A 278,265-nucleotide genomic window follows, 5' to 3' on the forward strand; every position below is an offset into this window, starting at 1 on the left:
CGGGGCTGGGCTAGCTGCTAGATGAGTACCAAAGGCTCTCTGTGAGCCCCTCTGCTTCCCAAAGGGAAGAGAAAGAGAGTAAGGGAGAGAGACTGATGGGGTAGGAAAGACACTAGACCAGCTAGGGTGGAAATGAGAACAAGCAAGTGAAACAGAGACAAACAGACACAAACCAATACCCAACTCAACCCCTGATGGCAATGAGGTCAGCATTGTCACCACTGATGCTGCAGGCAGGCACTGAGGAAGTTCCAGACTGGACTCAGCAGCAGATGGGAACCAAATACAGGAGGAGGATTCAGGAATACATGGAACAGGACCAAAGGCTGAAGGGACAGAGTCCTCCTGGGACAGTGGCCAGTGAAGAACAGGCTTTACCCTGCTGGTCCCTCAGCTTTGTAGTGAAGATACCACCCACGGGCTGCAATCCCTCGTGGGCCAGTTTAGGGTCACCTGCCCTGTCTGCTTCTCCCTGCAGGTGCCACGGTGCCACCTCTGACTTCCTGCACCCCAAGGTGGCACACAAGACATGGCAGTGCCCTTGGTGTGCCCAGCAGCAAGCTTCAGCCAGAGCCCTTCAGCACTGCAGCCCTTGGCAGGAGCTCTCCCCATCAGCTTCTCCCTGCTAGTAGCAGCCCCTGGATGTGCAACCCTGCCCTGAACTACAGAGAGTGCCTCAGAGAGCAGAGCCTGAGCTGAGAAGACAAATCCCTGAGCAGAATCAGCTCTGCTCTAGCTCAGACCAGGACACCAAACCAACCTGTTCTCAGCAGCAGCAGGCAGGGCAGGGCTCCAGTAAGTCCCTTGTGCCCTCGGGGACTGCGGAGAAGGAGAGGAGGAAAGGCAAACAGTGTCTGGAGTCTGAGCTCAGCATGCAGTTGTGTTGTGTCAGACTTGATGGATGTCCACCACAAGGCTGGAGGCTTCCCTGGAGCAGGCCTTCAGCACTTCAACCTCTCCATCCAGCTTCAGGTCAGTATTCACACAGGCCTGAAGTGTCCTGTGCTCCTGAGAAGAACTGTGCAGGAATTCCTGGTGAGAGTACAGGAGGAAAGAGGAGATGTTGTCTTGTGCAGCTCATCCCTTGCTTTCCTTGCTAGCAGGATAGGATTAGAGCTGCAGTGGACTAAATCTTGACCTAGCCCAGCATGCTTTTGCTGCAGAGCCTGGGTCAGGTGGAAGCAGAGAGCATCTCAGCTGATAGCACACAGTGCATGGATCTGACACTGGAAGGGGTTGCCCAGAGAAGTTGTGGACACCAGAATCATAGAATCAGTCAGGGCTGGAAGGGACCACAAGGATCATCCAGTTCCAAGCACCCTGCCATGGCCAGAGACACCTCACACTAGATCAGGCTGGCCAGAGCCTCATCCAGCCTGGCCTTAAACACTTCCAGGCATGAGGCTTCCACCACCTCCCTGGGCAACCCCTCCCAGGCTCTCACCACCCTCATGCTGAACAACTTCTTCCTAACACCCAGTCTGAATCTGCCCATTTCCAGCTTTGTTCCATTCCCCCCAGTCCTATCACCTACAAAGTCCCTCCCCAGCTCTCCTGTAGGCCCCCTTAAGATACTGAAAGACCACAACAAGGTCACCTGAGAGTCTTCTCCTCTCCAGACTGAACAGACCAAACTCCCCCAGTCTTTCCTCATATCAAAGCAACTCCATTCCTCTGATCATCCTCATAAGTGTCTTATCCATGGAAATGTTTCAGCCCAAGCTGGATGAAGCTTTGAGCACCTTGGCCTAGTGAGAGGTGTCCCTGCCCATGGCTGGGGGGGCAGGTGGGAAATAGGTGATCTTTAAGTCCTCTTCCAGCTGAAGCCATTCTGTGATGATTGGTTCTTCTTGTATGCCCTCCAGGCAGCTGGCCCCCAACAGATGAAAGGTTTAGGAAGCACAAGTGTCCATTTCTATCATGGTCTAGTTGCCTTCTGTGCTAACATACAGAAAAGGGCCAAGATGACGGTTGGGAGGAGGCTGAGATGCAAAGCAGATGAAGGAATTGGCCCTTCCTACACAGCAGAGCCAAGATGTGCAGTGGAGCTGTGAAAACCACAAGGTTCCACAGCTTCTGGGGGTGACAGGAGGAGCTCCTGGAAGAGAAAACAATTGAGGTCTGTTAAACACAAAGATGAAACCTCTCTCTCACACAGAACCTCCTTGATCCTCAAATGGCTGGAGTGAAGGGACTTAGATGACCTTTGGAGGTCTCTTCCAACCCAGACCATTCTGTGGTTGATTCTGCAACCATTCTGCAGACCTCTTCCTCTCTGCTCCCTCCAACACTGCTTGGTGTAACCTAAGACAGTTGCACTGTGGTCCTTATTCTCATGGCAGTAGGAAATGCCACTGAGCTTGGCAAAGCACAACTCCCAGTGTGCCTCAGCCCCCAGTGACATTTCCTTGCCCAGGAACAATGACTTATCTGAGAAGCCAGCAAAGGGCAATGACTCAAGGCTTGAGAAATGCACCTTGCGTGGCCAGGAAACCAAAGCACCCAACCCCTTTAATTTAGTCAAGATGCCTGCTAACTTTTCACCTATTTTTAACCACCAAATTAGCTGTCTGGCCTCCAGCTATGGTCAGCAGGAGGGATCAGCAACTTCAGAGGGCCGAAAGCTTCAACTAGAGCTGCAGCTTTTACCTCCTGCAGCTTCCAGGCAAGGGCAACCAAGCCTCAAGTCAGGGCGGCTCAGAGCCTGACAGAGCTCCGTCCTCTGCTATTGAGCTTTCCTTCTGCAACCAATCACACTCTGCTTGAAAACATTTCAGGGTGGACAACCAGAGGCTGCATTTTGGGGGTTGCAGGCTTCAAGAGTTTCAATCAGGCTGAAAGAAAAAAAAGGGAACTTTTTGTTTCAGGTCAAAGCCAAGCATTGTGTTACATTACCCACACACACACTCACACACACTCTTGTTTTGGTTTGTTTTGTTTCTCAGGCTCAAAAATCCTGAGAAAGATTCTTTGTTCTCCCCACCAGAAAATCAAGTTTGCTAATCGACTCCAGCCCCAAATGTTTCAGGTCATTTGCTGAAAAGAAAGATTCATTATTCCTCTATCTCTGCGTGCTATAAATCAACCCCACCACTGCCTAGAAGAATCTGAACAGGCTCAGATTGCTCCAGGACTGGGCACTTGGACAAATTCTTTCACACAACCTGTGTGTGCTGGAGCTGCCTCTTCTGTGGTGCTCCTCAGGGCAAGCTGATTTTGCCTTCTTAGCAACAATTTCTGCCCCCCCCCTCCCCCCCCCTTCCCCAAGGGGTTGTCAAACACTTGAAAAGGTTGCCTGGAGTAGTGGTGGTGGAGTCCTCATCCTGGAGGACTTTCAAAGCTGTGTGGATGTGGTGCTGAGGAGAGACTTAAAGGAGTTGGGGATGTTTGGTTTGGAGAGGAGAAGGCTCTGAGATGACCTTATTGTGGCCTTTTAGTATCTTAAGGGAGCTACAAGAAAGCTGGAGAGGGACTTTTTAGGCTGTCAGGTAGTGCTAGGACTGGGGGGCATGGAACAAAGCTAGAAATGGGTAGATTCAGACTGGATGTTAGGAAGAAGTTGTTCAGCATGAGGGTGGTGAGAGCCTGGAAGGGGTTGCCCATGGAGGTGGTGGAAGCCTCATGCCTGGAGGTGTTTAAGGCCAGGCTGGATGTGGCTCTGGCCAGCCTGATCTAGTGTGAGGTGTCCCTGCCCATGGCAAGGGGGTTGGAACTGGCTGATCCTTGTGGGCCCTTTCAGCCCTGACTCATTGTAGGATTCTATGCTTTAGTGGTGACCTGGCAGCACTGGGTTGAGTTGGACTTGATGATGTTTAAGGTCTCCTCCAACCTAAACAATTCCACTATTCTACTGTGATCACAGTGAGTGGATCTGAAAGCTTCTTGCTGGGGTCACAGGGTCACAGGATGTTAGGGGTTGGAAGGGACTTCCACAGATCCAGTCCAATCCTCCTGCCAGAGCAGGTCCATAGAATCAAGCTCAGGTTGCACAGGAACATGCCCAGACAGGGCTTGAAAGGAATTCTCTTGTGTGGGGGATTGTTTTTTTCCCCCCTTCCTGTTCCTCCAAAGATCTTGTTGGTCACTACACTTGTGGGTTCTGTCAAGTGTGAGAGTCTTCCATACTGGCTGGGATTCTGGGATTCAAAGCATTGTTGGGGTTTGAAACTCGGGATCCCAGCCTGCTGTGTGGGTGGGGTTGGAAGGGGCCATGGTTTAGTGATGATCTGGGTTAATATTTGGACTCAATGAGCACAGGATGTTAGGGGTTGGAAGGGACCTCTGGAGGTCTTTAGGGTCCAATCTTCCCTTGCCAAAGCAGGTTGAACAGGAAGGCATCCAGACAGGGCTGGAAAGTCTCCAGAGAAGGAGACTCCACAGCCTCTCTGGGCAGCCTGTGCCAGTGCTCTGGGACCCTTACAGTAAAGAAGTTCTTCCTCACCCAGCACATTTGCAGAGCAGATTCCCACTCTGCAGGGCTGGCTGGAAATGCCCACAGCAAGCAGAGAGGTGAAGTCAACACTTTGCTCCGAGCTGAGCTTGCTGTTTACATTCCTCACCTCCCAAAAGCAGCTCTGAAACGTGGGATTGATTTGCCACATGGAATGGGCCACGGGGCTATTGCAAGGACCTCTGGGCTCATTCATTTCATAGAATCATAGAGTCACAGAATTAAACAGGTTGGAAAAGACCTCTAGGATCATCAAGCCCAACCTATCACCTAACCCTTCTAATTAACTAACCCATGGAACTACATGCCTCATCCAGCCTCCTTTTAAACACCTCTAGGGATGGGGACTCCACCATCTCCCAGAGCAGCCCATTCCAATGTCAACCAAACCTTCTGTATAGAGCTTCTTCCTAATGTCCAGCCTAAATCATAGAATCATTGAATCAACCAGGCTGGGAGAGACCTCCAAGATCAGCCAGTCCAACCTAGCACCCAGCCCTGGCCAATCAACTAGACCATGGCACTAAGTGCCTCATCCAGCCTCCTCTTAAACACCTCCAAGGATGGGGACTCCACCACCTCCGTGGGCAGCCCATTCCAATGCCAATCACTCTCTCTGTCAAGAACTTCCTCCTAACAGCCAGCCTAGACCTCCCCTGGCACAACTTGAGGCTGTGTCCTCTTCTTCTGTTGCTGGTTGCCTGGCAGAAGAGACCAACCCCACCTGGCTACAGCCTCCCTTCAAGTAGTTGCAGACAACAATGAGGTCTGCCCTGAGCCTCCTCTTCAGCAGGCTGCACACCCCCAGCCCCCTCACCCTCTCCTCACAGGGCCTCCAGGCCCCTCATCAGCCTTGGTGCCCTTCTCTGGACACCTTCAAGCACCTCAGCATCTTTCTTAAACTGAGGGACCCAGAACTGGATGCAGCACTCAAGGTGATCCCTTGGAGAGTGAAGTCAGCTTTCCAGTTCCCACCTCTTGCCAAAGTAGCAGGAAAGCTTCTAAATCTGGCTCAGCAGCTATGAGAGCCTCACCCCTCTGTGGCAGCCTAAGGACTTGGCAGACTCAGGCCAGGAGCATTGTCTCAAGTTGTGCCACAGGAGGTATAGGCTGGACATTAGGAGGAAGTTCCTCACAGAGAGAGAGTGATTGGCATTGGAATGGGCTGCCTAGGAAGGTAGTGGATTTGTTGTCCCTGAAGGTGCTCAAGAAAAGCCTGAATAGGGCTGGGTGCTAGGTTGGACTGGATGATCTCAGGCTCATGGGATATCAGGGGTTGGAAGGGACCCAAAGAGATCATCGAGTCCAACCCCCTGCCACAGCAGGACCATACAATCTAGCTCAGGTCACACAGCAACACATCCAGACAGGCCTTGGAAGGCTCCAGAGAAGGAGACTCCACAACCTCTCTGGGGAGCCTGTGCTCCTTGTGTTGAGCTGGAACCTCCTGTGCTGCAGCTTCCATCCACTGCTGCTTGTCCTATCCCAGAGAGCAAGTGAGATCACCTTGGAGGTCTCTTCCAACCTGGTTGATTCTATGATTCCAATGATTCCATGATCATGCCATGGTGCCAGGAGATGCATTTCTGCTCGGGATGACACATTCCCTCTGGTGACACTGCCCATGTGCTGTGCCACTCCAGAAGCTTGGCAGGCCAGCAGCCAGCCTCCCAGCGCCGCGGTGTGGGGGCCAAACCCTCCCAAAAAGGGCAGGACTCATACACAACCGAAATGTGAAAAGGGCTGTGGTTAGCAGGGAGATTCCTGGCTGTAGCAGTCACTTCAAAAAAACATATTCAAGATGCTGTAACAGCAGCAGATGATGGATTTTTCCCTCTCTCTCTCTCCCCCCCCTCTCCCCCCTCCTTTTCTTAACCCAGGCCATAGGACTGAAAACTTCCTAAGGGAGCTGAACGTGCTTTTTGTACGACAACAATGGGTAAGTTTCCACTGGATTAAGTGGCATTAGGCTTGAGCTAATTTAGCCTTTGTGTTTAGGTACAATGAAGCTAAACAGTGTGTTCCTTGCACCCCAGGTCAGGACAAAAGCTGAGATGGCCAAACCAAGAGCCAAAGCTATCAGAGTCTCTCTGATTTTTTGATGATGGAAAACACCCTTCCAGGCTGAACTCTGATGCAAAAGGAGAACACCCTTCACGGAGTCACAGAACCACAGTCACAGAAGCACAGCATAGTAGAGCTGGAAGTGACCTCTGGAGATATCCTAGTCCAACCCCCCTGCAGCTTGCCCAGGAGCACAATGTCCAGGTGGGTTTGGAAGCTCTCCACAGAAGGAGTTTCCACAACCTCTCTGGACAGCCTGCTCCAGGCCTCCAGCACCCTCATGCCAAACAAGTTTCTCCTCCTGTTCACATGGAACCTCCTGGGTTCCAATCTGTGCCCACTGCCCCTTGTCCTGGCACTGGGCACCACTGACAAGAGTCTGGCCTCATCCTCTTAGCCCTCACAGGTCCTTTAGCTCTTCTGAGCATTGCTCAGATCCTTTCTGAGGCTGCTCTTCTGCAGGCTCTCAGCCCCAAGGCTCTCAGCCTTTGCTCCTCACAGAGCTGCTCCAGGCCCCTCAGCAGCTTTGTAGCCCTCAAGTGCATAGACTCCTTCGTGCCTGGAAGAAAGCTGTTCCAGGAGAAAAGCAAGGGAAGAGAAAAAGACAAGAGAAGGGAATTTGTGCCTCTGACACAGCTTGGTTATCCTCCATGAGTAGGAAATGAGGTGGTCCTGGTGAAACAGCACATCCCAGGCTCACTGCTGCCATGCCAGCGAGGGCAAGGTGCACAGCACACAGCTGAACCCTCCCAACCTGCAGCTATGGCCCCAGAATCACTGCTTCCTTCCATTCCATGGAATGGTTTGGGTGAGAAGGGCCCAATAAAGGCCATCTAGTTCAACACTCCTGCAGCCAGCAGGTGCATTTTCAGTTACAGCAGGTTGCTCAGAGCCCCAAACAACCTGACCCAGAACGACTCCAACCATGGAACATCTACCTCCCTGGGCACCCTGGGCCAGGGTCTCACCAGCCTCAGTGCAAAACATTTCTTCTCTCCATCTATCACAGAATCCCAGAAACACCCAGGTTGGCAAAGCCCTCAGGATCACCAAGCCCAACCTAGAACCCTACTCAACAAGATTCACCTTCAACCATAGCCCCAACCACCACATCCAAACCACCCTGAAACATATTCAAGCTGGGTGACTTCACCACCTCTCTGGGCAGCTCATTCCAGTCCCAGAACACTCTCTCCATGAAAAATTTCTTCCTCATGTCCAATCTAAACCTCCCCAGCCTCAGCTTGTGGCCATTTCCCCTTGTTCTGTCTCCAGTTACCTGTGAGAAGAGCCCAGGAGCAGCCTCTCCCCAGTATCCCTTCAGGTAGTTGCAGACAGCAATGAGGTCTCCCCTCAGCCTCCTCTTCCTCACACTAACCATCCCCAGCTCCCTCAGTCACTCTTCTAGCCTGGATCTCTCCTCTTTTAAGCACAGACCTTGCAGGGAGCCACCAGCACAGCAAGTATCCAAAACGTTTTGGCTTCAAGATCCCTTCCACATGGCCATGGGACATGAGACAAACAGAAGCCAGGCACGGAGGTAAAGAGTAAAACAGGGTTGTGGACTGGATGGCAACAACTATTATTTGTTTACCTTCCCTGCCAATAAAAGCCCAACGTGGAAATAATGAATGGAGCTTGCAAATTAGTCACTAGAAATCACTCCACTCGTAAAAAAAAATTATTAGCCCAGAAACAGGCTTGGAGGGGGGGAAAAAAAAGGTGAAAAAAGCCAGAGGAGCTCTTGTCTTCAGACAACCCTTTTTTTTTAACACTGGAATTAATGGGGGTCGTGTCAGGGCATGGAAAGCACATAAAGCAGAGCAGAGAGGGGAAAGCTCTTTGCTGAGGGAGCCAAGATGAAGTGAAGTTGGATTTGGGTCAAGTAAGCATTAAAAGACTGTCAGGCAGCCTGGGGTTTTGGGGGGGATTTTTTTTTCTAGCCAAAAAAAATCAATCTCCAGATAGAAGCAGAGATACAAAGAGATTCTGGGGGGTTAAAAGTCCAAAATGCAGCATGGAGAGATGATGCCGGACCATGGCTGTGCTGCCAGGTTGAAAATAGCTTCTGTGCTCAACACAGCTCACAGATCTTCTTTCCTTAAGCCTTGCAAGTCTCCTCACAACAAAGATCTTTAAGGAGAGCCTCCTGATGCTCACAACCTATGGTCCTCTGCTCTGTGCTCCTTTCTGGCTGTTGCCCCAAGGAATTTTGGGATGCAGTCTTGACTTCAGACATAATTTATGCTGATGAGCACCTCAGAGGCACGGATTGCTGTTGGGACTTCACTTCTCAGCTGTCAAAGGCAGGTCCTGACGTGGGGTGTGGATTCCTGACCTGGGCAGGGAGATCTGAAATGCTGACTGTGTCTTTGTGAAGGAAAGAGAGAGGCAATCCTTGGCTTCCCAGCACTGCTGCTTACTCTGGTGTTGGGTGTTGTTCAGACAGGGGCAGTAAAGGTTGAACAGGGCACCCTCAGTTGCCTTGCAGAGGACATCAAATTGGGCAGGAGCACTGGTCTGCTGGAGGGAAGGGAGGCTGCACAGAGGGATTTGGCCAGGCTGGATCAATGAGCTGAGGCCAGCCGGAGGAGGTTCAACAATGCCAAGTGCTGGGTCCTGCACTTGAGTCACAAGAAGCCCATGAATGCTCCAGGCTTGGAGCAGGGGGGCTGGAAAGTACCCTGTGGAAAAGGACCTGGAGGTCCTGGTCGACAATGGCTTAAGAAGAGCCAGCAGTGTCCAGGAGGTGGCCAAGAAAGCTACCAGCATCCTGGCTTGGAACAGCAAGAGTGTGGCCAGCAGGACCAGGGCAGGGACCATCACTCTGTACTTGGTGATGGTGAGGCTGCACCTCAAGTTCTGGGTTCAGTTTTGGGCCCCTCACTGCAAGAAGGCCACTGAGGTGCTGGAGTGTGCTCAGAGAAGGGCAGTAAAGCTTGGGAAGGGTCTGGAGCACAAATCTTGTGAGGGACAGGTGAGGCAACTGGAGAAAAGGAGGCGGAGGGGAGACCTTCTGGCTCTCTGCAGCTCCCTGAAAGGAGGTTGGAGCCAGTTTGGATTGATCTCTTTTTCCAAGAACAAGTGATATAACAAGAGGAAATGGCCTCAGGTTGTACCAGGGTCAGTTTAGGTTGGACATGAGGAACCATTTGTTCCCCAAAAGTGTTGTCAAGCCCCAGAAGAGGCTGTCCGGAGCGATGGTGGAGTCCCCATCCCTGGAGGGATTTAAAAGCTGTGTAGATGTAGCAGGGGTTGGCCAAAGCTGTCTTACCCCTGAAATACTCCAGGTTAGGTTGTTCAGAGCTCTGAGCAACCTTTCCTAGTTGCAGATGTCCCTGCTGACTGCAAAGGGCTGGATGACTTTTAAAGGTCCCTTCCAAACCCCAGCCGAGTTCTGTGTCTAAGTTTCTATGATTCCTGCTTCTGCCTTCCAGCTGCCATGCAGAGGGCAGCGATGCCTCAGCTCCCCAGAGCCTCCAGCAGCTCCCTTCTAGCTGCCAGACACAGGTGCTCCAGGAAACTTTAATGAGAAGTAAGTCTACCATTAGGATGGCTCAGTGATGATTTAATATTTCACTTCTATTATTAGGAGAGAAGCTGTGGAGTTGGGTTTTTTTTTCTCTATATATTCTTTTTTATGGTTTTTTTTTCCCTTATTTCCTCTTTCTTCTTCCCAAAGGTCACACTCAGGGCACAGGAAACAGCCCAAAGGTGGGAATTATCTCAAACTGCCTCTCCAACCACTTCAACCCATAATTTACTTTGCAGCAGGTATTTATGAAGCAGCAGGGAATGGCACCCAGGCTCCAACACAGGCCAGATTCCCATGGCATCCAACTGTGACTTTCCACAAGCTACAACCCTTCAGGGAAGAATGAAAAGGAGAGAGGGGAGGGGGAGAGGGCAAAACTTTTCCAGTTGCCACAGGTTGAATCTGCCCTTTCCCATCAAGTCTCAGCTCAGCTCTTGGGTTTTTTCTTTCTTGGGGGCTGGTAGGGGATACAATTGCAAGCAGACCCTCAAGGCTTGCTGCACCACGAGGCTGGCTTGAAACTGAAACCTTCTACACCAGCAACCTCCTACTGCAAGCAGAGTCCCAAATGCCTCCTGGCCTTGCCTTAAATTAAATCCAGGTTTTGCTTCTCCTTCTCCTCCTAAGCCCCGGCTGCAAATTGACAAACAAAGCTCATTGCCAACAGCTGCTAAAAATGCTGCTAATGAACGTTTGTCAGGAAGGAATAAACAGAGGAAGATGAAAAAAAAAAGCTTGGGGGGGGGGGGGGGGGTTGAAGAGTGGGGTTATGGTTGTCCTGCAGGCATCATTCATCATCCTAACTCCAGCTCAGCCATGAGCCTTTCCAACAGCAAACTGCAGCAAGGCTGTGACAGTGCCTTGGTGGTACCCAGGAGCCTCAAAGTCTTACCCATTGCTGCTAACCATGTGGAGGTTCTTGAAGAGACTTCAGGTGGCTGCCAAGGGAGCTTGCTGGTTCTCAGCCACAGTGAGCAGTGGTTTAACTCTGAACCAGGCCAGGGTGGCTTTACTGTGCTGTAGCTGATTCCCCTGTAAAACCAAGCTTTCAGCTGATTTGGAACACCCTCTGTGAAAGAAGAAAGGTGAAAGGAGTGAGGATCAGGATGTGTGATGGGGCAGAGCAAGGCAGGAGGAATTAAGGGTGCACGAAGCAGGGTGTGGCCAGCAGGGCAAGGGAAGTTCTCCTTCCCATCTGCTCTGCCCTAGGGAGGCTGCAGCTGGAGGCCAGTTTTGAGCTCCCCAGTTCAAAAAAAGACAGAGAACTACTGAAGAGGGTGCAATGGAGGCTGTGAAGATGCTGAGAGGACTGAAACATCTCTCTGCTCACCATAAGCTGAGAGCCCTGGGGCTGCTGAGCCTGGAGAAGAGCAGCCCTAGAGGGGATCTGAGTAACGCTCGGAAAGAGCTAAAGGATGGGGGCAAGAGGATGGAGAGATTCCAAACCTGCCTGGGCATGATCCTGAGCAACCTGCTGTGGGGGTTGGACCAAATGATTCCCAGAGGTCACTTCCAACCCTTGCCATGCTGGGGTTCTGGAATTCTGTGAGAACTGCCCAGTGCAGGAGGGTCAAAGCATCCCTTGCTCTGAATTTAAAGGTAACCTGCAGAGCCTGCAGGACACGTCTGAAAACTGCTGGGAGGGATCTGCCTTTAGGTCCACACTGGAGGAAACTGCCTAGACAAACCCTGCAGGTGTCCTAGAGGAACAGCACTGGGAAGCCACTGGTCTCAAAAGGAGGTAGCCTCTGATATTTCAACCACCACCTCACAAACTCTATTCCACATGTATCAGCCTCTGGCTTTTTAGCACCCAGTCTGTGCTGCTCCTTGTGTCCTCCAAAGGGTCTTAACTCACCTGGTGTAGAGCCAAAGCTCACAAGGTGCAGGAGGTGAGAGCAGCTCACTCTCACAAGTCTTGTGATGCCAAGGAATACCTTCAGAGGCCTCATGGAAGATGTTCTCTCTCAGCAGATGCTTTCACTGGAGATGCCATTTGTTCAGGAGCTTTGGGGGGGGGGGGGGGATTGTCCCAAAGACTGAAGAGAGCCCCTGGATGAAATCCATCTGGCACAGGGTCTCCTGTTACAGCCTCAGCTAGAGCTGTTTTGCTGTTGTTCTGCTCTGTTCAGCACTAGGGAGGAGCTGTGCTTTGCTGGGGCTCCAGCAATCTCCCCAGCACACCCAGGAGCCTTGCCTGGCACATCTCCCTCCACGGGTCCTGGCCATTCCCTTCTGCTGAAATCTATCTGCTGCTCCCTCCTCAGGAGAGGAGGATTTCTCTCTCTCTCTCTCTCTCGCTCTCTCTGTGCCATTTTTCCCATTCCTCTGGCAAGACCTTCCAAAGCCACAGACTTCAAGTGCTGGCTGCAGTTTTGTTCTCATTTCCAGGGCAGGAAGATTTACAAGGAGCCCTGAAGCACAGGTAATCTCTCATCCTGGATGACAGTGATTTCTTGTGCTGTCTCCAGCAGCTGTGTAACGCTCAGACCTCGGGCTGATGGATTTCAGACACCTTTTGTTTGCCTCTTTTGGTTTGCATTCCAATACTGATACAGAAATCCTCTTGTCCAGGACGATTTTACATCCCCTTCGTCGAGGGATGCATTTGAAGGACAGCTGCTAGGAAGTCCTTCTCTACAGTGAGACTCCTGAAGTTTCAATGTATTCCAAATAGTTCTGTCACAGCCTCCTCCCTAGAAAATGGCTTTGTGGCACTTCCCTTACTGTGCAGCTGATAAACCAAAACCACTGAACGACTAAGACCTACAGAATTGGTTTGGTTGGAAGAGACCTTCAGGATCATCCAGGCCTACCCTTAAGCCAGCACTGTCAGGTCACCACTAAACCATGGCCCTCAGCACCATGGCTGCATGCCTTGGAAACCCCTTCAGGGACGGGGACTCCAAGCACTGCCCTGGGCAGCTTGATCCTGCCCTTGACAAATCTTATGCCACAGAACTTCAGAATAGCCCACAAAGCCCCAGTGCTCTCAGCCTTTGCTCCTCTCAGAGCTGCTCCAGGCCCCTCAGCAGCTTTGTAGCCTCTGCTGGACTCTCTCCAGCAGTTTCTGCCTCTCTTGAACTGGGGAACCCAAAACTGGACCCAGTCCTCCAGATGTGGCACCCCTAGGGCAGAGTAGAGTGGAAGGAGAACCTCCCTTACCCTGCTACCCACACTCTTCTTAATGCACCCAAGGAGAGGGTTGGTTGCCTTGGCCACAAGGGCACATTGCTGGCTCCTAGTGGAATTGTTCAGCAGGACTGCGAGGTTGGAGAGGAAGGAGGAGCCAGCTTAGAATGGAACAGGAGCAGAACCAGGCAGCATTTCTTGGGTGGCAGCAGTCTCTAGCCACAGCTCCTCGATGGGGCTGTCTTTTACAGTGTGTTTATTGTAGTTTTTTAGCCACAAAATTATTTGTCATCTCCTCCACACAGGCTGATTTCCACTGCTGTGTGGTAGTTACCCACCAGATGAGCTCCTTCCTGCTGTTCTACAGCAGCCCCTGGGTGCTCTGAGCCAAGTAAAAGCTCTCCCAGGTGCTAGGTGTAAGAGTCTAGAGCTCAAAGGTCATAGAATCAGTCAGGGTTGGAAGGGACCACAAGGATCACTGAGTTCCAAGCCTTCTGCCATGCCCAGGGACACCTCACACTAGATCAGGCTGGCCAGAGCCTCATCCAGCCTGGCCTGAAACACCTCCAGGCATGTGGCTGCCACCACCTCCCTGGGCAACCCATTCCAGGCTCTCACCACCCTCATGCTGAACAACTTCTTCCTAATACCCAGTCTGAATCTGCCCATTTCCAGCTTTGTTCCATTCCCCCCAGTCCTAGCACTCACTGACATCCTAAAAAGTCCCTCCCCAGCTTTCTTGTAGCCCCCTTCAGATACCAAAAGGTCACAATGAGGTCACCTGAGAGTCTTCTCCTCTCCAGACTGAACAATCCCAACTCCCTCAGTCTCTCCTCATAGCAGAGCAGCTCCAGCCCTCTGATCATCCTCATGGCCCTTCTCTGGACACCTTCCAGCACCTCCACATCCTTCTTGTAACAGGGGCTCCAGAGCTGGATGCAGTACTCCAGGTGGAGTCTTGCAGCTCCACCCAGGAGAGACTGATGGAGAGGCACAGAGGTAAGAGGGAGCAAAGTGACTAGCAGAGAAGATGGGGAAGAGCCTCCTGCAAGCCTGGCACCCTTCTCTCTGCAGCAAACAGAGAGCTGACACTAACACCGTGCTGCTGAGAACTGAGCTGTCCAGATGTTCCCAACACCAAAAAAATCACCTCTCCAGAGGCTGGGATGAAGGAGCAAGCCATCCATCATGTTAGCACATCAGCCCCAGGCTTCTTTTGGCACAAGGGAGCATAGTGAAGGGTGGAAAGTTTCTCCCCTCTGGCTGCAGCACGCTGGGGGAGGTTAGGGGTGGCACATCTGGCTGCAGCTGGGGCCAGGGCTGTGGCAGCTGTGCTGGGTGCAGCTGTCAGACCCAGTCGGTCACCCCTGATCTGGAACCAATTGCTGAGAGATTCTTCTGCATGAATTTGAGACCCAAGTCTGCTTGGCACCTTCTCTGCTGATTTCCCCTTGCAGCTGGGCTGCGATTGCCTTGCACAGCCTCGGTCTCGGGAGGCTTAAAAATAGTAAGCGGAGGCTGCTGCAGCAAAGAGCTGAGCTGCTCTTCTGAGGGCCTGGCTGAAGGGGAGGGAGAGAAACCTTCTCTCCTCCGAAAAGGGAAGGGCCTGGTGGCAGAAGTCATGGTGGGAACCAGTGGGAACAGACCCAAAGCTGTGCTTACCCATGTAACCCTCATCCAACTTGAACACTGCTGGTGTTTGCTCGGTCCAATAGCTGAGAGAGAGGCACTCAAAGCAGATGTGTGCCAGGCAGATCATCACAGAACCTTACAGGTTGGAAGGGACCTCCAGAGATCATCCAGTCCAACCACCCTGCCAAGGCAGGATGACCCAGGGTAGTTTGCACAGGAACACATCCAGGCAGGTTTGGAAAGTCTCCAGAGAAGGAGACTCCACAACCTCTCTGGGCAGCCTGCTCCAGGACTCCAGCACCCTGATGGTAAAGAACTTTCTCCTCCTATTCAAGTGGAACCTCCTGGGTTCCAGCCTGTGCCCATTGCTCATTGTCCTGTCCCTAGGTACCACTAAGAAGAGTCAGGCCCCATGCTCTTGGCCCCTGCCTCTCTTCATGTTGAGGTGAAACCTTCTCTGTTCCAGCTGATGATGGCCTGGGTACAGAAGAGCACCATAGTTTGTGTGCCAGGACTTGGGACGAGGGTGGGAGTTCATGGCAAAGCTTTTAAGATGTAGAAGATGGGAGTCAGAGATGTCCCAGTCCTCGCAGCATCTTCATGGCCTTTCCAGCAGTCCCACATCTCTCTTGAGCTAGAAAGCTCAGAACTGGACCCAAGTTTGCCTTTGACAGAGTAGAGAGGGAGGAGAACCTTCTTCAGCCTGCTAGCCATGCCCTCCTTAATGCAGCCCATGCACATAGGTGTGGATAACGTCTGCTTCCCTGCCTGCTGCCTGTGCTGAGACCCTTTAAACCTGCAGGGAACACAGCTGAGGCCTCTCACACCCTTTCAAACTTCATTGCCCACAGACTGTGCTGCTTTGCACCAAAACAAAGGCAAGAAACATGGGAGAGACTTGAAAATGTGAGCTGCTGCTGATGAGCAGAGGGTTCAAGGTCCCAGAAGCAGGAGCTTCAGAGGTGTGAATGGCCTCACCCTGCTCCTCAGCACAGCAACCCAGCGGAGGCTGCTCACAGCCTGCTCCTACCCACTTTGTCACTTGAGCACAAAACCCAACTGAGACACTTCTCACCAGATCTCAGCTCCACACTTTTTCAAGGGCCAAAATCTGCACCTTTGCACACCCTCTCACTCCTAAACCCACACCAAAATCCACAGCTTTTCACACCAAAGTCCATACCTCTCACACCAGAAATCCACACCAAAATCCACACCCATTCACATCAACATCCACACCTTTCACACCAGAAATCCACATTTTCACACCAAAGTCCACACCTTTTCACACCAAAATCCACACCTTTCCACACCAAAATCCACAGCCTCTCACACCAAAATGCACACCTTTTCACACCAAAACTCCACACCAAAATGCACACCAAAGTCCACACCCTTTTACACTCTTTACCATCAAAATCCACAGCTTTCCACACCAAAATCCACACCTTTTCATACCAAAAATCCACACCTTTTCACACCAAGATCCACACCTTTTCACACCAAAGTCCATATCTTTCCACACCAAAATCCACACCTTTTTTTCACACCCCCCCAGCATTCACGCAGTACTTCCAATTAAAAGCAAGAGCCAGCAGCAGGCTCCCAAATGATGTGTGAGATATCAGAGAATCATGGAATGGTTTAGGTTGGAAGGGACCTCAAAGACCATCTTGCTCCAACCCCTCACCATAGGCTGACTTTAGTAGCACAGCAGCTAAGAGGAACTGCAGAGCTGCCTGCTCCCACTCATCATCCACCCCCAGTGGGTGCAGAATTGAATTTCCACTGGAGCATCCCTGAGGACCTCAGCAAGGACATTAGGTCCCAGGTTGGAGAGAGAAAGAGAAGCCTCACTGGCAATAAATATTGTGTGTGTGTGAGGAAAGACTGAGGGAGTTGGGGCTGTGCAGTCTGGAGAGGAGAAGGCTCCCAGGTGACCTTATTGTGACCTTTCAGTATCTTAAGGGGGCTACAAGAAAGCTGGGGAGAGACTTCTGAGGCTGTCTGTGGGGAATGGAACAAAGCTGGAAATGGGTAGATTCAGCCTGGATGTTAGGAAGAAGTTGTTCAGCATGAGGGTGGTGAGAGCCTGGAATGGGTTGCCCAGGGAGGTGGTGGAAGCCTGATCCCTGGAGGTGTTTGAGGCCAGGCTGGATGAGGCTCTGGACAGCCTGATTCCTGGGCAACCTATGCCAGTCTCTTACCACCCTCATGGTGAAGAATTTCTTCCTAATGTATAATCTGAATCTCCCCACTTGTAGTTTTGCTCCATTCCCCCCAGCCCTATCACTACCTGACACCCTAAGAGGTGCCTCAGCAGCTTTCTTGTAGCCCACTTCAGATACTGGAAGGCTACAATAAGGTCTCCTCGGAGGTTTCTCTTCTCCAAACTGAACAACCCCAACTCTCTCAGCCTATTATTATTGTTTTTGTTGTTGTTAATATTACTGATAATATTATTGATGATGATTATTATTATTGCTGTTGTCAATGTTATTGATAATATCATTGTTGTTGTTGTTAATATTACTGATAGTGATGATGATCATAGAATCAGCCAGGTTGGAAGAGACCTCCAAGATCATCCAGTCCAACCTAGCACCCAGCCCTAGCCAGCCAACTAGACCATGGCACTAAGTGCCTCATCCAGGCTTTGCTTGAACACCTCCAAGGACAGTGACTCCACCACCTCCCTGGGCAGCCCATCCAATGCCAAATCACTCTCTCTGTGAAGAACTTCCTCCTAACATCCAGCCTAGACGTCCCCCTGATGATGATGGTGATGATTATTATCACAGGGGAGGGTGAGGGAGAGCAGAATGGCAACCCAGCACACTGCAGATGTCTCAGCTTGACCCAAGGACTTGGTTCACCCTGAGCAGCTGGAGAGGCAGAGGCAGCCAAGCAGGGCAGCACCTCTCCTCCAGCTCAAGGCATGGATCAAAACCTTCTGTTTCCAGCTAGCCTATTTAACTAGCATTTTGACAACACGAGTCCAGGGCCCAGCTCTGACAGTTGCTGGATGGATTGTTCCATGTCCCTGGCCTGTGTTTTCCCACCGGGGCAAGAAGGCAAGTCAAACAAATAATGGATTTTCCAGTTCAGCAGCAAATCTGAAAGAGCTCACTCTGTAAAATGAATTCTACCAGAAATGAAATGGTTTCTTTCCAGCTCCAGAGAGGGTTGGCTTTTTTGTTGCTGTTGGGTTTTTGGTTGGTTGGGGTGGGTTGTTTTGGAGGGGGGGGGGGGGGTGTTTCTTTTTAGAGTTCTTAAAATAACTAGGAGGAAATTTCAAACCAGAGATTTGCCTCACATCAGGACATCCAAATGCTTTGTTCCCAAACTGGGCTAAAACAAAGTCATTCCATGCTGGTTTTAAATGGGCTTCTTGTTCTTCTCAGGGTTTCTTGTAAAGGTTTTCTTTTTTCTCTTCCCCCCACCCCCCCACCCCCCCCCCCAAAAAAAAAGGGGGGCAATCTGATGACACCAGAATCTTTCTGTCTCACCAAATTTGGATCTATTACCAAAAAAAAAAAACCAAGTCCTAGCAAATCTCAGTGCTTGGCCTGGTACTGACTGGGACCTTCCCTCCATCTCCCACCTGAGCTGCTCCAAGGCTCACCATAAATACCTGCAGAGAGAAGGAAGCTCTTCTGCATGCTGCCATCTCCTCTTTGACCTTCCCTGACGATGCCAATCTGCTCCTAGTGGGTTTCCAGTAGGGGTCCTTCTCCCACTTGTAGTGCTTGGGTTCAGCCCACTGGGGAGGTGGTAACTCCATGGAGAGGGAGAAGGAGAGGGGGAAAGAGAAGGAGAAAAGGAGAAAGGGAGAAAGGGAGAAAAGGAGAAAGAGAAGGAGGGAAAAGAAGCTATCTTTGTTGGAAATGAAACACACAGAACTGTTCATATTGGACTGTGGAGCAGCTAATGAGGAGCAGACATCCTACCTCTCAAATCCTTTCAGGCTATAGATGGGAGCACTGTGCCAGGTTCTGTTCCTACCCCAAGTGATCATCTCAGACAAGCTATCCTCTCCCTCCTTTTCCTACTGTCTCTTCTTGTTTCTGCATTGCAGATCACATCAAGCAAAGCTCAGACACTGGAAGAGGCATGGGCTACCTCCTGCTCTCTCTTGACCCAGTGGGAAGCACGGCAAGGTCTTGCCAGGGCTGCAGCCTCCAGCTGCCACAGCAGAGGCTCTTTTGGGTGGTATCTGCCTCATTTTATCTCCCTCCAGAAATTATTTTGCTCCTCTTATCAGCAGCTGTTCACTACCAAGAATAAACTCTCTCCTTCACCGAGAAGCAAACTCTTTCCTCCATCAAGAAGCCAACTCCTTCCTCCACCAAGGACTAAACTTTCCTCCCTCCATCACAGAGCAAACTCTTTCCTCCATGCACCAAGGAGCAAACTCTTTCCTCCATCACAGAGCAAACTCCTTTCTCCTTCCACCAAGGAGCAAACTCTTTCCTCCATCAACCCTGCAATGATTTATCTCTCCACTGGTCCTCTTCTAGGAGCCATCAGGATGTGTGTGTGAATGGCTTTCGTGTTGATCCAAGCAATGAGTATCCCATTTTCTTCTCTTCTTTAGGGAGTTTTATTGTTCCAGTAAAACAGGCCAGATTTTAGGCCCCCCTCACCCTTTCCTTCAGAGGTCCTAGCACCAGCAGTGCTGGCAGCCTATCAGCAGGATCACAGAGCTCCTAAAGACACACAGAACAGACCTTCAGTCATCCATTAACTTGGAATAACATTTATATCAACCCAGACCCAGCTTCCATTACCCTAAATCCCCAAAGCTGGACCAATTGGACTCCTATCATGGCAATTAGCCTTCTATCCAAGTTGGCAACTCTCTTCTCATCAAGGTTTGGATGATTTACTGTGCTGGAACAATCTGAGGAGGAGGTGAAGAGAAGGAATCAACTGTTTAACTCTGTTGGCAATAAGCCTCTCCTTTTCTTGTCCATCCTCTTCACCTCCTCATAGAGATGTTCCAGGACCCTCAGCAGCTTTGTAGCCCTTCACTGGACTCTCTCCAGTAGTTCCCTGTTTCTCTTGAGCTGGCAAGCCCAGAACTGGATCCAGTATTCCAAATGGTGGCCAGTCACTAGTGGTGTGCCCCAGGGATCAGAGCTGGGCCCAATCCTGTTCGGTATCTTTATTGATGATCTGGATCAGAAGATTGAGTCCAGCATCAGTAAGTTTGCAGATGACACCAAGAGTGGGTGTGGATCTGTTAGAGAGTAGAAGAGCCCTGCAGAGGGACCTTGGCAGGCTGGAAGGGTGGAGAGGGATCAATAGGACAAGATTGAACAAGGCCAACTGCAGGCTTCTACACTTTGGCCACAACAACCCCAAGCAGCACTACAGGCTGGGGACAGAGTGGCTGGAGAGCAGCCAGGCAGAAAGGGACCTGGGGGTGCTGGTAGATGGTAGCTGAAGATGAGCCAGCAGTGTGCCCAGGTGGCCAAGAGAGCCAATGGCATCCTGGACTGGATCAGGAACAGTGTGGCCAGTAGGACAAGGGAGGTTATTCTGCCCCTGTACTCAGCACTGCTCAGGCCACACCTTGAGTGCTGTGTCCGGTTCAGGGATACTCAATTCAAGAGAGATGTTGAGGTGCTGGAACATGTCCAGAGAAGGGTAGCAAGGCTGGGGAGGGCCTGGAGCACAGCCCTGTGAGGAGAGGCTGAGGGAGCTGGGGGTGTGCAGCCTGCAGCAGAGGAAGCTCAGGGCAGAGTTCATTGCTGTCTGCAGCTACCTGAAGGGAGGCTGTAGCCAGCTGGGGTTGGTCTCTACTGCCAGGCACCCAGCAACAGAACAAGGGGACACAGCCTCAAGTTGTGCCAGGGGAGGTATAGGCTGGATGTTAGGAGGAAGTTCTTCACAGAGAGAGTGCTTTGCCATTGGAATGGGCTGCCCAGGGAGGTGGTGGAGTCACCATCCCTGGAGGTGTTCAAGAAAAACCTGGCTGAGGCACTTATGCCATGGTCTGGTTGACTCACTAGGGCTGGGGGATAGGTTGGACTGGATGATCTTGGAGATCTCTTTCAGCCTGGTTGATTCTCTGATTCTGTGTGCCCTCACTAGGGCAGGGTAAAGAGAGATGAGAACCTTCCTTGGCCACTCTTTTCTTTGCCACACCCCAGGAGACCACTGACCTTCTTGCCCACAAAGCCACACTGCTGCCTCATGGGGAACTTGCTGTCCCCCAGGTCCTTTTCCATGGAGCTGCTTTCCATTAGCTGTTTTGACAGGGAGAGTCCCCAACACTTTGGCTAGGACACAAATGGCTGCAGACAGTTCTTATTTGCTTCATGTTTCCATTTTGAGTTCTGTTGTTTCCACCACAGAGGACAAGGAGAGAAAATAAAGCTGACGTAAAACCACCAAATGTGACCTTTTTTGCAGTCTGTTTTAAACCAGAACAGTTTGGTTTTTTGCTGCCAGGAGCCTCCCAAATTCCTCTGGGAGCTTCTGAGTGAAATGAGCATTCTTAAATGCCTTTTAATTTTCCCCCTCTTCATGTTGTCAGGGAAAGCATTTGCTTCTTCACCTGTTCCTCAGCCTCCCTGCACGTTCTCCCCATGGTTTTGGCAGTGTGTTTCTCCCAGCAGAGCTGGCTTCTGAGATCAGAAATGCTTCCAAGATGATTTCTCTGCCAGTGTTGGAAAAGTGGGAGAAAGGGACTAGCTGCAACCAGGAGTCTCATGTTAAGTTCCCCTTCAGGTATTAGAATTGTGGGATCACAGAATTGCTTTGTTTGGAAAAGACCTTCAAGATCACGAGGTCCAGCTGCCAAGTCCACCACCACACCATGGCACTCAGCACCACATCTGCAACTTCTGAATCCCTCCAGGGATGGGGACTCCACCACTGCCTCTTCCAGGGCTTGACAACCTTCTAGGGAAGACATTGTTCCTCGTGTCCAACCTAACCCTCCCCTGGTGCAACCTGAGGCCATTTCCTCTTGCGCTATCACAAACCTTGCCATGATAAGTACAGAAATGCATCCGTAAGAGAGGAAAGGGTTGTGCCTACATCCAGGCTTTCATTGCAGCTAGAGCATCAGTTGCGGTTGCGTTGGAGCTTGACTTTCCCTCAGGGTCAGCCCATCCCCTGTGGAGCTTCATCTCCCCAGGCCTCAGGCCTTCCACCACAAAGGGTTTGCTGCCTGAGGCTCAGCTGTGCTCTATAAAACCCTCAGCTCCTGCTGCCTTCACCCTCTGCAACAGGATCTGCTCTTCAGCAGCTCCAGCTCGCAGCTTCCTTTTCAATGTCCCTGGGATGCTCATTATTGTCTCCACAGCAGAGATGCTCTGCTTAACAGGGACACACTCACCATCAACCTGGATCCAGAGATGCAAAAAGGCTGGATAAGAGCAGATTTAACCACGCACAGACCCCCTCCTAGCAAAGCAGAACCTCTCAGACAATCATGCAGATGGTTCAGGTGGCTGCGAGCAGCTGCACTGGGACCAGCCCTACTGTGCTTCAGCCAGACTGGGAGGCCATGGAGAGCTGGTATTGAAGTGTTTCTCTGTCACAAGGGAGGCTGAGCAACCTGCTCTAGCTGAAGACTGGACCACATGACCTTTAAGGGTCGTTTCCAACCCAAAACATTCTCTGATTCATGAAGAACTGAAGCCTGAAAGTGGATGGTTCCCAGCCCCACCAGTGAGGGCAATCAGCCATTGTCTCCTTGCCCTCACCATGGCATTAGGAAAACCTTCCTTTGACAAGCTCTGGGCTCTTCTGAACTCCTGCTCCTTGGCTCCATGTGAAGCCACAGGCATCACACTGAGCCATGGGGACATTAGAAGGCCTCAGCTCCAAGTCCTATCCACTCTCGTGCTGCCAAGGAGAAGCAAAGGCCAGAGAAGGTCTGTAGCAGGAAATCCATTTGTGGTGTGCTGGCGGGCGGATGAGACACTCCAGGCTGCCTAACTCAGTGAGGTCTGCTTGCTATTAAAGTGCAGGAGAGCAGCTGAAGAACTTGGAGCCCATTAAATGCTACTTTTCAGCAACAGGCTTTGAAAACTGGCAGTTTATTTTTATGTAGAGTGAGCTGTGCAGGGAACGCCACAGGAGAAGGAAACGCAAAGGAAAAGCTGCTAGCGGGTTGCAGGATGGAAAAACACCACCAGGTCTCCCCTTTCCCTACATCCCAACCTTGGAAAGCCCCTAAACAGAAATCACAGAATCACAGAAACACTCAGGTTGGCAAAGCCCCTCAGGATCACCAAGTCCAACCTGAACCCTACTCTACAAGATTCACCTTCAACCATAACCCTAAGCACCACAGCCAAACCACCCTGAAACACATCCATGGTTGGTGACTCCACCACCTCCCAGGGTAGCTCATTCCAGTCCCTAACCACTTTCTCCATGAAAAACTTCTTCCTAATGTCCAATCTTAACCTCCCCAGTCCCAGCTTGAAGCCATTCCTCCTTGTTCTGTCTCCAATTACCTGTGATAAGAGACCAGCAGCAGCCTCTCTACAACCTCTCTTTGGGTAGCTGTAGACAGCAATGAGTTCTCCTCTCAGCCTCCTCTTCCTCACACAAACCATCCCCAGCTCCCTCAGTCACTCCTCATAAGATTTATTCCCTAGGCCCTTCCCCAGCTTCTTCATCACTTCAAAGTGATGGAGTCTGCAGGCTCTGGGGTTGAAGTGTCACTAAGCTGTGCGGGCTGAAATGTGGTTTTCAGCTTACCTGGAGCAGGCTGCCTGGAGCACAGCTGGCAGTAGGGAAGTGGATCCTCCACCCAAGCCTGCCTCTGAGAGGGGCTCAAAACAGGGCTAAAAGAGAGGAGATAAAGCAAAATGGTTTGAAGTCCATCCCCAGTTTAAGAGGGACAGGGATCTACTGGAGAGAGTCCAAGGGAGGACTACGAAGATGATTAGGGGACTGGAGCACTGCCTGGTGAGGAGAGGCTGAGGGACCTGGGGCTGCTTAGTCTGGAGAAGACTGAGAGGGGACTTAATAAATGTCTATAAATATCTGAGGGCTGGGGGTCAGGAAGGAGGACAGGCTCTGCTCACTTGCTCCCTGGGATAGGACAAGGAGCAATAGATGAAAGCTGCAGCACAGGAGGTTCCAACTCAACACAAGGGGGAACTGCTTTCCTGGAAGGGTCCCAGAGCACTGGCACAGGCTGCCCAGAGAGGTTGTGGAGTCTCCTTCTCTGGAGATTTTCCAGGCCTGTCTGGATGTGTTCCCATGTGCCCTGAGCTAGATTGTATGGTCCTGCTCTGGCAGGGGGGTTGGACTTGATGATCCCCTTGGGTCCCTTCCAACCCCTCACATCCTGTAAGCCTGTGACTGAGTCCTCAGACAGCAACCTGATGATCTTAGAAGTCTCTGACAACCCAAAGGATTCTGTGATTCTGAGATTTCCCTTTATGTTTTCTTGATTGAGATTTACTCCTGCACATTCTGTGGCTGTCAGAGACCTCTGGATCTGTCTTGTGCTGTGCTAAAGAAGCCTACATCTTCTAACCTCTTCCTACAAGAAACCTCCCTTCTTCCAGATACCTCTCCTAGATACCTCATCTCTCTTCTCTGCCTTGGCTCCAGGTGCCTGCCTGGCTCCCTCTCCTCCAGTTCAGCAGAAAGGCTGAAGCTGCCCAAAAGAGACTCAATTTGAGTCAATCACTGAGGTCGCGCTAATTCTTTTCATCACCTGGCTGAGCTGAGGAAGGGATTTTCCTTACAATGTTTTTATTCTTTATGAACCATTTGAGGATTACTGAATCACAGAATCACTCAGAAACATCCAGGCTGGCAAAGCCTCTCAGGATCACCAAGTCCAACCTACAATCCTACTCTATGAGATTCACCTTAAACCATATCCCCGAGCACCACATTCAAACAACCCTGAAACACGTCCAAGGTGAGTGACTCCACCACCTCCCTGGGCAGCTCATCCAGTGCCTGAAAAGCACTGATCAGTAAAGGTCTCCAACACTACTCTAAGTTTTCCACATTCAAGCCATGAGGACGATGACACCAACTGTCTCCACTGCCCACAGGATTGGTGATTTCTGGTATTTCTTAACAGCCACAGTGCTGGAGCTGAGGGCAGTGTCAGGATGGCAGCTCTCAAACGAGAGAATGTGCAGCTTTAGGTCTGTTTAGTAGCAAAGAAAGTCTTGGATTTCAAATCTCAGCCAGCAAGGAAAGAGGGGGATGAGTGACAAGCAGCCTTTCTGTTATTCTTTCTATTTTCTTCTCTTCAAGTTGCGTAACACCCAAACCAAGGAATTATATTTAGAGAGACCTGACTCCAGATCCCCTCCCAGTCCCCAGGATCACAATGGGTGGCCACATGCTCCGGTGAGGGGAGCTCCACTAGACCTGAGCTCGGTGGCATCTTGCCGGACTGGCAGCGCCAAAGGTGTAGGTTGCAAACCACGTTGATGACCTTCCCGTCTCTCCAGAGCCATTGGGCAGCTCCACATCCCTGGACAGATCCAGCCCATGGCTTTCAGACACTGCCTTCAGCTGCTGTGACTCATCCCAGTGACAGGTGCCAATTGCTCTCTGTTGACTATAGAGGAAGACAATCAATCCGGGCTTTGTTTTCCAGCCTACAACCATCTACATTGCAAGCAGATGACTCTTCCCACTGTGTTTTCATTGGCATACAGCAACCATAAATCTCTTGCTTCTTCAGGGTGGGTTTCCATCCCCCCCCCCCCCCCCCCCCCCATATCCACCAAATCCTATTTGTCTTTATTTGCTTCAGACAGAAGAACAACCTTGAGTCTGCTCCAAAAGGACAAGAAAAGGGGCGTAAAGATGCTGCTGCTGCCTCCTCTAGCTCCTTCTGCTTCTGCATTCAATCCACTCTAAGTGGCCTGGCTTTGTGTGTTTTCATAAACAAGGGATTATGCTGCTCCCAGGGCAGAGCTCCAAAAAGGTCCTATCATCAGGAGGTAGGAGAGTAGATTAATTTCTTTCACACGTGTTCAGAAGAAGGATGAAGAGAGAAAGAGGGAGCAGGCTTGGAGAGAGCTGAAGCTTTCCTACTTTGGGAGGCTGTGATTCTCCAGCCCTCCTAAGAGTCTTTGATGAGGTCTGCACACAAACTGATGGCAAACAACATGTGGAAAAGAACAAGAGAATGGAAAGAAGGGGGAAAGACCAAAGAGAGAGGGAAAGCAAAGGCAAGGTAAAGCCCAGCCACACGCAGCTCGGGACAAGGCTTCTGTTGTCATCAACCACTGGAGCTGCCTGTTGAAAATGTCCCTGGTGCAGCCCAGAACAAATCCCAGCTCGTCAGTCAGACCAGCCTCATCCTCTCGTCACACTTGCAGTCTTCAGGCCATCGCTAAGACATTGCCTGAGCCTGAGAGCATCAGCACTCTGGTCATGGGGAGCCAAAATGTGAAGAGCTTTGGCCTCTTCCCATGGACTGGGTGGGGCCCATCCTGCCCCAGGCACTGCCTGGACCATCTGCCCTACAGCTACAGGTCCCAGCATGGCCAGGAAGCACATAGTTGTCCTGACTCAGTGAGTAAATGTGACTGAAGACAAGAAGAGGAGATGCCATGACCACCATGGTGACACCGATGTGGCCAAGACCTTTCTGTGCTTCTAAACCTTGTGCGTGTGAAGGAAAGAGCACAGGACAGCGCTCCACATGGTGATATAGTGCCAAGTGTGGGACCTTCACTCAGTAATGTCCAGTTCTGCAGCCCCCAGTACAAGAGGGATATGGAGGTGCTGGAAGGTGTCCAGAGAAGGGCCACGGGGATGATCAGAGGGCTGGAGCTGCTCTGCTATGAGGAGAGACTGAGGGAGTTGGGGCTGTGCAGTCTGGAGAGGAGAAGACTCTCAGGTGACCTTATTGTGGCCTTGCAGTATCTTGAGGGGGCTATAAGAAAGCTGGGGAGGGACTTTTTAGGCTGTCAGGGAGTGATAGGACTGGGGGGAATGGAACAAAACTAGAAATGGGGAGATTCAGACTGGATGTTAGGAAGAAGTTGTTCAATATGAGGGTGGTGAGAGCCTGGAAGGGGTTTCCCAGAGAGGTGGTGGAAGCCTCATGCCTGGAGACATTGAAGGCCTTTCACAATATGGCCTGAGGGCTGCAGCCTCCAAGGCTCAACCATCTCACCTCCTGCCAGTGCTCTAGCAGGAGGATAGAGAAGTGCAGAAGGAAGCACTTCTCTTTGCTTAAGTAATTTTGCAGTCATTCAGCATTATATTTATGGCCTAGTGGGGAAGGTCCTTGCACTGCACACAACTGCTCAGCCAAACCCCACCTGGACACTGTGCTCCTGGCCTCTGCTCTGGGTGACCCTGCTTTAGCAGGGAGGAGGGGTTGGATTAGATGATCTCCAGAGGTAGCTTCCAACACCAATCATGCTGGGATTCTGTGAGTCTGTGATCACAATTACTACCTTGAACTCACCCTTCGATCCTGCCCAGCCCACCCAGCAGGGGCAGGGGTTCCATCTCAATCCTTTTGTACCCCAAAGCTTTGCAGCTTTCTCTCCAGTGTCTGTCGATTTGCACTCCTCTGCAACCTACCTTTGGATCCAGATGGAATCAGAGCTGTGAGACAATGACTTTGCCTGGGACTGCAGCTTGCTGTGGCCAGATCTTGAGGGCCCAGCCAGGGCTGGTTGCTGGATATCCTCTAGAGATGGTGCCAAGGTGGCATGGTTGTATCTTTGTAAGGTGCCACTGGGAGCAGAGAGCAACCTGACCCAGTCAAAGATGTTCCTGCAGTGCTGGGGTCAGCTCTGGAGTTCTCAGCATAGCAGAGACAGGGACCTGCTGCAAGAGGTCAAGAGGAGGTCAGAAAAATGATCAAAGGGCTGGAAGCCTTCTGCTGTGAGGACAGGCTGAGAGAGTCAGGCTTGTTCAGCTTGGAGAATGGAAGGCTTCAGGGAGACCTTCTGGTGGCCTTGATGATCAGAAAGATGGGGACAGATTTTTTAGCAGTCCTGTTGTGACAGGACAAGAGGTGATGGTTTGATTCTGAGAGAAGGATGTTCAGAATGAAGAGAAGGAAGAAATGGTTCACAGTGAGTGTGGTGAGACCCTGGCCCAGGTCATTCCAGGTCAGATTGTTTTGGGCTCTGAGCAACCTGCTCTAGCTGCAGATGTCCCTGCTGGCTGCAGAAGGCTTGGACTGGATGACCTTGGCAAGGTGCCTTCCAACCCAAACCATTCTGTGATGATGACTCTAAGGCTGACACAAACTGTGTCACTCAAGGCCAGGGCTACTGCCACCTTCCCACATGAAAATCAACAGACCTCGGGGCCAGCAGGTCACAATGGCTCTCTGTATACATCATCCCCTTAGGTCAACTCTCCTGGCCTCCATGCACCATGTTCCCACCCTGCCAAGCAGGTAATGAGCAAAACCAACCACAGGCCACATCTCTCTGGGTTAACACAACAACCACAACCACAGGCAGCTTCACAAAGAGCTTTTTTATGGCAGCAACTTGACCTGCTTCCCAGCCCTGGTCCCCCTCACGCTGCATCACCTCCCTCCCCTCAGTCGCTTTGATGCAAGCCACACTTCTGGGTGGAAACCTCTCTCCTCCTGAGCAAATGAGACCAGGCAAGGAACAGAAAATGTTACTATTGAAGAGAAGAAGTTCAGCCCTTTTCCTTGGGTTTTTCCACCATGCCAACATGGAGGTGAAAGCAGTTCAGTCCCCAGGGAGGTGCAGCTTTCCAGCTTCTCATCTCCCTTCCCTCTGGCTTAGGAGGCTGAGCCCAGGCACTGTGAAGCACAACATGGCATTGTCAGGGTGTCCCAGAAGGAGCTCACACACTCTGGACTTGCAGCCTCCCACCACACACAATGCCAAGCTGGAGGCCAAGGCAGTGACAGCAAAGCAAACCTCACCCAAGGGTTCAGGCAGCAGAGCCATCTACAGTTCACTCTTGCACACAGCCATGCACAGGCAGGAGCCATCTCCTTGTCCCCTGCCGCCCACTCCTCTCCAGCAAGGACCAGCTCTCTGGTGCCTTCACCACGGACACAGCTGGGACACTTCCCACTGAGATGTGGGAGGGTGAGAGGGTGAGGTGGGGCTGGGTGGGATGGGTATGGACAATGCCATCTCAGAGTGCCTGAACCCTTCCTCAGACAGAGTCTAGGACATTCAGGTCTCATCTCCTGCCTCCCTTGAGCTGTCATCCCAAAATGTGACGCAGTGGAGGGGCTCTCCTCTGCCAAAGCAGGCAGTGTCCAACTCACAGATCACACAGGATCACAGGATGTTAGAGAGACCCAAAGAGATCAAGTCAACCCCCCCTGCCAGAGCAGGACCATACAATGGAATCTCATCCCTTTCAGAGCAACAGAAAGGCACTTGAGGGGTTGGACTTCACCTCTGGAGAACCCTTCCAACGCCTAACACTGTGATTTAATCACAAACAGCATCAGCAGAACCCCTCTGCATCCCCAAAGCATCTCCTCGACACAGGCTGTGGCCTCTGAACAGCTCCAAAAAGGTGCCAGAGAATTCACTCTTGGGTCAGAATCAGAAAACATCTGGTTGGAAGAGACCTCCAAGATTGTCCAGCCCAACCTTCCACCCATGTCCCTCCTTTTAAACACCTCTAGGAATGATGACACTGCCCTGGGCAGACCATTCCCATGTCTGAGAACCTCTCTCTGTGAAAAATGGCAGCTGGTTGCATTGGCTCTACAAGTCCATCCCTCAAGAGAAGAACCAGACCCAAAAGGACTTTGTGTGATGCCCAGAAATAAGAAGAGGAACAAAAGCAAGCACGAGAAGGGTCTTCACTTGGGCTAAGAGCTGCTGAGGCTGAGTCCTGAGAAGGCTCTGGATCTTCTCATTCCAGCAGCTCAGGCCCATCCCAAGGGGTGCCTGCCCAGACACACGTACACATGCCTGGGGCAGCTGGCCAGGCTGAACTCCACCTACTTTGGCAGAAGGGTTGGACTAGATTTTCTCCAGAGGCTCCCTTCCAAACGCCACCATGCCATGGGATTTCTGCATTCCCAACACACAAGAGGGAAGGTCTCACAACTCCATCCACACATTAAACCACACCAGCAGAGGAGAAGGGTTCAGAGCATTTCATTTGTAACCACAGTGCATTATAGTGTGTAAGGCATAGGCAGATGACACAAACACCTCCCAGGCAACTTTAGAGCCACAGGGAATTACTTTCTCTAGGTTCTACCTCCTGGCTGCCTGTGGTCAAAAGACATAACCAAGCTACAGAAGGCTCACAGGAAAGCAGAGCTGGGTCTGGCTGCTCAAGTAGCAACAAAACACAACTGAGTTGCTGTTTTCAGACACTCAGACCTGCTTTTACCCACCAGAATCCCACAGAATCTTCTTGGCCTTGCAGCCTGGACTGGAAGCACAGAGGATTGGAAGCAGGGATGCTCCTTATGGAGCTGGCTGCCCGTGGATCCTGCCCTCCCATCACTGTTGACCCATTCTAGTCGGTCAGGGAAGAGCTGCTGGGGAATAAAATGTGGTTTATTAAGGGTAGAGGCTGTGGTGAGGTGACACAGAAGCATGTTTTGGTAGGGCTGGTCATGGAGTCTCCCTCACTGGAGAGATTCCAAACCCACCTGGACACTGTGATCCTGGGCAAGCTGCTGTGGGTGCCCTGCTTTATCAGGGTGGTTGGACTGGATGATCCCCAGAGGTCCCTTCCAACCCCAACCATGCTGGGATTCTGGGATTTTATGACTCCACTTTGAAAGGGAGGTGTGTGGAAGCTGAGGCATAGGAAGTTTCATTTAAACATGTGGAGGAATTTTTCCCCTGCAAGGGTGACAGAACCCTGGAACAGGCTGCCCAGGGGAGCTGTGGAGTCTCCCTCTCTGGAGATATTCAAACCCCATCTGGATGTGTTCCTGTGTGATCTGTTATAGGAGATCTTGCTCTGGCAGGGGGGTTGGGCTGGATGAGCTTTGGAGGCCACTTCCAGCCCCTGACATTCTATGATTCTGTCTGTGCGTGTGTGTGGGATGGGACTGTGAAGGTGAAGGAGCAGCTCAGAGGGGAAAAACAAGCTCCAAACCCATGAGCCAGACTGTGCAGCCCTTCACAAGCACAAACACTCAGTGGGAGTTGGGATTGAACGTTTACCATCAGGCTCCTGCCCAGGTTTTGCATCTCAGCCCTTCTCCTGGCTCCAGGATCCCATGGGCTTTGCTCTTTGGCAAGGCAATGTTGTCAGCCCAGGCTACCAGGCTGTGCAGCACTCTGTGCCTCCAGCAGGCTTTATAGGCAGAGAAACCAGATAATAAAAGGATGGCACCACAAAGGGAAGCTGAGGCTCGTTCAGAGTGCAAAGAGAAGCCTGCTTAAAACCTGAGAGATTTGGGGGTTGCATTTGCTGCCCGCCCCAGCAGCTCCTGACTCCCTCTGCTCAGCTCTCCAACAGCTTTGGACACTCCTGAAAAGGGTCTCTTCATCTTCACTCTCTGGTTTTGAACCAAAGTTCAAGCTTTACAGATCAGAGCAGCTGAATATAAAGTGGGGAAAATAAAAGAAAGAAAATAGGTAAAATAAGAAATATTTGGGGGGAATTAATTCTTGGCTGACTCCAAGGTGAGTGCTGGCAGCAGGGCTCTGCCTGCTCTGTCAGGGGAAGGTGGATCTCAGGAGCTGAGCCTGTTTCTCCTCCACCTCCAGCTGCTGATGTGGATTCAGCATAAAGCTGCAGCTTCTTTCCAACATCCCCCAAGCAGCCACTGGACCTTGCAGGCATTTTCCAGCACAGCTTCAGTTGAAAGGCTTCACCAGTTTCATAGCAGCGTAGTTCTGGAAAGGTGGAAAAAGAAAGTGAAAAGAAAGGTGAGTCAAGGCAGGTAGAGAAGACTGGTGTGAGGAGGTTAAAGGACTCTTAGGGTCATAGCTGAGGATTTAGGGCAGGCATAATGGCCAAACTCCCACTCCCAGTCTGCAGAGACAAGCACGTTACCACCACTATGGATGGCAGAACCACAGAGCTATTTTGGTTGGAAAAGACCTTCAAGATCATTGGGACAGGACAAGGGTCAAGGGAGGTAAACTCTGGCACAGGAGGTTCCACCTCAACACGGGGTCACAGAGCACTGGCACAGGCTGCCCAGAGAGGCTGTAGAGTCTCCTTCTCTGGAGACTTTCCAGCCCTGTCTGGATGTCTTCCTGTGCAACCTGCTTTGGCAAGGGCAAGGGTTGGACCCTAAAGACCTCCAGAAGTCCCTTCCAACCCCTAACATCCTGTGCTCATTGAGTCCAAATATTAACCCAGATCATCACTAAACCATGGTCCCTTCCAACCCCACCCACACAGCAGGTTTGAATCCCAGCCAGTGTGGAAGAGTCTTCCACTTGACAAATCCCACAAGTGCAGTGACCAACAAGAACATTGGGGGAATTGGAAGGGGGGAAAAAACCACCCAACTCCACACACAAGTGCTCAAAGTGCTGAAAGCCAAGCAGGATTAACCAGGAAGAGAGCTGTGATTACGGATAATAGGGATGGAAGCAGCTCTGGGCTCTCAGAAGACAAACACAGCTTGAGAAGGAAGTCAAAGTGCTGATGGTGGCTCCAGCTGGAGGAGGAGTCACATTTTTCTCTGGTGGGAGCCACAAAAAACTTTCCAAGAGTCACTGCTTTGGGGAGAGAGCTTCAGCAGCACCTTCTGGATGTGTTGTGGATAGAGAAATCTAAGCTGGACATTTGGGACCCTTTCTTCTCATGTCATGTCTAAGCCCAAGACTTTCATTCAACTGTTCTCATAGCAGGAGGCAGAGATCCCCAGGAGCAGAATCAGCCCTCGGCTGTGCCTTCACACAATTGCTGAATCCCCGCATGGTGAGGTTGGAAGGGACCTCAGGAGATCATCCAGCCCAACCCCCCTGCTACAGCAGGGCACCCACAGCAGCTTGCCCAGGAGCACAGTGTCCAGGTGGGTTTGGAATCTCTCCACAGAAGGAGACTCCACAACCTCTCTGGGCAGCCTGCTCCAGGCCTCCAGCACCCTCACACCAAACAAGTTTCTTCTCCTGCTCAGATGGAACCTCCTGGGTTCCAGTTTGTGTCCATTGCCCTTAGCCTTACATCTCTGCAGACTGAGTCCTCCCTGACAGCTCTGCAGTACTGCAGTGACCTCACTGAAGATAAACTGCACCTCCCCAGCCACGCACAGGGCACTTTCACCTCCTCCCTAGGCCAAACCATGGAGGTTTTACACTGAGGGTGGTGAAACACCCTCACAGGTCACCCAGAGAGGTGGTAGATGCCCCATTCCTGGAAACACTCCAGGTCAGCTTGGATGGAACTCTGAGGAACCTCTGGAGTTCCCTTAGTCCAATCCCTCTCTGAAAGCAGAGTGGCCCACAGCAGCTTGCCCAGGAGCACAGTGTCCAGGTGGGTTTGGAATCTCTCCACAGAAGGAGACTCCACAACCTCTCTGGGCAGCCTGCTCCAGGCCTCCAGCATCCTCACACCAAACAAGTTTCTCCTGCTCAGATGGAACCTCCTGGGTTCCAGTTTGTGCCCACTGCCCCACAACTTCCAGAGGTCCTCTCCAAGCCCCACCATGCTGGGGTGCTGTGGTTCTGTGCTGGGAACCACTGGCAGCCCTTCACTGCTTCGGGTGAAGCACAGAGCTTTCAAATGGGACATTTGCTGTTAATCTCCAGCTCCCCTGACCACAGAGCTGGGCCTGTGGTTGGAAGCTTTCAGCACTGCATGGGAAACAGGAATTAAGGAGAAAAAAAAATCCCATTTTTATACCAAGAGACAAGGAAAATGCCTTGAGTTGGTTTTCAGGGGAGATTCCTGTCTGTCTGGGGTGGAGGGTGCCCTAGGCAGTGTTGGCTGAGGTTGTGAAGTTCAGACTGCATGGAAAGCTGATCCAGAACCACAGAGTCACAGAATTAACCAGGTTGGAAAAGAACTCTGAGATCACAGAGTCCAACCTATCACCTAAACCTTCTAAATATCTAACCCATGGCACTAAGTGCCTCATCCAGCCTCCTCTTAAACACCTCCAGGGACAGGCACCCCACCGCCTCCCTGGGCAGCCCATTCCAATGTCAATCACTCTCTCTGCCAACAAATTCTTCCTAACATCCAGCCTGAACCTGCTCTGGCACAGCTTGAGGCTGTGTCCTCTTGCTCTGTCCCTGGGTGTCTGGCAGAAGAGCCCAACCCCACCTGGCTACAACCTCCCTTCAGGTAGTTGCAGACATCAATGAGGTCTGCTCTGAGCCTCCTCTTCTGCAGGCTGCACACCCCCAGCTCCCTCAGCCTCTCCTCACAGGGCTCTGCTCCAGGCCCTCCCCAGCCTTGGTGCCCTTCTCTGGACACGTTCAAGCACCTCAACATCTTTCTTAAACTGAGGGGCCCAGAACTGGACACAGCACTCAATGTGTGGCCTGACCAGTGCTGAGCACAGAGGCAGAAGAACTTCCCTGGTTCTGCTTGGCCACACTATTGCTGACCCAAGCCAGGATGCCATTGGCCTTCTTGGCCACCTGGGCACACTGCTGGCTCATGTTCACACTCTGCCAACCAGCACCCCCAGGTCCCTCTCGGCCTGGCTGCTCTCCAGCCAATCTGTCTCCAGTCAGCACCCAGCTGCAGACAGGGCTATCCAGGCTGCATGCAAGGCTCAGTGCTTCTGTACTGCAGCCAGCAATGACTGGGAGGATCCTGGAAGGCCCAGTGGAGGATTCCAAAAGCAGCAAGATATGGTAAAGCTCTTGAGGCAAGGGCACAATGAAAAGGGCAGCACAGACAGGAAACTTCACCTCCATGTGCACCGCTCAGCATCCTTCCAGCCCTGATCCTTATCCTCTGCCTGCTTGCCCTGATGGTCCACCTACCCTGACAGGGTTCCCTGCAGGTTCCCCTCCCACCACTCATCCCTTTGCCCAGGATGAGAGGTTCAAGACTTTCGCATGGGACCTCCAGACTGCAGCCGCAGCAGCAAGATAATCTGCTCCAGTTGCAGATGTCCCTGCTCACTGCAGGGTGGTTGGACTTGATGACCTTTAAAGGTCTCTTCCAGCCCAAACAAGTCCACAATTCTAGGAAGATTACAGGCACAGTGCTCGAGGCAGCAGGGTCCTTATTTTAAACAGGACCTGATGGTGCTCCTGGCACACGAAGCAGAACAGAAGTGAGGAGGGATTGGTTTCCCCTGCTTTAAATCAGGGGAGCCCTGCCAAAGGTCAGGGTGCCAGGGGTATCCTTCAGCACTACTGTCACATTTAGTGCCTGATGAAACAGGAAAGGAACTTAATCCCTGAGCAGATACAGAACCAATGACCTCAAAAATCTAGGGGCAGCTGGCCAAGGACAGAAAAACTGAACATTTCCATCAGATGTGGCCTTGGGTTTTTCAAAATGCAACTAAACATTGCCCTGACCCAAAACTCAAATGAAATACAACAACATCTCACTAGGAAAAAAACAGGGAAACATCCCAAGCAAGGAGGGGAACAAAGCAATATTTATAGTCTGAAAGCTTTTTCACCCCTCCTCCCAGCCCAATGTTCATATGATGCCACTGGAATGAATGCAAAGCCACTTGCATCTTCAGGGAAAACTCTGAGTGCTTGGGGGAAAAAGGTTTTGGGATCTCCTGCATGACATGAAGGTGGAGCCTCCAGGAATGGCTCTGAGCACAGGACAAGGAGGAGGCAATGCAGCACAGCTCTGCAGTCACCCTGTACCTCCATGCCACTTAGCACCTCTGGAATCATTTTGCCAGCAGGAAGGTTCCAGCCCTTCCTATAGGTACAAGGATAAAAAGATGAAGAGAGCAAAAGAATTGTAGGAGCAGCTGAGGGAACTGGGGGTGTTCAACCTGGATAAAAGGAGGCTCAGGGGAGAACTTCTCAATCTCTAGACCTCCCTGAAAGGTGGTTGGAGCCAGGTAGGGGAGAAAAGGAGAGTCCTGAAGGCACCTCAGGGGTGCAGCCCACGAGATTTCACTGCTGGACCATGGGCATCACATGTATGCAGCTGGAGGCCACCAAGGTGGCATTGTTCAGTCTGAAAAAAAGGAGGCTGAGGGGAGACCTTCACTATCTCTACAACTCCCTAAAAGGAGGCTGCAGCCAGGTGGGGTTGGTCTCTTCTCCTAAGGAACAAGTGATAGGACAAAAGGAAATGGCCTCAAGTTGCCCCAGGGAAGGCTTAGGTTGGGCATGAGGAACAACTTCTTCCCCAAAAGGGTTGCTAATGGCTGGCCCAGGCTGCCCAGGGGCAGTGGTGGAGTCCCCATCCCTGGAGGAGTTTCAAAGCCATGGAGCTGTGATGCTGAGAGCCATGTTTGGTGGTGACCTGGCAGTGCTAGGCTATGGGTTGGACTGGATGACCTTACAAGCATCTTCCAACCCAAATGGCTCCATGATCCCATGGTTCTGTGTGATCCCAGGATTCTGTGCAACCCCAGCCTCTTTTTTTCCCTGTGAGAAGGACTTGCAAATCATCTGAAAGCGATTACAGTGGGGAGGAGAAATTCCACACCACACTCTGCAGCTGCACATTGAGAGCACACAAAAGCCATCTGCCAGAGGCAGCTCCATTCTCTCACATGGAGTTATAAACGACCCCAATGGGTTCCTTTATGACAAAAAAAATCATAATAATCACATAGAAGGAGCAGAATTTGTTAAGTGCTGGAACAAGAGAGGCACAGTCGTTTTCCTTATCACTCTGGGGGGAGGGGGAAAGGCATCTCAGAGCCAGTGTGAATTATTCCAGTGCTGCAGAAACAGAGGAGGATACAAAACCTCATCCTAAGCCAAAGTGGAAGGCCAGGGCTCTGAGATTTATTTATCTTGTTTTGCCAGTGGAACTGACAGCCAGGCACAAAAAAGCTGCTGCTGTCCTGAGTGATGAGGTGAAAACCTTCCCCCTGGCTGCAGACATGGCTTGGGTAGAACCTGCTCCAAGCCTTGATAAGAGGAGAATCATAGCATCATGGAATCAGTCAGGGTTGGAAGGGACCACAAGGATCATCCAGTTCCAATCCCCCTACCATGGGCAGGGACACCTCGCACTAGATCAGGCTGTCCAGAGTCTCATCCAGCCTGGCCTGAAACACCTCCAGGCATGAGCCTTCCACCACTTCCCTGGGAAACTCCTTCCAGGTTCTCACCACACTCATGCCGGACAACTTCTTCCTAACATCCAATCTGATTCTACCCATTTCTAGCTTTGTTCCATTCCCCCCGGTCCTATCACTACCTGAGAGCCTAAAAAATCCCACCCCAGCTCTCCTGTAGGCCCCCTTCAGATACTGAAAGGTCACAATAAGGTCACCTCGGAGCCTTCTCCTCTGGCTGCCCCAATGCCTGCTGACTGCCAGAATCTTTAAGCAATTCCAGCCCCTGGGAAATAGCTGCAGCTCTGCTTAGGCTGTTTGGGACCTTCCCACCAAGAGTTAGCACAGAATAGTTGGAGTTGGAAGGGACCTTCAAAGGTCATTTCGTTCCTACTCACCTGCAGCCAGCAGGGACATCTGCAACTAGAGCAGGTTGCTCAGAGCCCCTCAAACAACCTGGCCTTGAGGGTTTCCAGAGGTGGGCATTTACCACCTCTCTGGGTAATCTGTGTTCCACCACCCTCAGCATAGAAATTTCTTCCTTCTCTTGAGCCTAAATCTGCCTCTTTTAGTTTCAAACCATCACTTCTTGTCCTGAGAAAGTCTGTCCCCGGCTTTCTGATTGGCCTCTTTAAGCACCGAAAGGACGCAAGTGGCTCTCCTCAGAGCCTTCTCTTCTCCAGGCTGAACGACTCCAACTCTCTCAGCCTGGCCACACAGCAGTTGAGGTCTCAGCAGAGCACAGCAGAGGAGCAGTCCTACCTGCTGGAAGACCTAAGCCCTCATCGGGACAGGGTAGGGACCAGGAGAAAAAGGAGGCTCTTTGGAGACCCAAATTACTGTCCCAGTCTCTGACCTGCTGCCATCCCCCTTCTCTCGGTGAGTTTTGTCTCCATCTGTAGTGCTGGCTGAGCTCACCAGAAAGGTCTCCCTGGAGCCTTCTCTCCTCCAGACTGAACAATCCCAACTCTCTCAGTCTGGCCCCACAGCAGAGCCCTTCCAGCCCTCCCAGCATTGCCGTGGCCTCCTCTGTCCCTGTTCCAACAGGTCCCTGTCTGTGCTGAGGACTCCAGAGCTGGCCTCAGCCTTACAGAGCAGAGCAGTGGGGGCACAATCCCCTCCCTCCACCTGCTGTCTATGCAGGTCCTTTTGAGCCACTGTGGTCACCCAAATTCTTCCCCGGAGACCAGTATGGGACTACAGCCACGTGCACTGAGACCACCTCTGTCAGCACAGCAGCAAATCAGCCCCAGAGACCCACACTAACGCCTGTGACCTTGCTCAGCCTCCCTGCCCTCTCCCACAGTACCGGGAAGGCGTAGATGAAGATTCCCAGGAAGAGCAGCAGGATGCAGAGCAGGATGCCCAGGATCAGCACCCACTTGTACCTTCGCCACAGGATGTACTTCATGGTCTTGTAGGGGGAGGTGAACCACAGGAAGGAGGTTTCTGGGCGCCTGCAGCCAAACAAAGTTGAGGTCACCTCAGTTTCATAGAATCATAGTATCAATCAAGGTTGGAAGGAACCACAAGGATCATCCAGTTCCAACCCCCCTGCCATGGGCAGGACACCTCACACTATGTCAGGCTGGCCAGAGCCTCATCCAGTCTGCCCTTAAACACCTCCAGGCATGAGGCTTCCACCACTTCCCTGGGCAACCCCTTCCAGGCTCTCACCACCCTCATGCTGAACAACTTCTTCCTAACATCCATTCTGAATCTACCCATTTCCAGCTTTGTTCCATTCCCTCCAGCCCTATCACTACCTAACAGCCTAAAAAGTCCCTCCCCAGCTTTCACCCTCCTGGATCAGGTGGCATGTCCAAAAAGCCACAGCAAAGGTCCCACAGGACAAGGCATTGCTCCCGAGGCATTTCCATGGTGCCAGACAAAGCTTGGAAAACAGCCAACAGGAAAATCTGCAGCCCAAGACTCCATTACACCAAGCAGCAGGATGCAAAGCAGGATGCCCAGGATCAGCACCCACTTGTACCATCGCCACAAGACCTACTTTATGGTCTTGTACAGGGAGGTGAACCCCAGGAATGAGGTTCATCAGCACCCACACCCCTCTGGGCAGACTATGCCAAATGGTCTTGGTGTACAATGACCATTGAGGAGCTGTACATGGAGAAGTGGAGGCTCAGGGCAGACCTCATTGCTCTCTACAACTATCTGGAGGGAGCCTGTAGCCAGGTGGGGTTGGTCTCTTCTCCTGGGCACCCAGGGACAGAACAAGAGGACACAGCCTCAAGCTGTGCCAAATGACCTTGATGGTCCAGACCAGCCTCCCACCCACCCTGGATAGAGGTAGCCTCAGTTCAACCAGTCAGAAATGGAGCCCACATGGGACCAGCCCATTGCAGATGGCAGACCTGGGCCCTGGTGGTTACTTTTCCATTCAAGATGCCCTTACTTGGGGTCCTCCAGCTTGGGGTTCATATTGGGCTCATCTCGACCCATGCCCGCTGGCCGCTCCTCGTGCTCTTGTTCTGCCACGATCTCCAAGGTCATTTCCAATTTGCCCTGCATGGGTCAAACAAAAACAGAGTTAGAGAGGTTAAAAAAAGGTCCCCACCAAAACAAAAAACAAAATAAAAGGAGAGTTGGGAAGTAAATATTCAAAGCAAAATACTGACTGGGGAAAGGAAAACCACTTTGGAGTGCAACCCAGGACCATGAGGCACCAAGTCAGAGTGGATTTCACACAGAGCCCTCATCTGCCCACTACAATGTCCTTAGCAGACACTCCAGGACACCCCAAATGTCACTGTCACCCAAACAACTCAGAAGTCTTTGATTTGAATTACCTCATTCACTGCCTGGACCCCCTTACCTCTACTGAAATCACCAAAGAATCACAGAATTAACCAGGTTGGAAAAGACCTCTGAGATCACAGAGTCCAACCTATCATCTAACCCTTCTAATTAACTAACCCATGGCACTAAGTGCCTCATCTAGCCTCCTCTTAAACACCTCCAGGCATGGGGACTTCATCACCTCTCCAGAGAGTCCAATACAATGCCAATCACTCTTTCTGTCAAGACCTCCTTCCTAACACCCAGCCTGAACCTGCCCTGGCACAGCTTGAGGCTGTGTCCTCTTGTTCTGTCCCTGGGTGCCTTAGGGAGGAGACCAATCCCACCTGGCTACAACCAGGATGTTCTCCACCAACACTCCCAGGTCCCTCTCCACAGAGTTGCTCTCCAGCAGATCACCTCCCAGCCTGTACTGGTGCAGTTTATTCTTCCTCCCGAGGTGCAGGACTCTGCACTTGTCCTTGTTGAACCTCCTTTGGTTCCTCTGTGCTCAGCTTTCCAGTCTGTCCAGGTCTCTCTGGGTGGCCTCACAGCCTTTATCTGCCTCAGCTAAGCCTCCCAGTTTGGTGTCATCAGCAAACTTGCTGAGCAGACTCTGCTTGTCTTTCTATCTGACCCCTCATCAATGTCATTGATGAAGATATTGAACAGCACCAGACCCAGCACTGATCCCTGGGGACTCTACTAGTTAGGAAGCCTCCTTACCGCCAGGATCTGCTTCTGGTTCTGCTCAGCCACACAGGGCCACCAGCCCTTGACAGTTTTCTGCTCAAAGAGGGACACAAAGCGACTGGAAGACAAATTTTCATCTACCAGCTCCAAGGAGCACTTCTCAGCAGTCTTGGCAGGTTTAGGCATCTTGTTGAGATCCATCTGAATGGAGCCTGCAAGGGGAGAACACTGCTGGTAAGGCATCTTGGTGTAACACAGCTCTGCAAAGGAGACTGTTTCCCAGAAGAAATATTCCTTGTGGCATCCTGCTGACCTCAGGGAGATTTGGCAGACACCCCCACAGCCAGGTGTGGCCCCATGCCGGAGCACAGCACCAGTTTAGTTCTTCCTAGCAATGAGCAATCAGCATCACCCTTGTGCTTAGGAAGACCTGAGCCATGAAGTCCTTCTAGAATGTCCAAGATTGATGGAATCAGAGAATTGGTTAGGTTGGGAAAGATCTTTGAGATCATCCAGTCCAACCCTTAGCGCAGCACTGCCAGGTCACCACCAAACCATGGCCCTCAGCACCACAGCTCCATGAGTTATAAACCCCTCCAGAATGGGGACTCCACCACTGCCCTGGGCAGCCTGGGCCACAGCTTGACAACCCTTTTCATGAAGAAAATGTTCCTCATGGCCAACCTAAACTTCTCTTGGTGCAACCTAAGGCTGTTTCCTCTCATTCTGTTGCTTGTCCCTTGGAAGAAAGGACCCAGTACCATCTTCTTTGAGGTCCCTTCCCACCTAAACCATTCTATGATTCTATTCTGTGGTTCTATTCTTTCAACCTTCTTTCAGGGAGCTGTGGAGAGTGAGAAGGCCTCTCCCGAGCCTCCTTTTCTCCAGGCTGAACACTCCCAGTATTCACCCTCAGCTGCCCCTCCCAAGGCTGCAGCACCCTCACTGCCCAATCTAATGGTCCCTTCTTCATATCCTGAGAGGATTCAATAATTTTCCCCAGAAACCTCTCCAAACTTACCCAAATAGTCATCAAAAGAGAATTTGTCATTGTCCCAAATCTGGAAGATCAGCTGTGGTGGAATCTTGTTTTCTGTCTTGTCCAAGCTCCAGAAGTGCTCCTAAAATCACAGCAGAAAAGACACCAAGAGGAAGAAAAAATACAGCTAATCAGAAGTGGGCAAAGCCTGGCTGCTGCCAGCTCACAGCAGTGGAGATGCTGTCACACAGGGCTCCAGGGGAGCCCTGCTCCAGCTGCACAGGGCTAGAGCCACAGGCTCGGGCCAGTTGTTGGAAGAGGATGTTCAGTGGCAAGCCCAGGATGCTCCTGGAAGGTGAACTGGCATCAGCTTGTGCCTGGATAAATCCTTTCAGCAAGCAGACTCCAGGAGCTGGTGGATAGGAGCAGCAGCAGCATTTTGGTGTGCTCTAGGTGAGGGTGACACTCCAAGGTGAAACAAGCAATGAGTGCTGAGCATCAGCAGTGCTGTCAAACAGCACAAACCTCTTAATTCATAGAGCAAACCAGGAATATGAGTGTTAGTGTGCTCTTGCAGCCCAGAGAGCAATCAGAGCCTGGGCTGCAGCAAGAGCAGTGTGGGCAGCAGGGCAAGGGAAGTGATCCTCCCCCTCTGCTCTGCACTGCTGAGACCCCACCTGGAGTACTGCATCCAGTTCTGCAGCCCCTGGTGCAAGAGGGATATGGAGGTGCTGGAAGGTTTCCAGAGAAGGGACACGGGGATGATCAGAGCTGCTATGCTATGAGGAGAGACTGAGGGAGTTTGGGTTGTTCAGTCTGGAGAAGAGAAGGCTCCCAGGTGACCTTATTGTAGCCTTTCAGTACCTTAAGAGGACTACAAGCAAGCTGAGGAAGGAATTTTTTAGGCTGTCAGGTAGTGACAGGACGGGGGGGAATGGAACAAAGCTGGAAATGGGTAGATTCAGACTGGACGTTAGGAAGAAGTTGTTCAGCATGAGGGTGGTGAGAGCCTGGAATGCATTGCCCACCCCTGGAGGTGTTTAAGGCCAGGCTGGATGAGGCTCTGGACAGCCTGATCTAGTGTGAGGTGTCCCTGCCCATGGCAGGGAGGTTGGAACTGGATGATATTTGGGGTCCCTTCCAATCCTGACTAATTCTAGGATTCTGTGATTCCATGAGTCTACGATTCTTTGATTCTGTGACTCTATGATGTTTTGATTCCATGCTTCTATAATTCCATGATACCACAATTCCACAATTCTTTTTTTTTTTTTTTTTTTTGATTCTTTCATTTTTTATTCCATGATTCTCTGGAGTTTTTTTTATTCCCTGATTCTTTGATTTTGTGGTTCCCTGATTCTTTGATTTTCTGGTTCCCTGATTCTTTGATTTTTCGATTCCATGACTCTACTGTTCTACGTGCAAGGAGACAAGAGATGCACCAAAAAACGAGGCCTTGTTATTTCTGGCTCTCACCAAAGGCTTGCAAGAAGGAAGCAAGAGTCAGGCTCAGTACCTGCTGACAGCAGGGGCTCAGAGGTGTGTCCTGTGGGCACGCCTGCAACATGGCAGCATCATAAAGGGAGCAGATTTAATTAAAAGCAGGAAACTTCAGCGTTATTCATGACACATACGTAGGGCCATAAATCCACCCTGGTGGCTACAAGGCTCTGATTCATTATATGGTGCAATATTAAATAAAATGTAGGGGAGAAAAACAAAAAAAGAGTTGGGGGGCTGGGGGTAAAGAAGAATGTGTCACACTCCAGAAGAACATAAATACCCGAGCGGGGAGACTGTGGACACTGAAATCCCGCTGAAAGCAGTTTCACACGAAGAGCTCACCCTGGATGGTTGTATTTCAGCTCAGTTCTGCTGCTTGGCTTTGCTTTGGGGGGGGGAGGATGGGGTGGGGGGGCACATGCCAGCTTTTTGGTGCTGGAGCATTTTTATTTATGCTTTTTAAATGGGTTCTCATCTGGCAAAATCAAATAGAGGCGATGGAAACTTCCAGCTCCCACCCGCCCCCCACCCTCCACACATGGTTTGGCTGTTTCTCCAGGGGGGAGGGGGGAGTTATGTTTTCCCAGCTAATAAGTCATTTTAAATTAAAACTGCTAAAAAGGGAAAGTGCTTGTGGTGGTTCTTCCCCTTTTTCACATGTATTGGTTGGATCCTGGGCTGCAGAAGGGTTGTCAGGCATGCAGAGGGCCCCAGGAATCCAGCACCCAGGGCTAAAGAAAAGCCCAGGCATAGAATCAGAGACCCAAAGAATGATCTGGGTTGGAAGGGACCTCCAAAGCTCATCCAGTCCAACCTCCAATCCAGTCAGCAGGGACATCCTCCACTAGATTAGGTTGCCCAGAGCCCTCTCTAGCCTCACTTTGAATATCTCCAGGGATGAGGCCTCAACCACTTCCCTGCGCAACCTGTTCCAGTGTTCATAGAATCATAGAATGATTTAGGTTGGAAGGGACCTCAAAGCTCATCCAGTTCCAAACCCCTGCCATAGGTAGGGACACCTCCCACTAGAACAAGTTGCTCAAGGCCTCAGCCAACCTGGCCTTGAACACCTCCCTGGGCAACCTGTGTCAGTGTCTCACCACCCTCACTGTATAAGAACTTCCTAACACCTAGTTTAAATCTCCCCTCTGCCAGTTTAAATCCATTACCTCTCATTCTGTCTGTACAAGACCTTGTCAATAGTCCCTCCCCAGCCCTCCTGTAGCCCCCTTCAGATACTCAAGGCCACTCAATGGTCTCCTCAAAGCCCTCTCTTCTCCAGGCTGAAGAGCCCCAACTCTCGTACCCTCCACGCTCATGCTGCAGAACCTGTTCCTAACATCCAATCTCAATCTGCTCTGCTCTAGTTTGCAGCCATTGCCCTCATCCTGTCCCTGCAGGCCTTTGTTCTCTTTCCATCCTTCTTGTAGCCCACTCTGGGTACTGGAAGGGTTCACTCAGGGTCTGTAAGATGCAGCAAACTCATCTCCCACAGCATGCACCACAGCCAGACACCACAAGCTGCTTCCCAGTGTTCGCTTGTAATTAATTATCAGCTGGACTTGACAATCTGAATGGTGCCCTTCAACCAAAATGATTCAGTGATCTATGCTCAGCATGGAAGGGACTGAGACCTGTCCTACAAGTGCCTCCTCCTCTCCAGCAACAACTTTTGTCCCTAGCTCAGAGGCTGACTAACACATCTGCATTTGTCCAACATGTCCTCATCCCCGTGCAAGAGCATCCTGGCTCCAGCTGCCTGGCTGGAGGAAGCCCTCCAAGCACCTGCTGACCTTCTCCTTGCACTGCTCCAGACACCTGAAACTGAACAGGAGCAAACCTCTGTGCACGAGAACCCCCTCTGAAAGGGAGCTGAGGTGTTGGCAGCTCTGCTCTCTGCTAAAGGTCCTGCCTGCTGGAAGACCTAAACCCATGAATGCCCTCATGGGGACAGGGTAGTGACTAGGAGAAGGAGGAGGCTCTTTAGAGACCCAAATTACTGCCCTAGTCTCTGACCTGCTGCCATCCCCCTCCTCTCAGTGAGTTCCTTCCCCATCTGTGGTGCTGGCTGAGGTCACCAACAAGGTCTCCCTGGAACCCTCTCTCCTCCAGACTGAATAACCCAAACTCTCTCAGCCAGACCTCACAGCAGAGTCCTTCCAGCCCTCCCAGCACTGCTGTGGCCTCCTCTGTCTCTGCTTTGACAGGTCTCTGTTTGTGCTATGCTGAGTACTCCAGAGCTGGCCCCAGCCCTGCAGGTGAGGTCTCAGCAGAGCAAAGGGGCAGAATCCCCTCCCTGCCGCTGCTGCCGGGGATCAATCCAGGACATGGTTGTTGCTGGGCTGTGGGTGCACACTGTCAGTCCATGTCCAGCTTTCCACCACCAGCTGCTGGCAAACACAGGATTTTGGAGTTTCTGCCTTCCCTTCTTCCCACTGCAATGCCCACGGACTTGCCCATGCCTGAAGCAAACCAAACCCTGGTCAAGAGGCTGCTGACTGCATCCTCCTGCCTCCCCAGCAACCCCCACCAGCAACGCCCTGGCGTGCTGGGGACTCCCTGCCCTGTGAAGGATGACTCCAGTAGGATTTTGACCCTTTCCAGGTGGCAACATGGCAGCTCGTCCACCAGCACAACCTCCCCAGCTTTGGCCTTTCTTGTGGAAAAAGCCTGTAAATGTGGTTTGGCTGGTGGAGGAGCTTTCCTCCTCAGAGCCCCACGCAGCCATAGCAGAGCAGGCTGGGGAAGGAGGAATTCGGTGCTGAGCGGAGTTTATTGGTCCGCTGCAAGGCAGGCTGAAATTCACCTCCCTGATTAAATCTCACTGCAGAAGTTCACTATAAAAACAACCCACGGCAAGAAATTTATTTCCTAGCCTTCTGCAAGCCATGGAGAGGAAGAGGCTTGAATTATTGTTTGGGGGGTTTGTTTGGCAGCAGGGGCAGGCGGAGGGAGAGGGGAGCGCCGCTGAATATTTTATGGTCGTGAATAATGCAGCAAGGGGAGGCAGGAAAGAAAATAAGCTCATGTCACCAGGAAGGTGTTGACAGGGCTGCATTTCTTGCTTATGTGCTGTGGAATACAAAGCAAGGAGCAACCTGGCTTTTGGGGGAGGCAGCAAAACTCCAGGCTGGTCCCTTTCAGCACATTCGTGGAGAGCGCCAGGTCACAGAATCACACAAACATGCAGGTTGGCAAAGCCCCTCAGGATCACCAAGCCCAACCTAGAATCCTGCTCAACAAGGCTCACCTTAAACCATATCCCTAAGCACCACATCCAAACCACCCTTAAACACATCCAGTGTGAGTGACTCCACCACCTCCCTGGGCAGCTCACTCCAGTCCTGAACACTCTCTCTGTAAAAAACTTTCTTCCTCACATTCATTCTAAACCTCCCCAGCCTCAGCTTGTGAGAAGAGCCCAGAAGCAGCCTCTCCAGAATGTCTCTTCAGGTAGCTCATCCCCCAGCAAATGGGGACCCCCAACCAAGCCTTGAGGTGCCAGTCCTGGGCAGTTTGTGAAGGGCACAGAGTGACCTTCAGCTCAAGACACTGCCACATTTCCCCCACCTCCATACAGCCATTGGAAAGCAAAACTCACAACAGCAACTGAACACCCCAGAGGGTGAAAGCGAATCTCAGGTCATGACCACTGTCCCTGTCCTATCACAGAAGGATCTGGCTCAGTGGAACATAGAATCAATGAGGGTTGGAAGGGACCACAAGGATCATCCAGTTCCAACCCCCCCCTGCCATGGGCAGGGACACCTCACACTAGATCAGGCTGGCCAGAGTCTCATCCAGCCTGGCCTTAAACACCTCCAGGCATGAGGCTTCCACCACCTCTCTGGGCAACCCTTTCCAGGCTCTCACCACCCTGATGCTGAACAACTTCCTAACATCCAGTCTGAATCTACCCATTTCCATCTTTGTTCCATTCCCCCCACTCCTGTCATTCCCTGACAGCCTCAAAAGTCCCTCCCCAGCTTTCTTGTAGCCCCCTTCAGATACTGAAAGGCCACAATAAAGTCACGTTGGAGGCTTCTTCTCTCCAGACTGAACAGTCTTTGCAGTGAAGAGTGAGGTGAAGAAGTCACAGTGAGCCCCAGCCTTTTCCATATCACTTATGACCATTTCACCTGTTTCCTTTCTGAGGGGGCCACACCTTCCCCAGTCTTATTTTCACCATCAATATACCTGTAGAACTTGTGACCTATCACACAGTACTGTCTTGTCTCATTCTGCCTTTAAAGGGCCCACCCAACCCAAACCATTCCATGAGCCTATGAACTACCCCAACCTTCCCACTGAAGGAGTCAGGGAGTTGCTTGCAGTTTCTTCTACAGTACTGGGAGGGATCACAGGATGCTAGGGATTGGAAGGGACCTCCATAGATAACAGGATCCAGAGCAAGGGATGAGTCAGGAGGCTTTCACAGTGTGGAGGTCAGGGCTGAGCAATGGCCATGTCCCCATCCTCCTCCTCACCTCTCTGTCCAGTTTGGGTCTGGCCCCTTCCCAAGCTTGGCTCTGCCCCAGAGGCTGCAGATCACAGCTGAATCACAGGATGTCAGGGGTTGGAAGTGACCCAAAAAGCTCATCAAGCCCAACCATACCCTGCCAGAGCAGGACCATACGATCTAGCTCAGGTCACAGAGGATCCTCTCCCAGTGGCTTTTTGGACTTTGCAAGCCAGGTTACTCCATGTTCTGGCATCAAGACATAATTCTTCTGCTGAAACCTAACACAGGACAAGCATGAAGACAACAGCAACATTCCTTGGTCTGGTTTCTGCCCATGGCATAGCAGGGTCTGGAACCTACCAGTAATGCTTTCACACTCATTCTGATCCCTTTTCTTTTACTCAACACTTTTCAGATGCTAGATGAACAACTCAGCCAAGCTCCAGCTTAGAGGTTGATTTTCAGGTCTCCTCAAACACCAGCAGTTTTTAACTTGCTCCTTGAGATGCTCTTGGAATTCTCCCCTGTCTGCTCACTTCTGCAGATTGCATTTCTCAGACATGCAGTGTGGAGCTTGTCCTGCCCTGGAGGACGTCTAAGAATTCAGATCTGGCAGCGAGGTGCAGCTACCACAGTCATTGGTACTTGGAGCTCAACATTGCAAAATCAATTTCATGCATTTTCCACCTTCCCAGAGCCTCTGAGAGGTGGGGGTTGAGGGCCTCTGACTGGGTGCCCAGCATACGATGATGCACAGCCAAGCTATCCCCATGGATTCTGGTGGTGTGACCTTTCAGTACCTTAAGGGGGCTACAAGAAAGCTGGGGAGGGACTTTTGAGGGTGTCAGCTAGTGATAGGACTGGGGGGAATGGAACAAAGCTGGAAATAAGTAGATTCAGAATGGATGTTAGGAAGAAATCATTCAACATGTGGGTGGTGAGAGCCTGGAAGGGGTTACCCAGGGAAGTGGTGGAAGTCTCATGCCTGGAGGTGTTTAGGCCACATGGATGAGGCTCTGGCCATCCTGATCTAGTGTGAAGTGTCCCTGCCCATGGCAGGAGGGTTGGAACTGGATGATCCTTGTGGTTCCTTCCAACCCTGACTGATTCTATGATCCAGTGACTCTGTGATTCTATGATCCTGCAATGCCAAGGGCAGCTTCAGCCTGGAAGGAGGCAAAGGGAGCAGACAATGCGAGCAGCCTGCAAGCTGCTTTCCTCCACCCCAGCCACACTCCAAGGGCCAAGAGCAGCAGGGCTGGGTGCAGGTGGCTCTAAGCAGCTCAGGATTTGCCATCTGAGCACTTTTTGATTGAAATTCCACTTTCCATGGCCTGCTTTTTCAAGTGGGGCACATGGGCTTTTTTTTTACAGCGGCAGTAATGAACCTGGAGTTCAAACAGCACATGGGGAGATCAAACCTGGCCAGAGGGGAATGTGTGTCCCCCCGTCCCCCAGACACAAAGCACAGCTTCTCCTTCATTATTTTTTTGCCTTTACAGAGAGGTTTTTACAAGCTGTTTATTTTCTGATACAGTGTTGGCAGACATGTGGTCGGAGGAGAATCAATCTCAGCACAGTGGGATGTATTTGCTTAAAGGGTTTATAGGGGGGTCTTTGCTTTTTCAAAGAGGGGATAATTGGATGTAGTACACACTGTACTTTTGATTCGTTTAACATGAAGCGTGAAATGGCTACAGCTATGATCCTGTCACTCACTTTAACTACCCAGCCCTGACTTTAGAAGCCAGGCCTCCTTGCAGGGCTTGTTTGGCTCGAGGGGTGGAGAGCTTGTTCGCTTATCTTCTCCACCACAGCACCAGTCCCAAGCCAGCCTGTGCTGGGGACTCATGAAATAAGCTGGGATGGGGGAACCCTGGTGAGCAGTGCCGGATGCAGATGGCCCCACTGCAACAGCAAGGTTTTGCACTCAGAGCCTGAGTTCACAGCAGCAAAGCAGGGAGCAGGGGGGAAGACCCAAGGTTGGATGGCATTCATGGAATAACAGAATGATTTTGGTTGGAAGAGGCCCTTAAGATTATTAACCCAGCGCTGCCAGGTCACCACTGAACCATGGTCCTCAGCACCATATCTCCATGGCTTGGAAACCCTTCCAGGGATGGGATGATGAGAGGGCTGGAGCTGCTCTGTTGTGAGGAGAGACTGAGGGAATCTGGAGAGGAGAAGGCTCTTAGGTGACTTTATTGTGGCCTTTCAGTATCTGAAAGGGGCTATGAGAAAGCTGGGGAGGGACTTCTGAGGCTGTCAGGTAGTGATAGGACTGGGGGGAATGGAACAAAGCTGGAAATGGGTAGATTCAGAATGGATGTTAGGAAAAAATTCTTCAACATGAGAGTGGTGAGAGTGTGCAATGGGTTGCCCAGGGAAGTGGTGGAAGCCTCATGCCTGGAGGTGTTTAGGCCACATGGATGAGGCTCTGGACAGCCTGATCTAGTGTGAGGTGTCCCTGCCCATGGCAGGAGCATTGGAACTGGATGATCCTTGTGGTCTCTTCCAACCCTGACTGATTCTATGGGGACTGCACCACTGCCCTGGGCAGCCTGAGCCAGACGTTGACAAGGGCAAAAAATTGTTCCTCATATCCAACCTAAACCTCTCCTGGTTCCTCATGTCCAACCTAAACCTTGTTTCCTGTTGCCCTAGCACTTGCTCCTTGGGAGAAGAGACCAACTCCCACCTGTCTCCAACCTCCACCCTTTCAGGCAGTTGTAGAGCATGAGAAGATCCCACCTGAGCCTCCTTTTCCCCAGTCTAAACAACCCCTGTTCCCTCAGCTGCTTCTCAGAAGGCTTATTCTCCAGATCCATGAAGGAATAATTTCTCACATCCAACCTAACCTCCTCTAGTGCAACTTGAGGCTGTTTCCTCTTGTCCTGTCACTTGTTCCCTGGGAGGTAGCACAGAAAAAGAGGAAGGTGTCACAAAAGAGGACCAGGTCTCAAAAGTTGGGGCTGTCACTGCTGCCCACAATGCTCCTCCTCTTCTCCAGGTGATGAGCAGGACACTGAAGTGAACAGATCTCTGTTCCCTGAAGCGCTCCATGAGAGCCAATCCAATTTCCAGCACAGTTTTTCCACTGTGCACCCCAGCTCCATCTGTTTCTCTCTCTCTGTGCAGCTCCCAAGCTATATCTGATCCTTACATTGCCCTGACTTATCTAAGGAACACTAGAAGCAGAAGTAGAAATGAGGAGCACAAATCACATCCACATCATCCTGCATCCCAAAGCAAAGCTTTCCTTCCCATCACCACCTCAGTGGTACATCCCAACTCAGGCTCGGGCACTTGGGCACAGAGGGTGTCAGCCACTCTTCCCAGTGAGCACAGAGTCAAGGCTGAGACTCACACAGCCCCAGCTCCCTCAGGCTCTCCTCATGAGGAAGATGTTCAACTTCTTTAATCAGAATCATTAAGGAAGTTGAACACTTTCCCTACGAGGAGAGCCTGAGGGAGCTGGGGCCTTTAACTTGGAGAGGAGGAGACTGAGAGGTGACCTCATCAGTGGTTCTAAAGATGTGAGGGGTGAGTGCCAGGAGGCTGGAGCCAGGCTCTGCTGCGTGATACCCAGTGACAGGACAAGGGGCAATGGGTGGAAGTTGAGGCATAGGAGGTTCCATGTGAAGCTGAGGAAGAATTTTTTCCCTGTGAGGGTGACAGAGCACTGGAACAGGCTGCCCAGGGGAGTTGTGGAGTCTCCCTCTATGGAGATATCCAAGAACCACCTGGACGCATCCTTGTGTGATCTGCTCTGGGTGATCCTGCTCCGGAAAGGGGCCTGGACCAGATGATCTTCTGAGGTCCCTTCCACCCCCTGACATTCTGTGATTCAATGATCCGTGCTGCAGTTGTGCAGCTCATGAAGCACAAATCCAGCCCAGACCTGTGCTGAGAAGGTAGCAGCACCTGCCCAGGACACTCACCTTTTTTGAGATGTAGCACATCTGCTCGGCAGGGAGATAGTCAAAGGGGAAGATGAACCTCCAGTTGAAGTTGCCTTCTCCTCCCATAGACCTGTAGTGCACATCTGTCTTCTGCTTGTTCTCCTCGTGGCCGACCAGCCAGCTGCGGGATGTAAAAGCATTGCATGAAAAGTCAGAAACACATCAAGGAGTCTGGAGCTCGCTCAGCACTGCAGAGGCCATGAGCAGGCAATAGAATGTATCATTCCTGTGGCTGCTGCCTCAAGGGATAACCTCCAGTCCACAGGAGACTCAACAGGGAGTGCAACGGTTTCTGCAGTGCTGGGATTTGAAGCAGTGCTGGTGGTAGCAGGCTGAGGAGCTCTGCAACCTCTTCTCCTGCCTCTCCTGAGTGTACTGTGATTGGCTAGGGCTGGGTGCTAGGTTGGACTGGATGATCTCGGAGGTCTCTTCCAACCTGGTTGATTCTATGATTCTATGATTCATGGATGTTTTAAAGAGTCCGAGTCCTTGCCCTGAGGAAAAGGCCCTGGGGGTCTGCACTGATGAAAAGCTCAACACGAGCAGGCAGTGCGAGCACAGCCCAGACAGCAGCCGTGTTCTGGGCTGCAGCAAGAGCAGCACGGCCAGCAGGGCAAGGCAGGGGATTCTGCCCCTTTACTCTGCCCTCTTTGATCACATTGGGTGATTCTGTGATCCACAACCTCCCTGGAGGTGTTCAGGACCAGGCTGGATGAGGCCTTGAGTGACCTGTTCTAGTGGGAGGTGTCCCTGCCTATGGCAGGGGGTTGGAACTGGATGAGCTTTGGGCTCCCTTCCAACCTGAACCATTCTGTGATTCTAAGATTACCTTAAGCTCTGGCCTGAAGTTGTCATTTACCCAACCCTAACCACACAGCAATTTCTAATGTGCCTTGGTGACAGGTCCCTTACCCTCTGCCACCAAACCAGCCAACTGACACTGTAGGTCATCTCTAAAGACAATCTGTTGGAGAGACAACCAGGCTGAAGGACCAAAGGACCACTCTTGCCCCTCTATTCTTCGCTGCTTTCTCAAAGATTACTATCGGAAAGCCCTAAACGGGCAAGAAGTCCTCCCCTGGGGAAACCCCTGAGTGGTCAGATGCAGCCTGGGTGATCTCCCTTAGAGACAGGTCCCCACTGCTCTGTTACACAACCCCAGCGTGCTGGGGGTTGCAAAGGGCCTCAGGGGACCGTCTACTCCAACTCTCCTGCTAAAGCAGGGTCACCCAGAACAGGTGTCCCCGACGAGTTAGCAGTCCCTGAGATCATTCCTCCCCACACCCAGGACTCGGCTCTTGCCCTCACTGAACTTCAGGAGGTTCCTCTCACCCAGCTCTCAGCCTGCCCAGGTCTGACCCAATGCCAGCACAGCCTGACGGGTGTCAGCCACTCCTCCCAGTGCTGTACTGCCTGAGGGGCCACGACCTCTGACTGCCTGAGGGGCCACAACCTCCAACTGCCTGAGGGGCCACAACCTCTGACCGCCTGAGGGGCCACAACCTCCAACCGCCTGAGGGGCCACAACCTCCAACCGCCTGAGGGGCCACAACCTCCGACCGCCTGAGGGGCCACAACCTCCCCAGCTGCCTGAGGGGCCACAACCTCCAACCGCCTGAGGGGCCACAACCTTCAACCGCCTGAGGGGCCACAACCTCCAGCTGCCTGAGGGGCCACAACTTCCAACTGCCTAAGGGGCCACAACCTCTGACCGCCTGAGGGGCCACAACCTCCAACCGCCTGAGGGGCCACAACCTCCGACCGCCTGAGGGGCCACAACCTCCCCAGCTGCCTGAGGGGCCACAATCTCCCCAGCTGCCTGAGGGGCCACAACCTCCGACCGCCTGAGGGGCCACAACCTCCGACCGCCTGAGGGGCCACAACCTCCAACCGCCTGAGGGGCCACAACCTCCAACCGCCTGAGGGGCCACAACCTCCAACCGCCTGAGGGGCCACAACCTCCAACTGCCTGAGGGGCCACAACCTCCGACTGCCTGAGGGGCCACAACCTCCGACTGCCTGAGGGGCCACAACCTCCAGCTGCCTGAGGGGCCACAACCTCCGACCGCCTGAGGGGCCACAACCTCCAACTGCCTGAGGGGCCACAACCTCCCCAGCTGCCTGAGTGGCTATGGTTGAAGGTGAACCTCGTAGAGTAGGGTTCTAGGTTGGGCTTGGTGATCCCGAGGGGCTTTGCCCACCTGGGTGTTGCTGTGATTCTGTGATCCCAAACAAGACTGGGCCCAGTCCTGACCTTGGTGAACGCTGTGAGCTAAAAGCCTCCACCTCTGCCCTGCTGAGCACAGCTCCTCTCCTGGTCTGCAAGCCCTTGGTCATGGTCCCCTCACAACCAGCCCAAGGGCAAACTGAAAACTTTCCATAACTACTTTTTTTTTTCCCCCAGCTAGGATTTATGCAACTGTTTGATTGTTCTTTCCCCCCTCTCTTTCTGTCTGGTTTCTCTTTCCCTGTCCAAGATTTTTTTCAATCTTCAGCAATCAACAAAACAAAACACTCAAATGCATCCATTTGTGTCTTTAAAGCCTTTCTGGAGGCAAGCCAGAAGGTTCAGAGGGACTCTCTAATGAAAACAATTATCTCCCTTGATTGTTTTTCACTTAAATTGCAAAGAAAGGGTTTTCTTGGCCCCGGACTCCTCCTTCTGCAGTGCTTTAGAGGAGCACATGTCCCAACCCAAAAAGTGTTGTGGGAGACAGGGAAGGGAGGTCTACTTGAGTTCATCCTACAGCACACATCCCATGGACACGTGTTAAATGGACAGGGAGGGCTCGGTGGCAGCAGGGCTAGTGTGAGGAGGTTACACTGCTGCTGGATTGTCTGATCTGGTCAGAGAGGATCACATGGAGAGACCAAGTTTGTGTCCATGGCCTTCAGAGCTTGGCAGGAGGCCTCAGAGGACAAAGTGCTAAGTGGCTTTCCTTGCAGGCAAAGATCAAGGATGAAGCAATGCTTTGCACTGGTGCCTGGGGCACATCTGGATTCTCCTTTCATGCTTGCCCACTGCAGCAGGAGATGCCAGAAGTGAAATGCATTCACTTCACGGTGCCTCAAGATTAAAACTACAACACAGGAACGGTTGTGGTGGCCAACAAAAGGCTTCACCAAGGTCAGCACCCATCTGTGGCCAGGGCCAACAGCACCCAAGTCCCTCTCAATGGAGGGCAGGAATCACAGAAGCATCCAGGTTGGCAAAGCTCCTGAGGATCACCAAGCCCAACCTAGAACCCTACTCAACAAGATTCACCTTCAACCATAGCCCTAAGCACCACATCCAAACCACCCTGGAACACATCCAGGCTGTGTGACTCCACCGCCTCCCTGGGCAGCTCATTCTAGTCCCTCAACACTCTCTCTATGAAAAACTTCTTCCTAATGTCCAATCTAAACCTCCCCAGTCTCAGCTTGAGGCCATTCCCCCTTTTTCTGTCTCCAACTATCTGTGAGAAGAAACCAGCAGCAGCCTCTCTACAACACCCTTTCAGGTAGTGGAGAGGGTGTTAAGATGTCCCTCAGTGGGGACAGGCTGAATGTTGGAGCTGCTCAACCTGGAGAAGAGAAGGCTGCAGGGAGACATCCTGGTGGTCTTTCAGCACTTAAAGGGGGCCTAATGCTGGAAGGGCATCTTTGTAAGGGTATGCAGTGACAGGCCAAGGGGTGATAGTTTGAAACTAAGAGAGGGAGGTTTAAATTGGAGAGAAGGAAGAAATGTTTACCCTGGGGTGGCAAGACTCTGGCCCAGTATGCCCAGATTGATCCCATCCCTGGAAACATCCCAGGTCAGGCTGTCTGGGGAGCCTGCAGAACCTGCCCTAGCTGCAGATGTCCCTGCTGGCTGCGGGGGGTTGGACTCAAACCTTGCACACCTCACTCTTTGCTCATCACTGAAGTGAGATTCTGGAGGACACAGAACCCAAAAGGGGCTGTAGGCGAGTTTTGAAGGTACCACATAATGGCACAGAAAGCTTAGTAGTGGTTGGAAGGGGACTTTGGAAACTTCTATTCCAGTAGGATCAAAGCAGGTACTGAATGTGGCCAGCTGGACCAGGGCAGTGATCATCCTCCAGTACTCAGTACTGCTGAGGCCATAGCTTAAATCCTAGGGTCACTTCTGGTCCCTTCAAGAAGGACATTGAGGACAGTACAACCTAAGAAAAGCAAAGGAGCTGATGAAGGCTCTAGAGCAGAAGTCTTGTGAGGAGCAGCTGAGGGAACTGGGGTTGTACAGTCTGGAGAAAAGGAGGCTGAGGGGAGACCTCCTGGCTCTCTACAGCTCCCCGAAAGGTGGTTGGAGCCAGGTTGACATCTCTTCTTCCAAGGAACAAGCAATAGGACAAGAGGAAACATCCTCAAGTTGTGCCAGGGAAGGTTTAGGTTGACTATTAGGAAAACTTTTTTTTCCCCTCAAATTGTTGTCAAGCCCTGGATGAGGCTGCCCAGGGCAGTGGTGGAGTCTCCATCGTTGGAGAGGCAAAGCCATGGGCAAGTGGTGCTGAAGGCCATGGTTTGGTGGCAACCTGAGAGTGCTGGCATAAGGGTTGGACTCAATGATCTCAAAGATCTTTGCCAATCAAAACCAACTCAGTGATTCTACAGTCCTCTGTCTGTAGGGTAGATGTCCAAGCACAAGAAGGACCTCAGCTTCCCCTCTCTGTAACACTCTTCATACCTTACCCAGGCATGGTGGTGATGCAGCTGGTTGGGGGGCAAGAAGAGGAAGCTGAGGGGGGAAAAGATGAGGAATGTGAGCAAGACTTTTAACTCATTTATAGCACTGGGAGATTTGCTTGGTCACTGGGGATGCTAGAAGGGAGAGTTGCTTTGTCACTGGAGGTGCTGGAAGGGAGAGTTGCTTAGTCACTGGAGGTGCTGGAAGGGAGAGTTGCTTGGTCACTGGGGATACTAGAAGGGAGAGTTGCTTGGTCACCAGGGCTGCTGGAAAGGAGAGTTGCTTGGTCACTGGGGATGCTAGAAGGGAGAGTTGCTTGGTCACTGGGGATGCTAGAAGGGACAGTTGCTTGGTCACTGGGGATGCTGGAAGGGAGAGTTGCTTGGTCACTGGGGATGCTGGAAGGGAGAGTTGCTTGGTCACTGGGGATGCTGGAAGGGAGAGTTGCTTGGTCACTGGGGATACTAGAAGGGAGAGTTGCTTGGTCACTGGGGATGCTAGAAGGGAGAGTTGCTTGGTCACTGGGGATGCTGGAAGGGAGAGTTGCTTGGTCACTGGGGATGCTGGAAGGGAGAGTTGCTTGGTCACTGGGGATGCTGGAAGGGAGAGTTGCTTGGTCACTGGGGATACTAGAAGGGAGAGTTGCTTGGTCACTGGGGATGCTAGAAGGGAGAGTTGCTTGCTCACCGGGGCTGCTGGAAAGGAGAGTTGCTTGGTCACTGGGGATGCTGAAAAGCAGGCAAAGGCTCTTCAGCAAGCAGTGGATGCTTTTGCCTTCCCAGTAACCCCCTGAAAGCACCATTCCAGGGCCCTGAAGTGTACAGAGCAGCTTAACTGGAGCTGATAACAAAGCACTTGATGTGAATACCAGGTAAGCGTGGTGCATTCTGGATTTACAGGAGGAAAATTGGGATTGTAAAAGAGGGATTTACAGTCTGTTTCCAAATCCTGCCTCTTCCTGTCCATAAATCCAAGGAACGCACAAAACTAAGTAAGTCCCTTGGCTGGGACTGCACCATTTTACACCAGATAAAACACAAATGGAGGCAGGCAGAGAAGGGAATGTGCCAGAGGAGCTAACTGCTGCTTGCCACATTTTTGTGAAGAATAAAAAAGGGGATTCCAAAAGGAATAGAAGCAGCTCTGCAAAGAAGCCAGCCTATGGAGGTACAACAAGCCCATGGGGGTCCCAGGAAAGGAACTGGGATGGAGCTGGAAGCTGAAATCATAGCATCATAGAGTGGTTTGGGTTGGAAGTGGTCTTTAAATGTCACCTATTCCAACTCACCTGCAGCCAGCAGGGACATCAGCAACTACAGTAGATTGCTCAGAGCCCAAATCAACCTGACTTGGAATGGTTCCAGGGATGTGACCTCTGTCACCTCTCTGGGCAACTCACTTCAGCACTTCACCACCCTTGCTGCAGACATGTCTCCTTTCTCTTTACTCTAAATCTTCCTCTTTTACTTCCAAATCATCATCCCTTGTCCAGTCACAACAGACCCCGACAGAAAGTCTGTCCCCAGCTTTCTTACTGTCCCCTTTAAGTACTCAAAGGACAACATGAGGTCTCCTTGGAGCCTTCTCTTCTCCAGGCTGAACAGCCCCAACTCTCTCAGCCTGGCCTCATAGCAGAGACTTTCCAGCCCTTGGATCATTTTTGTGGCCTCCCCTTGACCTCATGCAACAGGTTGATGCCCTTCTTGTGCTGAGGACTGCAGAGCAGACCATATTCACCCCTCCCCAGTTGTCAGGCTGCTTCACTGCCTCTCACCTCTACCTACAGACGTTGTCACCTAAGAATCCAAGAGCTGCAAACCAAAACCTGACACCTCTAGGCAGTCATGAGCCTAGCAGACGCTGGCTGCAGGCTGACTGCAGAGGGGGTAGGACTAGATGACCCTTGGAGGGCCCTTCTAACCCAGCCCAGTTTCTGAATCTAGGATTCTACAATAGCTGGAGAGGTGTGAGCAGTCCCTTCATCCCTGCAGGGGTAGAAAGCTGATACAAGGGCTGTGTTAACTCCTTCCTTGCTGCCCTTGCACTCCCAGGCAGCAGCATCTGGAGGAGGCAGCAGCTTACCCTTTGACATAGATGTCACTCATCTTCTCCCCAGTGATGCTGAGGTCATCCAGGATGACGTCCTTGGTGTTCCAGATGATGCAGCGCAAGAAGAACCTGGACAGCCCCAGAGACAAAAGCAAACTTAGAATGTGGAAGTCTTGGTCCTGAGAAGGTGGAAATCTTGGTCCAGAGCCCACCTATCCAGCAGGGCTGCACTCCTCAGCCAGCTGAAGGAGCTGAGATATGAATCATCTTGCTCTGCACATGACCCCACACAGACATTGCTCAGAGCCACAGAGCTGTCAGGGCTGAAAGGGACCTCAAGGATCATCTAGCTCCAACCCCCCCTGCCACACCTCACACTAGATCAGGCTGGCCAGAGTCACATCTAGCCTGGCCTTAAAAACACCCAGAGATAAGGTTTCCACTACCTCCCTAGGCAACCTGTTCCAGTCTCTCAGCACCCTCATGCTGAAGAACTTCTTTCTGATGTCCAGTCTGAATCTCCTCTCCTTTTTGGAGAGGAGAACATTTGCTTTGTTCCATTCCCCCCAGTCCTAGCACTGCCTGACACCCACAAAAGTTCCTCCTCAGCTTTCTTGTAGCCCACTTTAGAAACTGGAAGGCCACAATAAGGTCTCCTTGAAGCCTTCTTTTATCCAAACAGAACAACTATGACTCCCTCAGTCCCAAATCTGACATCCCCAAGTTATGATTCTATGATTCTCTTCACCCCTCCCAAACAGAAGGTGCGAGAAGCAAATGAGCCCCAAGTTACCTCTTGGCTTTGCGTGGTGTGATGTTGAAAGGGGGGCCAGGCTGACCCAAGGATTTTGGGAACAGGTCCACCCACATCTGTAGCTTTCCCTGTGTGGAAAGAAGGAGACACAAAGCCTGATGAGCCTCTTAGCTGAGTTACCTTCACCTTTTCAGTCAGTGGAGGGAGAAGAGTGCTCCTGGAGAGCTCCAGTGGCCCTTAGTTGAAATCTGAGGTTAAAAGTGTCACCAACTATTCTGTTCAAATTGCTTTAGAGACAGTTGGGAATGTTAGTGGCTTCTGATATGGAACTGGTTGGCCTGGCTGACCTAAAGGTGCATTCTGGCTTTACTCTCCCTGGCTGACTAAAGCTTAGCTCCTTGGGAGGTGTTGCAGAGCAAAGCAGCTCACCTCTTTTCCATAGAGTTAACTTTGGTCACCAGAGAGACAACTGCTTAAAGGGCTTCTGGCCATGGGGCTGGAGGATGGGATGAGGAGAGGGGAATCACACAGTGCCAGCAAGACACTGAGGAGCTGGGGTGTGCCCAGAGGAGGGGAACAAAGCTGGTGAAGAGTCTAGAGCACAAATCTCGTGTGGAGCAAGTGAGGGGCCTGGGGTTGTTCAGCCTGGAGGAGAGGAGGCTGAGAGGAGACCTTCTGGCTCTCTACAGCTCCCTGGAAGGAGGTTGGAGCCAGATGGGGGTTGGTCTCCTCTCCCAAGGAACAAAAGACAGTAAAAGAGGAAACATCCTCAAGTTGCTCCAGAAAAAGTTTAGGTTGGACATGAGGAGCAATTTCTTCCCCAAAAGGGCTGTCAAGATCTGGAAGGGGCTGCCCAGAACAGTGGTGGAATCTTCATCCCTGGAGGAGTTTCAAAGCTGTGTAGATGTGGTGCTGAGGACCATAACTTAGTGGTGACCTAGCAGTGCTGTGCTACCAGCTGGACTTGATGATCTTATAAGTCTCTTCTAACCAAAATGATTCTGTGATTCCACAAACCCAGTCCTCACAGAATTGTCAGGGTTGGAAGGGATCTCAATGATCATCCAGTTCCAACCCCCCTGAGGCAGGGACACCTCACACCTTTCACAACATCCTTCCAAGGAGGGAGCAGCAGAAGTGAAGCTGAAATCTCAGGTTGGGAGTGGGTTTAGGTGGTCTGTTTTGTGGCAGAACACCAATGGGTGCCAATAAAACATTTTACTGTGCAGTCCCAAGAGTTGAAAGTCAAACAAAAAACAAACCTAACAAACCCTCCTTTGACAAGCAGCTCCTCACAGAGGAGCTGTGCTCTGCTGGCTTTTTGGCAGGAAAATCTTCCATCCCAGCAGAGAACGTGAAAAGCCCAACCTGGTGTTCAGCTCCCCAAAAGCAGCCCATCAGAGCCAGCCTGATCTGAGGAATGGGAGCAGGACAGAGCCATGAAAGCAACACAGGTCACCCCCCCACACCCAGCATCGCCCCCACAGCTACTCTTGGTTAGGAGATGCTGATTGCTCTGCCCATACACAAGGCCACATCATGGAAGCAGCAACTTCCCTGGCTCCAGGGCTGATCCAACAAGACCTTGACACCTGTACCTGTGAGAGTAGCACAGACCAACAGGCAGCAGCCACCTCCTGCCTCCAATCATCAGCTTCCTGGGATGAATTATGATGAGAAGATGTAAAGAGTGGTTGTCAGTGCATTTTCATCTGCAGACAACTCTCCTCTTCCACCATTTGAGAGGTGCTGTTGTCCAAATGAAGCACTGATGGGAAACAGCTGGAATCCTGCAGCTCAGTGGCTGTGCACATCTACACCAGCTTGAAACTGCCTTCATAATGCAACTGGAACATGTTGCATGGCAGATGGTCATTAATCATTTTGCTCTTCAGGAAGCACCAGTTTGGTCCAAATAAAGCACACATACATGGGAGGCCACATCTGGGGTACTGGGTCCAGGTTCGGGCTCCCCAGCTCAAGAGTGACAGGGAACTGCTGGAAAGAACACAGCAGAGGCTACAAAAGTGCCAACAGGACTGCAGCATCTCTGTGAGGAGCAAAGGCTGAGAGCCCTGGGACTGCTGAGCCTGGAGAAGAACAGCCCCAGAGTGCATCTGATCAATGTCCAGCAACAGCTACAGGGCAGGGGGCAAGAGGATGGGGTTAGACTCTTCTCAGTGGTGCCCAGGGACAGGACAAGGGGCAATGGGCACAAACTGAAACCCAGGAGGTTCCATGTGAACAGAAGGAGAAACTTTTCTGTGAGGGTGCTGGAGCCCTGGAGTATGCTGCTCAGAGAGGCTGTGGAGTCTCCCTCAGAGATTCCAAACCCATTTGGTGGCAGATGCCTCAGCCCTGGAACCAGTCCAGGTCAGGTTGCTTGGGGCTCTGAGTAACCTCTTCTAGTAGTGGATGTCCCTGATGACTGAGGGAGATTTGGACTAGATAACCTTTAAAGATTCCTTCCAATCCAAACCAGTCTTTGATTCCATGGAAATAAGCACAGGACTCAGCAATCAATGTTCCAAGGCCCTTGGAGAATGACAGCCATGGAGTTGCTTTTTATAGCCAGTTCAACAAGGTGAGTCTCCTCCCTTGGGAAAAGTTCTTCCATCTCCTGGACCAAGGATGCCAGCCAGCTGGACACCACTGGCTCACAAGGAGATCACAGGCTCACATGATATCAGGGGTTGGAAGGGAACAGAAGAGTCCAAACCCCCTGCCAAACAGGACCATACAATCTAGCTCAGGGCACACAGGAACACATGCAGACAGGCCTTGAAGAAGGTCTACAGAGAAGGAGACTCCACAACGTCTCTGGGCAGCCTGTGCCAGTGCTCTGGGACCCTTACAGTCAAGAAGTTCCCCTTGTGTTGAGCTGGAACCTGCTGTGCTACAGATTATATCCATTGCTCCTTGTCCTATCCCAGGGAGCAGTGAGCAGAGCCTGTCCCCGCTCCTGACCCACAGCCCTCAGGTATTTAGAAACATTTATTAAGTCCCCTCTCAGTCTTCTCTTCCACAGACTAAGCAGCACCAGGTCCCTCAGCCTCTCCTCATTGGGCAGTGCTCCAGTCCCCTAATCCTTCTTGTAGCCCTCCCTTGGACTCTCTCCAGCAGATCCCTGTCCCTCTGAAACTGGGGAGCCCAAAACTGAAGGCAGTACTCAAGATGGGGTCTCACCAGGGCAGAGTAGATGATGCTCTTGGCCTTTTCCCCCTCACCTGCTCGATCTCCGGCTGCAGAGGGCTGTACAGGCTCCTGGTCTCCACGTGCTCGGGCACCAGCCCCTGCTGCCGCAGGGCGTGCAGGGCCAGGCGCTCCTCCACCGGCCCCAGGTGAGGGTTGAAGGGTTTGCTGTCCTCTGCCAGAGAGCAGACAAGGAGCAGTGTTACACCATGCACTTTGGCCACAACAACCCCATGCAGTGCTACAGCCTGGGGACAGAGTGGCTGGAGAGCAGCCAGGCAGAGAGAGACCTAGGAGTACTGTCTGGCAGCTGAACATGAGCCAGCAGTGTGCCCAGGTGGCCAAGAAGGCCAATGGCATCCTGGCCTGGATCAGGAACAGTGTGGCCAGCAGGACCAGGGAAGTCCTTCTGCCTCTGTGCTCAGCACTGGTCAGGCCACACCTTGAGTGCTACATCCAGTTCTGGGCCACTCAGTTCAAGAAAGATGCTGAGGTGCTTGAACGTGTCCAGAGAAGGGCAGCAAGGCTGGGGAGGGGCTGAAGCACAGCCCTGTGAGGAGAGGCTGAGGGAGCTGGGGGTGTGCAGCCTGCAGAAGAGGAGGTTCAGGGCAGACCTCATTGCTCTCTGTAACTACCTGAAGGGAGGTCGTAGCCAGGTGGGGTTGGGCTCTTCTGCCAGGCACCCAGGGACAGAACAAGAGGACACAGCCTCAAGCTGTGCCAGGGCAGGGTCAGGCTGGATGTTAGGAAGCAGTTCTTGGCAGCAAGAATAATCGACGTTGGAATGGGCTGCCTAGGGAGGTGATATGGAGTGCCCATCCCTGGAGGTGTTTAAGAGGAGGCTGGATGAGGCACTTAGTGCCATGGGTTAGTTAATTAGAAGGGTTAGGTGATAGGTTGGACTCAATGATCTGAGTGGTCTTTTCCAATCTGTTTAATTCTGTGATACTTGGGCAAAGCATTGTGCAATGGCACAGGGATCTGCAGGGACTGTCTTGCAAGTCATCCCACCCCAAACCACAGCAAGAGAATCACAGAATCCCAGAAACATGCAGCTTGGCAAAGCCCCTCAGGATCACCAAGCCTAACCTAGAACCCTACTCTAAAAGATTCACCTTCAACCACATCCCTAAGCACCACAGCCAAACCACCCTGGAACACATCCAGGGTGGGTGACTCCACCACCTCCCTGGGCAGCTCATTCCAGTCCCTCAACACTCTCTCCATGAAAAATTTCTTCCATGTGTCCCCAGACTCAGCTTGAGGCCATTCCCCCTCATTCTGTCTCCAGCTACTTGTGAGAAGAGTCCAGCAGCAGCCTCTCCACAATGTCCCTTCAGGTACTTGTAGACAGCAATGAGGTCTCCCCTCAGCCTCCTCTTCCTCACACTAACCATCCCCATCTCTCTCAGGCGCTGAAGTGTTGCAAGGACCACGTTAAAGCACATGCAAAAGAGTCCAGGCTTTGCTCCTGGTCAAGGTTTCAGGCCTCCTCAAAGCACTGCAGTTAGGACTTCAGAGTGATCGGCAGGCTTCTAGCCCATGCTGCAGTTCTGCTGCCATTCCCATCCCCAGCAGAGATTTATCCAACGTGATCAAAGCTCTTTAGAGAGTGAAGATGAAAGGGGATGCACTGCTGCAGCCTGCAGGCACTTGTGTGCTGGATGCTTTTTAGATCCCATCACTTAAAACCATCCCTGATCTTCAGCTGTGCAGAGAGGAGATACAGGAGGGAGAAATTCTTCCCTGTGAGGGTGCTGGAGCCCTGCAGCAGGCTGCCCAGGGAAGATTGTGGAGTTTCCCTCTCTGGAGAGATTCCAAACCCACCTGGACTTTGTGATCCTGGGCAAGCTGCTCTGGGTGCCCCTCCTTTAGCAGGGGGGTTGGACTGGATGATCTCCAGAGGTGTCCCATCCAGCCCCCACCAGGCTGGGATTCTGGGATTCTGTGATCCCACATGCTATGTCAGGGCTGGTGGAGGACATCCCCCCCTGAGATGCTGTCTTGCACAGAATTAAGCACAGACTTAACCAGGTTGCAAATGGCCTCTAAGATCAAGTTCAACCACAGCACTTCAAGGCCACGCACCTTTGAGGACCTCTGAAATGAAACTCTCTCCAGAAACTTCCTCGTGGCTCTGCAGCTTTCAGGTGATATATCCCAGCCCTTTTCCAGGCAATAGCTTGGAAGTGCTTAACTTCAGCCATATGGGCAGTGGAAACCTGGTGTGAGTGTGTGTGTGTGTGCAGAGGAAAAAGCCAAAGGCCTCTCAGAACACCCCAACTGTGTGGTTCTGGCAGAGTGGAGGGGGTGCAGAGCTTGTAAAAGCCAAGGCTCTCCTCTTTAATAGCTTCTCTTTATGCAGCCAGCTTCAGAGCTGCTGCTGCTCTGCGAGCACAGCTGGTTTCCAGATCTCCTCCAGGTCAACCATCAGACTTTGTTCTGGTTTTTGAACTGATTGCCATTAAAGCAGAGGAAGGTGAAAGGCAGGGGCTGGGAGAGGGGGGGAAGACCCCGCTTGGTTTAACACCTTTCCAGCCCTGGCTGAAAACCTTTAACGTAACGAGAGACAGCAAAGGAGCCGCAGCTCCCCCACTCCTCCTCCTCCTCAGGGGACAGCCACGGACTGTGCTTTGATCCCCAGGAGCAGAATCAGCCCTCGGCTGTGCCTTCACACAATTGCTGAATCCCAGCATGGTACAGGTTGAGACCTCAGGAGATCATCCAGCCCAACCCCCCTGCTACAGCAGGGCACCCACAGCAGCTTGCCCAGGAGCACAGTGTCCAGGTGGGTTTGGAATCTCTCCACAGAAGGAGACTCCACAACCTCTCTGGGCAGCCTGCTCCAGGCCTCCAGCACCCTCACACCAAACAAGTTTCTTCTCCTGCTCAGATGGAACCTCCTGGGTTCCAGTTTGTGTCCATTGCCCTTAGCCTTACATCTCTGCAGACTGAGTCCTCCCTGACAGCTCTGCAGTACTGCAGTGACCTCACTGAAGATAAACTGCACCTCCCCAGCCACGCACAGGGCACTTTCACCTCCTCCCTAGGCCAAATCATGGAGGTTTTACACTGAGGGTGGTGAAACACCCTCACAGGTCACCCAGAGAGGTGGTAGATGCCCCATTCCTGGAAACATTCCAGGTCAGCTTGGATGGCACTCTGAGTAACCTGATCTAGTTGAAGACGTTCCTGCTCATTATAGAGGGGTTGGTCTAGATGACCTTTAAAGGTCCCTTCTAACACAAATCATTCTATGATGAATTCTATGAACAAAACCCTTCCATGCTTTAGAGTCACCTCCAAAAAGCAAATTCTGCCCTCAAGGATGCCAGACAGGAGCTGATGCCCAGGATACTGCAGGTGCCAGCAGTGGTGGCTTCCTGTGCCTCTCCAGCATTGAATGAGGTTTCCTCCTTGCTGGCAGAGGCTGACTTTGCACTTTCCTCTGGAGCACACCTCTGAGGCAGGAGCTGTGGAGGGACAGAGGCTGGGCACAGTATGTATGAGGTTGTCTCCATCTAGTGACTCCAGTCCTGCAACGCAGAGATGCACAACTGCTCCTCCAGCCCAAGCAGCAGCTGGATGTGGTGCTTAGGGATATGGTTTAAGGTGAATCTTGTAGAGTAGAGTTATAGGTTGGACTTGGTGATCCTGAGGGGCTTTACCAACCTGGATGTTTCTGTGATTCTGTGCCCAGGCTAGGGCCTCTCTGGCTGTGATGGATTTGCTTTGCTGCCAGCAAATCAATTACTCAATGTGGCTAAGCTGCAGGTCTGGGCTCAGCCATGGGGTTTGGTGCAGACCCAAACTGCAGATTAAGTCAGCAGCACAGGAGGTTCCAGCTCAACACAAGGGGGAACTTCTTGATTGGAAGGGTCCCAGAGCACTGGCACAGGCTCCCCAGAGAGGTTGTGGAGTCAGCTTCTCTGGCCTGTCTGGATGTGCTTCTCTGTGACCTGAGCTAGATTGTGTGGTCCTGCTTTGGCAGGGAACTTGGACTCAACGAGCTCTTTGGGTCCCTTCCAACCTCTGACATGCTGTGATCCTGTGATCCAGCTGTGATCTACAGCCTCGGGAGCTAATCTTGGGAATGGGCCAGAGCCAAACTGGACAGCAAGGTGAGGAGGATGGGGACATGCCCTTTGCTCAGCCCTGACCTCCACACTGTGAAAACCTCTTGACTCATCCCTTGCTCCAGACAGAGGAGAGGCAAGTGCAACCTCCAGCATCTACAGGTCCTTACCCAGCTCAGAGAGGAGATACTCCTGCTCCCTGAAGATGATCCTGTCAGGCTTGTATGTGGGAGCCTTGTAGTTGTGCTGCAAGGAGAAAAGGTGAAGCAGCTGCGAGGGACGGAGTTGGTCTCGCCACTGGTTGGGTCCCGAGCTGAAACCAAATGGGAGGGAGAAATCAGCAGCTTGGCACAGAAGAAGACACCTTACAGAATCATAGAATGGTTTTAGGTCAGAACAGACCTCAAAGCTCATCTAGTTCCAACCCGCCATAGGCAGGGACACCTCCCACTAGAACAGCTCACTCAAGGCCTCATCTAACCTGGCTTTGAACACCTTCAGGGAGGTTGTGGGGCACAGAAGCACAGAATCTGATCAAAGATCAGATTCTGTGCTTCTGTGCCCCACAACCTCCCTGGGAAATCTGTGCCAGTATCTAACCACCCTCACTGGAAAGAACTTCTTCCTAACATCCAGTTTAAATCTCCCCTCTGCCAATTTAAACCCATTACCTCTCATCCTGTCATTACAAGACCTTGTCAATAGTCCCTCCCCACATCTTCCAGTCTTGTGAAGGGGCAGCAGCAGCATTACACCAAAGAGGGCTGGTCTGAAGGTGCAGCTGACTCAGAGACTGTGATCACTGGTGGCTCCCCCAAATCCATCAAGTCACCCTTCAGCTGGCCCTGTGTGTAAGAGGTGTCCCCACTGGCATCATGGACCTCACAGGATCTCCCCAAGGACAATTCTGTTAGCCAAAGCTCCCTGGAGGAGCACCAGGGCTTAGGGAGGCTCTCCCCAGATGTGAAGCTGTGAATCTGACTCAAGAGCTATGTCCATAGCAAAGCACAGCACTGCTCAGGTGACCCTGTCTGACCAGACAGAATCACAGACTCAGAGAATGTCAGAGGGCTGGAAGGGACCTTTTGATCATCTGGTCCAGCCCCCCTGTCAGAGCAGGATCACCCAGAGCAGATCACAGTGGAATGCATCCAGATGGTTCTTTGATATCTCCAGAGAGGAAGACTCCACGGCTCCCCTGGGCAGCCTGTGCCAGTGCTCTGTCACCCTCACAGGGAAAAAAATCCTCCTCAGGCTCACATGGAACCTTCTATGCCTCAACTTCCACCCATTGCCCCTTGTCCTGTCACTGGGCATCACGAGCAGAGCCTGGCTCCAGCCTCCTGGCACTCACCCCTCACATATTCATCAACATGAAAGAGGATACCCAGACTGAGACATCACCCTGGTCCCCATGGCCAGCTCAGCGCCACAGAGACCTGGCAGCAGCAGAGCCCCAGTGGCCAAGGCCACAGAGGTACCCACATGCAGTAGGTCTGGGGGAGGCCGCAGCGTGCCCCGTATCTGGACAGGAAGCGGTTCTCCAGGTCGATGGTGGTCTCCCCAATCTTCTCGTCCTTCGACAGCAGGTCGTAGTCATAGAGAGTGATCTTCAGGTCCTTCTCCAGGGGCAGGGTGCAGCTCAGCTCGAACATCCTGCACAACAGCAGCCAAGAAATAGCCATGAGACGGAGATTGGTGTGGCTGAGAGCCCCAGAGGACACAAGCCAGCGCCCGCAAAGGGCAGTGTCCCCCTGCGCATCCTTGCCGCACTGATGCAGCACAATCACTCTGCTCTGCCTGGGTGATTTACCCTCAAGCGAGCCTTAGAATCATGGAATCAGTCAGGGTTGGAAAGGACCAAAAGGATCATCCAGTTCCAGCCCCTCTGACACAGGAAGGAGACACCTCACACTAGATCAGGCTGGCCAGAGCCTCATCCAGCCTGGCCTTAAACACCTCCAGGCATGAGGCTTCCACCACTCCCTGGGCAACCCCTTCCAGGCTCTCACCACCCTCATGCTGAACAACTTCTTCCTAACATCCAGTCTGAATCCACCCATTTCTAGCTTTGTTCCATTGCCCCCACTCCTATCACTATCCGACAGCCTCAAAAGTCCCTCCCCAGCTTTTCTGTAGCCCCCTTAAGATACTGAAAGGCCACAATAAGGTCACCTCAGAGCCTTCTCTCCAGGAGAAACCTTGCCCCTGCTTGGTTTCTCTGTCTTCTAATTGGGCCTGACTGAAGTCACTGTAATATCCAGGGGAGAAGAGCAGCAGGTGAGTGTCAGGAATTATCATGGAGGTGGAATTTGAGGGAATGAATGATGGCTTTGGAAGAGCCACTCTCTTTTGAGCCCAAACCAGCAGGCAAGGCAGCCTGTGGTCAGACTGCTTCTCAAAGCTTCTTTGTCCTCTTCTCCCAGTCCTAAGCAAATTTCTGGTGTTCTGCCTCCTCTGCCATCACTACAGCACAGCACAGTCCACAGGCTGGCATGAAACAAGGCAAGAGCAGACCTTCCTCCCCCATCTCAGAAAAGGTGATGATGAGGTGCTGGAGGGTGTCCAGAGGAGAGCAACAAAGCTGGTGAAGGACCTAGAGAATAAATCTTCTGAAGAGCAGCTGAGGGAACTGGGGTTGTTCAGCCTGGAGGAAAGGAGGCTTAGGAGAGCCCTTCTGGCTCTCTACAGCTCCCTGAGAGGAGGCTGGAGCCAGGTGGGGGGTGATCTCTTTTCCCAAGGCTCAAGCGACAGGACAAGAGGAAAAGAGGCTTAAGTTGGACACGAGAAACAATTTCTTACCCTGAAAGGGCTGTCAAGCCCTGACCCAGGCTGCTCAGGGCAGTGGTGGAGTCCCCATCCCTGGAGGGGGTTGAAGAAAGCCATGTAGCTGTGGTGCTGAGGGCCATGGCTCAGCCTGGCGGTGCTGGGCTAAGGCTTGGACTGGATGACCTTTTCCAACCAAACCAGCTCCACGTTCCTGTGATTCTGTGATACAGCACAGCAAGAGGCAAAGCACCGAGGCTGGATGGGGCACTTAGTGCCATGGTCTAGCTGACTGGATAGGGCTGGGTGCTAGGTTGGACTGGATGATGTCGGAGGTCTCTTCCAAGCTGGCTGATTCAGTGATTCTATGAAGCCCCTTCCAAAAGGCAGCACACCCTGCCCCGGGCTGAGGCAGTGCCCATGGGCAATGCTGGCGATGTGGAGGGTGCCAGGCCTGGCTGAGCAGGACGGTGCACATCTGAGCCAGCCCCCCCCCGGAACCCCTCCACCTGCTGCTGCAAGAGCGAGCAGAAACACGACACCCACTGCCACCCCAGCACCCAGCCCGCAGCAGCTTTTAAGGAGGGGAAGTGAGTGATTATGCCACCAATTAAGAGCAGAGGAGGAACTGGGGTCAGCAGAAAGTAATTAGCTGAGGCTGGCCGGCAGCCAGCGCCCGGGGAAAGCTCCTGAGACAGGGCAGCTTTAATAGCCAGCAGCAGCCAGGACCTGGGGTTTACATCTTGCTTTAAAGACCGGGGGGGAGGTGCAGCGAGCCGTCTAGACGGGCTCTGGCCAGCAGCCAGACTTGCCAATGAAGGGCTTGCTCAGCCTAGCAGGGCTCGGCAGGGGCTGCCTGTGGCTCTGCAACAGGGCAGCAGGGCCTGGCCCACCAGAGACCAGGGCTCAGTCGTGCTACATGGGGAGCAACAGCTTGGCAGGCAGCATCAGAAGGGCAGAGCTGCCTTTGTGGGAGAGGAAAATCATTTTGACTGTCACCTCCCAGAACGAGGAGATGCTTTGGGATCATTACTGGTTGCTGCCCACATAGGCTGTGTGTTCTGCCCGAGAAATGCCAGCTCAGAGCTGCCAACGGCATCTTATGATGCACACTGTAGTGCTTGCTGCTCTTCCCCAGACCATTCCAGCAGTGCCCACAGGCACTCCCAAGACCCTGGGACAATGCCACCAGGTTGGCCACAACTACAGGCAGTCATCAGACCTGGCACAGGGAGTGCAGTCCTGCCATATGTAGTGTTAAAGACCAGGATGGATGAGGCTTTGAGCAGCCTGATCTGGTGGGAGCTGTCAGTCTGCTGCTTGTACAGAACTGGGAGGCTGCACAGTTCACAGAGCCACAGAAGCAGGCAGGTTGGCAAAGCCCTCAGAATCACCAAGCCCAACCTAGAACCCTACTCTACAACGTTCACCTTCAACCATATCCTTAAGCACCACATTTAAACCACCATTAAACACATCCAGAATGGGTGACTCCACCACCTCTCTGGGCAGCTCATTCCAGTCCCTGACCACTCTCTCAATGAAAAGCTTTCTCCTAATGTCCAATCTAAACCTCCCCAGCATCAGCTTGAGGCCATTCCCAGTTACTTGTGAGAAGTTACTTGTCTCCAGTTACTTGTGAGAACAGCCCAGCAGCAGCCTCTCTGCAATGTCCCTTCAGGTAGTTGTAGACAGAGTTGGGTGAGAGGAACCTCATGCAGATCAACAAGGACAAGTGTAGGGTCCTGGACACGGTGGGGAAAAACCTGCACCATGAAGGGATGGGGGCTGAGCTGCTGGAAAGCAGTTCTGTGGCAGGAACAGGCACGAACTGGAATCCAGGAGGTTCCACCTGAACACAAGGAAAAACTTCTTTGCTGTGAGGGTGCTGGAGCCCTGGAGCAGGCTGCCCAGAGAGGTTGTGGAGTCTCCTTCTCTGGAGAGCTTCCAAACCCACCTGGGCACTATGGTCGTGGGCACCCCTGCTGTCGTTCCTCAGCCCTGAGTGTAGGATGGCAGGGGAAGCTCTGGTTGGCACAGCTCCATTCCCTCAGTGTGACATAAAAAAATCCCAAGGGCTTTGAGTGAACCCAAACTTACTTTCCAAAGACAGGCTCCAGGGTGCAGGGCAGGTAATTCTCTTGGTCATTTATGGATTTCTTCCCCACTGAAATCTTCACATAGGGATCACACTGGAGGTGAGCATGAAAACAAATGCAAAGCAGAGTCATCAGGCAGCAGTCTTTGATGGTGAAGGAATAATTCTCCATTCTGTGCCTACTGCTCCTTGACCTGGCACTGGGCACCACTGACAAGAGTCTGGCTCCATCCTCTTGCCGAGCATGGGTCAGATCCCTTCTGGGGCAGTGGAGGAGCCTTCTCTGCCCCCTGAAGAGCACCAGGAGATGCTTTTCCTTGTCCTGGCACTGGGCACCTCTGGAAAGAGTCTGGCTCCATCCTCTTGCTCCCCACTAGCTCTTGCTGAGCATTGCTCAGATCCCCTCTGGGGCTGCTCTTCGGCAGGCTCTCAGCCCCAGGGCTCTCAGTCTTTGCTCCTCACAGGGCTGCTCCAGGCCCCTCAGCAGCTTTGTAGCCTCTGCTGGACTCTCTCCAGCAGTTACAAGTTTTTTAATTCATGTCAAAATTGATCTTTTTAAGTTTTTCTCCCCCCATTTTCCAGTGGAACATAAGATTTTTTTTCCTTGAGTTTTAGCTGCTTGGTTTTGTTGGGTTTTTTTTGCAAAGTGGACCCAAAATGAGGTGTGTTTTTTTATGTTTGAACCAAGGCAATTTTCTCTTTGCACTGAATTTTTTTTCCCCCCAGACTGGCAAAGCCTTTCAAGCAGCAGTCATGTGAAAAGCAGCATTTTGTTTCCTTTGGCACCAACACACCAAAAAAAAGAAAACAAAACCCCAAACCAAACCTCATTCTGCTATTTGAACCAGGCCTAGAGAAAAATCCCTCAGGATGGAGGAAGACTTGCATCCTGGGATTCCTAGAGACAAAACATCCCTCAAGTTGGAGGAAGACCTGGCTTCTGGGATTCCCAGATGGTGCCATGGAGGCAAGGGGAAGAGGCAGATGGGCTCCTATCTGCTGGCACCATTGTTGCTGACTGTTGACACATACATTCATAGAATCACAGAACTGTCAGGGCTGGAAGGGACCTCAAGGGTCATCCAGCTCCCACTCTCCTGCCATAGGCAGGGACACCTTACACTTGATCAGGTTGCCCACAGCCATATCCAGCCTGGCCTTAAAAATTCCCAGGGATGAGGCTTCCAGCACCTCCCTGGGCAACCCCTTCCAGGCTCTCACCACCCTCATGCTGAACAACTTCTTCCTAATGTCTAATCTCAGTCTCCCCTCCTCCAGCTTTGGTCCATTCTCCCCAGTCCTATTACTACTTGACACCCTCTAAACTCCCTCCCCGGCTTTCTTGTAGTCTCCTTCAGATCCTGGAAGGGCACAATAAGGTCTCCTTGGAGCCTTCTCCTCTCCAGACTGAACAACCCCATTTCTCTCAGCCTGTCACAGAATCACAGAACTAACCAGGCTGGAAAAGATCTCTGACATCACAGAGTCCAACCTATCACCTAAGCCTTCTAATTAACCATCTTACAGCACTCAGTGCCTCATCCAGCCTCCTCTGAAACACCTCCAGGGATAGGGACTCCACCACCTCTCCAGGCAGCCCTTTCCAATGCCAATCACTCTTTCTGTGAAGAGCTTCTTCCTAACATCCAGCCTGAACCTGCCCTGGCACAGCTTGAGGCTGTGACCTCTTGTTCTGTCCCTGGGTGCCTGGCAGAAGAGACCAACCCCACCTGGCCACAACCTCCTCTCAGGTAGCTGTAGAGGGCAATGAGCTCTGCCCCGAGCCTGGCAGGAGAGGAGCTCCATCCCTCTGCTCGCCACAGCACTGCAGTCCCCCAGCCTGTCCCAGCAGTTACCTTCCCGTTGGTGTCCTTGGGCTGCAGGTCAAAGGCTCGGATGATGTAGACTCGCACAAGGCACTCCTGGGGCCCCCTGGCGGGCAGCTGGTGGAACTGCCGCGGGGGCAGTGGGACCCGGGGGTCGTCTGGCAGAGGGTAAATTTTGAAGGAGCCCTGTGAAGGACAGAGCAGTTCAGCAGTGCTGGCGCACCTGGCACCTGCAGATGGGGCTTGAGGCTCCCCATAGCAGTCTGGATGGTTGCAGAGGGTCATAGAATCGTCTTGGTTGGAAAAGAGCTTTAAGACAGTCAAGTTCAAGCCTTAACCCAGCACTGCCAGGTTACCACTAAGCCATGGCCCTCGGAACCACAGCTCCATGAGTTTTAAATCCCTCCAGGATGGGGACTCTGCCACTGCCTTGGGCAGCCTGGGCCACAGCTTGACAAATGAACTTAATTTCAGAAGAGAGTTTTACTTCAAAATCTAAAAGGGATGTTGGCTAAAAGGTCTGAACATCATAGAATGCTTTGGGTTGGAAAAGAACTTGCAATATCATCCACTCCAACCCTTATGCCAGCACTGCCAGGACAACACTGAGCCATGGCCCTCAGCATCACATCTCCATGGCTTTCAAATCCCTCCAGGGATGGGGACTCCATCCCTGTCCAGAGCAGTCTGGGCCAGGCTATGACAATACTTTCAGGGAAGAAATTGATCATAATGCCCAGCCTAAAGAATCACAGAATCACAGAATCCTAGAATCAGTCAAGGTTGGAAGGGACCACAAGGATCAACCAGTTCCAAACCACACCTCACACTAGATCAGGCTGGCCAGAGCCTCATCCAGCCTGGCCTTAAAGACCTCCAGAGGTGAGGCTTCTACCACCTTCCTGGGCAACCCATAGAATGGAAGAGAATGGTTTGGCTTGGAAGGGACCTTTAAAGATCATCTAATCCAGCTCCTGTACAGTAAGCAGGGACACCTGCAACTCAGAAAGTTGCTCAGAGTTCAAACTGTTCTAGAATGTTTCCAGGGATGGGGCACCTACAACTACTGCAGTGTGAGGGGGCAGAGTCCAGATCCTGACTCTGACTGGCATGTCCTGCCAGTACCTCCACAGACGAGGTGGTGAGCTGCTGCATCAGATGATCTCCAGAGGCCCCTTCCAAACCTCACCATTCTTTGATCCCTTGCTAGAACATCACTGCAAACTGTTTTACACTTCTGCACAGAGCCCACTCAGCCTGTTTGTCCTTTACCTCCTCTTCTTTGTTGTTGGTTTAGCCTCCAAGCTCTCAAAGAGCTGTGAAAGGAGTTTTCTTGCCAACATGACCCAGCCCAACCTCCCCCAGAGGTTTAGGTGAGACTTTTTCTGCAGGGATCTCTTCTCTTGCAAATAAGCTACCATAGGGTAAAAAGAGCAAAGGATTCATCACTTCTCTGCACTGACCCCTCCAAGGGGAGAGCATCAGCATGGTGAGACTCATGCATGTTCTCACCACCACCCCAGAGGAAGAAGATGCTCCACTGCTTACATCCAGCACCAGTTTCAGATGGGTTTTTGCTCTGGGATATGGCTTAGCCTAAACTGGGTTTGAAGCATTGCATGAAATTGCTGCTGGGAATACAACAGCCAGGCCTGCGCCAGTGGCTTGTTCAAACTTGACCCAGTGGTCTGCTTTTATAGACCATGAAGCCCTAACCAAAAATAAGCCACTTGGCACCATCCCCACTGAGCAGCAGGAGCTTCCAGCCAGCAGCCTGTGTTGCAAGGGACGGGTAGAGAGAGCATCACACCTTGAACTCCCCCACCACCGAGGGGTCGTCGCTGGAGTCCTGCGCCCGCCCGCGGTACAGCCTGAAGGTGTGGCAGAAGTCAGAGAGACACTCAAAGTCCTCCACCTTCTCCAGCTCTGTCTCGTAGACCTGGGGAAGGGAGAGGCAGAGAGTGAGGGCAGGGACTGCTCCCAGGCAGAGGTGAACCAGCAACGTGACCCCACCCATCTGGGTCAAGACTTGACCCAAGCTCCTCAGCCCTGCAGAAATACCAGCCACAGGGGCAGAGTGCTGGGACATGTAACCCTTGGCACTGATGAAGAAGAGACCTTTGGCAACCCTACAATAAATAACAGCACAGCAGGGACATCACAGACTAAGCCAAGGTCCTGCAAAATGGTTTCCATCACCAGAGAGACCTTCCTGCTGGGAAGGTTTTCCTTAAGATCAGGAAAGGTCTTCCCCATTTCAGTCCCGTTTGGGCTCTTGTGTTAACTTCAGCATTTTGTGTAAGAGGGTGCCCAAACCTCCTCCTTCCCGAAGGAATCTCTGGTTTGCCTTGCTGCTCCCAAACACTTCCCAGGGTGGCAGCTCTCCACCTCCTCTGCCACTTAGAAAAGTGACCATTTCTTGAAGGTTTTACAAAGGTTTCAAAATAGCCTTTTTCTTAAAGCAGAAGTTCCTGCTCCAGGGGAAAATCATCTTTAAACACTCCAAACAAACCAAAGCTTGGGGGAAAAAACATCTTGGCAAGTGCAGGTCCAGCGACCAGCACTAGCCACAGCCACTTACCTTCAAGGTGTCAAAGCCTTTCTCCAAATAGCAGCCACATTTTTCCCTCTCTCCTGTGGAAGCATAGAATTTGCTCCACCAGTCAATGAATTCTTCCTCCTGCAGCAAGGGAAACCAAAATCAGGAATCTCCACAAGCAAACCCCAGCAATCAACAACAGCAGCAGCTCCAAGAAGGGCTATAGGTGACCTTCTGCCCTGTGTGCCAACCCCAGGGCACAGCCTGACTTTGCTGGGTCTCTGTTCTGCACTGGCAATGAAGCCACCAAGAACCCAACCTGCATCTTCTCACTCCATGGCTGTGAGGGTCTGTGTCCTGCACTGGCAATGAAGCCATCATGAACCCAACCTGCATCTTCTCACTCCATGGCTGTGAGGGTCTGTGTCCTGCACTGGCAATGAAGCCATCATGAACCCAACCTGCATCTTCTCACTCCATGGCTGTGAGGGTCTGTGTCCTGCACTGGCAATGAAGCTATCATGAACCCAACCAGCATCTTCTCACTCCATGGCTGTGAGGGTCTGTGTCCTGCACTGGCAATGAAGCCATCATGAACTCAACCTGCATCTTCTCACTCCATGCCTTTGAGGGTCTATGTCCTGCACTGGCAATGAAGCCACCATGAACCCAACCAGCATCTTCTCACTCCATGCCTTTGAGAGTCCGTGTCCTGCACTGGCAATGAAGCTATCATGAACCCAACTTGCATCTCCTCTCTCCATGCCTTTGGTGGCCAAAAATGTTTTCCCTGTGAGGGTAACAGAACACTGCTGCCCATTGTGGAGTCTTCCTCTCTGGAGATATTCCTGGATGTATTCCCATGTGATCTGCTTTAGGTGGCCCTACTCTGGCAGGAGACTTGGACTGGATGAGCTTTTGAAGTCTCTTCCAGCCCTTAACCTCCTGTAACTCCACAAGCAAAGAGAAAGGGACTCTGACCACCATTCCTGATGTCTTATTTTAGAAGTCCCCCACAATTCCTTCACACTGACCTCAGGGAGGAATCATAAGAGGAGGTCTGTTGGGTTGGTACTTGAAGCCAAAGGTGCAGGCTTGGAGCTGCCCTCTTGGAGAGACCTTGTTTTTAAGAGCAGTATTACAGAAATTAACTCTGAGGTCTCTGCTGCCCTTCCCTTCTTCCGCTGCAAATTGAAGTTAAAACTTTGCCTTTCATCACTTCCCCCTGCTTTATTGTCTCCAAAGCTGCACTCTGGCCACAGTGGCTTTATTACAACATTCCACAGGTGCTAAGTTACAAAGCAAGCACTCCACAGCTAATCTGATGACTTACCCAGGGTGGCTTCTGCAGCCCGGAGACAAAAAGAAATCATTAAGAAGAAAGGTTGGTCAGAGGCTTTGGAGGTTTTTTGGTGGTTTTTACTGATGTTACTCAAAAAAAAAACCAACCAAAGGGGTAGGGGGAGCAGTAAGGGGAAGAGGATAGAAAAAGGAGTCAAAGGGAGCAACTGGAATGTTAATAGTGGAGAACCTCATCCCTGGAGGCTTGTAAGGCCAGGCTGGATGTGGCTCAGGGCAACCGGATCTATTGGGAAGTGTCCCATGGGCAGGAAGAGGAGACCTCATTGTGGCCTTTCAGATATCTGAAGTGGGCTACAAGAAAGCTGCTGAGGGACTTCTGAGGGTGTCAGGTAGCGATAGGACTGGAGGGCAATGGATCCAAGCTCAAGGAGGGGAGATTGAGATTGGATGTTAGGAAGAAGTTCTTCAGCATGAGGGTGGTGAGAGCCTGGAACAGGTTGCCCAGGGAGGTACTGGAAGCCTCGTCCCTGGAGGTGTTTAAGGCCAGGCTGGATGAGGTTCTGGACAGTCTTGTCTCGTGTGAGGTGTCCCTGCCCATGGCAGGGGGGTTGGAACTGGATGATCTTCGTGGTCCCTTCCAACCCTGACTGACTATGATTACTTTCCCCAGCAAGGTTGGAGCAGATGATCCTTGAGGATCTTCCCAGTCTGGTAGGATTCTTGGATATGGTACAAGAGGGTCCTTAGAGATGGGGTCTGTGCCCTGAGCATGAGCACAGATGGCTGAGGGACCTCATATATCCACTCCAGCATTTGCGTGGAGCCCATAGGGCTGCAATGGGGCACACACAGAGGTTAGCACCACCTGTGGGTACTTGAGTGGGGTCCCAGAAGGCTGGAAGCTCTGTGCCTGGAGAAGAGAAGGCTCCAGAGAGAACTTCTGGTGGCCTTTCAGTACTTAAAGGGAACAACCAGACTTTGAACAGGGCCTGTTGTGACAGGACAAGGGGGAAGTGGTTTGGAACCAGAAGAGGGAGATTTAGGCTGGAGAAAAGGAAGAGATGTTTGACACTGAGGGTGGGGGCAGCCTGGCTCAGGTAGCCAAGGCGTGCAGTAGATGCTTCATCCCTGGAAGTATTCCAGGTCAGGCTGTTTGGGGCTGTGAGCAACCTGCCCCACTTGCAGATGTCCCTGCTGACTGCACAGGGGTTGGACTGGATGATTCCAAGACCCCTTCCAAGCCAGCCCATGCTGGGATGTTGGGAATGCCCTGGCTTTCACCTCCTCTTTGCCAGGAAGCCTGAGCCAGGGCAGTTTTCTCCCCACTGCCCAGGGTTTCCAAAACCTGGGATGCACTATCCCATGGGATGCACTCCAAGCTGGGGAGGGTAGCAATAGGCTGAGCTCACCCAGCACAACTCAATTTTGATTAAATATGTTGGAATGGCCATTCTGGAGCAAAAGAGGGAGTGGAAGCCTGAAAAGTTACCAGGCAGCAGACAATGGCTTCTGGAGAAATCCTGCCCTCATCGCCATTATCTCCCTTGTAAGGGAAACTGAGGCACATTCAGACAGCAAAGCCCAGGGAGAATCAGACAACTGAAGTCTTACCAATTCTGCTTGCTCTCCTGGTGATGCCCAGCTCCTCCCCGTGGGAATTCAGATACCCACAGCACCAACAAATCCTGCCTCTGAAGGAGCTCAGCCACTGCCTGAGCCTCAGACCTAACCCACACCTCACATCTGGGAGGCAGATTTGCTGCTGTGTGAAAGCTCCACAGCTGGGGTGAGCACATCCCTCTGGACATTTACAGCTGCAGCTCCCTCCAGCTGCTTGTTAGCAGGCTCTTGCAGATGACACCCTGCCTCTCCTCCTTGGAGAGGGGGCTCTTGGAAGATCAGAGAGCCACAGAATTGACTAGGCTGGAAGAGACCTTTACAACCACTGAGTCCAACCCTTATCCCAGCACTGTCAACTCACCACTGAACCATGGCCCTCAGCACCACAGCTGCACAGCTTTGAAACCCCTCCAGGGATGGGGACTCCACCACTGCCCTGGGCAGCCTCTTCCAGGGCTTAGACAATGCTTTTGGGGAAGAAATTTTTCCTCAGGTGCAATCTAAGCCTGCCCTGGGGCAACTTGAGGCTGTTTCCTCTTGCCCAGTCACTTGTTCCTTGGGAGAAGAGACCAACTCCCACCTCACTCCAACCGTAGCATCTTCATCTGCTCCAGTGCAATGCCAGTCCGGTCAACACAGCTCACTACCCAACTAAACCAACCCAGACCAGCCCTGTCCTTCTGTGGGCACAGAAAACTCCAACAAAGAAGCCACTGCCAACAGCTGGGGAATACAAAAATGCCTTAAACACCACAGCCACACTCCTTGGGGCTTCCCAACAACATCTTCAGTCCCTCTGCTGTTCTGTCCGGTGTGGCCCCAGGCACACTCAAGCAGATCACTGCTGCTGAAGGCATCTTCAGGATGGTTCTGCTATGAAACAGCTGCAACCAAGCCCAGCAGCCACCCACACCTCCCCTCTCCAAGTAAGGTGCCAGCTATGCCCACACAGTGGAGGCATCTCAGTGCCTCCATCACCTACTAGTGCTGACCAAGGGCAGTTGCAGAAGTGCCCTGCAGAGAGGCAGGGAAAAAAAACACATTTCTCTGCCAGAAGGCCATGCCCTGTGTCAATACAGTGGGATGGAGGTGTCAACAGCTGGGCTTGGGACCTCACACCTGCCAGAGTGTGGGAGCTGGAGGAAGCCTTTTTGCCATAGAGGGATCCTCAGAGGTCAGCCAGTCCAACCAAGGGACATCTGCGACTAGAGCAGGTTGCTCAGAGCCCCAAACAGCCTGTAACAGGAATGGTTACAAGGGTGAGGCATCTACCACCTCTCTGAGCAGCCTGGGCTAGGGTCTCACCACCTTTAGCATAAATCATGTCTTCCTTCTCTCTAGTCAAAACCTCCCTCTTTCTGCTTCAAACCATCCCCCCCCCTTGCCCTATCACTACACTCCCTGCTAAACAGCCCCTTTCCATCTTTCTTATAGCTCCCCTGGAAGGCCACCAGAAGGTCTCCCAAGAGTCTTCTCTTCTCCAGGCTGAACAACCCCAATTGTTAGCTTTACATAGAAGGAGATTATCTCTTTATGGTTGTTTTTTTCACCACAGTAAAATAATTCTGCTCACCTGTGGACAAAACTTTGTTTTCAGGGTATATTTTTCCCCCATCCTGTTCAATCCTGGATGTAACCACATCCACCCAAAGGCAGGTTGGTCCAGGAAGGATTTCACCCACCAGGCATCCAGGGGCATGAGCTGTCTCCCATGGGTGCATGAAGAAGATGGGCAGAAGAGATTCTGTCCAACAAGGGTGGTGAGACCACCCCAGGCTGCCCAGAGAGGCAGTTGATAGCTCATCCCTGGAAGCATTCCAGGTGAGGTTCAGCAGGAACCTGATCTAACTGCAAATGTCACAGAATCACAGCATCACAGAATGAAACAGATTGGAAAAGAACTCTGAGCTCATCGAGCCCAACCTTCTAATTAACTAACACATGGCACTGAGTGCCTCATCCAACCTCCTCTTAAACACCTCCAGGGATAGGGACTCCACTACCTCTCCAGGCAGCCCATTCCTGCCAATCACTATTGCTGTCAAGAACTTCTTCCTAGCATCCAGCCTGAACCTGCTCTGGCACAGCTTGAGGCTGTGTCCTCTTGTTCTGTCCCTGGGTGCCTGGCAGAAGACACCAACTCACAGCAGTCCCTGCTGACTGCAGGGTTCTTGGGACTAGATGACCTTTAAAGGTCACTTCCCACCCAAACCAGTCTATGATTCTTGTGGAACGGGAGGAAAAAGCTCCTCTGGGTCCACATCTCTACACTTGGAGGCTCCCTCTGCCTGCTGCACACCATTCCCTCGCTGGTGTGAGAGCAATGAGCCTGCTGACTCGCAGGGGCGGGATGGGGGCTGGCTCTAGATGACCTTTGAACATCTCTTCCAACCCAAACCATTCCATGATTGTGTTCTATGAAGCAGCAGGAGAGCAGAAGGCAGGAGGAACGCGCCGGGGGCAAGGCGGCCTGGAGACCGCTTCCAGCAGGAGATATCCAACACCCAGAGCCCTTCCAGCTCATGGTAACAGGATCAGCTGTAAAATATGTGCCCTGATTTGCAAGCAGCAAACACAGCAAATAACCAATTACTCCAAATGGTTTACAGATTGTGGCTGCTCGGCTGTGGCCAGCACCAGCTTTGCTAACTTGTCATTTGATGAGTTATTTGTGTTCCCTACAGCCAGAGCCAGAGGAAGGCTACAAAAAGCTGCATGGAAAAGCATCTCCTGGTGCTTCTCAGGGGGCAGAGAAGGCTCCTCTGCTGCCCCAGAAGGGATCTGACCAATGCTCAGCAAAAAGATGAGGCCAGATTCTTTTCAATGGTACCCAGGAGCACGAGGCAGAACCTGGAACCCAGGAGGTGCCATCTGAGCAGGAGGAGAAACTTCTGTGGTGTGAGGGTGCTGGAGCCCTGGAGCAGGCTGCCCAGAAGAGGTTGTGGAGTCTCCTTCTCTGCAGATTCCAAACCCCCTGGACATTGTGCTCCTGTAAAAGCAGCTGTGGGTGCCCTGCTTTAGCAGGGGTTGGACTGGATGATCTCCAGAGGTCCCTTCCAACCCCCACCTTACAAAATAGAATCATAGGATCAGTCAGGGTTGGAACCCCCTTGCCACGAGCAGGGACACCTCACACTACATCAGGCTCTTTAGAGCCTCATCCAGCCTGGCCTTAAACACCTCCAGGCATTTGGCTGCCACCACCTCCGTGGGCAACCCCTTCCAGGCTCTCATCACCCTCATGCTGAACAACTTCTTCCTAACATCCAGTCTGAATCTGCCCATTTCCAGCTTTGTTCCATTCCCCCCAGTCCTAGCACTACCTGACAGCCTAAAAAGTCCCTCCCCAGCTTTCTTGTAGCCCACTTCAGATACCAAAAGGCCACAATGAGGTTACCTGAGAGCCTTCTCCTCTCCATACTGAACGGCCCCAAATCCTTCAGTCTCCCCTCATAGCAGAGGTGCTCCAAACCTTGCTGGGATTCTGTGAAGTCCTCAAGCGTACCACAGCAGCCACATAGGACACAGCATCTCCCCTGAGCTACCAACCAGAGGCTGTTGGGAAGCCCAGCCTTGAGCAGAACATCATTGTGCTGCTCCCACATGAGAGATGAACCTTTCTCACCCCTCCTCCCCAACCCAAGCTCATTTCAATTTGACATGAAGGGGAAACAGTTGGTGAGCTGCACACAGACCTGGAGCGGGATGAAATTACCCTTTGCTGGGACATGGAGGGAAGCTTCCCCAAAGGAGATGCCTCAGTGCCTGCAGGTCTTTCAACACATCAGTATGCACAGACAGCACTCATTAACACCATGAATCAAGCAAGGAAGTTAGAAAGGAAGCCATACATACATGAGACTGGGCCCAAGAAGCTGGTGTGTTAATTAGTGCTGAGCTGGTCAGGCCCTCTGCAAGCTACAAATTAAAATGATTGGTTAGCAATGGGGTTAGAGGAACCATGTTCAACCTGTATCAGAGCAGGGGAAAACAAGAAAGGAACCCCAGAAGTGCTGCCTCCCCCCTCCATGCCTTCTGAGGTTGCTGTCTCCTGGGTAAGGCACCTCTGGCATGCCAGCAGGGGTTGTGGTGCTGTTGGTCTTCGTGGGAATGGTTGCAGAGAATCGTGGAGGGGTTGAAAGGTTTGGGTTGGAAGAGATCTCTAAAGGTCAAGTCCAACTCCCTGAAGTGAGCAAGGACCTCTGGCAGTGTTCTGGCTTGCAGCAGCAATGGTGTGGCCAGCAGGATCTAGGAAGGGATTGTCCCTCTCTGCTCAGCACTGGCGAGGCTGCACCTTGAACAACAGGTTCGGTCTGGGGCTACTCACTTCCAAAAGGCCAGTGAGGTACTGAAGCATGTCCAGAGAAGAGCAACGAAGCTGGTGAAGTGTCTAGAGCACAAACCTTGTGAGGAGCTGCTGAGGGAACTGCATCAGACCTTGGGTCAAGCTGAAAACACTGAACTTAGAGCTGGCTCATGGAGGAAAGCTTCTGCCAGGCTCAGCTCCAGCAGGAGCCTGGGCTGGGAGAGAGCTCTTCTGACCCTGTTTTATCAGTCAGCAGAAGGAACAGACACCTGCTCGCCCCTTGGGGCTGCAGATGGACCTCATGGCTGTCCTTCCTGCTCTGCTTTCCCAGGAAAGAAGATGGAGAAGAGGGTGAGGAGCAGGCAGGGGTGAGGACTGATCCAGCAGCCACTTGAGTGTGCCCAGCCCTTGCAAAATCCCACTCCACGTGCATGGCCCAGAGGAGAAAACCACAAGGAGCTTAGCCCAGGAGAGCTTGCTACAGAAGAGCTGCTTTGCTGTGAGCTTCAGGAGGTTCTTCTCCTCAGGTTCAGGAACTGTGGTGTTTCCAGTTCATGTGCTCATGGACTTGTTCGAAACAAACCTCACGCTGAACTTCTCACCCCACTTGGCCGAGGTGGACAACACAATCAACAGCCTCACAGCAGAGAGGTTCTGCATCTGTTTGTTTGCTCTGTTTCAGATGAGGACAACAAAGTGGTCCTTTGTTCCAGTCATTCATCAGGGGAGGGACCAAAGCCAGGCTTGGCAAAGAGGAAGAAAGGCTCTGGAGCCACACAATGGAACACACCCATGCACACATGCACGGGCAGGAGCAGGCCTGGCTCCTGCTTCCAAGGTCACCACGGGAAGAGCATCTGGTGTGGAGACAGCAGCCCTGGGCATGGGCTCCCGGCCTGGGATTTATCCCCTTTCCCAGGAAGAGAGGGTGGGATGGCCTCTGCAGACTGAGACTTCTCCTTCATACTCCAACCCCAGCCCCAGAGGGGAGCAGAGCAGGGTGGAGGGGCTCTGATGACTTCGGGAGTGTCAGACCACCTAAGGAAAAGTCACCCCAAGCCATGTCCAGGACAGAGCAGACCATGGGAGGAACAGCATTCAGGGCCAAAACACAGAGGTTAGGGAGGGAGATGGTGGGAATTTGGGTTTGGCTTTCCATGAACATGTTCCCTCCTCCTCCACTCCCTACCCAAAGGGCAAAAGTGAATGACAAACAAACAAACAAGCAGAGAAGACTCAATCTGGGGTCACGCTGAACAATCCAGCTAACTGCAGGGTGTTGTGGTTGGGGAACCTTGGTGTCACTGCAGAGGTGTCCAGTTCTTCCACTTTGAAACCAGCCCAGCAGAGTGCTTTGCTACTGCCACCTCCCTCTACCCCTCCCTGTCCTTCTACCTCCCATTGAAACTGTTCCCCAAGATGCTTTAGACTGATGGGGTTGCTCCAACTGGAGAAGAGAAGGCTCCAAGGATTCTGGGCATCAGTCCATGGGGGACCTCACATCTGCTCTCTATCCCAGCCCTGTCCCCAACATGAGTCTCCCCATCCCATGCAGTCTTCCCACCACCATGACTTTTCCATACCTGAAGAGGAATAAGAGGCTCTTTGTCATCAATGTCAATGAGGACATCATCCCTGGGGCTGAGGCTTGCATCATCTGCAACCAGAGCAAGGACAAGTGTGACCCAGCTGGTAAGAGCCCCACAGACAAGGCTCTTTGGAATCAGTCTCCAGCAGTGACCCCAACCTTGCCCAGAGCCTCCAGAAGCCAAACCTCATGTTCAGGTAGAGCTTGGCCAAGGGACAGCACATCTCACCAACCTGTCTCAGCTCCTCCTTGAAACCTCCTGGCCTTTCTCCATCAGATTTCCAGAGGGGGAGAGATCAAAGCAAGCCACACAGTGGCTCACAGTTCCTCTGGGAGAAGGCCATGGGTGTGCAGCCACCAGAACAGGCCAGGGATAGACCTGCTGGGAAGCAGCTCTGCATAAAGGACCTGGGAGTCCTGGTGGACAAGTGTGCCATGGGCCAAAAATGCGATCTCATGGTCAAGAAGGCAAATGGTGTGCAGGGCTGCATGAAGAAGTGTGTGAGCAGCAGGTCAGGAGAGGTTTTCTTCCCCATTGACTCTGCCCTAATGAGGTCACAGCTGGAATACTGGGCTCCCCAGTTCAAGAGAGACAGGAATCTGCTGGAGAGAGTTCAGTGGAAGCTATGAAGATGCTGAGGTGCCTGGAGCAGCTCTGTGAGAAGCAAAGGCTGAGAGCCCTGGGGCTGAGAGCCTGCAGAATAGCAGCCCCAGAGGGGCACTGAGCAATGCTCAGCAAGAGCTAAAGGGCAGGGAACAAAAGGATGGAGCCAGACTCTTTCCAATGGTGCCCAGGAGCACTGGACACAAACTAGAACCCAGGAGGTGCTGTCTGAGCAGGAGGAGAAACTTCTTTGGTGTGAGTGTGCTGGAGCCCTGGAGCAGGCTGCTCAGAGAGGTTCTGGAGTCTCCTTCTCTGCAGAGATTCCAGCCTCCCCTGGACATTGTGCTTCTGTGCAAGCTGCTGTGGGTGCCCTGCTTTAGCAGGGGTGGGTTGGACTGGATGATCCCCAGAGGTCCCTTCCAAGCCGCACCATGCTGGGGTGCCATGGCCCTGGCCTGGCCCATACCTGGTTGCTCCTGGGGTCCATCCTTCTCCTCTCGGTAGGGGTCACAGTAGAAGTCGTGCAGCGAGCGGATGGTGCACTGGCCCACCACAGGCCTTCTGCCAAAGGGTCTGTTGTCAATGATTTTGATGATGATGGGGGGGCTGTAGAGGCTTTCCTTGGGCAAACGCTGTGGAGGGAGGGGAAGGACCATGTAACTGCAGGTGAGGGAGGACAACTGTTGTGCACCTCCCCAGAGGGAACCGAAACTGAGCAGAGCAGAACCAATGCTCGTCAAGAGCTGAAGGGCAGGGATCAAGAGGATGGGGCCAGACTCTTTCCAGCAGTGCCCAGGAGCAATAGGCACAGACCCAGGAGGTTCCATCTGAACAGGAGGAGAAACTTCTCTCCTGTGAGGGTGCTGGAGCCCTGGAGCAGGCTGCCCAGAGAGGTTGTGGAGTCTCCTTCTCTAGAGGGATTCCAACTCCCTCACCGTAGGATGCCTTTTTTTTAAGGGACCTCCAGAGGTCCCTCTCAAGCAGCTCTGCTCTGACCTCATCACTGCAGGGTGGGGCCCAGGTTCTCACCACTTCCATGAAGAGCACACAGACATCAAAATTGGGGTTCTTCTTGACGTTCTTGATGACACAGGACTGCACAAACTGCCCTCCACACTCCACCAGTAGGCTGGGTGAGGTGACGCTGGCCAGCTGGTAGCTCTTGAGGTTCCTCAGCCCCCAGGCCAGGATCTGAAGGGTGAGGGGAACAGACAGCAAAGACTGAGCTCAAGGGCTGCCTCCAGGTCTCTCACTGAGCTTCTCAGCAACAGAGGCCAAGCTGATGGTTGAGCCACCATGAAGGAGATGAAAATCAAGCAGGCAGAACAGGTGATGCTGGGAGCAGCCAGGTCATACAGCAAGTGGCTGTCTGTATGCAGCAACATCTGAGGCCCACAGCTGCTTATCTGTCACTGCAGCATTTCTGTTTGGAACAAACACCCTCCTCACCCGGAGCAGGCTGAGCTTCTGCACAGCAAGAGTGCTCCAGGGCTCTGCTCTGCCCTAGAACTTTTCTGCTTGCTCAGACTCTTGCTCCCAGCAAGGTGACACTCTCTGGCTGCTAAGCCACGAGCAGGACCAGCCCCCAGCACTGGTGGGACTCAGTTATCCACACAGCCTGGCTTGGATGTAATTTCTGGGTCTCACCTCCCCACCGGGGGCACAGGTTTGGGGCGTCTGACCTCGAGGGGGAGTGAAGCACTCACCTCGATGGCTGTGCGCTGCAGAACCGGTTTGATGCCCTGGGGGACCATGTAAATGTTGGCCTCTCGCTGGGGCGGGGGATACGGCAGGTCAGAGTCAGCAGACTGCGGGCAGAAGAGATGCCAAGGACACATCAGGTCACGCCACGATGGGGCACCAACCCCCATCACCTTCTCCTCCTCGCTCTATCCCTCCCAGAGTCTCTTCCCTCTGCAAAACTCCTTCTCCCAGACCAAGACAACAGGAGGTGAGAGCTGGGAGGGATGAAGCTACCTGCAAACTGTTTAAGCTCTCTTTAGTGTGACCCTGGAAAGGCTCAAACATCCACTGCTGAGACAGATCTCTCGGCCTCCCTAAGGCAGCAGGGTTGGAACCCAACCCATTCTATGATAGCTAAGAGGGATCTGCCCTGCATCAAGGTTCAGCCTTTTTCAAGGGAGGAGAAGATGAAGCCACATCCATCCCACACCAGGACCATGGTGAGACAGTTATGAATAGGCATGAGGAGAGGGCAGGAAGCAGCAGTAAGGGGTTAATAAATGAAATGCAACTGGACAAAGGGAGATGTTGATCTGTATGAGGGGTGAGACATCCACAGAGAAGCTCAGCAAGGGAACTAAACGTGCCCAAGTCACCCGTGAAGGCCAGGCTCTGGGCCCTCTCAGTCTTTGAGTCCTCCTTGAGCTGCATCTTGGAGTTCAGGTTCACCAAAAAGGGCAGGAATGAGAAGCAAAACCTCTGAAAATGCAACACTCAACCAAGGGTGGTTGGAGCCAGTTTTGGAGCCCAGCTTGCCTTCAGGCTGGAATGTTCTGGCATTAAAGGAAGCGTGGAGATGTATTTCAGTCCTAGGACTGGTTCAGGTCTGTGGCCATGTGCATACAAAAGGGATTTCTCACGGTGGCACATGAAATAGATGAGACTCCAGGGTTCAGTTTTCATTGGCAGCTGACGGTGGCTGCTGAATCAAGCTGCTTGTGAGCTAAAGATCTTCAGCAGCTCCCTTCTGGGGCAGATGTCTGGGTTGCCATCATGGGGAGATGGTGAATTTGGGACAGGCAGTCCTCTCTCCCATGGTCCAGCTGATGGCAGAAGTGGTTAGTGGCAGGAGGCAGAGGGAAGGTTGACTTAGAGGTGAGGGCTGAAGGAGAAGGGAGAAGTGCAGAGCATTGCTTGGGTGCTCAGCACTTTTAGTAACCCACCTGCTCACTTAGAGCCTTAATTCCAGGCTGCTTAGACACTGGACCACCAGCATGAGCTGGTCCTTCCTTGGGGTAGAGGAACAGACTGAATGGGCCTTGCAGAGTTCTTGTTTGTGACCTACAGTACTTGAAGCACATCAAACTCCCTAAAGGATGAACTGAACCCAGAAGAGGCTCAGTCTGGCCTCTGTGCACCAAACAGAAGTGCTGCTGAAGGAAGCCTGGTGCCAGCCTGGATGTGCAGACACATTCAGATTCTCCACAAGGCTCACTATTTACTGCTAAGGGCACTGGAGAGCTCAGGCTGGCACCACTCTTTTGGAGGCAGCCTCCATGGGTTGGTCTGGATAGGGTTCCTGCAGGGCAGGTGGGTCAGGGCAGGCTGGGCTCTCGGAGAGGCTCTGCTGAGACTTTGCTTGGGTTCTGGGCAGAGGAACAAAGGAAAGCCAAAAGTACCCATTGGAGGAGCCCCTCGTGGAACAAGGCAGGGGTGCAGAGCTGGGGAGGGCCCCATCCAGAAATGGCAGTGGTAAGAAATGGAGAAAGAGCAGAGATGGTTATGTTCACATGAGCTCATCCATCTCAGCCCACATGGAGCACCCAGATGAGTCCTACACCACCAGGAAAGGCTGCTTGGTTGGGAGAAAACCATCTTGCCTAACTGCTTATCCCACCTTTCCTTCATGGAAATATGGCCAGGCTCTTTGCAAGCTCCAGGTCCCTCCCAGCTCATCTCCCAGAGGTTAACTGCCCTCTAGAGCCACCACAACACTCAGCCATGTCCCTTGTTCAGCTCCCTGCCTTCTGTTTAACATGACTCCAGCCTACTCTGGCACCACTTGCTTCAGCCCAAGCTCTGAGGTGCTCTGCAGGATGCACAAGCTCTGGGCAGCAACTCGGAGAGGTTGTCCAAGCAGCACCCTGAGACCTTGGTGAGAGCATTTCCTTCAGAACCAGTGGAGCAGTCCGACACACAGCCCAGTTCATAGTGACTTTCCAGCTGGGGTTTCTGTGGAGGTCCAGTGGGAGGCCAGTCCAGCATCCTGGCTTTGGCATGCTTTGCTTGGCAGGGTTGGGCACCAGCAGACCTCATGCACACCCCACGCCGACACAGAGGTCAAACAGCACACAGCACGCCCTGCCACCGGGCACAGCCTGGAGCACACCCACCCTCTCCTGCTAAAATCCTTGCTGCTCATCTGAAAAGCCCCAGGAAGGGACTGTCTTAGCCATGTCCAAGATAACAGAGGCAACTAAACCTTAGGGACTCACCTCATCCAGGCTGGAGGACAGCTCGCTCTGGAGAAGGGAGAACACAGAAGTTAGAGCAATCTTCAACCACAAACCCATCCCAGGGACTAGAGAGTGGCTGGTAACTGTCTAGAGAACAGGGATGCTCCCCAGGCTCCTGCACATGCCCACCCTCAGCCTTGGGAGGGAATCAGTGCAAGGTCACTTAAAGACATTCAAAACCCAGCATCAGGCAGTGCCTCTGCTCAGGCTGTGGGGCAGGGAGCACGTTGGAGCAGCTGTGAAGCAGAGCCCCTTGTAACAGGAGCACTGAATCACCTCAGGGCAGGAATCACAGAAACATGCAGGTTGGCAAAGCCCCTCAGGATCACCAAGCCCAACCTAGAACCCTACTCTAAAAGAGTCACCTTAAACCATAACCTTAAGAACCACATCTAAACTACCCTTAAACACATCCATGGTTGGTGACTCCACCACCTCCCTGGGCCGCTCCTTCCAGTCCCTGACCACTCTCTCCATGAAAAACTTCTTCCTAATGTCCAGTCTAAACGTCCCCAGTCTCAGCTTGAGGCCATTCCCCTTTGTTCTGTCTACAGGAAGGTGCCAGCGTGTTGCACACCTGAGGAATTCCACCTGGAATGGGGTACCTCAGCCCTGCTTTAGAGGGCCAAAGTGAGTTGCCCCACTCACTGCAGCTCTCTACCATCAGCTGAAGGAAGCTGACACCTCTGCACTGGCATTCCTTCATCTTCAGATAGGATGGAGAAATGGCCTGCAGAAGCTGGGCTGCAGAGTCCACTTTAAACCCCCTTAACCATCATGGTGGGACCCAGCAGCTCCATGGATGCAGGAAAGGTTTGAGGGGTGCAGGGCCGAGGAGCTGGAAGGAGGAAAAGGCTTTACCTCGAAGCCAGGGATGTGATGGACAGCTGGCTGTGGAGAGAAAGAACATCACAGACTTGCCACGGCCTGGTTGTTAACTCAGCTTGATCAGGCAGTGAAACATCAGACCCCCCCATGGCCACACACTGTCCCCTCTGTGCCCCTCAGCTCCAGACAGCCTGCACATGAGGGCACGGCTCTAGATGGGCTCTCTCTCCAGCAAGGAGGCACAAGCAGAGTCTAACATCCACCCAGCTGCTTTCTGCTAGGCTCAGACAAGGTCCTGAGAGAGGATCTCCCTTTCCAAGAGAACAGAACCATGGAACGGTTTAGGTTGGAAGGGACTTCAAAGCTCATCCAGTCCTACCCCTCTGCAGTAACAGGGACATCTGCAACTACAGCAGGTTGCTCAGAGCTCCAAACAACCTGGCCCAGAAGGCTTCCAGCCATGAGGCATCTACCACCTCCCTGGGCAGCCTGGGCCAGTGTCTCATCATCCTCGGCCTCAGCATTTTCTTCCTTCTCTCTGGTCTGGGTCTCCCTCTTCCAGTTTCAAGCAATCACCCCTTGTCCTGTCACTGCTTCCCATTGCCAAGTGTACCCTCCACCATTCTTGTAGGTCCCCTTTAAGCACTGAAAGGCCACCAGAAGGTCTCTCTGGAGCCTTCTCTTCTCCAGGCTGAACAAGCCCAACTCTCTGAGCCTGGCCTCTCTGCAGAGCCCTTCCAGCCCTCTGATCATTGTTGTAGCCTGAGGATTCCACAGCTGGCGCCAGCACTGCAGGTGAGGTCTGAGCAGAGCAGAACCCCCTCCCTGCCCCTGCTGCCCACCCTGCTGGGGAACAGCCAGGTCTGCCCAGCCCAGCCATGGGGGTGAACCCCAGGACAGGCAGGCACAGAGGTGCTGAGCCCACAACTCTGGCTCCTACCCCAAGGGAAGAAGTCAGCGTTGTAATGAGGAAAGGAGGAGGTGAGGATGGGGGGAGGAGCTCACCTTGTCCCTCTGGATCAGCTCGAAGGCAGCCAGCAGCTCCCCAGCGTTCCTGCCAGCCCTGGTGACCGGGTGCCAGGAGAGCCTCGGCGAGCGCTGCAGGCTGGGGCTGCAGATGCAACGCCCCAGGAACTCATCAGCACCCTGCAAGCAAGCACAGCACCACCAGGGGCTTCTTCCACAGCCCACCCCACACATACACACACAGCTGAAACCCTGCCCCCCAAAATCTAGGCCCAAGGCCTGCAACACTGTGGGAGCAGTTCGGGAAAAGGAATCATGGAACAGTTTTGGTTGGAGAAGACCTTTAAGACCCTGGAGCCCAGCCCTTACCCCAGCACAGCCAGTTCACCACTGAGCCACGGCCCTCAGCACCACACCCCTACAGCTTTGAAAGCCCTCCAGGGAGGGGAACTCCACCACTGCCCTGGGCAGCCTTGCCAACCCTCTGGGGGAAGAAACTGTTCCTCACATCCAACCTCCCCTGGTGCAACTTGAGGCACTTCCAACGCCCACTGACTGATCTGCAACAAGATCTTCAGTTGTCTGCTGGTTGCTGGTGGCTTCCTTTGGAGAAGGGAAGGCACAGAAAGGTTCTTGAGATGTGTTTTAAGTGCTTTTCACTAATGCACTGCTCCTACACACAGCTGGAAACTTCTCCTGCACCAGGCTACAGCCCAGCTTGTCTAGGAAGGGCTCAAGCTTTGCTACCCAGCCCCTCCACTGCCACCACTGCAAGACACTTAGGACACCCTTGGGCAGCTGAGTATAGCTGTAGCCCTGGTGACTACAGGAGGTCCACCTAAGAACAAACTAGCAGAGCTGTTGGCTGAGTGCCCTGCTCAGTGTCTGAGCCAGCCAGAGATGTTAGAGGATGGGTGCCAGGCACCTGCTCTGCCCACCTCAGCTCATTCATGTCACAAAGGCCCAGCTCATGCCAACACTTACATAGGTGTCTTGGTCATATATTTCCACCACGATGTTGGGAGGGGAGTCAGAGATGTTCTGTGGGTCCCCAAAGATCTCTATCTCGTAGAAGATAAGTGTCTGGTCCCAGGTTGGGTTCAAGGTGTTCTTGACCACCACTGTCTTCTGGCTTTGGTGGAGGAAGGAGACAATGGCATAGGGGTCTGTAAGGGACGCAGGAGGCAAAGGATGAGTTAGAGATATTGGCCTAGGAAGCAGAAAGCAGTTTGTAGGCATTTGTGGCCCAACAGGCTGCCAGGGAAGACCATGGGCAAGGCTGAAGGAGCTGTGCATCTTTTAGCAGCAGCAACGGCAATGCCATCATGTCCCAGGCAGATCCCACAGACATCCACTCAGCATCAACTTTGGTCACCTCCATGTCTTTGAGAGCTTTGGGTTCCAAGATATCCCAGCTAGCCTCCAGCTGCCACACCACATGGCCCCTGCCTCTCCCCTGGGGCTGCTGCATCACAGCTGCCAGCCCCACGCAGGTGTCTCAGGCACTCCAGGGTCTCATCAGACCCTTGCACATGGGCACTGAGGTGGCACTGAGCTGTCTCATCCCTAACTAAGGTTTCTCACCACGAGGAGCAGCCTCCCTTGACGACCAAAGCAATTAGCACAGGAAGCCTGAGATCAGTGAAGAGAAAGGTGAGCCCTGAGCCCTCATTCACACCTGCCCTTCCAGGCAGTTTCAAAGAGCCTCTGGCCTCAACCTCCTGTGGACATCCAGCCCACACCAGCAGTGGCACTAGGCACGGGGACAGGATGGGTGCTGGTGAAACCAGCAGGTTCTAGTTCTCACCTCTGGATGAGAGGCTTGAAACATTCCACAGGATCATAGAATCACAGAATTGGTTTGGTTGGGAAAGACCTTTAAGGTCAAGCCCAACCCTTCCCCCAGCACTGCCAGGTCACCACTGAACCATGGCCCTCAGCACCACATCTCCATGGCTTTGAAAGCCCTCCAGGGATGGGGACTCCATCACTGCCCTGGGCAGCCTGGTCCCAGCCTTGACAACCCTTCCTGGGGTTGCCATGTCCAGTCTGCAACACTTTAATGTCCTTCTTGGGCTGAGGGTATAGGCTGGACGTTAGGAAGAAGCTCTTCACAGAGAGAGTGATTGGCATTGGAATGGGCTGCCAGGGAGGTGGTGGAGTTGCCGTCCCTGGAGGTGCTGAAGAAAGGATTGGATGGGGCACTTAGTGCCATGGTCTAGTTGATTGGATAGGGCTGAAGGATAAGTTGGACTGGATGAGCTTGGAGGTCTCTTCCAATCTGGTTGATTCTATGAGGGGCTCACAACTGCCTCAGACAGTGCATGAGGGTCCACCAGCATGCAGCAGGGTCACCCCAACACCACTCCCAAAAGACCTACCAGTGGAAGGAGCGTGGCAGACCCTGCAAACCCAACCCTTAGTGCTTAGCACTGCCACTGCCAGAGGGAAGAGGTCCCATGAGAGGTCACACACAGAATGACACAGAATGTCAGGAGCTGGAAGTGACCTCAAAAGATCATCCAGTCCAGCCCCCACTGCCAGAGCAAGTCCCTTCACCCTCCAAAACATCATGGGCATCCCAACAGCAGCACTGCCAGGAGACCACTGAGAGCCCTGCAGCACTGGAGGTGGACAAACATCCTTCAGGCACCTCAACCCGGGGCTGCCTGAGCTGAGCAGCATCCCCCAGTCTCCCTCCCTCCCCTCTTCCATGGTCTGGGGTGGGGGGGGGGGGTGTGCAGGGGGCTGTGTTTTGTTTGGTGGCAGCAGCAGAGGTGTTTAATGAGCCGGAGTTGGGCTGGGCTGGAGCATGCAGGCTGGGAAGAGACTTACCCACTTAGGAGCTTTTTCCAGCCAGGGGAAGCAGAACTGCCTTACAACTAACGACAAAATCCATGAATTTGGAGCTGCTCCTTGCTCTTTTTTTCAGTTTTTTGGGGGGTTGGGGATCGGTTTGGGGTTTTTTTTTTCTCTCCTTCCCCTCCTCTCCTTTTTTTTTTAAGGGAGGCCTCCACAAAGCCCCTTTGTTTGGACCCTCGTGTGCACAGAAGGTTTATTTGTCTGGCTGCCTTAAGCCCCCTTAATGAACTCCTTTATGCTTTGTTAAGGCAGTGGAGATCACAATTCCACATTGTGCCATGGTGTTACTCATGTTGTCCTTGGCTGCCTTTTTCCCCAAGGAAGGGACTCAGCTCCCCTCCCTGCTCCCCTCAATCAGGGCCATGACATCACTTCGGTCCCCACCACCACCACCTCCAACAACAACAAACCCTTTGTGGAGGCAGGACCTTGCGGGGGGAGCAGACACTGGGTGATTGTTTGGGTGCTTTGCACCTCTCCAGGGTGTTTCTGTCCACCACCACCTCACCCAAGCTCCTCTGCTTCAAAAGTCCCACCCTTGGAAGTGTGGTCCTGCTGCCTGGCATGGTGATGCCCAGCTCTGGGTCCCCACACTGGACCATGGAATCATTTAGCTTGGAAAAGACTCTTTAAGATCAAGTCTACCTGAAAGGAGGTTGAAGTGAGGTGGGGGTTGGTCTCATCTTCCTACTATCAGGTGAGAGGATGATGGAAATGGCCTGAAACCATGCAAGGGGAGGTTCAGGTTGAACACTAGGATCACAGGATGTCAGGGCTTGGAATTGACTCAAAGAGCTCATCCAGTCCAACCCCTCTGCCAGAGCAGGACCATACAATCTAGCCCAGGGCACACAGGAGCACATCCAGACAGGCCTTGAAAGGCTCCAGAGAAGGAGACTCCACAACCTCTCTGGGGAACCTGTGCCAGTGCTCTGGGACCCTTACAGTCAAGAAGTTCCCCTTGTGTTGAGCTGGAACCTCCTGTGCTGCAGCTTCCATGCATTGCTCCTTGTCCTATCCCAGGGAGCAAGTGAGCAGAGCCTGTCCCCCCTCCTGACCTCCAGCCCTTGGATATTTATAAACATTTATGAGCTGCCCTCTCAGTCTTCTCTTCTCCAGACTCAATAGGCCCAGGTCCCTCAGCCTCTCCTCATCAGGCAGTGCTCCAGTCCCCTAATCCTCCTCAAAGCCCTCCCTTGGACTCTCTCCAGTAGATCCCTGTCCCTCTGAAACTGGGAAGCCCAAACCTGAACACAGTACTAGGAACAGTTTCTTTACAACAGGAGTGGCCAGGGATTGGAACAGGCTGCTCAGGGAGATGGAGTCACCATCCCTGGAGGTGTTCAAGAAACCTGTGGCCATGCCACCTTGGGGCACATTCTAATGGCCATGGTGGTGGACTCAGTGATCTTAGAAGACTTTCCAACCAAAACAGCTCTATGAGATTATCTGCTAAGTCTAACCACTTTTGGAAGTTCTCCCTGCGTATTGCATCCAAGATCCATCATTTCATGACAACCCTGATCAACAATCCCATGCCCAGCCCCTCTGAATTCCCCATAGCAGGTGGTCAGTGACAGCTCTGAAGGGATGCTGGATGCTTCCTGCCTGTGGGCATCACTGTGGAGGGGTGTGGGTGCTCCTGAGATACCTGGCCCAGGGACTGCTCATATCTCAGACACAGTCTTCACACCTCAGATGTAGTCCTCACCACGTAGCAATGAAGCAGTGGGGTCATTTTTTTCATCACCCCAGTTCTGACTCAGAAGTGAACAGCACCACCCCCTCTGTGCTGCTGTCCCATCTCAAAGTGACACTCCAGAGTATAGGTGGGTGTAAGCAAAGGCAGCTTTGGTCACAGGCACCAAAAAAGATGTAGGGCTCAGCGCATGGGGAAGAAACTGCCTCATGTCCAACCTAAATTTCCCCTAGCACAGCTAAAAGCCATTTCCCCTCATCCTACCTCTAATTACTTGGGCGAAGACACCAACCCCCATCTGGCTCCAACCTCCTTTCAGGGAGCTGTAGAGAGCCAGAAGGTCTCCTCTCAGCCTCCTCTCCTCCAGGCTGAACAACCCCAGGCCCCTCACTTGCTCCACACGAGATTTGTGCTCTAGACTCTTCACCAGCTTTGTTCCCCTCCTCTGGGCACACCCCAGCTCCTCAGTGTCTTGCTGGCACTGTGTGATTCCCCTCTCCTCATCCCATCCTCCAGCCCCATGGCCAGAAGCCCTTTAAGCAGTTGTCTCTCTGGTGACCAAAGTTAACTCTATGGAAAAGAGGTGAGCTGCTTTGCTCTGCAACACCTCCCAAGGAGCTAAGCTTTAGTCAGCCAGGGAGAGTAAAGCCAGAATGCACCTTTAGGTCAGCCAGGCCAACCAGTTCCATATCAGAAGCCACTAACATTCCCAACTGTCTCTAAAGCAATTTGAACAGAATAGTTGGTGACACTTTTAACCTCAGATTTCAACTAAGGGCCACTGGAGCTCTCCAGGAGCACTCTTCTCTCTCCACTGACTGAAAAGGTGAAGGTAACTCAGCTAAGAGGCTCATCAGGCTTTGTGTCTCCTTCTTTCCACACAGGGAAAGCTACAGATGTGGGTGGACCTGTTCCCAAAATCCTTGGGTTGTTGTCCCTCTCTGGACACACTCCAGCACCTCAATGTCTTTGGAGTGAGGGACCCAAAACTGAAGGCAGGACTCAAGGCACATGTTCAACAGTGCCCATCACAGGGAGACAATCGCTGCCCTGCTCCTGCTGGCCACACTATTGCTGATCCAGGCCAGGATGCCGGTGGCCTTCTCAGGCCCCTGGCCACAACTCCATGAGAATGCTGGAAAAGATGGTGCCTGACTGCTCCAAAGTCCTAGTTCATAGAATCATAGAATTTCAGGGGCTGGAAAGGACCTCAAAAGATCATCTAGTCCAAGAAAGATCATCTAGTCGCACCCTTGCATCTTTTTTTCATCCCAAGGAAGTTCCCACCCCATGCTCCCATCATTTCAACACCAGCCCAGAGCCCTCAGCTGGCAAGGGTGGGTGGCTGGAGGCAACATGCCATGGTAAACATTCCTGTCTGCTCCCCAGCCTTGCCACTGGCCTGCAGCCTCACCTCAGGTCAAGGAGAAGGAGCCATCAGCAAAGCAGACAGCTCTGACTCAGGGCTGACCTGGCTCACTTGTGCTTTCTGTCTGCTTTCCCACAGAAGAGACTTTGCAGCTCTGCCACTGCTGCTGGGAAGGGAAGCCATCAGGTTGGGCAGCTTGGCAGGGCTTTGTGCTGCTCTCTACAGCAGTTTGGCTGCTGAAGGCCCCTCACTGCCATCAATACATGCCCCAGAAGCAGCTTCCCAGCCCCCATTGCTCCCCAGCATTTGTTGCAGCACTAATGACAAAGGGGGGAAGGAGAGAGCATTTGGGCTGACCTGAGAAGCTGTCCTTGTCCATGGCAATCAGGTCCCGTGCCTGGTACATGTAGCAGCGGAGGTGGTACCTGTTGCCACCTGCATGTAGCAAGGAGGAGGAAGGAGATGAGCCCAGGGATGAGAGCAGGGCAGCTTGGCCTCATCCTTCCCAAGGCTTCTGAGAGAGCACTGAGCATGTCACAAAATCCCAGCATGGTGACGACTGGAAGGGACCTCTGGGGGTCATGCAAGTCCAACACCCACAGCAGCTTGCCCAGCAGCACAATGTCCACGTGGGATTGGAATCACTGCAGAGGAGACTCCACAACTGCTCTGGGCAGCCTGCTCTGGGACTCCAGCACCCTCACAGCAAAGGTGTTCCTCATGGAACCTCCTGTGTTCCAAATTTGTGCCTATTGCCCCTTGTCCTGTCCCTGGGCTCCACTGAAAAGTGTCTGACACCATCCTCTTGCCCCCCACCATGTAGATCTCACTGAGCATTGCTCAGATCTCCTCTGGGGCTGCTCTTCTGCAGGCGCTCAGCCCCAGGGCTCTCAGCCTTTGCTCCTCACAGAGCTGCCCCAGGCCTCTCAGCAGCTTTGTAGCCTCTGCTGGACTCTCTCCAATAATTCTCTTGAACTGAAGAGCCCAGAACTGGACCCAGTACTCCAGATACAGCTTCACAAGCTTGCCCACCTGCCCCTTCCCACACACCTTCCTCTCCTGGTGGGTGAGAGGAAAAGGATGGGAACCCCCCTAGCTACATGGTCCCCATAGCAGAGCCCCCCTGCCGGGGCCCACTGCAGGGATTCAGCCTCCCCTACAGCTCTTGGGGCCTTACAGTCAAATATGCAGGAGATGGTTGGTCTGTTGACACCAAAGCTGAGCGTGGAGACAGATTTGCCATCGTCACTCTTGTCGTCTGTCACTCCACCCTGCAAGAGACACCGAGGCAAGGTCAGCAATGCTGGGACCCTCCACAAAGGGATTGGGTCCTCCAGAGTATCACCCACAGAATCCCAGCATGGTGAGGGATGGAAGGGACCTCTGGAGATCATCCTGTCCAGTTCCCCTGCTAAAGCAGGGCATCCACAGCAGCTTGCCCAGGATTGCCATGCCCAGGTGGGGTTGGAATCTCTGCAGAGAAGGAGATTCCACAATCTCTCTGGGAAGCCTGCACCAGGGCTGCATCACCCTCACACCAGAGAAATTTCTCCTGATGCTCAGAAGTAGCCTCCTATGAGACCTTTAGGCTTCCAGTGCCTCCAGACAGTCTACAGAGGAATTCCCAGGCACATCAGTCTGAGAAAGGCATAGAAAACCAAAGCAGCCCAAGGACCACTGACTCACATCCCTACTCACCTCCTAGCATCTCAGCAGCAGAGAAAGGACTCTCATAGGATCATACAACAAAATCATTTGAGTTGGAAAAGACCTTCAAGATCACTGAGTCTGACTCTTCCCCCAGCACTGCCAGGGCACCACTGAGCCATGGCCCTCAGCACCACAGCTCCATGGCTTTGAAAACCCTCTGGGTATGAGGACTCCACCACTGCCCTGGGCAGCCTGGGCCAGGCCTTGACAACCCTCAAAGGGAAGAAGTTGCCTTTGGGGCAACTTGAGGCCATTTCCTCTTGTCCTATCACTTGTTTCTCGAGAGAAGAGACCAACCTCTACCCGGTCCCAACCTCCTTTCAGGAAGCTGTAGAGAGTCAGAGGGTCTCCCCTCAGCCTCCTTTCCTCCAGGCTGAACAACCCCAGCTCCCTCAGCCTCTCCTCACAAGACTTTTGCCCTATACCCTTCCCTAGCTTGGTTGCCTTTCTCTGGACACATTCCAGCACCTCCATGTCCTTCTCCACGAAGATCATCACTCTCACAGCTGTACTCAGTAGCAATTTTCTGCCTCCCCTGGAGAGGGAGGTTAATGGAGTGCAAACCTTGTGAGCACTGACACAGATGGTGTCAAAGGCAGCCAAATGTCCCATTAGCTGCCCTTGGGGAGGTTCAGCCAACCTTGGCCATCCCTCTTCCCTCTTTCAGCCTTCTCCTGTGAGAAGTGATCTTTTATCACCTCCTAATTGCTTGCATTTGGCTTGAAATACTCAGTTGCAGGAAAAGGAGCCCAAAAACTCACTTCCTGGGGAGTGTAAATCTGATCTTTCAATACTTTTCAGTTATCAAATGTTAGGGAGGGACAGGAGGGAAAAGAAAAAAAAAAAATAAGAAAAAGGAGAAAAGAAAAAAAGAAACACCACCACATATCCAGGATGGAGTTTCCAGAGCCTGGAGCTCTCTGGTTCCAAAGTTAAATTCATCAGGAGCTGAGGTGGCCTGTGGAGCCCTCCTCACCTTTCCCATGGCGTTCGCAGAGGATCTGTGCTGTGTTCATGGTGATGAGGTGGTGCCGAGGGTAGGAAGGCACCTCCACTGCTGCCTTCCCTTCCTCACCCCTCCCCACAGAAGCTGAATAGCTCCTCAGTTATGTTTGTGCTCACTGGTCCCCCCAGCTCCTCCACCCTGACTTGTGCACACTGCAGGGAAGAGCAAGAGGAGCAGCACCACTGGTGAGAAGAGACCAACTCCCACCTGGCTCCAATCCTCTCTCAGGGATCTCTAAAGACCCAGAAGGACTCTCCTCAGCCTCCTTTTCTCCAGGCTGGACAACCCCAAGTTCTTCCTCACTAGATTTGTGCTCCAGACCCTTCCCCAGCTTCCCTGCCCTTCTCTGGACATGCTCCAGCACCTCAATGTCCTTCTGTAGTGAGAGGCACAAAACTCTGGATTCAAGGGGGAGCCTCAGCAGTGCTGAGTGCAGAGGACAATCCCTGCCCTGCTCCTGATGGCCACACTATTGGTGATCCAAGCCAGAACGCTGGTGGCCTTACTGGCCACCTGGGCACACCCTGGCTCGTCTTCAGCCGCTTCTGACTAGCAGCTCCTTGACTGCTGAAATGCAGAGGCTCAGGGGTGACCTCATTGCTGTCTACAACTACCTGAAGGGAGGCTGTAGCCAGGTGGGGTTGGTCTCTTCTCCCAGGCACCCAGCAACAGAACAAGGTCTCAAGTTGTGCCACGGAAGGTGTAGGATGGATATTAGGAGGAAGCTCTTCACAGAGAGAGTGATTGGCATTGGAATGGGCTGCCCAGGGAGGTGGTGGAGTTGCAGTGCCTGGAGGTGTTCAAGAAAAGACTGGAAGGGGCACTTAGTGGAACAAAGCTGGAAATGGGCAGGTTCAGACTGGAAGTTAGGAGGAAGTTCTTCAGCATGAGGGTGGTGAGAGCCTGGAAGAGGTTGCCCAGGGAGGTGGTGGAAGCCTCATCCCTGGAGGTGTTAAAGGCCAGGCTGGATGAGGCTCTGGCCAGCCTGATCTAGTGTGAGGTGTCCCTGGCCATGGCAGGGGGGCTGGAAATAGACCTTCCTTGCGGTGCCTTCCAACCCTGCCTGATTCTGTGATTCTAAGGCAGGAAAAAAGCCAAATGGGGGAAAGAAAATACAGAAAGCTCTATAATAGGGGCTTTGTGCTGCTGCGGTTGGTTCTCATTTAGGCCTTGGAAAGGCCCAAGGATTGTGAAATCCAGAGGATTCCCAAAGCCAGGACATCAGCTAAGCAAACAGCAGCGGGTGCCGGCGGCAGATAAGGAGCCGCTGATAACGAGGCTGGGCTCCAGCTCCGCCCGCTGAGGCGGGACGGGCGGCGGCAGGAGACCCGAGCAGGCTCCCCCCACCCAGCCCCGGGTGCTGCGGGGAGGTGGGTACCTACCAGAGCCCCCTCCAAGGCGAAGACGGCGGCAGCGCCGGTGCGCTCCAGCGGCTCCATGCGGCGCCTCCAGCGGCGGCGGCGGAAGCTGTCGGTGCGGCGCTGCTTGAGGTGGAAGCGCCAGCCGAAGAGCGAGGCGTACTCCCAGCCCTCCCCGTCCGGCTCCTCCTGCTTCTGCTGCTGGCCAGGGCACACGGCGGGGTCAGCTGGCGCTGAGCCTCACCCGCCCCACCAGAAGGTCACGCTGGAGTCTTCTCCAGGCTCAAACGCCCCCATCTCTCCCCGCCCGGCCTCGCAGCAGAGCCCTTCCAGCCCTGCCAGCATCGATGTGTCCTCCTCTGGCCCTGCTCCAGCAGGTCCTTGGCTTGCTCCAGCGCTTCAAGTGGGGTCTGAGCAGAGCACGGCAGAGGGGCAGAAGCCCCTCCCTGCCCCTGCTGCCCACGCTGCTGGGGATCAGCCCAGGCTGTGAGTGCTTGGTGCCAGCTCACATCCTGCTTTTCAGCCAGCAGTACGCCCCAGCACTGCAGATGTAGGACACTGGCATAGCCAAAGGGCAAAGACACTGGTGCACAGGGGTCTCCAGGGTCAAGGTTGCACCCACCCAAATCTGGATGCAGCCTCTTGGAGCTGCTGTCTGCCACAGGAGTCCCACCCAGCACACCTCCTGTATCTCTTGGCTTAGAATCACATAACATCGAATGGTTTGGGTTGGGGGGGACATTTAAAGGTCATCTAGCCCAACCCTCATCACATAACATCGAATGGTTTGGGTTGGGGGGGACATTTAAAGGTCATCTAGCCCAACCCTCATCACATAACATCGAATGGTTTGGGTTGGGGGGGACCTTTAAAGGTCATCTAGCCCAACCCTCATCATTTAGGTCAGACAAGATCCTTAAAATCATCAAGCTTAACCATTACGCCAGCATTGCAAGGTCACCTCTGGGGATTCAGCCCTTCAGGCCATCCTTGGGGTCAGCCCCACTTGGAGAAGGGTCACTGTGCTGGGGGCCACCTTTTCTAAGCAAGGAGGGGGCCACATCCTGCCCAGACCTGCGTGGCACCAGCACCTCCATCTTCCCAGCCTGCCCTCCGCTTTGCTTCCATCTCTGATCCCTACTTCATTGCCATGGGGAACTTCTCCCTGGGATATCAGTCACAAGCCCATGAAGGCTTTTTCTCCCCAGAGCTGCCATCTCCCCGTGACACTTGCAAAGGGGTGGCAGGAGACCTCCAAGCTTTGGCAAAGGGGTGGCAGGAGACCTCCAAGCTCTTCAGCCACAACTAGCTAGAAATAGCGCTGGAACGGGACGCAAGTGTCCTGGGGAGCTGCCTGGGGGAGGGAGCAGCAGCACTGCCGTGGCATTTGTGGTCCAACTGCACCACCTAGAGGGAGGAGGGACCAGGACAGGGGACGGTCTGGGCACCTCTGCCAGCCCCGGTCCCCAGATCTGCTTCATGGCACTGGTGGAGATCCCCATGCCACCCCGCAGCCCTACCAAACACCCATGGAGTCACCTCCACCTCTGGGAGCTGCTGACCCCCATAGCGGAAACCAGAGAAGCCACTGCCTGCTCCGCACAGAGCCCAGGGCCACCGGGCTCCCAGGCACAGCAGGTCTCAGCAGAAGGCCAGGTAGCCTCCACCTTCACATGGAGGGCCAGCAACACAGCCCCAACCCTCTCGCCTCCTCTTCCTCACCCACCCCTACCTTCCTCATGGCCTCCATCTGCGCCAGGTCCCTGCGGCGCAGGCGCACCCAGCGGCGGCGCCGGTTGGTGTGGTACATCTTCTCAGCGGGCACCCAGGCCTTGGGTCTGCGCTCAGGAGGGATGGTGATGCCATACTCCCAGCCTTGGAGACAAGGGGACACCTGGGTGAAGGCAGAAGAACCACCCCCCAGCACTTTGCCTCCCACCAGGGACCCCTCTCCACTCATCCTCAGTCTGGAGCAGCCTGAACTGCAAAGTCTGTCCACACACAAACTGCTTCCCCATTGGCTGCTCCACATGGGTAGTGACCTACTCTTGCTGCTGCCCAACGGAGGGGTCCCTCTGGGGATGCCCAGGTGAGGGGTTCATGGTGTCCTGCCAGCTCAAAGTCACAGCTTAGGGACTCTCCTCTCTGCCTTTGCATCCTCAGACAACACCAGTGCTGGTGACAATCTCAGATGCTCTCTGGCCTGATTCTCTCTGCCTCTCTTTCATTAGAGGCCAGCTCAGATCACCCAGGAGAACACCCTGGGCTGTCCCCAGCAGCAAGGGAAACGCTGCCTTTGTGGCTGCCTACCCCACAACCCCCACACCTCAGTCAGAGCAAGAAGGAGAAGATCCCCCCCGGAGCCTGAGCCCTTCTCCCGATGCCAGTGGACAGTTCCTACAGCCACACAGGGGATGTCAGTACCCTGGTGCTGGATGGCATCGTGGAAGAAACCACCGTGGTGGTGCCACCATGGGCAAAGGGGATGAAAACAGGGTGCACCCACAGAACTGCTCTCTGATACCTTTCTCATCCACAGCTCTGTTGAGATCCGTGTCCCACTCCACGTCTTCCCATTTCCAGCCTGGAGGACACTCAATCTCATCCTTAGGCAGGACCTTCTCCCCGTTCTGCGGGACACGAGGGTGTTCACAATCAAACAGTGCCCAGCAGATGCCTAAACCTTCCCCAGGAGCTTCCTGTTACCACAACCTGGGATGCCTGGCCCCAGGCCACCCTCTTTGTCCTTACCACGTCTGTGTAGGCATCAGTCATGTGGATCCACTGTCCCCCAGGCAGCCGCACCTGGTTCTCAAACACCTCCTCCACAAAGCTCAGGTGCCCAGCGTCCACATCATGCAGCAACCTGCACCCCAGGGAGATGCACAACGTGAGGGGTTCCCCCCTCCAGCCCTCCCAGCCCTCCCCTTGGGGCCAGACATGCCACCCCAGCACACACTTTGCCTCCAAAAACCTTTTCTACCACAGATGCACCAAGCAAAGCTCTCATGAGACCTCAGCAACCCGACTCAGGCAGAGATCAGAACTTCGATGCAAGCTCAAAATCCAATACAAGAAGGCAGCAGAGCTGTGCTGAGCCTCCACCATCCCCTACCACCCCTTCAGCACCCCACTGAGACCACATTTCCTCAGCATGGGGCTTGCACAGGCACTCCAGCAAGCTGGGTGCTGGGGCCACTATGTGGGTGCAGCAGCCACCACCACAGGGACATCACCCAGCACACAGCCAGCAATACGTTTGGCATTAGTGCAGTTGCCAGCCAAAGACAGGGTAGGCAGATGGGGAACCTCCATGGCAACCTAGACCACCACCTAGCTTTCTGGGTGGCTTGGCCACCAGCCCAGATGTCTGGGGAGCCCAGGACTGCCCATCCAGGCTCTGCTCTTTGCAGAGTCCATCACTCAATACCTTCTCAGGGCAGATGAAGCAGTCCCCATCCCAGGACAGCCCACTCAGAACCTCTCACTCACGTCCTCTCGGGGCAGATGAACCAGTCCCCAGCCCAGGTCCAGCCCGTGGAAGGGCGGAAGCTGTCCTTGGGCAGCTTGATCTTGCCAGTGACATCTGAGTATTTGGGGTAGGTCAGGCCAGTTGTGCCCCAGTTCCCAACCAGTGCTAGCTTGGTCTGATTCTCGTACTGAGGAAGTAGAAGCAGAAAGCATTTGGGTTTTTTTGCATTGGAGGCACAAAACCTCATGAGTAATTCTTCTGAAACCCCATGAACCATAGAATCCTAAAATCAGTCAGGGTTGGAAGGGACCATAAGGAGCTTCCAGTTCCAACCCCCCTGCCATGGGCAGGGACACCTCACACTAGATCAGGCTGGCCAGAGCCTCATCCAGCCTGGCCTGAAACACCTCCAGGCATGAGGCTTCCACCACCTCCCTGGGCAACCCCTTCCAGGCTCTCACCACGCTCATGCTGAACAACTTCTTCCTAACATCCAGTCTGAATCTACCCATTTCCAGCTTTGTTCCATTCCCCCCCAGTCCTAGCACTAACTGACAGCCTAAAAAGTCCCTCCCCAGCTTTCTTGTAGCCCCCTTGAGATACTGAAAGGCCACAATAATGTCACCTTGTAGCCTTCTTCTCCCCATACTGAACAGCCCCAACTCCCTCGGTCTCTCCTCATAGCAGAGCAGCTCCAGACCTCTGGGAAGAGCTTAATCTCACTTTCCCCCAGCCCCTCTGCTCTCATGAACACCCCCAGAGGTGTCCTCCCACCTCAGTAGGTGAAAGATGTGAGGCCAAGAGGAGGCTTTCTTGCTCATTACCAGCCTCCTCCCCAACCCTTCAGGCTGGATGCCAGTGGCAGTCTCCTGATGGGTAGGGGTTGATATGACCACCACCTGGGGTCACAGAATGGTTGAGGTTGGAAGGGACCTCAAAGCTCATCCAGTTCTAACCCCCACCCTCCCACTAGAACAGGTCACTCAAAGCCTCATCCAACCCAGCCTTGGAACACCTCCAGGGAGGTTGTGGAGCACAGAATCACAGAATGTGATCTTCACATGATATTCACATTCTGTCATCCATAACTTCTCTGGACAACTTGTGCCAGTGTCTCACCACCCTCACTGGAAGGAACTTCTTCCTAATATCCACTTATCCAGTTTCAATTTCCCCTCTGCCAGTTTAAACCCACTCCTCCTCATCCTGGCACTACAAGACCTCATCAGTAGTCCCTCCCCAGCCCTCCTGTAGCTCACTTCAGATACTGGAAGGCCACTTCAAGGTCACTCGAAACCTTCCCTTCTCCAGGCTGCACCCAACTCTTGCAACCTGTCCTCACAGCAGAGCTGCTCCAGCCCTCTGAGCACCTTCGTGGCATGAGGGTCCAGCCCATCCTCAGCTCTACATGGTGGAGCTGCTGCCCACTTCCAAGAGGACAGACAGCCTCCCCCAGCCCCACCCCGTGGAAGGTGCTCACCGTCTCAGCGAAGACAGAGAGCCTGCCCTCGGCGTACTGGTTGAACTCCTTCTGGTCCACCGCCAGCCCCAGCCACAGCCGCACGCGGAGCTGGGCTGGGATCCTGGTGCCCATCGCCTCCTCCTGAGGGTACTGCCAGGGGGTGGAGCCCCGTTAGAGCACAGTCACAGACAGGCACCCCCGAAGGACATCAGCCCAAACCCTCATCCCCTACGCTCAAGCAGGGACAGCTGCAGCCAGAAGCAGGTTGCTCAGAGCCCCAGCCGACCTGACCTGGAATCTTTCCAAGCCATGGGGCATCTGCCACCTCTCTGGGCAACCTGGGCCAGGCTCTCACCAGCCTTAAAGTAGAAATGTCTTCTTTCTCTCCATCACAGAATCATAGAACCAGCCAGGTTGGAAGAGCCCTCCAAGCTCATCCAGTCCAACCTATCACCCAGCCCTAGCCAATCAACTAGACCATGGCAGTAAGTGCCTCAAAGTGTAGTCTGAATCTCCCTCTCTCAGTTTCAAACCATCCCCCCGCTCAAAAGTCTGTCCCCAGCGTTCTCATCCACCCCTGGAAGCACTGCCAGGCCACCAGAAGGTCTCCCTGCAGCCTTCTCTGCTCCAGGCTGAACAACCCCAACTCTCTCAGCCTGCCCTCACAGCAGAGCCCTTCCAGCCCTCCAATCACTGCTGCAACCTCCTCTGACCCCGCTCCAATGGGTCCCTGTCGGGTGCTGCGCTGAGGACTCTAGAGCTGGCCCCAGCACAGCAGGGGGGGCCTGAGCAGAGGTTCCTCTTTTTTTTCTGGGTGAAAGGTTCTAAAGCCACCCCCACCCCGCACACACTCAGCTGAGCCCAAGGCACCTTCAGGAAGATGGTCTGCAGCTTGCCGCAGTTCTTGCCGCAGCAGTTGGAGATGTTCCTGGAGAAGAGGACCTGGTGGGCTGGCACCCGGGCGTAGGCCACACGCTTGTCCCCCTGCAGCATCCAGATCACGACGTCGGGGAGGCTGTTCTGGGGCTGGGAAGCACAAAGACCACAGCCTCTAACCAAGGGGCTTCACACACACCAGGGGGTGGGAGAGCAGCTGTGCTCCCATGTCCCACTGCCAACCCAAGCCCATAGAGTGACACCAATCAACCCAAGCTTCATCTCAGCAGCTCCAGAGCCTATCTGGGTCTGGCCAAGGCAGAGCAGTTCCAGCTGAGGGAGTTGGGGCTGTGCAGTCTGGAGAGGACAAGACTCTAAGGTCCTTTCAGTATCTTAAGAGGGCTAAAAGAAACCTGAGGAGAGACTTTTTAGGCTGTCAGGTAGTGATAGGTCTGGGGGGAATGGAACAAAGCTGGAAATGAGTAGATTCAGACTGGATGTTAGGAAGAAGTTGTTCAGCATGAGGGCAGTGAGACCCTAGAAGGGGTTGCCCAGGGAGGTGGTGGAAGCCTCATGCCTGGAGGTGTCTAAGGCCAGGCTGGATGAGGCTCTAGAAAGCCTGATGTAGTGTGAGGTGTTCACAGTAAGCCAGCAAAGTGCCCTTGTGACCAAGTAGGTTGAGGGAGGTTCTCCTCCCACTCTACTCTGAAATATTGAGGTCACATCTGGAGTACTGGGGGTCCAATTCTGGGGATCCCAGTTCAGGAGAGACAGGGAACTACTGGAGAGAGCCCTGTGGAGGCTACAAAGTTGCTGAAGGGACTATGGAGCATCTCTGTGAGAAGGAAAGGCTGAGAGAAGAGCAGCCCCAGAGGGGATCTGATCAGTGTTGATCAATAACTAAAGGGTGGGGGGCAGGAGGACGGGACCAGACTCTTGCCAGTGGTGCCCAGGGGCAACAGGCACAAACTGGAAAACCTTTTTTTTGCTCTGAGGGTGCTGGAGCCCTGGGGCAGGTTGCCCAGAGAGGTTGTGGAGTCTCCTCTGCAGAGATTCCAACCCCACCTGGACATTGTGATCCTGGGAAAGCTGCTGTGGGTGCCCTGCTTGGGCAGGGAGGTTGGACTGGATGATCTCCAGAGATCCCTTCCAGCCTCCCCCATGCTTGGATTCTGCGTCTGCTGTAAAGCTCTGCCACAAACAAGGCCAAAGCTCAACATCCAGGTGCCAAACTCAGCACCCTCCTAACTCGGTTCCCATCACTTTGGGGGGGTGTGAGCCCAACCTTTGCATGTGGGCCAGGACTGTGCCTGTGAGAGCAGCATTGTCCCTGCTGCCCACCAGCTGACTGCTCACAGCCATCGCACCAGAGCAGCACCCTGGTGGTGAGCTCGGGAGGAACGAGACCTGCCTGGGGTGAAAAGCAGCTCCTGCCACCATCCCAGCAGCATTACCTCCTCTGCCATGGCCCTCAGCCTGGAGAGCCAATCCTCTGCCTGTTCCAGGGCTGCTGACAGGCTCGAGTCTTCATGCTTCAGCTTCAGGGCTGCCTTCACTATCTGCTCCAGGTTGGTGCTCCGGAAGCGGTACAAGTTCTGGTCCAGGTGGGTGCAGGCTGCCTTGCTCAGCACATCAGGCAGGCTCAAGCTGTGGGCAAGGCAAGGTGGTGAGGTTAGCAGCTCAGCAACCTCCTCCTGAGGTTTACCTGTCTTGATCCTATGTTCTTCTCCTTTTAAGCAAGTTACTAAGCATAAGATTACTACTAAGTTACCAAGTGCAAGGTCCTCCATCTGGCCAGTCCCAAGCACCAATATAGGCTGGGCAGGGACTGGCTTGAGAGCAGCCCTGAGAAGCACTTGGGGGTGCTGGTGGATGAGACACTCAATATCAGCCCTCAGTGTACTCTTGCAGCTCAGAGAGCAACCAAAGCCTGGGCTGCAGCAAGAGAAGTATGGGCAAGAGAACTGTGGGCAGCAGGGCAAGGGAAGTGATCCTCCCTCTCTGCTCTGCACTGGTGAGACTCCACCTGGAGTACTACATCCAGTTCTGGAGCCCCTGGTACAAGAAGGATATGGAGGCACTGGGAGGTGTCCAGGGAAGGGCCACGAGGATGATCAGAGGGCTGGAGCTGCTCTGCTATGAGAGATTGAGGGAGTTGGGTCTGTTCAGTCTAGAGAGGAGAAGGCTCCCAGGTGACCTTATTGTGGCCTTTCAGTACCTTAAGAGGCCTACAAGAAAGCTGGGGAGGGACTTTTATAGGCTGTCAGGTAGTGATAGGACTGGGGGGAATGGAACAAAGCTGGAAATGGGTAGATTCACACTGAATGTTAGGGAGAAGTTTTTCAGCATGAGGGTGGTGAGAGCCTGGAAGGAAGGTGGTGGAAGCCTCATGCCTGGAGGTGTTTAAGGGCAGGCTGGATGAGGCTCTGGGCAGCCTGATCTAGTGTGAGGTGTCCCTGCCCATGGCAGGGTGATTGGAACTGGATGCTCCTTGTGGTCCCTTCCAGCCCTGACTGATTCTATGTTTCTATGGTTCTATGATTTAAAAAGCTCCCAAAGGAACATCTGAGCAACATGGTGATGCCAAGGGCAAAGCAGCTTCAAACCTGGCTGGTGGCCAGGATGGGGCCCAGGCTGACACACACACACACAGGTTGGTATCAGTGAACCCAGGCTGCTGAAGAAATGTCTCAGGAGTCCAGGAGGATCCTCCCTGTGCTGAGCCACGTGAAGGTTTTGCTGTAATGCAGTGATTTAGGTTAAATGCTCTCCTAGAGCACAGTCCCTCCCCAGCTGCTGTGTTCCCACTGGGATTGGGGTCCACAAGCCTTGCTTTCATTCTGTGATAAATAAGGAATGGCCTCATGGAGACAGGGCATGGGACAGCTCCCTCGGGGAATAACAGCAGAGCCCAGCTCATAGAAGCCTGGCACTCACAGAAGCCTGGCACTCACAGAAGCCTGGCACTCACAGAATCACTTAGGTTGGAAGAGACCCTTGAGATCATCAAGTCCAAGCCTTACCCCAGCACTGCCAGGTCACCACTGAACCCTGGCCCTCAGCATCACATCTACACAGCTTCTAAACCCCTCCAGGGCAGTGAGGCAGCCTGGGCACCCTCTTCCAGACCTTGACAACCCTTCTGAGGGAATATATTGTTCCTCATGTCCAACCTAAGCCTCCCCTGGGACAACTTGTGGTCATTTCTTCTGGGCCTGCCGCTTGTTCCTTGGGAGAAGAGCCCAACCCCACCTTGCTCCAGTCCTTTCAGGGAGCTGTGGAGAGCGATAAAGCTCTTGGAGGTGATCTAAAGGCATCAAAAAAAGGCAAAGCAGCAGCAGATGCTGTGGTGCTGCTCATGGTGGGAGGTGGGATAGCTCATCCCATGGACCAGCTGTGGAACATGTAGGACCCACACAGAGCCAAACAAACCCTAAGGCAGTTGTTTGGCTCTGTGTGGGTGCTCCATGTTCTTCCCATGGGTTCCTCCTCTGTGGCACACACAGCACTCAACTGCAAGCCCCCACTAGTGGCTCCTCACCAGCTCTAGCTCCTGGCCCTGGCACAATGCCCTCCATTCAGGTAAGCCACACTGCAGCCCGCCCAGGGAGGCTGGAAGTTTATGACTTGCCTTAAATGTCACCTCCTCAGCTCCACACCTTGGCAGGAGCCAACGTCTGGCACTGCTCAGAGGAAACCCTTCCAAGCCAAACATGAGCTGGGCATGAAAAGGCTCCCAAGTGGAAGCTGGCAGCAAGTACCTGCAATCAGCAATGATGTCATCCATCAGCTGGGCACCCAGAGCCTCCAGTTCACTTGGAGAGTGATTAGCCTTGAGAGCCAGGTGGATCCTCTCCAGGTTTGCTTCCTGCAGGAAAGCAGAGAAAGAGGAGATGGATGGCAGGGACCTCCCAGGCACTTCATTCCACTCCACATCCCAGACGCCCCCCCACCCAAGCAAGTGCCTGGGACTGCTGCCTGTGACCAGAAACTCCAGCCTGGGCGTGCTGCTTTGAGGCTAATTGGAACATTCTAATGAGAGAAATTAGATCTTTGGCTGTGAAAAGAAAAGCATAATGATGTCTATAGCACTCACAGATATACACACAGAGAGGTATAAAATCAAGAAACACGAGCAAAGCCAGTCAGGGTCTCTGGCTGCTGCTGCTGCTGCATTAACTATCTCTGCCTGAACCTCTGCAACCCCATCTAATCAGTTTTCTTCTAACCTCTTGTTGGCTTTCCACAGTCTCACCCCTGCAGGTAAGAGATTCTGAACTAAGGGAGGGGGTTGGAAGAAGGAGGGGATTTGGCTTGGAGCCCTCCTGGGTGGTTCTGCTGTTCAGGAGGGGGTTTGTATTTCTGTATTACTTTTAACGTGTATATAGTTGCAGGTAGTTGTAGATGTCTGTAGATGTATGCTTGTCAAGTTTGCCTTGCTGTCAGTATGGCTTCATTCCTTAACTTCCAGCTGGCTGAGTTAGTCTGGTTAAACTAGTTGGGGGGTAGGGGGGTAACTCCCAAACTACCACACTGGGGCTCCATCCTCCTGGCACTCACACTGCACATCATCATCAACATGAATGAGGTCAACTCTTGGGCTCCACCTCTCCAAGCCCCAAGCCCCAGCTCCCTCAGGCTTTCTTCCTGAGGAAGATATCCACTCCCTTCAGCATATCTGAGGCTCTGCACTGGACTCTCTCAAGCAGTTCTAAGTCTTTCCTGAACCAGGGGCCGAGAACTGGACACAATACTTCAGAAGTGGCCTCCCCAGGGCAGAGTAGAGGGGCAGGAGAACCTCTCTCGACCTACTAACCACAGCCCTTCTAATCCACCCCAGAATGACACTGGCCCTCCTGGCCACAAAAGCACACTGAAGGTGGTCTCTTGCCCTCCATCAGTCCATGGCCTGAGTGGGACATTTGGGATCCTGGCAGTTCTCCCCTCCACAACACAAGAGTCATCAAACCCCACACCTGACCCATCCTGAAGATGGTCTTTGTCCCCACCCCTGTTCCCCCAGAGAGGAGGCAGGAGGTGGGCAATGCCTGCTGCCACCATGGCACTCACCAGCCTATCTGCTGCATAGTGGAGAAGGTTCTGGGCATCGGTCCGGTAGCTGATATCTTCCCAGTAGGATGACAACACCACCACGGGCTTCACGTTGCCCCAGGGCAGGTAGTAATAGTGACAGCCTGGAGGACACAGCACCACTGGTGAGCTCATGCTGCTGAGTGACAGCAGATCCCACTCCTCACCAGCAGAGCAGGGATGAAAGCCTTGAGCAGCATTTGGCCCTGGGAGATGCCCATCTCTGGGGCATTCTGGGAGCAAGAGGATGGGGTTTGTGTGTTGGAAGGTGGCCAGAGAAGGGACACAAGGATGATCAAAGGGATGGAGCTGCTCTGCTATGGGAACAGGCTGAGGGAGTTGGGGCTGTTCAGTCTGGAGTGGAGAAAGCTCCAACAAAACCTTACTGTGGCCTTTCAGTATCTTAAAGGGGCTACAAGAAAGCTGGGGAGGGACTTTTTAGACTGTCAGGTAGTGATGGGACTGGGGGGAATGGAACAAAGCTGGAAATGGGTAGATTCAGACTAGACATTAGGAAGAAGTTGTCCAGCATAAGGGTGCTGAGAGTCTGGAACAGGTTGCTCAGGGAAGTGGTGGAAGCCTCATCCCTGGCTGGATGTGACTGTGGGCAACCTGATGATCTAGTGTGAGGTGTCCCTGCCAATGGCAGGGGAGTTGGAACTGGATGATCCTTGTGGTCCTTTCCGGCCCTGACAATTGTGCCATTCTATGTTCCCCACACCCAGGTGCAACAGAGCAATGCACAGCAAGATCCAAAGGGACATGGCTCAACCTCCATGGCTGCAGCAGCTCTTTCAGAGCAGCGAGGCCAGGAACCAGCAGAACAACCTGAGTGAGGTGAGGGTCAGGGCTAGTGTTAGGCTTAGGGTGACATCTCACAGCAGAGATGTCCACAGGAGAGACTACCCCACAGCAGTGGCTTTTCCTTGAAGAACAGTGGGCACTGTCAGTGCCAACGTGCTGCCCAAAGCCCACCTCAAGCCAGCACAGAGCTGAGAGCAGTCGTGGCTTCTCTGCTCTTGCTCAGTCACATAGTGCCTCCTCAGAGCATGGCTGACATGGAGCTGTGGGGGTCACTGAGTTGAGCCCCTGCTCAAACAGGGTCACAGAATCCCAGACACAGAATGTGAGGGGTTGGAACAGAACCACTGAATTAACCAGGTTGGAAAAGAGCTCTGAGATCACAGAGTCCAAACTGTCACCTAACCCTTCTAATTAACTAACCCATGGCACTAAGTGCCTCATCCAGCCTCCTCTGAAACACCTCCAGGGATGGGCACTCCACACCTCCCCAGGCAGCCCATTCCAATGCCAATCACTCTTGCTGTAAAGAACTTCTTCCTAACATCCAGCCTGAACCTGCCCTGGCACAGCTTGAGGCTGTGACCTCTTGTTCTGTCCCTGGGTGCCTGGCAGAAGAACAGACCTCATCCAGTTCATAGAGTGCAACTCCCCTGCCAAAGCAGTATCACACAGGATCACCTGGAGCAGCTCACCCAGGACCACATTGAGTGGGTTTTGATTATCTCACTTACTCCCTGGGATAGGACAAGGTACAATGGATGGAAGCTGCAGCACAGGAGGTTCCAGCTCAACACAAGGTGGAACTTCTTTACTGTAAGGGTCCCAGAGCACTGGCACAGGCTGCCCAGAGAGGCTGTGGAGTCTCCTTCTCTGGAGCCTTTCAAGGCCTGTCTGGATGTGTTGCTGTGTGCCCTGAGCTAGATTGTGTGGTCCTGCTCTGGCAGGGGGCTTGGACTCGATGATCTCTTTGGGTCACTTCCAACCCCTGGCATTCTGCAATGCTATGATCCAAGCTGCTCACCATCGAAGACTGCCCTGCTGTACTGCGTGGTGGAGGCCAGGGGCAGGCAGGTGGTGTCGAACTTGTTGCCGTAGTTGCCGATGCTGACCTCGAACTGGATGGCATCGTCCACGTCCTGCAGCATGGTGGCAGAGTAGAAGGCGGCGAAGAGGCAGTACTGCCGGCGGCGCAGGTACCTCTGCGAGGGGCACAGCAGCGTGTTGGCAGGGCAGGCACCACCACTGCCCTTCTGCAGGCAGCCACACTGCTGACCTGGCACACACCACTGCAGCCAGGCCACCTCCAGCCTGCCAAATAGCAGAGGCGGGCAGAGAGGCAGAGAAGCTCCCCAGGAGCCAGCAGTGCCCTCCTGCACCCCAGAGGGCCAACCCCAGCCTAGGCTGCAGCCAGAGGAGAGTGGGCAGCAGGTCAAAAGAAGGGATTCTGACCCTCACTCTGCTCTGCTCAGACCCCACCTCAAATACTGCCTCCAGCTCTGCTGCTCCCAGCACAGGGACACAGAGCTGCTGGAGCGAGGCCAGAGGAGGCCACAAGGATGATCCAAGGCTGCAGCAGCTCTGCTGCGAGCACAGGCTGGGGGAGCTGGGGCTGTGCAGCCTGGAGAAGGGAAGACTCCAGGGGGACCTTAGAGCTGCCTGCCAGTGCCTGAAGGGCTCCTGCAGGAAGGCTGCAGAGGGACTTCTGCTGAGGGTGTCTGGAGACAGCCAAGGGGCAGTGGATTGAAGCTGAGGGAGAGCAGGGTGAGAGTGGAGCTGAGGGAGAGGTTCTTCAGTGTGAGGATGGAGACTCTGGAACAGGCTGCCCAGGGAAGCTGCAGATGGCTCCTGCCTGGGGGGACTCAAGGCCAGGTTGAGCATCCAGGTCTAGCTGAGAGGTGTCCCTGCCCATGGTTGGGAGGTGGCAGTAGATGGTCTCTAAAGTCCCTTCCCATCTGGAGCCATTGTAGGATTCCAAGATGGTAACTGGCAGCAGGCACAGGATGGAGGAGACACCACCATCACCCTCCTACATACAGAGCCACCACTACCCCAGCACACACCAGCTCTGGGAGGCCCCCAAGATGGAAAAACAGAGTGACCCAGGGCAGCCTGCCCAGAATCACAATGTCCAGGGGGAGTCTGGAAGCTCTCCAGAGGAGACTCCACAACCTCTCTGGGCAGCCTGCTCCAGGGCTCCAGCACCCTCGCAACAGAGAACTTTGTCCTTCTGTTCAGATGGAACCTCCTGGGTTCCAGTTTGTGCCCACTGCCCCTTGTCCTGTCCCTGGGCACCACTGATGAGAGTCTGGCCCCATCCTCTTGCTCCCCACCCCTTAGCTATTGAGAAGCAGCAACCCCCCCTGGAGCCCTCGTTACCTCCACCCGCAGGATGTCATCTGCAGAGATGTCCTCCACCTTCTGCTCCACATGCTCCACCACTTTGGTCTCCAGCTCCACCAGCACCCTGCCACGATATGCAACTCCCTCGCCCTTGGGGTAGACCAGGAACAGGCATGAGGACCCTGGCACCCCCTCCCCGTGGACTTTGTTGAGTCAGGCAAAGTGTTTGTGCAAGAGCTTCCAAGGCAGAGAGAGTTTGGGCAGCAGAGCGATGGCAGGAGGTGACACCCAGCAGGAAGAGCCAGAAAATGCAGAGCAGGATCCTAATGACAAAGCCATTTTGGGTTAAGAGCAGCTTGGTTTGGGGCAAGGAGGGCTGGTGGGTTAGCTTCTGTCATGCTGGGGAGAAGCTGAGGTCACCTTTCCCAGGTTGAGGGTCTCGTAGGGATCGGGGAAGCCGGTGAACTCCCGGGGGCTGCCATAGAGGTTGATGTAGCAGGGACCAAAGGTGGGCAGGAACCCGAGGCCATCATCCACTGGGGACCATGGGGTGGGGGTGGAAAAGAGACATTAGAAGAGAGTCCTGAATGCACCTCAGGGGTGCAGCCCACAGAGACTTCACTGCTGTGCCATGGGCATCACATGTATGCAGCTGGAGGCCACCAAGGTGGTGTTGTTCAGCCTGGACGAAAGGAGGCTGAGGAGAGACCTTCTCCATCTCTACAGCTCCCTGAAAGGAGGCTGCAGCCAGGTGGGGTTAGTCTCTTCTCCCAAGGAACAAGTGATAGGAAAAAAGGAAATGGCCTCAAGTTGCCCCAGGGCAGGTTTAGGTTGGCCCTCAGGAACAATTTCTTCTCCCAAATGTTTGTCAAGCCCTGGCCCAGGTTGCCCAGGGCAGTGGTGGAGTCCCCATGCCTGGAGGAGTTTCAAAGCCATGGAGCTGTTGTGCTGAGGGCCATGGTTTGGTGGTGCCCTGGCAGTGCTGGGCTAAGGGTTGGGCTCAGAGACCTTAAAGATCTTTCCCAACCAAACCAATTCCATCACTAAGAGAACACTGCAGGTTTTCACCCTCCTTGAGTCCCACAGCCACTTACCTTACCTGCAGGAGAAAGACAAGGCAGGGGTGGGGGGTCTCAGAGCTTCCCATTGCCAGGAAGTGTCCCCAGAGGAGAGCAGCACTTTGCTGGTGTGACCCAGTGCAGGGCATCCACAGCAGCCAGGGAGCTGGCCCAGTGCTTCTCTCAAGGCAGTAAGGGGGGGGCTGGGAGGAGAAGGGCCCATTTTTATGAGACCTTGAGCAGAAGGAGCAGGAAACATGGGCATGACCCTGCTCTGAGCTCCTGAGCTGGCTGCTCCCTGTGCACACAGCCAGACCACAAAGATGTCACTGCCTCACATGGACACCCCAAACTCGCTGCGGGGAAGGGCAGGAGAGCCCCTTCCCAGCTTCCACATGGCAGAAGCCATCTCCTCTTCCCACCAAGGTGCCAGGCATGATGCAGCCAGTGCTCCCTCAGCTCTGGGCAGAGCTCCAGACCAGGCAGCAGCTCAAGCCAGCAGAACCATCACCAAGTGGTGACTGCAAACCAAGAGAGCCAGGGGGACGTACGGTCTGGGGCTTTCAGAGGCTTCGCAAGAGCAGGAAACTCATCTGAGGCACAAAGAAATGGAGAGAGGTTAGGAAAGGCTGGCAGAAGAGCACAGGGGGAGGATGGAGGGTTATGGGCATCGGGGGGGAATGCTCTCGTGGGCTTTTGGTGCCAAAAGGCACGGGAGAGACAGAGAGAGAAAGGACAAGGTTGTTAAATCACAGGGTGGGAGAGCTTGGAAGGGACCATAACAGTCATCTAGTCCAAGACCCTGCCTTGGCCAGGGACATCTTCAACTAGATCAGGTGGCTCAGAGTCCCATCCAGCCTAGCCTTGAGCACTTCCAGGGATCACAGGATGCCAGGGGTTGGAAGGGACCCAAAGAGGTCATCAAGTCTAACCCCCCTGCCAGAGCAGGGATGGGGCATCCAAACCTCTCTGGGCAGCCTGTTGCAGTCTCTCTCCACCCTCACAGTGAAGAGCACCTCCCTTACCTTTCCCCTCTTTCAGTCTGAAACAATCATCTCTTCTCCTGAGTAATGTCCCTCTCCAGAGACCTCTCATCCTATTGCCCTCCCCAGAAGCTGTGGGATCGTGTGGGAAAGGATTTCAGCATCCCTGAAGGATGTTCCACATGCTGCAAAAGCTGGGTGGAGCCACATGGCTGGTGGGACCCACAGCAGCTCCTCAGCAGGTCTGTGGTGAGCTGGGGTGTGCTGGCCATGGGCAGACCCCTCACAGCCTCCTCCCTCCCCAGCCTCTCTCTCTCTCTCTCTCTCTCTCTCCAGACAAGCCCAGGAGCTGCTCGTTAGCTGGAGAAGAGTGAGGGTGGACACACAAGCACCATGTGGAGAACCCAACCCCATGCCTGCATGCATGGACAGGCAGTGCTGGAGGCAGGCAGGTACTGGGACATGTGGCTGCAGCTTGGCACCAGGCTCACATCCTGGCAGCTGCTGCCAGCTCCGTCTCACATTCCCAAGCTGTGAGTGTGTTAGCAGTGGGGCAGGGGTTTGCAAAGGGCCCAAGAGACTCAGAAGCACACAGAAAAGGAAGACAGAGCCTGAAGGGTTGAAGATGCCACCAAAGCTCGTTAGCAGTAGGTGATGCCCATGCAGGTTAGGAGAGCCTCTGCTCCTGACCCTCTCCTGCCTCTTGGCAGCCCCACAACTGTGTCCCAGCTCCCTGCCCTCCCACTTGGCACAGGTGACACAGCCAGTGCCACCCAGCCAGCATCTCCATGGTTGTGTCTTCACTTCAGAAAGCCTCTGGGACTTGACACAGCACCCTCAGCACAAACTGGATCTGAATCCATATCACCCCCTGTGACAGCCCTTAAATGTCACCTAAAGAGGATCCAGCATGGGTGGGCTGTGGCATCTTCCAGTGCCAGTGACACCCCTGCCTTTCACAGGGGACTGCAACCACTTCCACTCAGCAGGGAAAAAGAGCAGACAAAATCTGTGCCATCCCATGGCCCTGCACCTTTCCCATCCCAGTGCCCCTGGGAAGGACCTGAAGACCTTCCAAACCACATCCCAGGAGAGGTGAGAGATGAGCTCCAGCCAGTGACCAGCCCAGAGGAGGGAGCAACCTCCAGCACCTCAGCCCACATCCCAGCACCAGCGACTCGATAGGGACCATCCCTGCTGGGACACCCTCCAAGCCAACACCAACCTCCAGCCATCAGCATGCAGAGCTCCTCCACAGCCATGCCCCCCCCGCCCAAGTCCTGTTCTGCTATCCCCCCACCCTTACCCTCCAGCTCCCCTCCAGGGGCCGAGATCTTGGACATGCTGAGGTAGGCAGTGCCAACGACGTCGTTGTGAGTCATTCGGTCCCTGCAACACACCCCGGGATGCCATCAGCCCCTGGGCAGGAGGGGCTGCCCATTGGCTCTCCTCCTGCCCAGCCCACTCCTGCAGCTCGGCTCTCCTGGTGGGCAGCCTCCCGCAGTGAAGCTCATCCCTGCTCACCAGTCGGTCACTCGGATCCTCATCTTCTCACACATGGAAGGGAACTGGGAAAAGAGAGGGAGAGGAGTGCTGAGCACTGTCGAGGTGGGGTGGGAGGAGGGCAGGGGGTGTCTGTGCTCACCATGGCTGGCAGCGTCAGGCTCTGGTTCCACTGCGGGTTGGCATTCTTTTCCAGGATCTTTGAGTAGAGCTGCAGGTGTGAGATGAGATGAGATGAGATGAGATGAGATGAGATGAGATGAGATGAGATGAGATGAGATGAGATGAGATGAGATGGCAGAGCCAGAAGCTCTCAGACCCTCAGGATCCAGTTTGTATCTTGTGGGTGGCCTGGTGATGCTCCACCAGCATCCCAATACTGGTGAGCAAACTCCTCTGGGCAGCTGGTAGAGGATGGTATTGGGCTGCACCAGCAGAAACCTCCTTCACAGAATCCTTTTGGTTGGAAAACACCTACAGGATCATCGAGTCCAGGACTGCCAGGTCCCCACTGAACCACTTAGTTTAAGAAAGATGTTGAGGTACTAAACATGTCCAGAGAAGGGCACCAAGGCTGGGGAGGGCCTGGAGCACAGCCCTGTGAGGAGACGCTGAGGGAGCTGGGGGTGTGCAGCCTGCAGAAGAGGAGGCTCAGAGCAGACCTCGTTGATGTCTGCAACTACCTGAAGGGAGGTTGTAGCCAGGTGAGGTTGGGCTCTTCTGCCAGACACCCAGGGACAGAGCAAGAGGACACAGCCTCAAGCTGTGCCAGAGCAGGTTCAGACTGGATGTTAGGAGAAAGTTCTTGACAGAGAGAGTGATTGGCACTGGAATGGGCTGCCCAGGGAGGTGGTGGAGTGCCCATCCCTGGAGGTGTTCCAGAGGAGGCTGGATGAGGCACTTAGTGCCATGGGTTAGTTAATTAGAAGGGTTAGGTGATAGGTTGGACTCTGTGATCTCAGAGCTCTTTTCCAAGCTGGTTAGTTCTGTGATTCTGTGAGATGCTCCATCAAAGGACCAAACTTTGCCCATGCTGAGACAAGCTGTTCCCTGTGCCCAGCTGCCAGCCCAGCCCGGGGACCAGGGAGAGCTGTCCCCCTGCAGCCACTCACCGTCTTGCCTGCAAAGCTGACCTCCACGAAGGGATCCACCAGGTTCTTCTTGTTGCTGTCAAAGCCAAAGATCTGCCTCACGTTGTCCATAACAGCATCATCCACTGGGAGGGGAAGGAGAGACTAAAAGCTCCTGGAAGTACCTGGCTGGCCCCAGCTGTCTCACTAGCCAGAGTGTGCACCTCCACTGAGCCAGGTAGAGAGCCAGAGGAGCATAAGGGAGCTACAAGAAAGCTGAGGAGGGACTTTTTAGGCTGCCAGTTAGTGCTAGGACTGGGGAGAAAGGAACAAAGCTAGAAATGGGTAGATACAGACTGGATGTTAGGAAGAAGTTGTTCAGCATGAGGGGGGTGAGAGTCTGGAACAGGTTGCCCAGGGAGGTGGTGGAAGCCTCATGCCTGGAGGTGTTTAAGGGCAGGCTGGATGAGGCTCTGGCCAGCCTGATCTAGTGTGAGGTGTCCCTGGCCATGGCAGGGAGCTTGGAACTGGTTAATCCTTGTGGTGCCTTCCAACCCTGACTGCTTCTAGGGTTCTATGAAAAAGCCACTTCACACCACTACGAGACTCCCTCCCAGTGCACTGCAGCTCACATCTGCAAGGTCTCTGGAGTGAGGCTATGTGTGAAGGCTTCCTTAGCTCTGCCCTCACTCCTTTGTCCAGCCAAGGGGACACTCACTCTGGGGCAAGTCTTCAGCTTTGAAGATCTTCAGGCAGAAGTGAGCTGCTCGCAGGGTGACCCCAGTGGGGCGCAGGAGGTTGCCCTCAATGTCTTCCTTGTCTTCAGAAACTTCCTTTTTCTCCAGCTGCAGGACAAGAAGAAATCATGGCCAAGCCTCCAAAAAATCCTGAGATGAGCAGCAAAAAGCCCCAGCTGCAGCACTTTGTCCCCAAAGCAGGTGAAGATCAAAGCAGCAGCTGCCTGCTTGCTGCAGTGTGTCCAGAGGACAGTAGAGCTGGTGAAGGTGGCACAAGTCTTGTGAGCAGCAGCTGAGGGAGCTGGGACTGTTCAATCTGGAGAAAAGAAGGCTGAGGGGAGACATTCTCCATCTCTACAACTCCCTGAAAGGAGGCTGGCGCAGGTGGGGTCTGAAAGGAGGCTGGCGCCAGGTGGGGTCTGGTCTCTTCTCCCAAGGAACAAGAGACAGGACAAGAGAAAATGGTCTCAAGTTGCCCCAGAGGAGGTTTAGCTTGGACATGAGGAACTCTTTGAGGGTTGCCAAGGCCTGACCCAGGCTGCCCAGGGCAGTGGTGGAGTCCCCATTGCTGGAGGGGTTCCAAAGCTGTGTTGCTGTGGTGCTGAGGGCCATGGTTCAGTGGTGCCCTGGCAGTGCTGGGGGAAGGGTTGGACTGGATGAGCTTAAAGATCTCTTCCAACCCAAATGATTTTATAATTCCCTGGGAACAGGTTTGACAGCCCAGAGTGGCAGAGCACCACAGCTGGAGGTCTCCTCTCTCCCAGCCAGGGCAATACTCACAGGTGCTTCATCTCCAGGCCCCAGCACAAAGAGGCTGACTTTCAGATAGCCCTTGGCACCCGCAGAGAAGTCCTCTGGGTCAGAGAGCAGCAACCATTTCCTGAGGAAAGCATGTTCTGAGGGAGAGGGGGAAGAGGGGGGAGAAAGAGGAGAGAGGTGTGGAGAAAAGGGAGCAGAGAAAGGCAGGGGGACAAAGTTGGGGGGGGGAAGAAAAGGGAGAGAAGAAGGGGGGAATAAGAAGGGTGGGGGAGAGGAAGGGGAGAAGGGGAGGAAAGATTTACAGTTGGACTTGATCTTGAATGTCTTTTCCAAGCAGGACTCAAGGCAAAATAAAACTTAGCTGGGCTGCAGTGGTGGAGTTACACTGGTGGGAGGGCTGCAGTGGTGGGGGCTACACTGGCCGTGGGGGCTGCAGTGGTGGAGCTACACCACTGGGGCTGCACTGGCCGTGGGGGCTGCCGTGGTGGAGCTACACCGCTGGGGCTGCAGTGGTGGGGGCTGCACTGGCCGTGGGGGCTGCCGTGGTGGAGCTACACCGCTGGGGCTGCAGTGGTGGGGGCTGCACTGGCCGTGGGGGCTGCAGTGGTGGAGTTACACTGCTGGGGCTGCAGTGGTGGGGGCTGCACTGGCCGTGGGGGCTGCAGTGGTGGAGCTACACCGCTGGGGCTGCAGTGGTGGGGGCTGCACTGGCCGTGGGGGCTGCAGTGGTGGAGTTACACTGGTGGGGCTGCAGTGGTGGGGGCTGCACTGGCCGTGGGGGCTGCAGTGGTGAGGCTTCTGCCAGCAAGGCAGTCAAGGATGTCTGCCTTGGAAGAAGGCAGTGGTGGTGTTCTCAGGGACCTGTCTGGGTTCCCCCAGGGGAGAGCTGAGGGGGGTTGCATTTTCCCTACGTTCAGCCCACTAAAAGGGTCTCCCAAGCCACGGCAGACCCCAGCCCCTCGCTGGGCTCACTTGGCTCCGAGTAAACAGTCTCGACGTCCATCTGTGTGGGGCAGCAAAGAGGAAATGTCAGTGCCCACCCCTGGGACTCAGCCTGGGGGTCAGTGCAGGGGAGGAGGGCGGGTGGGGACCTTACCCTGAACTCCCCCAGCAGCGAGTCTGTCCGGAACGACCGAGAGTCCACAACCTGCAGGGGGAAAAGGAGGGGGAAAAAGGCTTTCCAACCCAAAAGCCCTGCCGGGGTGGAGGACTGGGACAGCATGGGGACAGCATGGGGACAGCCCCGAGCTCACCGTGATGAAGATGGGAGCATCAAACAGCTCCGCTGGTGACTCGAAGACATTGAAGAAGAAGGTCTGCAGGAAAGAGGGGTGGAGGGTGCCAGCTGGAGGTCTACCCCAGCCTCCCCTCAGGGTATGCTGGCACCTTCCAGCAGCTCACATGTCTCCAGCTCCACAAGCTGGTGCTTCTTGTCCTCCCTTAGGTGAGGTGTTTAAAAGGAGACTGGATGAGGCACTTAGTGCCATGGGTTAGTTGATTGGAAGGTGTTGGGTGAGAGGTTGGACTCGATGATCTCTTTGGGTCCCTTCCAACCTCTGACATCCTGTGAGCCTGTGATCCCATGGCAGCCTCCATCACCACAGCCCAGCCTCTGGGCTGCCCTGAGGTTTCCATCGCTCCAGACCCCAACCCACATTGTCCCTGAACCTTCCCTTGGTGGCCCCGGGCACAGCCAGAGCAGAGGTCCCCCTGTCCCTCACCTCATCAAAGCAGGGGCTGTTGCCTTTGCGGATCCTGGTCCTCTTGGTCTGCCCAGCAACTGTCACCTTCACCACGGGCCTGATGTTGACCCCAGGGAGCTGCCGGCCCTCAATGACCCTCACCCTGATCTGGGAGGAGAGGGACAAGAGGGCAGTTAGGATCAGTCCTACCCTGAGGAAAAGCACTTCAGGGACGGTGCAGCCCCACAGGGACAGCTTGGAGGGGAGGTCCCAGGAGAGCAGCTGAGCCCCCCCAGGCTGGGCTCACCTGGAAGTCCTGCGGCTTGTTGGACAGAGGCTTCCTGTGGGAGCTTCTCCTTCGCCTCAGACCATGGACGTGGTGCACGGGGGGCTTGTGGGGCAGGAGGGGGGGTTCAGACCCTGCTGGCCCCGAGGAGGAGGAGGGCTCTGTCTCATCTCCTGCCACTGCCTGATCCTCTGTCTCCTCCTCTCCGGCCATCTCTGCGTGGGGGGAGAAAGGAGATGGAGGACAGGAGAGATGGAGGACATGAGTGAGGTGGGACCAGGCCTTGTGAGAGCATAGGGTGAGGGGTCTAGGTGGCACAAACGTGGTATTGTGGCAGGGGACAGGTGCCACACGAGGAGGTTTGTGGTTACCAGTGACCGTGTCGGGCTCAGCAGCAGCTGGTGCCGGCTCAGGGGCAGCTGGAGGGGGAAACAGGGGGATGGCTCCAGGTGGGGGGATGTAGGACACTTGCAGGACAAGGAAAGCCTGGAAAAAAAGGAAATAATCATTGTGGGGGGTCCAGCAAGGCTCGTCCAGGGCCTCAGCCTCAGTGCTGGATGCCGCCCATGATGCTCTGCCCAGACACAACAGGTGCAGCTGAAGCAAGCACCAGGGAAAGGGGCAGAGGAGGGAGACGGCAGCAAGAGTGGTCCCAGGGCTCATAGGGCGGGGATCTCGCTCAGACTGGTGTCCAACTGGGAGCTGCAGCTGCCAGGGACATTGCCCTGGCTGGCCCCCAGCTAGGAGTTGCAGCTTGCAGAAGCAGAGCTCAAATTGGTCTCCAGCTGGGAGCTGCAATCAGCAGAGATGTTTCTCAGACCGATCTCCAGCTGGGAGCTGCAGCTGGCTGGGACTTTGCTCAGACTGGTCCCCAGCTGAGAGCTGCTACTGGTAAGGACACTGCACAAACTGGTTTCCAGCTAGGAGCTGCAGCTGCAGGGCTACTGCCGGCGTCGCTCTGGTCCTCACGCAGGACTCACCCCCGTGCTCTGCTTCTTGGTGTCCAGCAAGGGGATGTTGTAGGAGGCTGCCAGGCTGGGGGAGGACAGGACATCTCGCAGGGGTACTCGGGCTTCTCCCAAAAACCTGAGGGTGAAGAGCAACAGGGGGTCAGGGCAGCCTGATCCGTGGAAAGGGGCTGAGGACCCATGGCTAGTGCCAATCCAGGCACCAGTAACCAACTGGAGGGGGATAGGACATCTGCCAGTATCTCCAGTGGGGCCCAAGCATCGAGGTGACCTGGGCCCAGCCCAGGCTGAGCATCTCTGTGAATTTTGTCCCCTAAAAGCACCTAAAAGCCCACAATGAGGAACCAGGAGCCATAAACCAAAGCACTGATGGCCCTTTCTCTGCCAGTGGAGCAATCACAGGGACACAAAGGGCAGGGCTTTCACTGGGAGATCACAGCTGGTGTGCCACCACCATCCAGAAGCATTTTAAACCTCCCTAAAACTGATTTTTCCCTTGTTGAGTTTCATAGGTTCACAGAATGGTTTGACTCCGGGTGGGCAGCAGCACTGGAGCCACTTCTGGGCCAGTGGAGAGATCAGCATTGCTGGCTGGAGTGGGAAGTGGCATACTGCAGGAAGGCTCAGCCAGATGCCAAGCACCAGGAGATGATGTTGTAAGGAGGAAGTTCTTCACTGTGAAGGTAGTGAGACACCTACCCAGGCAGCCCAGAGAAGTGGTAGATGTCCCACCCCTGGGAACAGCCAGGTGAGGTTGTCTGGGGCTGTGAGCAGCCTGTCCTAGCTGCTGAGTTCCCTGCTGACTGCAGGGGGGTTGGACTGGATCAGTTTTAAAGGTCCCTCCCTTTCAACCCAAACCAGTCTGGCATTGCAGAGAGGCCATCGATTGCCTGTCCTTGTGAACTGTCCTGGGGTGGGGCTCTTCAGCCAAGGCACTGACAAGCAGTGCCCCACCACCACCCTGGGGACAGAGAGGGCACCGCTTCTGAGGGCATCGAAGAGCCTGTGGAGCACAAAGGGGATACCCCTGCACCAGCAGTGAGGACTCCTGTCCTATTCTCCTCCCTCTATTTATAGACATGACACCACCCAGCTGGCCCAGACCCAGCTTCCACCTCCTTGGCCTCCAGCCCAGCAGCAAATCCAGCCCTGGAGACTGGATGCTTCCCGCCGGGGCTGTCCTCCCCATCCCAGCTGGCTTCCCACCCTCCACTGCCCCAAAAGAAATCACTTCTGTTGTTTTACCCCTTGTCCAAGCTGCCATCCTGACCAAAGCAGCCTCTGGTGCAGAAGTGCAGTGGCCTGGCTGTGCCAGAGCTGCAGGTGGCATCACCAACAGCTCTCACTCTGCTTTGCAGTGCAGCTGCCGTGAGGATGGAGACCTCAGCTCGGCCTCCACTGCCCCCAGCGTGAGAGGCAGTAGGAGCTGCTGCAAGGAAGGAAGCTGTGCTGGGAGGTTTGTTTTGCAGACACTGCCCTTCCCAGCTCCAAGTGTCCAGGACAGGAGCCTTGCCAAGGGAGCTTGGCCGCTGCCTCGCACCTCCCTGGCCAAGCACCCATCGCCAGGGCCGCACGGCACCAGCCTTGCTCCAAGGGCAGGCAGCCACGCTGGATGGAGCAGCCTGGGGGTGGCAATGGGCACAAGGCACCCTTGTGCCCCTCCCTGCCCTCAAACTGCAATTTTTCTCCTCAGCCATAGAGTGAAGCAGCCCAGAAATGCAGCTCCTGCCTCCCACCAGCTACCCACACGGCAGCTGGCACTGAGGGGCAACACTCAGAGTTCAAGGGGAGCCCAAATCCCTTCCCTGCCCAGCCCAGCCTCGTTATGCAAAGCCCTGGGTGACGGTGACAGGAGCAGGGCAGGGTGGTCAGACCCCAGCCCTAAGGCTTTCCTCACCTGTTTCTCCCCACGGTCTCATGGTCTTTCACAACCACAGTGAGCTCAGCACCAGGGTCCAGGGGAGCTCCCTTCAGGTCCCACTCAAAGCCCTGGAGGGGAGGAGAGGAGACAGAATCAGCACCTGGCTGGGGTTGTGATGCTCACGTTGGCATCCATCAGCTCCAGCACTGCCAGGGGCTCTTGAGGATGCATCAGTGACTTCTTCATCCCAGAAGAACCCCTTAGTACCACAGATGGCCCAGGTAAAATTTCATAGTTCATGGCATCCTTTAGGCTGTAAAAAGACCTTTAAGATCAAGTCTCCAAGCCTTAATCCCAGCACTGCCAGCCCACCACTGAATCATGGCCCTCAGCACCACATCTCCCCAGCTGTGAAAGCCCTCCAGGGATGGAGACTGCACCACTGCCCCGGGCAGCCTCTCTCAGGCTTTTGACAACCCTTTCCATGAAGAGATTATTCCTCATGATCACCTTAAGCCACCCCTGGTACAACTGGAGCCGTTTCCTCCCATCCCTTCACTTTGAGAGGAGGCTGACCCTCACCTTGCTTCAACCTCCTTTCAGGCAGCTGCAGAGAGCCAGAAGGTTCCTCCTCTGCCTCCGTTTCTGGCAAGGGCACGTTAAAAGCATGCCCCAGGGAAAGGCCTTCTCTCATCAAGGATTAAAAGAGAGAAACCTGACGGGAGCTGGCACGCAGCGCTCTGGCACCAGCAAGGTCTCCATTTGCTCACCAGAGCCCTTTGTTTTCTTAGCGTGACCCAGGGCAGTGCAGGTCAGGGTTAGAAGGAAAACTGTGCTGGAAAAGAAAATCTCCTCCCCCTTGGCCAGCCTGCAGATGAGTCAAGGAGAGGCTGAGGAGCCAAGCACAGATTGTTTCCCCTCGGAGCTTCGATGTTTTATCAGCAGCTCCTCTGAATGTGCCTGCTTGGCCCTGATAAGATCTTGATGAAAGAGGAAGAGGCTGGAGCAAAGGGCTGCAGCTGGCTCCATCCCCTCCCTCCACTGCTGCCCCTGCCCAGAGTTTCGGATACAAAGCTGCCCATGACAGAGACCAGCCCCAAAACCTCCGGGGGTGACATCAGAGAATCATGGAACCATTCTGAGTGGGAAAGACCTTGAGGTCATCCAGTCCAACCCTTCCCCCAGCACTGCCAGGGCACCACTGAACCATGGCCCTCAGCACCACAGCAGCACAGCTTTGGAACCCCTCCAGGGATGGGGACTCCACCACTGCCCTGGGCAGCCTGGGCCAGGCCTTGACAGCAACTGGGGATGAAATCGTGCTCATAGCCAACCTAATCCTCCCCTGGTGCAACTTGAGAACATTTCCTCTTGTCCTACCTCTTGTTCCCTGGGAGAAGGGACCAACTCCCACCTGGCTCCAGCCTCCTTTCAGGGAGACGTAGACAGCCAGAAGGTCTCCCCTCAGCCTCCTTTCCTCCAGGCTGAACAACCCCAGGTCTCTCAGATGCTCCTCACCAGACTTCTACTCCACACCCTTCCCCAACCTCCTTGGCCTTCTTCGGACACCTCCAGCACCTCAATGTCCTTCTTGGAGCAAAGTCCATTAAACACCATAAGGACCCCACAAACCCCTTGTGCTTGAGGCATCCTCCTGGACTTGCACCCAAGTGCCACAGCACCCTTGGTGCCCAGGCTGTCCCTGCAGGCATGGGGACACACTCACCTCATTCCATACAGGGTTCACATTGTTCTTGATGACTTTAGTCCTCTTCTTCACACCTGCAGGGAGCAGCACACAAAGGTCAGGTCAATTTCCCCACCCAAACCAGGAGGGAAAACCCCCACATTGGAGTCTCCTTTGTGTACAGGTGTGATTAGCAGACTCCAGAGAGACCTGCAGCTCCCAGGAGCAGGACCAGGCCCCGCTCCTCACACAGGGGTTGGGCTGTGCTCAGGTGGTCTCCAGAACCCTATTGGGACCTCTGGCCCTGAACAAGCCTCACTGGAAAACCCTGGGGAAGTCATTTCCTGGAGTCATGGAGGATCTCAAGTTAGAAGAGACCCAGCAGGACTGAGTCAAGCTCCCTGCTCCTCCCAGAACCACCAAGAAATGAACCATATGGCTGAGAGCATCCTCCAGGTGCTCCTTGAGTGCTGGCAGGCTGCTGGTGCTGTGACCACTGCCCTGGGCAGCCTGCTCCAGGGACCCACCAAGCCCCCAGTTTTAGGAGGGCAGATCACCCAACAGCTTCACACATCTTCTTCTCTGGTAAACGTGGAGCTGAAACACCTCAAACCATCACCTGGGGAAGCACCATACTGTGCCTCAGTTTCCCCAGGAGCAGGGGCACGGAGCAGCCTGCCAAGGGCTGCTGGGTGGCTTCTAAGCTGGCAGCTGTGATGAGGAACATGGGCCCCCAGCTCCCTCCACCCAAAGCCAACATGCTGAGGAGCTCCAGCAGGAAGGGGTTCCAGCCCTGGCTGAGAAGCATCCCCTGCTAAAGCTGCAGCCCCAAATCAAGACACCACTACCCCCCCCCCCCCCCCAAATCACACTGACAGTGGCTAAATGCCCGATGGGCCCCCAGGGAGGGAGCAAGGGGAAGAGGAAGAGGAAGAACCAAACAATAGCAGTGAGTCAAAGCCCGGGGACACCGGCGGCACCGGCAGGGCTCCGTAGATCCAGACACGCATAGAGGGCACGGAGAGAGGCAACGAGGCACAGAGGCAGAGAAGCTCCCCAGGAGCCAGCAGTGCCCTCCTGCACCCCAGAGGGCCAACCCCAGCCTAGGCTGCAGCCAGAGGAGAGTGGGCAGCAGGTCAAAAGAAGGGATTCTGACCCTCACTCTGCTCTGCTCAGACCCCACCTCAAATACTGCCTCCAGCTCTGCTGCTCCCAGCACAGGGACACAGAGCTGCTGGAGCGAGGCCAGAGGAGGCCACAAGGATGATCCAAGGCTGCAGCAGCTCTGCTGCAAGGACAGGCTGGGGGAGCTGGGGCTGTGCAGCCTGGAGAAGGGAAGACTCCAGGGGGACCTTAGAGCTGCCTGCCAGTGCCTGAAGGGCTCCTGCAGGAAGGCTGCAGAGAGACTTCTGCTGAGGGCGTCTGGAGACAGCCAAGGGGCAGTGGATTGAAGCTGAGGGAGAGCAGGGTGAGACTGGAGCTGAGGGAGAGGTTCTTCAGAGGTTCTGTGATAGAAATATGGAGAGGGATAGAGAGATAGAGAGGTGCACAGGAGTGTGGAGATACAGGGAGGTAGCCAGAGGTGTATCTGTAGGTAACCCAGGCCGTGGATGTGCCCCATGGGGCTGGCAGGGAGCCCAGAGCAGCTCACTAAAATATTCTCCTTTTTGTTCTCCCTTCTGTTCCAGCATCTCTAAATGGCTCTTTTCCTGTTTCCCATTATTAAGGAGTCTCTGCTGAAGCTCCCAGCCTGAAGCCCAAGTGGCTGCTGGAGCCAGAGCCGAGCCAGACTGGAGCCGGGAGGGGGTGGTCAGGGCTGCCCCCACCCTGACACGGCAGCTCTGGGCATTGTCACCCAGCCCAGGACACTCAAACCTCCTCGGTTTGGAGCCCGTATCCTGCTTACACCTCATCCTCACAGGACACAGCGCCTGGAATTCCCCCCGGCTCCCGGGAGCCGGCCAAGGGGCAGGGCTGGAATCCACCCTAGGCAAGCACCCCGCACCCACGGCGGGATGAAGACTGAGGGGTCCCGGCTGGGGGGGGGGGCTAGCAGCACCTTCCCCCCCCCACACCACTCTGCACAGGAAAGGCCAAGTCAGAAGCTACTCAGCCTCTTCCTTTCCTTTTTTTTTTTTTTGGCTAAAAATGGCTATTTTCCAGGAAACAGCCACCTAAAAAAGCCCACATCCTGCAGCAAGTGCTTTCGAGGTGCTCCCTTCCCAGACAGCCCCCCCTGTGCCCAGGAATAACTCCCTGGATAAAGGTTTGTTCTTACCTACCTCACATTAACCATTAAAAGACCTTCACTAGAGCAAAGCACAACAGCAATTAGGAGCACTCATGGGTCCAGCAAAGCCAGAGCCTGCTCCTGACGGATGCAGTGAGAACCCTCAGTGACCATCCCCAAGTGTGCTCCTCCTCCTCACCATGACCACCTCCCCAGGCAAAATCCACGAGGAAACAAGACTGAGAGCATTCCGTGGGTGCAGCATTCTGCAGCAAAGCCCTCTCCTGCTCTTTGCTGGGGTCCTCTAAGTCGTCTCATCGCCTCTAGATGCTGTGACAGCCCTAAACGGGCACCCTCAAGTGTCCTCCCACCCTGGGCAAAAATCCCGTGGGATTTCCCACTGTCCCCCACTCGTAGGAAGAGGAGTAAAAAGCACAGCCTCGGGCGTGTCGGTGTCACCCATGTGAGGAAGAGGAGGATACCGGAATGCACGGGGGAGCACTCTGGGGGAGGGGGTGGAATGTGGCACTCAGTAATGGGGAGGGGGGAGAGGGGAGGGAGGGCATTTAGAAAGGGTTTAGGACAAGGATAGAGCTCAGCAAAACGCAGCTTTGCTCGAGAGGGGCTGCAAAAGCAGACCGGACAACCCCCCACCCTTCCAGAGCCCAGATTTAGGGTCCCACCTCACCTCGGAAAGTCAAACTGGCCACAGGGTCGCTCTGCTTGTCCCCCTTCTCCAAGTTGGGGAGGTGGGAGGCTCGCTGGAGCAAGCACCGCAGCATGGCTGCGAGATGGAGCTGGGCACTGGGAGGTCAAGCTGCAGGACCTAGCCCTTAGGGGCAGGATTTGGCCACCCCCACACTCCCCCCCCCCATCAGCATTTCCTCCCCATCCCAGCCCTCCCCGGCTGGTGACACCAAGCGCCTCGACGCGGCAGCTCCGGAGGTTGCAGAGAGTTGGGACGCTGGGAGTTAAGAGGCTACTGATGGGCAAGGATTTGGGGAGCTGAGGGCTCTGGGGGGAGATCAGACCCCTGGGATCCAGAGATGCTGCAAAGCCCAAGGATGCTCGATCCATCCCTGGGGGGTTGGGGATGCTGGAAACCCCAAGGATGCCTGAGCACTGGGATTTGGGGATGCTGTGAGCCCCAGGGAGGATGAATTCAATCACTCGGAGTCAGGGATGCTGTGAACTCCGAGGATGCCCAAGCACCAAGATCTGAAGATGCTGTGAACCCCAGAGATTAATCACTAATACCCAGGGATGCTGAAAGTCCCAAGGATCCCAAAGCACCAGGATCAAGGAATGCTGCAAGCCCCAGGGATGGCAAATTAAATCACCAGCATCCAAGGATGCTGTGAGCCCCAAAGGACAAATAACAGGATCTGGGGATGCTGTGACCTCGGGATGGCAGAAAAATCGGCAGGACTAGGGGATGCTGTGGACTCCAAGGATGGCTGAGCACTTAGATCTGGGGAGCCCTCCTGCTAAATAAATCACCTGGATGCTGCAAGCCCCAGAGAGGGTGAACTAAATCATCAGGACCCAGGGCTGCTGTGGATTCTGAGGATAGGGAATTAGTTACTGGGATCTGGGTATGCTGTGAACTCCAGGGAAGCAAAACTGCATCACCAGGAGACAGGAATGCTGCGAACCCTGAGAATGCCTGAGCACCAGGATCCAGGGATGAAACATCCCCGAGGATGCTGGAGCAGCAGTTGGGTCACCTGGGAGGTGACATACACAGGCACAGGTGACACTGCAGCAGCTCATAGGTGGTGACAGCTGGGGAGGTCCCAGGCGTGGCACAGCACTGAGGACACGTCAGAGCAGAGGGGTCCTACTGCAAAGGCAGGATCTAAGCAACCTCACAGCACCCAAATCGTGGCTGGGCTCTTGAGGGGAGGGGAGCAGGGCGTAGCAGAACCTGAGCAAAGCCCCACATACCTCCGGGCCTGGCCGACCTCGGTGGCTGGGGGGACACCTTCCCACGGCTATCCCCCTCCCTGTCCCTTGGAGCAGAGCAGAGGCTGTCCCCGTGTCACAGCCCCCGTGGGACAAGGGCGTACAGGAAGGAAGCAGCTGCAGAGCAGTCCCCATGGCCACACATGGGGACACATCCACAGCGGGGCAAGGACCTTGGTGCCACCAGGAGGGTCCCCTGCAGCTGCAGAGCCAGGCACTGGAGAAGACACAAGTGCTGACACGAGGCCTCTCTCCTCCTGCTCAGCACCCACTCAGCAAGGCCTGAAGAGATGCTTCCCCTCCCCCCCAAGGACGCTGAGATGCTGCCTCATGCCTCCTGCCACCCCTTGAAGCGGGGCACACTGGGGGGCCATGCAGGCATGAGGTAGGTCCCAGGAGGTTGCAATCTGTTGTGCCCCACCAGAGCAAAGCCAGAAATAGCTCAGGCTACAGCTGCTGCAGTCACCGCTCAGCTATGTCCCTCCCCTGCCCCCGCGGCCTGCGGCTCTGACCCCCTCCCGGGCAAGGAAGGGAGCAGAGGGGAGCAGGCGACCACTCCTCACGGAGGGCACTCAATGGGCAACGCACAGCAGGTGGGGCGCGGCAGGTTGGCAGGGGGCACAGCAGATAGAGGGGGCCGGAGCAGACTGGGAGGACACAGCAGATTAGGAGGGGACAGAGCAGATAGAGAGGGACACAGCAAATGAGACAGGGAAGGAACAGATAGAAGGTGGGGAGCAGGTTGGGGGGACACAGCAAATGGGAGGGGTCCTGCATTCTAGCCCCTCCCTAAGCTTCCAGCACGATGCCCACCGGCGGGAGGCTCCCCAGTGCAACCACTCCCCCGCCTAACCCACCCCAGGAGTCAACCCCCCCGGACCTCCGAAGCTGGCGGAGCAGTAGGCATCGCTGATGTCGGCATCCGGCGTGCAGACGTTCTCTGCGTGGAGGATGAAGACTCGCAGCATCGCCCCGGCCCGGCCGCCTCCCGCCTGGACCCCGCCGAGACCACCCCCGGCCGCGGCCCCAGCCCCGGTCCGGCCCGGCCCTACTCTCCCCGGACCCCGCCTCTCTTAAAGGCGAACAGCTGAGGCTGGCTGCGGCCCCGGGATGAGACAAATCCCCCCCGCCCCCAACCAGAGCCGGAGAAGGACCAAGAGGAGGTAGAAGGGAGGGGACTTGGGGCTGGGAGCCTCAAAAGTAAGGGCAGCTAAGGGACCCCCGGGGAATCGGTCCAAACACCCCAAAAAGGGCAGTAAGGGAAGGGTCTGCCCCGCTGCAACAGGCTCGACAGACCATTAATTGCTCCCACCTGGGGCGTGCTGTAGGAACACACAAACACGCCCCAGGGGGCTGGGCCCAGGAGAGGTCAGCGGAGACCCCCCCCACCCCCTCCTTGTGATGCCAGGGTCAGGGCTGGATCAACATCACCTCCGGGAGGGAAAATGGGGGGCTTGGGGAGTCTAAGCTGCACATAGGGTGACCCTGTGGCAGCCCTGGGCATGGCAGAGCTGAGGCTCCACTGTGTGCTCCAGGCTCTGCCTCCATTGCCCCAGCTGGACAGGGGGGAGGCTGTCAGCGCTTTAGCCACCATCATGCCCAGCCCCGGTGACAGGTGGGGCCAGGCTCTGCACCCAGCTATTTCAGGGAGGTTATTTTTACCCCTGAGCTTCCCAGCAAGAGGCTCAGCAAGATCCTGGAATTATAGAATCCTTCTGGCAGGAAAAGACCTTTGAGTCCAACCCTTACCCCAGCACTGTCAGGGCACCACTGAACCATGGCCCTCAGCACCACAGCTACACAGCTCTGGAACCCCTCCAGGATGGGGACTCCACCACTGCCCTGCGCAGCCTGGGCCAGGCCTTGACAACATTGAGGAAGAAATTATTCCTCATGTCCAACTTCAGCCACCTTTGGTGCAACTTGAGGCCAATTCCTCGTCATTTGTTCCTTGGGAGACCAACCCCACCTGACTCTAGCTTCCTTTGAGGGAGCTGTAGAAAGGCAGGTGGTCTCCCCTCAGCCTCCTTTTCTCCAGGCTGAGCAGCTCCAGGTCAGCTGCTCCTCACCAGACTTCTGCTCCAGCCCCTTCACCAGCTTCCTCACCATCCAGCACCTCAACGTCCCTCTTGGAGTGAGTGCCCTAAAAACTGAACCAAGGTTTCACTGAGAGTAAAGCAAAGAACACTCACAGGAGGCAGCATCGCTCGGCCACGGGGCCCTTCATCACCCCCAGCCCTCCCTCACAGCTGATATGTATCACAAGTACCCCTCAAGGATGCTGTTTGTCCCTCGTCTGATCATCCCTCAGCTCACCAGGACCATCTGCATTCCCTACAGGACTCCACAGTATCAACCCGGCGAGGGCGACCCCTTGTGGAAGATCCTTTAATAGTGACTTTATTTAATGACGACATTATTGTGGCCTTGCAGTACCTTAAGGGGGCTACAAGAAAGCTGGGGAGGGATTTTTTAGGCTGTCAGGTAGTGCTAGAACTCGGGGGAATGGAGCAAAGCTATAAATGGGTAAATTCAGACTGGATGTTATGGAGTTGTTCAGCATGAGGGTGGTGAGAGCCTGGCACAGGTTGCCCAAGGAAGTGGTGGAAGCCCCAACCTTGGAGGTGTTTAAGACCAAAAGCTGGATGAGACTCTGGCCAGCCTGATCTAGTGTTAGGTGTCTCTGCCCATGGCAGGGGAGCTGGAACTGGATGATCCTTGTAGTCCCTTCCAACAGACTCATTCTATGATTCTAATTCTGGGCATCCATCAGAATCACCTGGTCAGGCCCCATGAAAGCCGCAGGGTGGCACCAAAAAACCCACCATGAATATAGAAAAATCTGTGAATAGCCCAAGAACACCTCAAGTACCTCACACTTGCATGGGGAGGAGAAACCCCTGGAAGGGCAGAAGAAAAGCTGCTGCAATAGCTCCAAGGGATTTGACTGAAACCATCCCATCTGCGGCCAGGCGCTGGCGGCATTCTTGTGGCTGTGCCAAGGGGAGGGCACAGGCAGCACGTGGCCAGTTGCCCGACCAGCAGCTCTGAACTCGGTTTAGAGCACCACTAGCCACAGCAGGAACGTTTCTGATCAGTAACGTTCAGAGCAGCAGCAGCTCATTCCCTGTTGGTGCTTCCCTTGGGTTTTCCCAGGTTTCTCTTTTCCCCAGCCCCTGCTGGCCATACAGCACTTCTTTGCCTCTCAAAATGAGTCAGCTTGCCCCCAGAAGTCCTGCAGCTTCTCCTGCATCACTTACCTGGTTTAACTGGAGAAGCTCTGGTGTCTCTGTAGGCAGGAGCAGGACTGAGGAGCTGCGAGTGGATCTGGAGCAGAAGCAGGTTTCAGTGGCTGAGCCCCTAGCCACGGAGCCAAACCCAAACTGTCTTCACCAGCACCTCCCTTTTGGAGTGCCCTTTTAATACCTCCAAGGTGTTCAGTCCTTCCTGAAGTTCATCACTCTTGGAGAAACAGTTAAAGCACTTCAAACTGTCACCGAGTCCTCTTGTGAGCACAGTTCACAGGAGTCTGACCTCTTCAAGCAGCCTTGCAGCAAAGACATTTTTCCTCCTGTCTCTCAGACTGCTGCCACTTAGGGACAAGGTTTAGTGTTCACCCTTCAGTGCTGGGTTAAATTGACCTGGATGATCCTGGAGGTCTCTTCCAACAGGATGTTTTCTGTGGTACTGGAAAGAGGAGGCTAAAAAGGAAGCAGAACCACCTCCAAGATCGCTGGAATTTTCCCAGGGAGGGTCAATGCCCTGGGGCAGTGTGGAGCATAGGTGGCCTGTGAAATTCCACCTGCTCAGAGCTCCGTGAAGCCGCACTAGAGTGAGACCTTGGGAAGGTTTCCTCTCTCAGGTCTCCAAAGCAAATAAATCACACCAAAGCCACTATCTCCTGGTGTTACCTATACAGTGAGAACATTTATTTGGTGTTGACACTCGTGAAGTCTCTCCCAGGTTGGATCATTTAATATACAAACCGAAGCCACCATAGTCTTTTGAGTCCATCTTATCGTGAGCTCCAATTTATACACCAGAAATGCTCCTTTTGGAAACAAAGTTACAAAGTAAATGATAATAAAATACACAAAAGAAAAATAAATGGACTGGACCCTAAATTTAACTCATCCAAAGAATCCTTCTTCCCTGTGATCACCTTGAGCTCTGCTCCTCCCCACCGTTATCCTCATCCTGCTTGGCCATGAATTTCTGCAGGAGGAAGGACACAGACATAGGGATGTTACTCCTCACTTCACAACAAGGGCATGCTCTAGACACAGCAGAGGGTTCAACACATCACCCAAAGTTCAGCCAACCCCTCCTCAGGACCAGGCAACAAACAGAAAACAGTTGTAGGGATTTGCTCTGCCCACAGAAGTCTTCGCTCATAAACTGGTGTGGGGATTCACAGATAGCACTGGGTTGGAAGGGACCCTCCCATGGGCATCTTATCCCACCCCACTGCACTCTGCAGGGACACCTCCAGCTAGAGCAGGCTGCCCAGGGACACACCAAGGCTGAGCTTGAATGTCTCCAGGAATGAGGCCTTAAACACATCTCTGGGAAGCTTGTTCCAGTATTTCACTACCCTCATTGCACAGGAATTCCTTCCGATGCCCAAACTAACTCTGCCCTGCTCCAGTTCCAGATGACTCTCCTTCATCCTGTCCCCATAGGCCCTTCTGAGCAGTCCCTCCCCTGCCTGCCTGGAGATCCCCTTCAGATACCAAAAATGTAGCTGTAAGGTCTCCCCAGAGCTCTTTTCATCTGAGGTAGGGAAGTAGGCTTGAGAAATTCACAGTATCTGAATCCCAGCCTGGTTTGGTTTGGAAGTGATCTCTGGACATCATTCAGTCCAACTCCCCTGCTAAAGCAGGGCACCCACAGCAGCTTGCCCAGCATCACAATGTCCAGGTGGGTCTGAAGTCTCTCCAGGGACTTCACAACCTCTCTGGGCAGTCTCCTCCAGGGCTCCAGCACCCTCACACCAAACAAGTTTCTCCTTGTGGTCAGATGGAATCTCCTCAGTTCCAGTTTGTGCCCACTGCTCCTTGTGCTGTCACTGGGCACCACTTGAGAAGAGGCTGGCTCCATCCTCTTGCCCTCCCCACCCTTTAGCTCTTGCTGAGCTTTGATCAGATTCCCTCTCAGGAGGGGTTCAGACGGAACCTTGAGGGTTCCAGTTTGTGCCCTTTGCCCCTTGCCCTGGGCACCAATGAGAAGAGCCTGGCCCTATCCTCCCTTTAGATACTGCTGAGCACTGTTTATCCTGCTCTTCTCCAGGCTAAGCAACCTCAGATTCTCTCACCCTTTTCCTCCTCAGAGATGCTCCAGCCCCCCTCCAGCATCTTCATAGCCCTCAGTTTCCAAGTTTCAAACTGAAAGCCCCTGAAGTATCAATGAGAGCTCCCAGTGCAGGCAGGAAATGATCAGAGCTGGTTAAAGAATGTTTTCAGAAGGCTGTTTGTGGTCCCCTCGTGTCTGGAGCAGCTGCAGCCTTACCTCCATGTTCTGCTGATGCAGTTGGGTCTTGCAGTGATTCTTCACAGATGTTTCATCAGCAAAGAAGAGGGAGCAGATCTGACAGAAAAATCCAGCCTTGGGAACCAGGTAATCCAGATCTGAAAAGACAGAACACAGCTTGGAAAAGGTGGGCACACAGATCAAGGGGATGAGGCCAGATTCCTCTCAGTGGTGCCCAGTGACAGGGTAAGGGCAAACAGGCATAAACCACCAGGCAAGGATCCCTGTTTTCCTGCTAGCATTCACAGCTCAAGTGTCAGCAGCAGCTTTGCAGAGAAGTATTTTAGGTTGGGAAGTTCAGAATAATTTTAGGACAAGAAGAAATGGCCTCAATTGTGTCAGGCAAGGTTTTGGTTGGACGTGAGGAATGATTTCATCCCAAATTGTTGCCAAGCTCTGGAACAGGCTGCCCAGGACAGTGGTGTATGCCCATCCCTGCGCGGGTTTCAAAGCCACAGAGATGTGGTGCTGAGGACCATGGGTTGTTGGTAATCTGGCATTGCTGGGGTAAGGGTTGGACTCCATGATCTTAAAGGTCTTTTGCAGCCAAAAATACTCTCCAATTCCAAAAGCCATAGCAGGATGAGGACCATAAGCAGACCTTGCACTGCCCTGTGCTCATGGTAAATAGAATCAAGTCAGCAAAGACCTTTCCTTTGCTGCTGGCCGTGAAGCCAACAACAGAAACTTTAAACATGTATTTGTAGGAGCCACAATAAAGGCAGGTTATGGGCCAGGACTTCAGACTTCCCATCTAGTACCAAGCTAAGGAGGTATTTTCAAAGGGGCAGACAGACAGGGAAACAGGAATCATTTGGGATGAAACTTCTGTTTTTACCTTTCGGAGTATTCTGTGTCTTTGATACAGCTGAAGGAACTGTTTTCTTTTGCTCAGAGTCTGCTTCTTCATCTCCTGATGCCAGCTGATCTCCTGGAGGCCATAAACACACAGTGAAGGGTTGTGTCCCCTCAGTTAAGTATCTCTGCTCTCTCTGCAACACTCCTTACTGCTTGGAACTAACACTGTCTGCACAAGCCTTGCTCTTATGCTGTTGGGGGTAGGCTTTGCACAGAGCAGCTCTGAGGAACTCCTGACATTAATCCTGACCTCCAGGCCACCAAAGCATCACCTCAGTGCTGTGGGGAAGGAACCCAAAGTGCTCCTGACCACACAGCACTCCCAGCTGCTGATGGAAACAGTAGAGGTGAGGGCTTGACCTGCTGGAAAACAGCTCCAGAGAGAAGGATCTGGGAATGCTGCTGGACAAGTTCAGTGTGAGCCAGCAAGTGCATGAAGAAGAGTGTGGCCAGCAAGAAACGTTCTCCTCCCTCTCTACTCTGCCTAGATATGAACCTGGAGTTACAGGGTCTGGATTCCCCATTTAAAGAGACAGCAAACTACTGGAGAGAGCCCAGTGGAGGCAACAAAGATGTTGAGGGGCCTGGAGCAACTCTGTAAGGAGAAACGGCTGAGAGCCCTGGGGCTGTTGAGCCTGGAGAGGAGCAGCCCCAGAGAGGATCTGAGCAATGCTCAGCAAGAGCCAAAAAGGCGTGCGGGGGGGGCAGGAGGATGGCACTGGACTCTTCAGCAGTGCCCAGCAACAGGACATGAGGCAAAAACTGGAACCCAGGAGGTTCCATCTGAACAGGAGGAGAAACTTCTATGCTGTAAGGGCGCTGGAGGCCTGGAGCAGACCTCCCAGAGAGGTTGTGGAGTCTCCTTCTGTGGAGAGATTCCAAACCTGCCTGGATCTTGTGATCCTGGGCAATCTGAGGAGGGGGTTGGACTTCAGAGGTCCCCTCCCAACCCCCACCATGCTGGGATTCTGGAACACACTGTTTGGTTTGTATACAGCCAACAAATCCTTTTCCCAAGGTTTATAGAAACCGAAACTCTGTTTTAAGGCAGATCTCTGCTGCTTCAGCAGTTCTTCCATACCTGCAGTGCTCAGCTGCCAGCACAAGCTGGGAGAAAAGCTTCTCCACCATGCTGGAACAAAAGCTGCTGTGTCAGGGCTGAGCTGCAGAGACAGAGAACTCAAGACTGAGGGAGTCATCACACAGAGACTCCACCCACAGGCAGGCCAGGCCTGGAACTCTTCTCCTGTGTCAGTTATATTTAGCAGTCTCCTTGGCTCAGCATTAGACTTCCTTAACCCTTTGCTAATTCCACGCTGCTGATGTTCTTACACATTTTTTCCCTCCAGACCCAGCCCGAAACCTGTTCCATCTCTGCACCTGCATCTGTCCCACTTGGCATTCAAACAGGGCAGAGGTTTGGCACTGGGATTGCAGACCAGAACTAAGACAGTGCAGTGTGAAGTAGTTTCCCAAACCTGTCTCAAAGACTTGGAAGAAACTCTTCTCCCCTGTTTTGCCCAAATCAAGCTGGCACTTAGTTCGGCATCAAAAGAGAGATGCACTCTGAAATGCATCAGAACATCTCACCTTCAGCCTGCTGCTTCCTCTGGTTGCTGCAAGGAGCAAAAGCACAGGTTACAAGAACTTACTTTCTCTTTCCTCTCAAAGCTGCGAGAGGCTCCTTACCTTCTGATTTGGAGATCTCCATCACCTCTTCTACTGGACTCCCATCTCCTACAACTTTTGTTTCTTCTGGTCCTGCAACAGCAGCAACCTCATCCTCTTCTGGTCCTGCAACAGGAGCAACCACCTCTTCTTCTGCTCCTGCAACTACAGCAATATCTTTGTCTCCACCCTCATTCTGATTTTTCCCTGAGGAAGTGTTTTCTTCTTCCTCATCCTCCTCTCCAACTTCGTCTACTGTAACAAAGTTCAGCTCCTCTTTCAGACGGTTGAAATCCTCCAGGAAATCATCTTCATCTTCGTTATCTTCATCCAAAGTCAGCAGAGGGTTGTCCTCATTGTCCTCTATTTCATCCACTGTCACCAAGGCACTAGGATCATCAGGCACCTGGGAAGCGGCACCGTCCCCAGCATCCTCAGCAGCCACTTTAGTCTCCTCCTTCTGCTTCAGCACCACCTTGATGCTCAACCCTGCAGGCTCGTTCAGAGGCAGCTCCTCTACTTCACCAATCTCATCTACAGTCACCAAGGGTTCGGCCTTCAAATCCTGCTCCTCATAGACTGTCCTGGGGAGGTCCTTCTGCGAGCTGAGGTCCTCCTGTTCCGGTATCTCATCCAAAGTAAGCAGCGACGGCGCATCCTTTGCTGCTTCCAACAGCTCTTCCTCTTCCATCACTTCATCCACCACTAGCAGGCCCTGGGAGTCACCCAGCGCTTCTAGGTGAGCCACCTCCATCAGCTGTGCAGCCACGTCCTCCTCCTCCCCAATCTCATCCAGGGTGACAAAGGAGAGCTTGTTCTGTGCAGCGTGGGCTGCGGATTTCTTCCCTTTCCTCCTCTTAGAGCCGGGCACGGCAGAGTTTGCTTTAGCACCGGCTTTCCTCTTCCCCCTCAGGGGATTGCGGCGTGTTCTGATGGGGGACTCCGTCTCTTCTGCCACCTCATCCACGGTGACAAACTCATCCAGGTTAAAGGGAAACAGCTCTTCTTCCTAGGGAGTGGGGAAGTGGGAATGCAACACAGTTTAATGCTCATCTGGGGACGCAAAGCCTCCCCTGAGGGTTCTCAGAACACACACACACAACAGAATCCTAGAATCAGTCAGGGTTGGAAAGGACCACAAGGAGCATCTAGTTCTAACCCCCCCTGCCATGGGCAGAGACATCTCACACGAGATCAGGCTGGCCAGAGCCTCATCCAGCCTGCCCTTAAACACCTCCAGGCATGAGGCTTCCACCACCTCCCTGGAAAACCCATTTCAGGCTCTCACCACCCTCACACTGAACAACTTCCTCCTAACATCCAGTCTGAATCTACCCATTTCTAGCTTTGTTTCCCCCAGTCCTAGCACTCCCTGACAGCCTAAAAAGTCCCTCCCCAGCTTTCTTGTAGCCCCCTTAAGATACTGCAAGGCCACAATAAGGTCACCTGGGAGCCTTCTGCTCTCCAGACTGAACAGACCCAACTCCCTCAGTCTCTCCTCTCAGCAGTGCAGCTCCAGCCCTCTGATCATCCTCATGGCCCTTCTCTGGACACCTCCCAGCCCTCTTGTACCAGGGGCTCCAGAACTGGATGCAGTACTCCAGGTGGGGTCTCACCAGTGCAGAGCAGAGAAGGAGGATCACTTCCCTTGTCCTGCTGCCCACACTTGCTGCAGCCCAGACTATGGTTGCTCTCTGGGCTGCAAAAGCACAATGACAGCTCCTATTGAGCTTCTTCACCCACCAGCACCCCCAGGTCCCTCTCCTCAAGGCTGCTCGCTAGGACAATCTGCCGTCAATTCCACCTGAGGTTAGATCCTTACCTCCTTTCGTCTTGCACCGCTGCTGGCACCAACTTTTGAAGCCCTCATGATGTCACCAGCAAAAGCCTGCAAAATCAGACACAAGTTCCCATGAAATCAATTAAGCAAACTAACCTGTCCAAGAGTTTCAAAGAAACAACTGAATTCAGCTATTTTTTTCCCTTAATGAACTCTAAGTTGTCCATTTTGCTGCTTCTGATCACAGGCTTGGCAAGGACCAAACTAAGACATCATCAGAAAGAGTCCAGGCATAGAGTCTCTAGCAACAAATCCCAGGTGACACCTCTCTGAGTAGCCTCTTTTCAGTGCCAGTGTCTGTGCAGGACTTTACAAAGCAAACATTAGCTCGGGAAAAGGACAGAAAGCTTTGGAATTCCCATTCAGAACTAATCCAAGAAGGTAAAAGTTACAGCACAATAAAGACTGACTCCAAAATCACCTTCCTGCCATTTACTCCAACCAGTTAGGTGCTTGCACCACACACATCATCTAACAGCAACTGGTTGCCTGCCAGCTCTTGCCACTCCAACTTCATCTGGTGGCCCAAACCAGCTGGGTGATTTATGACAAAGGGAAGGGAAACAAAACGTCCCCGGCCCATCCTCAACATCTGAGAGAAGCATGTAGTTAGCTACTGCTCAGGCACACTAAACAGAGCCTTCCTGCCCCCCTCACCTTACTGCCGCCAGCATCTCTCCTCATGCTGAGTGCTCTGCCCTCTCCCTCTTGAGACTGTTTTGAGCTAGCCCTTGATTCCACTCGGCAGTCTTGCTGAGATGAATTCCTCCCGTTGGCTCCCCTTCCATCAAGCACAAAACTTCTGCTGGCTTTCCACGCGCTGCTGCCAGGGCGTGTGGGATCCTCTTCCTTCCAGGCTGTTTTCTTCTCCAGCGCTGCTTGGCCTTGGCTCTCAGCTTTCTGGGGAGATTTCTGCTCCCCTCCTTTAAACAGGGAGGGCTCATTTCTCTGCATTGGAATCCCTAGCTTTGAGATATCCAGAAGAGACACCACTGCCTTTAAAAATGTTTTATCAACAGTGGAAGATTCCTTGACAGATAAAGAGGAGTTAAAAACAACAGCTTTGGAGACTTCATCAGCTTTTGCTGGTCCTGCTCCTTCATTTTGAAGGGCTTTGCTTAAACTTCCCTCATTGTCCTCACCAACAGCACTTGCAGCATTTTCATCAGCAGCCCCAACCCTGGCCACAAGCTTTTCGAACTGCTTCTCTGTCTCTGCTCCAGTCATGTCCAAAAGGTTTGCAGGGCTCTCCTCTGCAGCAATTCCAGCTGCGAGCATAAACTCTCCAGGCACGTCCAGACTCTTTTCCAAGGCCGCCCCAGTTTTGCTCTCCACTGCTGGCATCGCAGCCATTTCCTGTTCAGTTTTCACAGCACCAGGAAGAAGACTCATGTCAGGAGCATGCCACTTGCTGTTTGGTTGTATGACACCAAGTGACACCATCTGCGCCAAAGCTGCATCAGGATGAGGAGGCAGCACTTCAGCAATGGTCCCTGCTGACTCCCCCACTGCCAGTTTCACAGCACCATCTACTAGCACATCTTCAGCCTTGCCCACACCAAACAATTCTGCTGGTGGCTCAGTGGTAGAAGCATCCAATTCTTCATCTTCCTTTTTAACCTCCTTTTCCAATGCAGATCTGAGACCAGACTCACATGGCTCTAGTTCAGCCTTCTCTCCAACTGCCTCTTCTCTCTCCACGCTGGAAGGTGGCAGCAGCATCCTTTCCGACTTCACTTCCGATGATTCACTGTCAGCAGATCTGAGAGATGCCACCACAGCTCCAACTCCAGCATCCATCTTCTTTGGAGATGTTTCTGCTGGTCTGGCAGCAGACTCCCTCACCACTCCTTCCAGATGGGATTCAGAGCACTCTGTCGATGCTGCTGACAGCTCATCTTTGACATGAGAGATGGGAATAGGTCCTTTCTTTGCCTCTCTGAGCTCTGCTGGAGGATTAGCAGCTGCTGTTTGCACCACTCCTGATCCCTCTGGATATTTTTTCAAGCCAGAGCTAAATGCATTTAAAATAAAACAGAAGAAATCAAACCATGTTGAGAATTCTACAGTTAGCAGAAACCTCTCAACACCAGTGGTGGTGGTGGCCTGAGGCATTAGAGCTTAGCACTTGGAAATCTTAGCCCGGCAGCATTAGAAGGGTTGAAAAAATGGAGGTAAACCAGCTTTATGCTTCTGTACAATCCACCTCAGCACCACTTCCTCACAGTGAGGGTGACACAGCCCTGGAACAGGCTGCCCAGTGAAGTTGTGGAGTCTCCCTCTCTGGAGGCTTTCAAAACCTACCTCAATGCATTCCTGTGCACACTATCCTAGGCGATCCTGCCTTGGCAGGAGAATTGGACTTGATGACCCCTGGAGGCCCTTTCCAATCTCTAATGTTCTGTGATTCGTGTAGTCTACCCTTGACCTTAGCAAGGTCTTTGACACGGTCTCCCAAGATATTCTAGTGAGCAAGCTCAGGAAGTGTGGGATGGAAGAGCAGACAGTGACGTGGATGAGGAACTGGTTACAAGATAGAGTTTAAAGAATGGTGATCAATGCTCCTAGGTCCACCTGGAAAGCTGTAACCAGTGGAGTCCGACAGGGATCAGTGCTGGGTCCAGTCCAACACCAAAGACACCGATGAGGGCACAGAGTGTCTGCTCAGCAAGTTTGCTGATGACACCAAACTGGGAGGCTTGGCTGATACAGCTGAAGGCTGTGAGGCCATCCAGTGAGACCTGGACAGACTGGAGAGCTGGGCACAGAGGAATCAAATGAGGACAAGTGCAAGGTCCTGCACCTGGGAAGGAATAATAAACTGCACCAGTACAGGCTGCAAGGTGATCTGCTGGAAAGCAGCCCTGTGGAGAGGGACCTGGGAGTGCTGGTGGATAACAAGCTCACTACAGCACAGCAATGTGCCCTTGTGGCCAAAAGCACCAATGGGAACTTGGGATCTATTAAGCAGAGTGTATCCAGCAAATCAAGGGAGGTTCTCCTTCCCCTCTACTCTGCCCTGTTGAGACCTCATCTTAACTACTGCTTTCAATTTGGAGCTCCCCATTTTAAGAAGGACAGGGATCTGCTGGAGAGAGTCCAGTGGAAAGCTACAAGGATGATGAGAAGACTGGAGCACTGCCCAATGAGGAGAGGCTGAGCGACCTGGGGCTGCTTAATCTGGAAAGAGAAGACTGAGAGGGGATTTAATAAATGTTTATAAACATCTGAGGGATGGTCAGGAGTGGGGGAACAAGTTCTGTTCATTTACTTCCTGTGATGGGACAAGGAGCAATGGTTGGAAGCTGCAGCACAGGAGGTTCCAGCTCAACACAAGGGGGAACTTCTTTCCTGTAAGGGTCCCAGAGCACTGGCACAGGCTGCCCAGAGAGGTCGTGGAGTCTCCTTCTCTGTAGACTTTCAAGGCCTGTCTGGATGTGTTCCTCTGTGACCTGAGCTAGATTGTATGGTCCTGCTCTGGCAGGGGGCTTGGACTCAATCATCTCCTTGGGTCCCTTCCAAGCCCTAATATCCTGTGATTCTTACATCTCAAACTGCACTACCTGTAGCTATCTCAAGGCAGCATCCACTAGAGGTATGCCCTGTGCCCTCAGATCCCCAGCTAGGGATGCCCTGATGCAAGGCAGGCTGTGAAAAGCACATGCACAGCAACACTTCAGACTCCCCGGAGGAAGGAGTTACCAGAGGTTTGTGTTCACAAAAAGCAGATTCTGAAGTCAATCTTCAGTAGCTGGGAGCCTGAAGCTGGGGGGGCAGTAAGGATCAGGTTTGGAACACCAGCCAGCAGGCTGCTCTTGCTGTATAACCTCACTGCCAACTGCCCAAGGGGACAATGCAGAGCTGAGTGCTTTTCAGAGAGCTTCAGTGTCAGTAAGGGTTTGTTCACCCCTGAAAGAAAGAATCCCCAGGGGATTATCTCAGAAGACACTGAAATGAGGTGTCTGGGCCCCTGCTTCCCTCAAGCTGGAGAATGTATCCCAACACTTCCCCAGCTCTGGATGGAAAAAGGGCCAAGAGCTCCCTGTATCAGAACAAACACCAAAAGCATCGGTGGCTCTGCAGGATGGAGCTGCCTCTGCTGTGGTTTCTCATCACCTAAGTGTATGAAGAAAGGGTGGACCTGTGTACCAACCCTGGTGGGAATGAAGAGGAGCAGAGGAGGTTGCCCTGTCAGTAGTAAAGCCAGCAAGATGTCAGCAAGAAAATGGGAGGCTTGACTTAATGGAATTCAGTGCTGATGGAGATGTTAACTCTTGAAGAAGTCAGATGAGAGTTACTGAGATGGAGACAAGCCACGGGGTCAGAGAGATGGAAACAGGCCAGCTTGGCTAACATCTGTGCTACAGAGGCACCACAAAACCACCCATGCCAAGGGTTTCCTCTCCAAACCTGGGCACATCTGCCCTCTGCTGCTAAAAATGAGAGCAAGGAGAAGTGAAGACCCGAATTCTGCTTCCAAATCTTCCACAGCATTGATTTAAAACTGGAGAACATGGCCAGCAGGTGGACAGAAGGGATTCTGCCCTTCTGCTCTGCTGAGACCTCACCCAAAGTGCAGCATCCTGCTCTGGAATCCTCAGCACAAGGACACCAACCTGCTGGAGGAGGTCCAGAGGAAGGCCACAAAAATGTGAGGACTCAAAGCCCTGTACTGTGAAGCCAGGTTGAGAGAGTTGGGGTTGTTCAGCCTGGAGAAGAGAAGGCTCCAGGGAGACTTCCTGAGGGTCTTGCAGTGCTTAAAGGGGGACAGCCTTTTGTTGTGACAGGACAAAGGGTGATGGTTTGAAACTAAAAAGGAAATTCAGGCTAGAGAGAAAATCTTACACAGAGTGGTGAGACACTGGCCCAGGTTGCCCACAGAGGTGGTAGATGCCCCAGGACTGGAAACATTCTAGGTGAGGTTGGACAGGGTGAGGCAACCTGCTCTAGTTGCAGGTATCAGGGACATCTGCAGGGGGGGGTTGGACTAGATGACTTTTGAAGGTCTCTTCCAACTCTGACCAACCTATGATTCTCTAAATACAAGCTCCAACACCTTGTTAAATTGCACCCCATGGCCTCTGGTGATACAAGAAATTAACCACTAACTACAAAGCTGATGGGATCAGCACACACACAAGAGCATCTACACAATTCAAATGAGATCTTAATCTCTGAATCCTTGGGACTTTATGCTTCCTTTCATGCCAAAATCCAGCCTGTACCTTCCACAGAGCCTTGGTGATCTTTCAAAGGGATGGATTTAAATCAGACTGTAGAGCAGTAGAAGGAGAGTAGAGTGGCAGCTAGAGAGCAGAGAAAGGTGAGTGAGCCCAGTGGAGCATCAAGCTGCTTGAAGTAACCCTCAAGAGACCTGCTAGGTGTTGGAGAAAAAAAGAGCTCTTGGTAGCCCCTTCTGCTCCTCAAGATTTTGCTCCATCTTTCCCTTCTCAGAAAGATGTGAGAAGGTCTTCAGCTAGACAATCACATGCTGCTGACGGAATAGAACTGGAAAAACAGATCACACAGGTCACAAAGGCTTGGAGAAAAGAGTTGGCTCAGGCAAGGAAAATGTCTGTGGTGTTACTTGCAGGGAAAAATGCACACTTGCCCCAACAGGTTCCCTGCTTTCCCTGTTCAACAGCCACAGAAGGATGCTGCACATGAGCTGGGATCCACCTAGCTTTGACTCCTCACTACCACTGGCTAAATCCCACCAGAGGCTGGAGTCTAAACTGTCAGCTGTGTCTCAGACAGCTGAGGAACTTGACTCTTCCAAAAGTGAGTGGGGTCTGAGCAGAGGTTTCATGAACCTAGGAGTGTTTCACCTGAATTCTGAAAGAAAGAGGGTTGGGAGATACAGTAACAGTCTGTGGAATTGGCAGTTGTAGTTTAGGATCACTGTAGCACATTTTGATTGGTTTCTTTTAATAAAATTAATCCAGAAGTATGGATTAGAGTCACAGAAGTTGTTTTAAGTTGTATTTGTTAACAAGAAATCTTATCATGCTCTATCCATGTATTAAAAAAAACAACACAGCATCAAAGCTCTAAACTCAACTAATGATTACCCCACAAAGAGAAGCTCTACTACAAGCAAGGTGTGTAAAGCAGTATGAAACAGAACAAGCCAAACCCCCATTTCCAGGTTCAGACATTCTTTGATTGCAATCAATTCAGAGACCTGGATCACAGCATGAAGTGAAACAAGCAACTTTTCAGTTTATTTTTCAGCATTTGGAAACAGAAACAAGGTCCTCTGACAGAGAAAAGAGCTGCAGGACAAGGTGAGGACATCACTCCTTAGATACAAAAAAAAAAGGTCTCTTACCAGTATGAATAATCCAAACAAATTTGCCAGGCCCCCTGGTAAAACCCTGGCCAAATTGGTTAAAAAAAAAAAGACAACAAAAACCAACAACAGGAACTCAAAACTACACAGAAAAGAGAATTTGAGACCAGTGGGTTTGAAAGCAAGCCCTGAATGACAAAAAATGACAGACAGACATCAGTGCTTTGCAACAGGGCACTGCATGATGTCCTGCACACACAGAAGACACCACAGCCCAGAGGAGGGGACAGCAGGTAAGGGTGGATCTCAGGGTGGGACTGCTCCTCGGTGGCCCAGCATCCTGCTTACTCTCAGCCAAGCAACCCAGAAACAACAGACAGACAAAGCCCTTCACTAATGGACTCTCATACCTTCCTTGGTTTGCCTCCTCTTTCTTCCCTTCTTTTTTCACAACTTCAGCCTGAAAGGCAAAAAACAGAGCTCGATGTTGTTCTTGCAGCAAGGGGCCCAAAATTGAACCTAGGATTCAAGGTGTGGCCTCACCAGTGCTGAGCATAGGCTTCCACCACCTCCCTGGACAACCCCTTCCAGGCTCTCACCACCTTCATGCTGAAGAACTTCCTAACATCCAGGCTGAATCTACCTATTTCTACCTTTGTTCCATTCCCTCCAGTCCTATCACTAGCTAACAGCCGAAGTCCCTTCCCAGCTTTCTTGTAACCCCCTTCAGATACTCAAAGGCCACAATAAGGTCACCTGGGAGCCTTCTCCTCTCCAGACTTGCCCCAACACTGAGCACTGGGGACATCACTTGTGACCAGTCAGTAAGTCATTCTGGTTCCAGAGTTCTGCAGCCTCCAAAACAGCAGCAAAGACATTGTCACCGTGAGCTGCTCCTCCCAGAAAGGTGCTTCTAGTCCAACAAGGGAATGCATTATTGAAAGAGAAGGATGAAAGCTCACCTCGGCAGTCTCTGTGCTGGGTGACAAGGTACAGGTCAGAGTGTGGTCACCCATAATGTATGGGTACTGCTTCAGAAATCTGTACATGGACCTGGCCGACTTGGCACTGTCCAGCTGCAGAATTGCCTGGAAGGAGAAAAGCCCAAGAGTTAAGTCACTGTTCAGCTCTTGATCAGCAGTGATCCCCTCAGGCTGCCCTTTTTCAGGCTCAACAGCCCCAGGGCTCTCAGCCTTTGTTCCTCAGTCCCTTCAGCATCTCTGTAACCTCCACTGGACTCTCTCCCATAATTCCCTGTCTCTCCTGAACTGGTGAGCCCAGAGCTGGACCCAGTATCCAGATGTGGCCTTGTTAGTTCAGAGTTGAGGGTGGGAGAACTTGCCTGAAGCTGCTGGTCACACTCTTTAGGCACCCCAGCAGACCTTTTAGGCCATAAGGGCACATTACTGGCTCATAGTGAACTTGTCCACCAGCATGCCCAAGTTCTTCCCCACAGAGCTGCTTTCCAGCAGTCTTAGGAGCAAAAATAGAGTAAAAAAAGAAAAAAGATGGATTTATAAAAGCAGAAACTCAAGCCACAACATTTTGCAGTGTCCCCCACACAAAGCAACTGCAGCAACTTTGACACCTTCACTTCTCAGAGCAAAATAGTTTTTCCTCTCCGCAGGCTCCCTATAAAATGGGAACTCATTTCCCCTCCAAGGTTAGTAACTTCCCCTGTCATTTGGGAAGCTTCACTTCCAGAGCTTACTAAAGTGCTCCTGGGTTGTTCACATCAGGTAAAGCCAAAAGTATGGATTGGATGGTTGACTTCTGGCTTCTCCACTGCCCTCAACATTCAGAAGGGGTAACTCTGGTCTGCCATTAGCAGAACATTCTAGGTACTGGGGAGCTGAAACCCTCACTTGCCTTGTTCCTGTTCTTCAGGACAACATAGTTGTTCACTTTCCCAAAGCGAAGTCCCACACAAACGGCTTCAAGCTCTCTGTAGCCATCGTCTGGCAAGTTTCCAAGATGCACAAACTGGTTATGAAAGCTTCCAGCCTTAGCCTGAAGAAAATTCATGACAAAACTTGGGTTTCACTTTGGAACACACTTCTGTAGCTACTCAACTTAGAAAGCCTCGCAGAAAACTCTTCTGTCACTCAGAGTGTACAAGAGCATGCACACACATCCCAGCAGCATATTTGCAACTTCACATCAGAACCAGCTCTGCTTTTCAGTTAAAAGAAAAGCACAAAAAGGCTCAAGTGAAGTGAGTTCAAGGGCCACAAGGATGATCAGAAGGCTGGAGCTCCTCTGCTATGGGGACAGGCTGAATGAGTTGGGGCTGTTCAGCCTGGAGAAAAGGAGGCTCCAAGGAGACCTTATTGTGGCCCTCCAGTAGCTGAAGTGGGCTAAAAGAAAGCCACTAAGGGACCTTTTAGGGTGTTAGGCAGTTGTAAGACTGGGAGGAATGGATTCAATCTAGATGAGGGCAGATTTAGATTAGACATTAGGAAAAAGTTCTTCACCATGAGGGTGGTGAGAGACTGGAATAGGCTGCCCAGGGAGGTGGTGGAAGCCTCATGCCTGGAGGTGTTTAAGGCCAGGCTGGATGTGGCTATGGACAGTCTGATCTAGTGAGAGATCTAGTCCATGGCAGGGGGGTTGGAACTGGATAATGCTTGTGGTCTCTTCTGTGACTCTAAGTGCTTTATTTGAAATCTTCTCTGTATTTCAACTTCAGGATGGAAGCTGAATGCATTTGGATAGCAACTAGATCCAGTTTAATCTATTTTGACAGCAACTGTAGGACTGACTGCAAGCAACTTACCTTAGGGTCAGAATCTTTAATGAGAGCAGTAAATATTGCTTCCTTGAAAAGAAAAAAACAAAGAAATTTTAAAAATCTGAACTACAAAAATCCAGCTTCATTAGCAGCAGGTAACACAGTCACTGATTCACTGCTTAGTTAATCAAAATCAGATCAGAACATCGGGAGCCAAAAAGGCAATGAGCAGAATTAAGTCTCCAAAATGATAAACCATCAGAATTCATAACACTGTCAGGTGGAAGTGCAGATCCTGCTCTGCACTGAAATGTTACCATATATCCCAGAATTCCCACCTGTTTTAGCACTTACTTCATCCTTGACAGTGGTATAGTGAGGCACCATGTTGACGCAGAGCTGGCTACCACCCAGAGACCTTGGGAAGCAGCTGTAAAACTTGACCATGGAGTCAGCAGATTTTCTCTTTATTTCAAAATAAGCCTTGGAGAAGAAAGGAAACAGCCACAAGTTAAAACCATCAGCTCAAACGGCCACACCATCACATTTGCTGCTTCCCTAGGTAGAAATGCTACTAAATACCAATTGCATACCTTCTTATGAGATGATAAAATCAGCATATCCCTCAGTCCTCCAAAGGGCTTTGCCAAGTTGGCAATTTCCTCCACAGAGTATCCTTTCTCAGGGAGGTTTGAAACAACAACCACACAGATATCATCCAGTTCCTGTGAACAAACAAGTCTCAATCACTGAGGTTCCTCATCCCCACATCAAAAATGCTGTTACTCTAGAAAAGGGAATTTATTGTGCTGTAGGAAACTGCCACTGAACTGAAGGGTTGCTTGACTCCATGTTAGAGCAGCTGTGGTGACCCCAAACCCAAAGAGCATGAAAAGGTTTCTAAGACTTAGCAACAAAGTATATTAAAAATAATTGAAGAAAACAGTTAAAAATCTACCACGAAATCACCTTAGAGTAACAGCATCACATAGGTTGGGAGAGACTTAAAAGATCACAGAACTCAACCCTTAACCCAGCACTGCCAGGTCACCACCAAACCATGGCACTCAGCACCACATCTACACAGCTTTGAAACTGCGCTCCAGGGATGGGGACTTCATCACTGCCCTGGACAGCCTGGGCCAGGCCTTGACAACTCTCAAAGGGAAGAAACTGTTCCTCATGTCCAACCTAAAACTCCCCTGGGGCAACTTGAGGCTGTTTTCTCTTGTCCTGTCACTTGCTCCTTGAAAAAAAAAAGAGACCAACCCCATCTGTCTCCAACCTCCTTTCAGAAGTTGCAGAGATGGTCTCCCCTCAGCCTCCTTTGCTCCAGGCTGAACAAGCCCAGGTCCCTCAGCTGCTCAGCACCACCCATGCTCTCCAGCTTTACTGCCCCTCCCTGGACATCCAGCACATCAATACCATTCTTGGAGTGAGAGGCCCTAAACAGAACCCAGCGTTGGAGGTGCAGCCTCACCAGCACCCAGTACAGGGGCACAATCCCTGCCCTGCTCCTGCTGGCCACACTCTTGCCAATTCAGGCCAGGACACTGCTGGCCCTCTTGTGGACACACAACTGGCTCATCTTCACAGAACAACAGAATTAACCAGGTTGAAAAAGACCTCTCAGATCATCAAGTCCAACCTATCACCTAACCCTTCTAATTAACTAAGCCATGGCACTAAGTGCCTCATCCAGCCTCCTCTTGAACATCTCCAGGGATGGGGACTCCACCACCTCCATGGGCAGCCCATTCCAATGCCAATCACTCTTGCTGTGAAGAATTTCTTCCTAATGCCCAGCCTGAACCTGCTCTGGCACAGCTTGAGGCTGCATTCTCTTGTTCTGTCACTGGCAGAAGAGACCAACCCCACCTGACTACAACCTCCCTTCAGGTAGTCGCAGAGAGCAATAAGATCTGCCCCGAAACTCCTCTTCTGCAGGCTGCACACCCCCAGCTCCCTCAGCCTCTCCTCACAGGGCTCTGCTCCAGCCCCTCACCAGCCTTGCTGCCCTTCTCTGGACACCTTCAAGCACGTCAATTCTTTCTTAAATTGAAGGGCACAGAACTGGACACAGCACTCAAGGTGTGGCCTAACCTGTGCTAGGCACAGGGCCAGAAGGACTGCCCTGGTCCTGCTGGCCACACTATTGCTGATCCAGGCCAGGATGCCATTGGGCTTCTTTGCCACCTGGGCACACTGCTGGCTCATGTTCAGCTTCAGCTGCCAGCCAGTACCCCAGGTCCTTCTCTGCCTGGCTGCTCTCCAGTCACTCTGTCCCCAGCCTGTAGCACTGCATGAGGTTGTTGTGGCCAAAGTGCAGAACCTGGCACTTGGCCTTGTTCAAACTCATAGCTTTGGACTGTGCCCATCTTTTCAGCCTGTCCAGGTTCCTCTGCAGATCCCTCCTGCCCTTTAACATATCCACACTTGCTGCCAACTTGGTGTCATCTGCAAACTTACTGACACTGGACTCAGTCCCTTCATCCAGATCATCAATGAAGATACTGAGCAGGACTGGGCCCAGCACTGATTCCTGGGGCACAGCACTAGTGACAGCTGTCAACTGGATGTGGCACCATTCACCAGCACTTTCTGGGCCTAGCCATCCAGCCAGTTCTTAACCCAGCACAGAGTGCCCCTGTCCAAGCCAAGGGCTGCCAGGTTGGCCAGGAGTTTGCTATGGCAGACAGTGTCAAAGGCCTTCAATCAGCTAATCAACCAATACTATGAAATAATGTGTAATTGCTGACTTATCTACACCTAATAAAATCCATCACACACCCCATACGAACTCATCAAAAACTCAATCCAAATCCCCACCATGATTATGTCACCACTCTATACCTGCAACGTGCCCCTCACTGCATCCAGAGAGAGGAAACCCACAGGAGGGCAACAGACACGGTCAGAGTGTCAAAGAGCTTTTGGAGTAACCAAACTCTCACAAAAATCAAAGAAAAACTAAACCAAAATGAGACAGGCAAATCACACAAAGCAAGGAGAAAATTAACTGTTCACTGCTTCTCACAGGAAATTAAGAGGCAGAGGATTTTAGCTGGAAGTTTTCAGGCAACAAACCAAAAGGCACCAACTGCAGCCTCTCAGTTCTCCAAGTTCAGGCACCTTTACACTGACCTTGCTTGCTGATTCTGCGGCCTCTTCACCCTCTGTAGTTGTTACCGTAGCTTCTGAAAAGGAGTGGAGGAGTGGGAAGCACTTAGCAGTTGAGCAGAAGTCTCTAAATCCTTTTTATCACCACTGCCATTGTGAACAATGAAACATTCCTTCATTGATCTTACAGCTGGAGCTATGTGAATGCTTCCAAAGGGAACAGTTTTATGTAGGAATAAAAATTTCATTCCTATCTCTGGATGAGCAAGCACACACCTTCAGAGATTCATGGAATGGGTTGGAAGGGACCTTAAGGATCACCCAGTTCCAACCCCCCTGTCATGGGCAGGGACAGCTTACACCAGCCCAGGTTGCGGAAGGCCTCACCCAAGCCATTCTTAACACCTCCAGGGAGGGAACATCCACAACCTCCCTGGAAAATCTGTTCCAGTGTCTCAGCACCCTCACTGAAAATAATTTCTCCCTAATATCCAGTCTAAATCTGCCCTTCTCAAGCTTCAGTCCATTTCCTTTCATACTTGTCAAAAGACCCTTCCCTGCTTTCTTGCAGGACCCCTTCAGGTACTGAAGGCTTCTAGGCCTCCTTTTCTCCAGGCTGACATGGAGAGCTTAACCACTGAATAACCACACAAGCCCGAAATCCCAGCAAGGTGGGGCTAGAAGGGACCCCCTGGGGATCATCCAGCCCAACCTCCTTGCTAATTAGCAAGGCCACCCACAGCAGATTGCCCAGGATCACAACGTCCAGGTGGGTCTAGAATGTTTCAGTCACTGAATTTATTCTTCTCATTTTTCTTTTCTGACGTCCTGGTGTTTCAATACCCTGGCTCAGTAGCATTTTCATCTCCTCCCCAACAGCAGAGAAATGAGACTATAGTGTCAGGCAGCAACTTACCTTGATCAGCTAAAGATTCCTTAAACTCATCCAAGTCTGACACTGCCACCTGAGCCATCTGTGCAGGTTTCTCTGAAAAAGGAATGAATTCCAGAAGACAACTTTAGACTTCAGACAATAACTGAGAAAGTAACTTCCAAATGGCATCAGCACATCAGGATTACCTAGCACAGGTGCAGGGTTGGTCATCTCTGCTGTCCGCACAGGCTCTGCATCTCCATCCTTGTCTGGAACGTTCTGTGGTTCTGACAGTGATGTTTCCCCACCTTCTGCTTCAGCTTCTGTGGAGTTCTCAGGGTCTTCATCCATAGGTTTTGCTGGTAAGAGCAGAAGAAAAGCATTTTTCATTTCAGTACACGGAGCTAACTGATCGAACAAACTACACTCTACCTTTTTTTGCCACTCAGAAGTCTCCTGTCAAAGTCCACCTTGTTAAAAGCAGGCAGAAAATACTGAACAGAAAAAGTCTGGCAAGACAAGTCCATGCCTGTAGTTCAAGACCTGCTCTGGCAACAGGGAACAGAAGGGTGGAAAAGCACCTGCTCATTATTCCTGTGTGATCTGCTCTAGGTGATGCTGCTCTGGCAGGGGGTTTGGACTGGATGAGCTTTCGAGGTCACTTCCAGCCCCTGACATTCTGTGATTATTATTCCAAGTTCTTCTCAGTCTTACCTTCAGGATTTGAAGTTTCCTTGGTTTTACTGCCTCCTGACACCATTGGCTTCTTAGTCTTTTCTTTTTTACCTATATAGAACATCCCAAAATGAGAGTCAGCAGGAATGGTTATTCCTTATGTTACTCACAAAGGATATAAAAGAGACAGATAGTTTTGTCTGCAAAAATTCAACTTGAGAGGACAAAAATAAAGCAAACCAAAAGCACACCATCATACAAACCCTAAACCCTAACAACTCCAACAAACTAGGGAATGAAAGTCAGGAAGTGGAACAGCTTTGGGGATAAAGCTTCAAGAGATATGGGCAAACACTTAAAAATCACAGAGACCAAGCATGGGTAAAGGTGAAGTTTCATTGCTACTCGAGGGCTAGCTTTGGTGGGCTTAAAGGCAGAGCGAGTAGCATGAAAAGGGAGCTGTTTGAAAAGCATAAAGCAGGCATCTTGAGTACTACCTTCAGTTTGGGGCTCCTCAGTTTAAGAGGGACAGGGATCTGCTGGACAGAGACCAAAGAAGGGCTACGAGGATCTAATCAATGTTTCTAAATATCTGAGGGCCAGGGGTCAGGAGGGGGCACAGGCTCTGCTCACTTGCTGCCTGGGATAGGACAAAGAGCAATGGATGTAAGCTGCAGCACAGGACGCTCCAGCTCAGCACAAGGGGAACTTCTTTACTGTAGGGGTCCCAGAGCACTGGAACAAGAGGCTTCCCAGAGAGGTTGTGGAGTCTCTTTCTCTGGAGATCTTCAAGGCCTGTCTGGATGTGTTCCTGTGTGACCTGAGCTAGATTGTATGTTCCTGCTCTGGCAGGGGGGTTGGACTTGATGAGCACTTTGAGTCCCTTCCAACCCCTAACATCCTGCGATCCTGTGATCTTCTCCTAGCTCCCTGAACTCATTTTCAGCCACTATTAAGAGAAGCATTGGCATAAAAGTGAGGCTGGACAGGGCTCTGGACAACCTGATCTAGTTGAGGATGTCCCTGCTTACTTCAGAGGGGATCAGACTAGTGACTTTGGGAGGTCCTTTCCAACCCAAATCATTCTGTGATTTAAAAAAGAAGTAGAGGAGCAGAGAGAGAAGGTAAGAACTGTTAAAAGACATCCAGAACTCTACCTGTACTGGGTTTGGTTTTCTTCGTGGTGGTGCTCTGATCTTTTCTACGATGAGCACATTGGGGAAAAAAAAAAAAAGATAATGAAAAAAGAAAAATCAGTTTCAAAGACAACTGATTAACAGCCAAAGCATGGTCAAACTCAGTAAAACCCAAGAAAAAAAAACAGATCTGAACCCATCTGGTTTGCAGCGGCTATTAGAGGGCAAAAGAATGGCAACACTTACCTGGTGCTTGGTGAAGCTTTTTTAACAGGCTGAGTCTTTTTTTTGACACTCGTTTTGGGCTGAAAAGAACAGAAAGATGAAACTTTAATGCACAGTTAAATACAAACGTGTATATCTATGTATTAAATATTATCTCTAGTGTACATATTAATACAGGAGTAATATTCCAGTGCTTAACTCGATACAGTGTAGAAATACCACACCCAGCTCTGCACTAGGATGTGCAGATTCATGCTCTTCTTTATGAAACAGAAATATAAATGACACATTAACTACTAAATCTGTCTTTCTGGTGTACAAGTGGTACAGGAGCTAAACCCAAGGTTTGCTCACCTTGCTAGGAAGTGTTTTTGGCTTCTCAGCCACGCTGATCTTCACGCGCTTGCCGTTGACCAGCACTGGTGTCATCTCGCCGAATTTCACAGCTGCTATCACAGCTTCCTTGTAATTCATCTCCAGGAAGGCCTGGAACACACAAAGGCTGCTGGTGGGGCACAGCTGGGAGGAGTGGCTGACACCCCACCAGGCTGTGCTGCCCTTCAGGCTGCAGAGTTGGCACAGGGGAACCTCATGAATTTTAACATGGGCAAGTGCAGGGTCCCGGACACAGGAGGAAAAACCTGCACCAGGACAGGTGAGGAGTGGAGCTGCTGGGAAGCAGCCCTGCAGAGAAGGACCTGGGAGTGCTGGTGGACAACAATATCACCATGAGCCAGCAATGTGCTCTCGTGGCCAAGAAGGCAATTGGTCTCCTGGGGTGCACTGAGCGTGACCAGCAGAGTCAGGGCAGGTCTTCCTCCCCCTCTATTCTGCCACAGCAAAGACACATCTGGAGCACTGGGTCCAGTTCTGGGCTCCCCAGTTCAAGAGAGACAGGGAACTACTGAAGAGAGTCCAGCAGAGGCTACAAAGCTTCTGAGGGGCCTGGCACAGCTTTGTGAGAAGCAAAGGCTGAGAGCCCTGGGGCTGACAGCCTGACTCAGAGGACACCTTATTTCTCTCTATAACTATCTCAAAGGAGGTTGCAGACAGGTGGGGTTGGTCTCTTCTCCCAGGCACCCAGTGACAGAACAAGGGGACACAGCTTCAAGCTACACATCAGGGCAAGAGTGACTGACCATTGGAATGGACTGCCCAGGGAGGTGGAGTCCTCATCCCTGGAGATGTTTAAGAGGAGGCTGGATGAGGCACTTAGTGCCATGGGTTAACTAGAAGGGTTAGGTGATAGGCTGGACTCGACCCTAGAGGTCTCTTCCAAAATGGTTAATTCTGTGATTCTGTTGAGCCTGGAGAAGAGCAGACACAGAAGGAATCTGAGCAATGCTGATCAACAGCTGAAGGGTGGAGGGCAGGAGAATGGGGCCAGACTCCTCAGTGGAGCCCAGTGCCAGGACAAGAAGCAATGGGCACAAACTGGAACCCAGGAGATTCCATCTGAACAGGAGAAGAAACTTGTCTGCTGTGAGGCTCCTGGAGTCCTGGAGCAGGCTGTCCAGAAAGGTTGGGGAGTCCCTTCCGCACAGATTCCAAACGCATGTGGACACCGTGACCCTGGGCAGCCAGCTGTGGGTGCCCTGCTTTAGCAGGGGAATTGTACTGGATGATCTCTAGAAGGCCAGATTGTGGGAGTAGGCAGCAAGAGAGACTGAATTTCTGTAAGTAATTCACAACTATGCCAAGATTCCTTCTGTGCTCTTTAAGGATGAAGTGCTCAGGAAGCCTCAGCTGAGGAACCCAAGTACTCCACTGCTCATCACTCTGTTTCTACGCTGACACCAAAACACCCCGAGGGCAAGCATACCTCATTCCTGGAGCGCAGCACAATGATGTCACTAACTTTGCCAAAAGGCTGAACAATCTTTCTAATGTCTTGGTCTGAGAAGCCATCATCTGGTAAATCAGATATCTGAAGGACTGTCCCACAACTCAGCAACTCTTTCCTCAGCAGCTGCAAATTGAAAACAAAAACCAAAAGTAAAAATTTTCATGTCTGGACCAGCAAAAGGAAAGAAAAAAGGGTCTGCAGAAGCGAGAAAAACCTTCTTACCACTCTGTTCAACTTCTATGCTTCAGTTTGTTGGCTCACAGGGGAAAATGAACACTTTCTACTTCTATGTTTTACTTTTATATGCATAACAAGCCCCTCCAGAGAGAGCTCCTCACTCTCTGTGAGAAACAAAGCCCCTCCAAAGAGAGCTCCTCACTCTTTGTACAAAACAAACAAGTGTCCAGTAGGAAAAGGACCTGAATTTAATGGACATTTCTTTCTGCTCTTGGAAAGCACCAGAGAGGTTTTGCTTTCCCATCTGTTAGAAAACCTTTGTTGGGAAATGAGAGTCATTGAATCACAGAGAAAAAAAACATGAAAAAGCTCACTCTGTTGTAAGAAGGATTAGATCCTTCCTTAGATCCAGTGGCTGAGTCTTCCTCATCATCTTTCGTTTCTTTGTCTTCGGGCAAATCCTCAGCTTCAGGAGATGAAGAATTTGACTCAGGCACAGAAGGGTCATCTTTCTTTGAAGTCTTTGAAGAAGAACTTGATTTCACTGGCTTCCGCACACTTCCAGATGTCTTCCTTGCAAGCCCATGAGAGGATCCCGATCCTGAAGATCCCACTGATTGAAGGGATTTATGTTTATTGAACTCTGCTATAAAATCAGGTCCCAAACTCTTCACTATTGCCTCCAGCGCTGCTTTGCTGTCTGTGAGTGGAAGGGGAAAAGGAGGCTGTGGGTAGAGCCTTCTGGCTCTCTACAACTCCCTGAAAGGAAGTTGGAGCCAGGTGGGGGTTGGTCTCTTGTCCCAAGGAGCAAGAGCAAACAGCCTCAAGTTGCACCAAAGGAGGTTTAGGTTGGATGTGAGGAACAATTTTTTTCCTACAGAAGGGTTGTCAAGGCCTGGCTCAAACTGCCCAGGGCAGTGGTGGAGTCCCCATTCCTGGAGGGGTTTCAAAGCCATGGATAGGTGGTGCTGAGGGCCATGGTTTAGTGGTGACCTGGCAGCGCTGATTTGAAGGTTGGACTCCTGAGTTTCAAAGCCTTTTCTAACCTAACCAGTTCTAGGACTCTGTGATTCTACATCAAGAATACAAAAGAAAGAAAAAAAAAAAGTAAGTTTTCAAGACTTGAAACCTCCTCTCCCACGCTGACACGACAGTACTCACTGCCTTGGTGCCTTCTGCTAAACTCTGTATCCTGCTGTGTCTGGCTCCTTGTCCTACAGGTTGATGTTTTAATTTAGTCTTTAATTTCCTGTATGCTCTCTTTCTGTGGGAAATTTATGTACTGATTATTAATTGCCTCTTTTCCTCGTTTTTCTACTCTAAAACGGTTTGCATTTCACCCTCAAGATCTCTCTAGAACTTCCTGCTCCTTCAACAGCTTTTCACCCAGACTTCCTTCCCACTAGGACTCAGTACTTCTCAGAAAGATGAGGACAGTCTTTTTAGTAGGACCTCTTGCAACAGGACAAGAGGCAACAGCTTTAAACTGAGGGGAGATTCAGACTAGATCCAAGGACAATTTTCACTTGCTCTGCTATGAGGACAGGCCACAAGAGCTGGGGATCTGCAGCCTGGAGAAAAAAAGGCTTTGAGGAGACCCTGGAGTGGCCTTACAGGATCTGAAGGGGGCTACATGAGGGCTGGGGAGGGACTACTGACAAGGTCTTGTAATGACAGGACAAGGAGGAATGGGTTTAAACCGTCAGAGGGGAGATTCTGACTGGAAGAAGTTTGTAAGACGTTCTTCACAATGAGGGTGGCGAGACACTGGCACAGGTTGCAGATGCTCCCTCCCTGGAGGTATTCAAGATCAGGTTGGATGAGGCCTTGAGTGACCTGTTCTAGTGGGAGGTGTCCCTGCCTATGGCAGGGGGTTGGAACTGGATGAGCTTTGAGGTCTCTTCTAACCTAAACCATTCTACGATTTTATCTTCAGAGGTCCCTTCCAACCCTCTACCATGCTGGGATTTTGGTAGATTCAGATGGGATGTCAGGAAGAAGTTTTTCACCATGAGGGTGGTGAGACACAGGAACAGGCTGTTCAGGGAGATGCTGGAAGCCTCATCCCTGAAGGTCTTTAAGGCCAGGCTGGATGTGGCAACCTGACTTACTGTGAGGTGTCCCTGAGCATGGCAGCGGGGTTGGAACTGTCTCCTTTGAGGTCCCCTCCAACCCTGACTGTTTTGATATTCCATGGGCCCAGCTGAGTTTCCCCCTCCCCACGGCGTGGTGCGAGCAGACCTTACCTCGCGAGTGGCTCGACCTCCTCGACGACCAATCGTGGCTGGAAGACCTGTGAGGCCGCGGGCTGGCTGACCTGTGAGGCCGCGGGCTGGATGTCCTGTGAGGCCGCGGGCTGGATGTCCTGTGAGGCCGCGGGCTGGCTGACCTGCGAGGCCGCGGGCTGGCCGACCTGCGAGGCCGCGGGCTGGCCGACCTGCGAGGCCGCGGGCTGGCCCTCAGGTGGTGGCGGGAGCGATGCGGAGACCTGGACCTGTGCCTGGGGCTGAAGCGCCTGGGGCTGGGGCGCCGCAGGTGCCGCGGGCTGCGGCTCCTGGGCCTGGGCCGGTAGCGGCCTGGGCTGCGTGACCTGGAGCGTGAGCGGCGATAGTAGTAGCTAGAGCTTGGGGGCCTGGAGCGCCTGGGGCTGGGGCTGCCCGAGCTGGAGCGACGCCTCGGGGTCTGGTTTTCTTTCCTCTCCGCAGCATTTCTAGTAGTGCAAAGGCAAACCAAAAAGAGTTTTGACAAGACAGAATAAAAAGAACCAAAGTGCCAAGGTTGAGAGGTGTAGTGGTTCTGGACTGCTAATCCATTGTGCTTTGCACGAGTGGGTTCGAACCCCATCCTTGTCGCCAGTCTCTGCCTGGCTAATATAGACATCATCTTATTTTCCTTTTCACAGACAGTGATCTAATTTCTCTCATTAAAATATTCCAATTAGCCTTAAACCAGCTGTAAAAGGTTAACCCTCCTGGGGGTGCTCTGAACCTGACCCCAGGTGCAATGGTTAGCCCATTCTCACTTCCTGTCTCTATCTCCCATGAAAACAAAGGAACTTCCTCCTTCTCTTTCACCTGCCTGCCAGCAGCACCCTGGCTCCTGCTGCTCCCAATTTTTGTCACCCCACAACATGGTTGACAACCCCTTCCTGAATATACCTATATCTATCATCATCAGTCTGGTTGTACATGTATTTTGTACCTTGTTTCCCTTCCCTATACCTCTTTCTGTATCTCCCCTACCTTAAATATCTTTTATTCATTGTTAAAAGTTTTTCTTCTAACTTCAAAATCCAAGGTGTTTTACCTCTTTTTCCTCTCTACATCTAATTCCTTTTTTTTTCCAAAGGCAGGGAGAGGGAAAGGCATCCTATTATTGTATTGTTCTCTTGGGTATTTGAGTCTCTGGGAAGCTTGAATCAGACCAATACACCAGCATAAGAGAATCTGGTATTAACCCTTCACATGCTGGTAACCTTTGATGCATGAGATTAAGATAGGGAGGAACAACTGGAAAGAGGCAAGGAACAGAAAAATGACCCACATGGAACAAGAGAAAGCTTTATAGGAAACACTGAAGTTACAGACTGCAGCACTATGGGGAAAAAACAAGATAGGAAAAGGATCCATCAAAGCTGTGAATTAAAGATAGTTTCCTTGCCCCTTCCAAATTCAGTTTGGAAGCAAGAAACTTTCAGAAGTTAAATCAGAAAGAATGAGTGCAAATGAAAGACACTGGAGAGTACCACGTGAAGATACATCTACTACTGATGCTCCCTAGAGATGTCAGAGGAATGGAGAACGTGTTAAAAAAAAGGTGAAGAGCTCCATGAGAGACACCCACTGTGAGCGCTCAAGAGTCGGGGTCAAGCCAGTGGGGACAGACTCCTTCCAGTGGTGCCCAGTGACAAGCCAAGGTGCAACAGGCACAAACTAGGACACAAGAAGTTACACCTGAACATAGTGGGACCAGGCTGCCCAGAGAGGTTGTGGAGTCTCCTTCTGTGGAGAGATTCCAAACCCACCTGGACATGACCCTGGGCCATCTGCTCTGGGTGACCCTGCTTTTCAGCAGGAGAGTTGGACTACGTGATCTCCAGGTCACTTCCAACCCCCACCATGCTGGGAGAGTCAGAGATTCTGTGAGCAGTTCACACCCTAGGCAGAATGTCAAACTAATTAATCCAAAGTCACAGAGTGGGGGAGGAAATCAAGCAAAATTTCAAGCCCTATCACTCCAATTTGTATGCAAGTTAAAATAACACATAAATACTGAACCAGACCTCACTGCAATCCAATTTGCATCAGTCCACAGGGCGTGTTTTTAAAAACCTAACAGCAGAGACATGAGTTCATGAATTCCAGTGTTTGTCCAGCTTGGAGTCACCCAGCTCCCCAAGGGATCCATGGCTTGTGATGTAAAAACTAAGCCTACACGCCCACTGTCAAACTGGTTTTGAGTTGCAAACCAAAGTGGTTAAACTGGAACAAAGATTCAGACTAAAAGCTGAGAATCACTCCTGCAGCTTAATCAAGAGATCTACTGCTGGTCAGGCTCATTGCTGATTCACAGCCAGTACCTTCCATCTGAAGGACAGTGAGAGACAGGTTCAGAAGGAGGTGCTGAAAGCATCAGGCTCTAGATCCAGAGTTCACTCTCATCCTTGTGAGAGAGTTTTAGCTGCTGGGTCACTTAGTTTATAAAATAATCTGAGGATAAAGCCCACAAAAGCTTCCCACACAAATTGCTAATGAACATATGACAGCACTAATAAAGCCTGCCAGTAAGCAGAGGAGGATAATTAATTGCATTAATTACCCATGTACCTATTAACAAAAAAAAAACCTGTAAGCAAAAGGCACTTACCTCTTTGAGGAATGAGCCTCAGGGTTCCAGTCAGGGTATCTGTGGAATGAGAGAAATGCAACAGTCACTGAAACAGCAGTACTTGAGCACAAGTTTCTCCATTCTGTGCTCCAGGAGTATCAAGGCTCAAGCTCAGCTCTTACCCAGCAGGCTAAAGCCACTTTAGGAAGCACTCAGTGACCACACTCATGCTGCAAGAAGAGCACAACCAGCAGGTCAAAAGAGGTTCTCATCCTCCTCTGATGTCACAGTGATGCCACAACCTCAGTTCTGGGTCCAGACCTGTGCACCCCAGCTCAGAAGAACAAGGAAATACTGGATGGAGTCCACCAGAAGGCTCTGAGGATGAGGGTCCTGGAGCATCTCTCGGGAGGAAAGGCTGAGAGCCCTGAGGCTATTAAGCCTGAAGAAGAGCAGCCCCAGAAGGGATCTGATCAATGCTCAGCAAGAGCTAAAGAGTGGGAGGCAAGAGGATGGGGCCAGACTCCTTTCAGTGATGCCTATAGACAGTACAATGGGCACAAACTGGAACCCAGGAGGTTCCATAAGTAGCACAAGGAAAACTTCTTTCCTGCAATGATGCTGAGTCCTGGTCCAGGCTGCTCAGAAATGTTGTGGAGCCTCCCTCTCCGCAGAGATTCCAAACCCACCTGCACATTGTGACCCTGGACAATTTGCTCTGGGTGACCCCGCTTTAGAGGGGGGATGGACTGGATAATCCCTAAAGGTCTCTTCCAATTCCCACCATGCTGGGATTCAGGAAACCTTTCAACTATCACAGATCACAATCAGGCACAGCAACCACTTTTAACACCAAGGGAACTTCTCAAACAGGTTCCTTACTGTTGGCGTAAGTGGCGACAGCTTTCAATGTGAGACGGAGTGTTCTGATGCAAGATCCAGTCCTGGGGAGGAGAGAAGACATCCAGAGAAGTTGGGATTAGCACAGGAAACATCAGGACTGGAGCACAACCTCCAGTTAGGTATTGTCATAATTTACCTTCCATCAAATTTCACCTGCCAAGGCCACATTTCTCCCTTAAGATTATTACTAAAATGATTCTTGATTATCAAAAGTGGTTAACAAAGACCAAATAATTAAGAAGATGAACCAAATATATCTTATCAAACAAGTCTGTTCCTCCCAGCAACACACTGGGCTGATGCCACCACACTCTGAACACAAAAGGTTGATCCAGCAGCTGGCTGCATTAAAAGGAAAGCCAACCATCAGCAGTCTTCACAGGCTGTCAAGCGTGATGATCACCCACACAGCAAATTAAGCTGACTGGATGGGAAGCCCAAGTACAGTGTGGTACCTTGGAGTCAAATGTTTGCACATCAGCAGGACTCCACATGCCTTCAGCTCCAGAACTTTCACATCTGATCACTTTACAGATAAAGGTCAATGGAATCAAATCTTCCACACAATTTTACATTAAAACCCCCCCAACACCTAAGTTTTACACAGGAAACAGTTGAGGAGACAAATCCAGACTCACAGAATCATTGATCCTGGTCCTCTTCTCCAACCTTAAATCCAACCCTTAACCCAGCACTAAACCACAGCCCTCAGCACCATATCTACAAAGCTTTCCAATCCCTCCAGGAATGGGGACTCAACCACCGCCCTGGGCAGCCTGGGCTGAGCCTTGACAACCCTTTCCAGAAAGAAACTTCCTCATGTCCAACCTAAACCTCCCCTGGCACAACCAGAGGCCATTTTCTCTTGACCTAACACTTGTTTCTTGGGAGAAGAGACCAACTTCACCTGGCTCAAACCTCCCTCCAAGGAGCTGGAGAGTGAGGTGTCTTCTGAGCCTCCTTTTCTCCAAGCTGAACAACCCCAGGTTCCTCAGCTGCTCCACACAAGATTTGTCATCTAGACCCTTCACCAGTTTCCTTGCCCTTCTCTGGACACATTTCAGCAACTCAGTGTCCTTCTGCAGTGAGGAACCAAAAACTGAACCCACAATTCAAGTCTCAGCCTCACCAGTGTTGAGCACAGGGTGACAATCCTTGCCCAGCTCATTCTAGCCACACTACTGCCGATCCAGGCAAGGACAATGTTGGTCATGCTGGTCCCTTCAGTACTCACTGGCTCATATCCAGCCACTGTCCTCCAACAACCTCAAATCCTTTACCACTAGACACTTTCCAGCCACTCTGTCCCAAGCCTATAGTGTTCATGGGGTCATTGTAACCAAGTACAGAACCCAGAACTTGACCTGGTTGAACCTCATCCCACTGGTCTCAGCCCATCAATCCAGCCTGGCCAGACCCCTGTGTAGAGCTTCCAACCCTCCAGCAGATCAACACTACACCAGCCTGGTGTCACCTGCTAATTAACTGAGTGTGCCCTTGACTCCTCACCCAAATCACCAATAAAGAGACTAAAGAGAATAGGCCCCAGAACTGAGCCCTGGGGAATAGCACTTGTGACCTGCCTAATGAAAGCCACTTCTGCAGTCACACAGAACCAGACAAACATCCAGGTTGGAAAAGCCCCTCAGGATCATCAAAACCAACCTAGAACCCTACTCTACAGGATTCACCTTAAACCATATCCCTAAGTACCACATCCAAACAATCCTTAAATACATCCAGGGCTGGTGGCTCTGCCACCTTCCTCGGCAGCTCGTTCTGGTGCCTGACCAGTCTCTCTCTGAAGAACTTTTTCCTAATGTCCAAGTCAGTTTGCTACTGAGAAGAGACATGGTGTGGTCTGAAGCTAGCTGTAAGGTACCACATCAATGACAATTAAGTATCCTTAAAACCCAACTTTCAGCTGCTTTGATCTTCTTAATACCAGTCATAATGGCTGAATAGTGCAGTAGCAGCCCCAGCTCCACACAACAAAGCTCTGTAGAAGAGTGGCACAGTGAAAAAACACCTCACTTCTGAGCACATGCCAGTTTAGAAGACAACAGCTGATCCAATGTGCAGTTGGCAACAGCAGGAACTCCTGCTCAGCCACAGAACTGCTGACCATGCTGGTTGAAAGCAAAGCTCGTGATGGTTTACTCAGAGCTCATGAGGTGGAAGAATTGCTGCGAGCAGGGCAGAGCTTTGGCAGCACAGAAGGTGGTGAATGCAGCACCATCAGCCTGTCAACACCAAGATGTGCCATGAGACAGCGACCCAAATGATTTATGCTCACGTAGAAAAGAGCAGAGTTCAAGGACATGATGATTTGTGCAAGCAGAACACACAGCACACACCAGCAAAAGACAAGCAGCTCAGCAGCATACATCAATTTTTCCCTAATTTGCCATTACTGAGCCACCTTAAAGCCACCACTGATCTGGAAAGTCAGGCAAGAAATTAATACTGCTGAAGGGCTACAATAAATTCCTTGTGGCAATGAAATTAGGCTTCGAGCGTCCCACGCCGTGGTCCCACACAACCAACAAGCATGCAGAGTTCACCAGATGTTGCTTCCAGGAATCTTCAGCTCCCATCCAATGAGCCTGGCAGACAACAAAGGGACATTCTCCTCCCTAACAAGCAAAACCTTCTTCTCCAAGCATTCCTTAGGCCAATGCCCTCTTGCACTTCTCAATTACAGGAGGCTCCATTTAGAATCACAGAATTATTTAGGTTGGGAAAGACCTTTAAGCTCATCAAATCCAACCATTAAGCCAGAACCACCAGGTCACCACTAAACCATATCCCTCAGCACCACATCTACACATCTTTGAAACACCTCCAGGAATAGGAACTTCACCACTGCCCTGGGCAGCTTCTTCCAGAGCTTGAAAACCATCTTGGGAAAGAAACTGTTCCTCATGTCCAGCCTAAACCACTCTTAGCACAACTTCATGCCTCTTGTCCTGCAATTATTCCCACACTTCTCTATAGGACTACTGACATTTGAGCTGTAAAAGAAGTTGGTAGGAAAAAGACAAAAAAAAGCCTGTCCCCAGCTTTCTTACAGGCCCTCTAAGTACTGAAAGGACACCAGGTAGTCTCTCCCTTGAGCCTTCCCTTTTGCAGGCTCAACAACACCAACTCTCTCAGCCTGGCCTCACAGCAGAGGATTTCACCTCCTCAGCATTGTTGTGCTCTCCCCTGGCCCCACTCCAACAATGCTGTGCTGAGGACTCCAGAGCTGGCCCTAGCATTACAAGGGGCTTCTTAGCAAAGCAGAGGGGAAGAATCCCCTCCCTGCCCCTGCTGCCAAGGACCTACCCAAGACAGGTTGGACACCAGCTCATGTCCAGCTTTTCACCCACCAGCACTCTCAAGTCCCTCTCCACAGGGCTGCTCTCCAGCCCTTCCATCACCCAGTCTGGACTGATCTAAGGATTGCTTGGCTATTCCAGAGGACATCATCTTCACATTAAATCTATTTAAGCCAGCAAACAAAAACTGTAACATGGTCAATGTGATCCCTCATGCTGACAAGAGCACAAATCTACATTGCTGCAGAGTGACACATGTTTGAGGACAGAGAAATCCCACTTTATTATTCCAACACAACTCCTTTTTCCACTTGAAAATGAAGCTGCTCTTCCAAGTATTCAGAAAATGTCTCAATATGTTGAGAGGTTTGGAAATAGATCTGAAATAAGACAACATCAAGGAGAGATTCTATCTACCCAAAACTAGAACTGGGTACTCTTCACGGAAAAAGGCTGCAGGACACCACTGCACTCATTTTTGAGACACTTTCTAGATCAACAGGACACTTTGGCATCAATTGATTCTTTAAATGCCCTTTTTAGCTCAAAAAGCCCTTTCTCAAGTGTCTTTTCCCAGAGCACAGCACTGTGGACAGCCATCCCTGCCAACACCACAAAAACCTTCCTAGGACAAGTCAAAAGGGCAAAACCTGCACATTTCTGTTGCTCCTCCAACAACAACTAGTTTCAAGTCTGTGGTAATCATCATTCATCCCAGCCCCACAGCATTTAATTACTAAACTACCTGGTAAGAGAACTGGAACTGTCTGAAGGACAACAGATGGCCATGTGTAAAGTCATGGTGACTTCTGAACAAAAAGCCACCTCCAAATAGCTATAAACCACTCTGTACAAGAGGTGTGCAGGATTCTTTGTGATTACAGAAGAAAAGAAATCCATTTGCTTGCTCAGCTGTCAGACACTCAAAACAGAATTCTGCATTTTGCGATGCTGCAGTCATCTTGAGGCTATCTTCAGCTCTGATCTCATCAGGTCTCATTAATTAAGCAGAGAAAAAAGGCCTACAGAGAGAAATGGTTAAATGAGATGTGATGGGGAATGCCAGAAATGGTTTTCACTTGAAGCCAAACCTCAGTCAATGTTTCACTGCAGTTATGGAAGAGCCAAGCTAAAGGGACAAGGAGAAAATTCAGATGATGCAAATAAGATGTTTCAGCCACCACCCAATGGGCACTGCAGCTCAAAAGGCAGATGGACACTCCAGAAGCAGAAGCCAGGTCCCACATCCATCCAGAATCACGTTGGTTTAATATACTACCACCAGGTAATGCTCTTGAAGTCTCTTCCAATCAGCGATGAAGACTCTGACTCTAGAAAAGGAATTCTGGAAGTCTGAGTTAAAACAATCCACCACAAAAGACAGCTTGGTGCTGGGAATGACCTGAGCTTGAAACCCAGGACATCCACCTTGTTGAAACATTGTTTTTCACAAGCCCAGCATCTTCGAGCACAGGATAGAAAGGTTGTACTCCTCAGTCAGTGCCTTTCTTCATCTTCACCCATCTTGTTTCCATCTTATCCCCTTCACCTGTCTACTTTCATGCCAAATTGCCACCTTACCAAGACATCATTTACAACACAGCATTTCTAACCTGCTTGCTGCAACCTCAGAGCCACAGGCTGGTTTAGGTTGAGAGGGAGCAAAAGAGCCCATCTGGTCCTTCCTCTCCAGTCAGAACTCCCTCTTTTAGTTTAAAAACTATCACCCCTTGTCCTGTCACAACAGACCCTCATGAAATGTCAGAGCTGAGCAGAAGGGCAGAATTCCCTCCCTCCACCTGCTGCCCACACTGCCTTGCATAAAGCCCAGAATATGGTTTTGCTGCCACACATCACCAGCTCACACTGAACTGCCTGTCGAGTGACACCTCCACAGGGTTGCTCTCCATCCCTTCATGCTCCAGCTTGTATTTGTGCCTGGAATTACCTCAGTCCAGACACTGATCTCATACTTGGCCTGGGTTGAACTATAGGAGGTTTGCAGAGACCCACCTGTCCAGGTCCCTCCTGGATGGATCCAGTCATTCTAGCACGTCAACCACAGCTCTTGGCTTGGTGTCACCTGCAAGCTTGAGCACCCTCAATTCCACTGTCCATGATCCGATGTTCAGCAGTGCTGATACAATGACTGAATCCCAAGCTGTCTGCTTAAAAGAATCCCAGCATGATGAAGCTGGAAGAGACCTCTGGAGATCCCCAAGTCCAGCATCTCATGCTCAGGCAGAGTCACCCACAGCAGACTGCTCAAGATGACAATGTCCAGACAGGTCTGGAATCTTCCCAGAGGAGATTCCACAACCCTTCTGGGCAGCCTGCTCCAAGGCTTCAGCACCCTCACAGCAAAACCAGTTTTCCAGTCTGTTTAGGTGGAACTTCCTGGGTTCCAGTTTGTGCCCACTGCCCCTTGTCCTGCCACTGGACACCACTGAGTCTGGCCCCATCTGCTTGAATCCCACCCCTTTAGCTATTGATCAGCATTGATCAGCAACCCTCTGGGGCTGCTCTTCTCCAGGCTCAACAGGCCCAGGGCTCTCAGCCTTTCCTCCTCACAGAGAAGCTCCAGGGCTCTCAGCATCTTCACAGCCTCTGCTGAACATTCCTGTGCTGAGGACAATACTCCACAGACGCAGCCACGCTAGCGCAGAGTAGAGAGAGAGAAGAACATCCCTCGATCTGCTAGCCATAGTCTTCTCCATGCGCTCCAAGAGATCATTCGCCTTCTTGGCCACAAGGGTACGTTGCTGGCCCATGGTGAGCTTGTTGTCCATCAGGATTCCTGTGTCCCTTTTACATGAAGCTGCTTTCCATCAGGTCACTCCCAGGAGTTGCCCTCCTGAGGGCTCGGAACAGTCTGAGCTGCCCAAGCAGCAGTACATGAAGAAAGAAAGTGATACAGAACAAAATCAATAAATCACAGCTAGAAAAAGCCACAACAGGGAGCAGAAGTTGAGTAGCTGCCATCAGGTGAGGACACGTGGAGAACATACACTTCGCTGCAGCACCTTTTGGACAAGAAAGTATCACCTTGAGTAAAACGTGAGGTGCTTTATGAAGAGGTTTTAGGAAGAGGTTTTGCTCTGGTTTAGAAAGCACCAGCAAACAAGCTACTGAACAGATGACATCTTTGGGATGGGCTTGTCTAGCAATTAACAACACCCCAAATCTATCCATTTTACACCTTTTCAATTTCATTCTTCTCCTTCAAGTTCTCAAGGCTGCCCAGATAGCCACAATTTTGCCTGGCCTTGAGTGCTTCCAGGATAAAACAACATGAAAAGGGATTTTCAGTCTGCATCCCCAAGACAGCTTCACTAACTGGCCCATTCTTTCAGTTTTTGAACACATAGCACAAAGAAGATTCTGTGATCTTCCATCCTCCTACAAAATGCCTGCCCTCTATCCTCCCCCTTGGGCTTTCCACACATTTTCTGAAGATTCTTTACCCATGAAACTAATAATGACCTTTGAATTTATTTTTTTAATCATTTTTGACATGTTAAGCCTAAATCTTCACAGAAAAAAAAAACACAGCTATCAGAATGCTTTTCTCTCTCCCAGTATTCATCAGTTCCTTCCATTTCTTCCTTCAAGAGGCGAAACTGTTATTGGCTCCCTAGCAAAATGCCCAGTCGCTGAATGAAGCATTTTGTGCATCCCTCAGAGACAGCCTCTGGGACAGTTTGTGTCACACAGACCACGTCTGAAATATTCAATCTTTCCAGCTTAATAGGCTACTTTGCTTTAATGCAGACTTTGTAGGAGGATGGGGTGAAGAAATTACTATCTTTCTGCTACTCTATTGAGATTGGATTTTGGCATACATCCGAGTCATCCACATGACATTAAACCCCCAAACCCAGCAACGCAGGAGGTTGGAAGGGACCTTTGGAGATCTAGTCCAACCCACCTACTAAAAGCAGGGTCACCCAGAGCAGGTTGCTCAGGATGGTGTTTAGGAAGGTGAAGTTTTACTAATGGAATCACATCATTTTGGTTGGCAGAGATCTCCAAGGTCAAGTCCAATACTTAACCCAGTACTGTCAGGTCACCATTAAACCACATCCCTCAGCCCCACAGCTTTGAAACTCCTCCAGGGATGGGGACTCCACCACTGCCCTGGGCAGCCTCTTCCAGAGCTTGATCCCTAGAAGACACTGACCCCCACTTGGTTCCAACCTCCTTCCAAGGAGCTTCAGAAAGCCAGGTCTCCCCTCAGCTTTTCACGAGGCTGAACAACCCCAAGTTCCCTCAGTTGCTCCTCACATGATTTCTGCTCTAGACTCCTCACCAGCTCTTCTGCCCTTCTTTGGACATGCTCCAGCACCTCAACATCCCTCTCGGAGTAAGGGGCCCAAAACTCAACCAATACAGTTTAACTACGTCAATAAAGGGTTGGTTTTGTCATGTGAAATCCTCTGCAGGAGACATAAATTGCTTTTAATAACAAAAACAGATAATAAACCCAACGTGCATGGCAACTGTGAAATGCAGTTTGGAACAGAAGAGGCCGTGCAGCAGTTTACAATGATTTACCAGCACCAACTTCTATAGCACATCTCAAAACTGGCGACCGAAGCACAACTCATTTAAGGCCCAGGAAATAATTAGTTCATTAAAAGAGGGCAGCAGATAAGATGCCGAGGACAGGTTTATGGAATAATCTTTGAGAGCCACTCACCTTCATACGAGTGCATTCAATGTTACACAGAGAACACATATGTGGGAATATTCTTGGCGACGTGGCATAGTAGTCATTCATCATTGATGGGGTGGGCAACTTTTTGGTCTTCTGGGCATCAGATTGTGGAAAGACAGGAAGCCAGGATGCTTTCACAATGCCAAAAGGAGATCTAAAGGGCTCATCGGAGGCCTGTGGTTGGTAGGGCTTGGCTGCGGCTCCCGAGCTGCTCTGGGTATTAGGCTGGCTCGTTCCAGACTCATGTTGAGGCCTCTCGTGAGGGTTTACAGCTGGGAGTTCAGTTGGAAAGGGTGGTTGGGTCATCGGTGGCATCACGTGCTGGGATATGGGCTGTTGGACGATAGGAGGCATGACCGGTGGCATGATGGGTTGTACCAAAGGTGGCATTATGGGTGGCATTATAGGTGGCATGATGGGTGTGATCACAGTCTGGGACACAGGTTTTACCCCGGGGAGTGCGGGAGGTGTCACGCACATTACAGCCACCTTCGTTGAAGCCTCGGCTGGAAAAAAGGACTGAGTGTTCGTGGAGTCGATCTGAAATCTTGTCTGTTTGATCAGATCTTCAACTTGAAACACCGGATTGCAGGGCACGGCAGGCGGTGGGACAGCCACGGGCACGTTTTGCTCACGTGGGAATTCTTCCCTCTTCTCTGCGCTCGGCACTTCAGGAGCGTAGACACGAGCTTCCAGCGGCTCCTCAGGCAGCACTTCAGGGTTGAAAGGACGCACCTCAAGAGGGTCCTCGGTGTAACCGTACTTGCTCGCGTGGCCGTAATCGATCACTTTACTCTTGACTGCTGCACCACTGGTACCACCCGCGGGTTCTTCTCCCCGGCTCTGATTGGGTAGGCCAGGTAAAGGATGCCCCATCTTACGAATCCGGATTTCTCTCAGGATCAGCGGCATGTTCTCAGGTGTCAGCTGATCATCTGGATACCGGCTGAGCTCCTCCAGATCTTCGTTGGACAGCCCAAAGCTTGCTAGGATACTGGAGGCACTTTCTGGTGTGTAGCGGTTCTGGGCATTGGAGTTCTGCTCTGGGATCTGTGCCGAGGCAGGTGGCTTTTGCACAGTCACCCCAGGTGGGCAAGGGCCACTGTCCCAGTGAGTTGGGTGAGGCTCTGCCTTCTGCTCCTGGTGTAGGTTTGTCTTCTCTTTCACCTTCCTGGGATCAGGCCTGTGCAATGTTACCCGAACATTTATCCTCTGGGAACCTGTCCACTGCAGCGTCTCCTGCCCCGCAAGTCTCGGTGCTGCTCCTTGAGGTGGTCCAGGCGCAGGTTTTCTTGGAGGACCTCCTGCACCTCCTCCCCTAAAGGATCCTGGAGGCTTTGTGCCAGAAGGGTTAGGTCCTCTTGGCCTCGGAGGTAAAGTTCCTCTAGGGCTAAACATTGTGCTTTTCGGAACCACCTGACTTAACCAAGCATGAGGAGGTGCAGAAGTGTTGGGAGCAACCGAGGTCAACTGCTGAAGAGCCAACTGTGTCTTAATGTGAGCAAGCTGTAAAGGAGGAGGGCCCAACAGAAGTGGGCTCCCAACGCCAAGGTTCAAGGAATTCACAAGTGGTGCGAAACTTTCCAAGAATAACACAAAGCTGAAAGTTAAAAGACAAGGATTAGATGGTTTGATCTTTTCAGCTACATTACGCTGTGGGGTCTAGAACCAGTGAGAACAACAGAGGTCACAACAAAGTGTTTTAGTCACAGTTTAAATGGTACTTTGGGATTCAAAACTCAGAGGAACAGGTTTGGTTGTTTTTTCACTGCAGAACATCTTAACACGCAGTGGTTAACAGGTAATTAAGGAAAGGAACTTAAGTTCAACATCACAGACAACATACCTGAAGATGACACTCAAAATTTTTCCAAAACTTGGCATTTCAGTGCTTCAGGACAGTTTGGATTTATTTACAATGACAGTAAGCCAAAGTAGTAAACCCCATTTGTGAGACAAGAACCAAGTGAAAGCAGTCTGTAGATGTTACAAACGCCAGTGGCTTGGTTACAATAGTTTGTAACCTCAACAGTTACAACTGGGATGTCAGCTCACTCTGGGCTCAATCTGAAGATAGCAGCAGAGTTTTTCAGGAGGACACTCCCATGACCACTCTCAGGGGTAAACTACTATACCCTGAAAGTATTCCAAGGGTGTGACAAGATTTGAGCTCTGTGGCTAGAAAATAAGTCTATTTCCAGATGTTAAAGGCAAGATATTGGATTGAAACAGCTTGCAACAGGTATAAGGTCATCTACTTATGAGCACGAGGGCAATGGAAGCTGTCAGCTCTTATTTCAGCTCAAGCCACCAAGAACTTGGTCCCATGAAGCAGTAGAAGAATGTACAAATGCAGGCAGAATAAGACAGAGAGATGCTCACACTAACAGATAAAAAAAAATAATGAAATACCATCAAGGCTGAGAAATTCTTGTAGCAGATTCTGAGCAAGGTGCCTCATCTGCAGGACCAGCAGACAGAAAGATCCAAACAAATCCTCACCCGGCCCCTTGGGCCTCTCCCCAAACCAGACAATCAGCTGGTGCCATTCTTCTCACAGTTCTAGATGAGGTCCGAATGAGGTTTACTAGCAGTACACCAAGTGTACCTCTAGCAGGGCTTGCAGACACAATTGGGCGTTTCTGAACTCACACTGGACCTCTGCAGCATTGAGGTTCTGATCTCACCAAGGCTACCTTCATCACAGGTATGGTTTTCAAATCCCACTTGAAAAAAAAAAAACACAAACCTCTGTACGGAGACAATTAAGTGACTGGAGATGGCTCTCTCATGTCTGTCATCTGTAAGGACTGAAGCTTGAGAACTACAACTCAAAAACCAAAAGTGACAGAGCTACAGCTTGAGAGAGGTCAACCATGGACAACCTGCAGGTTGAATCCCTCTGACTTGTTGCTGCCTCTACACTTTTGAGGTTTTAGAAATTATTTAACATCATGTACAAACTGCAGTCAGGCCAAGGACAATAAGTACCTACAGTAACATCATCCATCTAACAAAATAAAGGAAGCCATAACAAAGCAAAGATTCCCACCAAACAATCCCAGAACACCAGGCCCTCATCCAACATCTCCCTCAACCAATTAAATCATATTTAAATGGCAGCTGCATATTAGGCCAAGTTCACCCAAGCCATTTTCAAAACAGTCCATGAAGCAAACACTTCAACATCCCCTGCCTGCCCTTGAAGACTTGCTGCTTGCTAAAGCTCTCAACACTGGAAAGCAAAAAACAACACACCAAAGCTCTCGTTGTGAAAGTGCTTGGAGAGCAAACGGAATCAAAGCCAAACATGACCAGTGTGAAGATATCAACAGAGCTCAATTTAAAACTCACACAATTGTTTGATTTGAAAAAGGCCTTTAAAATCATCAAGTCCAACCCTTAACCCAGCACTGCCAGGGCACCACTAAATCATGGTGCTCAGCACATATCCACAGCTTTGAAACCCCTCCAGAGATGGAGAGTCCATCACTGCCCTGGGCATCCTCTTCCAGGGCTTGACAAACCTTTTGCAGAAGAAATTGTTCCTCACATTCAACCTAAGCCTCTCCTGGTGCAACTCAAGGACGCTTCTTCTTGTTCTTGGCAGAAGATGGGCTGGACCCAACTGGAGAACAAGGCAATCCCGGGGAATTTCAGTTGTGGTAAAGGCACAAAAAGTGGACTGTCAGCTCTTCATTCCTGGTCCGCGCTGGGATGATGTTACTTTGGTGTGAATTCTTCTTGTTGATTTGAGTGAATAGTGTGCAGAGCATGTGATGAATATGTATTTTAATTATTGTTCTTAATTACATGATTCACAGAGGCGTGGAATGTGTTGGGTTTGCATGGAAAGGGTTTGGTCTTCTCTTACCTAAGGTTCCCCTCCACCCAACTCTGCAGCCTGTCCAGGTCTCACCAAATGGCAGCATAGCCTGACAGGGTGTCACCCATTCCTCCAAGTTCTGTATCATCAGCAAACTAGCTGAGGATTCACTCCATCCCTTTACCCAAGTTTTTGATGAAGATGTTGAACAAGACCGGACCCAGCCCTGACACCGTGAGCTACCTCAAATTAGACTGCATCACTGATCACAACCCTCTGAGTGCCATCCTTCAGCCAGGTCTTAACACACCTCACTGTCCACTCATCGGCCCTACACTTCCCGAGCTCACCTAGGAGGATGTTATAGCAGATAGTGACAATTATGCAAGATATTAGTTAAGCAAAACAGTCACAGAGAGGCTTTCCTCAGAAGCAGCCAACAGAATGCTGCCATCTCTCCCATATCAACACTGGGTCTGCCCCCGACCCTCAAAAAAAGTTAACCAGCAAACAGCCTTGGAATTGGATGTTCCCTAAACAGGGCCACAACAGCCACTTCCTCAGCTGCTGCCCTGCTAGGAGACAGGCACCAAGACCAGTTTCCTAGAGAAGACTGGCACCAGCATTTGAAACAACCTTCCTGGGTCAGGGAGGACGTGACTCACCACTGCAACAACACAAATGGATTTTAGCACATCCAAGACATTTGTTCCCTCCTCACCTGGCCCCATCAAGAACTTGAAAAGCAGCAAAATTAGGTCAGACATATATACAGCCTCAGATTCCCTTCTGACATTCGGTCAAGCACTGCAGTGAAGCCTCCATCAGCTGAGTCTCCTAACTGACCTTCTCCAATGAAATGCTGGAAATGACAGTTGAAAGATAAAGCCACGCCAAGAGCAAGGAAACAATGCTCTGGACATGAAAGGCCAGAATGGCCCCTCCCTCTTCAAGGGGAGCTCTGTTTGGGGTGTCTCTGCCTTTGCTGGTGCAGTGACACCCTGACTGGTCTCACAGCAGTCACCAAACAGCTTGCTGATGCTTCACCAGAAGTGTACCATAGATAAAATTCCTAAAAGACCACTATCCCCAGATGGAAAAGGTAGTCCTTGAAACTTAACATTTCAGAGCCTCACAGAAAAGCCAGACACCAGCATTCTGGTTTGCCTTTCAGCTGCAACAGACCATTTCACAAAGCTTCCCAAAATGGATGGGTCAAAGAAATGTTCTGGCTAGCTGCCTGCTTAGAGAACACCAGCATATTGGAGCTGGAAAGGACCTCTGGAGATCTCCTAGCCTAAATTCCCTACTAAAGCAAGGGTCACCCACAGCAGCTTGCCCAGGTGAGTTTGGAAACTCTCCAGAGGAGACTCCACAGCCTCTCTGGGCAGCCTGTTCTAGGGCTCCAGTACCCTCACAGCAAAAAAGTTTCTCCTCCTGTTGTGGTGGAAACTCCTGGGTTCCAGTTTGTGCCCTTTGCCCCTTGTCCTGTCACTGGGCACCAATGACAAGACTCTGGGCCCATCCTCTTGCTCCCCACCCCTTCAGTTCTTGCTGAGCGTTGATCAGATCCCCTTTGGGGCTGCTCTTTCCAGGCTCAACAGCCCCACAGCTCTCAGACCTCCACAGGCAGGCCAGCACCCAGCAAAGCTCTTTGGAAGCCCAAACCCTCCTTTCCTTTCTCCACCCATCTGTAACACTAAGCAGGACATCACAGGGTACAAAATGAGCAGCTGAATGAGCTAAACATTAATGTTCTCAAATATCAGTGAAGCAAAGCAAAAAAAAACCCAAACAAACATTACGTAGCTATCTCAAATATGAAAGCACCTAGAAAAAATTCACAGAGGCTGCAGTTGCCTAAAAGTAAACAAGATAAGGATGTACTCACTTGGGGGGGTGACCTCAGACACTCACTCCTCACCATCTCCCCACCCTGATCAGACAGAGAAGTTAAAAACAAAAAGCTGATTAATATCTAAAGGACTGGGGACAAGAGGATGGGGCCAGACTCTTCCCAGTGGTGCCTAGAGATGGGACAAGGGGTAATGGGTACAAATTTAAAACCCACGAGGAAAACCTTTGCTGTGAGGGTGCTGGAGCCCTGAAGCAGGCTGCCCAGAGAGGCTGTGGTGTCATCCAAATCTGCCTGGACGTTTTGATTCTGGGCAAGCTGCTGTGGGTGACCCTGCCTCGGTAGGGGGGCTGGACTGGATGATCCCCAGAGGTCCCTTTCAACACCCACCAGGCTGGGGTTCTGTTAAGGTAAAGGCACTCATTGCCTCCTTCCACAGGCAGAAGATGCTCAAGCAGGATTAAAGCCCACAGCCCCGCAAGTCCAAAACCTCCTTCCTCTATCCCAGCTTCCACTGCCATGCAAAACATTACACAGCATGGAACAGCTTCTGTTCCTCTTTTCTTAGCTGGCAGGGACCTCACTGTGACATCAACCATGACCATGCTCATCTTCCCACTTCAGGCCCAAGGCCTTGATCTCCTTGCAGGTCCCTTGACCGTGTTCTGCTTTATGTTTTCAGAAGGCTCTGGATTATTCTTCTCTTTTCTCAAACATCTTCCATGATGTCAGTGTACAGCTGGTCTTCAGCAGGCACCCCAGTCCACCAGAGCCTTGTGCTCCAGTACTAGGCCATCAAACCACTATCAACCAAACCCATCACCCCTCTTTCTGTCTGGCCATCCTACTCCTGGCTGGAGCACTCAGCTTCCAGTTCCTGCAAGTTGACCAGACATCTCTTCAAGAGCAGGAGAAGCAGCAGCCTCAGCCCTTCTGCTGCATCTGGGCCAGCCCACCATCACCAAGCACTGCTGGATGATGCCAGTGTATCCACCAACAGCCCCTGCTGTACAGGCCACTGGTGCTGGACATCATCCAGATGCCTGCACACCTCTACTACTTCCCTTGAGTAACATGCTGGTCCACAGATATTTGTGCTGATCTCATACTGGTACAGATACAGTGTCCATGTGTATCATCCTTGGATCCAGGAACCCTCCAGATCCTTTGAGGGTGCTGAACAGGCTGCTGGCACCTTCTGGCAGTGCTGAGGCATCCCTCCTCCAGTGGTATGCCTTTTTGGGCTCACACACCTGCTCAGGCAAACACTCCCAAGCCATAGGAGGCAAAAACTGCTCTAGGCTCCTGCCCAAACCCTCCCACATGTTGGTGCCACCCAGGAGCACATTCCCAACTGCCATCTCTAGCCAGGTGGATCCACAAAGAGCTGAGCACGGATCAGTGGATTCAGCGTGCGAGATGGCAGCAAGGCACTATTGTTACAGTGAAAAATCAAAACCAGGTTCACCAGTACAGTAACATTTCAGTCACATCAGATTCTTTGAGAAACCGTGAGGCTGCTGCAACAAGGTTGGCAGGATTCATCTCAGAGGAGGAGGAAGGTAGAATTGCTGTTTGTCTCCAGGGGATGGTTCCCAGAGTACTGGGATTACAGCAGCCAAATACCAGACCAGGCTCAAAGCTTTGCTTTTACCACAGGCTTCCCAGACAAAACAAAAAAATCCACAGCAAACAGCAAAGGCTGGAAGCTGCCATTCCAAAGCCCTACAAGCAGCAGCTCATCAGCATTAAGTTGTCTAGCACACTCCAATCAAACCTGTTATCTCTCCATCCCCGCTCCGACTTCTCTCTCAGCTCCAAAAAGAACGGTGGGGTGCTGATCCTGGCCAGCAGCCAAACAACCCCAAAGTCATTGTTCACCCCCCAGTCTCCAGCCTGGCAGGACAGGGAGAAAAGGAAGCACAAAAAGTGAGAAAACTCACAGGTTATGGTAAAGACACACAAAAAAAAAAACAAGTAAAGCAAAAGCAACTACTACTCACCACCTCCACAGGTAGATCAGAGCAAAGACAGACTCCAAGCAATTATTACCTTGGAAGCCCAAATGACCTTTTTCTTCTCCTCCAACCCAGTTTTTAGTGCATTACATGGTTGGAAACATCCCTTTAATCATTCCAGCTCACAGCCATGCACTGCTCCAGTAAAGAAAGCCCTAACACTGTACAGTCTGAACACCTGTGGTGACCATCAGTTTAACCACAAATCCAAACCACAGCTCCTAGGCTGCTGTGCAGACCATTAACTTCACCCTGGCCAGAGCCCAGCATTGCTCAGTAAAATAATTCATGGAAACAGCCCCAAAAGGCTCCATTCCACACCAGCGCTGGTGGGGTTCAATGCATCAAGTTTATACAAGCAGAAAAAAATAACCCAAACTACACAATCAGCAGAAGTTTTTCAGCAAGGAATTCTTAAAACAGGACAAAAAAAGAGCAATTTAGCCCAAACCATATTTTGGAGCCATATAAATCCTGCATGCTGGCTGGGAAGTGATTTACGTAGAGACACCAGCTCTGAAGCATGCAGAGCTCTGCACATTCTGATGCAATGTGCCCAAAAACCCTGCAGACAAAGAGCAAGCACTAATATTTCTGCCTAAAACTTACTGAAAAAAATCCCAAACTTCATTCAAAATATTGAACTTGATGACAAAGTAAGAAACCGTTCTGTTTACCTTCAAAGACTCAAAAGAGGTCTCAGTGTTCTTTCCATTTCATATCCAGAAGAGCTCCTTTCTGGGAAAGACTAACCTGAGCACAGCTGAGATTCCACTGAGCTCAGCCCCAAAACCAAGCTGCAAGATACTCAGAAGGGAAGAAAAAGAAATCCAGTGGAGCTGGGAGTTCTGTAGCCACTCATAACTCCACCCTTGGGCAAATATCCCTCAGTTCTATTAGTTGTCAGAGATGCTGGAGAAGAGCTCAGTCTAGTCCCTTAAGTCCTCCACCCTTCCAGCCCAGCCTGAGTGTGCTGCTAGTTCTGGCAGATGATTTTTTCCCCTCATTAAATCAGAAAAACACACAAGTAAATGATACTTCTTGCCTCTGAAGGCTTTCTCAACAGGGAAAATAATTACCTCACTTTTACACCCACCTTCATGAAGGGCTCACAGCATATCTATCATGTAATATTCTAAAGAACTGTTGGATGATCACATATCAGGAAGAGCATAACCTAAATGTGAACACACATTTCCACAGCAACTCTGGGCTAGAAACCAGGATGGAAGATTGCTGAGTTAAGGTCTTTTTATCAGTTAACTACTTCTTCAAAATAATCTTATGTAAAAAAAAAACAAACCCAAAACATTTAAAACCCATGAGGTTGTATCATTGTATTAAAGTTATTCAAACTAGCACAATACCTCAGTAAAAATACTACAGCAGCACAGGTCCAAGCTGCTAAAAATCAGGTTAAAGTCTAAACTCACAAGGTTCCTGGGTGAGCCCTATGAACCGGCCTGTGCTGCAACACTTTGTTCTAAGTGAAAAGCAGCTTTGTTTCTGTCATTTTAACCAGATGCAGACCAATTACTGCCAGCTTCAAAGCAAAGAAATGGGAAAAGTATCTTTTTAAGGCCACACGCAGGACTATGAGGTGGTAGAAAATATATTTGAGCTTTCAAAGGTGATGAAAGGCAACCTCTTCAGCTAACCACAACCCACTGCTTCATTCAACGGCCACTTCTAAAGCCAAAACCACTATTCCCAAAGTGTTATGTCGCTTTGCTTCCATGCGGAGTGCTAAATTTAGGGATCTAGAATCACAGGATTGTCAAGGCTGGAGGGGACCTCAAGGATCATCCAGTTCCAAGCCCACTACAGTAAGCAAGGGCACTTCACACTGGATCGGGCTGCTCAGAACCACATCCAGCCTGGCCTTAAAGACCTCCAGGGATGAAGCTTCCACCACCTCCCGGGGCAACTTGTGCCAGCGTCTCAGCACCCTCACGGTGAAGAATGAAAGGTCTCAGCTTCCACTGGAATGCAGCTAGGCTCAGAAAGCCAGTGGGGCAAAAAGCTGAGATTGGGGTGGACACGGGTTGCACTACCGAACTTTTCCAATCAGTGTGCACGCTGCCGGGGTGCCAAAGGCCCTGCTGCAATGCAGAGAAGCCTCCTGGCCCCGTTTCCAAGAGCCGCTTTTATTCACCTGCCTTTTGTAAGCGACGACAACACAAGGCGCAGGGTCCGGCTCTTTGCCTGCAGCGCCTGGCAGGCTGCTCCAGCCCCCACACTGCCGTGCTGAAGCCCCTCCGGTAGCAAAACACAACACAGAGAGGCGTCGGCGGCCGCCAGCTCCAAGGCCCTGCAGCGCCTATAACCGCTCACAACACGCCGTTCTCCACCGGCTGCTTCCGTCCGCAGCAAGCCAGGCCGTTACACCGCGGGCAGCCCACGCCGGCGCCGCTCCCAGGCCTCGCTGTGGCTCCAGGGGCGGGCGACCGGGGCCGGGCCCAAGGGGGTGCTGTGGGGGTAAGGGAGGGTGCCGTCTCCACCCGCCGCCATTTTGTGGGCCCCCCTCAGCCCCCGCTGCGCCACACAGGGGCGAGGGGCGACCAAGCTCCTACCTCCGGCGGGGAGCTAACGAGGGACACTACTCGCAGTCGCCCTTCGCTGCGCTTCCTTGCTACGCTTCCTCCGCCGCTTCCTGCCGCCGGCTTTCTCTCTCCGTCGCGGCCGAAGGCAGGCAGGCCGAGCCAGCAGCGGAAATGGAGCCTGAGGGAGGGGGAGGCGCACAGGGCGGCTGCGCTAAGAGGCCGAGCGCGGAGCGCACCTGCGCAGAGCGCGGCAGCAGGCGGCGCAGGCGCAGTGAGCGCCGTGAGGCCAAGACGGGCGGAGCCGCGGGGTGAGGGCGCGGAGCTGCGCATGCGCGGCCCTCTGGCGCCAGCCCCAGCGCCGCGGAGCGTACAGCCGGAGGGTGCTTTAGGCTGGAAGGGAGCTCGAAGCTCGTCCAGTGCCAACCCCTGCCATAGGCAGGGACGCATCCCACTAGAACAGGTCGCTCAAGGCCTCATCCAACCTGGCCTTGAACAGCTGCAGGGTGATTGAGGATCTGAGATCACACTCTGTGATTCTGTGCTCTGCAGCCTCCCCAGGCAGCCTGTGCCAGTGTCTCACCACCCTCGCTGCAAAGAACTTCTTCCTAACATCCAGTTTCAATCTCCCCTCTGCCAGTTTGAACCCATTCCTCCTCATCCTGTCATTGCAACACCTGGTCAATAGTCCCTCTCCAGCCCTCCTCTAGCCCCCTTCAGATACTGGAAGGCCACTCCAAGTTCTCCTTGAAGCCTTCTCCAGGCTGCAGAGCCCCAGCTCTTGTAGTCTGTCCTCATAGCAGAGCTGCTCCAGCCCTCTGAGCATCTTTGTGGCCTTCCTTTGGACTTGCATGCCAGGACTGCCCTTGCTGCAGGGAGCCTCTGTGCCACAGAGGCATTTGGGTTGGGAAGGGGCTTTGAGTTCACAGAGGCCAGCCCTTAATCCAGCATGGCCAGGCCACCACTAACTGCATGGGTGGGCAGAATCAACCAGGTTGGAAGAGACCTCCAAGATCATCCAGTCCAACCAATCTCTTAGCCCTATCCAATGAACCAGACCATGGCACTAAGTGCCTCATCCAGTCTTTTCTTGAACACCTCCAGGGATGGTGACTCCACCACCTGCCTGGGCAGCCCATTCCAATGCCAATCACTCTCTCTGTGAAGAACTTCCTCCTAGTATCCAGCCATGTACCTACATTTAAGGCAATTTGAGAGAGGAGGGCTCCAGGCATCCTCCTCTTCCCTCCCTGAACCTCCTTCAGCAACACCACAGGCTTCTGGAATTGCCCTCTCCAGCGGCTCCTGTTTCTCCAGTCTATGTTGAGCTCTGTGCACAGCCCCAGCATATCTCAGAATATCTCAGCCCCAGAATACCTCTCCCTCTGGAGATATTCAAGAGCTGTCTGGATGCATTCCAGTGTGATCTGCTCTGGCAAGGGGGCTGGACCAGAGGAGCTTTTGAGGTCCCTTCCAGCCCCTGCCATTCTGTGATTCTATGAACCTGTGGCTCCCCTCTGCTGAGCTCCCTTTCCACATTGCCAGCAGCTGCCCCAGTTTCCCCAGCAAAAACAAGCAAGAAGCCCGAGACTTCAGAGGCACTGACTCAGAGGAGCTGTCTGTGTTGCTGACTGGAATGATCTTTGCTTTTGCAGCAGCAGTGCGAACACCTGGTAGCTCCAACAAGCATGCTTCCCCAGGGTACAGTGACTCAGTGTCCTCGGATGCAGCTCTCCCAAGGTAACCATGAGCTGAGGTCTGGCACTGACCTGCAAAAAGCTTTATCACCTTGGGTGGCCCTGCAAGGTTTCGGCACAGGGAGCTATTGTTGCTCCCACGAAGCACCTCTGCAGAGTCACAGGCTCCCTTCCAAGGTGACAGAAGATGCCTTGAAGAGCTGCCACATTATTTCCTGAAAATACCAAAGCAGCTGCCAAACCTAACCGTGGAGACAGCCAGAAACGGCTCCTGCTGCAGCGCCAAGCACGTACGGTCTGCAGCAGGACCAGCTCGGCTCCAAACCCACGTTTTCTTGCGTGGGGGAGCATCTCCCCAGAGCTGCTGAAAGCACCACATCTAGCTGCAAACGCGGCAGACAGCAGGCACCCACTCAGCAGCCTTTGGAGCAGGCTGGGAGTGGGCTGAGCAGCCATGGACTGGCTGCCCTGCAGACTCCTCCAGCCATACTGCTGTGAAGTCACTTGGGTGGCGTTCATCTTCCTCCTCGTGTTTGACTCCCACAGACACTTCGAGTACAATCAGCCAAAATTAAGTCACTGCTGCTGGATTTTTCTGGGCTGACACAGAAAGAGGTCAGTAGTTGTTGTCTCCAAAGCAGGTTTGGTTCTTCTCCCAGCATATCAGGCTTGGAAGCTCCTAAAATGCTTTAGAAGTTCAGACTTCCACTTGGTTTTGGCTTTGGAAGCCTGCTTAGAGCTGTCTAGGCCTGCAGCCTATAGACCACAGGCATCTCTCACTCCCACCCCCAGCACTCCAAGGGGAATCAAGAAGCTTTTGGATAGCTGGAAACTCTATTTCTGAAGCTTGGGAGCCAAACTTATAACTAAATTAATATGATCTGTGTCTGTCCTATCATTCTTGAGCCAGCCTGAAGATCTTCACTGACAAGGTTGTCTGTTGTGAACTAGAAGACAGCTTTATGGTGAGACTCCAAGAACCTGACAGTAACTGTGGCTTTAGGAGCATCCCAAGGGCAGACTCCAACCAACTCTGCCCTGGAGATTTTAATATCTCATTGGCAAAGAACCACAGCATCAGAAAGGTTGGAAAACATCTCCAAGATCATGGAGTCCAAGCCTTAACCGAGCACTGCCAGGTCACCACTACACCACAGCCCTCAGCACCACATCTCCACCACTTGTAAGCCCTTCCAAGGATGAGGACTCCGCCACTGCCCTGAGCAGCCTGGGGCAAACCTTGACAAGCATCAAGGGCAAGAAATTGTTCCTCATGTCCCACCTAAAGCCCTGGGGTAGCTTGAGGTCATGTCTTCTTGTCTTATCACTTGTTCCCTGGGAGATGAGACCAACACCCAGCTGACTCCAGCCTCCTTTCAGGAAGCTGTAGAAAGCCAGAAAGCCTCCCCTGAGTCTCCTTTTCTCCAGGCTGAACACTCCCAGTTACCTCAGCTGCTCCTCACCAGATTTGTGCTCTAGACCCTCCACCAGTTCCGTTGCTCTTCTCTGGACACACTCCAGCACCTCAGTGTATTGAGAAGACTCTTGGGGTGTAGCCACAAAGTGAGAGGAGCTGGTTTTTCACATCTGAGTTCCACTCTGAGCTGAAGCCTCAGGCCAAGATGGTCACTGCTGAGGAGCAGACCCATGTGCAGTGCTGAGTGCTGGCTACACCTTGTAGAAGAAACATAAACCACAGGGTCAGGAAGGAGCTGAAACAGGCAGCAATGGACTCCACTGGGGCAGCTTTTTGACTCATCCAAATTCTCTGGCTCCCTGCTGCTCTCCCATCCCCATCAGATCTTGCCCAGGAGCTGCTTCCCACCCACTCCTGGTGCCACTCCATCCTGTCCGGGCAGATGGGTGTTAATATTCCTGCAGGCTGTGACCTCGGGGACCTGGCTGGTGGTGGCAGAGCTCCAGGTACTTTTCTCCTGACAGGCTGGGATCTGGCCACTGTCCCTGCTCCCTGTGACAGCATTTGGCTGGCTCAGCCCACAGCCAGCTCTCGGGAGGGTAGGATGTGGTTAACTGGGGTTCATCTCCACAGGTACAGAGGGGCACTGGGAATTCTGGCACTTCCTCCCTAGAAGAGATGCAGCAGGTCTGATGCTTCCCTCTGAAGCAAGCTGGGTGAGTTGTCTGCCTTAGACCTTCTAGGAAAGCTGTGGTCAAGTCATTGTGCCAGGAGTACCCACGGATGCTTCAGGCCATGTTTGCCCACTCTGCTTCCCCACTACAGCTGTAAGCTGTGCAGGGAAGGACCTGGCCTTGGGCTGGGGCACTTTGCTTCTCCATACTCCGCTGGCACTTCCATCCCCATGGCAGCCAGGAGCGTTCCCAGCAGATGGTGCCTCTGAGCTGGTGGAGCTACTGACAGGCTGGGATCCTGCCTCACTGCTGGGGACATGCAGCCCTGTGTCCCTGCTGGGGACAGCGCAGGGGACGTGCAGCCCTGTGTCCCTATCCCTGCAGAGGCATGCTGGTGGCCATGACCGCACAGGGGGCCAAGAATGACCATGTTTGACATTCCCTGGTCAGCAGCTGTGGCCGGCACTGTGTGTGATCACGTTGGAGGTATTCCAGGACTAACTCAGACACTCAGTGGCCTTCGCTGACCTTGTGGCGCTGCCCTTGCCTGTCACCTGTCTGCTTTTGCTCATCACCCATCCCGTTAACCCCCCAGGATCCGGATGAAGCTAGGGACAGAGCCGTGCCCATCACAGGGGGCCATGACAATTTCTCTCTTACCCCAAAGCAGTGCAGTAGCCCCCAAACGTCTGTCCTCAACAGCTCAGGTCCTCACCTTGGAGCTCTAGGTCCATAAGGGTCCCCCAAAGCTGAAGGAGACCCACAGGTGGGATTGCAGGGGGAAGGTCAACTGCACATCCACCACAGCCATGGTGGGGGCCACAGCATGAGGACCCATGCTGACAGCAAAGAACTGTGGAGCTGCTGCACTTGGGGACATCTCCTGTCCCCATGATGCATCCCCAGGGCCAATCTCACAGTCACGGAATGGGCTGCCCCAACCTGTCCCCGCTCCCCTCGTGCAGGCTGATGCCCAGCAGCACCTCCAGAACCCCTCCGGCATCTCCCGCACCTCAAAACCCACCTGCTGGACCATCCCCTTGTGGCAGGGGGGTGGTGTCCTGCACCTCCCCAGATCAGGCTGTGTGGCCAGGAGCTATTTTTATCCTGTCTGGTGGCCGAGCCCAGTCCTCAGCCATACAAGGAGCCATCAGCCGCCCCAGGAAGGGGGATTGTCACCTCCCTGGAGCAACCTGCTCGTCTTACATCATGAGTGGCCACTGTGGACATCCAGCTCGCCTCTTGAGGACACTTTGTGATGTTTATCCCCCTGGTACCCGGCTGCTGTTTCTCCTGCAGCCCTGCCGAACCAGTTTTGCTTGGTGGAACACCTCCGCAACGAGAAGAGCCAAGTGACAACAGCAACAGAGGCACTGGGACCTTGCTCAGGGCCATCCTACCGCGCAGTGCTGGGGCTGAGTATTGCACACGTCTGCAGCCCACCACACCTGAAGGTCACACAAGAGAAAGGAGGGTCCCTGGACCATGCAGCATCCCTTCGTTGATCCCCAAACCACACAGCCCTCAAGGTGGAGCTTCCTGCCAGGAGCTCCTCACCTTCCCACTGCGTGGGGACCCCCTGTGGCCAGGGGCCATGGGGACTCCCTGAAGCTGCCACTCCTCTGCCTTCCCATCCCCAATGGAAGGGATTTGGGGTCACCCCCTTTTGTTGTGGAGGTCCCCTATGGGCATCCCTCCATGGGTCAGACTCACCCCCCAATGCAAAGAGGCTGCTTTTCCTGCCCAGAACATACCCCATTCCGGGGGGGGCGGGGGCGGGCTGGGGGTTTCTAGTGGGATGGTGGGGCACCAAGGGGCTGGGAAAGTCTCAAACCCTCCCCTCCTAAACCCACCCCCGCCGGGCATGGGGGGCTGGGGGGAGCCCCGGGGCCGCGGCACTCACCGTCCGAGTGGGTCAAGGGGCAGCGGGGGGCCGGGGGCTGGGGACCGTTGGGGACGTCGTTTTGAGGGCGCAGAGCCCCCGCTGCCATCCGTCGGCATATCGGGGGGCCGGGGCATCGGTGCCCGCGGGCGCTGCCCGGAGCGGCCCCGGCTGGCTCCTGGCAGCTGGCCCGGGGCTCGTCACCGGAGGGGGGGGAGGAGGCTTCGAGGGCGGTGCTGGGGGAGCCAGGGGGCAGCGAGGGGAACCGGAGGGTGATGGGACGGGTGACACCCCCCCAGGGTGCCCCCAAAACTGAAGTCCGGAGATGGGTCCTTCGCTCTCGCTCTCCCCATTCGTGCACTGGGGTGCACGCCTAAGGTACCCCCACGGTGCTCCCCAAAGCTCCGGGGCGCAAGGCTGGGACCTCCTCCTGCAGCTCCTTCCATTCTGGGGGTGCAGGGCTGGATGCCCCTCTTCCGAGATGCCCCCCCCTAAACTGGGGGTGATGAGCTAGACACTACTTCCCCCCCAGCTCCCTTCATTTTTGGGGTTAAGCGACTGGATGTTCCCCCCCCACCCCCCGAGATGCCCCCAAAGCAAAGAGCTCAGGACCGGGCCCCTCCAGCTCCCCCGTTTTGGGGGTACGGGGTTGGGGGGTCCCTCTCCGCCGCCGAGCTGCCCCCAGGCACGCGCCCGCCACGTGACAGTCCCGCCCCCCGCGCCCGGGGACTCCCCTGCCCCCGCGGAGTGTTTACATCAAGCCGCCAATCAGCAGCTCTGCAGCACCATTGGCGGACCGCTGGGGACGTCTCCTTCCATTGGGCACTGCGCCTGCCGATCATTGTCTAGGCGGAGGGCGGGGTGCTGTGGTTTGTTTACATTACGCTCGGCCACGCCCACCTCCCGAGGCCCCGCCTCCTGACTGGTCCCACGTGGGGAACGAGCGCGCTCTTGGAGGCTAACCAATGCGAAGGCGAGGAGGTGGATTGGAACATCCAATCAGACCGCAGCAGCGTGGGCGGGACTGTAAGCTGGAGTGACAGCGAGATGGTGCAATAGGCACACGCTCGCGTCCTCCTTCCACTCAGCCGGGGACGGAGCTTAGAGCGGGGGGGCGGAGCTGCATGGAGCAGCTGACCAATAGGGTGACAGGTTCGGGTAGGGCGGGGCGAGTGGGCGTGTCCCCGCCGCGGCGGGGTCTGGCGGCGGCAGCGGTGGCGGCAGCGGAGGGCATCAGCCCGACCCGGTCTGCAGGTACGGGGAGGGAGCTTCGGGGTGCAGCCCCTGGCCGGGCCTCTGCAGCCCACGGGCATCTCGGGGCGAACACCGGTAGGGAGGGGCTGGTGGGGCCTCTGGTTGGCACAGGCTGGGCAGGCCCCGGCTCGGCTGCAGTTAAAGCACCACTGGTCGACAGTTGTAGATCTCGACCCGGTCCTGGCCCTGGCCACAGTCATAGGTCTGGAACCAGTATCGTAGGTGCCGACCCAATCCCGATTCGGGCGACGCTCGTAGGTGCCGACCTGTAGCGGGTCTGGGTGACACTCGTAGATCTCAACTCGGTGCCGATCCGAGCGATGCTCCCATCGCCAATCCGGGCCTGAACGACACTCGTAGATACTGACCCAGTCTCGGTCCCGACTCGGTGTACGCTCACAGATCTTGACCCGGACCCTGCCTAGTCCCAGCTGCACCTCACATCTCAGCCAGCACAACCCTGAAGATCCAGCAGGCCTCATCTGGGCTCCCCCCGGTGGAGGAAAACCCGAAGGCTCTTGAAACAGACCCTAGACTTCCAAACCCACCCCCGAAGCAGTCCCTGGGCTCCTGCAACAGCCTCAGTCTCTCAAAATAGGCCACATGCTCCTCTGTGCATGAGGGAGACCCATGGGGCACGGCAAGGGGAGCATGCCCCCAGGCCCAGTGACCCACCCTGCGGGGAGCAGATGTATCCAGCAGAGAGCCACGGGGCAGAGGCTCCAACCCTTCTGCCATAGTATGATGCCACACTGCCATGTCTCCAGAGGGACCCTCCCAGCGCGGAGGCAGGCAGCGTGATGAATTCCCTTCGCAGAATGCAGCAACTGGAAGCTGGTTTCTCCAATTCACTCCCCAAAACCCAGCCCAGGGGTGGCCGTGGAGATGGGGCTCATGGGTGCGTTTGGGCTGGGAGGAGGTTGCCTTCCCCAGCCTGAAACAGCCCACACCAACCGTGTGTACAGGGTATGACACTGGCAAGGTTCAGCGTGGCATAGCCAGCTCCTGGCGTGTGCCCTTCAGGTGTTTTGTTACGTGCTGGCTTGTCAGGTTTCAGGCTGGCATGCAGCAACAAGTCACATACTGCTCCAGGAGCGTCGCGGACAGGCAGGGAAAGTTCTGTCTGTGTCCGACGTGCTGAAGGATTGATGGGATGCACATCGGGATCCCACCCACAGCCTGGGCCATAGAGCCTCTGTAAACGGCTGCCTGAAGCCTTCACTTGTAGGGATTTGCTTCCTAAGAGCTCAGGACAAAAAAAGTGTTAGGATCTTATGATGAGCAACCGAGGAAGATGAGGATGGTTAGTTTGAAACAGAGGAGGCTGAGGGGAGACCTCATTGCTGTCTGCAGCTACCTGAAGGGACATTGTGGAGAGGCTGCTGCTGGGCTCTTCTCACAGGTAATTTGAGACAGAAAAAAGGGGGAATGGCTTCGAGCTGAGACTGGAGAGGTTTAGATTGGGCATTAGGGAAAAGTTTTTCACTGAGAGAGTGTTCAGGCACTGGAATGAGCTGCCCAGGGAGGTGGTGGAGTCACCCAGCCTGGATGTGTTTAAGGGTCGTTTGGATATGGCGATTAGGGATATGGTTTAAGCTTTTAGGTTGGACTTGGTGATCCTGAGGGGCTTTGCCAACCTGGATGCTTCTGTGATTCTGTGATGCTGTGTGGTCCAAGTCCAGTTTTGCTTCCTGTGCAAAGAACTGTGTGAAGTTCCCCTCGGAAGAGCTCCTCACTCGCAGGTGGAGGGGACAGTTGTCAGCCTGGAGAAGAGAAGGGTCCAGGGAGACCTTTTGGTTGCCTTGCAGTGCTTAAAGGTTCTGATCAGAAATCTGGGGACAGACATTTCTTGTGACAGGGACAAGGGATGATGGCTTGAAAGTAAAAGAGAGGAGAGAAGGAAAAAAGGTCTACTTTGAAAGGTGGTGAGACCCTGGCCCGGGAAACATTCCAGGTCAGGTTGTTGGAGCTGTGAGTAGCCTGCTGTAGTTGCAGATGTCCCTGCTGGCTGCAGGGTTGTTGCACGAGATGTCCTTTAAAGGTGCCTTCCAACCCAAACCATTCCATGGCTCCAAAAGAAGAGGCAGGCAGCGTGTGCCTGAGGTGAACACATATCCTTACAGGATTCCCTACTTGACATGGGCAGCAGCTACCAGCCCTGGGCAGGCAGATGGTATCTCCAAGCTTGCCTTTAGCTGGACTTCCATGCATGTTTTGTCCCAAAGGTGAAGGGACAAAGTTGCGGTTTGGCTTCCCCTCACAGCTACCTGCAGGATGGTGAAGTGATACCCTTGCCTGTTCACCTCTGGCTCATCTGGTCACCTCTGGTGACCTCATTGCTGTCAACAACTACCTGAAAGGAGGTTGTAGCTAGATGGGGGTTGGTCTCTTCTCCCAGGCACCCAGCAACAGAACAAGGGGACACAGTCTCAAGTTGTGCCAGGGGAGGTCTAGGCTGGATGCTAGGAGGAAGTCCTTCACAGAAAGAGTGATGGGCATTGGAATGGGCTGCCCAGGGAGGTGTTGGAGTCGTTGTCCTTGGAGGTGTTCAAGAGAATGAGGCACATAGTGCCATAGTCTAATTGATTGGATAGGGCTAAGAGATAGGTTGGACTGGATGATCTTGGAGGTCTCTTCCAACCTGATTGATTCTATGATCCATCACCCACCAGTGCAGCATGCCCTGAGCACAGCAGACAGCAGGTCACCGCCTGCCCCTGAGCTGTCATCGCAGCAGCCCCCACCCCGGTGTTGATGTGCCCCATGCTGATGTTGTCAGCAGCTGAAATCCAGGCTGCTGAAAGGCAGCCAGCCCGGTGCCTGCTCTTGTTTGGTGTTGACAGGGCACAGTTTCTGCCAGGCTTTGGTGGGCTGCAGCACGGTGCTGAGCCCTGGCAGCTGTGACCCTGCTTCTACAAACGGCACACTGCTGAAGGATGGAACAGAAGGAGCTGAGTTGAGCTCCCAGAAACGTGAGTTGAATATGTCCCATCCCTCTCAGCCTTGATTTTTCAGAGTGACAGTGATGGCTTGGGGGGGGCAAGCATCCAGCAGCAGGTCAGGCCAAGCCCGAGCTGAGAGTGCAGGACACACACTGAGGTGCTTGGGAAGTGCCTCCTGTGCATGCAGAGCTTCGGCAGACCCACAGAGGCAAAGCATTCAGTTAGCTGCTCTCATCTGTTTCCCACTGCTGCAGAAATTGCTCCACTGGGTTTTCTTGGCTCCTCGTGGATCTTCCCTGCCTTGCCCTGTAAGTATCCCAGAATGAGAAGCTCCAGGAAACATCATCCAGGTTTCTCCTCCACCACTGCTTGGGCAGCTGGGAAGGTGCTGCTCGATTGATGGGTGCTCTGTCCAACACCTTCATGCTCTCAGCTCTCCCAAAGAAACGCCAGCCTCTTGCTGGGCACGGTGCTGCCTGCTGGGGTGGAGAATCCCAGCCCTGATCCGGATGAGCAGCAGGGCTTGCTTGTGAGCTGCTTTCTGTGTCCGCTTGGAGATTAAAAGTAGCTCAAGGAAGAGGCAGCTTTAAGAGGAATTGGAAATGAACATTTCTTGGGTACAGCTCAGTGAGGGTGTTCGATGTTTCTGGTGCTTTCAGAACGACGAGGAGGATCTGGTGGTGCTTGGTTTGTGTGTCTGAGCAAATTGGGGGGTTATGGATGCTGCCTAAAATAGTGCAGGATGAGATTATCCCCCGGATTGGCGGTGGAAATAGGATGCAGTTCCTCAGCAACTGACGGAGCTGAAAATGGAAAAGCTCCACATCTGCTGCAGGCTGCAAGCAGGAGCTGCCCCCTCCCCCCAGCAGCCCACAGGCCAGAGGGGGAGAGCACCAGGAGGGCAGCCCAGCCTGAAGAGCATCGGGAAGGCAGCCCGGCGCTACAAGTCACAGAATCACAACATGGTAGGGGCTGGAAGGAACCCCGAAAGGTCATCCAGTCCAACCCTCTGCCAGAGCAGGATCTCCTCTTTCTCTTTGGTTTTTTTTTCCTACAGTCCAGCTTTCTTCCTTATTTTAAATCCTGCTTTCCCCCTCTCCCTCCTTTCCATCTCCTCTTCCACCTCCTTTCCTCTTCACCTCCCTCCTTTCCTCTCCACCTCCCTCCTTTCAGCACCACCTCCCCTTTCCCACCCCACACTGTATTTTCCCCGTTTATTCCCTTTCCCTTTTCTTCCCCAAACCCACAGCACCTGGGTGCTGTTGCAGTCTCCTCCCACCCCAGGTGTGGCCACTTTGCTCTCCCTGCTCACTCCCCCTTTTAATGGGCCCCAGGAAAGGCAGCAGCCCTAAGCTTGCCCATCTGGGCAGAGGATCCTCCTCGGGATCGTCACTGGTGAGTGCCCATGGTGCACACTGGGTGATGGTGGAGGGGATTCAAAGGCCGGGGGGCCTGGTGGCCCCCCGGCTAGGTAGGAATAGGCTTGATGATCACTGCCACATCACCCACGGGTGCTGGCTGGGCCTCCTTACTTGGGCTGAGCTCCTCTCTGTTTAGCTGCTTCCCTCTCCTCACTTGTGATGGGCTTAGGTGCTTGGCTGAACTGGAATTCCTGGGGCAGTAGTATTGGGTTGTTGTGGAATTGTTCTGGTTGGAAAAGCCCTTCAAGGTCATCAAACCCAGACTAAGCTCTAATTACAGAGGGCTGGGCAGCAGTGGGTGACTCCTCCACGTCTGCAGCAGTGTTGGTGCTGGGGAATCCCTGAACCCCAGCCTGGTGGAGATTAGAAGGGACCTCTGGAGATCATCCAACCCTACTGCTAAAGCAGAGGCACCCATAGCAGCTTGCCCAGGATCACAGGGTGACTAGAGGGGTTTGGAATCTCTCCAGAGAAGGAGACTCTGCAATGCCTCTGGGCAGCCTGCTCCAGGGCTCCAGCACCTTCACAGCAAAGAGTTTTCTCCTCATTTTCAGATAGACTTTCTTGGATTCCAGTTGGTGCCCATTGCTCCTTGCTCTGTCACTTGGCACCTGTGGAAAGTGTCTGGCCCCAGCCTCTTGCTCCCTGCCCTTTAGCTCTTGCTAAGCATTGCTCAGACTCCTTCTGGGGCTGCTCTTCTCCAGGCTCTCAGCCTTTGCTCCTCACAGAGCTGCTCCAGGCTCCTCAGCAGCTTTGTAGCCTATGCTGGACCCTCTCCAGCAGTTCCCTGTTTTACTGAGCTGGGGAACCCAGCATTAAACCTGTAGCACCGGTAAAATGGGAAGGAGAAACCTGAGGTGGCAGGGGGGGAGACAACGACAACGAGAAATAGACTTGAAAGACACCAGAGTGGTGATGCAGCGTGGGCTGGGCTGGAGCTGGATTGCAGCCTGGCAGAAGAAGCCAGACTCTGAGTTCCCCAGTGAGACCCAGCTGGAAGCAGAGACAGGGAGAACATCACAAGTGTTATGTGGGGCAGCTGGCAACTCTCAGGGCTACTGGAAAAATCCACAGGGCTACTGGAAAAATCAACAGGGCCAGAGGATAAAAAAAGTGCCTGAGAGATAAAAAGGGTGGCTTGGGCCTCCAGAGGGCAGAGCCCTTATCTGCAGGTGGAGATTAGAGCAAGGTAATGGCTGTGTTTACTGTGTGAGGCAGGAGGAGAAGGTGGTGGAAGGAGTGAGGGCGTTAGAACCAGATGGACCTGAAAGTGGAGCAGCAGGATGCCTTGGGAAATGAGGCTGAGGAGCTGCCCTGTGCTAATTGCTGCTTTCACAGGGGTTGAGAAGTGGCCTGCAATAACATCCAGCCCTCTGCTCCCTTCCTCATCCCAGTGTGGATTCCTTCTGAGCTTCTGGTCAGGGTTGGAGTGAGGACTTCAGAGCAGTTGGTGGGTGAGGGGCAGTAGAGGCTTTCCAAAGAAGATTGGAGTTGAGCTCTGCAGGGCATTGCTTTGTATGACATTTGGGTCTGTACAGGTGAGGGGTTGACCTGCTAGAAGGAAGAAGCACCTGAGAGTGTTGGTGGATAAACTTGCCTCAAGCCAGCAATGTGTCCTCATGGTCTCCTTGGGTGCATTCAGAGTGTGACCAGCTGAAGAAGGTTCTGTCCCCAACTCTGCCCTGCCCTAGAGAGACCACATCTGGAGTATTGTGTCCAGTTCTGCCCCCCCAGTTCAAGAGAGGCAGGGTACTACTGCAAAGAGTCCAGCAGAGGCTATGAAGCTGCTGAAGGGCCTGGAGCAGCTCTGTGAGGAGCAAAGGCTGAGAGCCTGGAGAGGAGCAGCCCCGGAGGGGATCTGAGCAATGCTCAGCAGGGGCACCAGGATGGGGCCAGACTCTTCCCAGTGGTGCCCAATGACAGGGCAAGGGGCAATGGGCACAAACTGGAACCCAGGACATTTCATGAGGGAAAACTTTGCTGTGAGGGTGCTGGAGCCCTGGAGCAGGCTGCCCAGAAAGAGATTGTGGAGACTTCTCTGGAGAGAGTCCAGATCCCCCTGGCCATTGTGATCCTGGGGGAGCTGCTGTGGGTGCCCTGCTTTAGCAGTGGGGTTGGACTGGATGATCTCCAGAGATCCCTTCCAACCTCACCATGCTGGGATTCTCTGATCCTATTAAAGCCAAAGTGCAGCTGGGATAAGAATGCTGGTGGCAGAGGGCTGAGGATGCAGCACCAACCTCTCTGTCTAGTTAAGGCCTTGTAGGGCAGGCAGGAGGAAGAGAAGCTGTCAGAGTGAAGAGAAGGGCTGAGAGTTTTTTTTCTCTAGAGCCTGGGTGGGTTGTCCTGCAAGCTATCTGCACACAGGATGATTCCTGAAGCTATTTATAGAGCAGGAGCCTGGGCCAGCCAGCCTCCTGCAGCACCCAACCCGCCCGAGCAGCCTCTGCTGAGGCTTGGGCTCTGGCCATGCAGCCTGGGAGGGTGAGGAGGGAACATATGTCCCTCTGCTTGAGCCAAGCAGGCAGCTGTGCTCTGTCGTTCTTGCCTGGTGCTGATTTGTTAACCCTTTGGAGGTGAAGAGGAGGAGCCACGCGTGGCCTGAGGCAGGGATGCTCCCGGGGACCAGCCAGGAGTGAGGCTCGGGAAGAATTTTGCCTTCCAGGAGCTCCTGAGGGTTGCTGCAGGTGACTCCAGATTGTTCTGCTGTGTGCTGTCCTCCTGAGTGAGGTAAGGAAATGGTCTGCTGGCCTGCCTGGAGGGAGCAGAGGCGCATGGGTGTCCAACCTGCCCTGTCTGGAGTATTAATAACTCCCTCTGCCTTGTGCTACTCCAGCTCAGGAGCCCACAGCATTCCTGCTTGGAGCCTCTCCTGCCTGCACTTTCTCCTCCCAGGACAGCCTGTTCCAGCCACAGTGTGACCTCGCTGTCTGCCACCTCTTGTGCCATGAAGTTTCTGCCCTTCTTGCATCAGCAAGAGTGTGGCCAGCAGGACCAGGGCAGGGGTTGTCCCCACCCTGTGCTTAGCACTGGTGAGGTCACACCTTGAGCTCTGAGGAGTTGGGAGCCTCTTGCTTCTGCCCTGTAGCTTTGAAGGGCAGGTGACACCCACAGGGCACTCTGCATCGGGGCAGAATGATGCCAGCTCTGCAGCAGCAGCAGCACAGGCCTTGAGGGCCATGTCCCCAAAGAAACATAGGCAGTCACAGCCTGTCCTCTCCAGGTGTCCTCAGTGTCAGGATGGTGATGTTGTGTTGGCGTCTTCCTGAGCTGCTGAGTTTGCCCTCTTCAAATCACTTGTGCTAATTAATCACACTACTGATTATTTGCAGCTCAACAGAGCCAGGACCACCTGGTGGCCCCAGCTGGGGCTGGGTACTGTAGCCTTGGAGCATCATGGTTGGACTTGATGATCTTCAAGATGTTTTCCAGCCTACATGATTCCATGACTTAGTGCCTTCAAACATCACCCAAATGCCAACCTGGGGCCCAATTTCCATTCCCCACCTCATCTTGTCCCATATATTTCCCTTGCCAGGCTGCTCTTCCAGCCCCAGGTGAGCATGGGAGCACTGAGGATGATGATAGTTTGTAAGGACTAGGGGGGACCTCTTAGTTCACCCTCATAGAATCAGACAGGTTGAAAGAGACCTCCAAGATCATCCAGTCCAACCTATCCCCCATACTGCAGCTCCTCAGGATTCATGCAGCTCTCAGGAGGTGCTTTGTGTTCTCTGGATGCCTTTCTGAGCTCTCCATCTCCAGGCTGAGGATTTTTTTTTCATAGTCTACATAATTTTCCAGGGGAAAAAAAGGAACAAATCCAAGGAGCTTTCAGACTTTGCATTAATCTGAGTGGTGTTGGTGAGTCCTGAGCTTGCTGTGGCTTCTCTGGCTCCCTGTCTGCTTGGTTGGAGCATCAACAGGCTGCTGGTGGCAGAGCTGCTGTGGTGACTCACAGCAATAGTATGCAGAGCAAAGCACACATGGAGCCTGCCTCAGCCAGGCAGGAAAATGTGCTCTGCCAGGATGGTTTTCCAGGCAGGAATGGCCCTGCACAGCCAGGGCTGCTGCCAGGGGCTACTGGCATGCTCTGAGCACTGACTCAAGGTGTGTGGTGGGGAGAAACCACAATTCTGGGTTCTTCAGGTGCAGCTGGTGGGAGGAAAACACAACTTTAGGTCCTGCTGGTAGGGGGGAACTGCAATTTTGGGTCCTGCTGCTGGAGGGAAACCAGAATTTTGGGTGCTCCAGGTGCAGCTGATGGGAGGAAAATACAGTTTTGGGTCCGGCTGGTGGGGGGGAACCACAGTTTTGGGTCCTTCAGGCACAGCTGGTGGGGGGGAACCACAATTTTGGGTCCTTTAGGTGCAGCTGGTGGGAGGGGGAACCACAGTTTTAGCACCTTCAGGTGCTGCTGATATGGGAGTAAGCACAATTTTGGGTCCTGCTGGTGAGGGGAAAACCCAATTTTGAGCCCTTCAGATGGAGCTGATGGGGGAACTACTATTTTGGGTCCTTCAGGTGCAGCTGGTGGCAGGGAACTCACAAGTTCAGGTTCTTCAGACCCAAATAGATTTAAACAACACAAAACACTTTTTTTTTTTTTCCCCTCTCCTCTTGTGTTTTGGCTACTAAAGCAGTACCTCAGAGGTAATGTTTGCCTGCCCTTGCTCCCATGGGATGCTCTCATCCCCATGCTGTGCTCAGCAGGGCTCTGGGGCAGCCTGATCTAGCTGAGGATATCCCTGGTGACTGCAGAGGGGCTTGGATTGGATGAGCTTTGGAGGTCCCTTCCAAGCCAGCCCATTCTGTGACTCCCTGAAGTGCTGGCTGGACAGGCTGGGTGTTAGGGGAGTTGGTGCCTATCCAAGCTTTGTTCACCACCTCTCCAGCAGCTGCTGGTCAGGGTCAGCCTTTGCTTAAGGCCACACCAAGTGCCTTCAGACTATCCCTTGAGGGGTCAAACCCCTGGAGAAATTCCTACCAGGGAGGTGCTGTACTGCTTCCAGCAGAGAGGAGTTGGGAAGAGCACCCTGCCTGGGGTGAAAGCAGCCTGGAAGCATCAGGGATCTTGTGTTGGAAGCCTGAGTTATAGCAAATAGAATCATTTAGTTTGGAAAGGACCTTTAAGACTGAGTCCAACTATTCCTTGACTCTGGCAAGTCTGGTGCTAAACCATACTTTTTAGCACCACATTTATGTGTGTTTTAAACATCTCCAGGGATGGAGATTTACCTCTGGTATTGGGCCTCATGAAAGCTACCACACTTACTCACAGACTACCAGCTAAAACAGGGCTTTTTTTATCCACTCCTCCTGAAGGATCAATTCCTTTGAGCTCAGAGCTCTCTGATCTCAGTTTGGATGATGAGATCTATTTTCTTCCTCCATATTTTGTCCCTCCCAACTGAGCCTATTTCCATCTGCCATCTAAATGCTGCTTGGTTGAACACCCTTATTTTCCAAATCTGGGGAGAAAGGAGCAGAAGTTGCTCAAAATTCCCTCTCTTTTCACAGTTCTCCCTGTTCACCCAGTCAGATCCCTTTTTAATTATGACTCAGTAGAGAGGGACCTGGACAGATGGGCACAGTCCAATGCCAGGAGTTTTAACAAGGCCAAGTACCAGGTTCTGCACTGTGGCCACAACAACCCCATGCAGTGCTACAGCCTGGGGACAGAGTGGCTGGAGAGCAGCCAGGCAGAGAAGGACCCGGGGGTGGGGACTGGTTGGCAGTGACTGAACATGAGCCAGCAGTGTGCACAGGTGGCCAAGAAGGCCAATGGCATCCTGGCCTGGATTAGCAATAGTGTGGCCAGCAAGCCCAGGGAGGTCATTCTGCTCTGTGCTCAGCACTGGTCAGGCCACACCTTGAATGCTGTGTCCAGTTCTGGGGCCCTCAATTTAAGAAAGATGTTGAGGTGCTGAAACATGTCCAGAGAAGGGCAGCAAGGCTGGTGTGGGGCCTGGAGCACAGCCCTGTGAGGAGAGGCTGAGGGAGCTGGGGGTGTGCAGCCTGCAGCAGAGGAGGCTCAGGGCAGACCTCACTGCTGTCTACAACTACCTGAAGGGAGGTTGTAGCCAGGTGGGGTTGGTCTCTTCTGCCAGGCACCCGGGGGCAGAACATGGGGACACAGTCTCAAGCTGTGCCAGGGCAGGTTCAGGCTGGATGTTAGGAGGAAGTTCTTGACAGAGAGAGTGATTGGCATTGGAATGGGCTGCCCAGGGAGGTGGTGGAGTCACCATCCCTGGAGGTGTTCCAGGGGAGGCTGGATGAGGCACTTAGTGCCATGGGTTAGTTAATTAGAAGGGTTAGGTGATAGGTTGGACTCTGTGATCTCAGAGCTCTTTTCCAACCTGGTTCATTCTCTGATTCAATCCGTTACTGTTTCCAGCAGAGTTTTTCCAGGCTCCCCTCTCTCACACTGAGCTGCTCTCCAGGGCTTTAGATCCCTGAAATCAGTGTCTCTTTTCCTGAGTCTGTTGTTATCAGCTGGATGCCCAGCATGGTTTGGGGATCACAGGAGGTCCCCCAGCAGCTCCTTCAGCTCCTTCTTTCTCTTCCCAGAGTCAGGAATAATGAATGGCTCTGAGCTCGCCAGCACAACGGCCTCCAGTCCCACAGCCAAAGAGGAGCAGGTAGTGAATGGCCACGATGAGAAGGAGTCCAACCCCTTTGCTGAGTACATGTGGATGGAGAATGAAGAAGACTTCAACAGACAGGTAGGGCCATGGGGGTGGCTGCCAGCTCCACCTTCCTGTGCCTAAAAACAAAGCTGGGGAAGGGCCTGGAGAATAAATCTGACAAGGAGTGACTGAGGGAGCTGGGGATGGTGAGGAGGAGGAGGAGGCTGAGGAGAGACCTCATTGCTGTCTACAACTACCTGAAGGGACATTGTGCAGAGGCTGCTGCTGGGCTCATCTCATGTAACTGGAGACAGAACAAGGGGGAATGGCCTCAAGCTGAGGCTGGGGAGGTTTAGACTGGACATGAGGAAAAAGTTTTTCCCAGAGAAAGTGTTGAGGGACTGGAATGAGCTGCCCAGGGAGGTGGTGGAGACACCCAGCCTGGATGTGTTTCAGGGTTGTTTGGATATGGTGCTTGGGGATATGGTTGAAGGTGAATCTTGTAGAGTAGGGTTCTAGGTTGGGCTTGGTGATCCTGAGGGCTTTGCCAGCCTGCATGTTTCTGGGATTCTGTTTCCCTTTGGTGGGTTCCATGTGTGAGTGCAAGCACAGAGCTGGTGGCTCAGATGAAGAGTCTTCTTGTTTATGTTGGATCTGCAAGGCCGTGGATGAAGGTGGGAAAAAACAAACCCTCAGGATGCCTCTCACCCTCCCACATCATGGGATCATGGAATGGTTTGGGTTGGAAGAGACCTTTTAAGGATCAACCTGCAGTGAGCAGATCAGTCAGGTTGCTCACAGCCCCATCCAGCCTAGCCTGGAAGGTCTCCAAGGTTGGGGCATCTGCCACCTTTCTGGGCAACCTGCGCCAGTGCCTCACCACTCTCAGTAAACTGCTTCCTTTTCTAGGCTAACTCTCACTCTTAAGTGGCAAACCTTCACCCCTCATCCTGTCAGGGCAAACCTTCACCCCTTGTCCTGCCAGTCAGACCCTGTCAGCCCTTCCTCAGAGGAGTGTTGACAGCACCATTGTCTTCTCCTCTGCTTTGCTGTGATCACCAAGGCCTTGGCTTCCCATAAGCTCAGCTGGAGGGAGAGGACCATCATCAAAACCAGTGCTTGGAAGTGGAGAGCCTTTGTAGCTGTGCTGAGCCAGCCAGGAGCCCCTGCAGCTGGGACTTCTTTCACTTCTTTCAGTCCCGTTTTGGGACTAGATGACCTCCAGAGGTCCCTGCTCTGTGAAACAATCCCAAACACGCTTGGAGCAGCCAGGCCACTTGGGAGGAGCCTTGGCCACTGGATGCCGTGTCCCTAGTGGGACAGCTAAGTTCTCAAGACCTTCTGGTGTGCCTTGAAGACCTCTTTCTTGTGGAGAAAAGGCACGACCCTGCACACTGGAGCCAAGGCAGCCCCCGGGCACCAGAGGAGGGTTTCCTCATCTCTGTAGTGTTCCCAGCAGCAGATCTCCGTGGCAGTGCTGGAGTCCTGCTCTCCCGGGAGGCAACTGCAGCCAGTGGGGACAGTGAGAGCAGCAGCTGCCAGGTGCCCTGCTGTGACAAGCTGGCACTCGGCTGTGCCTCCAGGCTGTGTGGTGGTGACTGACGCCAGCCAGCGGCCCCCAGCAGCAGCTGGGCTGCTGGAAGTGGGTGAGATTAATTAGTTAATGAGTGCAAAGCCCTGGCTTGGTTAAAAGCCTGAGGAAGGCAAAGCACACTGCAGCTCCCTGCCAGAGGGAAGGTCCCCAGGGGTGGAGAAGGGAGGAGAACGAAGCCGAGGCCTGAGGGCTTTGCTGTGCTGGGCTCTGCCTTGCCAAGATCCTCACCCTGCTCTGCCAGCCCTCACTTCTCCACACCAACCCCACAGCCCTGTCCTGGGAGCTCAGCCCTTTGGCCTCCAGGTGAAGCACTGGTGCTTGGTTCGAGGTTGGAAAGTGGTTTGTGCAGAAGCTGGAGTCCCTCTCCAAAGGCCTGGTAGTTCATGTGTCTGCTGGGGGAGGGAGAGCTGCCCTGCAGCAGAGCCTTTCTCTGTCAGCAGGCAGCACTCCCACGAGCAGCTGTCCTGGAGTTCATGGAGCTAGACTTGGGATGCTGCACCTCATGTTTCTCATTCAGTTCCATCCTGGTCCTGAGTGCCCCCAGGAGAAGAGATGCTGTTGATGAGGGCACAAAGAAGCCAATGGCAGCAGTGTCCCTTCTGCTGATGGTGGATTCTAGATCTGTGCCTCCCACTGCAGAAGGGCACTGAAGTGCTGGAGTGCGTCCAGAGCAGAGCAGGGAAGCTGGGGAAGGGTCTGGAGCACAAATCTTGTGAGAAGCTGCAGAGGGAACTGTTCAGCCTGGAGAAAAGGAGGCTCAGGGGAGAACTTCTCACTCTCTAGAGCTCCCTGAAAGGAGGTTGGAGCCAGGTGGGGCAGGTCTTGTCTCGTTGTTTATTCCTTGGGAGTAAATGGCCTCAAGTTGCCCCAGAGGAGGTTTCGGTTGGGCATGAAGAAGAATTTCTTCCACAAAAGGATGGTCAAGGCCTGGCCTAGGGCTGCCCAGAGTAGTGGTGGAGTCCCCATCCCTGGAGGGGTTTCAGAGCTGTGGAGATGTGGTGCTCAGGGCCACGGTTCAGTGGTTCCTTAGCAGGTGATGGTTTGATGATCTTCAAGGTCTTTCCCAGCCAAAACCCTCCTGTGATTTTGGTCACCCAAGAGATTTGGGGCTTCTGGCAGATTTAGGCTGAACCTCCCTCCAGACCCACTTGCTCCCCCTCAGCTTCGAGGCCACTCTACTGCCCTGCCTTCTCCACAGAGGCTTTCTGCCCTGCAGACCCTGTGCAAAGGGCACAGGAGGGTGTTCTCAAGAAACCAAGATCTGCTTGGCACCCTTCACCCTTATTTATCTCGGCAGTGATCCCTTTCCCATGGAGGCAGCACACCCCGGAGGGCAAAAAGGGAGTGGTGAGCTCTGGTGCTGAGCTCCGAGTGTGCTGCCAGCAGGTGAGGCTGGGGCAGGTGACAGAGCTGCAGTAAATACCCAGGAGAAGACAAAGAAGAGCCTTGAGCAAATACAAATCCCTTGGTCTCTTGGTTGGCTTGTTGTGAGTTGATGGTTTTAGCTGAAGGGGTAGCAGGCAGGTCCAGGACCACCATCTGCACCACATCCTTGCCTTGCAACCAGCACTGCCAGTGGCCCCAGTGGCCCAAAACGATGTGGTAAGGGGAACAAGATGCTGCAGAACTGGGTTGGAGTGAGGCCAGCAGCACTGAGGCTCAGAGGAGACAGAATTTCTACCTGGACTTGAAGTGCTGGGATGAGTGCAGAGCTGTGGGCTGGCTCCTGTGGAAGCACAGATGCCAGCACAGGCATTGTCACCTCTCCTGGGGTGGCTTCTTAACCACAGGAGAGACTGAGGGAGCTGAGGCTGTTCAGTCTGGAGAGGAGAAGGCTCCCAGGTGACCTTATTGTGGCCTTGCAGTATCTTAAGGGGGCTACAAGAAAGCTGAGGAGGGACTTCTTAGGCTGTCAGGTAGCAGTAAGACTGGAGGGGAATGGAACAAAGCTGGAAATGGGCAGATTCAGACTGGATGTTAGGAAGAAGTTGTTCAGTATGAGGGTGGTGAGAGCCTGGAAGGGGTTGCCCAGGGAGGTAGTGGAAGCCTCATGCCTGGAGGTGTTTCAGGCCAGGCTGGATGAGGCTCTGGACAGCCTGATCTAGTGTAAAGTGTCCCTGCCTGTGGCAGGGGGATTGGAACTGGCTGATCCTTGTGGTCCCTTCCAACCCTGACTGATTCTGTGGTCCAGTGTGCACTGCGTGCAGCTTCAGGAGAGCTCCTGGAAACCCAGCTGAGGCCAGTGGGGAGATGTCCTCAGAGCAATAAAGGGGATTTTCTTTTTTTTTTTTTTTTCCCTGGCCAGACCCCACCAGGCTGGTGGTGAGAAGTTGTTTAGTAGCTGAGGCTTGGAGACAGCATTTGAGGTTTGAGAACTAGGAGAGAGTTTTTCTCCTGAGTGGGATTTTAGCAGTGGCTGGATGTGGGTAAGCTGGAAGTTGGTACCACTGTGGGTGGGATTCCTGCTATGGGTGGGCCCTGAGGGGCTGCAGAACAGGGCATGGTGAGTTCCAGAGCTCCACTTTCCACAGAACCATGAAATCATTTCGGTTGGGAAAGACCTTGAAGAGCATCAAGTCCAACCCTGCCCCCAGCACTGCCAGGATGCCACTGAACCATGGCTCTCAGCACCACAGCTCCATGGCTTTGAAACCCCTCCAGGGATGGGGACCCCACCACTGGCCTGGGCCAGGCCTTTGCCAACCCTTTTGTGGAAGAAATTGTTCCTCATGCCCAAACTAAACTTTCCTTGGAGCAACTTGAGGCCGTTTCCTTTTGCCCTATTTCTTGGGAGAAGTGACCAACCCCCAGCTGTCCCAGCCTCCTTTCAGGGAGCTGTAAAGAGCCAGAAGGTCTCCCCTCAGCCTCCTTTTCTCCAGGCTGAACACCCCCAGTTCACTCAGCTGCTCCTTACCAGCCCTGTGCTCTTCTCCCCTGCCCCTGCAGCCAACTTTGGTCATAGTTTCTGCCTTCTGGTGAAAATGTGGACAGGGTTGAAGCTTTCTGGAGCAGGTTGTGCTCCGTGGCCTCGCTGACTGGATTCTCTCCACTGCTGGGCTGGAAGCAGCTGCTCACATTCCTGCTGTTTTCTGGCTCTCACCCCAGCTGCTCTTTTGGTGTTTTGTTTTTTTCCCTGGTGACCTTGTTCTTCTTCAGCTGGAGACCAACTTTTACTCACTCCAGCCAGCACCCAGAGATAACCAGCCTGGAAGATGGGAGCAGCTGCTTAGTGCAAGCATGGATGGGCTGGAGTGAGGCCAGGACCTCAGCACCCCGGCTCCTGCCTGGCTTTGCTCCCACACACCCCCTCCAGCCTCAGCAGCTTTCTGCTCTGGGATCCCGAGCCAAAGCTTGGCTTCAGGAGGAGATTTCCTGCAGCAGAGATGGTTTCAGGCAGGGTGGACTCAGTGGGAGTTGACTGCCACCCTGTGTCGGTGCTGGCATAGCTGGGGTGAGAGGAGAGGAAGCAGAACAGGCTGGCAGAGCCCTGGCACCGCTGAGGGGATCCACAGAGAATCACAGAATGGTTTAGGTTGGAAGGGACCTCAAAGCTCATACGGTTGCAGCTCCCCTGCTATAGGCAGGGACACCTCCCAGTAGAACAGGTCACTCAAGGCCTCATCCAACCTGGCCTTGAACACCTCCAAGGAGGTTGTGGAGCACAGAATCACAGAATGTGGTCAAAGATCTGTGATTCTGTGCTCCACAACCTTCCCTGGGCAACCTGTGCCAGTGTCTCACCACCTTCACTGGAAAGAACTTCTTCCTAACATCCAGTTTGCATCTCCTCTCTGCCAGTTTTAAACCCATTCCTCCTTGTCCTGTCATTACAATGTCAATAGTCCCTCCCCAGCCCTCCTGTAGCCCACTTCAGATACTGGAAGACCACTCCAAGGTCTCCTCAAAGCCTTCTCTCCTCCAGGCTGCAGAGCCCCATCTCTCTCAGCCTGTCCTCATAGCAGAGCTGCTGCAGCCCTCTGAGCATCTTTGTGGCCTCCTCTGGACTGGCTCCAGCAGTTCCATGTCCTCCTGCTGTTGGGGGCTCCAGAACTGTATACATGGCATCAAATGCTGCTGGCCAGCTGTGGGTCCTGAGAGCCACCCTCTGCAGTTCTGCTGGGGCTGGACAGCCTCAAATCTGGGAGCTGATGGAGCATGAGGTCCCTTAAATCCTCTCCCTTTCCCTTCTGGATTCTGGGGAGACCTTCTGGTGGCCTTTCAGTGCTTAAAAGGGACAATTGCAGAGCTGGGGGCAGACAGGACAAGGGGTGAGGGCTTGGAACTGACAGAGAGCCAGCTTCAGACTGAATTTATTCTGAGGGTGCTGAGACCCTGGCCCGTGGCCCCCAGAGAGGTGGGAGATGTGCCACACATGGAAGCATCCCAGCTCAGGCTGTTTGGGGCTCTGAGCAACCTGCTCTAGTTACAGGCATCATCCCTGCTGACTGCAGTGGGGTTGGACTGGATGAGCTTTAAATCACACAGAATCACAGCAATATCTAGGTTAGAAGAGCCCCTCAGGATCACCAAGTCCAACCTAGAACCCTACTCTACAAGGCTCTCCTTAAAGGTCCCCCCTTGCCAAAACCAGTCTGGGATTCTATGGATTTGTCTGGTGCTGGGAGCTTGCAGGCTGCAGTGGCCTGAGCACAGCTTAGCTTTGCTCAAAATGTGCCATGTTTTGTGCCCTTGCACCTCCTGTGGCTGGCTCCAGGTAAGAGGATGAGCTGGTGAAGGGTCTAGAGCAGACATCTTGTTGAGGAGCAGCTGAGGGAACTGAGGTTGTTCAGCCTGGAGAAAAGGAGCTTGGGGGAGACCTTCTGGCTCACTCCAACCCCCTAAGAGCAGGCTGGAGCCAGGTGGGGATTGATCTCTTCTCCCAGGGGCCAAGTGATCCTCAAGTTGCAGCAGGGGAGGTTTATGTTGGGGGCCATGGTTTAGTGGTGAACTGGCAGTGCTGGGTTAATGGCTGGGGCTTGATCTTAAAGGTCTTCTCCAACCAAAACTTCTCTGTGGCTCTAAGCTGCCAGAGCCAATCTCACCCAGGTTCCACACGCAGCTCTGCTTGCCCTGTGGCCTGCCCGAGGCACAGACAGATGAAGCAGCGAGGATGTCCCACAGGGAGACAGTGCATGGAGAGCACCGAGGCACCTTTGTGCCTGTGACTAACAGGTCTCTTTGGGCAGGTGGAGGAGGAGCTGCAGGAGCAGGAGTTTCTGGATCGCTGCTTCCAGGAGATGCTGGAAGAAGAAGAGCAGGACTGGTTCATTCCAGCGAGGGACCTGCCCCAGGGCATGGGGCAGCTACAGCAGCAGCTCAATGGGCTCTCAGTCAGTGATGGCCACACTTCAGAGGACATCCTGGTAAGGATCTCAAGAGAACTTGCAGCAAGGTCTAGCCAAGAGCAGAGGACCTGTCCTGGGGTTGGGGTGGGCTTTTCTTGGGTGGTTTCTGAGCCATGTTGGTACAAGAGCTGGTGAAAAGGTACTGAAGGTGGCTCAGGTTGGGGTTGGCTACAAGGATGAAACAGGGAAGATGGCCTCAAGTTGTACTGGGGTGTTCAGGTTGGATGTAAGGAACAATTTCTTCCCCAGAAGGTTTAGGTTGGAAGGGACCTTAAGAGTCATCCAGTCCCAGACACCTCACACTGGACCAGGTCACTAAAGGCCTCATCCAGCCTGGTCTTCAATACCCCTGGGGAGGGGACATCCACAACCTTCCTTGGGCAACCTGTTCCAGTGTCTCACCACCCTCACTGGAGAGAATTTCTTCCCACTCTCCAGTCTGAACTTGGCCTCCTCAAGCTCCAATCCATTCTCTCTCATCATGTCTCTACAAGCCATTGTCAGAAGTCCCTTCCCAGATTTCTTGCAGGAACAAGAAGGCTGCTGTAAGGTCTCCCTGGAGCTGCCTTTATTCCACTCGCAGCCTGTCCCCATAGGGGTGGTTCTCCAGCCCTCTGCTCATCCTCATGGCCTTCCCTGGACCTGCTCCAGCAGCTCCATGTCCTCCTTACGCTGGGGACACCAGAAGTGGAAGTAGTGTTGCAGGTGTGGGGTCTCAGCAGAGCAGGGGTAGAGAATCACTTCCCTCGTCCTGCTGGTCACACTTCTATTGCTGCATCCCAGGAGAAGGCCCCTGCCAACCCAAACCATTTCATGAATCTGTGAGTCCTGAGAACACCAGGGCCAGGGCAGCCACTTGACACCTGTGAACACTTGGCCCCTGTTACAAGAGGGATAGGGATGTGCTGGAAGGTGTCTAGAGGTGTCCATGAGGATAATCAGAGGGCTGGAGGTGCTCTGCTGAGAGGAGAGACTGAGGGAGTTGGGGCTGTTCAGTCTGGAGAAAAGGCTCCCAGGTGACCTTGCAGTATCTTAAGGGGGCTGCAAGAAAGCTGAGAAGGGACTTTTTAGGCTGTCAGGCAGTGATAGGACTGGGGGGAATGGAACAAAGCTGGAAATGGGCAAATTCAGACTGGATGTTAGGAAAAAGTTGTTCAGTATGAGGGTGGTGAGAGCCTGGAACAGGTTGCCCAGGGAGTGGTGGAAGCCTCATCCCTGGAGGTGTTTCAGGCCAGGCTGGATGAGGCTCTGGACAGCCTGATCTAGTGTGAGGTGTTCCTGCCCATGGCAGGGGGACTGGAACTGGATGATCCCTGTGGTCCCTTCCAACCCTGACTGATTCTATGAACATCCATCCTTGGCAAGCAGCCAGCAGGGGTGGTGCACCTCAGGGGCCCAGGTGCATGGGAGGCTGCTCGGTGCCAGCCCTTGGAGTGCTGCCGCTCAGCCTTTCTCTTCCCTCTTCTCTTCCAGAGCAAAAGCAACTTGAATCCAGATGCCAAGGAGTTTGTGCCCGGTGTGAAGTACTGAAGCCCAGGCAGGCTTTGGCAGGACTGTGTCCCTGCGTCAGGGAAGGTGGCAGGGGGCAGGAGAGGAGGGGGCAGCCCCCAGCTGGACTCTCTGCCCCCCATGGAGCTGCTGCAATGTGGCGAAGTCTTGCTCTACGCTTCAAGTACCTCTGTGGGTTCTCCCCTTCTTCTGTTTTTGCTCCCCCCTTTTCTAAGGGTTTTTTTATCTCTTCCTTTGTATCATTTAGCATCTGGTTTGGGTTTTTTTTTTGGGGGGGAGGGGGCATTTTTTGCTTTCTAGGACTGGCAGCCCTTTAGGTCTGGCCTGGAGTCCAGCACACAAACCCCCCCACACCCCCTTCCCCTTGCTTCAGAGGCCTCTTTTGGTGCGTGCTTCAAAGCTGCTAGTGGAAAATCCATGTTTCCTTGTTTAAATCTAGATCCTGCTGCACACACTTGCTCTCTCCCTCAGGCAGCAAAGCAGGGCCAGGAGCTGTGCTTGGCTTTCCCAGTTTCTCTTAAACAGGATCACTTTGGCTGGTTGTTTTTTGCTTAAGGAAAGGTGAAGTGTAGCAAGATGGCAAACCTTCAATTCCTCCATGCTCTCCAGGATGTGTTTAACTCCTTCACTTAACTCCTGCCTGCTTGAATCGGTTGTGGGAGCCCTGAGGGGGGAGACCAGACCCTTCAGGCATCACCCCAAGGGCTGGGCTGCTCTGACAAGACATTGCTGCCTTCTTAAGGAATTCCCCCTCCCCAGTTCTGGAGCTTACCCAGCACTAGAGGCTGCAGCTCTGAGTTATTTCTTGTTGACATAAATCCAAGAAAACTGAATAAACCATTCCTCAGGTGTGTGGCAGAGGTGTCAAGGAGACTCTCTAGGAGCAGGATCCTCTGTCAGGATGAGTCTGAGCCCCAGGGAGCACCCACAGAGGTGATGGGCAGTGACTTCCTGCTGATCCCCACCCCCTTTGCTTAGGCTCTCTGTTGGGATGAATCTTGAGCCCCAAGGAGCACCCACAGAGAAGGTGATGGGCAGTGATTTCCTGCTGCTCTCCATTCCCTGTGTTTAGGCTCTCTGCTAGGATGAGTCTGAGCCCTAGGGAGCATGCACAGAAGTGATGGGCAGCATGTTCCTACTGGTCCTCACCATCCCCTTCGAGGCTCTGGTGAGCTCTTGATGAGAATCCTTGCTTCTATGGGGTAAACTTGCCCTTGGGGCCCTCTTTCTCCATGGGCAAGAGGTGAGCAGGCTTCAGGTCCCTAAAACAGGTCCCTGGGTGGTTTAAATCTTGTGCTCAGTGGGGGAGAGCCAAGGTGAGGCATGGATCCTGGGGCAGCTGGAGCCTCCCGGTGGGGCTCAGCCATTAAGCAGTGCCTGGCTCCAGCAGTGCAGAAGGCAGCTTCTGCTCAGCCCTCTGCATCTCACCTCCCACTTTCTTCCCTTAAACGGAGTGGTTAATGGAGGAGGAGCAGGGGCTCCCCTCGGGGCTGGCAGAGATGGAAGCTAATGGCCAGGCCGGGGCCTGGGGCTTGCTGAGGCTCCATTAGCTTGGCACAGAGCACAGCAGGAGAGACAGGGGCTGGGGGCTGTGCACACGAAGGAGGAGCAGGGGTTGGAGCTGATTAAACTCAACCACTCTCTGGGCTGTGCCCTCCCTAACCCCACAGCTCTCCTCACTGCCTGCCAGCACCCAAGCCGGGCACTACTGCAGCTGGAGTTGAAAGCCAGTGCTTGGCTCAAATGTCACTGCCCAGGGGGGAATTAGGGTTAAATTCTCCTCTGTTCTGGCACAATCCATCACCTTCCACTGCAGGAGGCTCCCTCTGTGCCCAGGGCTTTGCAGGATGTGATCCAGTGCACAGGGCTGGGCAAGCACCTTTGGTGGTGGTGCTAGCTGTTTTCCCACCACCTTTTCTCTGGTTTCTGTTTGATTTCTTACCCCACCCCTCCCACAAAAAAAAAAAGTCCCCACCCTGACCCCCCAACATGCTGTAAATTTCAAACAGGAGTAAAAATAAACTTTTGGGGGGAACAGCAATGTAGAAGTCTCTGCCTTGGAAAAGGAGGAAGGTCTCCCTCAAGGTTTTAATAGGACAAGGGAAAATGGTCTCAAGTTGCTCCAGGGAAAGTTTAGGAGCTCAGGATGTCAGGGGTTGGAAAGGACCCAAAGAGAACATCCAGTCTAACCCCCCTGCCAGGGTAGGACAGTACAATCTAGCTCAGGTCACACAGGAACACAGCCAGACAGGCCTTGGAGGTCTCCAGAGGAAGGTTGGACATGAGGAACAATTTCTTCTCAATAAAGGTTGCCAAGCCTTGGCCCAGGCTGCCCAGGGCAGTGGTGGAGTCCCCATCCCTGGAGGGGTTCCAAAGCTGTGGTGCTGAGGCCATGGTTCAGTGGTGCCCTGGCAGTGCTGGGTTCAGGGCTGGACTTAGTGATCTTAAAAGTGGTCCTCTGATTTTTTGATTCTGTTCAGCACCAGCTGCAGACAGCGTCCTGGTCCCAGCAGGCAGGGAGCCTGCAGGGGTGGCTGCTCTGAGCGGGGCCAGCGCCGGCTGAGAGCAGTGACAGTGACATTCCTCACAGCAGCGTTAGGTGGCTCTGCTGGAGCTTCACTTCAGCCAAATCCACAGGCAGCTTCAAGCTCCTGCAGGACTTTTGTCCTTCCCTCCCCCTCAAGGTTGTGATCCCAGCATGGTGAAGGGACCTTTGGGATGATCCAGCCCAACTCCTCTGCCAGAGCAGGGGCACCCACAGCAGCTTGCCCAGCATCACAATGCTCAGGGGAGGTTGGAATCTCCCCACAGCCTCGCTGGGCAGCCTGGTCCAGGGCTCCAGCACCCTTACACCAAACACGTTTCTCCTGCTCAGATGGAATCTCCTGGGTTACAGTTTGTGCCCATTGTCCCTTGTCCTGGCACTGGGCACCACTGGAAAGTGCCTGGCCCCATTCTCCTGCCCCCCACCCTGTAGTTCTTGCTGAGCTCTCTCAGGCTGCCCTTTTCCAAGCCCAAAGGCTTTCTCCTTCCTTCTCCTCCCTCCTGTTCCACTGGTGTCCAGCTGCCCTCCAAGCACCACCCCCACTATCTGGGTAGCAGCCCAGGGCCACCTCTGTGCTGCAGCTTGTCCTCCTTGGGCACTGAAACAGGAACCTTCAGGCTCCATTTTGTCTCATTCTCCAGCACCCCCCAGCACAGCTCAGAGCCTTTTCCACCCAGCTGCCAGGGACAGTTTCTCTTCCCATGCCCAAGCCACACTTCTGGCCACCTCACCACCCCTACCCCACTCACTCCCCAGCCCATTTCCCTTCGGGTGGTGCAACCTTTTTATTGCCCAATTCCAAACCCCATTTGCCTAAACTTCACTCTGTGGAGGGTGCCTCCAGCCCAGGGTGGGGCCATGGCTAGAAGATGTGGGTGTAGAAGACATCAACGTTGTCAGCATAGTTCAAGGGCAGAGCCTGGCCAATGTTCCTGGCACCCAGCCGGGCACCCCCTAGGGCTGAGGACCGTTTCAGCTTCAGGAGGCTGAAGCGGGAGAAGACCTGGACAGGAACCTCCCTCCGTGCCTGTGCCAGCACCTGGATGAACCCTGCCGGAGGGCACAGAAAGAGTTGGGGTGATGAGGGACACAGGGACAGCCTAGCTGCCAGGATAGGAGGCACCCCTGGGACCCAGCATCCAGCCTTCAGCTCCTGGGACCCTCCCATCCCAGTGTGCACCCCTTAGACCTCTCCTATCCCGCTGTGGATCCTGCCGTATCCTCCAGTGCCACCACCATGCTGTGGATCCCTGAGCACCCCCCAGTGCCACCACCATGCTGTGGATCCCTGAGCACCCCCCAGTGCCACCACCATGCTGTGGATCCCTGAGCACCCCCCAGTGCCACCACCATGCTGTGGATCCCTGAGCACCCCCCAGTGCCACCACCACGCTGTGGATCCCAGAGCATCCCTCAGACATCCCCATCCTGCTGTGCAGCCTGGAGTGGGTCCCCAGCAGCCCCTGTGGCTCCCCTCACCTGCCTGCATCTTCTCCCAGCTGTTCCAGACAGAGCCCACGCAGACGATGGGCAGTCCCAGCTCCCCCAGGAACAGGCTCTGGAGGGTGGAGGGGTGCAGCAGGCTAGATCTGGCACTGGGGCCCCCTCCTCCTGCAAAATTCCACACCCTCATCCCTTCCCCATCCCTTCTGGCTCTCACCTTGTCGATTTTGGGCAGCACAGCCACGACGTAGCGAGCCAGGACCTCACCAGCCTTGTGGAAGATGTGACAACAGAGTGGGTCCCCAGCCTGGGCACCTGGGGATGGGGTGGGAGTAGGATGGGGACCTGGGACCCCCTCACACCCCTGCTCCAGCTCCCACAGTCCAGTCTGGGCTGTGTGGGGAGTGGCACATCTCCCACCCTCCCCCAGTGAGGAGGGCAAAGGGTACCTGGGCCAAAGGGTGTGCCAGGGGCAGAGATCGGGTCCAGGCAGGGGTCGTGGGGAGGGTGACAGCAAAGGGGTGGGGATGGGCAGCCCAAATCACCCACAGGGATCACCCCAGCCCCCACATACAGCCCTCTGCCCCCTGTGCACCATACCCTCAGCCAACTTCTGGCAGAAGCCTGCAAACTTGGACTTCTCGAAGGTGCGGTAGAGATGAGTCAGGAGGCCCATCCTGTCCGACACCTGCAGTGCCAGTGTCAGCTCTGCCCCATGCCTGCCAGCACAGGGCACCCTCTGGCACCTCATGGGCCAGTCTGCAGCCACTGGGACCCTCCCATCCAGCACTGCGAGCCCCAGACCCCTCCATCCTGGAGTGGATCCCGGAGCATCCCCCAGTCCCACCATCCCAGAGTAGATCCCAGAGCATCCCCCAGTGCCACCATCCCAGTGTGGATCCCAGAGCATCCCCCAGTCCTGCCATCCCAGTGTGGATCCCAGAGCATCCCCCAGTCCTGCCATCTCAGTGTGGATCCCAGAGCATCCCCCAGTGCCACCATCCCAGTGTGGATCCCAGAGCATCCCCCAGTCCCACCATCCCAGAGTAGATCCCAGAGCATCCCCCAGTCCTGCCATCCCAGTGTGGATCCCAGAGCATCCCCCAGTCCTGCCATCTCAGTGTGGATCCCAGAGCATCCCCCAGTGCCACCATCCCAGTGTGGATCCCAGAGCATCCCCCAGTCCTGCCATCTCAGTGTGGATCCCAGAGCATCCCCCAGTGCCACCATCCCAGTGTGGATCCCAGAGCATCCCCCAGTGCCACCATCCCAGTGTGGATCCCAGAGCATTCCCCAGTCCTGCCATCCCAGTGTGGATCCCAGAGCATCCCCCAGTGCCACCATCCCAGTGTGGATCCCAGAGCATCCCCCAGTGCCACCATCCCAGTGTGGATCCCAGAGCATTCCCCAGTGCCACCATCCCAATGTGGATCCCAGAGCATCCCCCAGTCCTGCCATCCCAGCGTGGATCCCAGACCCCCCCCACCCAGATCCCAGCACAGAGTCCAGCTCCTCCAGGACGCCACAGCAGCACCTGGAAGTAGTCAAACATGGCCTGCTTGATGTAGCCAACATCATGGGGTGGCACCTCCAGGTTGTCCATGCAGTCAAAGACCATCTTCACGGCCTGGTGCGCAATCCAGTACGCTGCAGAGGGGGCAGAGAGCCGGCTGACACCCCTCCAGAGCCCCTCCCTGTGCCCTTGCCCACCCACCCCCCTCACCTGAGCCTTCATCCCCCATCATGTGTCCCCAGCCACCACAGCCTGTCTCCGACCCATCGGGGTTAATGAGCTTGCAGTTGGAGCCAGTGCCTGAGATGAGGACAATGCCACCTGTGGGGTCAAAGCCAACAGAGGGGACACACACACGTATGGTGACCTTCCTCACCCACCTTTCCACCCAGGTGTCCCCTTGCTGTCCCCTACCGTGGTCGGTGGCGGTGGCCATGGCCCCGACAGCGTCGGTGGTAATGTAGTAGCTCTGGCTCAGGTGGGGGAAGCGCTGGTGGAGCTCCTGGGTCAGCTTGCTGATGGAATCCTTCTGATCACCCCCGCTGAGGGACAGCCCCTGCCCCGTGGGGGGGGGGGTCCTCGTCACCCCCCAGGTGGGACACAGGGAGCCAGAGCATCCTTAGAGAGGATGCTGATCCTGGGGTGGAGCAGGGGGCACATGACAGGGGCCTTACCAGTGAGTGGAGTGGGACACTGGGGTCAGCCCCAGCTTGGCTTTTGGCCTCGCTGACCATCTGCTCGATCCTCTCCAGGCACTTCTCAAGGCCAATGAGCTGAGAGCCAAGGCGGGGACAGGCTACAGAACCCCCCAGCAGCCCTGGGCCCCACTCTGGGGAGGTCCCGCCTAGCCAAAAGCTCTTCATCAGTACCCATGTGCAGCTGGCAACACCCCAGAAACACCTCTCATGGCCTCATCCTACCCAGCGAGCTTGGGGACAGCTAGGGCCAGTCCCCCACCATGCCCTCATGTGTGTGTCCCCTGGGCTGGGTAAAGATCACAGGACCACACAGGATCACAGGATGCTAGGGGTTGGAAGGGAACCAAAGAGATAATCCAGTCCAAGCCCTCTGCCAGAGCAGGACCCATCTAGCTCAGGTCACATGGGAACACATCCAAACAGGCCTTGAGAGGTTCCAGAGAAGGAGACTCCACAGCCACTCTGGGGAGCCTGTGCCAGTGCTCTGGGACCCTTCCAGGAAAGCAGTTCCCCCTTGCATTGAGCTGGAACTTCCTGTGCTGCAGCTTCCACCCACTGCTGCTTGTCCTATCCCAGGCAGCAAATGAGCAGAGCCTGTCCCCCCTCCTGACCCCCAGCCCTTGGATATTCAGAAACATTGATTAGATGCCCTCTCAGTCTTCTCTTCTCCAGACTAAGCAGCCCCAGGTCCCTCAGCCTCTCCTCATCAGGCAATGTTCCAGTCCCCTCATAGCCCTCCCTTGGACCCTCTCCAGCAGACCCCTGTCCCTCTGAAACGTGGGCTGGCTCTCAGCTCACCCAGTGGTTTGTGGAGGGTCCCTCTGTCTCAGCCAGGATCCGGCCATCTCCAGAGACCAGCACCACCCTGGAGTGCGTGCCCCCGCTGCAGAGAGAGGCGGGGGGAACTGTTAGCACCACCCCGTGCGTGTGCCCCCAGTACCAGTGTGGGAGGGACCCTCCCGGACCCCCCCTCAGCCCCATCACCTGGCTCTGCCTCTCCCCTGGGACCTCCGGCAGCTCCCACACCAGCCCCTGCTGGTGCTGGGGTGGATGTGGGGCCAGGATTGGGGGCCCAATAAACTGGATGGGCTTCCCTGGTGGGACCCGCGACAAGAATGGGCTTTCCTGGGGGAGGCACACCAGGATAGGAGGCTCTGGAGGTCCTGGTCCCGCCACGCACCCTCTAAAACAGCCCTTGGGAGTGGTGTAACCAGGATGGAAGTCCTCGGGAGGGGCACACCTGGTAGGCTTCCCGGAGGTTCAGTCCAGCCCAGACGCCTCCTGAGCCCTTAAAGCAGCCCTAAGGGGTGCTGGGGGCTGCTGGCCAGGACGGGGGTGGGTCTTAGGGGGTAGGTAGGACCACAGCGGAGGCGCTGTGGGACCAGGGCTAGTGGGGCCCCAGGATGGGGCTTCCGGGGCGATACGGGACCAGGATGAGGGACCCCGGAGAGGGGAAGGGGGAAGGGGAACACCAAGCATCCGGCAGGGAGCGCGGGGAGGGGATGCTGCTGGCCCCCATCCTACGCCGCTGACCACCGTCCCCGTCCCTCCACTCCCACGCTGGAGAGGGTTCCCGGGTTGGGGGGGAGGGGGTGGGGGGAGAGGTCCCCGGGGAGCGATCAGGATTCAGGGGAGCTGCAGAGCCCTGGGGGACTTCCCCACCAGACACCCCCCGCCCCACGACCGCCCTCACCCCTCCACGCCGCCGAACAGCGATGCCATGGCCGCCGGAGCCGCCCCGGCGCTGGCCCCGCCCCACCCCTCGGCCACGCCTCCGCCCCGACTGGCCACGCCCCCGCAGCCCGCGCCGGGTCCTGCCGTCCGCCCGCCGCCGCCGCGGCTGCGCCGTCGCCCTGCCGAGCTGCGGCGGGGGCAAGGGCTCGTTGCCCGCGGGCTGCTGGGGTCACAGACACGCAGGGGGTACTCCCACTCGCGGCGCAGCCCTACGCATACACCTGCCATGAGGACGCCCCTCTCTGCGATATAGCCACCCGTGACACACCCCTCTGCATGCCACCCACGGTATAGCTCCCCACGCACCCAGCTGCTACACACATCCACGCATACAGCCGTGACACAGCCTCCCGCTCCCAGAAATAACCCCCACACAGCCACTTGTGGCACACAGCCGCGCGTACACCCATGACACAGCCCGCACGCTCCATAGAGTGGCACTCCCCACCACAGTACAGCCCCTCACACACCCACCTGGGACACAGGCCCCCCCATGATGCTGTCACCCCCCACAAACACACACCTATGACACAGATAAACCTCCCACGATGTAGCCCCCCACACGCTCTCCTGCGATGACTTAGCCCCCACACACCCACTCGCAACACAGTGCCCCCCCCAAGATATACCCTGCCACAAACCCACCCAGGACAGAGCCCCACACATGACGCCCCAGGGGACCTTGGAGCTCAGCAGAAGCAGAGTCCCACGGTGATCAGCCCCCGTGCAGGGGATGTCCCCCACTCCAGCCCCAGCTTCAAGCCATCACAGCCCAAGTCCCAGCGATGGGGCTGGAGATGGAGGATGTGTCTGTGGACCAGGTGCTGCCACCACCATGACCCCGAGGGCTTCCTGTGTCCACCTTCCAAAGCCACATCCCCCCGTGGGGGAGAGAGAGGCTGGGGTCCCCTTCCTGTGACACCCTGCTCCTCTTTAGGGCCTCACTAAAGAGTGTGGCAGCAACTGTCAGGTCCCATCAGCCGTGGCACAGCCGAGTGGCAGATGGGGACATGGGTCCAGCTGAGACCCTCCTAGGGCACCACGGCCCCTTCTGCGGGTGACAGTGGGTGACAAATCGATGTGTGTCCCACCGCTGCACCCTGCCAGGGGCTGAGGTGGCCAGAGATGGAGGGAGAGGGGGACAGGGAGGGAGCTGGGGACAAAGGGACAGATGGATGGACAGATGGATGGAAAGGACTGAGGAGTGAGTGGGTGAAGGGGGAGTCAGATGTGTGAATGGGCAGAGAAGATGGAAGGATGGATGGAGGGTTGGATGGATGGGTGGGTGGATGAGAGAAGGGAAGAGGGATGGAGAGGATTAAGAGGTGACTGGAGAGGGTGGAGAGATGGGTAGCAGAGCAAAAGGATGGATAGAGAAGATGGAGGAGTAGATGGAGAAGACAGGGCCAGATGGATGGAAGGGATGGATGGGCAGATGGAGGGGAAGATGGATCGATGGCATATGGGTGGATGAAAATGATGGAGAAGATTGGTGGAGATGATGGAGAGGACGACAGAGGATAGAAAGAATGGAGAGGTTGAGTGGATGGATGAAATGGAGGAAGATGGAGCAGGCAGGAGAAGGTGAGGAAGGGGGTGTCACAAGATGGAGATGACAGGACAGAGACTGCTTGGATGAGGAAGGTGTCCCAATATGAGCAGAGGGATGGTGCCAGCCTGGTAGGACACACCAGGTCATGCCATGTCACTGCTGACAGAGGTTCCTGGTCCCGAGGTGCTGCGATGGGGACATCAGCAGAGCAGCCAGCCCACAACTAGGTTGATCTCCCTCACATCTGCCAACTGCAGCGCTTCCAGGTCTCCCCAACCCCTCCTTGGTGGACACCTTCCTTCCCAGGGTTGGGGGGAGGCTGCCCCATGCCCGTGGGGTGCTGCAGAGAGACCTGGTGGGGTGAGGGCCATGGCCACCCCACTCTTCATGGCTCAGGGGATGAAGATGTTCAGAGTCATCCACATCCTCCCTGAGAGTTTCAGACGGTGGGAACCCCCAGGGGGCTGTGACTGAGGTCCCCCAAGGCCAGCAGTGGGTGCGGGCAGCCCTGGGTGTGACAAAAAATCCCCAAGAGACCCCAAAGATGGGGTGGAGAAGAGTGGCAGGGGAAGGGTTAAGCTGCAGTGTGTGTGTGTGTGTGGTGTGTGTGCAGCCCCTGAGCCCACCGCCCTCATGCCCTCATTAAGGTCTGGTGGCACCAGCCTGTCTGGGGACAGCGGGGACAGGGGACCAGGACCTGCTGCTGCCTTTGTCTCAACTTGTGGCAAAGTTTTAGGGGAGCCGATGGACAGAGGCTGCTGAGGGACCCGGAGCTGTGTCAGTCCATGGGGCTGTGGCCAAGCGTCCCGAGGGACAGAGGTGTCCCTGCTGGGGCCGAGTGGCACCTTTGGAGCCAGGGGGATGCTGGGAACACCCTGACCTGCTCGGGAAGTAGGAGTGGCGACCACAACAACCCCCAGGACCTCCTGACCCCACACTCATCAGTATGAAGGTGACTTCCACCATCTCGGATCCAGCTAGGACAAGAGGTGACGCCAGCCGGACCGAAGCCCAGGCCCATGGGACGTGCATGAGCCTCTCATCAGCTTGGGGTAAGACACACAGATTTGAGGGTTGCAGACACACAGGCAGCTGCTGCCCTCCCCAGACCCCCAGAAACGGGGTGTGGGAGCTGAGAATGCTCCACAGGACGTGCCGACGCCTCCAGACCCTGGGCATTCCTGGGCGACGCCAGTGCCAAAGCCAGCGTGGGTCAGCGTGGGTCAGCATGGGTCACTGTGGGTCCTGGCTGAGCGTGGGGAGGGCGAGCGAAGGGCAGCAGGGCGGAGAGTGGCCGTGGGGACGTGGGCTGAGCCCCGCTCTGCTCACTCGCCCCAGCCCCGCTCCGTCAGCTCCAGCATCGTGCCAGTGCTGGGCTTGGGCAGGACCCAGCTCGGGAGGCAGAGGAGGTAGAGGTGGGAGGAAGGCCCCAGCAGCCAGTATTCTGCTCCACCATCCTCGGGAAGTGCTGATGCTGGAGGGGCCGAGATCCACTTTAGGGGTCGAGATCCACCCTGCTGCTGGTGGGTTGGGAAATGGTTTGCGGTGGTGCTGAGACAGTGGATGAAGCCGGCACCGGGGACACCCTACACGGAGGAAGAGGATGGTGAGTGGCAAAACGGGGCGGTGGTGGGATGGCGTTGGTGGATACCTGCTCTCGGGGCAGTGCCCAGCCCCTCTGCAGCCTTGGGGTTGGATTTGGGGTGGTCTTGGAGGTTCCACCAAGAGCAGCCAACTCCTGGGGTGCAGCCCCACTGCGACACGGTGGCACTGGGGCTGTGGTGCGTCCCTGTCCAGCATGGGGATACCTTGGGGATGCCAGCACTGGACAAGGCACTGGCTAGGAGAGCTGCAGGCATGCAGAGCCACAGACACACAGACAAAGAAGGGCCTGTCTGTCTGTCCTTCTCCATGCCTGCCTGCCAGCTCCGTAATCCCGCTCCCTTCCCGACGATTCTGTCCGCGCGGTAAGTTCTGAGTCTGTCCTGTTCCTGTAGAGTCTGTCCGCCTGTCCCTTGTCCATTTGTCCACCCACACAGGCTGCCATCCACCTACATCTTTCCATCCATCTTCCTACCCTTCCATCTGCCTGTTCATTAATTTATTCATCCACCACCCCATCCATCCACCCACCCCACCATCCATCCATCCATCCATCCATCCATCCATCCATCCATCCCACCATCCATCCCTCCATCCATCCATTCACCTTCCAGTCCTTCCTTCCTTCCTTCCTTCCTTCCTTCCTTCCTTCCTTCCTTCCTTCCTTCCTTCCTTCCTTCCTTCCTTCCTTCCTTCCTTCTACCCACTCCCCATATTTCCCTGCACCCACCAGCTGTGTTCCCTGGACCTGTCCCCATTGGCAGGGCTTTGTCTCAGTGATATTTGTGCTCCTGCTCTGACACCTTTCCCCCAAACACCTTCTCAGGGGACGTGGAGGTGAACCCTGGACAGGCATGGGGAAGTGGCATGGAAGGACATGGAGGAGGTGCCACAGGGGTGATGTAGCATCAGGGTGACATCAGCATCTGAGCCTGGACAGCCATAATGGGAGCACGGTGCTGGGGACACACAGAGTGATTCCTATGGCATCATGGAGACTGCCTAGAGTTTTGGGGAGCAGTGATGGCTCTGAAGGCTGGTGGCATTTCCACTCATGCCCACTCGACCTGCCCACACTGCCCATATTCTCCAGTCAGCAGCAGAGAGAAGCTGGAGATGGGAACAGGGATGAGGACAGGAATGGGGACAGGGATGTGGATGAGAATGGGCACAGGGATGGGGAATGGAGAGAAGGATGGGGATTGGGATGTGGACAGAGGTGGGAATGGGGATGGTGATAAGGATGGAAATGTGGTTAAGGAAAAAGAGAGAATGGAGATAGAAGTGGGGACAAGGACATGGATAGGAACAGTGATGTAGACAGGAATGGGAATAAGGATGAGGATGGAGAAGTGGACAGGGCTGGGGGTGGCAGTGAGAACAGGGATGAGGATGGCTGAAGACGAGGATGAGCTTGAGTATGAGGATGGGGACAAGGATTCATACAGGGTTGGAGATGGGAATGGGAATGGGGTGGGGGGATGAGGACAGAGATGGGGACAGGGATGGGGACAAGCACAGGCTCAGCCCCGGTGCTGGGGGATGCGGTGGCGGCGGAGCCGCCGCAGTGGCAGCTGGACGTCAGCAGGGGCAGAGCGCAGCTGAGCCCTTGCCCATCGAAGCGGAGCTGCTGGCCGCTAATTGATATTATTACAGGGCGGGGCGGGGGCGGGGAGGGGGGCGAAGGACAATGACAGGACCCTTAAGCTGGGGCCACCCCGAGACGGGACACCCTTGCCCCCTCCCGTGCCTCACTTTCCCCATCCGCAGGTAGCCATGGCCCCAAGGAGGGTGCTGGCTGCGGGGTGCTGGGGTATCCCCGTCCCCTTCTGTGTCCCACATGTCCCCCGGTGTCCCCTGGTGTCCCCGGTGTGGCGGAAGGGCAGCTGGCGCCTGGCGGCACAAGCACACGCCTGACCTAGTTCAGCTCCCGCGCCGGCAGCCGCTGGAAAATGAGTTAATAAACCCCAAAAGAGGGAATTTTCCGGCTCACAGGAGGACCGAGACAGACAGGTGGCACCAGGTTGGTATCACCCGGCTGGTAGCACTCGGCTGGTGGCACTGGGCTGCCCATCTCTTCCACTGGCATGAGGCGGTGGCACCTGGGAGTCCCACCAGCAAATGAGGACAGAGCCTTGCACCCGTGGATGTCCACGAGACCTTGATCATACTCCCTGCACCCATGGGTGTCCCTGGGGCCATGCCATCTCTGCCACCCCTCCTCTTCGTGACTCTATATCCCTCTGGGCGCTGGGGACCCAGTGCTGGTTTCGGGCGGCATCAGGGGCTAAGCCCTGGGCGGATGCCCATGCTGGGTGCTAAGTGGGATCAGGGACTCAGCAGGATCCCAGCCCCACTGATACCCTGCTGAGCTCCCACCTGTCACCCCAGCACCCAGGGGCTGCCCATGGGGACATGCTTGGCTCTTCTACTGCCCTATGGGCACCTGCTGGGCTCCTCTACCAGCTCACAGAGATGTGCTGGGCTCCCCATGGGGTCATGCTGAGCTGCTTTGAGCTTCTTTGCCACCCCATGAGAGCATGCTGAGCTCCTTTGAGCTCCTTTGCCACCCCATGGGGTTGTGCTGAGCTTCTTTATCGCCCCATGGGGACATGCTTGGCTCTCCTGCTACTCCATGGAGATGTGTTGCACCCCTTGGGGGTGTGCTGGACTCACCTAGAACCCCATGGGGACATGCTGAGCTCCTTAGCCACCCTGTAAGGATGTGCTGAGCTCCTCTAACACCCCATGGAGACAGGCTGGGCTCTCCTGGCACCCCATGGAGATGTGCTGGGCTCTCCTAGCACCCCAGGGGGATCTGCTTGCCTCTCCTAGCACCCCATGGAGATGTGCTGGGCTCTCCTAGCACCCCAGGGGGATCTGCTTGCCTCTCCTAGCACCCCATGGAGATGTGCTGGGCTCTCCTAGCACCCCAGGGGGATCTGCTTGCCTCTTCTAGCACCCCACAGATGTACACCGGGCTCTCCTAGCACCCCATGGGGATGCACTGGGCTCTCCTCGACCCCACTGAAGACACCCTGCGCTCCCTTTTCCCATGGGACCGCCCTGCTTACCACCACTCCTTTCCTGGCGTGGGGGGGACGTGTGCCCGGAGAGTGCCCCCCCACCGCCGGCGGCTGAGCGGAGCGGAGCTGACAGGCTCCCATGGCCCCGGTCCCCAACTGCCTTCCATTCACAGTTCGAGGAGCACGTCAAGGCTAAGGGGAGCTGACAGGCAAACCTTTCCTGGAACAACCGGGAATATAATATCAGGCAAGGCTGACCGGAGCGTGACCCTCCGCCCAACACGGAGCAAATTAACATCAACCAAAATAGCAGCTCCGCCCGGACGCCGCCGCCGCCCCCACCCCGCCGCCCGGGCTGCCAGCACGCATCAGCGCGGCCGTGCGTGAGGGATGGAGCTCGCGTGGGTGTCTGGGGTGGGGGCGTGTGTGGCCCCCCTCCGAACCAGCCTATGCCACCCTCCCACTGCTGCAGGGGTGTGGGGTGAAGGAGGCATTGCGGTGGATGGGGATTGCGAAGTGGAAAATTAGGGAGGTGGGGATGAGGATGGGGAGGGGTGGGGATGGGAATGGGATGAAGTGAGGAAAGGGAGGGGATGGGAATGGGGTGGGAATGGAGCAGGGATGGGGAGGGAATGGGGATGGAGATGGATATGGGGATGGGATGATGTGGGGATGGGGTGGGGATGGGTTTGCGGAGGGGATGGGGATGGGTTTGGGGATGGGGGAGGGAATGGGGATGGGTTTGCAGAGGGGATGGGGATGAGTTTGGGGAGGGGATGGGGTGGAAGAGATGCAGCTAGTGGAGGGATTGGAGGTGAAATCTCATGTGGTTGTGGGACGAAAGTCTGATCCAAGACAATGCTCACGGCCTGGGTGGGGGCAAACTCCCATCACTTTAGAGGGAAAAGTTTGATGAAAGGCAATGCTGAGGGCTTGAGGGGGGAAATCCTGTCCATTGAAGGGGGAAAAATCCTATACTTTTGGAGGCGGGGGGGGGGAATCACATCCTTTGGGAGGGAAAATTCCCATACACTGAGGGCAAAATCCCATCCATTTAGGGGGAAAAATCCCATATACTGGGGACAAAATCCTGTCCATTTAGGGGGGAAAATCCCATCTATTTGGGGAAAAAAATTCTCATCCATTTAGAGAGAAAATAACCACTCATTTAGAGGGAAAATTCCCATCCATTTAGGAGGAAAAATCCATCCATTTAGGGGAAAAATTCCCATCCATTTAGGGGGGAAAATCCATCCATTTAGGGGGAAAACTCCCATCCATTTGGAGGGAAAATTCCCATCCCTCTAGGGGGGAAAATCCCATCCATTTAAGGGGAAAACTCCCATCCATTTAGAGGGAAGTCTAATGCAAAGCAGCACTCAGGACTTGGAAGCAAGATCCTGCCCATGGGAATGTGTGGTGTTTAAGGGGTAGCAGCCTATCCATGAGGATACTCAGTGCTGAGGAGCAAAATGCCATCCATTTAGGAGGAAAAATGATCCTGTCCAAGGGGATGTGTGAGGTTTGGAGAGTAAAATCCCAGCCGTGGGGATGTGTGGGGCCTGGGGGACAAAATGTCATCCACTGGGATGCTCAGGGGGTGAGGGCCAAAGTGCCATCCATGGAGTGTTGGGGGGCTTGGGGGGCAAAATGCCGCCCTTTGGGATGTTAAGTGGGGATCCATGGTGTGGGCACCCACACACACACAGACACTTCCCAGCCCATGGGGACTCAGAGGTGGGAGCAAGAAACAAGGAGATGGAGAGGCCTGGGGAGCAGTGGAGGCAGGAACTGGGGTGCTCTGTGCCGTGAGGGTAGGGAGGGAGAGAAAAAGGAGTCAAGGAGGGGTAGGGAGCAGCAAAAAGCTCTGTCAGATCCATCAAGAGCTGGAAAAGGGAAAGGAGAAGGCAGTGGTAGTGCCTGCTCCCAGGGTGCTGTGCCACATTAGCCATGGTTGGGTTCCCCAGCAGCTCCCAGCAGGGCTTGGCCAGGAACTTCACAGCCATTTTCTTGTTGGGTTGAACTGGGAAAGCAAAAAGCATAATGGTGGAATTGGAGGGGAGACACCCCCAAAATAGCCCCCATGCAGCCCAGCCCTCTGGATGGCAGAGGGCTGTGACCATGTGCTCATAGCTGCCCCCAAACCCCCTTGCCAGGGTCAGGTAGGATCCCCCAGGGTCCATCCAGGATGGATCTAGCACGTACTGGTCCCCAGCACGGAGTGTGCCAGGTTCACCCCCAGGACAGGGACATGGTGGCTTGAGGGACCTCAGTGCAGATGGGATGGGCATTGAGTTGGGCTCAGGGTGCTTGGGGTGCCTGGGATGCTCTGGTCACTCAGAGTACCCAGGATGCCAAGGGTGCCTGAAGTATCCAGGGTGCCCAAGATGCCCTGAGTGCTCAGGAAGCCAGGGGTGCCCAGGGCTCTCGGGGTGCCTGGGTTTCCCAGGGTGCCCAGGTTTATAGCAAACCAGGAAACCTTGAGGTAAGGGGCACCCAGGGAGAGGGCACCAGCCCAGGATGTCCAGGCACTGCTGGTCATGCCCACCACTACTCTGGCTCAAGCCCCCTGAAATCCATCTGGACGTCTCTCCAAGGAACTTCCAGCAGCTTCCAGAGGCTGTTTTTTGTCAGATGGTTCCAGAAGTGGGGTGACAAATGCCCCTTCCAGCTAATCCCAGACACTGGGCACCGGTTGGAGGGGAAAAGAGGAGCCCAGCACCCAGGAGCCAGGCAAGAGGCTCGCCTGGGGTGCTGCTGTGGAACACCCACAGGAGAAGAGGACCACGAGGGGCTTCACAGGGGTGCACCCACCCTTACCTGCACCTACAGGGTCTGAGCACCCACCCTGCAGCCCCATTCCCACCTCCCCAGCTCCTGCCTGCCCCGGGGCAGCCCTGGGGCTTTGGGGCTTGAGGGGGGGCTTGGGGGAGGTGGTGCCAAGCTGTAGCCCCCCACTCTCGGGTCAGTGCTCGGTCACCAAGCCCCTCAGGGTCAGCGTGGCCACCGCCGCCAGACGTGCCAGGGTGCATTAACACCACAGCGGCACGAACTGTGGGGCTGGACGCTCCCCCCCCCCCCCGCCACGTGCCACCACACCCCACCCCACCACCCCAAACAGCAGCCCCATGCACACAACCCCCCACAGACACAGATGTGTGCACCCCCGCTCGGCCCTGCCATGCACACACCACCCCCCCCATGCACCCCCTAACATATCCCTCAGCACCCCCAACCCTGCACACCACCAACGCCCCCCATGCACCCCCTAACATATCCCTCAGCACCTCCCAACCCTGCACACTGCCAACGCCCCCCCATGCACCCCCTAACATATCCCTCAGCACCCCCCAACCCTGCACACTGCCAACGCCCCCATGCACCCCCTAACATATCACTCAGCACCCCCCAACCCTGCACACCGCCAACGCCCCCATGCACCCCCCAAACATATCCCTCAGCACCCCCGAACCCTGCACACCACCAACACCCCCTATGCACCCCCTAACATATCCCTCAGCACCCCACACACACCCTGCACACCACCAACGCCCCCCATGCACCCCCTAACATATCCCTCAGCACCCCACACACACCCTGCACACCACCAACGCCCCCCCATGCACCCCCTAACATATCCCTCAGCACCCCCCACACACCCTGCACACCACCAACGCCCCCCCATGCACCCCCTAACATATCCCTCAGCACCCCCCACACCCTGCACACCAACAACACACCCCATGCACCCCCTAACATATCCCTCAGCACCCCACACACACCCTGCACACCAACAACACACCCCATGCACCCCCTAACATATCCCTCAGCACCCCACACACACCCTGCACACCACCAACGCCCCCCATGCACCCCCTAACATATCCCTCAGCACCCCACACACACCCTGCACACCACCAACGCCCCCCATGCACCCCCAACACACCCCTCAATAGCCCCCAACCCTGCACACCGCCAACGCCCCCCATGCACCCCCTAACATACCCCTCAGCACCCCCCAACCCTGCACAGCCCCAGCACACCTCCGAACTGTCCCTGCAGAGTCCCATCAACACCAGGCTGTGTCTGGGACCTGTTTGTTGTTGTAGGGTCCACCAGACACCCCCAAACGGTCATTGTAGGGTCCCACAGACACCCCTGACCTGCTTCTTGTGGGGTCCCACAGACACCTGCTCCCTGAACTGTTGTTGCAGAGTCACACAGACACCCCCAAACTGTCGCTGTGGGGTTCCACGAACACCAAGCTGTGTTTGGGACCTGTTGGTTGTTGTGGGGTCCCACAGACACCCCCAAACTGTCGCTGTGGGGTTCCACGAACACCAAGCTGTGTTTGGGACCTGTTGGTTGTTGTGGGGTCCCACAGACACCCCCAAACTGTTGCTGTGGGGTCCCACAGATATGCCCTAACTGTTGTTGTGGGGTCCCACGACCCCCAGGGTGTGTTTGGGACCTGCTTGCTGTTAGAGGGTCCCACAGACAGCCACGGGTGGGTGCTCCCGGGGTGGGGGGCGCTGCCCTGCTGCAGGATGCTCCAGGAGCAACAGCTCCGGGGTGCTCCTGGGACCCTGCAGCAACAGGTCGGGGCGAGGGAGGGTACAGCCTGGCACCTGTGCCACCCTACGGCAACAACCACGGCCCGAGTACAGCCTGCTGGCCGTGGGACCCCCCAGGAGCAGTTCGGGGGTGTCTGTGGGACCCTAAAATAGCAACAAACAGGTCCCAAACACAGCCTGGTGTTCATGACACCCCACAATAACAGTTTGGGGGTGTCTGTGGGACCCTACAATAACAATCAGATCCCAAACACAGCCTGGTGTTCATGACACCCCACAATAACAGTTTGGGGGTGTCTGTGGGGCCCTACAATAACAAACGGGTTCCAAACACAGCCTGGTGCTTGTGGGACCCCACAATAACAGTTTGGGGGTGTCTGTGGGACCCTACAATAACAACAAACAGGTCCCAAACACAGCCTGGCGTTCATGACACCCCACAATAACAGTTTGGGGGTGACTATAGGACCCTACAATAACAACAAACGGGTTCCAAACACAGCCTGGTGCTTGTGGGACCCCACAATATCAGTTTGGGGGTGTCTGTGGGACTCTACAAAAACAATCAGATCCCAAACACAGCCTGGTGCTTGTGGGACCCCACAATATCAGTTTGGGGGTGTCTGTGGGACTCTACAACAACAACAATCAGATCCCAAACACAGCCTGGTGCTTGTGGGACCCCACAATATCAGTTTGGGGGTGTCTGTGGGACTCTACAAAAACAATCAGATCCCAAACACAGCCTGGTGCTTGTGGGACCCCACAATATCAGTTTGGGGGTGTCTGTGGGACTCTACAACAACAACAATCAGATCCCAAACACAGCCTGGTGCTTGTGGGACCCCACAATATCAGTTTGGGGGTGTCTGTGGGACCCTACAGCAAGAAGCAGGTCCCAAACACAGCCTGGTGCTTGTGGGACCCCACAATATCAGTTTGGGGGTGTCTGTGGGACTCTACAAAAACAATCAGATCCCAAACACAGCCTGGTGCTTGTGGGACCCCACAATATCAGTTTGGGGGTGTCTGTGGGTCCCTACAGCAAGAAGCAGGTCCCAAACACAGTCGGGTTCATGGGACTCGCCAGCAACAGTTTGGGGGTGTCTGTATGACCCCGCAATAGGAGTTATGGGGCGTCCCTGTGACCCTACAACAACAAACAGGTGCCAAACACAGCCTGGTGTTTGTGGGACCTCACACCACCACCTTAGGGGTGTCTGTGTGACCCCACAACAAGAGCTCCGGGGGCGCCCCTGTGACCCTACAACAACAAAGAGGTCCTGCACCCAGCTCAGCGCTCTTGCAGCCCTGCACCAGCAGTTCAGGGGTGCTCTTGTGACCCTGCAACCACTTGGGGTACACAACCTGACCTGTCCCTGTGTGGTTCAGAACCTTGCACAGTTTGGAGGGGGTCCCAGAAAGTTTGAGAGTGGGCCTGGGAGTTTAGGGGTCCCCCCCACCGTTCAGGGTTTTAGGGTGCCTGGGAGTTTGTGGCCACTGCTTTATGAGGTCACTTCTATATTTTGGGGGGGCTGCCTACAATTTGGGGTCTCTGCACAGTTTGGGGGGCTCTGTATGTTTTGGAATCTCCCACATTTCAAGATTTGGGGTCCCTCCACATTTCAGGGTGATGCTCACCTATGGGGATCCCTGTGCAATTTTGGGGGTCCCTGCATGTTTCTGGGACCCCTCCACATTTGGGAGTCTCTGTATAACTTGGGAGTCTCTGTACAGTTTTGGGATCCTTCCACATTTCAGGGCGCTGCTGATATTTGGGGGTCCCTGTGCAGTTTCGGGGGTTCTGGTGCGTTTCAGACACCCCTCCACATTTGGGGGGGGTCTCTGTACAATTTGACGACTCTCTGTACAGTTTTGGGGTCCCTCCACATGTTAGGATGCCACTCACATTCGGGGGTCCCTGTGCAGTTTTGGGGGTCCCTGGGAGTTTTGGGATTCCCTGTACAGTTTAGAGGTCCCCTCAAGTTTCATGGCCCCTGTATAGTTTTGGGGGGTCCCTATACCTTTTAGCATCCCTTCCTGATTCAAGGTCCCTAGGCAGCTTTGAGAATCTCTGTACAGTTCTGAGGTCCCTCCAGATTTCAGGATGCCGCTCACGTATGGGGGCCCCTGTGCGTTTTTGGGGGTCCCTGTGCGTTTTTGGGGGTTCCTGTGCATTTTGGGGGGTCCCTGTTTTTTTTTGCGGACCCCTCCACGTTTGGAGGTCTCTGTACAACTTGGGGATTCTCTGTATAGCGTTGGGGTCCCTCCACATTTCAGGATGCCACGCACATTTGGGGGTCCCTCTGCAGTTTGGGGGGTCTTTGTGCAGTTTGAGAGGTCCCCGTGAAGTTCTGGGGGGAGCCCTGCTGGTTTCGGTGTCCCCGTGCAGTGCGGAGGTCCCCGTACAGCTTGGGAGCCCCCGGGACGCTCTCTGCTGATCCTGGGGAGGGGTTAGTCTGGGGTTTTGGGGGGCGCCCCAGGTTTCGGGGCTCGCCGAGCAGCGGTGCGCGGCGCAGGAGGCCTCCCCCCCACTCCTGCAGGGGTCGCTGTGGCGCCGGGCGGCGGCGGCGGCAGGGTCCGCGCCGGACTCGTCTCGTTGGTTCCGGCGCCGCGTGTGCAGCGCCGCCGCAGCGGGAGCAGGACCCGGGAGCGGCGGGGCCCGGCCCAGCCCGGCCCGTCCCCGCCATGTGGTTCATCTACGTGCTGAGCTGGCTGTCCCTGCTCATCCAGGTGGCCTTCGTCACCTTGGCTATCGGTGAGCCCACCGACAGCGGGCGGGACCGTCCGGCGCTGCTGCGGCGCCCGTGTCTAGGCCCGGGCGCAGGTGCCTCCAGGGGGCTGTCGCGATACAGTCATGGTCCTCGGCGATGGCGGGAGGTGGCTCTGGGGAAAGGGCAGGTTGGGCTCCCGCTGGAAGCCGAGGCCACGGCTCTGTCACCTCCCGGGGGCTCGGGCTCAACGGGCCTGACCCAGGCCCCCTGGGTGGGCCAGTGCTTGGCGATCCCCCGGGTGTCCCCCGGAGCCTTAGGGTGACCCAGAGATTCGGTGTCCCCTGGGTGTCCCCCGGAGCCTTAGGGTGACCCAGAGATTCGGTGTCCCCTGGGTGTCCCCCGGAGCCTTAGGGTGACCCAGAGATTCGGTGTCTCCTGGGTGTCCCCCGGAGCCTTAGGGTGACCCAGAGATTCGGTGTCCCCTGGGTGTCCCCTGGAGCCTTAGGGTGACCCTGAAACTGGGGTTCCCGGGGTGCTCCTGGGCCCTGTGGAAACCCCAGGAGCTGGCTCCGGGGGCTGTTGTCCCGTGGGTGCCCGTGGGAACTTGGGGCAGTGTAGCTGCCAAGGAGGTCGGGGGGGGCTCCCTTTGGTGCTCACGAGGCTCCTGAGTTCCTGTGGATGCTGCAGAGATTGGGGGGATGTCCTCTGGGGAGGCTCCTGAGGTCCTGTGCATGCCTTAGGTTTTGGGGGTTCCCAGGTGCCCCCAAGGTCCCTCGGGTGCCCCTGAGAGTTGTGGGGAGGACGGGTGGGGTTCAACCTCAGCCTTTCAGTCTGTTCTGGAGTGGGTGAGGATGGAGGTAGTGGTGTGTGCCCCCTGGGCTGGGAAGCTGAGCCAAGGGTTTCTCCCACAGCTGCTGGGCTGTACTACTTGGCAGAGCTGATCGAGGAGTACACAGTGGTCACCAGGAGAATAATCAAATACATGATCTGGGTAAGTCCCTGGGCTGGCACAAACTGGGGTGGCTTCTTTGCCACAGTGTTCCCCAAGTGTGGGACAGGGGCTCAGGAAACTCCTGCTTTCCAAGATGACTCCATCTGCCAGGGAGGGAGCTTGGCAGAGGTGGCTTTCATCACCCCCTGGTTTAACTGGGGGGCATGGTCACCCTGTCTAACCCCTCCTGGGTGTCACACCTCTCCCCTTGGCTGGGAAAACTGACGTTCAGCCACAGCCCGTCCTACCGGCAGCCAGCCGCAGCAGCAAGGTGGGGCTGCTGCTTAGACCTTGCCCGAGGCGCTGGAGTAGAGTGTGGAGCTGTGGTGTTGCCAGGACGCCTCATCCATGGCAGTTTAAGAGGGACAGGGATCTGCTGGAGAGAGTCCAAGGGAGGGCTACAAGGATGATTAGGGAGCACCGCGCAGTGAGGAGAGGCTGAGGGACCTGGGGCTGCTTAGTCTGGAGAAGACTGAGAGGGGATTTAATAAGTGTTTATAAATATTTTAGGGCTGGTGGTCAGGAGGTGGGGGGTATGGGCTCTGCTGACTTGCTCCCTGGGATAGGACAAGCAGCAAGGGATGGAAGCTGCACCACAAGTAGGTTCCAGCTCAACACAAGGAGGAACTTGTTGACCGGAAGGGTCCCAGAGCACTGGCACAGGCTCCCCAGAGAGGCTGTGGAGTCTCCCTCTCTGGAGACTTTCAAGGCCTGCCTGGATGTGTTGCTGTGTGACCTGAGCTAGATTGTATGGTCCTGCTCTGGCAGGGGGGTTGGACTGGATGATCTCTTTGGTTCCCTTCCAACCCCTGACATCCTGTGAGCCTGTGATTCCTGCCCACAGCCCCCTTGTCTTCACCTTGTTCTCTGTTCCAGTTCTCCTCAGCCGTGCTGGTTGGCCTCTACCTCTTTGAACACTTCCCTGGCTTCATGGTGGGCGTGGGGCTCTTCACCAACCTGGTCTACTTCGGGTTGCTGCAGACCTTCCCCTTCATCGTCCTGACCTCCTCCAACTTCATCCTGTCCTGTGGTGAGTGGAGCTCTCACCTTCACCCGGGGAGTGGACACTGGGGCAGAGGAAGCCTTATCACCTCCCTCCCCAGCTGGCAACAGAGGATTGAGGTTTGCCCTGGAGCTTTTCCAGGGACTTTGAACTCTGTGTGGTGCTTTTTAATCGCTGCCATCATTATGGGTGTGGGAAGAGCCTTCGGTTGTGATCAGTGTGTCAGAAGTCCTGCAGCTCATGGTGTTCCCCAGGGATCAGGACTGGGCCCAGTCTTGTTCAGCATCTTTGTCAATAACCTCTGGGCCCAGGCTTGTTCAACATCTTCGTCAATAACCCGGGTGAAGGCACATAGGGGACCCTCAGCCAGTTTGCTGGTGGCACAGAACTGGGAGGAGAGGCTGACACCCAGCCAGTCTGTGCTGCCTTTCAGTGAGGCCTGGGCAGGCTGCAGAGTTGGCACAGGGGAGCCTCATGAAAATAACAGGGGCAAGTGCAGGGTCCTGGACATGGGGAGGAAAACCTGCACCAGGACAGCTGAGGAGTGGAGCTGCTGGAAAGCTGTTCTGTGGAGATGGACCTACACAACAAGTTCCCCATGAGCCAGGAATGTGGCCAAGAAGGCCAAGGGTCTGCTGAGGTGCATGAAGAGGAGCATGAGCAGTAGATCAAGGGAGGTTCTCCTCTGCCTCTACTCTGCCCTAGGGAGACCACATCTGGAGTATAGTGTCCACTTCTGGGCTGCCCAGTTCAAGAGAGACCGGGAATTGCTGGAGAGAGTCCAGCAGAGGCTACAAAGATGCTGAGCGGTTTGGAGCAGCTCTGTGAGGAGCAAAGGCTGAGAGCACTGGGGCTGTTGAGCCTGGAGAAGAGCAGTCCCAGAGGGGATCTGAACAATCCTCAGCAGGAGCTAAAGGGCCTGTGGGGGGCAGGAGAATGGTGCTAGACTCTTTTCAGTGGTGCCCAGTGACAGGACAGGGGGTACAAAGTGGAACCCAGGAGGTTCCATCTGAACATGAGAAGAAACTTGTTTGGTATGAGGATGCTGGAGCCCTGGAGCAGGCTGCCCAGAGGGATTGTGGAGTCTCTTTTCTGCAGAGATTCCAACCCCTCCGGACATTGTGATGCTGGGCAAGCTGCTGTGGGTGCCCCTGCTTTAGCAGGGAGTTGATCTGGATGATATCCTGAGGTCCCACCACGCAGGGGTTCTGGGATTCTGTTTGTTGTGTTGTGTGCTGAGCTTCCCCAGGCTCTCTCTACCCTCTGTCCAGCTCCACTCCAGACTCAGCTGGGAACTGGCTGCTGTTTGGGGCTTTCATGGAGTCTTGGTTAAGAGCCAGAGGGATCTGAAGCTAAGTGACAAACCCCTGGTGGTGTCCTATGGGGCTGCAGGAGGTGCCAGCGTGTGTGTGGTCTTCAGCTGGTGTGGAGAAGCTTTGAGACAAACGTCTGCAGTTAGCATGGAGATGGATCCTGGGCACTGGAGAAAGCCCTGACAGTGCGGTGCAGCACTGGGCTGAAACCAAGCACTTTGCTTGCTCACATTTGTGCCTTTTTGAGGGGTGTTTGCTGAGGGGGCACCACGGCTCCATGCCGAGCTGGGCTACTGGGCAGACACTAGGGGGAGCCAGGCATGAGGGGCTTCTGCTCTTGTCCAAGTGATGGGCACAGGAATAGTGCTGTGGAGGCAGGCAGGGCCTTAAATTCCCAGCAGGCACATTTTGGCTGAGCAGGGCATGGGCAGAGCCTGCAGTGAGCCTGGGGGAAGCTCTGTGCCAGTAGCTCTCCCAGCTGAGCTGGTGCCTGGCTGCTGTGGGAAGGGGGTGGGTGGCAAGGAGGGGTTGTTCCTTGCATGAGGGAGCTGGGGGTGTTCAGCCTGGAGAAGAGAAGATGTCAGGTAGTGATAGGACTGGGAGGCATGGAACAAAGCTAGAAATGGGTAGATTCAGGATGGGTGTTAGGAAGAAGTTGTTCACCACGAGGGTGGTGACAGCCTGGAACAGGTTGCCCAGGGAGGTGGTGGAAGCCTCATGCCTGGAGGTGTTTCAGGCCAGGCTGGATGAGGCTCTGGACAGCCTGATCTAGTGTGAGGTGTCCCTGCCCACGGCAAGGGTGTTGGAACTGAATCCTGACTGATTCTATGATTCTAAGACTCCAGGAGCACCTCAGAGCTGCCTTCCAATAGCTGAAAGGATCCTGCAGGAAGGCTGCAGAGGAACTTTTCCCGAGGGTGTCTAGAGACAGGCCAAGGGGGAATGGTTTGAAGCTGAGGTAGAGTAGGGTCAGACTGGAGCTGAAGAAGAAGTTCTTCAGTGTGAGAGTGCTGAGACTGTGGAACAGGCTGCCCAGGGAGGCTGTGGCTGCCTCCTCCCCGGGGGTATTGAAGGCCAGGCTGGATGAGGCCTTGAGCAGCCATGTCTAACTGAGAAGTGTCCCTGCCTGTGGAATAGATCACAGTATCACAGTATCACAGTATCACCAAGGTTGGAAGAGACCTCACAGATCATCAAGTCCAACCCTTTACCACAGTGCCCAAGGCTAGACCATGGCACCAAGTGCCACATCCAACCTTGCCTTGAACTGCCCCAGGGATGATGACTCCACCACCTCCCCGGGCAGCCCATTCCAGTGCCCAATGACTCTCTCAGTGAAGAATTTTCTCCTCACCTCGAGCCGAAATTTCCCCTGGCGCAGCCTGAGGCTGTGTCCTCTTGTTCTGGTGCTGGCCACCTGAGAGAAGAGAGCAACCTCCTCCTGGCCACAACCACCCCTCAGGTAGTTGTAGACAGTAATAAGGTCACCCCTGAGCCTCCTCTTCTCCAGGCTAACCAATCCCAGCTCCCTCAGCCTCACCTCGTAGGGCTGTGCTCGAGGCCTCTCACCAGCCTCGTCGCCCTTCTCTGGACACGCTCAAGCATCTCAGTGTCCTTCCTAAACTGGGGGGCCCAGAACTGAACGCAGTACTCGAGGTGTGGTCTGACCAGATGATCTCTGAGATCCCTTCCAGCCTGAGCCATGATGAAGGACATGCTCCTGGTGCTTCTCCTCGTCTGGAGCCTGACTCTGCTCTTTCCCCTTGGCAGTGCTGGTTGTCTTCAATCACTACCTGGCGTTCCAGTACTTTGCAGAGGAGTATTACCTGTTCTCTGAGGTGAGGAGCCCAGCCCTGCTCTTCCAGCCAGCACAGAGCTGCTGGAGGCGAGGCCGGGGGAAGAGGGAAATGCCATTTTTTGGGTCAGCAGTGAGCATCACAGTGCTTCTCTGGGGATTCCTCTGCTCCTGCCCTCAGGTCTACCAGGGGAGCTGCAGCTGCTTTGCCTGGGTGTCAGCTTGGAGCTTTTTCAGCCAGCATAAGGGGAAAAAAGAGGGAATATGAGGCACAGGATTTATTTTTCCTTCTGAAATGCTGTAAAGAGGTAAATCAGGCAATGATAATGTTTTATACAAGCCAACCACAAATCACTTCCCTTGCAGAATCATCACTCCTCAATATCTTTATGCCTAACTTTGCTGTGGCACTACCCTGATGCCTGCCAAGACGGTGGCCCACAGTCAGACAGGGGCTCATTTGGGCCCAATGGTAGCTCATATGTGACAAAACAAGCCACAAAACTCCACCCAAATGACCCAAGCCCAACCTCTTAGGGAAGTTTAACCCCTGCTGCTGTAGCACCTCTCAGCTTGGCTCATTGCAAACTGCAGCCACTACTGCCTGTGCTTCTCCACCTGGGGCAGGAGGAGCCAGCCCAGGTCTTGTCTCTCTTAGTCCCTGGAAGGTGTGAAGATGATTTGATTAGTCATAAGAGCACAGCTAATGTCCTGCTTCTTTAATTGTGCTCATTACTGTGGAGGTTTGTGGGAGCATTGGTTGGCCCTGAGCATCCCGATCTAGTTGGAGATGTCCCTGCTCACTGCGAAAGGGTCGGACAAGGAGACCTTCAAGGTCACCTGCAGCATTCTGTCATTCAGGTGCCCAGGAGAGGAGCCAGGGCATTTCCCACTCATTCTGTCCTTCCTTGGGGGGTCACTGGCTGGATTTTGTGCCCCTATCAGCTTTGCAGGGTGACGCTGAGCACCCGAGAGCCTTGGGAGAGGTTGAACTGCTTCACTCTCCCCTTCCTCTTGAGAATTCAAGTGGAGACTTTGGGGTATCAGAAAGGGCTGAAGCAGCATTTGTGGGGGTCAGTGTGTGGAAGGGTCACTGAGTGTGAACTGGCTCTGACTGCCCTTTCCTGTGCCCACAGGTTCTTGCCTACTTCACCTTCTGCCTGTGGCTGATCCCTTTCGCTTTCTTCGTCTCGCTGTCTGCAGGAGAGAACGTCCTGCCCTCCACGGTGCAGCCCGGAGGTGAGCCTCACAGGAGCTGCCCAGGGAGGGCTGTGCCCAGCACAGCCCCATTCCCTCCACACAAAGGGGAGCAGCTGGTGGGGTGAAACCTTCCAAAAGCCAGGAAAAGACAGAGAAAAGGGGATTTCTTCAGAGTAGGGAGGGCTGTTCTGGCTTTGCTTCCTCCATCTCTGACATCATATCAATGGAGTGCATTGAGAGTGTGAGCAGCAGTTCTCTTCTCTATCTACTGTGCCCTAAGGAGGCCCCACATCTGGAATCTTGTGTCCAGCTCTGGGCTTCCCAGTTCAAGAGATGCAAGGAACTACTGGAGAGAGTCCAGTGAAAGCTGCAAAGCTGCTGAGGGGCCTGGAGCAGCTCTGTGAGGAGCAAAGGCTGAGAGCCCTGGGGCTGAGAGCCTGGAGAGGAACAGCCCCAGGAGGGGATCTGATCAGTGTTGATCAATAGCTAAAGGGCAGGAGGAAACAGGATGGGACCAAACTCTTGTCAGTGGTGCCCAATGACAGGACAAGGGACAATTGGGCACAAACTGGAACCCAGGAGATTCCATCTGAACAGGAAGAGAAACTTCTTTGCTGAAAGGGTGCTGAAGGCCTAGAGCAGGCTGCCCAGAGGGGTTGTAGAGACTCCTTCTCTGCAGAGATTCCAGACCCCTCTGCTCATTATGATCCTGGACAAGCTGCTGTGGGTGACCCTGCTTTAGCATGGAGGTTGGAACAGGTGATCTCCAGGGGTCCCTTCCAACCTCTATCATGCTGGGATTCTGGAATCTCTCCAGCCCAGAGGCCTTGCCACTTTCCCTAGAGCTTCTGGAAGAGAGCTCAGGATTTGAACTCCATGTTGGTAGCTCTTGGGGTCGCCCAGATAAGCAGAAACTTGGGTACCTTGAAGGCAGCTCACCTGCCACCCTGAAACAGAACCATAGAACCATTTGGGTTAGCAGAGCTCTCTGAGATCATCATCTCCACCCCCCAGGGTGTGTGTTTGATTGTCCTTCCCTCTTCCCCACAGACGACGTCGTCTCCAACTACTTCACCAAGGGCAAGAGAGGCAAACGCTCCGGGATCCTCCTCATCTTCTCCTTCATCAAGGAAGCCATCCTGCCCAGCAGACAGAAGATCTACTGAGCCCCAGCTGTGCAGGACAGACCCAAACTGTGCAGGGAGCCAACAGGGACCTTCCTCAATGTCTCCCGAAGGGACTTCTCTAGGAACCTGCAAAGCGGGCAGTGGCTGGAGGTACCGGTAGCGCTGGACAGACACACAGGGAGGGCTCGCAGCTTTTCATTTGCAGCCCCACCCCTGGGGTCTGTGTGCAGAGAAGGATGTCCCACCCTGCCTCGAGGACCTAGGCAGCTTTGTCATCTCCTGGGCTTTGCAGCCAAGTAGTGTGGTGTAGCTCTGGGAGAGCCGTTCCCTCGGGGCACCGGTAGACGCTCCCGGCGCTCCCCTGAGGTTTACAGAGAGCCATTAATTAAAGCAAAACAAAACGGGAAAAAAGAGAATAAATTCACCAAACTCCAACTCCTGATTTCCCCACCGAGATCCTGGAAGATGGTGGTGTCAGGAATGGGATTCCTATGCTGTGTGGCTGCTGGGAGGTGGCCTGGAAGGAGAAAACATCACTTGTTGTTTGGCGGAGCGTTGTTGGAAACAGCCACTCGGCACTGCTCTGGGCCTGCCAGAAGCCTCCTGGAGTGGCCAGGGTGCTGTTGGCTGAGGGAAACCCTAGGAAGCTGCTTCACGTGGAGACTAATCTTCAGGGGCAAGATGCTGAGTGCTTGGTGTTCCCAGTGCTGCCAAAGCCCCCTGGCCTCCGCCCTTCCCTAAAAGGAGAAAAAATAACCAAGCTGGTTGTGCTCTGAGAAGGAGGTGAAGCTGTGGTCCTTGTTCCTTGTGATCATAAACCCCTTTTTCAGCTCCTTTTTAGCCTGTTGTTGGTCATATTCAGCCTGTGCCAGCAGCCAAGGCTGTGGTGGCTGTAGCTGGGGCTGGCCTGAGTCTGGCAGTGTGGTTCCATGACTTGGGAAGGCTTTCTGGAGACATTTCTGTGGAAAATGGCTCATTGGGTGGCCAGTTGTGAAGGTGAAGACAAGGTACATGGCCTCACCATACTCCTGGGTTTGTTCAGGGCTCACAAACACCTTTTGATGTTGGTTTAGTGGAAAACTAAGCTCTGTTGGAGAGCTGCTACATTAATAAAGGTTTTAGGAGACATTTGGCTCATCAGAGAGGCTGGGCCCAAGCCCTGCCCCTCCAGCTCCCAGGTTAAATCCGTATCACGATAGGAAATCTCCCTCTGCACATCTGCACGTTGAGTTTGTTCTGGGTTTTGAGAAACAGTGAAGGAGGAGAGAGCTGTTGAGGGGACCTGACAGCCCTGGGAGATGAGGATCGAAGTGAGAGGTTGGCAGAAGGTGTCTGGTTTCAGTACAGAGCTGCTGGGGAGCCTGAGAAGTGAAGGTGAAAGTGCTGGGAGCAAAGCAGAGGAATGGAACACAGGGAGAGGGGTGGGAGAAAACCATCTCTAGCACTGGGAAGCCCCTGGAGAAGCTGCTCCTCAGGGGCTCTAACCACTTCATGGCCACACAGTTGGGGACAGCTGTGCTTAGAGCTGCCGAGGTGAGCAGTGGGGCAAGCTGGACACTTTTGCTTCCTTCTCTGGTGACTTTAAGCTTTTAACCAAATTTAGGTTGGAAGAAAAGAAAGATTTGCAGCCTTGGAGAAAGGAGGGAGGTTAGGGAAGGTGGGAAGTGCCGGGATGTGTTCACAGCTCTGCTCCAAGATGTGGTTAACAGTTTCCATCGCCTCGGGCACTACCAGATGGGCCAGGATGGGCAAACCCCCGCCCTGGGCTGAGGCTGTGACAAGCAGGCTGATGTGACAGGGCTGAGGGTGGCAGCTGCCTCTCACCAGCCTCCAATTGGGTCTTAAATTCAGTTTGAAGTCATTTCTGTTTTCAATTCGGTGATGGAAAACTCCTCAGAAGCTGCCACTGGCACAGCAAGGAGAGCAGAGCAGGAGGTGAGGGCTCTTCAGCAGTAAAAGCAGAGCCCTGGGGTCTCCAGCCAGTGGGCAGCAGTGAAGATCAGTCACTTCCGTGTCCCTTCTGCTGAGCCTTTTGAATCCTGATTTTTCCCTTCCACTTAACCACAGAGCCAGGGCAGGTCGTGGTGTGTTTTTCCGGCTGACAAGTCCCATTTTTTCCCTGCCAGTGGTGGCCTGGTGTTACAGATGTTAATGACACACGTTGCTTTCAGCTGAACCAGGCTCGGCCACCTCGGTAGCCGGATTAGAGCGGCGAAACCCCATCAATATTTAACGGGAGAGCAGCGGAAAATGCGTCCCGAGGCTACGGCTGCGGCGGGAGGTGGAGACGCCGAAGCAGGGCTGCAGGGAGCCTGAAAGGCACCTGCAAAGTGGAGCGATTTGGGGCTGGCTTCTCAGAACAAGCTCCTACAGGAGCCTGGTTTGGGTCAAACCCCCACCCCGCCCTTCATTCCTCGTGGATAGTTAATAGGAGAGCAACGGAAAAGGCACCACTGAGGCTACGGCTGCGGCGGGGAGGAGGAGACGCCGGGGAAGGGCTGCAGGGAGCCTGCTCGCCTGCTGCGGAGGGAAAAGGCTTGGGGCTGGCTCCTCAAAACAAGCTCCTGTAGGAGCCTGGTTCCCTCCCTGCCCTGAAACATGAGGATCCTGGGAAATCTAGGGAATAAAGTGGAAAAATCTGGGGAATCATGTTAGGATCTGGGGAATGAGGTGGAGAATGTGGGGAGTAGGATGTGAAGTCTGGGGGATAAGGTGGAAAATCTGAGGAATAAGGTGCAGGATCTGGGGAATAAGGTGTAAAACCTGGGAAATAAGGTGCAGGATCTGGAGAATAAAGTGTAAAATATGGGGAATAAGATGCAAAATCTGGGGAGCAGGATGTGAAATCTGGGGAATAAGGTACAGGGTATGGGGAATGAAGTGTGAAAACTAGGGAATAAGGGATAAAACCTGGGAAATAAGGTGTGAAATATGGGAAATTAAGTAGATGTAAGGAATAGGATGTGAGATCTGGGAAATCAAATGTAGAGAATAAAAGCTAGGGAATAAGGTAGGAAATCTAGGGAATAAGGTGTAAAACCTGGGGAAGAAGGTAGAAAATCTGGATAATAAGATAAAGTCTGGGAAATAAGATACAGAATCTAAGGAATAAGGTGCAAAATGTGGGGAGTAAGGTGTAAAATCTAGGGAATAAGGTGTAAAATCTAGGGAGTAAGGTGTAAAATCTCTCCTTATCCACAGGCCTGAGGCGAGGATGCTCTGGAGTCCACCTGCAGAGGGTTTGCAGGGAGCTCTGGCTCGGAAAGCAGCATTGGATTCTCGCTTGAAGCGGTTAAAAGTCGTATGGATGAGCACACAGCTGCTCCCCAGGCTCCCTCCCTGCCAGCCCCGCCGTGGCTCCGGCTCTGGCATCCCGCGGGAGCACAGCCTGGCATCGATTTTCATGGGTGTTTGGAGGGAGCAGTCAGGGGAGAGGAATGCACTCGATACGGAGCGGGTGGGGGGGAAAGGGCAGGCTGCCGGCAAGAGCCAGGCTCGGGGCACGGCTGGCACCCCCCCGCCCCGGGGCATCCAAAGGACAGAGCCAGGTGGGGGTGCATCCCAAAAGAAAAGGCTGGTTTAGGTCCCTTCTGGTGGGAATCCTGATGGGAACTGTCTGAAATGCTGAGGTTGGATGCCTTTGGATGGAAATTGCCTCAAATGCTGAGGTTGGGTCCCTTTTGATGGGAATTCTTAGGAGAATTGCCCCAAAAACTGGGTTTGGGACAATTATGACGGGAATTGGCTCAAAGGCTTAGTTTGGGTCCCTTCTGATGGAAATTCCCCCAAAAAAAGCTTGTTTAGGGTTCCTGATGATGGGAATCAGCCAAAAGAAAAAGCTGAGTTTGGATCCCTTCTGATAGGAATTCTCATGGGAGCTACCTCAAAAACTGAGATTGGGTCCTTTCTGATAGGAATTGGCTCAAAACCTGGGTTTGGGTCCCTTCTAATGGGAATTCTGATGGGAATTAGCCCAAAAGCTGGATTTTGAGGTGCTTTTGACCAAGGCAAGTGGAGCAGCAGGGGCAGGATGGCTCCAGCCTCTCCTGAGCTTCCCAAAATGGTTGAGCTGGTCCCAGCACTGCATTCCCTGTGGGTTTTTTGCCTCCCTTTTTCCAGTGAGAGGCTGTGCTCAGTAAGTTGGCATTTAGCCTTCAGCCTTGGTGAGTTGCCCCAGCTCACCAGCAGCCTTTCCTTGTCTGCTTTCCACATGGCAGCCCTCAGGTGTCTGGAGAATCCAGAGGCCAGGGTGGGAAGCAGTGGATAATTAGAGTGAGGAGCTCTTTGCCTTGAATATTACAGTTCAAGTTGTGTGAGCCTTGGAGAGGAGAGACTAAAATCTCTAAGGAGCAGAGATGGAGTAGGGTAGCACAGCCTTGGGGTCATCCTGGACCCTCCCCTGCCTCCTGTGGGATCAATGGGCAGAGGCCAGTGGGATGTGGTTTGAGAAGACCAAGTGCCAGGTCCTGCACTTGGGTCACAGCAACCCCAGGAATGCTCCAAGCTTGGGGTGGAGTGGCTGGAAAGTGTCTGGTGGAAAAGGACCTGGGATTTACAGCAGCTGAACATAAGCCAGCTTCTGCCCAGGGGACCAAGAGAGCCACCAACATCTTGGCCTGGATCAGCAATGGTGTGGCCAGCAGGACAGGGGTTGTGCCCCTGTGCTCAGCACTGGTGAGGCTGCACCTCGAATCTTGGGTTCAGGTTTGGGTCCCTTACTCCATGAAGGACATTGAGGTGCTGGAGTGTGTCCACAGAAGGACAAAGGAGCTGCTGCAGTGTCTAGAGCAGAAGTGAGGAGCAGCTGAGGGAACTCTGGGGTTGTTCAGTCTGGAGGAAAGGAGGCTGAGGGGAGACCTTCTGGTTCTCTACAGCTCTCTGAAGGGAGGTTGGAGCCAGGTGGGGTTGGGCTCTTTTCCCAAGGAACAAGTGATGAGGTGAGAAGAAACTGCCTCAAGTTGCTCCAGGAGAGGCTTAGGTTGGACATGAGGAACAATTTCTTCCTCTTAAGGGTTGTCATGCCATGAATCAGGCCTTTTAAACTTTGGAGGGGGTTCAAATCCATAGAGATGTGGTGCTGAGAGCCGTGGATTAGTGGTGGCCTGGCAGCGCTGGGTTAAAGATTGGATTTGAGGATCTTGAAGGGACTGTTGGGGACCTCAGCCTCAGCCCTGAACGGACACTTCACCCCTGAGCATCACCTGGGTGCTCCCCAGCATCAGGATACTGGGGGACTTGTCTTTGGCTGGACTCTGCTCCCCCAGGAAGAGCCAAACCCATGTGCTGGAGGTTTGGGGGGCACCGTGCAATGGCTGTGGGTGCAGAATGTGGCCCCACCAGAGCCTCACCTGGGCTCCCTGGGACTGGGCCTGCCCTGCAGAGATGAGGCTCCCCTGGCTGGGGCTGCCTGCAGGACTGGGGGCAGCTGAGGAGGCTAAAGCAGCACTGTGGCCTCCAGGCCTGAGATGATGGGAATAAGTTCTGCACCATGAGGGTGATGGAACAGTGGAACAGGTTGCCCATGGAGGTGGCTGAGTCCCTATCTCTGGAGATATTCCAGGTGAGGCTCAGCAGGGCTCTGAGCAACCTGATCTAGTGGAGGATGTCCCTGCTGGCTGCAGGGGGGGTTGTGCAGGGTGACCTTGGGAGGTCCCTTCCAGCCCAACCCATTCTGTGATTCTATCTTCTCAGGGTTTTCCTTCCCCAGAGCTCCCTGGGGTCCCACACAAGAGACATAGGCTGCAGAGGGCGACCATGGGCATCCCCAGCTAGGGGCTTATGGTCCCAGTCCTCCTGCCAGCAGATGAGACTCAGAGCTTCCCCACAGGCTCTACTGGCACCAAAAAGTGTCTCACACCCTGCCACGAGCCCCACGAGCATGCAGCAGATGCCAGTGTCATGGGTGGGTATCCCCAGACCGTGGGGTGGACATGAGGCACTGCTGCGCATTCTACCCTGGCACAAGCCCACGTCCCTTTGTCTGGGGCTCTGGGTGCCATTTGCCTCCCCAAGTGTGGAGACTTCAGGCTGTGAGGGTGGAGGGAACACAAATATCTCCATGTTCCTTGTGCCCTACCAGGCACCCTCGGTGGTGGGAGGGCGCACACCCCCCCGGGTCTCTCAGCAGTCCCATCCCACTGCCACTTCCTCGCCTGAAACTTGTCTCTCCAATGACAGCAGCCACCTGGTGCCACCTCACTTTAATAAAGCACTGCTGGAAAAGGAGGGTGACAGCTCCGTGCCCCCTCCTCACTGTGGCCGTGTGGCTCTGGTGGCACTGGGTGAAGGGTGGCACCATGGTTGCCCGCCTCTACCCCAGCTCCTCTTGGCCTCTAGACAGGCAGGTAAGGGGACGGGTCCTGGGGAGGCCACCTGAGAGCCGGGGTCTGAATGGGACCCTGTCCCCACTCCCTGGAGCTGTGCTGGTGTCCTTGATTCCTGGGGAGAGACAGACAGACAAAGCAGAGCCTGCGGGGAGCTGTGCCAGCACCCAGCGCTTTGTCACTGCTGCTGGGAGCTCAGAGCATCGGTCAGGCTCCGGTGAGGCAGTGGAGGGACACATCACCCAGCCCAGAACCACACCTCACCCCATTCCCTACCAGGATCCGGGCTCCTCGCGGCCCCAGCACCCTCCCGGGCCTGCTGTGGGGGTCTGAGGGTGGGTGACAGGGTGGGCAAGGAGGGTGTGGTGGCATCGACTGCCTGGCGCCGCCGCTGCAGGATGGACTCCAGCTGCCTGTCCCTGCCCTTCAGGCTGCTCTGCCGCCCGCTCGCCCTCCTGCTCGCCTTCCTCATGGCACCCTGGGCAAAACCAGGTGCTGAGGGGTCACACCCAGGCGCTGGGACCCCTGCCCTGAGGCCAGCCAGGAGACCCCCCGTGCAACTCCAAGCAGCATGGCTGCAGCTGGGGAGGACATCACCACGTGCCCTGGTGTCACCCTGCCTTGGCACCAGGATGCTCACCAGTATGTTCTGCAGCTCCAGCACTGTGCTCCTTCTCTTGCCAGCCACCAGACCCTTTGGGACAGGAGGGCTGAGATGTGGTTGTGCCCTGCCAGCTCTGTGGCTGCTCCCCAGTCCTGCGGCTTCCCAGGAACATTCCCCACCCAGGTCCCTGCCTACCTGGTCCAGGGGCAGCTGCTTCTTGGTGGGCCTCAGGACCACTCCATTCTTTATCCTCTCCATCATCTCCTGCACAGCTCGAGCCTTAGCATCATCAGCTTCTGCCTTGGCTGTGCAGGGAGCACCATGCTGAGGCCCCACACACCCATCACAGGGCTCAGGCCCTGCTTCACTGGGGCCCTGACACCTTCCTGCAGCCCCCCTCAATGCCCAGGGTCCCTCCCATGACCCACGACAGGGTGCCACACTGCCAAGGGTTCGTGTACCACCTATGCTGGACAAGGACAGGTGTGCTGGGACCCTGAGCACCCTCCTTTGAGGGGGCAGGGGGCTGGCAGGGTGCCCCTCACCTCACCATGAGACCTTAGACCACCACTCGGGTGGGCAGAAGGTGCTAGAACCAGCACAGTGCTGGCAAATTTCTGCCCCACAGACAACCCATGCCAAGGACCCTCCCATGCCCATGGCACTGCCAGGGGACCCCATATGGCATCAGTGCCACCCTGGAATTGGAGGACACTCACTGTGCTGCCGGTTTGCCAGCCCCTTCCTCTGCCTGATAGCGGCGAGTGGGCTGGAAGGGAGAGGGGAGGTGAGAGCCAGGCTGGGCTGCACCCATGGCTACAGCCCTGAGCAGTGCCACTTACTCTGTAGGAACAGCAGGTGTGGGTGGTGGCAGCGGTGGTGGAGGCGGTGGAGGCAGTGGTGTGGGCACTGCTGGCTCAGGGGTCTGACTCTGCCAGGATGGGTTCTGGTGCAGCTTCTCCTGGAGCAGTCCCACTGCAATAGGGCATGGTTGGAGCTGGTGGCTCTGGGGCCTCAAGTCCACCCCTTCCACGGGGTTCTGCCCAGGCTGGAGAGGTGCCCAGGTGCCCACCTTCCTCCTCCAGCCCCACCAGCCGCTTCTCAGTCTCCTGCAGCTGCTTCTTCAGCTGCAGCTTCTCAGCCTCTGCTGCAGCCAGGGCAGCTTGGGCCAAACTCAGTTCCTCCGGCTCTGGTCGCATCCTCAGCTGCTCCTCCAGCTCCTTCACCTGTGGGAACGGGGGGCTGGCAGAGCTGGGTGCAGCCCAGGAGCTGGAGACCCCTGATGCCATCACTGCCAGGGATGCGAATGCTCCACAGCTCCAGGAACTGACCGCTGGGAAGGAGCTTCAAGGTAACCTCAGGGCAGCCCTCGGCTGGGTGGTAGCAGCCTGGTGGGCTGGGGGGTGCTGGCCCAGCGTGGGGGCTCCCACCATGTGGTATAGCCCAGTTGTGAGAGCCTCTCCAGAAGGCGACAGGGAAGCCTCCTGGAAGAACAACCTCTCCATGCTTGGCACACAGCATGGGATGGACGTGGAGAGGGTGAGGGAAGGCTCACAGCTGATTCCTGCACCCAGAGGGAAGACCCCACCAATCCCAGAGCCATGATGTGGCCCAGCCCTGGTCCCCCCACCCCTGCCGCAGCACTCATCTTTCTGGATAGTTCCTCACCTGCTGCTGCTGCTCCTGCTTGGCCTTCTCCAGCTCCTGGCTCAAGTGCCCCAGCTCCTGCAGAGCTGCCAGCAGCTGGGCACTGGGCCCTGTGCTCCGCAGCAGGATGGAGCTCTGCCTGTTGGCCTCCTTCTTCTGCACCAGCATCTGCCCATGGGCATGGGGTACTCAGCAAGGGACCGAGCCCCTGGGCTCCCCCCCGGGCAGGCAGGGAGCAAAACCCAGCCCACCACAGCCCAGGGGACCAGAGCAGGAGTTGGGGAGCATCCTCATCCTCTTGGGATCAAGGAAAAGGCAGAGGTGGGAGGAGAATGGGAGAGTCAAGGAATGGTTTGGGTTGGAAGGGAGCTTTGAAGGTCACCTAGTCCAACCTGCCTGCACTGAGCAGGGACATCTGCAGCTAGAGCAGGCTACTCAGAGCCCCAGACCTGGAATGGTTCCAGGGATAGGGCATCTGCTACCTTCCTGGGCAACCTGGGCCAGGGTCTCTCCACCAGCACTGGAAAAATGTCTTCCTTCTCTGCAGTCTAAACCTCCTCTTTCAGTTTCAGACTAACCCCCCTTGTCCTGTCACAGCAGGCTCTGTCCCCAGCTTTCTCACAGGCCCCTTCAAGTCCTGAAAGGCCACCAGAAGCCTTCTGGAGCACTCTCTATACCCAGGCTGAACAATTCCAGCCTCCCAGCAGAGGGCTTCCAAACTCCCAGCACTGCTGTGGCCTCCTCTGGCCCTGCTCCAACAGGTCCCTGTCTGCGCTGTACTGAGGGCTGGTCCCAGCACTGCAGGGGCAGCCTGAGCAGAGCAGAAGGGCAGAGTCCCCTCCCTCCGAACTGGTGGATCGCAGTGAGGGGCCCTATGGTGTGGGTGCCTGTCTGCCCTGCCAGCACCCACGGGCAGGGTGCCCTGGGACCCATCCACACCTCGTGGGCGAAGGCTTCTGCATGCAGGCGCAGGTCCTGCTCCAGCTCCAGCTGCTGCATGGCCTCGCAGTACTCCTGGGTGACAATCTGGGACACTGCCAGAGACAGCAGGGGATCGGTGGGGCTGGCACCAGCTCAGGGGTGTCTGTGCTGTGCCAAGGTCCTCAGCACAGTCCCCTCCCATGGATGAGGGCACCCGTGTCCCAGCAACCCAGCTGCAGCTCCCGGCGCTGCACCAGAGCCTTTGGCTTCACTAGGCTGGGTGGCACTGGGGAGCTGCCAGCTTGCAGTGTGGCATGGAGGGGACGTGGCCATGAAGATCTGGCACCCAGCTCACCTCTCTTGAAGGACTTCAGTGCCCGCTGGCTGGTGCTCAGGGCTACCCACAGCTGCCGCCGCTCCTCCTGCTCCTTCTCCAGCTGCAGCAGGACAAGCCCCAGCTTAGCCCAGGGGTCCTGCCATGCCCACCCCATCCTTTCTGGGACGTCATCAGGAAGGTGGTGAAAGGCTGAATAGGGAGGGCCTGACCCCCAAAACCTGTCCTGAACTCATAAAAGAGCTGCAGAACCAGGGAAGGAGGGGGAAAAGGAGGATGATGAAGAAGGATGATGGAGGAGGACTCTGCCTGGTGCCAGTGAAGATCTCAGGAGGTACCTGGTCCTGCAGCTCCTGGTTGTGCTTCTGAAGCTCCTGTACCTGCATGTTGAGGTCTTTCTGTTGTGCCAGCAACCAGGAGATTTTCTCCTGCAGATCTGGGAGCCAAGAGGGAAGTGAGAGGTAGGAAAGGGGGAACAAAGTAGTGAGAAAGGGGGAATGGAGGAGTGGGGAAGAGGAACACAGCACTCCCTGAGGACCAGGCTGGTGGGGCTGCAGCAGCCACCTCCCCAGCTCAGTCCTGTCCTGGTCATGTTCCCAGTGACCCTGTGCCCAAAGGAACAGCAACCCAGAAGACACCAGGGGCCATGCTCAGCAATCTTCTGCTCCAAAGCTGCCACTGAGCATCTCCCAAGGGTTAACCCTTGGGCAAAGTCACAGCATGACCTCAAGAGGGCTGGAGTGGGGCATTCCCCGAGGGCCGCATCCTCCTCTGGGGGTGCATCTCTCCCAATTCCTCAGCCAAAATTGCTGATGTGGGAAAACAGGATGGGAAAGGAGGAAGCACAGGCAGCAGAGCTTTCATTTCACCTTTTTGTTTGCTTTAGATACCGAGTTCTGCTGAGAGAGTCCCCAGATCCCAGCGTGGTGGGGGCTGGAAGGGACCTCTGGAGATCATCCAGTCCAACCCCTGCTAAAGCAGGGCACCCACAGAAGCTTGCCCAGGATCACAATGTCCAGGTGGGGTTGGTTTAGGAATCTCTCCAGAGGAGACTCCACAGCCTCTCTGGGCAGCCTGCTTCTGGGCTCCAACACCCTCATACCAAACAAGCTTCTTCTCCTGTTCAGAAGGAACCTCCTGGGTTCCAGTTTGTGCCCCTTACCCCTTGTCCTGTCTCTGGGCACCACTGGCAAGTCTGGCCCCATCCTCTTGCCCCCCACCCTTTAGCACTGCTCAAATCCCCTCTGGGGTTGCTCTTCTGCAGGCTCTCAGCCCCATGGCTCTTATCCTTTGCTCCTCACAGAGCTGCTCCAGGCCTCTCAGCAGATTTGTAGCCTCTGCTGGACTCTCTCCAGCAGTTCCCTGCCTCTCTTGAACTGCCGAGCCCAGGACTGGACCCAATGCTCCAGATGTGGCCCTCCTAGGGCAGAGCAGAGGGCGAGGGGAACCTTCTTCAACCTGCTGCTTACAGTCTCCTTAATGCACTCCAGGAGATCTTCCTGGCCACAGGGGCACTTTGCTGGCTCTTGGGAACTTGTTCCTCAGTGCTCTTGGGTCCTTCTCCACAGAGCTGCTTCCCAGCAGGTCCACTCCTCCTCCGCTGTCCTGAGGCAGGAGGTTACTCCTCCCCAGGTGCAGGACCCTGAACTTGTCCTTTCTGAGCTGCAGCAGGTTGCCCTCAGCCCATCTCTCAGCCTGCAGGCTGCCAGGCAGCACTGCCATCTCTGTGCCATCAGCAGCCTGGCTGAGGCTCTGCTCTGTGCCTTCAGCCAGTGAACTGATGAAGATGCTGAACGGGACTGGCCTCAGTGCTGACCCCTGGGGAGCACCATCAGCTACAGGACCTCTACCTGGGCTCTGCAGCACCGATCACAACCCTCTGAGCTCTGTCCTGCTGCCAGTTCCCAGCCCACCCCACTGCCCTCTCCTCTGACCCAAAGCCCAGGCCCAAGCCAGAATGGCAGTGCCAGGCTGGATTTAGGGAATGCTGGGCCAGGGCAGGGGCCTGAGCTTTGCCTTTGGCTCCACCGTTTCTGGGTGGGAAAGCTCTGGACCTGCCACACAAGCTCACCCCGGAGCTGCTGCTCGTACTGCTGGGCAGGGTCCAGGTCCTCCTCCAGGGGCACCTCCTTAGGTAGGACCAGCGGGTCCGTGGGTGCCAGGCTGAGCCGCTTCAGCTGCTGGTTCTCCTGCTTCACCTGTGGAGGGAGGGATGGAGAGTCCTCCACCCACTGCAGCCACCCGCTGGGCGCACTGGGAGGGGCACACGCTGGCAGCCTCGCATCGGCAGCAAGGGGCTGCAGGCGTGGGGGGTGCCCAGCCCTACCTGGGCTGCGTAGGCTTCGGCTCGCTGCCGGCAGGTCCTCTCCACCTCAAACTCGGTCTCCAGGGCTGAGAGCTCAGCCAGCAGTGCCTGCGATGCTGGCAGTGCCCATGGCCAGGTTGAAGTGCCCACCCAGCCCTTGCTGCTGGATGGGGGCCTCGGTGGGCACCCTGCCCATTGTCACCCTACCAAGCCCTGCCAGGTCACCCAGCACCTCCTGGCACTCAACTCTGCACCCACCTAACCACCACAGTGACCACCCCCACCCAGCTCCAGGAAGGAGGTGATGCCAGTCAAGAGTCCCCTGGCATGGCCATGCCAGGAGGTGACTCTGGGGTGGGACAGGACTCACCTTGCTCAAGCTCAGCCAGTCTCTCCTCTGTGTTGTCCACCTCCTGGGCAAGAAGTGGCTGCTGCTGGGCAGAGATGTACACGTGGCACTGTACAGGCACAGCACTGGCCTGATATTGCACTGGCACAGCGTTGCCTTGGCATGGCACTGTGTTGGCACAGCACTGCTTTGTCACAGCACGGGCAATGCATTGCACTGATATTTCATAGGCTCAGCCTCGACTTGGCATTATTCTGGCCTGGCATTGCCTTGGCACAGCACTGCATCGGCACAGTGCTGCTGGGGATGTTGTGCCCATGCCCCCCTGGTGACCAGCACCATGGCACAGAGCCACAACTGGAGGAGAGGCTGTGGGAGCAGCCTGCCACCAACCCCCAGTGGCATGGGTGGCAAGGAGAAAGAGCCCAGAAGATGAGCTGGTGAATGGTACCTGCACCAGAGCTGCCTCTTCATCAGCATCCTCCTCCTCCTCCTCTTCTTCCTCCTCCTCACTGCTTCCTGACTCTAAGATGGCTGCCAAGGCCCCAGCAGCACCACAGAAGGTCACCAGAGCAGGCAGGAACCCAGGAGGTGCTCCAAGCCCTTTGCTTCTCCCAACCTTCCAGTACGCTCCCAGGGGAGCTCAGTTGGTGCCCACCAGTGTGGGGGTGCATGGGGGTGCTGCACAGTGCCCACCAGCACTGGGCTCCCCTGCCAGACCCCTGGGGTGACTGGTCTGGGGGTGTGAGGCTCCAGTGAGTGCACACAGGCATGGACTGGGGAATGTGACCCTGGACTGGTGTTCCCCAGTGGTCAGGACCAGGAAGCTGCTTTGTCCACAGGGTCCTTCCATGGTGAGGAGGCCTTGGAGAGGCAGCTGCTGACCCAGCTTCCCAGAGGGGCTGTGGTGGAATCCATACATCTGCCTTGACCTTCCCCACCCTGGCTCTGATCCAGTGGGGAGTATCCTCTGGAATCTTAATCCCCACACAGCTGTGATCTGATTTCTTCTGCAGGCACCTTGCACCTCCATACTGGGACCTCCATGCCAGGACCCCACTCAAAGCCCAGTTCTGGGCTGTTCCACACCCCAGTAAACCATCTGCCACTCCACAGCACCCAGGGGCCACGGTGATGATCTCAGAGGACACTCAGCCCACCAAGCCCACAACCCCACGTGGGGAAAGCCTTACCTGTGAGCTGCCCACCACCTTCCACAGCCCAGGCCATGCTGATGGGGCTGCTGGCACCCAGCCCCGTGAGCTTGCTGAGGTATCTGTGTGCAGCCCCTGCTGCTTGCCTCATCCTCCCCACCCACCACAGGGAAGTGAAAGCACAACTGCCACACCACGGTGGGGGCTGAGCAGCCTGGGGCTGGCCCTGCCAAGAGGGTGGAAAGGGAACCGAAAGTCACTCTGTGAGCAGCCTTAGGATCACAGCAGCACACAGTCGTTGGGACTGGAGAAGACCTTTGAGATCACCAAGTCCAGCCCTTAACCCCAGCACTGCCAGGTCACCACCAAACCTCAGCACCACATCTGCACAGCTTTGACACCCCTCCAGGCATGGGGACTCCACTCCTGGGCAGCCTGGGCCAGGGCTTGTCAACCCTCAAGGGGAAGAAATTGTTCCTCATGTCCAGCCTAAACCTCCCCTGGTGCCACATGCGGTGATTTCCTCTCGTCTTGTTTCTTGTTCCCTGGGAGAAGAGACCAACTCCCAGCTGGCTCAAGCCTCCTTTCAGGGGGCTGTAGAGAGCCAGAGGCTCTCCCCTTTCACTCCCTCTTTTTCTCCAGGCTGAACACCTCCAGGTCTCTCAGCTGCTCCCCACAAAATCTGAGCTCTGGACCCTTCCCCAGCTTCCCTATCCTTCCCTGGACAAGCTCCAGCACCTTAATGTCCCTCTTGGAAGTGAGGGGCTTAGACCCAGGGAGATGCTCAGGTCCTTCCTCATGTAGCAACACAGACCCCTCCTGCCCCTGCCATGGTCTTTAGACCACCCCCCACCCCTCCACATGCTGTGGTTGGAGAAGAAAGCAGCCGGGCAGGAGCTTGGGCATCTTCCTGTTCCATAGGCAGCTCTGCCCACGTCGGGCAGCCTGGGCCGGGCAGGGCACAAGCAGGAGGCTGGGACCAGGTGTGGGAAGGGCATAGCCGTGGTGCACAGAAGCACGGAGGAGCTTTGGTGACCACAGTGGTTTTATTGAGGCTCCTCACCAGGCTGAGGATGGCAGCTGGCAGCCTTCTTCACCCTCCCAGCACCTAACATGAGCTGGGGGGCGTCAGAGGGCTGTGCTGGCTGGTTCCTGGCCCTGCCCCTTGGCGTCCCGAGGGTAGAACTCGGCCAGGATGCCCTCGGGGATGCGCTTCAGCATCTGTTTGGGGAAGGTGCGCAGCAGCTGCCAGCCGATATCCAGCGACTCGAAGATGGTTCGGTTCTCGTAGGGGCCTGGCAGGAGAGAGGAGGGATGTTGGGGGGGGTCCAGCCCAGTCCAGGGACCCCCTTCCCAGCTGCAGTGCTGGGGTCTGCCCCCTTCCTCACCCTGGCTGATGAACTGCTTCTCGAACTTGTGCAGGAACTCCAGGTAGAGCAGGTCGTCCGCCGAGAGTGCCTCCTCCCCCACCACTGCCTTCATGGCCTGCACGTCCTTCCCGATGGCATAGCAGGCATACTGCGGGGTGCCAAGCGTGGTACCATGGAGGGCTGGCTGGGTGGCAGCACTCAGCCGAGCCCCCCACCCCTGGAGGGCTCTAAAAGCCGTGGAGGAGTGGCACTGAGTGGCACGGTTTGGCGGTGCCCTGGCACTGCTGGGGTAAGGGTGGGACTTGAGGGCATCTCTGCTGTGAGGACAGGCTGTCAGAGCTGGGGCTCTGCAGCCTGGAGAGGAGAAGGCTTCGAGGAGACCTTGGAGCAGCCTGAAGGGGGCTACAGGAGGGCTGAGGAGGGACTGCTGACAAGGTCTTGCAATGACAGGACGAGGAGGAATGGGTTTAAACTGGCAGAGGGGAGATTGAAACTGGATGTTAGGGGGAAGTTCTTTCCAGTGAGGGTGGTGAGACACTGGCACAGGCTGCCCAGGAAGGTGTTCAAGGCCAGGTTGGATGAGGCCTTGAGTGACCTGTTCTGGTGGGAGATGTCCCTGCCTATGGTGAGGTGTGGAACTGGATGAGCTTTGAGCTCCCTTCCAACCTAAACCATTCTATGATCTCAAAGGTCTTTTCCAAACAAACCCATTCCATGATCCTATTCTCTCAGCCCCAGGCAAGGGTAGAAGAGCTTTGCTGGGACAAATGATGCCACCCTCCCCCCAGAGCCACCACCACCACAACATCATCATCCTCCTCCCACCCAGCCCTTACCAGCTGGTTGGAGACATCCCCATGGTCCTTCCTGGTCATGCCCTCCCCGATGGCTGACTTCATCAGACGGGAGAGGGAGGGCAGCACATTGATGGGGGGATAGATCTGCAAGGTGAGAGTGACCCCTCAACTTTGGGAACCCTCCTGCCCCCAGCACCCCTCACTTTGGGCACCCTGCTGCCCTCAGCCCCCCTCATCCTGGTGCTGTGGTGCCGGTGGGAACAGCAGTGCCAGCTCCAGCCCAGGAAGGCAGGGAGGGAGGGGCAGAGGAACGAACCTGCCTGTTGTGGAGCTGGCGGTCGACGTAGATCTGCCCCTCGGTGATGAAGCCAGTCAGGTCAGGGATGGGATGGGTGATGTCTGGGGTGGCATAAAGTAGGGTGCTGTGAGCCCCAAAAGCGTGACCAAAGCAGCACAGCCCCAAGGATACTGAAGGCAGGAACCAGTTTCTCCCATCACCAGGCAGGGAACTGCCCCCCATGAGTCACCCCCAGCCCCACACCTGTATGCATCCCACCCCAGAGCCCCCAAATCTCAGTCTCCTTCAACCACATCCTTTGGCTGAAGCCATGACTTCGGGGTGGGGTGGCAGAGGAATGAGTTGGGGAGAAAAAGAAACCCTAAAGCACTCTAGGAAGCTTCACTACCCCAGCGAGGTCCCACAGCTTCTTAAATCAAAGCAATCTGGCATCTGGCACCGTTGCCCACAGCATCCTCCTGGCTAAACTGAGGCAGTGTGGTCTGGGTGATCAGAAAGTGAGGTGGATGGGAACTGGTTGAAGGAAAGAAGTCAGAGAGCTGTGGTCGAAGGGATGGAGTCCAATTGGAGGCCTGTGATTAGTGAGGTCCCACAGGGGTCAGTACTGGGACCAGTTCTGTTCAATGTATTCATGAATGACCTGGCAGCAAGTTTGCTGGTGGCACCAAACTGGGTGGAGTGGCTGCCACACTAGTAGGCTGTGCTGCCATTCAGCCAGACTGGGACAGGTTGGAGGGCTGGGCAGGGAGAAACTGAATGAAATTCAACAAGGGCAAGTGTAGAGTCTGGCACCTGGGAAAGAACAGCCCCAGGGATCAGTGTAGGCTGGGGACTGACCTGTTGGAAGGCAGTGAAGGGGAAAAGCATTTGGGGGTCCTAGTGGATGGGAGGGTGACCATGAGCCAGCAATGTGTTCTGGTGGCCAGGAGGGGCAATGCCATTCTTGGGTGGTTAGTAGGTCGAGAGAGGTTCTCCTGCCTCTCTACTCTGCCCTGGGGAGGCCATATCTGAGTACTGTGTCCAGTTCTGGGCCCTCCAGTTGAAGAGGGACATAGAACTGCTTGAGAGAGTCCAGCACAGAGCCACAAAGATGCTGAAGGGAAGGAATGGAACATCTCTGTTAGGAGGAGAGCCTGAGGGACCTGGGGCTGTGCTGCTTGGAGGAGACTGAGAGGTGACCTCATCAATGGTTCTAAAGATGTGCAGGGTGAGTGGCAAGAGGCTGGACCCAGGCTCTGCTGGGTGATGCCCAGTGACATGCCAAGGGGCACTGGGTGGAAGCTGAGGCATAGGAAGTTTCATTTAAACAGGAGGAGGAATTTTTTCCCTGTGAGGGTGCCAGAACCCTGGAAGAGGCTGCCCAGGGGAGCTGTGGAGTCTCCTTCTCTGCAGATATTCAAAACCTGCCTGTCTGTGTTCCTGTGTGACCTGCTCTAGGAGATCCTGCTCTGGCAGGGGGGTCGGGCTGGATCAGCTTTGGAGGTCTCTCCCAGCCCCTGGCACTGCGATTCCCAGCCCTGTGGTTCCCGCTGCGGGCAGAGCGGTGGCGCCATACGCCCTGCAGGGACACCCCCCCAACCCCGCCCCCTGCCCCATCAGCGCTGACCATCGTTGGGCATGGTGAGGATGGGGATCTGGGTGATGGAGCCGTTCCTGCCCTCCACACGCCCTGCTCGCTCGTAGATGGTGGCCAGGTCTGTGTACATGTAGCCGGGGAAGCCGCGGCGCCCGGGCACCTCCTCCCTGGCTGCTGACACCTGCGGGACCGCGGTGGCATCAGTGCTGGCGGAGGGGGGGTGTCAAGCACTCCCCGAGCATCCACAGGCACATCGGACACTTGAGTCAGCTCAGGCAACCTGGGCATCCTGGGGACACCCTGGGGGCAACCCAAGTACCCCAAGCACCCCAAGCACCCCACTCTAGGCATCCCAAACACCCTGGGTACCCCAAGCACCCTGAGCACACATGTATCCTGGGTACTCTGGCACCATAAGCACCCTGGACATCCTGGGGGCACCCTAAGTACCCCGAGCACCCTGGGCACTCTGGGTGCCATAAGCATCCCAAGCACCCAGGACACCCCAGACATCCTGGGCATCTGAACCACCCTGAGCTACTAAAGCACCTCAAGCGCCTTGGGAACCCCAAGCACCCTGGCATCCTGAGAGCACCCCAGGCACCCCAACTGTCCGAGGCACCCTGGGCACTGTGAGCTTCCCAAGCACACTGGGCATCCAGGACACCCCAACCTCATGCTGTGCCACCCTGTGAGTAAGCAGGAGCACAGGGCAGAGCCCTGTGGGCAGGGGCTGACCTCCCGCAGGGCCTCGGCGTAGGAGCTCATGTCAGTGAGGATCACCAGGACGTGCTTCTCGCACTGGTATGCCAGGAACTCAGCCGTGGTCAGGGCCAGGCGGGGCGTTATGATCCGCTCAATCCTGCCAGGGCGACAAGGTGGGCGCCCTCAGAGCCCAGTTCCACCACACAGCCTCCCTGCCCACCCCAGATCTCAGGGTGGAGGACAGAGGCACCCACTGCCCACCCAGGGCTTTGGCTCTCAGTTGCTGCAGGGAGGGATGGGGACCCAGCACCAGCTGCTGCACCCTGAGCCACCTGAGACATGTCAGGTCTTCAGTGGAGAGAGGAGGAGAAGGAAGAAGGGCCAGGAGGGGAGAGGAGAAAGGAGGAGAGAGAAGGAGGAGAGAGGAGAAAGGAGAGGACAGAGTAGGAAAACAGGGAGAGGAAAGGAGGAGGAAGAGGAGGAGAAAGGAGAGGGAGAAGGCAGAGAGGGGCGGTGGCGGCAGGCTCGGGGCTGGCTCACGTGGGGTCGTTGGCCAGGTTGAGGAAGAGGCAGACGTTGTCCATGGAGCCGTTCTCCTCGAAGTCTGCCTTGAAGAAGCGAGCGGTCTCCATGTTCACCTGCGCGGGGCAGCGCCCACCGTCAGCACCCGCGCCCCAGGCACAGGGCAACCGAGGCACCAGAGGCACGGGGGGCAGGGCAGGGAGCCGACAGGAAGGTTGTCTGCACATCCCCTGAGCCCCTCTCATCAGAGGCTTTGCCCCTGCTCTGTGCTGTCCCCCATGGTCCTGCCTTACCCCCATGGCAGCGAAGACGATGGCGAAGTTGTCCTCGTGGTAGTCCACCACATCCTTGGACTTCTTGACCAGCCCAGCCTGCCGGCAGATCTGGGCAGCAATCTGCAGTGGGACAGGGACAGGTGGGCAGCATGCTCCTGTGAGAGGGACCACAGCCACCCTGGGACCAGGATAGGGCCCCTGTGGCAGCCAGGAAAACGAGGTGGAGACAGGACAGACAAGGAGCGTGCAGCAGGACAGGCGAGGAGTTTGCCTGCTGGAGAGCAGCTCAGTGGAGAAGCACCCAGCAGTGCTGGTGGACACTCACCGTGGGCCAGCAATGTGCCCTCATGCCTAAGAAGGCAAATGGTCTCCTGGGTGGCTGTGGAGTGTTGGGGAACACAACAGCCACCCCAAAAGGTGGCTCTGACCCATGACAGTGAGCCAGGGAGACAAAGCACAGTAGGGAGAGGAGAAAGGACGCAGGAGATGGGCTCCAGCCCTCCCAAATCTCTCCTCCATCCTCCTCCTGCTGCTGCCAGGGCTATGCCAGGGGCTCAGAACCCCAGAGAGACCCACCTCATTGTGGGGGAGACCAGCAGCAGAGAAGATGGGGATCTTCTGGCCCCGGGCAATGCTGTTCATCACATCAATGGGGGAGATCCCTGTCTGGATCATCTCCTCAGGGTAGATGCGGCTGTGGGGGTTGATGGGCTGGCCTGGGGCACGAAAAGGGAAAGAAATCAGACATGGGGCAACTCAGAACAGAGAAACCACCCCCCAAAATGAGGCAGGAGCTTCTGGATCGAAGTAAGATCTTAGACCAGCAACATTCCTGGTTGCAGACACCCAACAGCAGCCCTGGGGTGGGATGCGCCCACCAGGCACCACCCCTTCACTCATGCCTCCTCCCAGGGCACCCCAATGCAGATGGATGGCCCTAGGCTGTCCCTGACGGCCTCCAACACCACTCGTGACTGGTAAAAGGAGCTGGCAAAGCCATGCTGTGCCCAGAGATGTCACCGTTAATGTCCAGGAAGTCCTCTGCCATCACCGGGGGGCCGCTGTCGATGGGTTTGGCAGAGCCGTTGAACACCCGACCTGCAAGGAGAGGTCCTCTGCTGAGCACACCAGCTGGGCATTCTCCCCTCCTTCTCCCCTCTCCTCCTTCTCCCCTCTCCCCTTTCCTTCTTCTCCTCTCCTTTCCTCTCCTCTTCTCTCCTCTCCTCCTCCCCTCTCCTCCTTTCTCCACTGAGGACCTGATCTCAGGTGGCTCAAGGTGCAGCAGCTGATGCTTGGTCCCCATCGCTCTCTGCAGCAGCTGAGAGACAGCTGCCTAGGGTGCCCCAGAGGGGACATGGGTACCAGCACTGGATGCCCCACATTCCAGGGACAAAGGTGCTGACAGGTCACTGCATAGGGTGGACAGCAAGTCTGGCACCCAAGAGCTGGGTGACACCAGAGCCCTGGGGCAGCAGAATGCCAGCATATGGAGCCAGGTCTTCAAAAATCTACCCGTGCCACCCTCCCCCACCTCCCCCTTGGCTTCCTTGGCTCCTGTGCAGGTGAGCTGACATCAAGAACCCCTCCTCTACCACCCGGGTGGGGGGTAGGACAAGGCTGTTAGAGCATCACCACTCGTGCTCAGCCTCATCGATCACCTGCAAGCCTGGGATCGATGGGGGTGAAGCTGCTGTGCCACCCGGCTGTGCCCCCCCGGCACTGCCGCCTACCGCTGCCACCCCTGTGGGACTTCCTCCTGGTCCCCGCTGGGGCCGGGAACACGTTGGCCTTGTCAGAGCAGATCAAGGTGACGGCAGGGCTAGGGCTGATGAGCACAGACCATGAAAGGTCAGCAACCTTGGAGCTCGCCAGGCACCCACGGCTCACTGCTTCGCCCGGCACCGCGGCACCCACAGTGGCACAGGGGAGGGAAGGGACCACGCAGCCAGAGCCTGGGCAACCCCAGCCTGGTTCAGGGTGGAAGGAAGAGCCAAACCCCACCAAGATGGGCTTGGGGGGCAGCCTGGAATGGAATTTTCATCCCCCTGCCCAGCTCCTGTACCCTCTGGAGGCAGGGGGTGCCACAGCCAGACTATGCATGAGGGCAAGGGGACACTGCCTGGGAGGGAATCACAGAATCAGGGAATCACAGAACCATTTAGAGCCACAGAATCACAGAAACATCCAGGCTGGATGGATCACCAAGTCCAGCCTGTAGCTCTATAGAATCACAGAAAGGTTTGGGTTGGAAGGGACCTTTAAAGCTCATCTATTCCAGCCCTCCTGCAGCCAGCAGGGAACACCTTTGGCTAGATCAGGTTTAGGTTGGAAAAAGACCTTTGAGAGTCCAACCCCTACCCCAGCACTGCCAGGGCACCACTGAACCATGGCCCTTGGCACCACAGCTACACAGCTTTGAAACCCCTCCAGGGATGGGGACTCTACCCTGGGCAGCCTGGGCCAGGCCTTGGCAGCCCTCAAGGGGAAGAAATCTTTCCTCATGTCCAACCTAAACCTCCCCTGGCACAACCTGAGGCCATTTCCTCTTATCCTAGCACTTGTTCTTTGGGAGAAGAGACCAAACCCCAGCTAGCTCCCACCTCCTTTCAGGGAGCTGTAGAGAGCCAGAAGGTGTCCTCTCAGCCTTCTCTCCAGACTCAACACCTTCAGCTTCTCACCTGTGCTCTGGACCCCTCACCAGCTGTGTTGCCCTTCTCTGGACACGCTCCAGCATCTCAGCGTCCCTCTTGGGGTGAGCAGCCCCAGCGGAGCCCAGGAGAGGAGCGGCAGGGGCGGGAGCAGTGAGCCGCCGCCGCTCGCCGGCCGTCACCGTTCGCTGCCGAAGCAGCCTCGACACCTGCCCGCTGCCTGCCGCCCTGCCCTTTACCGCTGCCCTTTGCAGGCAGAGCTCTGCCCGCGCTCCACGCTGCCGGCACCCGCGGGAAGCAGATTGCAGGAGACACTCGAGCGGGGGAGCGATGCCGTGCGGCAGCCCAGGTCCCTGCACCGAGACCCCGAGTGACCTGTGACCACCACCACCCCCCCATCCCGAGCCCCCTGGGGGAGGCTCTGGATCCCCAGGAACCTCTAACGTGGCTGGGGGTGGGGAGCGAGGGTGCAGGGTTGAGCCTGAACATCACCAAGGGAAGCTGCTCAGGGCTGTGGGGGTCTGCCACACACAGCACACGGCTCTGCTCAGGTGGGTGTCCTCATGGGCTGCTCTTGTGCCCCGTTTGTGCTCACATCTTAGGGCTCAGCATGGATGGGGAAGATGCTGAGCAGCCCCCAAGTCTCCTAAGGTCGAGGTAATGGCATAACCATGGCCTGGGCTGCTTATCTTTATCCAGAAGACCTCCTCCCAGTCCACCCCAAGCTTCAGTTGGAAAAGCCCCCTAAGATCATCTATCCCACCCATCAACATAAGACTACCATGGCTATTAACTGGGCAGAGTGGTGCCAGGGGCACATTTTAACCCTGTGCAAGGATGGCCATCACCATCTCTCTGCTCTGGATGTGACTCTCCCAGGACCAGAGAATGTCCCCAGGGATGTCCTCAGCTCCAAAGATCCAAACCCCAACACCCCCAACCCGCCAGGGCCCCCTCCCCTGCCCCTGGCTGCGTGGCACTGAGTTATGCCATCTCCCATGCTCTGAGCTGGCCTTACCCAGCATGTCCTCAGAGACTGGGGTGCGCAGGATGTCCCCAGTAAACTCACAGGAGGTCTTCTTGGCATCGATGCCAGATGTTCCCTCAAACACCTGCAGAGACCCCGGGGGCAAGAGGCGGGTGGGTGGCAATTAGCTGGGATTAAGGGGTGAGAAGAAGGGCTGGGAGGGGCGGGGGGTGGGAGGTGATGTTGATGGGGAGAGGTGATAAAAAAGGAGGGGGGGAGACCCCGGGGTTAAGAAAACTCCCTTCTAGGGGGTTTTGGAAGGGCAGAGGTGGGGAGGGAGTAGGGGAATGGGGGGAGCAGGCTGTGGTTCATGCAGAGAGCTGGGCAGAAGGGCCTGGGGCAGGACAACCAAAGGCATTTTGATCCCTATAATATTTGACACCATTTGTATTAATTAACCTCCAGCTCGCTGCTTTAATTAGAGCCGGGTGGCCCCTGGGAGAAGGGTCAGAAACTTGGGAAAGCTGGGAGATGCCAGCAGGCACAAGGGCAGGTGATGGCCACAGCTTGCCCCCACACACACTCCCACCCCTCCCAAACTAAATCCTGCAAAAGGCTGTTTTTTGCTCTCTCCCCCCAAATTTTCCCTTCCCTCCTCCTCTTTCCCCCCATTTTTTTCCTTTTATTTCCCCCCTTTTTTCCCCTCCCAAGGCTGACTCCCTAATAGGATTAAAAGGGCTCTGCAGAGGTCCAGGCAGCATTAGAGGAGCAAGATTTGGCTGCTCGCCAGCCCCAGCCCAGCTATGTGGCCAACCCAAGCCCTGGGCTAGCTGATTAGAGGGGTACTCAAGTTGGGGGGACCCCTAGGTAATCAGGCAGGACAGCCCCAAACAGCCCTGAAACCTCACTGCATGGCTGGTCCTGGTTTTGAGGGGTAAGCTGCTTGCTGTGAGCACCCCCTAGAACCTGCTGCCTGCCCCAGTGCCAGCCCCACGAAGGGCTGGTGGTCATGGGGTAATGGCAAGAGGTCCCTGTTTGTTCCTGAGTGGAATGTGGGAATGAAGGATAGGGGTCTTGAGGAGGCTGTGGCACCACCCAGAGGGGATAGCTCTCCATGGCGGGGGCATGGCAGGAGACATGGGTGGGCAGCTGAAGCAAGGGGAGGATGGAGCCAGCAGGATGGAGCCCCAGGATCAGGTCCTACCCATATCTGGCTCCTGCATCTTGCTGAAGCTGTGCAGATGTTGTCACCTTGACTTTGTGACCCAGATGTTCCTGCCCTGAGCAGGTACCAGCTGCACGCACACACCCCCCAACACACACATGCACCAGTGCCACACCACCAGCCCTGGCACAGCTCCCTGGGCTCCAGACACAAGGCTGTGGATCGATGAAGAGTTGCACCATCTCCCTGTGTCCTGCCTGTCCCTGGACATTGCTCCTGCAGCCTGCGGGAGCCGAGACGGGAGTGGGGACGGGAGCCTGATAGGGTCCTGGCATCTGCACTTACCACCGCTGGAGGGGGACAGAGCCCTGGGACAGAGCCTAGGAACAGAGTCCCAAGACAGAGCCCCAGGCCACGTATTCCACCTCCCACCACACGCCCACAGCGCTGGGCTCACCTGAACGATGGCTTTGGAGCCCATCACCTCCAGGACCTGCCCACTGCGGCTGGTGCCGTTGGGCAGCGTGAAGTTCACGATCTCAGCATACTGGGCAAACTGGAGGGACAGGGACAGAGTGAGCTCCCACCACCCCAAACCACCCCTTGCAGCCCCTGCCCACCCCTTCTGCCCATTTGTCCTTCTGTGGTCAAGAGGTTTGTGGTCCCTGAGGAGAAACTTCTTTGGTGTGAGGGCTCTGGAGCCCTGGAAGCTGCTCAGAGAGGTTGTGGATTCTCCTTCTTTGCAGAGGTTCCAAACCCCCTTGGACATTGTGGCCCTGGGCAAGCTGCTGTGGATGCCCTGCTTTAGCCCCTCTGATCCCCAGAGGTCCCTTTCAACCCTTTCCATGCTGTGATTCTGTCATTCTGATGCCACCAAAAAACACAGGGGGACACAACACACACATTCAGCAGTTGGTGCCAACAGGCAGCACTCACCATGCCAGGCAGGCAAAACCACCAGCCCAGAGCCCCTGGGAAGATTTAGGAAGAAGTTCTTTCCAGTGAGGCTGGTGAGACACTGGCACAGGTTGCCCAGGGAGGTGTTCGAGGCCAGGCAGGGACACCTCTAGTGGGAGGTGTCCCTGTCTATGGCAGGGGGTTGGAACTGGATGAGCTTTGAGGCCCCTTCCAACCTAAACCATTCTGTGATTCTATGATCTGCAACCCCAGCAGGAACAGCCTGGAGCTGGTGGTATTCCGTGGAGACTCATCAGAGATCCCCCTCTTCATCAGTCCCCCCACCAAGACAGAGCAGCTCAGGCTGCTCAGCACACTCTGTGCTCTCTTCCTCCCTCTCCTCCACCTCCTTCTCGCCCCTAGCCACCAGTGCTGTGAACTTTGGACTTTCATTCTATGTAAAGACCTTTGCATAAAGGACATCGAAGGGAAGGGGACACCGACCGTGGTCGGGCTCCTTAATTGAGCTGATTAATTCCCATCCTGCCGGGCTGGGTGTGAAAGGGGCCATAGAAACCAGGCAGCGGCCAACAAAGCCCCTTGGCAGGTCACACTGGGATGCTGAGATGCCCAGAGCCCACCCAAGTGAACCTAGCCTCTGCTCCAGGAGGAGGGACAGGTTGGGTGCCACCAAAGTGCCACCCAGACCTGGGGGAACAGGCTGAGCTGGGATTGGTGGCATGGTCTTGCTCAAACCAGGCTCCTGGATGGAGCTGAACAAGGGGACAAGAGCTGGAGGTAGGGTTGGGACACAGGGGAGAGAGGACAGAGGACAGGAACTGGAGCTCGGTCAGGGGCACAGGGGACAGGAGCTGGAGAACTGGCAGAGGGGCAGGGGGCAGGAGCTGGAGTTCTGGCAGAGGGGCAGGGGACAGGAGCTGGAGATCTGGCAGAGGGGCAGGGGACAGGAGCTGGAGATCTGGCAGAGGGGCAGGGGGCAGGAGCTGGAGTTCTGGCAGAGGGGCAGGGGGCAGGAGGTGGAGTTCTGGCAGAGGGGCAGGGGGCAGGAGGTGGAGATCTGGCAGAGGGGCAGGGGACAGGAGGTGGAGTTCTGGCAGAGGGGCAGGGGGCAGGAGGTGGAGATCTGGCAGAGGGGCAGGGGACAGGAGGTGGAGTTCTGGCAGAGGGGCAGGGGACAGGAGGTGGAGAACTGGCAGAGGGGCAGGGGACAGGAGCTGGAGTTCTGGCAGAGGGGCAGAGGGCAGGAGCTGGAGAACTGGCAGAGGGGCAGGGGACAGGAGCTGGAGATCTGGCAGAGGGGCAGGGGACAGGAGCTGGAGAACTGGCAGAGGGGCAGGGGGCAGGAGGTGGAGAACTGGCAGAGGGGCAGGGGGCAGGAGGTGGAGTTCTGGCAGAGGGGCAGGGGGCAGGAGGTGGAGATCTGGCAGAGGGGCAGGGGACAGGAGGTGGAGTTCTGGCAGAGGGGCAGGGGACAGGAGCTGGAGATCTGGCAGAGGGGCAGGGGGCAGGAGCTGGAGATCTGGCAGAGGGGCAGGGGGCAGGAGGTGGAAGACAGAGCTTGGGCTGAGGTACAAGGGATAGGGACTGCGAGCTGCAGCTCGAACAGGAGATACTGCTGGGGCAAGGGGACAGGAGGCATGGGCTCAGCTGCTGGCCGCGTCCAGAGGAGGGAGCTCGGAGCTGACTGAGGGAACCCGGAGAGGGGAGGACAGCACAGGGGACTGGGATAGAGGAACAGAGGAGGCAGGGAGCAGCCCAGGGAACAGGAGAGAGGGGACACGGGAACAGCAGAGAGGGGAGAGGGGACAAGAGGCTCGCACCCCCATGGCACCCGCCCAGGGCAGGGCCAGCACGACGGTCGCCACGCAAGCCGAAACGACACCACTGAGGTGTTCTCTTGTCACCCACACCAGGCTCCTACCTTGACGTTGTCCAGCACCACGAGGGGGCCGTTGACACCGCATACAGTCCTGTAGGCTGGGGACAAGGACATGCCATCAGCCCCCGAGCTGGGGATGCTCCCACCCCACTCTTACAATCGTCATCTCCAAGCCACAGGGGCCAGGGCAGGATCCATCCCACCCCAGTGCCACCCATTCCATTGCTCCAGTCCCCATCCCAGCTACAGACTGAGTGACTGGCAAGATGCCACCACAGCCAGGGATGCCACCACAGCCAGGGATGCCACCACAGCTAGAGAATGACATTACAGCCAAGGACTCCACCACACCAAGGATGTCACCATAATCAAAGATGCCACCACAACTGGTAATGCCACCACAACTAGCAGTTTTGAGACTCAGGATGAGCCATGTACCCCCATTCCCAGCTTCCCTGACTCAACTCTGCCAGGCAGCACCAGGAGAACTAAGCCTTGGGTGACACCATCCTGGTGACACAGCTGTCCTGGGTACAGACAGACCCTTCAGAAGTCATAGGCAGAGACAACAGCCTAGGTGCTGGGCACCACCCTGCCAGTTCCCAGAAGGTCTTCCTTAGCCTTCAGCACCACAGCAACCCAAAAGGCCACCTCTTGTCCCCACAGGAGGCTCAAGTATGGACAGTCCCCTGGAGTGGATGCTACAGAGCAGAAGGATGAGCCCATGGGGCCAACACCACCAACGTGAGGTCTGAGCACCCAGCCATATCCTGCCCAGCTGCCAAGGGGACTTTGCAACGAGGATGGAGATGCAATGACAATCAGCAACCCCAACTTGCTGCTGCTGAGCAGGAGGATGAGATTTTTAGGGCCACTACCATCAAGGTCTGAGCACCCAGCCTGGTTTTGCCCAGCTGACATTGAAACCTCATGGTTCAGGATAAGAACTCAGGGTGCCAGGAGTGGACAACCCAACCTGATGCTGCTGAGCAGGAGGATGAGCTTTTGGGGCCACTACTGCCAAGATCTGAGCATCCAGCCTGGTTCTGTCCATCTGCCATGAGGAACTTGTGTCTCAGGATGAGACTTCAAGGTTCTGGGGACTTGTGCAGGCCCAGCATTTGGGTGAAGAAACGAGGGTGCTGGGGATGTGGTTTCACCAAAGTGACTGTGAAGACCACAGGGAGGCACCTGGATGTCAAGCACCATGTTGTCAAATGGGGATGAATGCATGCAGGAGCCCAGCAAGAGGAGGAGGGTCCTGGAGGATTGTCAGGGCTCAGCAAGAGGAGGAAGGTCCTGGAGGATTGTAGGAGCCCAGCAAGGATCCAGAGCAGCTCCCCAGGCAAGTGCAGGTGCCAGGGAATTGATCTGGCTCTAAGCTGCTCCTTTTCCCGATGTGTCAAACGCCGGAACGGCTGCCACAGCCACTCCTGACCCCTTTCATCCCCCTGCCCTCTCTTCTCACATCGAGCTCTCCAATTCCCTCATGATCCTAATCGGATTGGAGAGGCTGGGCCAGCTGGTGAGGGATGGGTGGTCCAGGGCAGCAGGATGCAGCTCCCCACACCACAGCATCCTCATGGTGCCAGCACTGGCTGCAGGAGCTGGCCCCACATGGGTGCTTCGTAGCCCAACAGGACCACTGATGGCAACTTCATTCTGAAGGCAGGTCCTGTTTGTCCCTGCAGACAAACCCTGTGGAGGAGGACTTGGGGGTGCTGGGGGGTACAAAGCTGGACCGGAGCTGGCACTGAGCACTCAAAGCCCAGACCCAACTTGTCCTGGGTTGATCCCCAGCAGCACGGGCACCAGGTTCTGCCCCTCTGCTCCACTCTGCTGAGGCCCCACCAGGTACAGCTCTGGGGTCCCCAGCACAGACAGGGACCTGTTGGAGTGGGGCCAGAGGAGGCCACAGCAATGATGTGAGGGCTGGAAGCCTTGACAATGCTCAGGGCTTACTCTGAGTCACTGCACAGTGGAGGTGGGCAGGGAACTCGAGATCTTCTGGTCCAAGCCTCGCTCAAGCTCCCCTGTCCTCACTTCATGTCTATCTCTGTGGTGCAAAGGGCTCTGTCGTGATAGAGGAGGCAATCATCATAGTAACATCAAGTGACAGCCCGCCAGAGGGGTAAGGGGAGGTCAGAGGAGGAGATAGAAAGAGGAAAGAGGAGGAGAGAAGAAGAAGAATAAAGTAGGAGAAGAATAAAGGAGGAGGAGAGGATGAAGACAGAGGAGGAGAGGATGAAGATGGAGGAGGAGAGGATGAAGATGGAGGAGGAGAGGATGAAGATGAAGGAGAAGGATGAAGGAGGATGAAGGAGGAGGAGGAGGAGGAGAAGGAAGAGAAGGAGAAAGGAAGAGGAGGAGAAAGGAAGAAGAGGAGGAGGACGGGGAGGGGGCAGGGGCAGGGGAGCCCCCGCTACCGGAAAGCACTAATTCCAATAATTAAGACCTTGAGCTGTAATGAACAAGCTGGGGGGAGGAGTGGCAGGGTGGGTGGGCTGCGGTGGGTACGTACCAGGGGGATGGGGATGAGGACGGGGGCGAGATACGGCCAGGGAATAGGGAGGGGGCAGGGGGAGAGGGGCCAAGCGCAAAGCAAAGTCTTTCAACCTGGCCCTTCCACACCCCCAGCCCCAAATTCACAGCTGCTGTCAGATGCAATCTCCGTTAGCTCCGCCGCTCACGCACTGCTGACCATCGCGGCGGCCCGAGGCGGGGGAAAGGGCCCCTGGTGACAAAGGGGACCCGACCCAGCTACACCCGCTGCTAATTGCTCCCACTCACCCCGCCTGCCCTCCCCAGCCCCCCGCCCCTGCCCCGGCATCACCCCCCGGCTCCCCCAGCCCATCGAACACACCCTTTAGGGCTCTGCTCCAAAGTGCTCCAAGGGGTTTGCTCCTGACCTCTGGAATGGTCGGTGGCCCCAGGACCTGCCGTTTGCTGTGGTGAGGGGATGGACAGAGCCTCCTCCTCCAGCCATGGTTATGGCATGGAGGCAGCAAAACCCCCACTGAAGGGATCTGCTTCTCACAGAAACCATCAAGGGTGATTTGGGACACACTGGTCCTGCAAACAGCTTCCGTCACCTCCCTGGTGGTGGCCACCTTGGCCACTTCCACCTCTTGGATAGGGTGGCTGGCAAGTGATGGTCACCTCTGCTCACACCTAAGGGGCTTTGAACATCCCCTACCCCAAATTACAGACCTGGGATCTGCATGCAGCCATTGGATCCCCCCACACCTTCTCCCATCTTCTGCACCATGTATTGGATGAAGGATGGGATGGAGATGGAGAGGAACTGAGCCAGAGCAGATAGGGAAGAGGATGGATACATCACCCTAAAATCCCCCAAACCCTCTGCCTTCTAGCCCAGAGCAAGGGCAGAGCTGAAGAGATATCTCAGCAGGTCCAGAGCTGGTCCTGAACCACTTAGAGGTACCAGCCTGGGTCTCTGGCATCCCACCAGGTTGGGAGTCCCACCACACCGCCTCACACCTGGCACCCCACAGCAGACACTCCATGGAGGATAGGGTTCCAGATGTGCTGAGCATCAACCACAGGCTGCTCCAGACCAGGCTGGATACATCCCATAACCCCTCTGGATGCCATTCACCATTGCAGCCCAGTTTTTAACCAAAACGTTGGATCATGCCAGTGCCTGAGGCATGTCTCGCACCAGATCCCAGCTTGGAATCTAGCCACGGTGGTGACTTTGACCTCAAACCCCTGCTCAGCCCTGCCTGGAGCCACACTGGTGACCACTCCTCTGGCTATGTCACACCACACCCAGCCCCATCGGCAGCCTGATGGCCTCATCCTGCAGCAGCTGGCCGCAGGCGGCAGCCCCAAGGACCGCGCTGGGAGTTTTCCGACGGTCCCTAAGTGACCGCTTCCCCCCTCCGCCAACCTGCCCATTGTGCCATGTGTCACTTTGTGCCGCGCTGTCAAACCCACCGGCCTGTCCCAGCCCGGCAGAGACGGTGAAAAGCCCTGCGGGGGGTCACACTCTATGCCACTAATTAGGACCCGGCCAGCCGAGGGTTCCCATACACACCTGCACGTCATGGGAGGAAAGGCCAAAGAATGGCAGGACCAGCCGAGCGTGAACCCACCAAGCCAACCCCAGGCCAGAAAAAAAAGAGGGGGGGGATAAAAAAGAGAAAAAGAAAATAAAAAATAAAAGAAGAGGAAAAGAAAAAAAAAAAGAGAGATAGGAAAAGGGGGGCAAAAAAGGGAGGGGGGGGGGGGGGGGGGGGGGGGAAGAAGAGAAAATAAATGGCTGGGCCTGCCACAGCATTTTCTAGCTGACAAAACACGGCCCAGGGGGGTGGGCGGTGAGGAAGAGGGATGAGGACCCCAGCCCCAGCTGCGCTTTTAAGAGGAGATGGCCCCAAGAGGAGAGGAGAGAGGCTGGAGAATGGAGATGTAGAGCTGGGGGGGGGTGTCCTGTCATGGGTTCCACCCCAGCAGCATGGGCTGTGGGGCAGGGCATCTCAGTTTGGTGGGGTAGAGGGTCCTATCCTGGCAGGCTGGACCCTGGGGTAGAGGATCCCATCCTGGCTGGCTGGAACACAGGGTGGAGACCTCACCCTGCAAGCATGGACCCACACCACAGAGGCACTGGAGGTGAGCCGGGGTGAGCAGGGATGGGGGATCTCCCTGGTTCCTCCTTTCCTGCTTCCCATGTTCCCAGCCAACAACTCCACATCCCAAACTTTCCTGCTTACAGCTCCCAAAGACACTGTCTCCTGCTTGGGGACAGCCCAGTGCTGGCACCGTGCCCAGAGCCAGCACAGAGTGCCCCAGGAGACTGTATCACAGCTAAGGGGGGTGGTCAGGGCACAGCAAAGGAGCAGCTGAGGCGTGTTCCACCAAGCTTCCCCTTCCAGCCTGTGGTCACAGGGTACAGATGTTGGGTCACCAGGCTGGCTGCCAGCAGCCTGCCCTCCCTCCCTCCCTCCCTCCCTCCCTCCCTCCCTCCCTCCCTCCCTCCCTCCCTCCCTCCCTCCCTCCCTCCCTCCCTCCCTTCCTTCCTTCCTTCCTTCCTTCCTTCCTTCCTTCCTTCCTTCCTTCCTTCCTTCCTTCCTTCCTTCCTTCCTCCCTTCCTTCTCTGGGACCCAGCACTGGGACCTCACACCACTGGCACCCCCTGCTGCTGCCACCCCCATTTTAGGACTCCACACGGGGAACCTATGCTGCCAGGACACCACACTGGAACCCCACGCTGGGCCCTCACTATGCCAGGACCCCACGCTGCCCAGATGCCACACCGGGACCCCCTGTTGCAAAGACCCCACACTGCCATCATCCCGAGCTGCCAGAACACCAAACTGGGACACCACACTGGGGCTCTATGTTGCCAGGACCAGTCCTTGGGACACTCCTCAAGTCCTCGGCTCCTTGTCACCCAGTGCCCCTCCCAGCTCCCTCCTGGTTTGAACTGAGGAGGTCACCCGTGGGTGACCGCTCTCAGCTCTCTGTTGACAGCACACACGGGCAGATAGCTGGGCAGAGCCAGTGCTGGGAGGGTGCAGCCGGGACTGTGCCAACCTGGAGCCACCCAGCTCAGAGTGAAGGAGGCGACAAAGGTCACAGCAAACGTCCTTGACTGTGATCCTCCCTCCTCACAGGTTCCAGCACACAAGTGGGATGGGGCCAAGTCCCTCTTCCTGTCCCCTTGGGACATGGTGCACACTGTCCCCACCTCCTGCAGCACTCGGGGGGGGGCGGGGAGGGTGGTGGACCCCCAATGCCACAGTTGTCCCTAAGAGACAGAGCACCCAAGTCCCCAGGAGTCCTCAATGTCACTTACCCATCCTTGTCACCCCTGCCTGCCCCATTGCTACCCACTTGTCCCTGCCTGCCGAAGTGCCACCCATCCACTTCTGCCATCTTCAGTGCCACTCACGTCTGCCTAAATGCCAGCCCCAGTACCACCCCTCTATCCCTGCTGGTCTCAGTACCACCCCTCTGTCCATGCCAGCCTCAGTGCCACCTCTCTATCCCTGCTGGTCTCAGTGCCACCCCCCTGTCCCTGCCAGCCCCTTTGCCACCCCTCTATCCCTGCCAGCCCCTTTGCCACCCCTCTATCCCTGCTTGTCTCAGTGCCACCTTTCTGTCCCTGCCAGCCCCAGTGCCCCCGACTCACTCAGCCTGGGGTTGCTGCTGTAGTCCCGAACCACGGCCAGGGCTTGCTCCCGGGCGGCGGACAGGGCTCCCCCCGCTGCCTGCACCTTGGCGGCGGCCATGACCGGGAGGGGATCGGTAGGGAACCGGGCTGCAGCCGGGCAGGGTGCGGAGGTGGGACCGGCAGTGTTCCAGGCTTTGTACCTTCCCAGCCCGGCCGCAGCCGGTCCCGGGCCGTCGGGGCAGCCCCGCCCGCGGCTCCGTGTTGGCTGTAAACAGCGGGAGGGGCGGCAGGACCGGCCCCGCACCGGCACCCGCACAGCCGCAGCCCAGCACCGCCACGGAAGGACGGGGGCACAGGGACGGCCATGGGGATAGCGATGGGGATGGGGACAGGGATAGGGATGAGGATGGGGATAGGGATAGGGAAAGAGATAGGGATAGGAATAGGGATGAGAATAGGGATAGGGATGAGGATAGGGATGAGGATGGGAATGGGGATAGGGATAGCACTAGGGATGATGATGGGGATGGGGATGGGAATAGGAACAGGGATGGGACAGGATTAGGGCAGAAACAAATTTAGGGCAGATGGGAGGACAGAGTAAATCTGAGTTGGGGGAGAGGGTGCAGGGATATTTTGGATACGTTGTGGGGAGGGCTGGGGCACAGGTGAGGGTTACAGGCAGGGTGAGGGGTCTGCACCTCCCCCACCCAACCCTGCCCCACCCAATGCAGAGGCAGGGCAGGCCAGGGGCAGGCCGGGGGGGCTGGTGCAGGGGTGTAGGGTGTGACAGGACATTGTGTGCAGCGGCTGGGGAAGGGGGGGAGGGGGTCAATTGGGTGCGGGGGGGATGTAGTGGAGTTATCCTTGAGCGTGCATGGTTGGGGCTGTGGGGTGCTGACAATGCCTGGAGATCAGGAGAGAGCTGTGAGTGGCTTCAAAATACCTCCCTGCAAAGCCACCCAGTAAAGGTTACTGGTACAGGCAGAGCTGGGGCTGAGGGGTGCTCAGCCAAGCTCTTGAAGGCAGTGGAGGAGGAGGCAGGAGGCAGGACAGAACTTTTATTAACCATTAGAAACCACATTATTCGTTGAAGTTTTACATCCATTACTGCTTTTCTTTCCAAGTCAGGAGGTGAGGAGAGTGGGATGGGCAGGGGCCTGCTAGCTGCCCCAGGGGACCTTCCAAACTCCACCAGGGACACCTTCATTGGGGGTGTTTGCTTTGGGAGAAGAATCTTTGGAGAAGCAGCAGCTTTGGGGGGGATTTGGGACCTTTGTGAAAGCAGCATTTGAGGGTAAACTTGTGGAAAGGGCCATTTCTCTGCCTTGATTCCCACCCAGAGCAGCAGCAGGAGGATGAGGGACACCCAGAAGAATGCTCTGAGGTGGGAGAACACACCTGGGACGTCCCTTAAAAAATAGAACTGGGCTTTGCTTCCTCTGAAATGCCCCAGATTTGCACCTCGTGAAGAGGCAATCATTAAATTGCACTTGTTTCCTCCCAGTGGAACCAGGGTGGGAAGAGCTGGGGTCTGATAACCTCAAGAAATCCCTACAGTTCAGCCACTCCCGTGGGAAAGAGGGGAAACCAAAGCAGAAGAACCACAGCATCCCCAAATCCCAGGTTAAAGGGACCTCAGGGATCACCTGGTTCAACCTTACTTGGGCAAAACGCAGGCAAACAAGTCCCAGGATGGGAGGCTGCTGCTGGGATTCTCCCTTCTCTGCCCACCTCAGCTCACTGGGAGCAGAGAGGGATGAAGAAGAGGAATATAAATGCCTTAGTTTCCCCAAGCTGACCTCTCTGGAGCTCCAAGAGCTCTCTCCCATCGAGTGCTCCAGGAGAGAAGCCATCAATAAACAACTGTGCCCTAAGAAAGGGAAAAGAAAAGTCACCAAAGAACCTTTCCATAAAATCTTTATTTTAAATATTTCCCTGCGAAATCCCAGGAAGAGGCAGGCTGTGTCCCTTCGGGAACCAGTCCCTACGGAGCATGGGGTGGGGGAGGGGCTCAGTGGGAAGTTTTGTTGTCAGCCATGAAACAGAAGCAGGAGGATACAGAAGCACCTTGGTTTGGAGGGAGTGAGAGGCTGATGAGCCCCATGGCAGCTCCTGAATGCTGGAAAGAGGCTGAGGGCATCACCTCACTCCTGACAAGGTGATGTCCTTACAGGGTGGCCTGGCAGGGTGATGCCACTGGAGCATCCTGAGAGGGTGACAACACTAGAACAGCCTGCCAAGGCATTGCCACCACAGGGTACCTTGTCAGGGCAGTGACACTGCAGAGCAGCCTGCCAAGGCACTGCCATCACAGGGTACCTTGCCAAGGCAGTGACACCGCAGAGCAGCCTGCCAAGGCACTGCCACCACAGGGTACCTTGTCAGGGCAGTGACACCACAGAGCATCCTGCCAAGGCATTGCCACCACAGGGTACCTTGCCAAGGCAGTGACACCACAGAGCATCCTGCCAAGGCACTGCCACTGCAAAGCACCTTATCAAGGTGATGCTCCACTACAGAGGAGTTGCACTCTGCCCAGTGTAGACCTCCCTCAGCAGATGCCAGTTAAGTCATGCTGCCCCTGCCCCCAGGGATCACCTCACACAATGTCACTGCCATTTTGCACATCAGTCTGGCTCCAAGTCCACCATCCAAGGGCCTGAATGTCTGCATCCCCCTCAGTGAGGTTTCTGTGACAGGAAGCCTGGCCCCAGCTCCCCACAGTCCCCCCGGGGTGCTCAGAATCTCCTCCAGCATCCTTAGGGGTTTACCAGGGTGGGACAACACCAAAACAGGGTCTAGGATGGTGGTTTGGTTCTGCACAAGCAGGTGAGGAGGAGCCTGGGGAGGGGGTCTCATGAGTTGAAGTAGCTGTGGACCACTGGTGTAAGTGGCTGGAGATATCACCAGCATCATTGCTACCCCCCAGACCTCCCACCCTCGCTGGGACAGGGGTCTGGGGGAACAAGCATCTCATGGATCTGGACCTCACAGCCACCAGTGTGCTCTGGGACAATCTCAGCCAGGACACAAAGCCCTCTGCAGGTGGGGAAACTGAGGCCCAAGGACAACTTGGCCAAGCAGGGACAAAGCCCAGTGTTCTCCCCTTTGGGGCCCCTGCCTGCTGCCTGGGGCTTCATCAGTGACCCAAACACCACAGCCCCCAGGGGGACAGTCCAGAGGGACCAGAGCTCTGTGGTCCCACCCACTGAAAGCCCACAGGGCATCAGCAACCCACCGAACGCCACCCCCTGGAAGCTGCTCCCCTCCCATTCCATGCAGCACAGACCACAGCATCATCTTCCGGACCCTGAGCAGGCAACACCTGGAGGCAGGGACGTGGCCCTGCCAGATCCACGCGTGCCAGTGAGGGATGTGACAGCACCAGTTACACGGGGCCCCCAAGGACACCCAGCAGACATGGCCAGGTCCAACATCAGGCCGGGGCTGCAGGGTGTCACCCGCGGCCGTGTCTGGGGAGTGATAAACCCTCTTCCACACCCCACTTGCCAAGCTGGACCCCGCTGCGGGGCCTGGGTGGGCGGGGCGCAGGGGATGGTGGGAGGGGGGAGACCTTTTGACACTCATGTTTGATTTAAGGGCTTGGCTTCTTGCTGGGTATAGAATTGTCTTTCCTTTCCAGCCGTGTGTAAGGCTCAAAAGCAGAAGTGCCCAGTCCGTAAGTGCCCGGAAGGTCGTGGAGGGTGCCCAGAAGTGGCCCCCCGAAACACAGCGGGTTGGCCGGCAGCCTGGGTGAGGACGAGGAGGAGGAAGAGGTAAGAGAAGGAACTTGCAGGCTGAATGTTCCCGGTCCCGTGGGGCTGCTCCCACCGCCGAGCCCAGGGGATGTGGTTCCCGGAGTGGCCAAGCCAGATCCGTTGCCGGTAGGACTGGTGATGGGGTTGGAGGTGGGAGAGAGGAGGCTGGGGGGGGCCGGGACGGAGAGGAACCTCCCTTGCTCCAGCAGCCGCAGGATGTTGCAGGTGGCGAAGGACTCGGAGGTGGTGCTGGAGCGTTTCTCAGAGTCCCTGCTCTGGTCCTTCTTCTGCTTGGTGCGACGGTTCTGGAACCAGACCTTGACCTGCGGGGAGGGGTGGCACAGGGGGGGAACAAGGGTGGGGGGACAGAAAGGCACGGACGGAAAGAAAGCGCGGGGGGGCCGGGGGAAGAGAGACGAGAACCGGGAGAGAGCGAGAGACACGAGAGAGAGACGCGTTAGAACAAACGCCCCGGCCCGCCCCGGCCCCGAGCTGCCTCCCGCCTGCCCTTCCCGGGAAAGGGAATGCCCTGCAGCTGCCAGGAGGGAGCCCAGGCATGACTGAAGGTCTGAGCGAGGGGGTGGAAGCCTGGAGATGGGAGCCTGGGAATGAGAATCCGGGAATGGGAGCTCACAGCGAGAACTTGGGAATGGAAGGCTGAGGATGGAAGCCTGGAGATGGGAACCCCGGAATGAGAATCCAGGAATGGGAGCTCACAATGGGAATTGGGGAATGGAAGGCTGAGGATGGAAGCCTGGAGATGGGAACCCGGGAATGAGAATCCAGGAATGGGAGCTCACAATGGGAATTTGGGAATGGAAGGCTGAGGATGGAAGCCTGGAGGTGTGAGCCTGGGAATGAGAATCCAGGAATGACAGCTCACAATGGGAACTTGGGAATGGACGTCTGGGGATGGCAACCTGGAGATGTGAGCCTGGGGGTGAGAACCTGGAGATGGCAACCTGGGAATGGAAACCCAGGGATGAAACCTGGGCGTGGGAACCCAGGGACAGGATCTCAGGGATGGGAGGCTGGGATAGGAGATCTGGGGAGGACCCCAGGGAAGGAGCCCAGATACAGAAGCCCCTGTCTGAACTACTTCTGCCCTGCACTGGCTCTCCCAGGGATGCTGAGCTATAGGACATGCTGGATTCTGCTCTGTGATGGTCATCAACCCCAGACTTATGTCCCCATCTCAAACCCTTCCCTCACCAAGCCATGACATGGGGCAGGATGGAAGGTCTCTGGCTTTGGAGAACACATTAAGTGACTTCTAGTGGCCCTGGATCTCCAGGCACAGACCTGTTTCTGTGCCCAAATTCAGCTGGGAACAACTCCTACCCCATCCTGCCTCTGGCCAAAGCAAGAAGCAAGTCCAGACTGAGCCCCCTTGGGACCTCCCTGCCCCAAAAGTGCCCTGGAAGGGACATGGCCTTGGTCCTCATCCCACAGCTGCCCCTACACCCCCTACACCCCCTAACCCCATGCCCAAGAGGGCAGCTTCCCACTTCTGTCCCACCCTGGCAAAGCAGAGGGGTAGAAGGGGCAAGAAAAGAGACAGACAGAGGCATGAGGGACAGACAGACGGACAGAGATGGAGGTGAGGGGGGAGACGGATGGGAAGACACTTGGGTTAGAGCATGGCTGATGGGAGAGGATGAGCCAGACACCGGCCAGGACTCCCCCAGGAGTAAAGCCCAGCCCATGGGCACACCCTTGGTCCCTGGGTGCCCCAGGGCCAGCAGGTCTCAAGCTGGAGTCCCCAGGAGCTCGTCGGGGCAGGACAGTCGCTGGCTGGGGCAGCCCTCGTGCCTCCCCCAGCACAATGGACCCACAGTACAGAGCTAATGGAGCGTGGGGGTGGAGGAGGTCTCAGCTCCCCGGCCCCTTTCCCAGGACATAATAGTGGAGCTGATGTCTGGGTGAAGCTGGCCAGAGGCTGGGGATGCCCAAGGAGAAGTTCCTGAGTGATAGGAAGACACCAGGACCATGAGCTTGAGCTCTTAGCCCAAGCCTCTGGCACCATGGGCCACTGCCTGGTCACATCCCACCTTCCCTTACCCACGAGGTCCCATGGACACCCTACGGACCCCCAAGCTCTTGATGTTGTCCCCTACTCGTGCACACCTCAGCACTAAGAGAGACCCTGGATCCTTCATTGCCACCAGGACTCCTGGGGTCTACATCCTAGCCCAAATGGGTCCCCAGGGATAATGCCCCCTCCCCACTGCCCCCATTGGTCCTTGCCAGCAGGATGGGATTGGGCAGGCCTGTGTGCTCTCATGGTCCCACATCCCTGGGAGAGGACTAGCAGCCCACCAACTTCACTGGTGGGCACCTCCTTGAGCTGCCAAGCTCTGGGGAGAGCAGAATCTCAAAGCTAAGCTCCAACAGGACTCCTGTGGCCTCACAATCCCACATCATTATCTACCTCTTAATGAAGGTCCTCTCTTGAGAACAGAGATGCTCCACTGAAAGCCAACTCTGGAAGAGCAAAAGCTCAAGATAAAAAAGCCCTCAGCATGATACCTGCTTGAGGATGGCCATGAAGTGCCCAGCAGCTCCCCAGAGCCCAGACAGGTGCACAGTAGAAGGTAGCCTTGGGCTCCTCATCCTTCCCACACCCAGCACCACCATCTATGGATTGAGGTCAGCTTCTCCTGGCCTTTCCTGAGTGCAGCAGCCCAGAGTATGTCAGGGTGGGCCAAGATCCAGGGATGTGTTGGAGCCTTTCCTCTCAGCTGAGGACCATCTCCATCCCTGAGTCCCCAACGAGGGTGCTCCAGAGTCCTGCTGTCACAAAGCCAACCCAGACCACACTGCTGCAGCCTGGTCTTCACCTGGGCCTGCTATAGAGGCTCTAGGGCTGGGAACCCAGCACTGCCAGGTCAACATTGAACCTTGTTGCACTCTGCTCTCACTCCTCTTTCTCTAGGGCTGACTGATGTGATCAGTGATGCTTGCATCTCCATTTACAGGTGCAGACAGAACCTTTCTGTAGCCCTCCCTGTGCTCATTCTGCATCAGATCTTCTTGCAGGAGGTCCTCCCATCCCCATTCCACCTCTGTGGCTCCTCTCTGCACTCATCACCCAGGCTGTCATGCCTCACAGGCTAAGGCGAGCTCTTCCCCATCTGCCCTGGTGGCACATCAGGCAGCAGGATCACATTTGCCTTCCTGGCTAAAGTTCATCTACAGCTTGTCACTAATTACTGGAACCATGTCCTTTTCACCCTCTATTATGCTCAAGCCCTGAGTCCCCATCACTGGAGATGTAAATAAGCTCAGCCAGATGCAGTATTTGACAAGTCCATGAGTCATTTTCCTCCAGCTTTAAGCACTATCCTCCACCACCTCCCCTCGAACCTTCTCCCCACCACAAGTCCTCTACTCAACTTTTGCTCCATCTCCATTCACAGCTCCCCAGCAGCCACCACCCCAAGTTCTTTGCCAAGGTCTGCTTTGATCAGGTTGGCTTCATTTCTTTCTCTAAATGGTCACCTTTCTTCCTCATGCAAGCTCCTGGGTGAACTGGTCTGTGCCCGTGCTGTGGTGATGACACCCTTCCCAGTCTGGAAACAGGGCAGGGAAGACTACACTGGCATGCCCCTGGTGGGCACATCCCCAGCATCGAGGGAGGAGGTAACACAGCCCTTTAATTAATAAGTGAAAAGCTGTGGGAGGACACCAACCACCTCCACAGCCAACTCCAGCTCTCCTGCCAGACTACAGTGTGCAGAAGACAAGAACATCCACCCCCTGGGAATGGAGAGAAAGGTCAGTTCCCAGAAGTGTCACTCTAGGGGACAGATAGGACAGCTGGCTGAGGAGAGCACGGGGAGGTGAGGAGAGGACTCATCCTGCTCCAGGGAAGTCCCAGGAAGAGCCCACAGCTCCTGGAAGC

At 54.4% G+C, this 278,265-nt stretch overlaps 8 protein-coding genes across 24 annotated transcripts in view; 2 read left to right on the forward strand and 6 right to left on the reverse strand.

Moving 5' to 3' along the window:
• Positions 1–29,889: 29,889 nt before the first annotated feature.
• On the reverse strand, positions 29,890–132,539 carry DYSF (dysferlin). 11 transcript variants are annotated; one of them, XM_064151224.1, is made up of 58 exons: positions 132,417–132,539; positions 127,381–127,436; positions 125,691–125,782; positions 123,806–123,911; positions 123,197–123,311; positions 122,847–123,040; positions 122,579–122,707; positions 122,111–122,173; positions 121,954–122,004; positions 121,830–121,860; positions 120,879–120,994; positions 120,080–120,206; positions 119,404–119,507; positions 118,434–118,502; positions 118,313–118,356; positions 118,095–118,177; positions 116,357–116,398; positions 115,168–115,283; positions 114,784–114,897; positions 113,429–113,606; positions 111,583–111,707; positions 110,274–110,380; positions 107,967–108,159; positions 106,507–106,662; positions 105,655–105,786; positions 104,195–104,361; positions 103,454–103,568; positions 103,227–103,332; positions 102,435–102,577; positions 100,727–100,900; positions 97,806–97,899; positions 96,986–97,063; positions 91,683–91,864; positions 90,738–90,878; positions 89,766–89,795; positions 88,884–88,910; positions 88,068–88,109; positions 86,412–86,513; positions 85,735–85,896; positions 85,172–85,337; positions 84,097–84,170; positions 82,063–82,125; positions 76,619–76,630; positions 75,328–75,426; positions 74,557–74,685; positions 72,777–72,932; positions 70,923–71,014; positions 67,542–67,712; positions 66,227–66,369; positions 62,016–62,155; positions 58,828–58,916; positions 58,068–58,163; positions 51,278–51,419; positions 41,414–41,513; positions 40,426–40,604; positions 39,317–39,426; positions 38,210–38,357; positions 29,890–31,612 (listed from the first exon to the last, which is right to left on the reverse strand). In XM_064151224.1, the coding sequence occupies exons 1-58, from the start codon at positions 132,502–132,504 to the stop codon at positions 31,574–31,576; spliced, it is 6,342 nt and encodes a 2,113-aa protein (XP_064007294.1). In that variant the 5' UTR covers positions 132,505–132,539; the 3' UTR covers positions 29,890–31,573. The 11 variants fall into 11 exon arrangements, with proteins under 11 accessions (XP_064007294.1, XP_064007293.1, XP_064007297.1 ...); XM_064151223.1 differs by having other exon boundaries at positions 100,727–100,903; XM_064151227.1 differs by lacking the exon at positions 132,417–132,539 and adding an exon at positions 125,039–125,222 and having other exon boundaries at positions 100,727–100,903.
• Positions 132,540–135,435: 2,896 nt separating this feature from the next.
• On the reverse strand, positions 135,436–173,770 carry ZNF638 (zinc finger protein 638). 2 transcript variants are annotated; one of them, XM_064151235.1, is made up of 25 exons: positions 172,257–173,770; positions 164,217–164,278; positions 163,374–163,412; positions 160,754–161,217; positions 158,882–159,120; positions 158,307–158,453; positions 156,839–156,970; positions 156,506–156,564; positions 156,281–156,324; positions 155,163–155,234; positions 154,655–154,807; positions 154,491–154,562; positions 153,599–153,651; positions 151,048–151,179; positions 150,809–150,937; positions 150,500–150,541; positions 149,593–149,733; positions 148,686–148,811; positions 148,134–148,183; positions 142,089–143,445; positions 141,414–141,479; positions 139,613–140,600; positions 137,904–137,996; positions 137,045–137,163; positions 135,436–135,751 (listed from the first exon to the last, which is right to left on the reverse strand). In XM_064151235.1, the coding sequence occupies exons 1-25, from the start codon at positions 173,670–173,672 to the stop codon at positions 135,695–135,697; spliced, it is 6,252 nt and encodes a 2,083-aa protein (XP_064007305.1). In that variant the 5' UTR covers positions 173,673–173,770; the 3' UTR covers positions 135,436–135,694. The 2 variants fall into 2 exon arrangements, with proteins under 2 accessions (XP_064007305.1, XP_064007304.1); XM_064151234.1 differs by having other exon boundaries at positions 158,882–159,207.
• A 23,038-nt stretch (positions 173,771–196,808) lies between these two features.
• On the forward strand, positions 196,809–210,918 carry PAIP2B (poly(A) binding protein interacting protein 2B). The gene is made up of 4 exons (XM_064151240.1): positions 196,809–196,832; positions 200,371–200,525; positions 207,210–207,386; positions 208,842–210,918. The coding sequence occupies exons 2-4, from the start codon at positions 200,382–200,384 to the stop codon at positions 208,896–208,898; spliced, it is 378 nt and encodes a 125-aa protein (XP_064007310.1). The 5' UTR covers positions 196,809–196,832; positions 200,371–200,381; the 3' UTR covers positions 208,899–210,918.
• A 1,270-nt stretch (positions 210,919–212,188) lies between these two features.
• On the reverse strand, positions 212,189–216,823 carry NAGK (N-acetylglucosamine kinase). Of its 3 annotated transcripts, none has more exons than XM_064151237.1 (10): positions 216,770–216,823; positions 215,875–215,959; positions 215,053–215,151; positions 214,793–214,934; positions 214,589–214,699; positions 214,400–214,512; positions 213,466–213,553; positions 213,083–213,180; positions 212,902–212,980; positions 212,189–212,472 (listed from the first exon to the last, which is right to left on the reverse strand). In XM_064151237.1, the coding sequence occupies exons 1-10, from the start codon at positions 216,796–216,798 to the stop codon at positions 212,285–212,287; spliced, it is 1,032 nt and encodes a 343-aa protein (XP_064007307.1). In that variant the 5' UTR covers positions 216,799–216,823; the 3' UTR covers positions 212,189–212,284. The 3 variants fall into 3 exon arrangements, with proteins under 3 accessions (XP_064007307.1, XP_064007309.1, XP_064007308.1); XM_064151238.1 differs by having other exon boundaries at positions 212,312–212,472; positions 212,906–212,980; XM_064151239.1 differs by lacking the exon at positions 216,770–216,823 and having other exon boundaries at positions 215,053–215,222.
• A 13,361-nt stretch (positions 216,824–230,184) lies between these two features.
• TEX261 (testis expressed 261) lies at positions 230,185–238,547 on the forward strand. The gene is made up of 6 exons (XM_064151241.1): positions 230,185–230,322; positions 231,190–231,269; positions 232,146–232,299; positions 235,356–235,423; positions 236,517–236,619; positions 237,631–238,547. The coding sequence occupies exons 1-6, from the start codon at positions 230,253–230,255 to the stop codon at positions 237,744–237,746; spliced, it is 591 nt and encodes a 196-aa protein (XP_064007311.1). The 5' UTR covers positions 230,185–230,252; the 3' UTR covers positions 237,747–238,547.
• Positions 238,548–243,892: 5,345 nt separating this feature from the next.
• On the reverse strand, positions 243,893–251,468 carry LOC135179746 (shootin-1-like). 2 transcript variants are annotated; one of them, XM_064151798.1, is made up of 16 exons: positions 251,384–251,468; positions 250,642–250,724; positions 250,212–250,272; positions 249,863–249,957; positions 249,608–249,734; positions 247,875–247,972; positions 247,558–247,639; positions 247,221–247,315; positions 246,303–246,449; positions 245,707–245,860; positions 245,477–245,609; positions 245,354–245,403; positions 244,830–244,939; positions 244,671–244,724; positions 244,307–244,508; positions 243,893–244,145 (listed from the first exon to the last, which is right to left on the reverse strand). In XM_064151798.1, exons 1-16 carry the CDS (start codon positions 251,418–251,420, stop codon positions 244,018–244,020), a joined length of 1,656 nt encoding a protein of 551 aa, XP_064007868.1. In that variant the 5' UTR covers positions 251,421–251,468; the 3' UTR covers positions 243,893–244,017. The 2 variants fall into 2 exon arrangements, with proteins under 2 accessions (XP_064007868.1, XP_064007867.1); XM_064151797.1 differs by having other exon boundaries at positions 250,212–250,275.
• A 903-nt stretch (positions 251,469–252,371) lies between these two features.
• On the reverse strand, positions 252,372–270,779 carry ATP6V1B1 (ATPase H+ transporting V1 subunit B1). Its single transcript, XM_064151799.1, has 14 exons — positions 270,619–270,779; positions 264,507–264,562; positions 262,125–262,223; positions 260,554–260,647; positions 257,908–257,985; positions 257,464–257,603; positions 256,906–257,007; positions 256,631–256,728; positions 256,124–256,247; positions 255,416–255,566; positions 253,828–253,910; positions 253,551–253,655; positions 252,733–252,862; positions 252,372–252,639 (listed from the first exon to the last, which is right to left on the reverse strand). The coding sequence occupies exons 1-14, from the start codon at positions 270,716–270,718 to the stop codon at positions 252,473–252,475; spliced, it is 1,527 nt and encodes a 508-aa protein (XP_064007869.1). The 5' UTR covers positions 270,719–270,779; the 3' UTR covers positions 252,372–252,472.
• A 1,698-nt stretch (positions 270,780–272,477) lies between these two features.
• The window catches only part of VAX2 (ventral anterior homeobox 2), a 20,914-nt gene continuing 15,126 nt past the window's right edge, over positions 272,478–278,265 (reverse strand). For 2 of the 3 annotated variants that reach the window (XM_064151802.1, XM_064151801.1), the window contains one exon: positions 272,478–274,684. In XM_064151802.1, the coding sequence (XP_064007872.1) occupies positions 273,622–274,684 (1,063 nt within the window). In that variant the 3' untranslated portion in view covers positions 272,478–273,621. The remainder of the gene's footprint in view (positions 274,685–278,265) is intronic. The other variant, XM_064151803.1, reaches the window with a different exon arrangement.

This window comes from Pogoniulus pusillus, chromosome 11, assembly GCF_015220805.1.
Source record: "Pogoniulus pusillus isolate bPogPus1 chromosome 11, bPogPus1.pri, whole genome shotgun sequence".
In the NCBI taxonomy this organism is placed as follows: Eukaryota; Metazoa; Chordata; class Aves; order Piciformes; family Lybiidae; genus Pogoniulus; species Pogoniulus pusillus.

Excerpts from the sequence above, each read along its gene's own strand:
- DYSF (XM_064151223.1), bottom strand. The coding sequence starts at position 132,504 with ATGCTGCGAGTCTTCATCCTCCACGCAGAGAACGTCTGCACGCCGGAT. Across the intron at positions 103,333-103,453 it reads CTGATGCCTACACAGACGTG|AACGGGGAGAAGGTCCTGCC; the intron begins GTAAGGACAAAG and ends CGTGTCCCGCAG. Across the intron at positions 97,064-97,805 it reads CATCTCCTGCATATTTGACT|GTGGCAACAGGTACCACCTC; the intron begins GTAAGGCCCCAA and ends TGCTACATGCAG.
- ZNF638 (XM_064151234.1), bottom strand. The coding sequence starts at position 173,672 with ATGTTTAGCCCTAGAGGAACTTTACCTCCGAGGCCAAGAGGACCTAAC. Across the intron at positions 161,218-163,373 it reads GAGGCTCATTCCTCAAAGAG|AAATGCTGCGGAGAGGAAAG; the intron begins GTAAGTGCCTTT and ends TTGCACTACTAG. Across the intron at positions 143,446-148,133 it reads GAGGAGGCAAACCAAGGAAG|CTCTGGCTTGAAAAAATATC; the intron begins GTATGAGAGTCC and ends AAATGCATTTAG.
- PAIP2B (XM_064151240.1), top strand. The coding sequence starts at position 200,382 with ATGAATGGCTCTGAGCTCGCCAGCACAACGGCCTCCAGTCCCACAGCC. Across the intron at positions 200,526-207,209 it reads AAGAAGACTTCAACAGACAG|GTGGAGGAGGAGCTGCAGGA; the intron begins GTAGGGCCATGG and ends CTCTTTGGGCAG. Across the intron at positions 207,387-208,841 it reads ACACTTCAGAGGACATCCTG|AGCAAAAGCAACTTGAATCC; the intron begins GTAAGGATCTCA and ends CTTCTCTTCCAG.
- NAGK (XM_064151237.1), bottom strand. The coding sequence starts at position 216,798 with ATGGCATCGCTGTTCGGCGGCGTGGAGGG. Across the intron at positions 215,960-216,769 it reads CTGTTCGGCGGCGTGGAGGG|CGGGGGCACGCACTCCAGGG; the intron begins GTGAGGGCGGTC and ends CTCTCTCTGCAG. Across the intron at positions 213,554-214,399 it reads CCATGTTTGACTACTTCCAG|GTGTCGGACAGGATGGGCCT; the intron begins GTGCTGCTGTGG and ends CTGGCACTGCAG.
- TEX261 (XM_064151241.1), top strand. The coding sequence starts at position 230,253 with ATGTGGTTCATCTACGTGCTGAGCTGGCTGTCCCTGCTCATCCAGGTG. Across the intron at positions 235,424-236,516 it reads AGTATTACCTGTTCTCTGAG|GTTCTTGCCTACTTCACCTT; the intron begins GTGAGGAGCCCA and ends CTGTGCCCACAG. Across the intron at positions 236,620-237,630 it reads CTCCACGGTGCAGCCCGGAG|ACGACGTCGTCTCCAACTAC; the intron begins GTGAGCCTCACA and ends TCTTCCCCACAG.
- LOC135179746 (XM_064151797.1), bottom strand. The coding sequence starts at position 251,420 with ATGGCCTGGGCTGTGGAAGGTGGTGGGCAGCTCACAG. Across the intron at positions 244,940-245,353 it reads GCTGGCAAACCGGCAGCACA|CCAAGGCAGAAGCTGATGAT; the intron begins GTGAGTGTCCTC and ends CTCCCTGCACAG. Across the intron at positions 244,725-244,829 it reads AGCAGCTGCCCCTGGACCAG|GGTCTGGTGGCTGGCAAGAG; the intron begins GTAGGCAGGGAC and ends CCTGTCCCAAAG.
- ATP6V1B1 (XM_064151799.1), bottom strand. The coding sequence starts at position 270,718 with ATGGCCGCCGCCAAGGTGCAGGCAGCGGGGGGAGCCCTGTCCGCCGCC. Across the intron at positions 260,648-262,124 it reads GCTCCAAAGCCATCGTTCAG|GTGTTTGAGGGAACATCTGG; the intron begins GTGAGCCCAGCG and ends GGGTCTCTGCAG. Across the intron at positions 252,640-252,732 it reads GAAGCAGTTCATCAGCCAGG|GCCCCTACGAGAACCGAACC; the intron begins GTGAGGAAGGGG and ends CTCTCCTGCCAG.